This window comes from Ranitomeya variabilis, chromosome 2 (genome assembly GCF_051348905.1).
Source record: "Ranitomeya variabilis isolate aRanVar5 chromosome 2, aRanVar5.hap1, whole genome shotgun sequence".
In the NCBI taxonomy this organism is placed as follows: domain Eukaryota; kingdom Metazoa; phylum Chordata; class Amphibia; order Anura; family Dendrobatidae; genus Ranitomeya; species Ranitomeya variabilis.
This window is the reverse complement of record NC_135233.1, coordinates 3,166,372-3,454,729: the sequence shown is the minus strand read 5'-3', so window position 1 is coordinate 3,454,729 and position 288,358 is coordinate 3,166,372. Positions and strand designations below refer to the sequence as shown.

Here is a 288,358-nt window from a genome sequence, read left to right as displayed (position 1 = left end):
TCTACAATATGGAGACCTGGGTATGGGGATATATCTACAATATGGAGACCTGGATATGGGGATATATCTACAATATGGGGACCTGGGTATGGAGATATATCTACAATATGAGGACCTGGATATGGGGATATATCTACAATATGAGGACCTGGATATGGGAATATATCTACAATATGAGGACCTGGGTATGGGGATATATCTACAATATGAGGACCTGGATATGGGGATATATCTACAATATGAGGACCTGGGTATGGGGATATATCTACAATATGAGGACCTGGATATGGGGATATATTTACAATATGAGGACCTGGGTATGGGGATATATCTACACTATGAGGACCTGGGTATGGGGATATATCTACAATATGAGGACCTGGATATGGGGATATATCTACAATATGGGGACCTGGATATGGGGATATATCTACAATATGAGGACCTGGGTATGGGGATATATCTACAATATGAGGACCTGGATATGGGGATATATCTACAATATGAGGACCTGGGTATGGGGATATATCTACAATATGAGGACCTGGATATGGGGATATATCTACAATATGAGGACCTGGATATGGGGATATATCTACAATATGAGGACCTGGGTATGGGGATATATTTACAATATGAGGACCTGGGTATGGGGATATATCTACAGTATGGAGACCTGGGTATGGGGATATATCTACAATATGGGGACCTGGGTATGGGGATATATCTACAATATGAGGACCTGGGTATGGGGTTATATCTACAATATGAGGACCTGGGTATGGGGTTATATCTACAATATGGAGACCTGGGTATGGGGATATATCTACAATATGAGGACCTGGGTATGGGGATATATCTACAATATGGGGACCTGGGTATGGGGATATATCTACAATATGAGGACCTGGGTATGCGGATATATCTACAATATGAGGACCTGGGTATGGGGATATATCTACAATATGGAGACCTGGGTATGGGGATATATCTACAATATGAGGACCTGGATATGGGGATATATCTACAATATGGAGACCTGGGTATGGGGATATATCTACAATATGAGGACCTGGGTATGGGGATATATCTACAATATGAGGACCTGGGTATGGGGATATATCTACAATATGAGGACCTGGGTATGGGGTTATATCTACAATATGGAGACCTGGGTATGGGGATATATCTACAATATGAGGACCTGGGTATGGGGATATATCTACAATATGAGGACCTGGGTATGCGGATATATCTACAATATGAGGACCTGGGTATGGGGATATATCTACAATCTGAGGACCTGGGTATGGGGATATATCTACAATATGGGGACCTGGATGTGGGGATATATCTACAATATGAGGACCTGGGTGTGGGGATATATCTACAATATGGGGACCTGGGTATGGGGATATATCTACAATATGAGGACCTGGGTATGGGGATATATCTACAATATGGGGACCTGGGTATGGAGATATATCTACAATATGAGGACCTGGATATGGGAATATATCTACAATATGAGGACCTGGGTATGGGGATATATCTACAATATGAGGACCTGGATATGGGGATATATTTACAATATGAGGACCTGGGTATGGGGATATATCTACACTATGAGGACCTGGGTATGGGGATATATCTACAATATGAGGACCTGGATATGGGGATATATCTACAATATGAGGACCTGGGTATGGGGATATATCTACAATATGAGGACCTGGATATGGGGATATATCTACAATATGAGGACCTGGATATGGGGATATATCTACAATATGAGGACCTGGGTATGGGGATATATTTACAATATGAGGACCTGGGTATGGGGATATATCTACAATATGAGGACCTGGGTATGGGGATATATCTACAATATGAGGACCTGGGTATGGGGATATATCTACAATATGGGGACCTGGATATGGGGATATATCTACAATATGAGGACCTGGGTATGGGGATATATCTACAATATGAGGACCTGGGTATGGGGATATATCTACAATATGAGGACCTGGATATGGGGATATATCTACAATATGAGGACCTGGGTATGGGGATATATCTACAATATGAGGACCTGGGTATGGGGATATATCTACAATATGAGGCCCTGGGTATGGGGATATATCTACAATATGAGGACCTGGGTATGGGGATATATCTACAATATGAGGACCTGGGTATGGGGATATATCTACAATATGAGGACCTGGGTATGGGGATATATCTACAATATGAGGACCTGGGTATGGGGATATATCTACAATATGGAGACCTGGGTATGGGGATATATCTACAATATGAGGACCTGGGTATGGGGATATATCTACAATATGGGGACCTGGGTATGGGGATATATCTACAATATGAGGACCTGGATATGGGGATATATCTACAATATGGGGACCTGGGTGTGGGGATATATCTACAATATGAGGACCTGGGTATGGGAATATATCTACAATATGGGGACCTGGGTATGGGAATATATCTACAATATGGGGACCTGGGTATGGGGATATATCTACAATATGGGGACCTGTATATGGGGATATATCTACAATATGAGGACCTGGGTATGGGGATATATCTACAATATGGGGACCTGGGTATGGGGATATATCTACAATATGAGGACCTGGATATGGGGATATATCTACAATATGGGGACCTGGGTGTGGGGATATATCTACAATATGAGGACCTGGGTATGGGAATATATCTACAATATGAGGACCTGGGTATGGGGATATATCTACAATATGGGGACCTGTATATGGGGATATATCTACAATATGGGGACCTGGATATGGGGATATATCTACAGTATGGAGACCTGGATATGGGAATATATCTACAATATGAGGACCTGGGTATGGGGATATATCTACAATATGAGGACCTGGGTATGGGGATATATCTACAATATGGGGACCTGGGTATGGGGATATATCTACAATATGGGGACCTGGGTATGGGGATATATCTACAATATGAGGACCTGGGTATGGGGATATATCTACAATCTGAGGACCTGGGTATGGGGATATATCTACAATATGGGGACCTGGATGTGGGGATATATCTACAATATGAGGACCTGGGTGTGGGGTTATATCTACAATATGAGGACCTGGATATGGGGATATATCTACAATATGGGGACCTGGGTATGGGGATATATCTACAATATGAGGACCTGGGTATGGGGATATATCTACAATATGGGGACCTGGGTATGGAGATATATCTACAATATGAGGACCTGGATATGGGAATATATCTACAATATGAGGACCTGGGTATGGGGATATATCTACAATATGAGGACCTGGGTATGGGGATATATCTACAATATGAGGACCTGGATATGGGGATATATTTACAATATGAGGACCTGGGTATGGGGATATATCTACACTATGAGGACCTGGGTATGGGGATATATCTACAATATGGGGACCTGGGTATGGGGATATATCTACAATATGAGGACCTGGGTATGGGAATATATCTACAATATGAGGACCTGGGTATGGGGATATATCTACAATATGAGGACCTGGATATGGGGATATATCTACAATATGAGGACCTGGATATGGGGATATATCTACAATATGAGGACCTGGGTATGGGGATATATTTACAATATGAGGACCTGGGTATGGGGATATATCTACAATATGAGGACCTGGGTATGGGGATATATCTACAATATGGAGACCTGGTTATGGGGATATATCTACAATATGGAGACCTGGGTATGGGGATATATCTACAATATGGGGACCCGGGCATGGGGATATATCTACAATATGAGGACCTGGGTATGGGGATATATCTACAATATGAGGACCTGGATATGGGGATATATCTACAATATGAGGACCTGGGTATGGGGATATATCTACAATATGAGGACCTGGGTATGGGGATATATCTACAATATGAGGACCTGGATATGGGGATATATCTACAATATGGGGACCTGGGTGTGGGGATATATCTACAATATGAGGACCTGGGTATGGGAATATATCTACAATATGGGGACCTGGGTATGGGGATATATCTACAATATGGGGACCTGTATATGGGGATATATCTACAATATGGAGACCTGGATATGGGGATATATCTACAATATGAGGACCTGGGTATGGGGATATATCTACAATATGGGGACCTGGGTATGGGGATATATCTACAATATGAGGACCTGGATATGGGGATATATCTACAATATGGGGACCTGGGTGTGGGGATATATCTACAATATGAGGACCTGGGTATGGGAATATATCTACAATATGAGGACCTGGGTATGGGGATATATCTACAATATGGGGACCTGTATATGGGGATATATCTACAATATGGGGACCTGGGTATGGGGATATATCTACAATATGGGGACCTGGGTATGGGGATATATCTACAGTATGGAGACCTGGATATGGGAATATATCTACAATATGAGGACCTGGGTATGGGGATATATCTACAATATGAGGACCTGGGTATGGGGATATATCTACAATATGGGGACCTGGGTATGGGGATATATCTACAATATGGGGACCTGGGTATGGGGATATATCTACAATATGAGGACCTGGGTATGGGGATATATCTACAATATGGGGACCTGGGTATGGGGATATATCTACAATATGAGGACCTGGGTATGGGGATATATCTACAGTATGGAGACCTGGGTATGGGGATATATCTACAATATGAGGACCTGGGTATGGGGATATATCTACAATATGGGGACCTGGGTATGGGGATATATCTACAGTATGGAGACCTGGGTATGGGGATATATCTACAATATGGGGACCTGGGTATGGGGATATATCTACAATATGAGGACCTGGGTATGGGGATATATCTACAATATGAGGACCTGGGTATGGGGATATATCTACAATCTGAGGACCTGGGTATGGGGATATATCTACAATATGGGGACCTGGATATGGGGATATATCTACAATCTGAGGACCTGGGTATGGGGATATATCTACAATATGGGGACCTGGGTATGGGGATATATCTACAATATGGGGACCTGGGTATGGGGATATATCTACAATATGAGGACCTGGATATGGGGATATATCTACAATATGAGGACCTGGGTATGGGGATATATTTACAATATGAGGACCTGGGTATGGGGATATATCTACAATATGAGGACCTGGGTATGGGGATATATCTACAATATGGAGACCTGGTTATGGGGATATATCTACAATATGAGGACCTGGGTATGGGGATATATCTACAATATGAGGACCTGGGTATGGGGATATATCTACAATATGGAGACCTGGGTATGGGGATATATCTACAATATGGGGACCCGGGCATGGGGATATATCTACAATATGAGGACCTGGGTATGGGGATATATCTACAATATGAGGACCTGGGTATGGGGATATATCTACAATATGAGGACCTGGGTATGGGGATATATCTACAATATGGGGACTCGGGCATGGGGATATATCTACAATATGAGGACCTGGGTATGGGGATATATCTACAATATGAGGACCTGGGTATGGGGATATATCTACAATATGAGGACCTGGGTATGGGGATATATCTACAATATGAGGACCTGGGTATGGGGATATATCTACAATATGAGGACCTGGGTATGGGGTTATATCTACAATATGGGGACCTGGGTATGGGGATATATCTACAATATGAGGACCTGGGTATGGGGATATATTTACAATATGAGGACCTGGGTATGGGGATATATCTACAATATGAGGACCTGGATATGGGGATATATCTACACTATGAGGACCTGGGCATGGGGATATATCTACAATATGAGGACCTGGGTATGGGAATATATCTACAATATGAGGACCTGGGCATGGGGATATATCTACAATATGAGGACCTGGATATGGGGATATATCTACAATATGGGGACCTGGGTATGGGGATATATCTACAATATGGGGACCTGGGTATGGGGATATATCTACAATATGGGGACCTGTATATGGGGATATATCTACAATATGAGGACCTGGGTATGGGGATATATCTACAATATGAGGACCTGGATATGGGGATATAACTACAATATGGGGACCTGTATATGGGGATATATCTACAATATGGGGACCTGGGTATGGGGATATATCTACAATATGAGGACCTGGGTATGGGGATATATCTACAATATGAGGACCTGGGTATGGGGATATATCTACAATATGGGGACCTGTATATGGGGATATATCTACAATATGAGGACCTGGATATGGGGATATATCTACAATATGGGGACCTGGGTATGGGGATATATCTACAGTATGGAGACCTGGGTATGGGGATATATCTACAATATGAGGACCTGGGTATGGGGATATATCTACAATATGGGGACCTGGATATGGGGATATATCTACAATATGAGGACCTGGGTATGGGGATATATCTACAATATGGGGACCTGGATATGGGGATATATCTACAATATGAGGACCTGGGTATGGGGATATATCTACAATATGAGGACCTGGGTATGGGGATATATCTACAATATGGGGACCTGGATATGGGGATATATCTACAATATGAGGACCTGGGTATGGGAATATATCTACAATATGGGGACCTGGGTATGGGGATATATCTACAATATGGGGACCTGGGTATGGGGATATATCTACAATATGAGGACCTGGGTATGGGGATATATCTACAATATGAGGACCTGGTTATGGGGATATATCTACAATATGAGGACCTGGGTATGGGGATATATCTACAATATGGAGACCTGGGTATGGGGATATATCTACAATATGAGGACCTGGGTATGAGGATATATCTACAATATGGGGACCTGGGTATGGGGATATATCTACAATATGAGGACCTGGGTATGCGGATATATCTACAATATGAGGACCTGGGTATGGGGATATATCTACAATCTGAGGACCTGGGCATGGGGATATATCTACAATATGGGGACCTGGGTATGGGGATATATCTACAATATGAGGACCTGGGTATGGGGATATATCTACAATATGGGGACCTGGGTACAATATGAGGACCTGGATATGGGGATATATCTACAATATGGGGACCTGGGTACAATATGAGGACCTGGATATGGGGATATATCTACAATATGAGGACCTGGGTATGGGGATATATCTACAATATGAGGACCTGGGTATGGGGATATATCTACAATATGAGGACCTGGGTATGGGGATATATCTACAATATGAGGACCTGGGTATGGGGATATATCTACAATATGGGGACCTGGGTACAATATGAGGACCTGGATATGGGGATATATCTACAATATGGGGACCCGGGCATGGGGATATATCTACAATATGAGGACCTGGGTATGGGGATATATCTACAATATGAGGACCTGGGTATGGGGATATATCTACAATATGGGGACCCGGGCATGGGGATATATCTACAATATGAGGACCTGGGTATGGGGATATATCTACAATATGGGGACCTGGGTACAATATGAGGACCTGGATATGGGGATATATCTACAATATGAGGACCTGGGTATGGGGATATATCTACAATATGAGGACCTGGGTATGGGGATATATCTACAATATGAGGACCTGGGTATGGGGATATATCTACAATATGAGGACCTGGGTATGGGGATATATCTACAATATGAGGACCTGGGTATGGGGATATATCTACAATATGAGGACCTGGGTATGGGGATATATCTACAATATGGAGACCTGGGTATGGGGATATATCTACAATATGAGGACCTGGGTATGGGGATATATCTACAATATGAGGACCTGGATATGGGGATATATCTACAATATGAGGACCTGGGTATGGGGATATATCTACAATATGGAGACCTGGGTATGGGGATATATCTACAATATGAGGACCTGGATATGGGGATATATCTACAGTATGGAGACCTGGGTATGGGGATATATCTACAATATGAGGACCTGGGTATGGGGATATATTTACAATATGAGGACCTGGGTATGGGGATATATCTACAATATGGAGACCTGGGTATGGGGATATATCTACAATATGGGGACCTGGGTATGGGGATATATCTACAATATGAGGACCTGGATATGAGGATATATCTGCAATATGAGGACCTGGGTATGGGGTTATATCTACAATATGGGGACCTGGGTATGGGGTTATATCTACAATATGGGGACCTGGGTATGGGGATATATCTACAATATGAGGACCTGGATATGGGGATATATCTACACTATGAGGACCTGGGTATGGGGATATATCTACAATATGGGGACCTGGATATGGGGATATATCTGCAATATGAGGACCTGGGTATGGGGATATATCTACTATATGGGGACTTGGATATGGGGATATATCTACAATATGAGGACCTGGGTATGGGAATATATCTACAATATGGGGACCTGGGTATGGGGTTATATCTACAATATGGGGACCTGGGTATGGGGATATATCTACAATATGGGGACCTGGATATGGGGATATATCTACAATATGAGGACCTGGGTATGGGGATATATCTACAATATGAGGACCTGGGTACAATATGAGGACCTGGGTATGGGGATATATCTACAATATGGGGACCTGGGTATGGGGATATATCTACAATATGAGGACCTGGGTATGGGAATATATCTACAATATGGGGACCTGGGTATGGGGTTATATCTACAATATGGGGACCTGGGTATGGGGATATATCTACAATATGGGGACCTGGATATGGGGATATATCTACAATATGAGGACCTGGGTATGGGGATATATCTACAATATGAGGACCTGGGTACAATATGAGGACCTGGGTATGGGGATATATCTACAATATGGGGACCTGGGTATGGGGATATATCTACAATATGGGGACCTGGGTATGGGAATATATCTACAATATGAGGACCTGGGTATGGGGATATATCTACAATATGGGGACCTGGGTATGGGGATATATCTACAATATGAGGACCTGGGTATGGGGATATATCTACAATATGGAGACCTGGATATGGGGATATATCTACAATATGAGGACATGGATATGAGGATATATCTGCAATATGAGGACCTGGGTATGGGGATATATCTACTATATGGGGACCTGGATATGGGGATATATCTACAATATGAGGACCTGGGTATGGGGATATATCTACAATATTAGGACCTGGGTATGGGGATATATCTACAATATGAGGACCTGGGTATGGGGATATATCTACAATATGAGGACCTGGGTATGGGGATATATCTACAATATGAGGACCTGGGTACAATATGAGGACCTGGGTATGGGGATATATCTACAATATGGGGACCTGGGTATGGGGATATATCTACAATATGGGGACCTGGGTATGGGGATATATCTACAATATGAGGACCTGGGTATGGGGATATATCTACAATATGGGGACCTGGGTATGGGGTTATATCTACAATATGGGGACCTGGGTATGGGGATATATCTACAATATGAGGACCTGGATATGGGGATATATCTACAATATGAGGACCTGGATATGGGGATATATCTACACTATGAGGACCTGGGTATGGGGATATATCTACAATATGAGGACCTGGATATGGGGATATATCTACAATATGGGGACCTGGGTATGGGGATATATCTACACTATGAGGACCTGGATATGGGGATATATCTACAATATGGGGACCTGGATATGGGGATATATCTACAATATGAGGACATGGATATGAGGATATATCTACAATATGAGGACCTGGGTATGGGGATATATCTACAATATGAGGACCTGGGTATGGGGATATATCTACAATATGAGGACCTGGATATGGGGATATATCTACAATATGGGGACCTGGGTATGGGGATATATCTACACTATGAGGACCTGGATATGGGGATATATCTACAATATGGGGACCTGGATATGGGGATATATCTACAATATGAGGACATGGATATGAGGATATATCTACAATATGAGGACCTGGGTATGGGGATATATCTACAATATGAGGACATGGATATGAGGATATATCTACAATATGAGGACCTGGGTATGGGAATATATCTACAATATGAGGACCTGGGTATGGGGATATATCTACAATATGAGGACCTGGATATGGGGATATATCTACAATATGGGGACCTGGATATGGGGATATATCTACAATATGAGGACCTGGGTATGAGGATATATCTACAATATGAGGACCTGGGTATGGGAATATATCTACAATATGAGGACCTGGGTATGGGGATATATCTACAATATGAGGACCTGGGTACAATATGAGGACCTGGGTATGGGGATATATCTACAATATGGGGACCTGGATATGGGGATATATCTACAATATGGGGACCTGGGTATGGGGATATATCTACAATATGAGGACCTGGGTATGGGAATATATCTACAATATGGGGACCTGGATATGGGGATATATCTACAATATGAGGACCTGGGTATGGGAATATATCTACAATATGGGGACCTGGGTATGGGGTTATATCTACAATATGGGGACCTGGGTATGGGGATATATCTACAATATGGGGACCTGGATATGGGGATATATCTACAATATGAGGACCTGGGTACAATATGAGGACCTGGGTATGGGGATATATCTACAATATGGGGACCTGGGTATGGGGATATATCTACAATATGAGGACCTGGGTATGGGAATATATCTACAATATGAGGACCTGGGTATGGGGATATATCTACAATATGGAGACCTGGGTATGGGGATATATCTACAATATGAGGACCTGGGTATGAGGATATATCTACAATATGGGGACCTGGGTATGGGGATATATCTACAATATGAGGACCTGGGTATGCGGATATATCTACAATATGAGGACCTGGGTATGGGGATATATCTACAATATGAGGACCTGGGTATGGGGATATATCTACAATATGGGGACCTGGGTACAATATGAGGACCTGGATATGGGGATATATCTACAATATGAGGACCTGGGTATGGGGATATATCTACAATATGAGGACCTGGGTATGGGGATATATCTACAATATGAGGACCTGGGTATGGGGATATATCTACAATATGAGGACCTGGGTATGGGGATATATCTACAATATGAGGACCTGGGTATGGGGATATATCTACAATATGAGGACCTGGGTATGGGGATATATCTACAATATGGAGACCTGGGTATGGGGATATATCTACAATATGAGGACCTGGGTATGGGGATATATCTACAGTATGGAGACCTGGGTATGGGGATATATCTACAATATGGGGACCTGGGTATGGGGATATATCTACAATATGGGGACCTGGGTATGGGGATATATCTACAATATGAGGATCTGGATATGGGGATATATCTACAATATGAGGACCTGGGTATGGGGATATATCTACAATATGGGGACCTGGGTATGGAGATATATCTACAATATGGAGACCTGGGTATGGGGATATATCTACAATATGAGGACCTGGATATGGGGATATATCTACAATATGAGGACCTGGATATGGGGATATATCTACAATATGAGGACCTGGATATGGGGATATATCTACAGTATGGAGACCTGGGTATGGGGATATATCTACAATATGGGGACCTGGGTATGGGGATATATCTACAATATGGGGACCTGGGTATGGGAATATATCTACAATATGAGGACCTGGGTATGGGGATATATCTACAATATGGAGACCTGGGTATGGGGATATATCTACAATATGAGGACCTGGGTATGGGGATATATCTACAATATGAGGACCTGGGTATGGGGATATATCTACAATATGAGGACCTGGGTATGGGGATATATTTACAATATGAGGACCTGGGTATGGGGATATATCTACAATATGGAGACCTGGGTATGGGGATATATCTACAATATGAGGACCTGGGTATGGGGATATATTTACAATATGAGGACCTGGGTATGGGGATATATCTACAATATGGAGACCTGGGTATGGGGATATATCTACAATATGGGGACCTGGGTATGGGGATATATCTACAATATGAGGACCTGGATATGAGGATATATCTGCAATATGAGGACCTGGGTATGGGGTTATATCTACAATATGGGGACCTGGGTATGGGAATATATCTACAATATGGGGACCTGGGTATGGGGTTATATCTACAATATGGGGACCTGGGTATGGGGATATATCTGCAATATGAGGACCTGGGTATGGGGATATATCTACTATATGGGGACTTGGATATGGGGATATATCTACAATATGAGGACCTGGGCATGGGGATATATCTACAATATGAGGACCTGGGTATGGGGATATATCTACAATATGGGGACCTGGGTATGGGGATATATCTGCAATATGAGGACCTGGGTATGGGGATATATCTACAATATGAGGACCTGGGTATGGGGATATATCTACAATATGAGGACCTGGGTACAATATGAGGACCTGGGTATGGAGATATATCTACAATATGGGGACCTGGGTATGGGGATATATCTACAATATGGGGACCTGGGTATGGGAATATATCTACAATATGAGGACATGGATATGGGGATATATCTACAATATGGGGACCTGGATATGGGGATATATCTACAATATGAGGACCTGGGTATGGGGATATATCTACAATATTAGGACCTGGGTATGGGGATATATCTACAATATGAGGACCTGGGTATGGGGATATATCTACAATATGAGGACCTGGGTATGGGGATATATCTACAATATGAGGACCTGGGTACAATATGGGGATATATCTACAATATGAGGACCTGGGTATGGGGATATATCTACAATATGGGGACCTGGGTATGGGGATATATCTACAATATGAGGACCTGGGTATGGGGATATATCTACAATATGGAGACCTGGATATGGGGATATATCTACAATATGGGGACCTGGGTATGGGGATATATCTACAATATGGGGACCTGGATATGGGGATATATCTACAATATGAGGACCTGGATATGGGGATATATCTACAATATGGGGACCTGGGTATGGGGATATATCTACAATATGAGGACCTGGGTATGGGAATATATCTACAATATGGGGACCTAGTTATGGGAATATATCTACAATATGGGGACCTGGGTATGGGGATATATCTACAATATGGGGACCTGGGTATGGGAATATATCTACAATATGGGGACCTGGGTATGGGGATATATCTACAATATGGGGACCTGGGTATGGGGTTATATCTACAATATGGGGACCTGGGTATGGGGATATATCTACAATATGGGGACCTGGGTATGGGAATATATCTACAATATGGGGACCTGGTTATGGGGATATATCTACAATATGAGGACCTGGATATGGGGATATATCTACAATATGGGGACCTGGGTATGGGGATATATCTACAATATGAGGACCTGGGTATGGGGATATATCTACAATATGAGGACCTGGATATGGGGATATATCTACAATATGAGGACCTGGGTATGGGGATATATCTACAATATGAGGACCTGGGCATGGGGATATATCTACAATATGGGGACCTGGGTATGGGGATATATCTACAATATGAGGACCTGGGTATGGGGATATATCTACAATATGAGGACCTGGGTATGGGAATATATCTACAATATGGGGACCTGGGTATGGGGATATATCTACAATATGAGGACCTGGGTATGGGGATATATCTACAATATGAGGACCTGGATATGGGGATATATCTACAATATGAGGACCTGTGTATGGGGATATATCTACAATATGGGGACCTGGGTATGGGAATATATCTACAATATGGGGACCTGGGTATGGGGATATATCTACAATATGAGGACCTGGGTATGGGGATACATCTACAATATGAGGACCTGGATATGGGGATATATCTACAATATGAGGACCTGTGTATGGGGATATATCTACAATATGGGGACCTGGGTATGGGAATATATCTACAATATGGGGACCTGGGTATGGGGATATATCTACAATATGAGGACCTGGGTATGGGGATATATCTACAATATGAGGACCTGGATATGGGGATATATCTACAATATGAGGACCTGGGTATGGGGATATATCTACAATATGAGGACCTGGGCATGGGGATATATCTACAATATGGGGACCTGGGTATGGGGATATATCTACAATATGAGGACCTGGATATGGGGATATATCTACAATATGAGGACCTGGGTATGGGGATATATCTACAATATGAGGACCTGGGCATGGGGATATATCTACAATATGGGGACCTGGGTATGGGGATATATCTACAATATGAGGACCTGGATATGGGGATATATCTACAATATGAGGACCTGGGTATGGGGATATATCTACAATATGAGGACCTGGGTATGGGGATATATCTACAATATGAGGACCTGGGTATGGGAATATATCTACAATATGGGGACCTGGGTATGGGGATATATCTACAATATGAGGACCTGTGTATGGGGATATATCTACAATATGGGGACCTGGGTATGGGAATATATCTACAATATGGGGACCTGGGTATGGGGATATATCTACAATATGAGGACCTGGGTATGGGGATATATCTACAATATGGAGACCTGGGTATGGGGATATATCTACAATATGAGGACCTGGGTATGGGGATATATCTACAATATGAGGACCTGGATATGGGGATATATCTACAATATGAGGACCTGGGTATGGGGTTATATCTACAATATGGGGACCTGGATATGGGGATATATCTACAATATGAGGACCTGGGTATGGGGATATATCTACAATATGAGGACCTGGGTATGGGGTTATATCTACAATATGAGGACCTGGATATGGGGATATATCTACAATATGGGGACCTGGGTATGGGGATATATCTACAATATGGGGACCTGGGTATGGGGTTATATCTACAATATGAGGACCTGGATATGGGGATATATCTACAATATGGGGACCTGGGTATGGGGATATATCTACAATATGGGGACCTGGGTATGGGGATATATCTACAATATGGAGACCTGGATATGGGGATATATCTACAATATGGGGACCTGGGTATGGGGATATATCTACAATATGGGGACCTGGGTATGGGGATATATCTACAATATGAGGACCTGGATATGGGGATATATCTACAATATGGGGACCTGGGTATGGGAATATATCTACAATATGGGGACCTGGGTATGGGGATATATCTACAATATGGGGACCTGGGTATGGGGATATATCTACAATATGGGGACCTGGGTATGGGGATATATCTACAATATGGGGACCTGGATATGGGGATATATCTACAATATGGGGACCTGGGTATGGGGATATATCTACAATATGGGGACCTGGGTATGGGAATATATCTACAATATGGGGACCTGGGTATGGGGATATATCTACAATATGAGGACCTGGATATGGGGATATATCTACAATATGGGGACCTGGGTATGGGAATATATCTACAATATGGGGACCTGGGTATGGGGATATATCTACAATATGAGGACCTGGATATGGGGATATATCTACAATATGGGGACCTGGGTATGGGAATATATCTACAATATGGGGACCTGGGTATGGGGATATATCTACAATATGGGGACCTGGGTATGGGGATATATCTACAATATGGGGACCTGGGTATGGGGATATATCTACAATATGGGGACCTGGATATGGGGATATATCTACAATATGGGGACCTGGGTATGGGGATATATCTACAATATGGGGACCTGGGTATGGGAATATATCTACAATATGGGGACCTGGGTATGGGAATATATCTACAATATGGGGACCTGGGTATGGGGTTATATCTACAATATGAGGACCTGGATATGGGGATATATCTACAATATGGGGACCTGGGTATGGGGATATATCTACAATATGGGGACCTGGGTATGGGGATATATCTACAATATGGAGACCTGGATATGGGGATATATCTACAATATGGGGACCTGGGTATGGGGATATATCTACAATATGGGGACCTGGGTATGGGGATATATCTACAATATGAGGACCTGGATATGGGGATATATCTACAATATGGGGACCTGGGTATGGGAATATATCTACAATATGGGGACCTGGGTATGGGGATATATCTACAATATGGGGACCTGGGTATGGGGATATATCTACAATATGGGGACCTGGGTATGGGGATATATCTACAATATGGGGACCTGGATATGGGGATATATCTACAATATGGGGACCTGGGTATGGGGATATATCTACAATATGGGGACCTGGGTATGGGAATATATCTACAATATGGGGACCTGGGTATGGGGATATATCTACAATATGAGGACCTGGGTATGGGGATATATCTACAATATGGGGACCTGGGTATGGGAATATATCTACAATATGGGGACCTGGGTATGGGGATATATCTACAATATGGGGACCTGGGTATGGGGATATATTTACAATATGAGGACCTGGGTATGGGGATATATCTACAATATGGAGACCTGGATATGGGGATATATCTACAATATGAGGACCTGGGTATGGGGATATATCTACAATATGAGGACCTGGGTATGGGGATATATCTACAATATGAGGACCTGGGTATGGGGATATATCTACAATATGAGGACCTGGATATGGGAATATATCTACAATATGGGGACCTGGATATGGGGATATATCTACAATATGGGGACCTGGGTATGGGGATATATCTACAATATGGGGACCTGGGTATGGGGATATATCTACAATATGGGGACCTGGGTATGGGGATATATCTACAATATGGGGACCTGGATATGGGGATATATCTACAATATGAGGACCTGGATATGGGAATATATCTACAATATGAGGATCTGGGTATGGGGATATATCTACAATATGAGGACCTGGGTATGGGGATATATCTACAATATGAGGACCTGGGTATGGGGATATATCTACAATATGGAGACCTGGATATGGGGATATATCTACAATATGAGGACCTGGGTATGGGGATATATCTACAATATGAGGATCTGGGTATGGGGTTATATCTACAATATGAGGACCTGGGTATGGGGATATATCTACAATATGAGGACCTGGGTATGGGGATATATCTACAATATGAGGACCTGGGTATGGGGATATATCTACAATATGGGGACCTGGGTATGGGGATATATCTACAATATGAGGACCTGGGTATGGGGATATATCTACAATATGAGGACCTGGATATGGGGATATATCTACAATATGAGGACCTGGGTATGGGGATATATCTACAATATGAGGACCTGGGTATGGGGATATATCTACAATATGAGGACCTGGGTATGGGGATATATCTACAATATGGAGACCTGGGTATGGGGATATATCTACAATATGGGGACCTGTATATGGGGATATATCTACAATATGGGGACCTGGGTATGGGGATATATCTACAATATGGAGACCTGGGTATGGGGATATATCTACAATATGGGGACCTGGGTATGGGGATATATCTACAGTATGGAGACCTGGATATGGGGATATATCTACAATATGGGGACCTGGGTATGGGGATATATCTACAATATGAGGACCTGGGTATGGGGATATATCTACAATATGGGGACCTGGGTATGGGGATATATCTACAATATGGGGACCTGGGTATGGGGATATATCTACAATATGGGGACCTGGGTATGGGGATATATCTACAATATGGAGACCTGGGTATGGGGATATATCTACAATATGGGGACCTGGGTATGGGGTTATATCTACAATATGGGGACCTGGGTATGGGGATATATCTACAATATGGGGACCTGGGTATGGGGATATATCTACAATATGGGGACCTGGGTATGGGGATATATCTACAATATGGAGACCTGGGTATGGGGATATATCTACAATATGGGGACCTGGGTATGGGGTTATATCTACAATATGGGGACCTGGGTATGGGGATATATCTACAATATGGGGACCTGGGTATGGGGATATATCTACAATATGGGGACCTGGGTATGGGGATATATCTACAATATGGGGACCTGGGTATGGGGTTATATCTACAATATGGGGACCTGGGTATGGGGATATATCTACAATATGGGGACCTGGGTATGGGGATATATCTACAATATGAGGACCTGGATATGGGAATATATCTACAATATGGGGACCTGGATATGGGGATATATCTACAATATGGGGACCTGGGTATGGGGATATATCTACAATATGAGGACCTGGGTATGGGGATATATCTACAATATGGGGACCTGGGTATGGGAATATATCTACAATATGGGGACCTGGGTATGGGGATATATCTACAATATGGAGACCTGGGTATGGGGATATATCTACAATATGGAGACCTGGATATGGGGATATATCTACAATATGAGGACCTGGATATGGGGATATATCTACAATATGAGGACCTGGGTATGGGGATATATCTACAATATGGGGACCTGGATATGGGGATATATCTACAATATGAGGACCTGGGTATGGGGATATATCTACAATATGGGGACCTGGGTATGGGAATATATCTACAATATGGGGACCTGGGTATGGGGATATATCTACAATATGAGGACCTGGGTATGGGAATATATCTACAATATGAGGACCTGGATATGGGGATATATCTACAATATGGGGACCTGGATATGGGGATATATCTACAATATGGGGACCTGGGTATGGGGATATATCAACAATATGGGGACCTGGGTATGGGGATATATCTACAATATGAGGACCTGGATATGGGGATATATCTACAATATGAGGACCTGGGTATGGGGATATATCTACAATATGAGGACCTGGGTAGGGGATATATCTACAATATGGGGACCTGGGTATGGGGATATATCTACAATATGAGGACCTGGGTATGGGGATATATCTACAATATGGAGACCTGGGTATGGGGATTTATCTACAATATGAGGACCTGGGTAGGGGATATATCTACAATATGGGGACCTGGGTATGGGGATATATCTACAATATGGGGACCTGGGTATGGGGATATATCTACAATATGGGGACCTGGGTATGGGAATATATCTACAATATGGGGACCTGGGTGTGGGGATATATCTACAATATGAGGACCTGGGTATGGGGATATATCTACAATATGAGGACCTGGATATGGGGATATATCTACAATATGGGGACCTGGGTATGGGAATATATCTACAATATGGGGACCTGGGTATGGGGATATATCTACAATATGGAGACCTGGGTATGGGGATATATCTACAATATGAGGACCTGGGTATGGGGATATATCTACAATATGAGGACCTGGGTATGGGGATATATCTACAATATGGAGACCTGGGTATGGGGATATATCTACAATATGGGGACCTGGATATGGGGATATATCTACAATATGAGGACCTGGGTATGGGGATATATCTACAATATGAGGACCTGGGTATGGGGATATATCTACAATATGAGGACCTGGATATGGGGATATATCTACAATATGGGGACCTGGATATGGGGATATATCTACAATATGGGGACCTGGGTATGGGGATATATCAACAATATGGGGACCTGGGTATGGGGATATATCTACAATATGAGGACCTGGATATGGGGATATATCTACAATATGAGGACCTGGGTATGGGGATATATCTACAATATGAGGACCTGGGTATGGTGATATATCTACAATATGGGGACCTGGGTATGGGGATATATCTACAATATGGGGACCTGGGTATGGGAATATATCTACAATATGGGGACCTGGTTATGGGAATATATCTACAATATGGGGACCTGGGTATGGGGTTATATCTACAATATGGGGACCTGGGTATGGGGATATATCTACAATATGGGGACCTGGGTATGGGAATATATCTACAATATGAGGACCTGGGTATGGGGATATATCTACAATATGGGGACCTGGGTATGGGGTTATATCTACAATATGGGGACCTGGGTATGGGGTTATATCTACAATATGGGGACCTGGGTATGGGGATATATCTACAATATGGGGACCTGGGTATGGGGATATATCTACATTATGGGGACCTGAGTATGGGGTTATATCTACAATATGGGGACCTGGGTATGGGGATATATCTACAATATGGGGACCTGGGTATGGGGTTATATCTACAATATGAGGACCTGGATATGGGGATATATCTACAATATGGGGACCTGGGTATGGGGATATATCTACAATATGGGGACCTGGGTATGGGGATATATCTACAATATGAGGACCTGGGTATGGGAATATATCTACAATATGGGGACCTGGTTATGGGGATATATCTACAATATGAGGACCTGGATATGGGGATATATCTACAATATGAGGACCTGGATATGGGGATATATCTACAATATGGGGACCTGGGTATGGGGTTATATCTACAATATGGGGACCTGGGTATGGGGATATATCTACAATATGAGGACCTGGGTATGGGAATATATCTACAATATGGGGACCTGGGTATGGGGATATATCTACAATATGAGGACCTGGATATGGGGATATATCTACAATATGAGGACCTGGATATGGGGTTATATCTACAATATGGGGACCTGGGTATGGGGTTATATCTACAATATGGGGACCTGGGTATGGGGATATATCTACAATATGGGGACCTGGGTATGGGAATATATCTACAATATGGGGACCTGGTTATGGGGATACATCTACAATATGGGGACCTGGGTATGGGAATATATCTACAATATGGGGACCTGGGTATGGGGATATATCTACAATATGAGGACCTGGGTATGGGGATATATCTACAATATGGGGACCTGGGTATGGGGATATATCTACAATATGAGGACCTGGGTATGGGGATATATCTACAATATGGGGACCTGGGTATGGGGTTATATCTACAATATGGGGACCTGGGTATGGGGATACATCTACAATATGGGGACCTGGGTATGGGAATATATCTACAATATGGGGACCTGGGTATGGTGATATATCTACAATATGAGGACCTGGGTATGGGGATATATCTACAATATGGGGACCTGGGTATGGGGATATATCTACAATATGGGGACCTGGGTATGGGAATATATCTACAATATGGGGACCTGGTTATGGGGATATATCTACAATATGAGGACCTGGATATGGGGATATATCTACAATATGGGGACCTGGGTATGGGGATATATCTACAATATGGGGACCTGGGTATGGGGTTATATCTACAATATGGGGACCTGGTTATGGGGATATATCTACAATATGGGGACCTGGGTATGGGGTTATATCTACAATATGGGGACCTGGGTATGGGGATATATCTACAATATGGGGACCTGGGTATGGGAATATATCTACAATATGGGGACCTGGTTATGGGGATATATCTACAATATGAGGACCTGGGTATGGGGATATATCTACAATATGGGGACCTGGGTATGGGGATATATCTACAATATGGAGACCTGGATATGGGGATATATCTACAATATGGGGACCTGGGTATGGGGATATATCTACAATATGAGGACCTGGATATGGGGATATATCTACAATATGAGGACCTGGGTATGGGGATATATCTACGATATGAGGACCTGGGCATGGGGATATATCTACAATATGGGGACCTGGGTATGGGGATATATCTACAATATGAGGACCTGGATATGGGGATATATCTACAATATGAGGACCTGGGTATGGGGATATATCTACAATATGGGGACCTGGGTATGGGGATATATCTACAATATGAGGACCTGGATATGGGGATATATCTACAATATGAGGACCTGGGTATGGGGATATATCTACAATATGAGGACCTGGGCATGGGGATATATCTACAATATGGGGACCTGGGTATGGGGATATATCTACAATATGAGGACCTGGATATGGGGATATATCTACAATATGAGGACCTGGGTATGGGAATATATCTACAATATGGGGACCTGGGTATGGGGATATATCTACAATATGAGGACCTGGGTATGGGAATATATCTACAATATGGGGACCTGGATATGGGGATATATCTACAATATGAGGACCTGGGTATGGGGATATATCTACAATATGAGGACCTGGGCATGGGGATATATCTACAATATGGGGACCTGGGTATGGGGATATATCTACAATATGGGGACCTGGTTATGGGGATATATCTACAATATGAGGACCTGGGTATGGGGATATATCTACAATATGAGGACCTGGGTATGGGGATATATCTACAATATGAGGACCTGGGCATGGGGATATATCTACAATATGGGGACCTGGGTATGGGGATATATCTACAATATGGGGACCTGGTTATGGGGATATATCTACAATATGAGGACCTGGGTATGGGGATATATCTACAATATGAGGACCTGGATATGGGAATATATCTACAATATGGGGACCTGGGTATGGGGATATATCTACAATATGAGGACCTGGGTATGGGGATATATCTACAATATGGGGACCTGGGTATGGGGATATATCTACAATATGAGGACCTGGGTATGGGGATATATCTACAATATGAGGACCTGGATATGGGGATATATCTACAATATGAGGACCTGGGTATGGGGATATATCTACAATATGAGGACCTGGGCATGGGGATATATCTACAATATGGGGACCTGGGTATGGGGATATATCTACAATATGAGGACCTGGATATGGGGATATATCTACAATATGAGGACCTGGGTATGGGGATATATCTACAATATGGAGACCTGGGTATGGGGATATATCTACAATATGGGGACCTGGATATGGGGATATATCTACAATATGGGGACCTGGGTATGGGAATATATCTACAATATGAGGACCTGGGTGTGGGGATATATCTACAATATGAGGACCTGGATATGGGGATATATCTACAATATGGGGACCTGGGTATGGGGATATATCTACAGTATGGGGACCTGGGTATGGGGTTATATCTACAATATGGGGACCTGGTTATGGGAATATATCTACAATATGGGGACCTGGTTATGGGGATATATCTACAATATGGGGACCTGGGTATGGGGATATATCTACAATATGGGGACCTGGGTATGGGGTTATATCTACAATATGGGGACCTGGGTATGGGGATATATCTACAATATGGGGACCTGGGTATGGGAATATATCTACAATATGGGGACCTGGTTATGGGGATATATCTACAATATGAGGACCTGGGTATGGGGATATATCTACAATATGGGGACCTGGGTATGGGGATATATCTACAATATGGAGACCTGGATATGGGGATATATCTACAATATGGGGACCTGGGTATGGGGATATATCTACAATATGAGGACCTGGGTATGGGGATATATCTACAATATGAGGACCTGGATATGGGGATATATCTACAATATGAGGACCTGGGTATGGGGATATATCTACAATATGAGGACCTGGGCATGGGGATATATCTACAATATGGGGACCTGGGTATGGGGATATATCTACAATATGAGGACCTGGATATGGGGATATATCTACAATATGAGGACCTGGGTATGGGGATATATCTACAATATGGGGACCTGGGTATGGGGATATATCTACAATAGGAGGACCTGGATATGGGGATATATCTACAATATGGGGACCTGGGTATGGGGATATATCTACAATATGGGGACCTGGGTATGGGGTTATATCTACAATATGGGGACCTGGTTATGGGGATATATCTACAATATGGGGACCTGGGTATGGGGTTATATCTACAATATGGGGACCTGGGTATGGGGATATATCTACAATATGGGGACCTGGGTATGGGAATATATCTACAATATGGGGACCTGGTTATGGGGATATATCTACAATATGAGGACCTGGGTATGGGGATATATCTACAATATGGGGACCTGGGTATGGGGATATATCTACAATATGGAGACCTGGATATGGGGATATATCTACAATATGAGGACCTGGGTATGGGGATATATCTACAATATGAGGACCTGGATATGGGGATATATCTACAATATGGGGACCTGGGTATGGGGATATATCTACAATATGGGGACCTGGGTATGGGGTTATATCTACAATATGGGGACCTGGTTATGGGGATATATCTACAATATGGGGACCTGGGTATGGGGTTATATCTACAATATGGGGACCTGGGTATGGGGATATATCTACAATATGGGGACCTGGGTATGGGAATATATCTACAATATGGGGACCTGGTTATGGGGATATATCTACAATATGAGGACCTGGGTATGGGGATATATCTACAATATGGGGACCTGGGTATGGGGATATATCTACAATATGGAGACCTGGATATGGGGATATATCTACAATATGGGGACCTGGGTATGGGGATATATCTACAATATGAGGACCTGGGTATGGGGATATATCTACAATATGAGGACCTGGATATGGGGATATATCTACAATATGAGGACCTGGGTATGGGGATATATCTACAATATGAGGACCTGGATATGGGGATATATCTACAATATGGGGACCTGGATATGGGGATATATCTACAATATGGGGACCTGGGTATGGGGATATATCTACAATATGGGGACCTGGGTATGGGGTTATATCTACAATATGGGGACCTGGGTATGGGGATATATCTACAATATGGGGACCTGGGTATGGGAATATATCTACAATATGGGGACCTGGTTATGGGGATATATCTACAATATGAGGACCTGGGTATGGGGATATATCTACAATATGAGGACCTGGGTATGGGGATATATCTACAATATGAGGACCTGGGTATGGGGATATATCTACAATATGGGGACCTGGGTATGGGGATATATCTACAATATGGAGACCTGGATATGGGGATATATCTACAATATGGGGACCTGGGTATGGGGATATATCTACAATATGAGGACCTGGGTATGGGGATATATCTACAATATGAGGACCTGGGTATGGGGATATATCTACAATATGAGGACCTGGGCATGGGGATATATCTACAATATGGGGACCTGGGTATGGGGATATATCTACAATATGAGGACCTGGATATGGGGATATATCTACAATATGGGGACCTGGATATGGGGATATATCTACAATATGGAGACCTGGATATGGGGTTATATCTACAATATGGGGACCTGGTTATGGGGATATATCTACAATATGGGGACCTGGGTATGGGGATATATCTACAATATGGGGACCTGGGTATGGGGATATATCTACAATATGAGGACCTGGATATGGGGATATATCTACAATATGAGGACCTGGATATGGGGATATATCTACAATATGAGGACCTGGATATGGGGATATATCTACAATATGGGGACCTGGTTATGGGGATATATCTACAATATGGGGACCTGGGTATGGGGATATATCTACAATATGGGGACCTGGGTATGGGAATATATCTACAATATGAGGACCTGGATATGGGGATATATCTACAATATGAGGACCTGGGTATGGGGATATATCTACAATATGGGGACCTGGATATGGGGATATATCTACAATATGAGGATCTGGATATGGGGATATATCTACAATATGAGGACCTGGGTATGGGGATATATCTACAATATGAGGACCTGGGTATGGGGATATATCTACAATATGGAGAACTGGATATGGGGATATATCTACAATATGAGGACCTGGGTATGGGGTTATATCTACAATATGGGGACCTGGGTATGGGGATATATCTACAATATGAGGACCTGGATATGGGGATATATCTACAATATGAGGATCTGGATATGGGGATATATCTACAATATGAGGATCTGGATATGGGGATATATCTACAATATGAGGACCTGGGTATGGGGATATATCTACAATATGAGGACCTGGGTATGGGGATATATCTACAATATGAGGATCTGGATATGGGGATATATCTACAATATGAGGACCTGGGTATGGGGATATATCTACAATATGAGGACCTGGGTATGGGGATATATCTACAATATGGAGAACTGGATATGGGGATATATCTACAATATGAGGACCTGGGTATGGGGTTATATCTACAATATGAGGACCTGGATATGGGGATATATCTACAATATGAGGACCTGGGTATGGGGATATATCTACAATATGAGGATCTGGATATGGGGATATATCTACAATATGAGGACCTGGGTATGGGGATATATCTACAATATGGGGACCTGGTTATGGGGATATATCTACAATATGAGGACCTGGGTATGGGGATATATCTACAATATGGGGACCTGGGTATGGGGATATATCTACATTATGGGGACCTGGGTATGGGGATATATCTACAATATGAGGACCTGGATATGGGGATATATCTACAATATGAGGACCTGGGTATGGGGATATATCTACAATATGGGGACCTGGGTATGGGGATATATCTACAATATGAGGACCTGGGTATGGGAATATATCTACAATATGGGGACCTGGGTATGGGGTTATATCTACAATATGGAGACCTGGATATGGGGATATATTTACAATATGAGGACCTGGGTATGGGAATATATCTACAATATGAGGACCTGGGTATGGGGATATATCTACAATATGAGGACCTGGGTATGGGGATATATCTACAATATGGGGACCTGGTTATGGGAATATATCTACAATATGGGGACCTGGGTATGGGGATATATCTACAATATGAGGACCTGGATATGGGGATATATTTACAATATGAGGACTTGGGTATGGGGATATATCTACAATATGGGGACCTGGGTATGGGGTTATATCTACAATATGGAGACCTGGGTATGGGGATATATCTACTATATGGGGACCTGGGTATGGGGATATATCTACAATATGAGGACCTGGGTATGGGGATATATCTACAATATGGAGACCTGGGTATGGGGATATATCTACAATATGAGGACCTGGATATGGGGATATATCTACAATATGAGGACCTGGATATGGGGATATATCTACAATATGGAGACCTGGATATGGGGATATATCTACAATATGGAGACCTGGGTATGGGGTTATATCTACAATATGAGGACCTGGATATGGGGATATATCTACAATATGAGGACCTGGGTATGGGAATATATCTACAATATGAGGACCTGGGTATGGGGATATATCTACAATATGAGGACCTGGGTATGGGGATATATCTACAATATGAGGACCTGGGTATGGGGATATATCTACAATATGAGGACCTGGATATGGGGATATATCTACAATATGAGGACCTGGGTATGGGGTTATATCTACAATATGAGGACCTGGGTATGGGGATATATCTACAATATGAGGACCTGGATATGGGGATATATTTACAATATGAGGACTTGGGTATGGGGATATATCTATAATATGGGGACCTGGGTATGGGGATATATCTACAATATGAGGACCTGGATATGGGGATATATCTACAATATGAGGACCTGGGTATGGGGTTATATCTACAATATGAGGACCTGGGTATGGGGATATATCTACAATATGAGGACCTGGATATGGGGATATATTTACAATATGAGGACTTGGATATGGGGATATATCTACAATATGGGGACCTGGGTATGGGGTTATATCTACAATATGGAGACCTGGGTATGGGGATATATCTACTATATGGGGACCTGGGTATGGGGATATATCTACAATATGGAGACCTGGGTATGGGGATATATCTACAATATGAGGACCTGGATATGGGGATATATCTACAATATGAGGACCTGGGTATGGGGATATATCTACAATATGAGGACCTGGATATGGGGATATATCTACAATATGAGGACCTGGGTATGGGGTTATATCTACAATATGAGGACCTGGGTATGGGGATATATCTACAATATGAGGACCTGGGTATGGGGATATATCTACAATATGGGGACCTGGGTATGGGGATATATCTACAATATGAGGACCTGGGTATGGGGATATATCTACAATATGAGGACCTGGGTATGGGGATATATCTACAATATGGGGACCTGGGTATGGGGTTATATCTACAGTATGGAGACCTGGGTATGGGAATATATCTACAATATGGGGACCTGGTTATGGGAATATATCTACAATATGGGGACCTGGTTATGGGGATATATCTACAATATGAGGACCTGGGTATGGGGATATATCTACAATATGGGGACCTGGGTATGGGGATATATCTACAATATGAGGACCTGGGTATGGGGATATATCTACAATATGGGGACCTGGTTATGGGAATATATCTACAATATGGGGACCTGGGTATGGGGATATATCTACAATATGGGGACCTGGGTATGGGGTTATATCTACAATATGGAGACCTGGGTATGGGGATATATCTACTATATGGGGACCTGGGTATGGGGATATATCTACAATATGAGGACCTGGGTATGGGGATATATCTACAATATGGAGACCTGGGTATGGGGATATATCTACAATATGAGGACCTGGATATGGGGATATATCTACAATATGAGGACCTGGGTATGGGGATATATCTACAATATGAGGACCTGGATATGGGGATATATCTACAATATGAGGATCTGGGTATGGGGATATATCTACAATATGAGGACCTGGGTATGGGGATATATCTACAATATGAGGACCTGGGTATGGGGATATATCTACAATATGAGGACCTGGATATGGGGATATATCTACAATATGAGGACCTGGGTATGGGGTTATATCTACAATATGAGGACCTGGGTATGGGGATATATCTACAATATGAGGACCTGGGTATGGGGATATATCTACAATATGGGGACCTGGGTATGGGGATATATCTACAATATGAGGACCTGGGTATGGGGATATATCTACAATATGAGGACCTGGGTATGGGGATATATCTACAATATGGGGACCTGGGTATGGGGTTATATCTACAGTATGGAGACCTGGGTATGGGGATATATCTACAATATGGGGACCTGGATATGGGAATATATCTACAATATGGGGACCTGGTTATGGGAATATATCTACAATATGGGGACCTGGTTATGGGGATATATCTACAATATGAGGACCTGGGTATGGGGATATATCTACAATATGGGGACCTGGTTATGGGAATATATCTACAATATGGGGACCTGGTTATGGGGATATATCTACAATATGAGGACCTGGGTATGGGGTTATATCTACAATATGAGGACCTGGGTATGGGGATATATCTACAATATGAGGACCTGGGTATGGGGATATATCTACAATATGGGGACCTGGGTATGGGGATATATCTACAATATGAGGACCTGGGTATGGGGATATATCTACAATATGAGGACCTGGGTATGGGGATATATCTACAATATGGGGACCTGGGTATGGGGTTATATCTACAGTATGGAGACCTGGGTATGGGGATATATCTACAATATGGGGACCTGGATATGGGAATATATCTACAATATGGGGACCTGGTTATGGGGATATATCTACAATATGAGGACCTGGATATGGGAATATATCTACAATATGGGGACCTGGTTATGGGAATATATCTACAATATGGGGACCTGGTTATGGGAATATATCTACAATATGGGGACCTGGTTATGGGGATATATCTACAATATGAGGACCTGGATATGGGAATATATCTACAATATGGGGACCTGGTTATGGGAATATATCTACAATATGGGGACCTGGTTATGGGGATATATCTACAATATGAGGACCTGGGTATGGGGATATATCTACAATATGGGGACCTGGGTATGGGGTTATATCTACAGTATGGAGACCTGGGTATGGGGATATATCTACAATATGGGGACCTGGATATGGGAATATATCTACAATATGGGGACCTGGTTATGGGGATATATCTACAATATGAGGACCTGGGTATGGGGATATATCTACAATATGGAGACCTGGATATGGGGATATATCTACAATATGGGGACCTGGGTATGGGGATATATCTACAATATGAGGACCTGGGCATGGGGATATATCTACAATATGGGGACCTGGGTATGGGGATATATCTACAATATGGGGACCTGGGTATGGGGATATATCTACAATATGGGGACCTGGATATGGGGATATATCTACAATATGGGGACCTGGGTATGGGGATATATCTACAATATGGGGACCTGGGTATGGGGATATATCTACAATATGGGGACCTGGATATGGGGATATATCTACAATATGGGGACCTGGGTATGGGGTTATATCTACAATATGGGGACCTGGGTATGGGGTTATATCTACAATATGGGGACCTGGGTATGGGAATATATCTACAATATGGGGACCTGGTTATGGGGATATATCTACAATATGAGGACCTGGGTATGGGGATATATCTACAATATGGGGACCTGGGTATGGGGATATATCTACAATATGGAGACCTGGATATGGGGATATATCTACAATATGGGGACCTGGGTATGGGGATATATCTACAATATGAGGACCTGGGTATGGGGATATATCTACAATATGAGGACCTGGATATGGGGATATATCTACAATATGAGGACCTGGGTATGGGGATATATCTACAATATGAGGACCTGGGCATGGGGATATATCTACAATATGGGGACCTGGGTATGGGGATATATCTACAATATGGGGACCTGGATATGGGGATATATCTACAATATGAGGACCTGGGTATGGGGATATATCTACAATATGGAGACCTGGATATGGGGATATATCTACAATATGGGGACCTGGTTATGGGGATATATCTACAATATGGGGACCTGGGTATGGGGATATATCTACAATATGGGGACCTGGGTATGGGGATATATCTACAATATGGGGACCTGGGTATGGGGTTATATCTACAATATGGGGACCTGGGTATGGGGATATATCTACAATATGGGGACCTGGGTATGGGAATATATCTACAATATGGGGACCTGGTTATGGGGATATATCTACAATATGAGGACCTGGGTATGGGGATATATCTACAATATGGGGACCTGGGTATGGGGATATATCTACAATATGGAGACCTGGATATGGGGATATATCTACAATATGGGGACCTGGGTATGGGGATATATCTACAATATGAGGACCTGGGTATGGGGATATATCTACAATATGAGGACCTGGATATGGGGATATATCTACAATATGGGGACCTGGGTATGGGGATATATCTACAATATGAGGACCTGGGTATGGGGATATATTTACAATATGAGGACCTGGGTATGGGGATATATTTACAATATGAGGACCTGGGTATGGGGATATATCTACAATATGGGGACCTGGGTATGGGGATATATCTACAATATGAGGACCTGGGTATGGGGATATATCTACAATATGGAGACCTGGGTATGGGGTTATATCTACAATATGGGGACCTGGATATGGGGATATATCTACAATATGAGGACCAGGGTATGGGGATATATCTACAATATGAGGACCTGGGTATGGGGATATATCTACAATATGGGGACCTGGGTATGGGGATATATCTACAATATGAGGACCTGGGTATGGGGATATATCTACAATATGAGGACCTGGGTATGGGGATATATCTACAATATGAGGACCAGGGTATGGGGATATATCTACAATATGAGGACCTGGGTATGGGGATATATCTACAATATGGGGACCTGGGTATGGGGATATATCTACAATATGGGGACCTGGGTATGGGGATATATCTACAATATGAGGACCTGGATATGGGGATATATCTACAATATGGGGACCTGGGTATGGGGATATATCTACAATATGAGGACCTGGATATGGGGATATATCTACAATATGGGGACCTGGGTATGGGGATATATCTACAATATGAGGACCTGGGTATGGGGATATATCTACAATATGGGGACCTGGGTATGGGGATATATCTACAATATGAGGACCTGGGTATGGGGATATATCTACAATATGAGGACCTGGGTATGGGGATATATCTACAATATGGGGACCTGGATATGGGGATATATCTACAATATGGAGACCTGGATATGGGGATATATCTACAATATGGGGACCTGGGTATGGGGTTATATCTACAATATGAGGACCTGGGTATGGGGTTATATCTACAATATGGGGACCTGGGTATGGGGATATATCTACAATATGGGGACCTGGGTATGGGGATATATCTACAATATGGAGACCTGGATATGGGGATATATCTACAATATGGAGACCTGGATATGGGGATATATCTACAATATGGAGACCTGGGTATGGGGATATATCTACAATATGGGGACCTGGGTATGGGGATATATCTACAATATGGAGACCTGGATATGGGGATATATCTACAATATGGAGACCTGGATATGGGGATATATCTACAATATGGAGACCTGGGTATGGGGATATATCTACAATATGGGGACCTGGGTATGGGGATATATCTACAATATGAGGATCTGGGTATGGGGATATATCTACAATATGGAGACCTGGATATGGGGATATATCTACAATATGGGGACCTGGGTATGGGGATATATCTACAATATGGGGACCTGGGTATGGGGTTATATCTACAATATGAGGACCTGGGTATGGGGTTATATCTACAATATGGGGACCTGGGTATGGGGATATATCTACAATATGAGGACCTGGGTATGGGGATATATCTACAATATGGGGACCTGGGTATGGGAATATATCTACAATATGAGGACCTGGGTATGGGGATATATCTACAATATGAGGACCTGGGTATGGGGATATATCTACAATATGAGGACCTGGATATGGGGATATATCTACAATATGGGGACCTGGGTATGGGGATATATCTACAATATGGGGACCTGGGTATGGGGATATATCTACAATATGGGGACCTGGGTATGGGGATATATCTACAATATGGAGACCTGGATATGGGGATATATTTACAATATGAGGACCTGGGTATGGGGATATATCTACAATATGAGGACCTGGGTATGGGGATATATCTACAATATGGGGACCTGGGTATGGGGATATATCTACATTGTGGGGACCTGAGTATGGGGTTATATCTACAATATGAGGACCTGGGTATGGGAATATATCTACAATATGAGGACCTGGGTATGGGGATATATCTACAATATGAGGACCTGGGTATGGGGATATATCTACAATATGGAGACCTGGGTATGGGGATATATCTACAATATGGGGACCTGGATATGGGGATATATCTACAATATGAGGACCTGGGTATGGGGATATATCTACAATATGAGGACCTGGGTATGGGGATATATCTACAATATGAGGACCTGGGTATGGGGATATATCTACAATATGGAGACCTGGGTATGGGGATATATCTACAATATGAGGACCTGGATATGGGGATATATTTACAATATGAGGACCTGGGTATGGGGATATATCTACAATATGAGGACCTGGGTATGGGGATATATCTACAATATGAGGACCTGGGTATGGGGATATATCTACAATATGGAGACCTGGGTATGGGGATATATCTACAATATGGAGACCTGGGTATGGGGATATATCTACAATATGAGGACCTGGATATGGGGATATATCTACAATATGAGGACCTGGGTATGGGGATATATCTACAATATGAGGACCTGGGTATGGGGATATATCTACAATATGGGGACCTGGGTATGGGGATATATCTACAATATGAGGACCTGGGTATGGGGATATATCTACAATATGAGGACCTGGATATGGGGATATATCTACAATATGAGGACCTGGGTATGGGGATATATCTACAATATGAGGACCTGGGTATGGGGATATATCTACAATATGGGGACCTGGGTATGGGGATATATCTACAATATGGAGACCTGGGTATGGGGATATATCTACAATATGGAGACCTGGGTATGGGGATATATCTACAATATGAGGACCTGGATATGGGGATATATCTACAATATGAGGACCTGGGTATGGGGATATATCTACAATATGGGGACCTGGATATGGGGATATATCTACAATATGGGGACCTGGGTATGGGGATATATCTACAATATGGAGACCTGGATATGGGGATATATTTACAATATGAGGACCTGGGTATGGGGATATATCTACAATATGAGGACCTGGGTATGGGGATATATCTACAATATGGGGACCTGGGTATGGGGATATATCTACATTGTGGGGACCTGAGTATGGGGTTATATCTACAATATGAGGACCTGGGTATGGGAATATATCTACAATATGAGGACCTGGGTATGGGGATATATCTACAATATGAGGACCTGGGTATGGGGATATATCTACAATATGGAGACCTGGGTATGGGGATATATCTACAATATGGGGACCTGGATATGGGGATATATCTACAATATGAGGACCTGGGTATGGGGATATATCTACAATATGAGGACCTGGGTATGGGGATATATCTACAATATGAGGACCTGGGTATGGGGATATATCTACAATATGGAGACCTGGGTATGGGGATATATCTACAATATGAGGACCTGGATATGGGGATATATTTACAATATGAGGACCTGGGTATGGGGATATATCTACAATATGAGGACCTGGGTATGGGGATATATCTACAATATGAGGACCTGGGTATGGGGATATATCTACAATATGGAGACCTGGGTATGGGGATATATCTACAATATGGAGACCTGGGTATGGGGATATATCTACAATATGAGGACCTGGATATGGGGATATATCTACAATATGAGGACCTGGGTATGGGGATATATCTACAATATGAGGACCTGGGTATGGGGATATATCTACAATATGGGGACCTGGGTATGGGGATATATCTACAATATGAGGACCTGGGTATGGGGATATATTTACAATATGAGGACCTGGGTATGGGGATATATCTACAATATGAGGACCTGGGTATGGGGATATATCTACAATATGAGGACCTGGGTATGGGGATATATCTACAATATGAGGACCTGGGTATGGGGATATATCTACAATATGAGGACCTGGGTATGGGGATATATCTACAATATGAGGACCTGGGTATGGGGATATATCTACAATATGGAGACCTGGGTATGGGGTTATATCTACAATATGGGGACCTGGATATGGGGATATATCTACAATATGAGGACCAGGGTATGGGGATATATCTACAATATGAGGACCTGGGTATGAGGATATATCTACAGTATGGAGACCTGGGTATGGGGATATATCTACAATATGAGGACCTGGGTATGGGGATATATCTACAATATGGGGACCTGGGTATGGGGATATATCTACAATATGGGGACCTGGGTATGGGGATATATCTACAATATGAGGACCTGGGTATGGGGATATATCTACAATATGAGGATCTGGGTATGGGGATATATCTACAATATGGGGACCTGGGTATGGGGATATATCTACAATATGAGGACCTGGATATGGGGATATATCTACAATATGAGGACCTGGGTATGGGGATATATCTACAATATGAGGACCTGGGTATGGGGATATATCTACAGTATGGAGACCTGGGTATGGGGTTATATCTACAATATGGGGACCTGGGTATGGGGATATATCTACAATATGGGGACCTGGGTATGGGGTTATATCTACAATATGAGGACCTGGATATGGGGATATATCTACAATATGGGGACCTGGGTATGGGAATATATCTACAATATGAGGACCTGGGTATGGGAATATATCTACAATATGAGGACCTGGGTATGGGGATATATCTACAATATGAGGACCTGGGTATGGGGATATATCTACAATATGAGGACCTGGGTATGGGGATATATCTACAATATGAGGACCTGGATATGGGGATATATCTACAATATGAGGACCTGGGTATGGGGATATATCTACAATATGAGGACCTGGGTATGGAGATATATCTACAATATGAGGACCTGGGTATGGGGATATATCTACAATATGAGGACCTGGGTATGGGGATATATCTACAGTATGGAGACCTGGGTATGGGGTTATATCTACAATATGGGGACCTGGGTATGGGGATATATCTACAATATGGGGACCTGGGTATGGGGTTATATCTACAATATGAGGACCTGGGTATGGGGTTATATCTACAATATGGGGACCTGGGTATGGGGATATATCTACAATATGAGGACCTGGGTATGGGGATATATCTACAATATGGGGACCTGGGTATGGGGATATATCTACAATATGAGGACCTGGGTATGGGGATATATCTACAATATGAGGACCTGGGTATGGGGATATATCTACAATATGGGGACCTGGGTATGGGGATATATCTACAATATGAGGACCTGGGTATGGGGATATATCTACAATATGAGGACCTGGGTATGGGGATATATCTACAATATGAGGACCTGGGTATGGGGATATATCTACAATATGGAGACCTGGGTATGGGGATATATCTACAATATGGGGACCTGGGTATGGGGATATATCTACAATATGGGGACCTGGATATGGGGATATATCTACAATATGAGGACCTGGGTATGGGGATATATCTACAATATGAGGACCTGGGTATGGGGATATATCTACAATATGAGGACCTGGGTATGGGGATATATCTACAATATGGAGACCTGGGTATGGGGATATATCTACAATATGGAGACCTGGGTATGGGGATATATCTACAATATGGAGACCTGGGTATGGGGATATATCTACAATATGGAGACCTGGGTATGGGGATATATCTACAATATGGAGACCTGGATATGGGGATATATTTACAATATGAGGACCTGGGTATGGGGATATATCTACAATATGAGGACCTGGATATGGGGATATATCTACAATATGGGGACCTGGGTATGGGGATATATCTACAATATGGAGACCTGGATATGGGGATATATTTACAATATGAGGACCTGGGTATGGGGATATATCTACAATATGAGGACCTGGGTATGGGGATATATCTACAATATGAGGACCTGGGTATGGGGATATATCTACAATATGGAGACCTGGGTATGGGGATATATCTACAATATGGGGACCTGGATATGGGGATATATCTACAATATGAGGACCTGGGTATGGGGATATATCTACAATATGAGGACCTGGGTATGGGGATATATCTACAATATGAGGACCTGGGTATGGGGATATATCTACAATATGAGGACCTGGGTATGGGGATATATCTACAATATGGAGACCTGGGTATGGAGATATATCTACAATATGGAGACCTGGGTATGGGGATATATCTACAATATGAGGACCTGGATATGGGGATATATCTACAATATGAGGACCAGGGTATGGGGATATATCTACAATATGAGGACCTGGGTATGGGGATATATCTACAATATGGGGACCTGGGTATGGGGATATATCTACAATATGAGGACCTGGGTATGGGGATATATTTACAATATGAGGACCTGGGTATGGGGATATATCTACAATATGAGGACCTGGGTATGGGGATATATCTACAATATGAGGACCTGGGTATGGGGATATATCTACAATATGAGGACCTGGGTATGGGGATATATCTACAATATGAGGACCTGGGTATGGGGATATATCTACAATATGAGGACCTGGGTATGGGGATATATCTACAATATGGAGACCTGGGTATGGGGTTATATCTACAATATGGGGACCTGGATATGGGGATATATCTACAATATGGGGACCTGGGTATGGGGATATATCTACAATATGAGGACCAGGGTATGGGGATATATCTACAATATGAGGACCTGGATATGGGGATATATCTACAATATGAGGACCTGGGTATGGGGATATATCTACAATATGAGGACCTGGGTATGGGAATATATCTACAATATGAGGACCTGGGTATGGGGATATATCTACAATATGGGGACCTGGGTATGGGGATATATCTACAATATGAGGACCTGGGTATGGGGATATATCTACAATATGAGGACCTGGATATGGGGATATATATACAATATGGGGACCTGGGTATGGGGATATATCTACAATATGAGGACCTGGGTATGGGGATATATCTACAGTATGGAGACCTGGGTATGGGGTTATATCTACAATATGGGGACCTGGGTATGGGGTTATATCTACAATATGAGGACCTGGGTATGGGGATATATCTACAATATGAGGACCTGGGTATGGGGATATATCTACAATATGAGGACCTGGGTATGGGGATATATCTACAATATGGGGACCTGGATATGGGAATATATCTACAATATGGGGACCTGGGTATGGGGTTATATCTACAATATGGGGACCTGGGTATGGGGTTATATCTACAATATGAGGACCTGGGTAGGGGATATATCTACAATATGAGGACCTGGGTATGGGGATATATCTACAATATGAGGACCTGGGTATGGGGATATATCTACAATATGGGGACCTGGGTATGGGGATATATCTACAATATGAGGACCTGGATATGGGGATATATCTACAATATGAGGACCTGGGTATGGGGATATATCTACAATATGAGGACCTGGATATGGGGATATATCTACAATATGGGGACCTGGGTATGGGGTTATATCTACAATATGGGGACCTGGATATGGGGATATATCTACAATATGAGGACCTGGGTATGGGGATATATCTACAATATGGGGACCTGGGGATGGGGTTATATCTACAATATGAGGACCTGGGTATGGGGTTATATCTACAATATGGGGACCTGGGTATGGGGATATATCTACAATATGGGGACCTGGGTATGGGAATATATCTACAATATGAGGACCTGGGTATGGGGATATATCTACAATATGAGGACCTGGATATGGGGATATATCTACAATATGAGGACCTGGGTATGGGGATATATCTACAATATGAGGACCTGGGTATGGAGATATATCTACAATATGAGGACCTGGGTATGGGGATATATCTACAATATGAGGACCTGGGTATGGGGATATATCTACAATATGAGGACCTGGGTATGGGGATATATCTACAATATGGGGACCTGGGTATGGGGATATATCTACAATATGAGGACCTGGATATGGGGATATATCTACAATATGGGGACCTGGGTATGGGGTTATATCTACAATATGGGGACCTGGATATGGGGATATATCTACAATATGAGGACCTGGGTATGGGGATATATCTACAATATGGGGACCTGGGGATGGGGTTATATCTACAATATGAGGACCTGGGTATGGGGTTATATCTACAATATGGGGACCTGGGTATGGGGATATATCTACAATATGGGGACCTGGGTATGGGAATATATCTACAATATGAGGACCTGGGTATGGGGATATATCTACAATATGAGGACCTGGATATGGGGATATATCTACAATATGAGGACCTGGGTATGGGGATATATCTACAATATGAGGACCTGGGTATGGAGATATATCTACAATATGAGGACCTGGGTATGGGGATATATCTACAATATGAGGACCTGGGTATGGGGATATATCTACAATATGAGGACCTGGGTATGGGGATATATCTACAATATGAGGACCTGGGTATGGGGATATATCTACAATATGAGGACCTGGATATGGGGATATATCTACAATATGGAGACCTGGGTATGGGGTTATATCTACAATATGGGGACCTGGGTATGGGGATATATCTACAATATGGGGACCTGGGTATGGGGATATATCTACAATATGAGGACCTGGGTATGGGGATATATCTACAATATGAGGACCTGGGTATGGGGATATATCTACAATATGAGGACCTGGATATGGGGATATATCTACAATATGGGGACCTGGGTATGGGAATATATCTACAATATGGGGACCTGGGTATGGGAATATATCTACAATATGAGGACCTGGGTATGGGGATATATCTACAATATGAGGACCTGGATATGGGGATATATCTACAATATGAGGACCTGGGTATGGGGATATATCTACAATATGAGGACCTGGGTATGGAGATATATCTACAATATGAGGACCTGGGTATGGGGATATATCTACAATATGAGGACCTGGGTATGGGGATATATCTACAATATGAGGACCTGGGTATGGGGATATATCTACAATATGGAGACCTGGGTATGGGGTTATATCTACAATATGGGGACCTGGGTATGGGGATATATCTACAATATGGGGACCTGGGTATGGGGATATATCTACAATATGAGGACCTGGGTATGGGGATATATCTACAATATGAGGACCTGGGTATGGGGATATATCTACAATATGAGGACCTGGATATGGGGATATATCTACAATATGGGGACCTGGGTATGGGAATATATCTACAATATGAGGACCTGGGTATGGGGATATATCTACAATATGAGGACCTGGGTATGGGGATATATCTACAATATGAGGACCTGGATATGAGGATATATCTACAATATGAGGACCTGGATATGGGGATATATCTACAATATGGGGACCTGGGTATGGGGATATATCTACAATATGAGGACCTGGGTATGGGGATATATCTACAATATGGGGACCTGGGTATGGGGATATATCTACAATATGAGGACCTGGATATGGGGATATATCTACAATATGAGGACCTGGGTATGGGGATATATCTACAATATGAGGACCTGGATATGGGGATATATCTACAATATGGGGACCTGGGTATGGGGATATATCTACAATATGAGGACCTGGATATGGGGATATATCTACAATATGAGGACCTGGGTATGGGGATATATCTACAATATGAGGACCTGGATATGGGGATATATCTACAATATGGGGACCTGGGTATGGGGATATATCTACAATATGAGGACCTGGGTATGGGGTTATATCTACAATATGGGGACCTGGATATGGGGATATATCTACAATATGAGGACCTGGGTATGGGGATATATCTACAATATGGGGACCTGGGGATGGGGTTATATCTACAATATGAGGACCTGGGTATGGGGTTATATCTACAATATGGGGACCTGGGTATGGGGATATATCTACAATATGGGGACCTGGGTATGGGAATATATCTACAATATGAGGACCTGGGTATGGGGATATATCTACAATATGAGGACCTGGATATGGGGATATATCTACAATATGAGGACCTGGGTATGGGGATATATCTACAATATGAGGACCTGGGTATGGAGATATATCTACAATATGAGGACCTGGGTATGGGGATATATCTACAATATGAGGACCTGGGTATGGGGATATATCTACAATATGAGGACCTGGGTATGGGGATATATCTACAATATGGAGACCTGGGTATGGGGTTATATCTACAATATGGGGACCTGGGTATGGGGATATATCTACAATATGGGGACCTGGGTATGGGGATATATCTACAATATGAGGACCTGGGTATGGGGATATATCTACAATATGAGGACCTGGGTATGGGGATATATCTACAATATGAGGACCTGGATATGGGGATATATCTACAATATGGGGACCTGGGTATGGGAATATATCTACAATATGAGGACCTGGGTATCGGGATATATCTACAATATGAGGACCTGGGTATGGGGATATATCTACAATATGAGGACCTGGATATGGGGATATATCTACAATATGGGGACCTGGGTATGGGGATATATCTACAATATGAGGACCTGGGTATGGGGATATATCTACAATATGGGGACCTGGGTATGGGAATATATCTACAATATGAGGACCTGGGTATGGGGATATATCTACAATATGAGGACCTGGGTATGGGGATATATCTACAATATGAGGACCTGGATATGGGGATATATCTACAATATGGGGACCTGGGTATGGGAATATATCTACAATATGAGGACCTGGGTATGGGGATATATCTACAATATGAGGACCTGGGTATGGGGATATATCTACAATATGAGGACCTGGATATGAGGATATATCTACAATATGAGGACCTGGATATGGGGATATATCTACAATATGGGGACCTGGATATGAGGATATATCTACAATATGAGGACCTGGGTATGGGGATATATTTACAATATGAGGACCTGGGTATGGGGATATATCTACAATATGGAGACCTGGATATGAGGATATATCTACAATATGAGGACCTGGGTATGGGGATATATTTACAATATGAGGACCTGGGTATGGGGATATATCTACAATATGAGGACCTGGGTATGGGGATATATCTACAATATGGGGACCTGGGTATGGGGATATATCTACATTATGGGGACCTGAGTATGGGGTTATATCTACAATATGAGGACCTGGGTATGGGAATATATCTACAATATGGGGACCTGGATATGGGGTTATATCTACAATATGGGGACCTGGATATGGGGATATATCTACAATATGAGGACCTGGGTATGGGGATATATCTACAATATGGAGACCTGGATATGGGGATATATTTACAATATGAGGACCTGGGTATGGGGATATATCTACAATATGAGGACCTGGGTATGGGGATATATCTACAATATGGGGACCTGGGTATGGGGATATATCTACATTATGGGGACCTGAGTATGGGGTTATATCTACAATATGAGGACCTGGGTATGGGAATATATCTACAATATGAGGACCTGGGTATGGGGATATATCTACAATATGAGGACCTGGGTATGGGGATATATCTACAATATGGAGACCTGGGTATGGGGATATATCTACAATATGGGGACCTGGGTATGGGGATATATCTGCAATATGAGGACCTGGATATGGGGATATATCTACAATATGAGGACCTGGGTATGGGGATATATCTACAATATGGGGACCTGGGTATGGGGATATATCTACAATATGAGGACCTGGATATGGGGATATATCTACAATATGGGGACCTGGGTATGGGGATATATCTACAATATGGGGACCTGGGTATGGGGATATATCTACAATATGGGGACCTGGATATGGGGATATATCTACAATATGGGGACCTGGGTATGGGGATATATCTACAATATGGGGACCTGGGTATGGGGATATATCTACAATATGGGGACCTGGGTATGGGGATATATCTACAATATGAGGACCTGGATATGGGGATATATCTACAATATGAGGACCTGGGTATGGGAATATATCTACAATATGGGGACCTGGGTATGGGGATATATCTACAATATGAGGACCTGGGTATGGGGATATATCTACAATATGAGGACCTGGGTATGGGGATATATCTACAATATGAGGACCTGGGTATGGGGATATATCTACAATATGGGGACCTGGGTATGGGGATATATCTGCAATATGAGGACCTGGATATGGGGATATATCTACAATATGAGGACCTGGGTATGGGGATATATGTACAATATGGGGACCTGGGTATGGGGATATATCTACAATATGAGGACCTGGATATGGGGATATATCTACAATATGAGGACCTGGGTATGGGGTTATATCTACAATATGGGGACCTGGATATGGGGATATATCTACAATATGAGGACCTGGGTATGGGGTTATATCTACAATATGGGGACCTGGGTATGGGAATATATCTACAATATGAGGACCTGGGTAGGGGATATATCTACAATATGGGGACCTGGGTATGGGGATATATCTACAATATGAGGACCTGGGTATGGGGATATATCTACAATATGAGGACCTGGGTATGGGGTTATATCTACAATATGGGGACCTGGATATGGGGATATATCTACAATATGGGGACCTGGGTATGGGAATATATCTACAATATGGGGACCTGGATATGGGGATATATCTACAATATGAGGACCTGGGTATGGGGATATATCTACAATATGAGGACCTGGGTATGGGGATATATCTACAATATGAGGACCTGGATATGGGGATATATCTACAATATGAGGACCTGGGTATGGGGTTATATCTACAATATGGGGACCTGGGTATGGGGATATATCTACAATATGAGGACCTGGGTATGGGGATATATCTACAATATGGGGACCTGGGTATGGGGATATATCTACAATATGAGGACCTGGATATGGGAATATATCTACAATATGAGGACCTGGATATGGGAATATATCTACAATATGAGGACCTGGATATGGGGATATATCTACAATATGGAGACCTGGGTATGGGGATATATTTACAATCTGAGGACCTGGGTATGGGGATATATCTACAATATGGAGACCTGGGTATGGGGATATATCTACAATATGGAGACCTGGGTATGGGGATATATCTACAATATGAGGACCTGGGTATGGGGATATATCTACAATATGAGGACCTGGGTATGGGGATATATCTACAATATGAGGACCTGGGTATGGGGATATATCTACAATATGGAGACCTGGGTATGGGGATATATCTACAATATGAGGACCTGGATATGGGGATATATCTACAATATGGGGACCTGGGTATGGGGATATATCTACAATATGGGGACCTGGGTATGGGGATATATCTACAATATGAGGACCTGGGTATGGGGATATATCTACAATATGGAGACCTGGGTATGGGGATATATCTACAGTATGGAGACCTGGATATGGGGATATATCTACAATATGGGGACCTGGGTATGGGGATATATCTACAATATGAGGACCTGGGTATGGGGATATATCTACAATATGGAGACCTGGGTATGGGGATATATCTACAATATGGGGACCTGGATATGGGGATATATCTACAATATGGGGACCTGGGTATGGGGATATATCTACAATATGAGGACCTGGGTATGGGGATATATCTACAATATGGAGACCTGGGTATGGGGATATATCTACAATATGGGGACCTGGGTATGGGGATATATCTACAATATGAGGACCTGGATATGGGGATATATCTACAATATGAGGACCTGGATATGGGGATATATCTACAATATGGGGACCTGGGTATGGGGATATATCTACAATATGAGGACCTGGGTATGGGGATATATCTACAATATGAGGACCTGGATATGGGGATATATCTACAATATGGGGACCTGGGTATGGGGATATATCTACAATATGGGGACCTGGGTATGGGGTTATATCTACAATATGGGGACCTGGGTATGGGGATATATCTACAATATGGGGACCTGGGTATGGGAATATATCTACAATATGGGGACCTGGTTATGGGGATATATCTACAATATGAGGACCTGGGTATGGGGATATATCTACAATATGGGGACCTGGGTATGGGGATATATCTACAATATGGAGACCTGGATATGGGGATATATCTACAATATGGGGACCTGGGTATGGGGATATATCTACAATATGAGGACCTGGGTATGGGGATATATCTACAATATGAGGACCTGGATATGGGGATATATCTACAATATGAGGACCTGGGCATGGGGATATATCTACAATATGAGGACCTGGGCATGGGGATATATCTACAATATGGGGACCTGGATATGGGGATATATCTACAATATGGGGACCTGGGTATGGGGTTATATCTACAATATGGAGACCTGGATATGGGGATATATCTACAATATGAGGACCTGGATATGGGGATATATCTACAATATGGGGACCTGGGTATGGGGATATATCTACAATATGAGGACCTGGGAATGGGGATATATCTACAATATGGAGACCTGGGTATGGGGATATATCTACAATATGGAGACCTGGGTATGGGGATATATCTACAATATGAGGACCTGGGTATGGGAATATATCTACAATATGGGGACCTGGGTATGGGGATATATCTACAATATGGGGACCTGGGTATGGGGATATATCTACAATATGAGGACCTGGGTATGGGGATATATCTACAATATGGAGACCTGGGTATGGGGATATATCTACAGTATGGAGACCTGGATATGGGGATATATCTACAATATGGGGACCTGGGTATGGGGATATATCTACAATATGAGGACCTGGATATGGGGTTATATCTACAATATGGGGACCTGGGTATGGGGATATATCTGCAATATGAGGACCTGGATATGGGGATATATCTACAATATGAGGACCTGGGTATGGGGATATATCTACAATATGGGGACCTGGGTATGGGGATATATCTACAATATGAGGACCTGGATATGGGGATATATCTACAATATGGGGACCTGGGTATGGGGATATATCTACAATATGGGGACCTGGGTATGGGGATATATCTACAATATGGGGACCTGGATATGGGGATATATCTACAATATGGGGACCTGGGTATGGGGATATATCTACAATATGGGGACCTGGGTATGGGGATATATCTACAATATGGGGACCTGGGTATGGGGATATATCTACAATATGAGGACCTGGATATGGGGATATATCTACAATATGAGGACCTGGGTATGGGAATATATCTACAATATGGGGACCTGGGTATGGGGATATATCTACAATATGAGGACCTGGGTATGGGGATATATCTACAATATGAGGACCTGGGTATGGGGATATATGTACAATATGGGGACCTGGGTATGGGGATATATCTACAATATGAGGACCTGGATATGGGGATATATCTACAATATGAGGACCTGGGTATGGGGTTATATCTACAATATGGGGACCTGGATATTGGGATATATCTACAATATGAGGACCTGGGTATGGGGATATATCTACAATATGGGGACCTGGGTATGGGGATATATCTACAATATGAGGACCTGGGTATGGGGATATATCTACAATATGAGGACCTGGGTATGGGGATATATCTACAATATGGGGACCTGGATATGGGGATATATCTACAATATGAGGACCTGGGTATGGGGTTATATCTACAATATGGGGACCTGGATATGGGAATATATCTACAATATGGAGACCTGGGTATGGGAATATATCTACAGTATGGAGACCTGGATATGGGAATATATCTACAATATGGGGACCTGGGTATGGGGATATATCTACAATATGGGGACCTGGGTATGGGGATATATCTACAATATGAGGACCTGGGTATGGGGATATATCTACAATATGGAGACCTGGGTATGGGGATTTATCTACAATATGAGGACCTGGGTAGGGGATATATCTACAATATGAGGACCTGGGTATGGGGATATATCTACAATATGGGGACCTGGGTATGGGAATATATCTACAATATGGGGACCTGGGTATGGGGATATATCTACAATATGAGGACCTGGGTATGGGGATATATCTACAATATGGAGACCTGGGTATGGGGATTTATCTACAATATGAGGACCTGGGTAGGGGATATATCTACAATATGAGGACCTGGGTATGGGGATATATCTACAATATGGGGACCTGGGTATGGGAATATATCTACAATATGGGGACCTGGGTATGGGGATATATCTACAATATGAGGACCTGGGTATGGGGATATATCTACAATATGGAGACCTGGGTATGGGGATTTATCTACAATATGAGGACCTGGGTAGGGGATATATCTACAATATGAGGACCTGGGTATGGGGATATATCTACAATATGAGGACCTGGATATGGGGATATATCTACAATATGAGGACCAGGGTATGGGGATATATCTACAATATGAGGACCTGGGTATGGGGATATATCTACAATATGGGGACCTGGGTATGGGGATATATCTACAATATGAGGACCTGGGTATGGGGATATATCTACAATATGAGGACCTGGATATGGGAATATATCTACAATATGAGGATCTGGGTATGGGGATATATCTACAATATGAGGACCTGGGTATGGGGATATATCTACAATATGGGGACCTGGGTATGGGGATATATCTACAATATGAGGACCTGGATATGGGGATATATCTACAATATGAGGACCTGGGTATGGGGATATATCTACAATATGAGGACCTGGGTATGGGGATATATCTACAATATGAGGACCTGGGTATGGGGATATATCTACAGTATGGAGACCTGGGTATGGGGTTATATCTACAATATGGGGACCTGGGTATGGGGATATATCTACAATATGGGGACCTGGGTATGGGGTTATATCTACAATATGAGGACCTGGGTATGGGGTTATATCTACAATATGGGGACCTGGGTATGGGGATATATCTACAATATGAGGACCTGGATATGGGGATATATCTACAATATGGGGACCTGGGTATGGGAATATATCTACAATATGAGGACCTGGGTATGGGGATATATCTACAATATGAGGACCTGGATATGGGGATATATCTACAATATGAGGACCTGGGTATGGGGATATATCTACAATATGAGGACCTGGGTATGGGGATATATCTACAATATGAGGACCTGGGTATGGGGATATATCTACAATATGAGGACCTGGGTATGGGGATATATCTACAATATGAGGACCTGGGTATGGGGTTATATCTACAATATGGGGACCTGGGTATGGGGTTATATCTACAATATGGGGACCTGGGTATGGGGTTATATCTACAATATGAGGACCTGGGTATGGGGTTATATCTACAATATGGGGACCTGGGTATGGGGATATATCTACAATATGAGGACCTGGGTATGGGGATATATCTACAATATGGGGACCTGGGTATGGGAATATATCTACAATATGAGGACCTGGGTATGGGGATATATCTACAATATGAGGACCTGGGTATGGGGATATATCTACAATATGAGGACCTGGATATGGGGATATATCTACAATATGGGGACCTGGGTATGGGAATATATCTACAATATGAGGACCTGGGTATGGGGATATATCTACAATATGAGGACCTGGGTATGGGGATATATCTACAATATGAGGACCTGGATATGAGGATATATCTACAATATGAGGACCTGGATATGGGGATATATCTACAATATGGGGACCTGGGTATGGGGATATATCTACAATATGGAGACCTGGATATGGGGATATATTTACAATATGAGGACCTGGGTATGGGGATATATCTACAATATGAGGACCTGGGTATGGGGATATATCTACAATATGGGGACCTGGGTATGGGGATATATCTACATTATGGGGACCTGAGTATGGGGTTATATCTACAATATGAGGACCTGGGTATGGGAATATATCTACAATATGAGGACCTGGGTATGGGGATATATCTACAATATGAGGACCTGGGTATGGGAATATATCTACAATATGGGGACCTGGATATGGGGTTATATCTACAATATGGGGACCTGGATATGGGGATATATCTACAATATGGGGACCTGGGTATGGGGATATATCTACAATATGGAGACCTGGATATGGGGATATATTTACAATATGAGGACCTGGGTATGGGGATATATCTACCATATGAGGACCTGGGTATGGGGATATATCTACAGTATGGAGACCTGGGTATGGGGATATATCTACAATATGAGGACCTGGGTATGGGGATATATCTACAATATGAGGACCTGGGTATGGGGATATATCTACAATATGGGGACCTGGGTATGGGGATATATCTACAATATGAGGACCTGGGTATGGGGATATATCTACAATATGGGGACCTGGGTATGGGGATATATCTACATTATGGGGACCTGAGTATGGGGTTATATCTACAATATGAGGACCTGGGTATGGGAATATATCTACAATATGAGGACCTGGATATGGGGATATATCTACAATATGGGGACCTGGATATGGGAATATATCTACAATATGAGGACCTGGGTATGGGAATATATCTACAATATGAGGACCTGGGTATGGGGATATATCTACAATATGAGGACCTGGGTATGGGGATATATCTACAATATGGAGACCTGGGTATGGGGATATATCTACAGTATGGAGACCTGGATATGGGGATATATCTACAATATGGGGACCTGGGTATGGGGATATATCTACAATATGAGGACCTGGATATGGGGATATATCTACAATATGGGGACCTGGGTATGGGGATATATCTACAATATGAGGACCTGGGTATGGGGATATATCTACAATATGGAGACCTGGGTATGGGGATATATCTACAATATGGAGACCTGGGTATGGGGATATATCTACAATATGAGGACCTGGGTATGGGGATATATCTACAATATGGAGACCTGGGTATGGGGATATATCTACAATATGGAGACCTGGGTATGGGGATATATCTACAATATGGGGACCTGGATATGGGGATATATCTACAATATGGGGACCTGGGTATGGGGATATATCTACAATATGAGGACCTGGGTATGGGGATATATCTACAGTATGGAGACCTGGGTATGGGGATATATCTACAATATGAGGACCTGGATATGGGGATATATCTACAATATGAGGACCTGGATATGGGGATATATCTACAATATGAGGACCTGGGTATGGGGATATATCTACAATATGGGGACCTGGGTATGGGGATATATCTACAATATGAGGACCTGGATATGGGGATATATCTACAATATGGGGACCTGGGTATGGGGATATATCTACAATATGAGGACCTGGGTATGGGGATATATCTACAATATGAGGACCTGGATATGGGGATATATCTACAATATGAGGACCTGGGTATGGGGATATATCTACAATATGAGGACCTGGGTATGGGGATATATCTACAATATGGGGACCTGGGTATGGGGATATATCTACAATATGAGGACCTGGGTATGGGGATATATCTACAGTATGGAGACCTGGGTATGGGGATATATCTACAATATGAGGACCTGGATATGGGGATATATCTACAATATGAGGACCTGGATATGGGGATATATCTACAATATGAGGACCTGGGTATGGGGATATATCTACAATATGGGGACCTGGGTATGGGGATATATCTACAATATGGGGACCTGGGTATGGGAATATATCTACAATATGAGGACCTGGGTATGGGAATATATCTACAATATGGGGACCTGGGTATGGGGATATATCTACAATATGAGGACCTGGATATGGGGATATATCTACAATATGGGGACCTGGGTATGGGGATATATCTACAATATGAGGACCTGGGTATGGGGATATATCTACAATATGAGGACCTGGATATGGGGATATATCTACAATATGGGGACCTGGGTATGGGGATATATCTACAATATGGGGACCTGGGTATGGGGATATATCTACAATATGAGGACCTGGGTATGGGGATATATCTACAGTATGGAGACCTGGGTATGGGGATATATCTACAATATGGGGACCTGGGTATGGGGATATATCTACAATATGGGGACCTGGGTATGGGGATATATCTACAATATGGGGACCTGGGTATGGGGATATATCTACAATATGAGGACCTGGGTATGGGGATATATCTACAGTATGGAGACCTGGGTATGGGGATATATCTACAATATGGGGACCTGGGTATGGGGATATATCTACAATATGAGGACCTGGGTATGGGGATATATCTACAGTATGGAGACCTGGGTATGGGGATATATCTACAATATGGGGACCTGGGTATGGGGATATATCTACAATATGAGGACCTGGATATGGGGATATATCTACAATATGAGGACCTGGGTATGGGGATATATCTACAATATGAGGACCTGGATATGGGGATATATCTACAATATGGGGACCTGGGTATGGGGATATATCTACAATATGAGGACCTGGGTATGGGGATATATCTACAATATGAGGACCTGGATATGGGGATATATCTACAATATGGGGACCTGGGTATGGGGATATATCTACAATATGGGGACCTGGGTATGGGGATATATCTACAATATGAGGACCTGGATATGGGGATATATCTACAATATGGGGACCTGGGTATGGGGATATATCTACAATATGGGGACCTGGGTATGGGGATATATCTACAATATGAGGACCTGGGTATGGGGATATATCTACAGTATGGAGACCTGGGTATGGGGATATATCTACAATATGGGGACCTGGGTATGGGGATATATCTACAATATGGGGACCTGGGTATGGGGATATATCTACAATATGGGGACCTGGGTATGGGGATATATCTACAATATGAGGACCTGGGTATGGGGATATATCTACAGTATGGAGACCTGGGTATGGGGATATATCTACAATATGGGGACCTGGGTATGGGGATATATCTACAATATGAGGACCTGGGTATGGGGATATATCTACAGTATGGAGACCTGGGTATGGGGATATATCTACAATATGGGGACCTGGGTATGGGGATATATCTACAATATGAGGACCTGGATATGGGGATATATCTACAATATGAGGACCTGGGTATGGGGATATATCTACAATATGAGGACCTGGATATGGGGATATATCTACAATATGGGGACCTGGGTATGGGGATATATCTACAATATGAGGACCTGGGTATGGGGATATATCTACAATATGAGGACCTGGATATGGGGATATATCTACAATATGGGGACCTGGGTATGGGGATATATCTACAATATGGGGACCTGGGTATGGGGATATATCTACAATATGAGGACCTGGGTATGGGGATATATCTACAGTATGGAGACCTGGGTATGGGGATATATCTACAATATGAGGACCTGGATATGGGGATATATCTACAATATGAGGACCTGGATATGGGGATATATCTACAATATGAGGACCTGGGTATGGGGATATATCTACAATATGGGGACCTGGGTATGGGGATATATCTACAATATGGGGACCTGGGTATGGGAATATATCTACAATATGAGGACCTGGATATGGGGATATATCTACAATATGAGGACCTGGGTATGGGGATATATCTACAATATGGGGACCTGGGTATGGGGATATATCTACAATATGAGGACCTGGATATGGGGATATATCTACAATATGAGGACCTGGATATGGGGATATATCTACAATATGAGGACCTGGGTATGGGGATATATCTACAATATGGGGACCTGGGTATGGGGTTATATCTACAATATGAGGACCTGGTTATGGGGATATATCTACAATATGAGGACCCGGATATGGGAATATATCTACAATATGAGGACCTGGATATGGGAATATATCTACAATATGAGGACCTGGGTATGGGGATATATCTACAATATGGGGACCTGGGTATGGGGATATATCTACAATATGAGGACCTGGGTATGGGGATATATCTACAATATGAGGACCTGGGTATGGGGATATATCTACAATATGAGGACCTGGGTATGGGAATATATCTACAATATGAGGACCTGGGTATGGGAATATATCTACAATATGAGGACCTGGGTATGGGGATATATCTACAATATGGGGACCTGGATATGGGGATATATCTACAATATGGGGACCTGGGTATGGGGATATATCTACAATATGAGGACCTGGGTATGGGGATATATCTACAATATGAGGACCTGGATATGGGGATATATCTACAATATGGGGACCTGGGTATGGGGATATATCTACAATATGGGGACCTGGATATGGGGATATATCTACAATATGAGGACCTGGATATGGGGATATATCTACAATATGGGGACCTGGGTATGGGGATATATCTACAATATGGGGACCTGGATATGGGGATATATCTACAATATGAGGACCTGGGTATGGGGTTATATCTACAATATGGGGACCTGGGTATGGGGATATATCTACAATATGAGGACCTGGGTATGGGGATATATCTACAATATGAGGACCTGGGTATGGGGATATATCTACAATATGGGGACCTGGGTATGGGAATATATCTACAATATGGGGACCTGGGTATGGGGATATATCTACAATATGGAGACCTGGGTATGGGGATATATCTACAATATGGAGACCTGGGTATGGGGATATATCTACAATATGAGGACCTGGATATGGGGATATATCTACAATATGAGGACCTGGGTATGGGGATATATCTACAATATGGGGACCTGGGTATGGGGATATATCTACAATATGAGGACCTGGGTATGGGGATATATCTACAATATGAGGACCTGGGTATGGGGATATATCTACAATATGAGGACCTGGATATGGGGATATATCTACAATATGAGGACCTGGGTATGGGGATATATCTACAATATGGGGACCTGGGTATGGGGTTATATCTACAATATGAGGACCTGGGTATGGGGTTATATCTACAATATGAGGACCTGGGTATGGGAATATATCTACAATATGAGGACCTGGGTATGGGGTTATATCTACAATATGGGGACCTGGGTATGGGGATATATCTACAATATGAGGACCCGGATATGGGGATATATCTACAATATGGGGACCTGGGTATGGGGATATATCTACAATATGGAGACCTGGGTATGGGGATATATCTACAATATGAGGACCTGGGTATGGGGTTATATCTACAATATGAGGACCTGGGTATGGGGTTATATCTACAATATGGAGACCTGGGTATGGGGATATATCTACAATATGAGGACCTGGGTATGGGGATATATCTACAATATGAGGACCTGGGTATGGGGATATATCTACAGTATGGAGACCTGGGTATGGGGATATATCTACAGTATGGAGACCTGGATATGGGGATATATCTACAATATGAGGACCTGGGTAGGGGATATATCTACAATATGAGGACCTGGGTAGGGGATATATCTACAATATGGGGACCTGGATATGGGGATATATCTACAATATGAGGACCTGGGTATGGGGATATATCTACAATATGAGGACCTGGGTATGGGAATATATCTACAATATGAGGACCTGGGTATGGGGATATATCTACAATATGAGGACCTGGGTATGGGGATATATCTACAATATGGGGACCTGGGTATGGGGATATATCTACAATATGGAGACCTGGATATGGGGATATATCTACAATATGGAGACCTGGATATGGGGATATATCTACAATATGGAGACCTGGATATGGGGATATATCTACAATATGGAGACCTGGATATGGGGATATATCTACAATATGGGGACCTGGGTATGGGGATATATCTACAATATGAGGACCTGGATATGGGGATATATCTACAATATGGAGACCTGGATATGGGGATATATCTACAATATGGAGACCTGGATATGGGGATATATCTACAATATGAGGACCTGGATATGGGGATATATCTACAATATGAGGACCTGGGTATGGGGATATATCTACAATATGAGGACCTGGGTATGGGGATATATCTACAATATGAGGACCTGGATATGGGGATATATCTACAATATGAGGACCTGGGTATGGGGATATATCTACAATATGAGGACCTGGGTATGGGGATATATCTACAATATGGGGACCTGGGTATGGGGATATATCTACAATATGGAGACCTGGATATGGGGATATATCTACAATATGGAGACCTGGATATGGGGATATATCTACAATATGGAGACCTGGGTATGGGGATATATCTACACTATGAGGACCTGGGTATGGGGATATATCTACAATATGAGGACCTGGATATGGGGATATATCTACAATATGAGGACCTGGGTATGGGGATATATCTACAATATGAGGACCTGGGTATGGGGATATATCTACAATATGAGGACCTGGATATGGGGATATATCTACAATATGAGGACCTGGGTATGGGGATATATCTACAATATGAGGACCTGGGTATGGGGATATATCTACAATATGGGGACCTGGGTATGGGGATATATCTACAATATGGAGACCTGGATATGGGGATATATCTACAATATGGAGACCTGGATATGGGGATATATCTACAATATGGGGACCTGGGTATGGGGATATATCTACAATATGAGGACCTGGATATGGGGATATATCTACAATATGGAGACCTGGATATGGGGATATATCTACAATATGAGGACCTGGATATGGGGATATATCTACAATATGAGGACCTGGGTATGGGGATATATCTACAATATGAGGACCTGGGTATGGGGATATATCTACAATATGAGGACCTGGATATGGGGATATATCTACAATATGAGGACCTGGGTATGGGAATATATCTACAATATGGAGACCTGGATATGGGGATATATCTACAATATGAGGACCTGGATATGGGGATATATCTACAATATGAGGACCTGGGTATGGGGATATATCTACAATATGGAGACCTGGATATGGGGATATATCTACAATATGAGGACCTGGATATGGGGATATATCTACAATATGAGGACCTGGGTATGGGGATATATCTACAATATGGAGACCTGGATATGGGGATATATCTACAATATGAGGACCTGGATATGGGGATATATCTACAATATGAGGACCTGGATATGGGGATATATCTACAATATGGAGACCTGGATATGGGGATATATCTACAATATGAGGACCTGGATATGGGGATATATCTACAATATGAGGACCTGGATATGGGAATATATCTACAATATGGGGACCTGGATATGGGGATATATCTACAATATGAGGACCTGGGTATGGGGATATATCTACAATATGAGGACCTGGGTATGGGGATATATCTACAATATGAGGACCTGGATATGGGGATATATCTACAATATGAGGACCTGGGTATGGGGATATATCTACAATATGGAGACCTGGGTATGGGGATATATCTACAATATGAGGACCTGGGTATGGGAATATATCTACAATATGAGGACCTGGGTATGGGGATATATCTACAATATGGGGACCTGGGTATGGGGATATATCTACAATATGAGGACCTGGGTATGGGAATATATCTACAATATGAGGACCTGGATATGGGGATATATCTACAATATGAGGACCTGGATATGGGGATATATCTACAATATGAGGACCTGGATATGGGGATATATCTACAATATGGAGACCTGGATATGGGGATATATCTACAATATGAGGACCTGGATATGGGGATATATCTACAATATGAGGACCTGGGTATGGGGATATATCTACAATATGAGGACCTGGGTATGGGGATATATCTACAATATGAGGACCTGGATATGGGGATATATCTACAATATGAGGACCTGGGTATGGGGATATATCTACAATATGAGGACCTGGATATGGGGATATATCTACAATATGGAGACCTGGATATGGGGATATATCTACAATATGGAGACCTGGATATGGGGATATATCTACAATATGGGGACCTGGGTATGGGGATATATCTACAATATGAGGACCTGGATATGGGGATATATCTACAATATGGAGACCTGGATATGGGGATATATCTACAATATGAGGACCTGGGTATGGGGATATATCTACAATATGAGGACCTGGGTATGGGGATATATCTACAATATGGAGACCTGGATATGGGGATATATCTACAATATGGGGACCTGGGTATGGGGATATATCTACAATATGGGGACCTGGATATGGGGATATATCTACAATATGAGGACCTGGGTATGGGGATATATCTACAATATGAGGACCTGGGTATGGGGATATATCTACAATATGAGGACCTGGGTATGGGGATATATCTACAATATGAGGACCTGGATATGGGGATATATCTACAATATGAGGACCTGGGTATGGGAATATATCTACAATATGGAGACCTGGATATGGGGATATATCTACAATATGAGGACCTGGATATGGGGATATATCTACAATATGAGGACCTGGATATGGGGATATATCTACAATATGGAGACCTGGGTATGGGGATATATCTACAATATGAGGACCTGGATATGGGGATATATCTACAATATGAGGACCTGGATATGGGGATATATCTACAATATGAGGACCTGGATATGGGGATATATCTACAATATGGAGACCTGGATATGGGGATATATCTACAATATGAGGACCTGGATATGGGGATATATCTACAATATGAGGACCTGGGTATGGGGATATATCTACAATATGAGGACCTGGGTATGGGGATATATCTACAATATGAGGACCTGGATATGGGGATATATCTACAATATGAGGACCTGGGTATGGGGATATATCTACAATATGGAGACCTGGGTATGGGGATATATCTACAATATGAGGACCTGGGTATGGGAATATATCTACAATATGAGGACCTGGGTATGGGGATATATCTACAATATGGGGACCTGGGTATGGGGATATATCTACAATATGAGGACCTGGGTATGGGAATATATCTACAATATGAGGACCTGGATATGGGGATATATCTACAATATGAGGACCTGGGTATGGGGATATATCTACAATATGAGGACCTGGGTATGGGGATATATCTACAATATGAGGACCTGGGTATGGGGATATATCTACAATATGGGGACCTGGGTATGGGGATATATCTGCAATATGAGGACCTGGATATGGGGATATATCTACAATATGAGGACCTGGGTATGGGGATATATGTACAATATGGGGACCTGGGTATGGGGATATATCTACAATATGAGGACCTGGATATGGGGATATATCTACAATATGAGGACCTGGGTATGGGGTTATATCTACAATATGGGGACCTGGATATGGGGATATATCTACAATATGAGGACCTGGGTATGGGGTTATATCTACAATATGGGGACCTGGATATGGGGATATATCTACAATATGAGGACCTGGGTATGGGGTTATATCTACAATATGAGGACCTGGGTATGGGAATATATCTACAATATGAGGACCTGGGTATGGGGATATATCTACAATATGAGGACCTGGGTATGGGGATATATCTACAATATGAGGACCTGGGTATGGGGATATATCTACAATATGAGGACCTGGATATGGGGATATATCTACAATATGAGGACCTGGGTATGGGGATATATCTACAATATGGAGACCTGGATATGGGGATATATCTACAATATGAGGACCTGGATATGGGGATATATCTACAATATGAGGACCTGGATATGGGGATATATCTACAATATGGAGACCTGGGTATGGGGATATATCTACAATATGAGGACCTGGATATGGGGATATATCTACAATATGAGGACCTGGATATGGGGATATATCTACAATATGAGGACCTGGATATGGGGATATATCTACAATATGGAGACCTGGATATGGGGATATATCTACAATATGAGGACCTGGATATGGGGATATATCTACAATATGAGGACCTGGGTATGGGGATATATCTACAATATGAGGACCTGGGTATGGGGATATATCTACAATATGAGGACCTGGATATGGGGATATATCTACAATATGAGGACCTGGGTATGGGGATATATCTACAATATGGAGACCTGGGTATGGGGATATATCTACAATATGAGGACCTGGGTATGGGAATATATCTACAATATGAGGACCTGGGTATGGGGATATATCTACAATATGGGGACCTGGGTATGGGGATATATCTACAATATGAGGACCTGGGTATGGGAATATATCTACAATATGAGGACCTGGATATGGGGATATATCTACAATATGAGGACCTGGGTATGGGGATATATCTACAATATGAGGACCTGGGTATGGGGATATATCTACAATATGAGGACCTGGGTATGGGGATATATCTACAATATGGGGACCTGGGTATGGGGATATATCTGCAATATGAGGACCTGGATATGGGGATATATCTACAATATGAGGACCTGGGTATGGGGATATATGTACAATATGGGGACCTGGGTATGGGGATATATCTACAATATGAGGACCTGGATATGGGGATATATCTACAATATGAGGACCTGGGTATGGGGTTATATCTACAATATGGGGACCTGGATATGGGGATATATCTACAATATGAGGACCTGGGTATGGGGTTATATCTACAATATGGGGACCTGGGTATGGGAATATATCTACAATATGAGGACCTGGGTAGGGGATATATCTACAATATGGGGACCTGGGTATGGGGATATATCTACAATATGAGGACCTGGATATGGGGTTATATCTACAATATGGGGACCTGGATATGGGGATATATCTACAATATGGGGACCTGGGTATGGGAATATATCTACAATATGGGGACCTGGATATGGGGATATATCTACAATATGAGGACCTGGGTATGGGGATATATCTACAATATGAGGACCTGGGTATGGGGATATATCTACAATATGAGGACCTGGATATGGGGATATATCTACAATATGAGGACCTGGGTATGGGGTTATATCTACAATATGGGGACCTGGGTATGGGGATATATCTACAATATGAGGACCTGGGTATGGGGATATATCTACAATATGGGGACCTGGGTATGGGGATATATCTACAATATGAGGACCTGGATATGGGAATATATCTACAATATGAGGACCTGGATATGGGAATATATCTACAATATGAGGACCTGGATATGGGGATATATCTACAATATGGAGACCTGGGTATGGGGATATATTTACAATCTGAGGACCTGGGTATGGGGATATATCTACAATATGGAGACCTGGGTATGGGGATATATCTACAATATGGAGACCTGGGTATGGGGATATATCTACAATATGAGGACCTGGGTATGGGGATATATCTACAATATGAGGACCTGGGTATGGGGATATATCTACAATATGAGGACCTGGGTATGGGGATATATCTACAATATGGAGACCTGGGTATGGGGATATATCTACAATATGAGGACCTGGATATGGGGATATATCTACAATATGGGGACCTGGGTATGGGGATATATCTACAATATGGGGACCTGGGTATGGGGATATATCTACAATATGAGGACCTGGGTATGGGGATATATCTACAATATGGAGACCTGGGTATGGGGATATATCTACAGTATGGAGACCTGGATATGGGGATATATCTACAATATGGGGACCTGGGTATGGGGATATATCTACAATATGAGGACCTGGGTATGGGGATATATCTACAATATGGAGACCTGGGTATGGGGATATATCTACAATATGGAGACCTGGGTATGGGGATATATCTACAATATGGGGACCTGGATATGGGGATATATCTACAATATGGGGACCTGGGTATGGGGATATATCTACAATATGAGGACCTGGGTATGGGGATATATCTACAATATGGAGACCTGGGTATGGGGATATATCTACAATATGGGGACCTGGGTATGGGGATATATCTACAATATGAGGACCTGGATATGGGGATATATCTACAATATGAGGACCTGGATATGGGGATATATCTACAATATGGGGACCTGGGTATGGGGATATATCTACAATATGAGGACCTGGGTATGGGGATATATCTACAATATGAGGACCTGGATATGGGGATATATCTACAATATGGGGACCTGGGTATGGGGATATATCTACAATATGGGGACCTGGGTATGGGGTTATATCTACAATATGGGGACCTGGGTATGGGGATATATCTACAATATGGGGACCTGGGTATGGGAATATATCTACAATATGGGGACCTGGTTATGGGGATATATCTACAATATGAGGACCTGGGTATGGGGATATATCTACAATATGGGGACCTGGGTATGGGGATATATCTACAATATGGAGACCTGGATATGGGGATATATCTACAATATGGGGACCTGGGTATGGGGATATATCTACAATATGAGGACCTGGGTATGGGGATATATCTACAATATGAGGACCTGGATATGGGGATATATCTACAATATGAGGACCTGGGCATGGGGATATATCTACAATATGAGGACCTGGGCATGGGGATATATCTACAATATGGGGACCTGGATATGGGGATATATCTACAATATGGGGACCTGGGTATGGGGTTATATCTACAATATGGAGACCTGGATATGGGGATATATCTACAATATGAGGACCTGGATATGGGGATATATCTACAATATGGGGACCTGGGTATGGGGATATATCTACAATATGAGGACCTGGGTATGGGGATATATCTACAATATGGAGACCTGGGTATGGGGATATATCTACAATATGGAGACCTGGGTATGGGGATATATCTACAATATGAGGACCTGGGTATGGGAATATATCTACAATATGGGGACCTGGGTATGGGGATATATCTACAATATGGGGACCTGGGTATGGGGATATATCTACAATATGAGGACCTGGGTATGGGGATATATCTACAATATGGAGACCTGGGTATGGGGATATATCTACAGTATGGAGACCTGGATATGGGGATATATCTACAATATGGGGACCTGGGTATGGGGATATATCTACAATATGAGGACCTGGATATGGGGTTATATCTACAATATGGGGACCTGGGTATGGGGATATATCTACAATATGAGGACCTGGATATGGGGATATATCTACAATATGAGGACCTGGGTATGGGGATATATCTACAATATGGGGACCTGGGTATGGGGATATATCTACAATATGAGGACCTGGATATGGGGATATATCTACAATATGGGGACCTGGGTATGGGGATATATCTACAATATGGGGACCTGGGTATGGGGATATATCTACAATATGGGGACCTGGATATGGGGATATATCTACAATATGGGGACCTGGGTATGGGGATATATCTACAATATGGGGACCTGGGTATGGGGATATATCTACAATATGGGGACCTGGGTATGGGGATATATCTACAATATGAGGACCTGGATATGGGGATATATCTACAATATGAGGACCTGGGTATGGGAATATATCTACAATATGGGGACCTGGGTATGGGGATATATCTACAATATGAGGACCTGGGTATGGGGATATATCTACAATATGAGGACCTGGGTATGGGGATATATGTACAATATGGGGACCTGGGTATGGGGATATATCTACAATATGAGGACCTGGATATGGGGATATATCTACAATATGAGGACCTGGGTATGGGGTTATATCTACAATATGGGGACCTGGATATTGGGATATATCTACAATATGAGGACCTGGGTATGGGGATATATCTACAATATGGGGACCTGGGTATGGGGATATATCTACAATATGAGGACCTGGGTATGGGGATATATCTACAATATGAGGACCTGGGTATGGGGTTATATCTACAATATGGGGACCTGGATATGGGAATATATCTACAATATGGAGACCTGGGTATGGGAATATATCTACAGTATGGAGACCTGGATATGGGAATATATCTACAATATGGGGACCTGGGTATGGGGATATATCTACAATATGGGGACCTGGGTATGGGGATATATCTACAATATGAGGACCTGGGTATGGGGATATATCTACAATATGGAGACCTGGGTATGGGGATTTATCTACAATATGAGGACCTGGGTAGGGGATATATCTACAATATGAGGACCTGGGTATGGGGATATATCTACAATATGGGGACCTGGGTATGGGAATATATCTACAATATGGGGACCTGGGTATGGGGATATATCTACAATATGAGGACCTGGGTATGGGGATATATCTACAATATGGAGACCTGGGTATGGGGATTTATCTACAATATGAGGACCTGGGTAGGGGATATATCTACAATATGAGGACCTGGGTATGGGGATATATCTACAATATGGGGACCTGGGTATGGGAATATATCTACAATATGGGGACCTGGGTATGGGGATATATCTACAATATGAGGACCTGGGTATGGGGATATATCTACAATATGGAGACCTGGGTATGGGGATTTATCTACAATATGAGGACCTGGGTAGGGGATATATCTACAATATGAGGACCTGGGTATGGGGATATATCTACAATATGAGGACCTGGATATGGGGATATATCTACAATATGAGGACCAGGGTATGGGGATATATCTACAATATGAGGACCTGGGTATGGGGATATATCTACAATATGGGGACCTGGGTATGGGGATATATCTACAATATGAGGACCTGGGTATGGGGATATATCTACAATATGAGGACCTGGATATGGGAATATATCTACAATATGAGGATCTGGGTATGGGGATATATCTACAATATGAGGACCTGGGTATGGGGATATATCTACAATATGGGGACCTGGGTATGGGGATATATCTACAATATGAGGACCTGGATATGGGGATATATCTACAATATGAGGACCTGGGTATGGGGATATATCTACAATATGAGGACCTGGGTATGGGGATATATCTACAATATGAGGACCTGGGTATGGGGATATATCTACAGTATGGAGACCTGGGTATGGGGTTATATCTACAATATGGGGACCTGGGTATGGGGATATATCTACAATATGGGGACCTGGGTATGGGGTTATATCTACAATATGAGGACCTGGGTATGGGGTTATATCTACAATATGGGGACCTGGGTATGGGGATATATCTACAATATGAGGACCTGGATATGGGGATATATCTACAATATGGGGACCTGGGTATGGGAATATATCTACAATATGAGGACCTGGGTATGGGGATATATCTACAATATGAGGACCTGGATATGGGGATATATCTACAATATGAGGACCTGGGTATGGGGATATATCTACAATATGAGGACCTGGGTATGGGGATATATCTACAATATGAGGACCTGGGTATGGGGATATATCTACAGTATGGAGACCTGGGTATGGGGTTATATCTACAATATGGGGACCTGGGTATGGGGTTATATCTACAATATGAGGACCTGGGTATGGGGTTATATCTACAATATGGGGACCTGGGTATGGGGATATATCTACAATATGAGGACCTGGGTATGGGGATATATCTACAATATGGGGACCTGGGTATGGGAATATATCTACAATATGAGGACCTGGGTATGGGGATATATCTACAATATGAGGACCTGGGTATGGGGATATATCTACAATATGAGGACCTGGATATGGGGATATATCTACAATATGGGGACCTGGGTATGGGAATATATCTACAATATGAGGACCTGGGTATGGGGATATATCTACAATATGAGGACCTGGGTATGGGGATATATCTACAATATGAGGACCTGGATATGAGGATATATCTACAATATGAGGACCTGGATATGGGGATATATCTACAATATGGGGACCTGGGTATGGGGATATATCTACAATATGGAGACCTGGATATGGGGATATATTTACAATATGAGGACCTGGGTATGGGGATATATCTACAATATGAGGACCTGGGTATGGGGATATATCTACAATATGGGGACCTGGGTATGGGGATATATCTACATTATGGGGACCTGAGTATGGGGTTATATCTACAATATGAGGACCTGGGTATGGGAATATATCTACAATATGAGGACCTGGGTATGGGGATATATCTACAATATGAGGACCTGGGTATGGGAATATATCTACAATATGGGGACCTGGATATGGGGTTATATCTACAATATGGGGACCTGGATATGGGGATATATCTACAATATGGGGACCTGGGTATGGGGATATATCTACAATATGGAGACCTGGATATGGGGATATATTTACAATATGAGGACCTGGGTATGGGGATATATCTACCATATGAGGACCTGGGTATGGGGATATATCTACAGTATGGAGACCTGGGTATGGGGATATATCTACAATATGAGGACCTGGGTATGGGGATATATCTACAATATGAGGACCTGGGTATGGGGATATATCTACAATATGGGGACCTGGGTATGGGGATATATCTACAATATGAGGACCTGGGTATGGGGATATATCTACAATATGGGGACCTGGGTATGGGGATATATCTACATTATGGGGACCTGAGTATGGGGTTATATCTACAATATGAGGACCTGGGTATGGGAATATATCTACAATATGAGGACCTGGATATGGGGATATATCTACAATATGGGGACCTGGATATGGGAATATATCTACAATATGAGGACCTGGGTATGGGAATATATCTACAATATGAGGACCTGGGTATGGGGATATATCTACAATATGAGGACCTGGGTATGGGGATATATCTACAATATGGAGACCTGGGTATGGGGATATATCTACAGTATGGAGACCTGGATATGGGGATATATCTACAATATGGGGACCTGGGTATGGGGATATATCTACAATATGAGGACCTGGATATGGGGATATATCTACAATATGGGGACCTGGGTATGGGGATATATCTACAATATGAGGACCTGGGTATGGGGATATATCTACAATATGGAGACCTGGGTATGGGGATATATCTACAATATGGAGACCTGGGTATGGGGATATATCTACAATATGAGGACCTGGGTATGGGGATATATCTACAATATGGAGACCTGGGTATGGGGATATATCTACAATATGGAGACCTGGGTATGGGGATATATCTACAATATGGGGACCTGGATATGGGGATATATCTACAATATGGGGACCTGGGTATGGGGATATATCTACAATATGAGGACCTGGGTATGGGGATATATCTACAATATGGGGACCTGGGTATGGGGATATATCTACAATATGAGGACCTGGATATGGGGATATATCTACAATATGGGGACCTGGGTATGGGGATATATCTACAATATGAGGACCTGGGTATGGGGATATATCTACAATATGAGGACCTGGATATGGGGATATATCTACAATATGAGGACCTGGGTATGGGGATATATCTACAATATGAGGACCTGGGTATGGGGATATATCTACAATATGGGGACCTGGGTATGGGGATATATCTACAATATGAGGACCTGGGTATGGGGATATATCTACAGTATGGAGACCTGGGTATGGGGATATATCTACAATATGAGGACCTGGATATGGGGATATATCTACAATATGAGGACCTGGATATGGGGATATATCTACAATATGAGGACCTGGGTATGGGGATATATCTACAATATGGGGACCTGGGTATGGGGATATATCTACAATATGGGGACCTGGGTATGGGAATATATCTACAATATGAGGACCTGGGTATGGGAATATATCTACAATATGGGGACCTGGGTATGGGGATATATCTACAATATGAGGACCTGGATATGGGGATATATCTACAATATGGGGACCTGGGTATGGGGATATATCTACAATATGAGGACCTGGGTATGGGGATATATCTACAATATGAGGACCTGGATATGGGGATATATCTACAATATGGGGACCTGGGTATGGGGATATATCTACAATATGGGGACCTGGGTATGGGGATATATCTACAATATGAGGACCTGGGTATGGGGATATATCTACAGTATGGAGACCTGGGTATGGGGATATATCTACAATATGGGGACCTGGGTATGGGGATATATCTACAATATGGGGACCTGGGTATGGGGATATATCTACAATATGGGGACCTGGGTATGGGGATATATCTACAATATGAGGACCTGGGTATGGGGATATATCTACAGTATGGAGACCTGGGTATGGGGATATATCTACAATATGGGGACCTGGGTATGGGGATATATCTACAATATGAGGACCTGGGTATGGGGATATATCTACAGTATGGAGACCTGGGTATGGGGATATATCTACAATATGGGGACCTGGGTATGGGGATATATCTACAATATGAGGACCTGGATATGGGGATATATCTACAATATGAGGACCTGGGTATGGGGATATATCTACAATATGAGGACCTGGATATGGGGATATATCTACAATATGGGGACCTGGGTATGGGGATATATCTACAATATGAGGACCTGGGTATGGGGATATATCTACAATATGAGGACCTGGATATGGGGATATATCTACAATATGGGGACCTGGGTATGGGGATATATCTACAATATGGGGACCTGGGTATGGGGATATATCTACAATATGAGGACCTGGGTATGGGGATATATCTACAGTATGGAGACCTGGGTATGGGGATATATCTACAATATGAGGACCTGGATATGGGGATATATCTACAATATGAGGACCTGGATATGGGGATATATCTACAATATGAGGACCTGGGTATGGGGATATATCTACAATATGGGGACCTGGGTATGGGGATATATCTACAATATGGGGACCTGGATATGGGGATATATCTACAATATGAGGACCTGGATATGGGGATATATCTACAATATGGGGACCTGGGTATGGGGATATATCTACAATATGAGGACCTGGATATGGGGATATATCTACAATATGAGGACCTGGATATGGGGATATATCTACAATATGAGGACCTGGGTATGGGGATATATCTACAATATGGGGACCTGGGTATGGGGATATATCTACAATATGGGGACCTGGGTATGGGAATATATCTACAATATGAGGACCTGGATATGGGGATATATCTACAATATGAGGACCTGGGTATGGGGATATATCTACAATATGGGGACCTGGGTATGGGGATATATCTACAATATGAGGACCTGGATATGGGGATATATCTACAATATGAGGACCTGGATATGGGGATATATCTACAATATGAGGACCTGGGTATGGGGATATATCTACAATATGGGGACCTGGGTATGGGGTTATATCTACAATATGGAGACCTGGTTATGGGGATATATCTACAATATGAGGACCCGGATATGGGAATATATCTACAATATGAGGACCTGGATATGGGGATATATCTACAATATGGGGACCTGGATATGGGGATATATCTACAATATGGGGACCTGGGTATGGGGATATATCTACAATATGAGGACCTGGGTATGGGGATATATCTACAATATGAGGACCTGGATATGGGGATATATCTACAATATGGGGACCTGGGTATGGGGATATATCTACAATATGGGGACCTGGATATGGGGATATATCTACAATATGAGGACCTGGATATGGGGATATATCTACAATATGGGGACCTGGGTATGGGGATATATCTACAATATGGGGACCTGGATATGGGGTTATATCTACAATATGGGGACCTGGGTATGGGGATATATCTACAATATGAGGACCTGGGTATGGGGATATATCTACAATATGGGGACCTGGATATGGGGATATATCTACAATATGAGGACCTGGGTATGGGGATATATCTACAATATGGGGACCTGGGTATGGGAATATATCTACAATATGGGGACCTGGGTATGGGAATATATCTACAATATGGGGACCTGGGTATGGGGATATATCTACAATATGGAGACCTGGATATGGGGATATATCTACAATATGAGGACCTGGGTATGGGGATATATCTACAATATGAGGACCTGGATATGGGGATATATCTACAATATGAGGACCTGGGTATGGGGATATATCTACAATATGGGGACCTGGGTATGGGGATATATCTACAATATGAGGACCTGGGTATGGGGATATATCTACAATATGAGGACCTGGGTATGGGGATATATCTACAATATGAGGACCTGGATATGGGGATATATCTACAATATGAGGACCTGGGTATGGGGATATATCTACAATATGGGGACCTGGGTATGGGGTTATATCTACAATATGAGGACCTGGGTATGGGGTTATATCTACAATATGAGGACCTGGGTATGGGAATATATCTACAATATGAGGACCTGGGTATGGGGTTATATCTACAATATGGGGACCTGGGTATGGGGATATATCTACAATATGAGGACCCGGATATGGGGATATATCTACAATATGGGGACCTGGGTATGGGGATATATCTACAATATGGAGACCTGGGTATGGGGATATATCTACAATATGAGGACCTGGGTATGGGGTTATATCTACAATATGAGGACCTGGGTATGGGGTTATATCTACAATATGGAGACCTGGGTATGGGGATATATCTACAATATGAGGACCTGGGTATGGGGATATATCTACAATATGAGGACCTGGGTATGGGGATATATCTACAGTATGGAGACCTGGGTATGGGGATATATCTACAGTATGGAGACCTGGATATGGGGATATACCTACAATATGAGGACCTGGGTAGGGGATATATCTACAATATGAGGACCTGGGTAGGGGATATATCTACAATATGGGGACCTGGATATGGGGATATATCTACAATATGAGGACCTGGGTATGGGGATATATCTACAATATGAGGACCTGGGTATGGGAATATATCTACAATATGAGGACCTGGGTATGGGGATATATCTACAATATGAGGACCTGGGTATGGGGATATATCTACAATATGGGGACCTGGGTATGGGGATATATCTACAATATGGAGACCTGGATATGGGGATATATCTACAATATGGAGACCTGGATATGGGGATATATCTACAATATGGAGACCTGGATATGGGGATATATCTACAATATGGGGACCTGGGTATGGGGATATATCTACAATATGAGGACCTGGATATGGGGATATATCTACAATATGGAGACCTGGATATGGGGATATATCTACAATATGGAGACCTGGGTATGGGGATATATCTACAATATGAGGACCTGGGTATGGGGTTATATCTACAATATGAGGACCTGGGTATGGGGTTATATCTACAATATGGAGACCTGGGTATGGGGATATATCTACAATATGAGGACCTGGGTATGGGGATATATCTACAATATGAGGACCTGGGTATGGGGATATATCTACAGTATGGAGACCTGGGTATGGGGATATATCTACAGTATGGAGACCTGGATATGGGGATATATCTACAATATGAGGACCTGGGTAGGGGATATATCTACAATATGAGGACCTGGGTAGGGGATATATCTACAATATGGGGACCTGGATATGGGGATATATCTACAATATGAGGACCTGGGTATGGGGATATATCTACAATATGAGGACCTGGGTATGGGAATATATCTACAATATGAGGACCTGGGTATGGGGATATATCTACAATATGAGGACCTGGGTATGGGGATATATCTACAATATGGGGACCTGGGTATGGGGATATATCTACAATATGGAGACCTGGATATGGGGATATATCTACAATATGGAGACCTGGATATGGGGATATATCTACAATATGAGGACCTGGATATGGGGATATATCTACAATATGGGGACCTGGGTATGGGGATATATCTACAATATGAGGACCTGGATATGGGGATATATCTACAATATGGAGACCTGGATATGGGGATATATCTACAATATGGAGACCTGGATATGGGGATATATCTACAATATGAGGACCTGGATATGGGGATATATCTACAATATGAGGACCTGGGTATGGGGATATATCTACAATATGAGGACCTGGGTATGGGGATATATCTACAATATGAGGACCTGGATATGGGGATATATCTACAATATGAGGACCTGGGTATGGGGATATATCTACAATATGAGGACCTGGGTATGGGGATATATCTACAATATGGGGACCTGGGTATGGGGATATATCTACAATATGGAGACCTGGATATGGGGATATATCTACAATATGGAGACCTGGATATGGGGATATATCTACAATATGGAGACCTGGATATGGGGATATATCTACAATATGAGGACCTGGGTATGGGGATATATCTACAATATGAGGACCTGGGTATGGGGATATATCTACAATATGAGGACCTGGATATGGGGATATATCTACAATATGAGGACCTGGGTATGGGGATATATCTACAATATGAGGACCTGGGTATGGGGATATATCTACAATATGGGGACCTGGGTATGGGGATATATCTACAATATGGAGACCTGGATATGGGGATATATCTACAATATGGAGACCTGGATATGGGGATATATCTACAATATGGGGACCTGGGTATGGGGATATATCTACAATATGAGGACCTGGATATGGGGATATATCTACAATATGGAGACCTGGATATGGGGATATATCTACAATATGAGGACCTGGATATGGGGATATATCTACAATATGAGGACCTGGGTATGGGGATATATCTACAATATGAGGACCTGGGTATGGGGATATATCTACAATATGAGGACCTGGATATGGGGATATATCTACAATATGAGGACCTGGGTATGGGAATATATCTACAATATGGAGACCTGGATATGGGGATATATCTACAATATGAGGACCTGGATATGGGGATATATCTACAATATGAGGACCTGGGTATGGGGATATATCTACAATATGGAGACCTGGATATGGGGATATATCTACAATATGAGGACCTGGATATGGGGATATATCTACAATATGGAGACCTGGGTATGGGGATATATCTACAATATGAGGACCTGGATATGGGGATATATCTACAATATGGAGACCTGGATATGGGGATATATCTACAATATGAGGACCTGGATATGGGGATATATCTACAATATGAGGACCTGGGTATGGGGATATATCTACAATATGAGGACCTGGGTATGGGGATATATCTACAATATGAGGACCTGGATATGGGGATATATCTACAATATGAGGACCTGGGTATGGGGATATATCTACAATATGGAGACCTGGGTATGGGGATATATCTACAATATGAGGACCTGGGTATGGGAATATATCTACAATATGAGGACCTGGGTATGGGGATATATCTACAATATGGGGACCTGGGTATGGGGATATATCTACAATATGAGGACCTGGGTATGGGAATATATCTACAATATGAGGACCTGGATATGGGGATATATCTACAATATGAGGACCTGGATATGGGGATATATCTACAATATGAGGACCTGGATATGGGGATATATCTACAATATGAGGACCTGGGTATGGGGATATATCTACAATATGGAGACCTGGATATGGGGATATATCTACAATATGAGGACCTGGATATGGGGATATATCTACAATATGAGGACCTGGGTATGGGGATATATCTACAATATGAGGACCTGGGTATGGGGATATATCTACAATATGAGGACCTGGATATGGGGATATATCTACAATATGAGGACCTGGGTATGGGGATATATCTACAATATGAGGACCTGGATATGGGGATATATCTACAATATGGAGACCTGGATATGGGGATATATCTACAATATGGAGACCTGGATATGGGGATATATCTACAATATGGGGACCTGGGTATGGGGATATATCTACAATATGAGGACCTGGATATGGGGATATATCTACAATATGGAGACCTGGATATGGGGATATATCTACAATATGAGGACCTGGGTATGGGGATATATCTACAATATGAGGACCTGGGTATGGGGATATATCTACAATATGGAGACCTGGATATGGGGATATATCTACAATATGGGGACCTGGGTATGGGGATATATCTACAATATGGGGACCTGGGTATGGGGATATATCTACAATATGAGGACCTGGGTATGGGGATATATCTACAATATGAGGACCTGGGTATGGGGATATATCTACAATATGAGGACCTGGATATGGGGATATATCTACAATATGAGGACCTGGGTATGGGAATATATCTACAATATGGAGACCTGGATATGGGGATATATCTACAATATGAGGACCTGGATATGGGGATATATCTACAATATGAGGACCTGGGTATGGGGATATATCTACAATATGGAGACCTGGATATGGGGATATATCTACAATATGAGGACCTGGATATGGGGATATATCTACAATATGAGGACCTGGATATGGGGATATATCTACAATATGGAGACCTGGGTATGGGGATATATCTACAATATGAGGACCTGGATATGGGGATATATCTACAATATGAGGACCTGGATATGGGGATATATCTACAATATGAGGACCTGGATATGGGGATATATCTACAATATGAGGACCTGGGTATGGGGATATATCTACAATATGGAGACCTGGATATGGGGATATATCTACAATATGAGGACCTGGATATGGGGATATATCTACAATATGAGGACCTGGATATGGGGATATATCTACAATATGGAGACCTGGGTATGGGGATATATCTACAATATGAGGACCTGGATATGGGGATATATCTACAATATGAGGACCTGGATATGGGGATATATCTACAATATGAGGACCTGGGTATGGGGATATATCTACAATATGAGGACCTGGGTATGGGGATATATCTACAATATGAGGACCTGGATATGGGGATATATCTACAATATGAGGACCTGGGTATGGGGATATATCTACAATATGGAGACCTGGGTATGGGGATATATCTACAATATGAGGACCTGGGTATGGGAATATATCTACAATATGAGGACCTGGGTATGGGGATATATCTACAATATGGGGACCTGGGTATGGGGATATATCTACAATATGAGGACCTGGGTATGGGAATATATCTACAATATGAGGACCTGGATATGGGGATATATCTACAATATGAGGACCTGGATATGGGGATATATCTACAATATGAGGACCTGGATATGGGGATATATCTACAATATGGAGACCTGGGTATGGGGATATATCTACAATATGAGGACCTGGATATGGGGATATATCTACAATATGGAGACCTGGATATGGGGATATATCTACAATATGAGGACCTGGATATGGGGATATATCTACAATATGAGGACCTGGGTATGGGGATATATCTACAATATGAGGACCTGGGTATGGGGATATATCTACAATATGAGGACCTGGATATGGGGATATATCTACAATATGAGGACCTGGGTATGGGGATATATCTACAATATGGAGACCTGGGTATGGGGATATATCTACAATATGAGGACCTGGGTATGGGAATATATCTACAATATGAGGACCTGGGTATGGGGATATATCTACAATATGGGGACCTGGGTATGGGGATATATCTACAATATGAGGACCTGGGTATGGGAATATATCTACAATATGAGGACCTGGATATGGGGATATATCTACAATATGAGGACCTGGATATGGGGATATATCTACAATATGAGGACCTGGATATGGGGATATATCTACAATATGGAGACCTGGGTATGGGGATATATCTACAATATGAGGACCTGGGTATGGGGATATATCTACAATATGGAGACCTGGGTATGGGGATATATCTACAATATGAGGACCTGGGTATGGGAATATATCTACAATATGAGGACCTGGGTATGGGGATATATCTACAATATGGGGACCTGGGTATGGGGATATATCTACAATATGAGGACCTGGGTATGGGAATATATCTACAATATGAGGACCTGGATATGGGGATATATCTACAATATGAGGACCTGGATATGGGGATATATCTACAATATGGAGACCTGGATATGGGGATATATCTACAATATGAGGACCTGGATATGGGGATATATCTACAATATGAGGACCTGGGTATGGGGATATATCTACAATATGAGGACCTGGGTATGGGGATATATCTACAATATGAGGACCTGGATATGGGGATATATCTACAATATGAGGACCTGGATATGGGGATATATCTACAATATGAGGACCTGGATATGGGGATATATCTACAATATGGAGACCTGGATATGGGGATATATCTACAATATGAGGACCTGGATATGGGGATATATCTACAATATGAGGACCTGGGTATGGGGATATATCTACAATATGAGGACCTGGGTATGGGGATATATCTACAATATGAGGACCTGGATATGGGGATATATCTACAATATGAGGACCTGGGTATGGGGATATATCTACAATATGGAGACCTGGGTATGGGGATATATCTACAATATGAGGACCTGGGTATGGGAATATATCTACAATATGAGGACCTGGGTATGGGGATATATCTACAATATGGGGACCTGGGTATGGGGATATATCTACAATATGAGGACCTGGGTATGGGAATATATCTACAATATGAGGACCTGGATATGGGGATATATCTACAATATGAGGACCTGGATATGGGGATATATCTACAATATGGAGACCTGGGTATGGGGATATATCTACAATATGAGGACCTGGATATGGGGATATATCTACAATATGAGGACCTGGATATGGGGATATATCTACAATATGGAGACCTGGATATGGGGATATATCTACAATATGGAGACCTGGGTATGGGGATATATCTACAATATGGAGACCTGGATATGGGGATATATCTACAATATGGAGACCTGGATATGGGGATATATCTACAATATGGAGACCTGGATATGGGGATATATCTACAATATGGAGACCTGGGTATGGGGATATATCTACAGTATGAGGACCTGGGTATGGGGATATATCTACAATATGAGGACCTGGGTATGGGGATATATCTACAATATGAGGACCTGGGTATGGGGATATATCTACAATATGAGGACCTGGGTATGGGGATATATCTACAATATGAGGACCTGGATATGGGGATATATCTACAATATGGGGACCTGGGTATGGGGATATATCTACAATATGAGGACCTGGATATGGGGATATATCTACAATATGAGGACCTGGGTATGGGGTTATATCTACAATATGGGGACCTGGGTATGGGGATATATCTATAATATGAGGACCTGGGTATGGGGATATATCTACAATATGGGGACCTGGGCGCCGGCCATCAGCTGCACGTGTCGCGGCTCTGTCAGGCACAGCGCAGGCATGCAGAGCCCAACAAACAGCGCTATCGCTTGCTAAATAAGAGGGAACTCACACAAATTCCCTGAAGTCTAGTTACCACTGAAGTGCTGTGAGCACTGTGGCTCCGCTAATGGTGGTGTATGAGGAGCGCGTCACGTGTGTGATGGGGGAGGGGGTTGCAGAACTCAGAGGCGCACCGTGCTTGTAAACAGTCATTTTTTCCCCTAACTTTTTGTGTGCACATCAAGGCTAACCAATCAGAGCGCAGGAAACACTCACAATGTCCTGACACAACGGCTTGTGCCATTGGCTGCTGAAATCACATGTTCCTCTCCATATATAGAGCGGACATCTTGTTTTAGCGCCATTTTGACTAGAGGCTTCTCCTGACACTGGCACTGTTAGCAGTAAGATTTTAGGCAGTTAGCTAGGCGGTTGATTCTTAGATACTGTAGCTACTGTAGGTTCTGTCCAGTGTGGCTGTGAAATCGATCTTCCAGCAGATTTTTTTTGCCATTACTGAGGTCTACAGACAAAGCCAGCAGGGCACATGTCCTACAAGTGTGTTGTGCTCGGCTTCTATTGTGCTCCGTGCAGGAGTAGAGCTTTCTAAATCTTATTTTTTCACTTGCCAAATGTGATACAGCAAGGCATATCCTGTAGAATGTGAGCCCGCGGGGGCCGGGTCCTCGCCCCTCTGTAGCAGTCTGTCATTGTTAGTTTACTGTGATATCTGTAACTTGTATGTAACCCCTTCTCATGTACAGCACCATGGAACCAATGGTGCTATAGAAATAATAATAGTAATAATAATAATATCTCACCTTGTCACTTAGTGGTGTGGTGACATTGTTCTTTGATTTGAGGTGTTGGCCAGGAAAAGTTTTTGGGGGGCAGTTGATATCGTGATTCAGCACTCCATATCTCACCTTATTATTTAGTGGCGGTGAAATTTAACTGTCTGCATAGCTCATTAGCTCATGCAGAATTAAATATTAAAAAAAGAAAACATTTCTGCTGCTAAACATGATACAGCCCGCAATATCCCAGAGCTCATGCCTATTAAAAAAAATATTTTTTTTTCTGTTGCTAAACGTGATACAGCCTGCCATATCCTACGTTGTCATTTTGTTGTGGCAAAATTGCTGTGTGTGCAGAGCTGTTGTACATAAAAAAATATATTTTTTTTTACAAAGGTGATACAGCATGCTAGAACCAAGTTTGAGATCGTTTGGAGCATCTAGCCTGTTATTTCTACAGTTACTAACGTCATACAGTAGGGTAGATCTAATTTAGAAATTATTTGGAGCATATTCTTTGTCATACAGGCCTCATTGCCCACTCACATTTATTTCTTCTGTTACTAACATCATACAGTATGGAAGATCTCACTTTGAAATTGGAGCATATAGCCTCTTTTATTCAGGCCTCATACACACACAAAAATAATGTCTTGTGTTACTAATGTCATACAGTGGGGGAGATCTCACTTTGAAATAGCTTGGAGCATATCTTGTTTGTCATACAGGCCTCATCCACACTCAAATAATTCTTTCTTCTGTGATTAATGCGATTCAGCAGGTCATATTTCACCTTGTCATTTAGTGACACTGAAATTCATCTGTTTACAGAGCTGGTGTAGAGTAAAAAGTCAAATTTTTTGTAGCTAATACTGTGCTCCTACCACACTATCTGAGCAACATGACTGGGAAAAAGCGAGGTCATGGTTTATGGGGGATTAGGCTTGGTGTTCAAGATACACGTGGGGTATGTGATATTTGTGAAACCACTGGTGAACCAAGAAAGTCACGTCCTATATAAAGACAACTGACAACTTCTGTTACTGGATGGGCTACTCCACTACCTTTGTCAGACGCACAGTGGTACGCCTTGTTGATGAGGCCCAGAAAGAGCATGTGCTCAAGTGGATGGCAGGCGCAGCTTTAAGTGGCCTCTCCTTCCTCTGCCTCAACATCACACCCAGTAGTTCACAGAGGTGGCACCCCAATTGCCCTTGCTTCCCCTCGCGTCACAACTCTCCAACTGCCCAACTAACTGTAGGGAACCGCAGATGGGTGAGTGAACAGCTGTTCACACATTCTATGCCACGGGCATCAAAAGTGCACTCAAAAGCTTCACAGAGTCATGAGGAGGAAATCATCTGCACCAATGCCCAACAATTTTTTAGCTTGGATCTGGGGCAGGACAAAGTAGGGTCCGAGCAGCATCATGACAATCCTAACCATTCGATAACCCGAGGAGGGGGTGGGGGGGGGAGGGCGGTGATCCTGATGAGACTCATATCTGAGGCTCACGCAGACTACTGTGCTGTCAGGGCAGGAAGAGGAGTAAAGTGACTCTCAGGGCGAGGAATATGATAACAAAGGATGATGATGTGGTAGATCTCAGTTGGCATGAACACAGGAACACAGCTGTGTAGGTCATCTGAGGAAGTGGAGGAAGATGAGCAGGTTATGTTGCGCCGTATGCCGCAGACACGTAGTGATGTAGCCACGACGAGCAATGCATCCTCAGCCACAACTGTGACTGTTGCCAGCAGCGTTCACGGGTCTGCAGCTCGCACAGGTGGCAAGGGTTGCCTAGCCTTGGTGTCCATGTATACACCGACACCCCAACCTCGTGCAGACAAGAAGTCTGGACTCCGTGCAGACAAGAAGTCTGGACTCCGTGCAGACAAGAAGTCTGGACTCCGTGTATACAGTACAGACCAAAAGTTTGGACACACCTCATTTAAAGATTTTTCTGTATTTTCATGACCATGAAAATTGTACATTCACACTGAAGGCATCAAAACTATGAATTACCACATGTGGAATTACATACTTAACAACAAAGTGTGAAACAACTGAAATTATGTCTTATATTCTAGGTTCTTCAAAGTAGACACCTTTTGCTTTGATGACTGCTTTGCACACTCTTGGCATTCTCTTGATGAGTTTCAAGAGGTAGTCTCCGGGAATGGTCTTCCAACAATCTTGAAGGACTTCCCAGAGATGCTTAGCACTTGTTGGCCCTTTTGCCTTCACTCTGCGGTCCAGCTCACCCCAAACCATCTCGATTGGGTTCAGGTCTGGTGACTGTGGAGGCCAGGTCATCTGGCGTAGCACCCCATCACTCTCCTTCTTGGTCAAATAGCCCTTACACAGCCTGGAGGTGTGTTTAGGGTCATTGTCCTGTTGAAAAATAAATGATTGTCCAACTAAACGCAAACTGGATGGAATAGCATGTCGCTGCAAGATGCTGTGGTAGCCATGCTGGTTCAGTATGCCTTCAATTTTGAATAAATCCCCAACAATGTCACCAGCAAAGCACCCCCACACCATCACACCTCCTCCTCCATGCTTCACGGTGGGAACCAGGCATGTAGAGTCCATCCGTTCACCTTTTCTGCATCGCACAAAGACACGGTGGTTGGACCAAAGATCTCAAATTTGGACCCATCAGACCAAAGCACAGATTTCCACTGGTCTAATGTCCATTCCTTGTGTTCTTTAGCCCAAACAAGTCTCTTCTGCTTGTTGCCTGTCCTTAGCAGTGGTTTCCTAGCAGCTATTTTACCATGAAGGCCTGCTGCACAAAGTCTCCTCTTAACAGTTGTAGAGATGTGTCTGCTGCTAGAACTCTGTGTGGCATTGACCTGGTCTCTAATCTGAGCTGCTGTTAACCTTTGATTTCTGAGGCTGGTGACTCGGATAAACGTATCCTCAGAAGCAGAGGTGACTCTTGGTCTTCCTTTCCTGGGGCGGTCCTCATGTGAGCCAGTATCTTTGTAGCGCTTGATGGTTTTTGCCACTGCACTTGGGGACACTTTCAAAGTTTTCCCAATTTTTCAGACTGACTGACCTTCATTTCTTAAAGTAATGATGGCCACTTGTTTTTCTTTACTTAGAATTTGTATCATGGCAAGAAAAAAGCAGCTAACAGTCTATTCAGTAGGACAATCAGCTGTGTATCCACTAGACTTCTGCACAACACAACTGATGGTCCCAACCCCATTTATAAGGCAAGAAATCCCACTTATTAAACCTGACAGGGCACACCTGTGAAGTGAAAACCATTCCCGGTGACTACCTCTTGGAGCTCATCAAGAGAATGCTAAGAGTGTGCAAAGCAGTCATCAAAGCAAAAGGTGGCTACTGTGAAGAACCTAGAATATAAGACATAATTTCTGTTTCACACTTTTTTGTTAAGTATATAATTCCACATGTGATAATTTATAGCTTTGATGCCTTCAGTGTGAATGTACAATTTTCATAGTCATGAAAATACAGAAAAATCTTTAAATGAGAAGGTGTGTCCAAACTTTTGCTCAGTACTGCACAAGAAGTCTGGACTCAGTGTATACAAGAGGCCGGGGTGTTGGTGTATACAAGAGGCCGGGGCGTCGGTGTATACCTCTTCTGACAAGCCTACATCCTCAACCTACTGAACCGCTGCACAACCAGCTCTACCCTCTCCTACTGTATCCTCACCCATCCCCTGCAGACTGTGACCCTCACGGGCAGGGTCCTCCCTCCTTATGTACCTGTGTGCCTTGTTTTTTGCTCATGTTTAATGTATTTGTCTATATTCGCCCCGTACTTACATGTAAAGCGCCATGGAATAAATGGCGCTATAAAAATGTGTAATAATACAAGAGGCCGGGGCGTCAGTGTATACAAGATGCTGGGGTGTCGGCGTATACAAGAGGCTGGGCTGTGTCACTTTTCTTGCCTGGGGAAACAAGTTTCATCTCTTCAAAGCCACATATGGCCAAGAACATCAGACATTATAATAATAATCTTTATTTTTATATAGCGCTAACATATTCCGCAGCGCTTTACAGTTTGCACACATTATCATCACTGTCCCCGTTGGGGCTCACAATCTAAATTCCCTATCTTTGGAATGTGGGAGGAAACCGGAGTACCCGGAGGAAACCCACGCAAACACGGAGAGAACATACAAACTCTTTGCAGATGTTGTCCTTAGTGGGGCTTGAACCCAGGACTCAGCGCTGCAAGGCTGCTGTGCTAACCACTGCGCCACCGTGCTGCCCTTTATGACAGAGGTCCAGTTATAAATATTAGTTTTTGTGAACAGTGTATGTCCTCTAGTTATAGGAGACATATTTTCGGCATCATGACTTCTGGTTCTGTAGAAGGACGTAGATCTGGGGATTTATTATGACGGAATATAGGCTGAACTGGATGGACAAATGTCTTTTTTCGGCCTTACTAACTATGTTACTATGACAAAGCAGCGAACATAAAGCATTTACTTACATCACTGGGCGGTCGCCGCATCGGCTCCAAATTAATATCGGACAGATAGATAACGATATATGCCATGTTCCCTATCTATGGAAAGCTAAAATCATGATAGGAAATATAGCATTAATATCTCCCGCCTGGGACCTCCACGTTGAGATATCCTTATGCTGGGGATCTAATAATTTTTTGGGACCTAGCCCCATCACATTGTGCAGCCCCAATCTGAGGTCACCCAGGGGAGGTATGTGGGTAAGACTTTAATCTGATAAATACAGATTTGAGTTATAATCATTGTCAGTCCTGGAAGACACGTTTTGCTGTAGTTCTGTACCATTTTCCTAAAAGGAGAGCTTCCCTCTGCTAGACATCAGTGGATAGCACTGCAGCCTTGCAGTCTGGGGTCCTGGGTTAAAATCCCACCAAGGACAGCATCTGCAGGGAGTTTGTAGGTTCTCCCCGTGTTTGCCTGGGTTTCCTCCTGGTTCTCCGGGTGCCTCCCACATTCCAAACACATTCTGAGAGGGATCCTAGATTATTAGCCCCGAGAACAGTGCCGATGTCTGTAAAGCTCTGTGGAACTAATGGTGCTATATAAGCGAGTAAAATAAATAAATCTATATTCTCCATGTGTTGGAATCAAGTGTATGCACTATATGTCCAATATCTGGCCTAGTAGCGAAAGCAGCCGTCTGTCACTATTGGTTTGCTCATTGTAACTCCCATTTAGGTTTTGTATGTGATCCCTTCCTATGTACAGCACGATGAAATCAATGGTGCTATAAACACACACAATAGTAATGTTTCTTTGGATTATTTTGCAGCATTGGTGTATTTGTAAATGCAGTAATAACAAAAAAAGGTTAATAGTGATAATTCAGTGTGATCACTTCTAAAGCAAACAAGTCTCCAATGATAGGAGTCACACGTTAACTTCTGTTGTTTTTTTGGGAGGGGGTGTTGGCTAATCTAGCTTAATTCTACCTAAAAATTAAAGTCTATTTGCCTATAAACATTCCCTGAATAACCTGATGGAGTATATTTATTATCTTACAGCATTTTTCACATTCCATTCGAAAAAAGAAAATGGATTCTTCTCTGTGTGAATTCTCGGATGAGCTTATTTATTTCATTGTAAAATGTTTTTCAGATACAGCACATCAAATTGTCTTCTCGCTTAAGTGACTTCTGTGATGTTTACCAAGATGTGATTTGTCTGTAAAGCATTTCCCACATTCTGAGCATGAGTACGGTTTCGCCCCTGTGTGAATTCGCTCATGTTTTACAAGATGTGATTTATCTGTAAAGCACTTCCCACACATTGAACATGAATACGGCCTCTCTCCTGTGTGAATTCTCTGATGTATAACAAGGCTAGATTTACCGGTGAAACATCTTCCACATTCTGAACAGGAAAATGGTTTCTCGCCTGTGTGGATTCTCTGATGCTCCTTGAGTTTGGCATTGGTAATAAAACATTTCCCACATTCAGAACATAAATATGGTTTCTCTCCTGTGTGAATTTTCTCATGTGTGACAAGATTTGATTTTGATTTAAAACATTTCTCACATTCAGAACATGAATATGGCTTCACTCCAGTGTGAGTTCTCTCATGAATAACAAGACTTAATTTACCTGTAAAGCATTTTCCACATATTGAACATGAATAAGGCTTCTCCCCTGTGTGACTTCTCTCATGGATAACAAGACTTGATTTATCTGTAAAACATTTCTCACATTCTGAACAAGAAAAAGGCTTCTCTCCTGTGTGGATTCTTTTATGTGTAACAAAATTCGATTTATCTCTAAAAAGTTTCCCACAATCTGAACAGGAGTACGGCTTCTCTCCTGTGTGAATTCTCTCATGTATAACAAGTTTTGATTTTTCCATAAAACATTTCCTACATTCTGAACATGAATATGGTTTTATCCCTGTGTGAATTCTCTCATGTGCAACAAGACTTGATTTCTTTTTAAAACATTTCCCACATTCTGAACATGAATACGGCTTCTCTTCTGTGTGAATTTTCTCATGCTGAACAAGGCCTGATTTACAAGTAAAACATTTTCCGCATTTTGAACAGGAGTATGGCCTCTCTCCCGTGTGAATTCTTTTGTGTGTAAAAAGAACTGAGATATAAGGAAACCATTTGCCACATTCACTACACTGAAACCTTTTACCTCCTTTCGGACTTGTAGTTGTGGTAATATTCTGTGATTGGTAGGAAGGTTCCTCATCAAGGGAATTATACGATAGAGTTGTAGATTGAAGTTCTGGATTAAGGGTATTGAATGCTTCTTCTGAGGTATGCTGAAGGATATCTTCATCTTCTACTTTATCATAAAGTGATAATTTGACATTTCCTTCAGAGTTCTTACAGGAATTTTCTGTTAGAATAAAAAATGGATTTCATTTTATTTTTAATCACAATTCAGACTAATGCAAGATTTAAATATATATTTTTCATATCCCCCTTAAAGGGAACCTGTCACCCCCCCAGTCGTTTCAAACTAAAAGAGCCACCTTGTGCAGCAGTAATGCTGCATTCTGACAAGGTGGCTCTTTTAGTTCTGGGTGCTGTCACTAGAGAAATAATCCGCTTTTTAATTTGTCAGAAATACCTGGTCCTCAGTCAAGGAGGCCGACGTTTCCCCCCTGCTTCAGACAGCACACAGCCGTCACTCACATCTTCTCGGCGCCACCTCCTCCTCACCGCTGTTTTCAAAATAGCCGGCGCCTGCGCTCTTATCCCCTGCCTGGTGCAGGCGCAGTGAGCGCTGCCCGTCTTTCCTCATGCAGCCCAGCTGACTGCGCCTGCGCGGCCGCCCTGCTTGTGAATCCCAGCCCCGCAGTGACTTATTATTTATTTACATTCACGTTGACTTTTAGGGGCCTATGTCAAAAAACCCACAAAAGTGACCTCCTTTGTAAAACTGTATGCCTCAGTGTTCGGGTTGGCGGATTGCACTAAATATAAATGAAGATCACAAAAGTGCGATCACAACCCGGGGTCCATCGTGCGGTGATGGAAGACCGCAGCTAGTGAGCTCACACTATAAGACACGCAGTGTGAACAGAGCGCCAAGTACCGGATCGGTTACACCACAGAGCGGTACTGAGAAGAAAGCACCGGAGCTTTACCGCTAGACGGCACAGGAGTAAAGCAGGAAGGACGCTAGTTGGGGTCCCTAGAGCTGCCCCCAGGGAACTCGGAGCTGGTGGTTGAGCCGCCCGGAGTCAGGTGCTAAGCCAAGCAGGAGCTCCCACCCTACACTGCCTGCCTAGACACCACCGCTGGGCTAGAAGCGGCACACACAGAGCCGCAACATATCCACCAACACACAAGACAAATGATCTTAGCGCTCCAGGAAACCTTTTATACCTTCCTCTTCAAGTCCAGTCACACAGGACCTTGCAGCAGAATGGGAGACCGCAGAGGCAGACAAGGCTTGAGATCTACCCCGTACAGCGGGAGAATCCTGGCACCTAACACTCAGGTTGGGATCTACCCCATGCAGCGGGAGAATCCTGGCACCTAACACTCAGGTTGGGATCTACCCCACCCCGTACAGCGGGAGAATCCTGGCACCTAATACTCAGGTTGGGATCTACCCTGCCCCGTACAGCGGGAGAATCCTGGCACCTAATACTCAGGTTGGGATCTACCCTGCCCCGTACAGCGGGAGAATCCTGGCACCTAATACTCAGGTTGGGATCTGCCCCGCCCCGTACAGTGGGAGAATCCTGGCACCTAACACTCAGGTTGGGATCTACCCCACCCCGTACAGCGGGAGATCCTGGCACCTAACACTCAGGTTGGGATCTACCCCACCCCGTACAGCGGGAGAATCCTGGCACCTAACACTCAGGTTGGGATCTACCCCGCCCTGTACAGTGGGAGACTGCGGTGACTGCTGCTAGTCCTTGGTCCAGGTATTATTGCTCTGGTTTTTTATTGCTGGGGAGATCTGTTAATCGTTCAATAGGGAATCTCTGGAATTATACACAAGTGGTCAAAATTGTTGGTCCCCCTCGTTTAATGACAGAAAAACCCACAATGGTCACAGAAATAACTTGAATCTGACAATAGTAATAATAAATAAAAGATCTATGAAAATGAACAGATGAAAGTCAGACATTGCTTTTCCACCATGCTTCCACAGAATTAATAAGATAAAACTCATGAAAATCGGCCTGGACAGAAATGATACCACCCCTGAAAGTAATATTACATAATTCCTCGGCTAAGCCCCACCCACTGCCACGCCTCTTCCTTCAGCTCCGCCTACGTCTGCATGCGTCCTGCGTACCTTTAACATTGGGTACGCAGGCCATGCGGATGTATGTGGATGCCTCCGCATGCGTCGTTTTGATGCTGCGCCGACGCAACATGTTGCGTTCAATGCAGCTTAACGGAGGAAGAAGGCTGCCATCCGCAGTGTGAAACTAGCCTTAGCCATATGGTGAGACTCGGGAGGGATGGAGCGCTATTTGCCTCCTGGAGCGCAGGTTTTCCTAGAAGAGTTTGCGGACTCCATATACAGAGCCCTTAACTGCTAGAAAAGCAGAATCCTCCCTAAAGTGTCCCCATTTTGGAAACTATACCCCTTGGGGAATTTATCTTCAGGTGTGGTGACAATTTTGACTGCATGGGTGTTTTCCAGAAACAAGCAGCAATGAATGTTGCAGAGTGAAAATTGCAAACTGCCGTTGTAGTGACCAGTACGTTGTAGTGACCAGTACGTTGTAGTGACCAGTACGTTGTAGTGACCAGTACGTTGTAGTGACCAGTACGTTGTAGTGACCAGTACGTTGTAGTGACCAGTACGTTGTAGTGACCAGTACGCTGTAGTGACCAGTACGTTGTAGTGACCAGTACGTTGTAGTGACCAGTACGTTGTAGTGACCAGTACGCTGTAGTGACCCGTACGCTGTAGTGACCAGTACGCTGTAGTGACCAGTACGCTGTAGTGACCAGTACGCTGTAGTGACCAGTACATTGTAGTGACCAGTACGTTGTAGTGACCAGTACGTTGTAGTGACCAGTACGTTGTAGTGACCAGTACGCTGTAGTGACCAGTACATTGTAGTGACCAGTACGTTGTAGTGACCAGTACGCTGTAGTGACCAGTACATTGTAGTGACCAGTACGCTGTAGTGACCAGTACGCTGTAGTGACCAGTACGCTGTAGTGACCAGTACGTTGTAGTGACCAGTACGTTGTAGTGACCAGTACGCTGTAGTGACCAGTACATTGTAGTGACCAGTACGCTGTAGTGACCGGTACGTTGTAGTGACCGGTACGCTGTAGTGACCAGTACATTGTAGTGACCAGTACATTATGCCCAGCTCATGCTTCTGGAGGCATGCACCCTTAAGTTAGGCGGGCTCTCATCGCTTCACAAATGCCAAACGTGAACGCAATATGTGGTTTAGGTACACTGCGGGGCTCAGAAGGGAATGGGGCATTTGGATTTGAGAGACAGAATTTGCTGAATTTCTTTTGGTGGGTGAGGAGCCACTTCACTTTTCCAGAGCCTTTGTGCTACCAGTAATGTGGAAGCCCCCGATATTTCCATTAACAGATGACGGACCCCATTGAGGACTTGCTTTTATTATGAACATTTTACACATTTGGGATCACAGTTATCCTGCGCTCTACGCTGAGCACTTACTTTGGGGTTTCCATCTAAATCTCTGAGTGACGTGATTCAGATGAAACCCTTGAGGGATCCATTCACTATAGTTAGGCAGCAGAGTTACTCTGGACTCTGTCTGGCCTCTCTTCTGCAGTGTCCTTCTTTTCAGAAGTGCACAAAACTGTGGTCGATGGCACTTTTATACAATCCTAAAAACACGGACACCAACGGATCACAGGTCAGTTAGCCGTTCCTCATGCAGTATAAGTGTTTAGGCGACTTTCTTCGGGTTGGTGCGATTACAGTGAGATCCGTGAGCTAGTGGGGATCTCATTGCAGCTCAGCCCGGCTGGGAATGCAGCCTCAGTGACCGGAGGTAACCTCTATGACGTCACCACTGGTCACTGAAGCTGCACACACAGCAGCTCATTCACCAGCAGTTCTCAGTCTGGACGGTTGCATCTTGGCACCGTCCAGGTTAAATACTAACTATCCCCAAACATGGATTACGGCATGGAACAGAACAACTGACAGATGAGGGATATGGTTGTTTTTTAATTTTGTTTTATTACAGGAGACGAGGACTTCGGTGGAATAGGCGTTAGGTGAGTATAACTGTGTTTGTTATTTTTAAATAAAAATGGAAAATTGTGTTTAGTCTTATTTCAAATAAGAGACTTTATTCTGGCTGTGTCTTTATTTAACATGTAACTATAGGATTAGCAATGGATAGGTGTCTTATAGACGCTTCTTCATTACTAAGCTGTGGGCTTGATGTCACCTGACAATACAAAGACAAAACCCCGCTCCAGCACTTTGCAGATGTATGGATCCCAAAAACCAGGCTGGGGATTGTGACTGTCTCATCAGCATCAAATATTACCTCGCCAGGAGCATATCGCACAAATGGCTGTGGGAAGCCACAGAAGACAAGATGGAACAGAAGTGATTATTGGGCCCAGAAGCCAATAGAGATCGGACAAGGCCTGATGATGGCATTTACTACGGCACAGTGGTGGATGGACAGTGGCCGGCCAGCGCGCCAATCTACAGGATTCTCCCACTGTGCTTCGTGCAGTTGGGATTAGTATGTGTATAGAGGAGAGGCAGTCTCTGAAGTCCAACTGGCCCCGATTACCGATGTGCTGCTATGTATAGCCATTGTATATAGTCATTATGACATCCCAGTGATATCACTGTATATAGTCATTATTACACCCCTGTGATATCACTGTATATAGCCATTATTACATCCCAGTGATATCACTGTATATAGCCATTATTACATCCCAGTGATATCACTGTATATAGCCATTATTACATCCCAGTGATATCACTGTATATAGCCATTATGACATCCCAGTGATATCACTGTATATAGCCATTATTACACCCCAGTGATATCACTGTATATAGCCATTATTACATCCCAGTGATATCACTGTATATAGTCATTATGACATCCCAGTGATATCACTGTATATAGCCATTATGACATCCCAGTGATATCACTGTATATAGCCATTATTACATCCCAGTGATATCACTGTATATAGCCATTATTACATCCCAGTGATATCACTGTATATAGCCATTATGACATCCCAGTGATATCACTGTATATAGCCATTATTACACCCCAGTGATATCACTGTATATAGCCATTATTACATCCCAGTGATATCACTGTATATAGCCATTATTACACCCCTGTGATATCACTGTATATAGCCATTATTACATCCCAGTGATATCACTGTATATAGCCATTATGACATCCCAGTGATATCACTGTATATAGCCATTATTACACCCCAGTGATATCACTGTATATAGCCATTATTACATCCCAGTGATATCACTGTATATAGCCATTATTACACCCCTGTGATATCACTGTATATAGCCATTATTACATCCCAGTGATATCACTGTATATAGTCATTATTACACCCCTGTGATATCACTGTATATAGCCATTATTACATCCCAGTGATATCACTGTATATAGCCATTATTACATCCCAGTGATATCACTGTATATAGCCATTATTACATCCCAGTGATATCACTGTATATAGCCATTATGACATCCCAGTGATATCACTGTATATAGCCATTATTACACCCCAGTGATATCACTGTATATAGCCATTATTACATCCCAGTGATATCACTGTATATAGTCATTATGACATCCCAGTGATATCACTGTATATAGCCATTATGACATCCCAGTGATATCACTGTATATAGCCATTATTACATCCCAGTGATATCACTGTATATAGCCATTATTACATCCCAGTGATATCACTGTATATAGCCATTATGACATCCCAGTGATATCACTGTATATAGCCATTATTACACCCCAGTGATATCACTGTATATAGCCATTATTACATCCCAGTGATATCACTGTATATAGCCATTATTACACCCCTGTGATATCACTGTATATAGCCATTATTACATCCCAGTGATATCACTGTATATAGCCATTATGACATCCCAGTGATATCACTGTATATAGCCATTATTACACCCCAGTGATATCACTGTATATAGCCATTATTACATCCCAGTGATATCACTGTATATAGCCATTATTACACCCCTGTGATATCACTGTATATAGCCATTATTACATCCCAGTGATATCACTGTATATAGTCATTATTACACCCCTGTGATATCACTGTATATAGCCATTATTACATCCCAGTGATATCACTGTATATAGCCATTATTACATCCCAGTGATATCACTGTATATAGCCATTATTACATCCCAGTGATATCACTGTATATAGCCATTATTACATCCCAGTGATATCACTGTATATAGCCATTATTACATCCCAGTGATATCACTGTATATAGTCATTATGACATCCCAGTGATATCACTGTATATAGTCATTATTACACCCCAGTGATATCACTGTATATAGCCATTATTACATCCCAGTGATATCACTGTATATAGTCATTATGACATCCCAGTGATATCACTGTATATAGCCATTATGACATCCCAGTGATATCACTGTATATAGCCATTATTACACCCCAGTGATATCACTGTATAGCCATTATTACATCCCAGTGATATCACTGTATATAGCCATTATTACATCCCAGTGATATCACTGTATATAGTCATTATGACATCCCAGTGATATCACTGTATATAGCCATTATGACATCCCAGTGATATCACTGTATATAGTCATTATTACATCCCAGTGATATCACTGTATAGCCATTATTACATCCCAGTGATATCACTGTATATAGCCATTATTACATCCCAGTGATATCACTGTATATAGCCATTATTACATCCCAGTGATATCACTGTATAGCCATTATTACACCCCTGTGATATCACTATATAGCCATTATTACACCCCTGCAATATCACTGTATATAGTCATTACATCCGTGATATCACTGTATATAGTCATTATTACATCCCAGTGATATCACTGTATATAGCCATTATTACATCCCAGTGATATCACTGTATATAGCCATTATTACATCCCAGTGATATCACTGTATAGCCATTATTACACGCCTGTGATATCACTATATAGCCATTATTACATCCGTGACATCCCTGTACATAGCCATTATTACACCCGTGTCAACACTGTATCTAGTCATTACACCCCTGTGACATCACTGTATATAGCCATTATTACACCCGTGTTAACACTGTATATAGTCATTACATCCCTGTGATATCACTGTATATAGTCATTATTACATCACTGACATCACTGTATATAGCCTCTCACATCGCTGTGATATCACTAGATATAGTCATTATTACATCCCTGTGATATCACTGTATATAGTCATTATTACATCCCTGTAATATCACTGTATATAGTCATTATTACACCCGTGTGATATCACTGTATATAGCCAGTATTACACCCGTGATATCACTGTATATAGTAATTACATCCCTGTAATATCACTGTATATAGTCATTATTACACCCGTGTGATATCACTGTATATAGCCAGTATTACACCCCTGTGATATCACTGTATATAGTAATTATTACATCCCTGTAATATCACTGTATATAGTCATTATTACACCCGTGTGATATCACTGTATATAGCCATTATTACACCCTTGTGATATCACTGTATATAGTCATTATTACACCCTTGTGAGATCACTGTATATAGTCATTATTACACACCTGTGACATCAGTGTATATAGTCATTATTACATCCCTGTAATATCACTGTATATAGTCATTATTACACCCGTGTGATATCACTGTATATAGTCATTATTACCTCCCTGTAATATCACTGTATATAGTCATTATTACACGCCTGTGACATCAGTGTATACAGTCATTATTACATCCCTGTGATATCACTGTATATAATATAATATAATAATAATAATAATATAATATAATATAGTAACCCTAACCTATCGCTATCTTCTGGTACCTTCCCCTCTGCCTTCAAACATGCCACCATCACACCCATCCTCAAAAAAACTAACCTTGACCCAACTGCTATGCACAGCTATCGCCCCATATCACTGCTCCCGTTTGCTTCTAAACTCCTTTAGCAGCATGTCCATGGTCAACTTTCTTCCCACCTCTCATCTAACTCTCTCCTTGACAACCTCCAATCTGGCTTCCGCCCCCACCACTCCACCGAAACTGCCCTGACAAAAATTACTAATGACCTAGTCACAGCCAAAGCTAACAGACAGTTCTCCATCCTCCTCCTTCTTGACCTGTCCTCTGCTTTCGACACAGTCGATCACTGCCTACTGCTACAGATTCTTTCTTCCCTTGGCATCAAAGACCTCGCCCTGTCCTGGATTGCCTCATACCTTTCCGACAGCACATTTAGCGTTTCCCACTCCCACACTACCTCCTCATCCCGCCCTCTCTCTGTTGGAATCCCTCAAGGCTCTGTCCTAGGACCCCTACTTTTTTCCATCTATACCCTTGGCCTAGGACAACTCAAAGTCCCATGGCTTCCAGTACCACCTGTATGCAGACGACACTCAGATCTACCTCTCTGGCCCAGATGTCACCTCCCTGCTGTCCAGAATCCCGAAGTGTCTGTCAGCCATATCCTCCTTCACCTCTCGCTTCCTAAAACTCAACGTAGACAAAACCGAACTCATCATCTTTCCCCACCGCACATATCCCCCTTACCTGACCTATCTATTATGGTAAACGGCATCACGCTCTCTCCCGTACCTGAAATCCGCTGCCTCGGGGTAACTCTTGACTCTGCCCTGTCCTTCAAACCGCACATCCAAGCTCTTGCCACCTCCTGTCACCTCCAACTCAAAAATATTGCCAGAATCCGTTCCTTCCTCAGCCCACAATCTACCAAAACTCTTGTGCATGCTCTCATCATCTCCCGCCTCGATTACTGCAACACCCTCCTCTGTGGCCTCCCCGCTAACTCTATTGCACCACTCCAGTCTGTCCTCAACTCTGCTGCCCGCCTAATCCACCTCTCTCCTCACTACTCCCCTGTGCAAATCCCTCCACTGGCTCCCAATTCCCCAACGAATCCAGTTCAAACTACTAACACTGATCTACAAAGCCATCCACAACCTGTCCGTTCCCTATATCTCTGAACTAATCTCCCAATACCTTCCCTCACGTAACCTCCGATCCTCCCAAGACCTCCTACTCTCCACCACACTTATTCGTTCCCCACACAACCGCCTCCAAGATTTCTCCCGAATATCCCCCATCCTCTGGAATTCCATGCCTCAACACATCCGATTATCCACCACCCTCAGATCCTTCAGACGGAACCTGAAAACTCATCTCTTCAGGAAAGCCTACAGCCTGCAATAACCATTCTGCCGCCTCACCACCACCCGAGCTGCTGCTGTCTCACCCCTACCTTCTGTCTCTTCCCCACTATCCCATAGAATGTAAGTCCGCAAGGACAGGGTCCTTACAGTGTGTCACTGTAAACCTGTTTACTGTAAACGCTATCTATAACCCTGTATGTAACCCCTTTCTCATGTACAGCACCATGGAATTAATGGTGCTATATAAATAAATAATAATAATAATAATAATAATAATATAGTCATTATTACACCCCTGTAATATCACTGTATATAGTCATTATTACATCCCTGTGATATCACTGTATATAGTCATTATTACATCCCTGTGATATCACTGTATATAGTCATTATTGGACCCCTATATCACTGTATATAGTCATTATTACACACCTGTGATATCACTGTATATAGTCATTATTGGACCTATGTGATATCACTGTATATAGTCATTATTACACCTCTGTGATATCACTGTATATAATCATTATTGGACCTATGTGATATCACTGTATATAGTCATTATTACATACCTATGATATCACTGTATATAGTCATTATTACATACCTATGATATCACTGTATATAGTCATTACACACCTGTGATATCACTGTATATAGTCATTATTACATCCCTATGATATCACTGTATAGTCATTATTACACACCTGTGACATCACTGTATATAGCCATTATTACACCCCTGTGACATCAGTGTATATAGTCATTATTACACATCTGTGACATCAGTGTATATAGTCATTATTGGACCTCTGTGATATCACTGTACAGTTAGGTCCATATATATTTGGACAGAGACAACATTTTTCTCATTTTGGTTATAGACATTACCACAATGAATTTTAGACAAAACAATTCAGATGCAGTTGAAGTTCAGACTTTCAGCTTTCATTTAAGGGTATCCACATTAAAATTGGATGAAGGGTTTAGGAGTTTCAGCTCCTTAACATGTGCCACCCTGTTTTTAAAGGGACCAAAAGTTATTGGACAGATTTAATAATTTTACATAAAATGTTCATTTTTAGTACTTGGTTGAAAACCCTTTGTTGTCAATGACTGCCTGAAGTCTTGAGCTCATGGACATCACCAGACGCTGTGTTTCCTCCTTTTTGATGCTCCCCAGGCCTTCACTGCGGTGGTTTTCAGTTGCTGTTTGTATATGGGCCTTTCTATCTGAAGTTTAGTCTTTAACAAGTGAAATGCTGCTCAATTTGGTTGAGATCAGGTGACTGACTTGGCCATTCCAGAATATTCCACTTCTTTGCTTTAATAAACTCCTGGGTTGCTTTGGCTTCATGTTTTGGGTCATTGTCCATCTGTAGTATGAAACGACGACCAACCAGTTTGGCGGCATTTGGCTGGATCTGAGCACACAGTATGGCGGCTCTGAAGACCTCAGAATTCATTCCTGTGTCACATCATCAATAAACACTAGTGACCCAGTGCCACTGGCAGCCATGCATGCCCAAGCCATCACACTGCCTCCGCCATGTTTTACAGATGATGTGGGATGCTTTGGATCATGAGCTGTACCGCGCCTTCGCTATACTTTTCTCTTTCCATCATTCTGGTAGAGGTTGATCTTGGTTTCATCTGTCCAAAGAATGTTCTTCCAGAACTGTGCCGGCTTTTTTAGATGTTTTTAGCCTTTTTATTCTTGATTCTTATGAGTGGCTGCACCGTGCAGTGAACCTTCTGTATTTACTTTCATGCAGTCTTGTCTTTATGGTAGATTTGGATATTGATACGCCGACCTCCTGGAGAGTGTTGGTCACTTGGTTGGCTGTTGTGAAGGGGTTTCTCTTCACCATGGAGATTATTCTGCGATCATCCACCACTGTTGTCTTCCATGGGCGCCCAGGTCTTTTTGCATTGATGAGTTCACCAGTGATTTCTTTCTTTCTCAGGATGGACCAAACTGTAGATTTTGCCACTCCTAATATTGTAGCAATTTCTCGGATGGGTTTTTTCTGTTTTCGCAGCTTAAGGATGGCTTGTTTCACCTGCATGGAGAGCTCCTTTACCGCATGTTTACTTCACAGCAAAACCTTCCAAATGCAGCACCACACCTCAAATCAACTCCAGGCCTTTTATCTGCTTAATTGAGAATGACATAACGAAGGGATTGCCCACACCTGTCCATGAAATAGCCTTGGAGTCAATTGTCCAATTACTTATGGTCCCTTTAAAAATAGGGTGGCACATGTTAAGGAGCTGAAACTCCTAAACCCTTCATCCAATTTTAATGTGGATACCCTCAAATGAAAGCTGAAAGTCTGAACTTCAACTGCATCTGAATTGTTTTGTTTAAAATTCATTGTGGTAATGTCTGTAACCAAAATTAGAAAAATGTTGTCTCTGTCCAAATATATATGGACCTAACTGTATATAGTCATTATTACATCCCTGTGATATCACTGTATATAGCCATTATTACACACCTATGACATCAGTGTATATAGTCATTATTGGACCTCTGTGATATCACTGTATATAGTCATTATTACATCCCTGTGACATCACTGTATATAGCCATTATTACATCCCTGTGATATCACTGTATATAGTTATTATTACACACCTGTAATATCGTCTCCTGGAATCTCCTCCTTCACATCACTCATACATGGCTGATCACCCATCATCTGCTCTTCTTCATCGCTTACTTTAATATCAGTCAGATCTCTAACCTAAAGTCACATATATAACAATTAATAACAATATGGCAGAAACAAGAACAAAAGAATCCCCCAAATATACGAGTTATGAGCCCCATATAGCGGTGTGTGGGCTCAGCTTCTTCTACCTTGTGACAGCAAGGAGCCGGACCACCCTCCGGGGGATTTCCTGCATGGAGCCCACCTAAAGGAGACAGCGAGACAAGAGCCAGGGACACGGACGGACGGGAGCAGCATCCAGGGGACACGGACGGACGGGAGCAGCATCCAGGGGACACGGACGGACGGGAGAAGCATCCAGAGGACACGGACGGACGGGAGCAGCATCCAGGGGACACGGACGGACGGGAGCAGCATCCAGGGGACACGGACGGACGGGAGCAGCATCCAGGGGACACGGACGGACGGGAGCAGCATCCAGGGGACACGGACGGACGGGAGCAGCATCCAGGGGACACGGACGGACGGGAGCAGCATCCAGGGGACACGGATGGACGGGAGCAGCATCCAGGGGACACGGACGGACGGGAGCAGCATCCAGGGGACGCTCCCTCCTCACACTGCTGCTCGGCCACGAAGTCCTTCTCCTCCTCTTCATCTACAACCTCAACTTTAAGGTCAAAAAAATCTTCATCCTAAAACACAAGAAAAGTGTGAAAAGAGCAGAGAATCAATGACTGATGGCCCCGTGGGCGAGACGATCACCCACCTACCTGAGAATTCACCGGGAAATGCTCCTCGGGGCCGTCCTGAGAATAGCGAGGAGCCGGACACCTCTCCGGGGGGCACACTGCAGGGTATTCACCTGTGGGAGACACACAGCGTCTGCAGAACCCCCATATATCTACACACCACACACAGCGTCTGCAGGACCCCCGTATATCAATATACCACACACAGCGTCTGCAGGACCCCCGTATATCCACATACCACACACAGCGTCTGCAGGACCCCCGTACATCCACATACCACACACACCGTCTGCAGGACCCCCGTATATCTATATTCCACACATAGCATCTGCAGGACCCCCGTATATCCACACACCACACAGCGTCTGCAGGACCCCCGTATATCTACATACCACACACAGCGTCTGCAGGACCCCTGTATATCTATATACCACACAGCGTCTGCAGGACCCCCGTATATCTATATACCACACACAGCGTCTGCATACAGGACCCCCGTATATCCACATACCACACACAGCGTCTGCATACAGGACCCCCGTATATCCACATACCACACACAGCGTCTGCAGGACCCCCGTATATCTACATACCACACACAGCGTCTGCAGGACCCCCGTATATCTATATACCACAAACAGCGTCTGCAGGACCCCCGTATATCCACACACCACACACAGCGTCTGCAGGATCCCCGTATATCCACATACCACACACAGCGTCGGCAGGACCCCCGTATATCTACATAACACACAGCGTCTGCAGGAACCCCGTATATCCACACACCACACACAGCGTCTGCAGGACCCCCGTATATCTATATACCACACACAGCGTCTGCAGGACCCCCGTATATCTATATACCACACACAGCGTCTGCAGGACCCCCGTATATCCACATACCACACACAGCGTCTGCAGGACCCCCGTATATCTACATAACACACACAGCGTCTGCAGGACCCCCGTATATCCACACACCACACACAGCGTCTGCAGGACCCCCGTATATCTATATACCACACACAGCGTCTGCAGGACCCCCGTTGTTGTGAATTCCGCTCTTGGGCTCCCTCCGGTGGTTGTAAGTGGCACTTTTGTGGGTTCTGCTCTTGGGCTCCCTCCGGTGGTTTTAAGTGGTACTGCTGCTCCTTGGATTTTGTAGTCAGCAGCTGCTTCCACTGATTGTCTTTCTGGCTCGGCTATTTAGCCTGGTTCTATCCTTCAGCCTGTGCCAGTTGTCAATGGTTCCTTGTTGGATTCACATCTCTGCTTGGATTTCCCTGATATTCTGACCAGTTCAGCAAAGATAAGTCCTTGCTTTGTTCTTTTGCAGTCCACTTGTTGTGGACTTAATCTTTCTGCACTTTATGTTTTTTCTAGTCCAGCTTGTCAGTATGGATTTATTCAGCTAGCTGGAAGCTCTGGGAAGCAGATTTACCCTCCACACCTTTAGTCAGGTGTGGAGATTTTTGTAAACTCTGTGGTGGATTTTTCTAGTTTTTAATACTGACCGCACAGCATTCTGTCCTGTTCTATCTAGCTAGACTGGCCTTATTTGCTACATCCTGGTTTCATTCTGCGTATGTCATTTCCCTCTCCACTCACAGTCAATATTTGTGGGGGCTGTCCTATCCTTTGGGGATTTTCTCTGAGGCAAGATAGCTTTCCTGTTTCTATCTTTAGGGGTAGTTAGTCCTCCGGCTGTGACGAGGTGTCTAGGGAGTGACAGGAACATCCCACGGCTACTTCTAGTGTTGTGTTAAGCTCAGGAACAGCGGTCAGTACAGGTACCACCTCCTCCAGAGCACGTCCCATGTTGCTCCTAAACCACCAGTTCATAACAGTACAACTGGCCACAAATGAATTAAATGCATCTCAAAAGAAGGAAAAGGAAGTTCTGAGCCATTTTTTTTTCTGCAGTCTGTTTTGTCTTTTTTTTCCTCAATCTCTGGGTGGTTCAGGATTTTGGCGCTGGCATGGATGTTCAGCGTTTGTTTTCTCGTGTGGATCAACTTGCTGCAAGAGTACAGAGTATCCAAGAGTATGTTGTCCAGACTCCGGCTTTAGAGCCTAGAATTCCAACCCCTGATTTGTTTTTTGGGGACAGATCCAAGTTTTTGAACTTTAAAAATAACTGCAAATTGTTTTTTGCCTTGAAACCCCGTTCCTCTGGTGATTCCATTCAGCAGGTTAAAATTGTCATCTCTCTGCTGCGTGGTGACCCTCAGGACTGGGCATTCTCCCTTGAATCAGGGGATCCGGCATTGCTTAATGTAGACGCATTTTTTCAAGCGCTCGGATTATTGTATGACGAACCTAATTCTGTGGATCATGCAGAAAAGACCTTGTTGGCCCTGTGTCAGGGTCAAGAAGCGGCAGAATTATACTGCCAGAAATTTAGAAAATGGTCTGTGCTCACTAAATGGAATGAGGATGCTCTGGCAGCAATTTTCAGAAAGGGTCTTTCTGAAGCCCTTAAAGATGTTATGGTGGGGTTCCCCACGCCTGCTGGTTTGAGCGAATCTATGTCTCTAGCCATTCAGATTGATCGGCGCCTGCGCGAGCGCAAAGTTGTGCACCATATGGCAGTATCCTCTGAGCAGAGTCCTGAGCCTATGCAATGTGATAGGATTTTGACTAGAGCAGAACGGCAGGGATTCAGATGCCAGAATAGGCTGTGTTTTTACTGTGGTGATTCTGCTCATGTTATTTCTGATTGCCCTAAGCGTACTAAGAGGGTCGCTAGGTCTGTAACCATCAGTACTGTACAGCCTAAATTTCTCTTATCTGTGACCTTGATTTGCTCATTATCGTCCTTTTCTGTTATGGCATTTGTGGATTCAGGCGCTGCCCTGAACTTGATGGACTTGGAATTCGCCAGGCGCTGTGGTTTTTCCTTGCAGCCTTCGCAGAGCCCTATTCCTTTGAGGGGCATTGATGCTACACCGTTGGCCAAGGATAAACCTCAGTATTGGACTCAGCTGACCATGTGCATGGCTCCAGAACATCAGGAAGATTGCCGTTTTCTGGTGTTGCATAATTTGCATGATGTTGTTGTACTGGGTTTTCCATGGTTACAGGGACATAATCCGGTGCTGGATTGAAAATCTATGTCTGTGACTAGTTGGGGTTGTCAAGGGGTACATAGTGACGTTCCTTTGATGTCAATTTCCTCTTCCCCCTCTTCTGAAGTTCCTGAGTTTTTGTCGGATTTCCAGGATGTATTTGATGAGCCCAAGTCCAGTTCCCTTCCTCCACATAGGGACTGTGATTGTGCTATTAACTTGATTCCTGGCTGTAAGTTCCCTAAGGGCCGACTTTTCAATCTGTCTGTGCCAGAGCATGCCGCCATGCGGAGTTATGTTAAGGAGTCTTTGGAGAAGGGGCATATTCGGCCGTCTTCCTCACCATTGGGAGCGGGATTCTTTATTGTTGCCAAGAAGGATGGCTCCTTGAGACCCTGTATTGATTATCGCCTTCTTAATAAGATCACGGTCAAATTCCAATACCCTTTACCTTTGCTTTCTGATTTGTTTACTAGGATCAAGGGGGCTAGTTGGTTTACTAAGATTGACCTTCGAGGGGCATATAATCTTGTTCGTATTAAACAGGGTGACGAATGGAAAACTGCATTTAATACGCCCGAAGGCCATTTTGAATACCTTGTGATGCCTTTCGGGCTCTCTAATGCTCCTTCTGTATTTCAGTCCTTTATGCATGATATTTTCCGCAATTATCTTGATAAATTCTTGATTGTGTATTTGGATGATATTTTGATTTTTTCCAATGATTGGGAGTCTCATGTGAAGCAGGTCAGGATGGTATTCCAGATCCTTCGTGATAATGCTTTATTTGTGAAGGGGTCTAAGTGCCTATTTGGAGTTCAGAAGGTCTCTTTTTTGGGTTTTATTTTTTCTCCCTCGTCTATAGAAATGGATCCTGTTAAGGTCCAGGCCATTCATGACTGGATTCAACTCACATCTGTGAAGAGTCTTCAGAAATTTTTGGGCTTTGCTAATTTTTATCGCCAACTTTTCCAGTGTGGCTAAGCCCCTGACCGATTTGACGAAGAACGGCGCTGATGTGACGAATTGGTCCTCTGCGGCTGTTGAGGCCTTTCAGGAGCTTAAACGCCGATTTACTTCTGCCCCTGTGTTGCGTCAGCCGGATGTTTCTCTTCCTTTTCAGGTTGAGGTTGACGCTTCTGAGATTGGGGCAGGGGCCGTTTTGTCTCACAGTTCTGATGGTTCTTTGATGAAACCGTGTGCTTTTTTTTTCCAGAAAGTTTTCGCCTGCGGAGCGCAATTATGATGTCGGCAATCGGGAGTTGTTGGCCATGAAGTGGGCATTTGAGGAGTGGCGACATTGGCTTGAGGGAGCCAAGCACCGTGTTGTGGTCTTGACCGATCATAAGAATCTGATTTACCTCGAGTCGGCCAAGCGGCTGAACCCTAGACAGGCTCGATGGTCCCGGTTTTTCTCCCGTTTTGATTTTGTGGTCTCGTATCTTCCGGGATCTAAGAATGTTAAGGCTGATGCCCTCTCTAGGAGTTTTTTGCCTGATTCTCCTGGAGTCCTTGAGCCGGTTGGCATTCTTAAGGAAGGGGTGATTCTTTCTGCCATCTCCCGATTTACGGCGGGTGCTTCAGGAATTTCAGGCTGATAAACCTGACCGCTGTCCTGTGGGGAAGCTGTTTGTTCCTGATAGATGGACAAGTAAGGTAATTTCTGAGGTTCATTGTTCGGTGTTGGCTGGTCATCCTGGGATTTTTGGTACCAGAGATTTGGTTGCTAGGTCCTTTTGGTGGCCTTCCTTGTCGCGGGATGTGCGTTCTTTTGTGCAGTCCTGTGGGACTTGTGCCCGGGCCAAGCCTTGCTGTTCCCGCGCTAGTGGGTTGCTTTTGCCTTTGCCGGTCCCTGAGAGGCCCTGGACGCATATTTCCATGGATTTTATTTCGGATCTTCCTGTTTCCCAGAAGATGTCTGTTATCTGGGTGGTTTGTGACCGGTTCTCTAAAATGGTCCATTTGGTACCTTTGCCTAAATTGCCTTCCTCCTCGGATTTGGTTCCATTGTTTTTTCAGCATGTGGTTCGTTTGCATGGCATTCTGGAGAATATTGTGTCTGACAGAGGTTCCCAGTTTGTTTCTAGGTTTTGGCGGGCCTTTTGTGCTAGGATGTGCATTGATTTGTCTTTTTCTTCGGCGTTTCATCCTCAGACAAATGGCCAAACTGAGCGAACTAATCAGACCTTGGAAACCTATTTGAGATGCTTTGTATCTGCTGACCAGGATGATTGGGTGGCTTTCTTGCCGTTGGCCGAGTTTGCCCTTAATAATCGGGCTAGTTCGGCTACTTTGGTTTCGCCTTTCTTTTGTAATTTTGGTTTTCATCCTCGTTTTTCTTCGGGGCAGGTTGAGCCTTCTGATTGTCCTGGTGTGGATTCTGTAATGGACAGGTTACAGCAGATTTGGACTCATGTGGTAGACAATTTGACGTTGTCTCAGGAAAAGGCTCAACGTTTTGCTAACCGCCGTCGGTGTGTTGGTCCCCGGCTTCGGGTGGGGGATTTGGTCTGGTTATCCTCTCGTCATGTTCCTATGAAGGTTTCTTCCCCTAAGTTCAAGCCTCGGTTTATTGGTCCTTATAAGATTTCTGAGATTATCAATCCGGTATCTTTTCGTGTGGCCCTTCCAGCCTCTTTTGCCATCCATAATGTTTTCCATAGATCTTTGTTGCGGAGATATGTGGTGCCCGTTGTTCCCTCTGTTGATCCTCCTGCCCCGGTGTTGGTTGATGGGGAGTTGGAATATGTGGTGGAGAAAATTTTGGATTCTCGTTTTTCGAGGCGGAGGCTTCAGTATCTTGTCAAGTGGAAGGCTTATGGCCAGGAGGATAATTCTTGGGTTGTTGCCTCCGATCTCCATGCCGCCGATTTGGTTCGTGCTTTTCACTTGGCTTGTCCTGATCGGCCTGGGGGCTCTGGTGAGGGTTCGGTGACCCCTCCTCAAGAGGGGGTACTGTTGTGAATTCCGCTCTTGGGCTCCCTCCGGTGGTTGTAAGTGGCACTTTTGTGAGTTCTGCTCTTGGGCTCCCTCCGGTGGTTTTAAGTGGTACTGCTGCTCCTTGGATTTAGTAGTCAGCAGCTGCTTCCACTGATTGTCTTTCTCGCTCGGCTATTTAGCCTGGTTCTATCCTTCAGCCTGTGCCAGTTGTCAATGGTCCCTGGTTGGATTCACATCTCTGCTTGGATTTCCCTGATATTCTGACCAGTTCAGCAAAGATAAGTCCTTGCTTTGTTCTTTTGCAGTCCACTTGTTGTGGACTTAAGCTGGACTAGAAAAAACATAGAAAGTGCAGAAAGTTTGTCAGTATGGATTTATTCAGTTAGCTGGAAGCTCTGGGAAGCAGATTTACCCTCCACACCTTTAGTCAGGTGTGGAGATTTTTGTAAACTCTGTGGTGGATTTTTCTAGTTTTTAATACTGACCGCACAGTATTCTGTCCTGTTCTATCTATCTGGCTAGACTGGCCTCCTTTGCTACATCCTGGTTTCATTCTGCGTATGTCATTTCCCTCTCCACTCACAGTCAATATTTGTGGGGGCTGTCCTATCCTTTGGGGATTTTCTCTGAGGCAAGATAGCTTTCCTGTTTCTATCTTTAGGGGTAGTTAGTCCTCCGGCTGTGACGAGATGTCTAGGGAGTGACAGGAACATCCCACGGATACTTCTAGTGTTGTGTTAAGCTCAGGAACTGCGGTCAGTACAGGTACCACCTCCTCCAGAGCACGTCCCATGTTGCTCCTAAACCACCAGTTCATAACACCCCGTATATCTATATACCACACACAGCGTCTGCAGGGCCCCCATATATCTATATACCACACACAGCGTCTGCCTACAGGACCCCCGTATATCTACATACCACACAGCGTCTGCAGGACCCCCGTATATCAACATACCACACACAGCGTCTGCAGGACCCCGTATATCCACATACCACACAGCGTCTGCAGGACCCCCGTATATCTATATACCACACACAGCGTCTGCAGGACCCCCGTATATCTACATACCACACACAGCGTCTGCAGGACCCCCGTATATTTATATACCACACACAGCGTCTGCATACAGGACCCGCGTATAACCACACACAGCGTCTGCAGGACCCCCGTATATCTATATACCACACACAGCGTCTGCAGGACCCCCGTATATCTACATACCACACAGCGTCTGCAGGACCCCCGTATATCCACATACCACACACAGCGTCTGCATACAGGACCCCCGTATATCTACATACCACACACAGCGTCTGCATACAGGACCCCCGTATATCCACATACCACACACACCGTCTGCAGGACCCCCGTATATCTATATACCACACAGCGTCTGCAGGACCCCCGTATATCCACATACCACACACAGCGTCTGCATACAGGACCCCCGTATATCCACATAGCACACACAGCGTCTGCAGGACCCCCATATATCTATATACCACACACAGCGTCTGCAGGACCCCCGTATATCTACATACCACACACACCGTCTGCAGGACCCCCGTATATCTATATACCACACAGCGTCTGCAGGACCCCCGTATATCCACATACCACACACAGCGTCTGCATACAGGACCCCCGTATATCTACATACCACACACAGCGTCTGCATACAGGACCCCCGTATATCCACATACCACACACAGCGTCTGCAGGACCCCCGGATATCTATATACCACACACAGCGTCTGCAGGACCCCCGTATATCTACATACCACACACACCGTCTGCAGGACCCCGGTATATCTATATACCACACAGCGTCTGCAGGACCCCCGTATATCCACATACCACACACAGCGTCTGCATACAGGACCCCCGTATATCTACATACCACACACAGCGTCTGCATACAGGACCCCCGTATATCTACATACCATACACAGCGTCTGCAGGACCCCCGTATATCTATATACCACACACAGCGTCTGCATACAGGACCCCCGTATATCCACATCCCACACACAGCGTCTGCAGGACCCCTGTATATCTACATACCACACACGGTGTCACGATCCCTTAGCCTCGGCCAGCAGTTTGTCACAAAATCCCCAGGGATTCCTGACCACTGCCACCAATATGTCACGGATTGGGGTGACTTTAGACCAACAGACAGCTATCACATGTGCATGGGGCTTATCTTAGTTATCCCTCCACTGCCACAATGTGATGAAAAAACACACACAAGGCTAGGGACCTCTTAGTTTACAGCAGGGGCTTATTTTAGGTATCCCACTGCTCTTCAATATACCATGAACTGCAGGGATTTTTTTGTATCCCTCTTACAGTTCCACTTAAACCTTGCAGCTCTCTGGCACCCCCTTTTCTGCCAGGTCAGATTAGGTACTGCACCTAGGGTAATTAGTCGCCAGAAAGGCTGCCTGCTATGTACTGGCTATTGGGCACGCTGCAGCGACGCGATAACTACTCCCACTCAGGCAGGAACAATAATTATCAATGCCACAGTCGCTACAACACCCAAAGGCCTGCACAGTACACGGTATTACTGCCACCAGCTTCGATTAAACGGGTCCGAAGCTAACCCAACACAGTAGCGTAAATTCCCTTCAGAAGACTTAGGGTACGTGTTTAGAGCATGGAGAAAGAACTGGCATGAAATAATATACCCCACAAAATGTAGGCAGTGCTTTATCAAAATATTTTACAAAGATGTTCCAAATGAGACAATTGCAAATATGTACAAGGTAATTATCACATAAAGGGGATTAAAGGAGAAAAAATAACACTCACATATTCTCAGTTCATTGCACTGCAGGCAACCATACGTCCCAGCTCATTGGACGTGCTCAGGGCTCTCCAGGAAAAGACAAGATGACTGAGCTGGGGATCTGGGCAGACAGTTATAGCTGGAGCCTGTAACATCCCAGAAAGGGGTTGGATCACCTCGTCCCTCCTACCTCTTCAGTTAACTAACTTTTCCCTAACCTATATCTAATTTCTATAACTCCGCTGCAAAACATGTAATCGTCATATCACACCCAGCATTCATCTCGGATTATCGCTGGCAGTCTAATGAGATCAAATATGTCCTATTTGGGATTCATATTTACCGAGGAATCCCTACTTCTTTACCAGATGGAGTTAGATGCCTGTGTTTAGAGTGAGGGGTAGATCCACCGAGGGGAAGTAAGAATATATATTTTCGTGTTCTTAACTTAAACGGTTAGCGTAATCTCTTACAAAACCAGAACAAAGGACTTTCAGGATTCTAGAAGTTTTTAATCCAGTTAAAGCTGGTCACTTTCCACTACAGGAAATGCCGGTCGTAAATACCTTGGCTCTCAGAGCTAGAGGCCATAAAATCTCTACACTCATTGACAAGACAAGCTAAAACACAGTGAAGGGGGGGTCAGCGCCCACCCTGTGTGTGCTGGCAGAGGAACTAAACTTATATGATATTTCATACCATATCGTGACACCTCCCCCTTTTGGCGTGCGCTAGGGAGGTAGAACCCCACGGTATGCCTCCATGCGAACCTCAGTAGGTTCACCCTGGCGGGACAGTCCATCGGCATTCCCATGCTCCCTGCCCGCTTTGTGTTTAATGGTGAAGTCAAATTGCTGAAGGGCAAGGCTCCAGCGTAGCAACCTGCCATTGGTTCCACACATGGTGCTTAGCCAGCGCAGAGGGTTGTGGTCGGTCACCACAGTGAAGGTGCGACCGTACAAGTAGGGCTGCAAGCGCTGCAGGGCCCAGACTATGGCCAGGCACTCCTTCTCAATGGTGGAGTAGGCCACTTCCCTCGGCAAAAGTTTCCGGCTCAGGTACAACACGGGGTGCTCTTGGTCCTCCGAGTCAACCTGGCTGAGCACAGCACCGAGGCCAAACTCGCTGGCATCAGTCTGTACCAGGAACGGTCGACTGCTGTCGACTGCTTTCAACACGGGCGTTGCACAGTGCGGTTTTCAACGCCTGGAAGGCCCCCTCACAGCCATCTGTCCAGTTGACTATGTGGGGTAGCTTCTGCCTGGTGAGGTCCGTCAAAGGTTTTGCCAGGCTACTATAGTTCTGCACAAAGCGCCTATAGTACCCTGCAGTACCCAGGAAGGACATCACCTGTTTCTTGGTCCCAGGAGTGGGCCAGTTCACGATCGTGCCCACTTTCTCAGGCTCTGGCTTCAGGGTGCCTCCGCCTACCCGGTGCCCCAGGTAGTGGACCTCAGTCATGCCCATCTGGCACTTTCCCGGCTTGATAGTCAGTCCTGCTTGATGAATTCGCCTTAGCACCTCCTCGAGATGCTGCAGGTGTTCATCCCAGGAGGGACTGAAGATGGCAATGTCATCCAAGTACGCCACTGCGTACTTCTCCAGTCCCTGAAGCAGGTTGACCATCCGCTGGAAAGTGGCAGGGGCATTCTTCATGCCGAAGGGCATGACCGTGGACTCGTACAGTCCAAAGGGTGTGATAAAGGCGGACTTCTCCTGTGCCTCGGGGCTCAGGAAAATCTGCCAGTATCCGCGACTCAGATCCATTATTGTCAGGTATTTTGCGCCAGCTAACTTCTCAAGCAGCTCCTCGATGCGCGGCATTGGGTGCGCGTCAGAGGCTGTAATGGCGTTGAGCCCCCTGTAGTCCATGCAGAACCGGGTGGTCCGGTCCTTTTTTGGCAGGAGAACTACAGGTGAGGCCCACGCGCTCTTTGACCGTCGAATCACCCCCAGCTGTAACAATTCATCGATCTCCTTGCGCATAATCTGCTGCACATGGTCAGAGATTCGATAGGGTGTTCGCCGTAGTGGGGCGTGATTCCCGGTGTCCACCTCGTGGACGGCTAACTCAGTCCTTCCAGGCCGGTTGGAGAACACGACCCGGAAGGGTTCCAGTGTGGTTTGCAACTGCAACCACTGTGGTTCATCCAGCGAGGCGCTTACCTCCACGTCCTCAATGGACCCACCGGCCTTGGCTTGGGCCAGCATGTCCAGGAGGGTGTCTTCCTCCCCGTCTTCGGGTGCGCTGCAGACCGGTAGGACGAAAGGTTCACGTTCGTGATGAGCCTTCATCATGTTGACGTGAAAGGCCTTTCGCCTACCCCGAGCGTGGTCAAGCGTGACCACGTAGGTGACCGGGTTGAGCTGTTGGTGGACGACGTACGGGCCCTCCCAGGCTGCATGAAGCTTATCCGTTGGTACGGGGACCAGCACCCACACCTTTTGACTCACGTGGTAGGTCCTCTCCTGGGCGTTCTGGTCGTACCAGTGCTTCTGATCAGCCTGAGCCTGCGTCATGTTGTCATGCACCAACTGCGTCAAGGTCTGCATCTTGTCACGGAAGCGCATGACATACTCCACTATGGACACTTCAGAAGGGTTCGGCTCCTCTTCCCAGGATTCTCTTACCAACCCAAGGGGTCCCCGGACTCGCCTGCCGTACAGGAGCTCGAAGGGGGAGAACCCTGTCGAGGCCTGCGGAACCTCTCGGTAAGCGAACAGCAGGTGTGGGAGGTACCGCTCCCAGTCGCGCCCTTGTGTCTCAACCAGCATGCGTAGCATCTGTTTGAAGGTACCATTGAAGCGTTCACATAAGCCATTGGTCTGTGGGTGATACGCACTCGATACCAGGTGCTTCACCTGCATTCTCTTACAGAGAGCCTCCATCAGACGAGACATAAATTGGGTCCCTTGACCAGTAAGCATTTCCCTGGGAAATCCTACACGTGAAAAGATGGCCAACAGGGCATCCGCCACCTTATCTGCCCTAGTTGAAGACAGAGCTACTGCCTCTGGGTGCCGGGTAGCGTAGTCTACCACAGTAAGAATATATCGCTTTCCAGAGCTGCTGGAGACGGCCAGCGGGCCCACAATGTCCACCGCGATCCTCTGGAAAGGCTCCTCTATCACTGGCAAAGGGATCAGGGGAGCCTTAAGAGCAGGCCCCGCCTTCCCCACTCTTTGACAGGTGACACAGGAGCGGCAGTAGTTTGACACATCTGTCCCCATCTTAGGCCAATAGAAGTGTTGAGACAGCCGGGCCTTTGTTTTGCTGGTCCCCAAGTGTCCAGCTAGCGGGATCTCATGGGCAATCCGCAACAACTCACCCCGGAATTGCTGTGGGACGACCAGCTGTCTTTCCCTCAACCACTCCTTTTGTGATTCTCCGGGTACTGTCTCCCGGTACAACCTTCCTCCTTCCCAGAACACCTTCTCCTTGTCAGTCTCGGAGAAGCGCGTCCCGGCGAGTTGTCTCAAACTCTCTAGGCTCGCATTTGTGTACAGAGCGGCCTGAAACTCCTGGCTAGGGGAAGCCAGAAGCGACGTCAGGGTCCCTTCCCCACGGGAACCCTCTTGGACCTGCTCTGGGTCCATCTCTGGTTCAGTCACAGTGATGACTGAGGAGGGTCCAGAAGGCAGACAGTTATCTGCGTTCCGGGCACTAACTGCGGGTGATGTTATGGTTCTCAATGGCAAGAGAACATAGCCCAGCAAACATACGAACTAGCTCTTGGAAGGATGGAAACTAAACTGACCATGAACTAAACCTGCCGCACAACTAACAGTAGCCGGGTAGCGTAGCCTGCGTTTTATCCCTAGACGCCCAGCGCCGGCCGGAGGACTAACTAATCCTGGCAGAGGAAAATACAGTCCTGGCTCACCTCTAGAGAAATTTCCCCGAAAGGCAGACAGAGGCCCCCACATATATTGGCGGTGATTTTAGATGAAAATGACAAACGTAGTATGAAAATAGGTTTAGCAAAATCGAGGTCCGCTTACTAGATAGCAGGAAGACAGAAAGGGCACTTTCATGGTCAGCTGAAAACCCTATCAAAACACATCCTGAAATTACTTTAAGACTCTAGTATTAACTCATAACATCAGAGTGGCAATTTCAGATCACAAGAGCTTTCCAGACACAGAAACGAAACTGCAGCTGTGAACTGGAACAAAATGCAAAAAACAAACAAGGACAAAAGTCCACTTAGCTGGGAGTTGTCTAGAAGCAGGAACATGCACAGAAAGGCTTCTGATTACAATGTTGACCGGCATGGAAGTGACAGAGGAGCAAGGTTAAATAGCGACTCCCACATCCTGATGGGAACAGGTGAACAGAGGGGATGATGCACACAAGTTCAATTCCACCAGTGGCCACCGGGGGAGCCCAAAATCCAATTTCACAACAGTACCCCCCCCCTCAAGGAGGGGGCACCGAACCCTCACCAGAACCACCAGGGCGATCAGGATGAGCCCTATGAAAGGCACGGACCAGATCGGAGGCATGAACATCAGAGGCAGTCACCCAAGAATTATCCTCCTGACCGTATCCCTTCCATTTGACCAGATACTGGAGTTTCCGTCTGGAAATACGGGAGTCCAAGATTTTTTCCACAACGTACTCGAACTCGCCCTCAACCAACACCGGAGCAGGAGGCTCAACGGAAGGCACAACCGGTACCTCATACCTGCGCAATAATGACCGATGAAAAACATTATGAATAGAAAAAGATGCAGGGAGGTCCAAACGGAAGGACACAGGGTTAAGAATCTCCAATATCTTGTACGGGCCGATGAACCGAGGCTTAAACTTAGGAGAAGAAACCCTCATAGGGACAAAACGAGAAGACAACCACACCAAGTCCCCGACACAAAGCCGAGGACCAACCCGACGCCGGCGGTTGGCAAAAAGCTGAGTCTTCTCCTGGGACAACTTCAAATTGTCCACCACCTGCCCCCAAATCTGATGCAACCTCTCCACCACAGCATCCACTCCAGGACAATCCGAAGTTTCCACCTGACCGGAGGAAAATCGAGGATGAAACCCCGAATTACAGAAAAAAGGAGACACCAAGGTGGCAGAGCTGGCCCGATTATTGAGGGCAAACTCCGCTAAAGGCAAAAAAGCAACCCAATCATCCTGATCTGCAGACACAAAACACCTCAAATATGTCTCCAAGGTCTGATTCGTCCGCTCGGTCTGGCCATTAGTCTGAGGATGGAAAGCAGACGAGAAAGACAAATCTATGCCCATCCTAGCACAGAATGCCCGCCAAAATCTAGACACGAATTGGGTTCCTCTGTCAGAAACGATATTCTCCGGAATACCATGCAAACGAACCACATTTTGAAAAAACAGAGGAACCAACTCGGAAGAAGAGGGCAACTTAGGCAGGGGAACCAAATGGACCATCTTAGAGAAACGGTCGCACACCACCCAGATGACAGACATCTTCTGAGAAACAGGAAGATCTGAAATAAAATCCATCGAGATGTGCGTCCAAGGCCTCTTCGGGATAGGCAAGGGCAACAACAATCCACTAGCCCGAGAACAACAAGGCTTGGCCCGAGCACAAACGTCACAAGACTGCACAAAGCCTCGTACATCTCGTGACAGGGAAGGCCACCAGAAGGACCTTGCCACCAAATCCCTGGTACCAAAGATTCCAGGATGACCTGCCAACGCAGAAGAATGAACCTCAGAAATGACTTTACTGGTCCAATCATCAGGAACAAACAGTCTACCAGGTGGGCAACGATCAGGTCTATCCGCCTGAAACTCCTGCAAGGCCCGCCGCAGGTCTGGAGAAACGGCAGACAATATCACTCCATCCTTAAGGATACCTGTAGGTTCAGAATTACCAGGGGAATCAGGCTCAAAACTCCTAGAAAGGGCATCCGCCTTAACATTCTTAGAACCCGGTAGGTATGACACCACAAAATTAAACCGAGAGAAAAACAACGACCAGCGCGCCTGTCTAGGATTCAGGCGTCTGGCGGACTCAAGATAAATTAAATTTTTGTGGTCGGTCAAAACCACCACCTGATGTCTAGCCCCCTCAAGCCAATGACGCCACTCCTCAAAAGCCCACTTCATGGCCAAAAGCTCCCGATTCCCAATATCATAATTCCGCTCGGCGGGCGAAAATTTACGAGAAAAAAAAGCACAAGGTTTCATCACGGAGCAGTCGGAACTTCTCTGCGACAAAACCGCCCCAGCTCCGATTTCAGAAGCGTCGACCTCAACCTGAAAAGGAAGAGCAACATCAGGCTGACGCAACACAGGGGCGGAAGAAAAGCGGCGCTTAAGCTCCCGAAAGGCCTCCACAGCAGCAGGGGACCAATCAGCAACATCAGCACCCTTCTTAGTCAAATCAGTCAATGGTTTAACAACATCAGAAAAACCAGCAATAAATCGACGATAAAAGTTAGCAAAGCCCAAAAATTTCTGAAGACTCTTAAGAGAAGAGGGTTGCGTCCAATCACAAATAGCCTGAACCTTGACAGGATCCATCTCGATGGAAGAGGGGGAAAAAATGTATCCCAAGAAGGAAATCTTTTGCACCCCAAAAACGCACTTAGAACCCTTCACACACAAGGAATTAGACCGCAAAACCTGAAAAACCCTCCTGACCTGCTGGACATGAGAGTCCCAGTCATCCGAAAAAATCAGAATATCATCCAGATACACAATCATAAATTTATCCAAATAATCACGGAAAATGTCATGCATAAAGGACTGAAAGACTGAAGGGGCATTTGAAAGGCCAAAAGGCATCACCAAATACTCAAAGTGGCCCTCGGGCTTATTAAATGCGGTTTTCCACTCATCCCCCTGCTTAATTCGCACCAAATTATACGCCCCCCGGAGATCTATCTTAGAGAACCACTTGGCCCCCTTTATGCGAGCAAACAAATCAGTCAGCAGTGGCAACGGATATTGATATTTAACCGTGATTTTATTCAAAAGCCGATAATCAATACACGGCCTCAAAGAGCCATCTTTCTTAGACACAAAGAAAAAACCGGCTCCTAAGGGAGATGACGAAGGACGAATATGTCCCTTTTCCAAGGACTCCTTTATATATTCTCGCATAGCAGCATGTTCAGGCACAGACAGATTAAATAAACGACCCTTAGGGTATTTACTACCCGGAATCAAATCTATGGCACAATCGCACTCCCGGTGCGGAGGTAATGAACCAAGCTTAGGTTCTTCAAAAACATCACGATAGTCAGACAAGAATTCAGGAATCTCAGAGGGAATAGATGATGAAATGGAAACCAAAGGTACGTCCCCATGCATCCCCTTACATCCCCAGCTTAACACAGACATAGCTTTCCAGTCGAGGACTGGGTTATGAGATTGCAGCCATGGCAATCCAAGCACCAACACATCATGTAGATTATACAGCACAAGAAAGCGAATAATCTCCTGATGATCCGGATTAATCCGCATAGTTACTTGTGTCCAGTATTGTGGTTTATTACTAGCCAATGGGGTGGAGTCAATCCCCTTCAGAGGTATAGGAGTTTCAAGAGGCTCTAAATCATACCCACAGCGTTTGGCAAAGGACCAATCCATAAGACTCAAAGCGGCGCCAGAGTCGACATAGGCGTCCGCGGTAATAGATGATAAAGAACAAATCAAGGTCACAGATAGAATAAACTTAGACTGAAAAGTGCCAATTGAAACTGACTTATCAAGCTTCTTAGTACGCTTAGAGCATGCTGATATAACATGAGTTTAATCACCACAATAAAAGCACAACCCATTTTTTCGTCTAAAATTCTGCCGTTCGCTTCTGGACAGAATTCTATCACATTGCATATTCTCTGGCGTCTTCTCAGTAGACACCGCCAACTGGTGCACAGGTTTGCGCTCCCGCAGACGTCTATCGATCTGGATAGCCATTGTCATGGACTCATTCAGACCCGCAGGCACAGGGAACCCCACCATAACATCCTTAATGGCATCAGAGAGACCCTCTCTGAAATTCGCCGCCAGGGCGCACTCATTCCACTGAGTAAGCACAGACCATTTACGGAATTTTTGGCAATATATTTCAACTTCATCTTGCCCCTGAGATAGGGACATCAAGGCTTTTTCCGCCTGAAGCTCTAAATGAGGTTCCTCATAAAGCAACCCCAAGGCCAGAAAAAACGCATCCACATTGAGCAACGCAGGATCCCCTGGAGCCAATGCAAAAGCCCAATCTTGAGGGTCGCCCCGGAGCAAAGAAATCACAATCCTGACCTGCTGAGCAGGATCTCCAGCAGAGCGAGATTTCAGGGACAAAAACAACTTGCAATTATTTTTGAAATTTTGAAAGCAAGATCTATTCCCCGAGAAAAATTCAGGCAAAGGAATTCTAGGTTCAGATATAGGAACATGAACAACACAGTCTTGTAAATTTTGAACTTTCGTGGTGAGATTATTCAAACCTGCAGCTAAACTCTGAATATCCATTTTAAACAGGTGAACACAGAGCCATTCCAGGATTAGAAGGAGAGAGAGAGAGGAAGGCTGCAATATAGGCAGACTTGCAAGTGATTCAATTGGAAGCACACTCAGAACTGAAGGAAAAAAAAAAAAAAATCTTCAGCAGACTTCTTTTTTCTCTCCTTTCTCTGCCAATTAATTTAACCCTTTGCCGGCCGGTCAAACTGTTATGGTTCTCAATGGCAAGAGAACATAGCCCAGCAAACATACGAACTAGCTCTTGGAAGGATGGAAACTAAACTGACCATGAACTAAACCTGCCGCACAACTAACAGTAGCCGGGTAGCGTAGCCTGCGTTTTATCCCTAGACGCCCAGCGCCGGCCGGAGGACTAACTAATCCTGGCAGAGGAAAATACAGTCCTGGCTCACCTCTAGAGAAATTTCCCCGAAAGGCAGACAGAGGCCCCCACATATATTGGCGGTGATTTTAGATGAAAATGACAAATGTAGTATGAAAATAGGTTTAGCAAAATCGAGGTCCGCTTACTAGATAGCAGGAAGACAGAAAGGGCACTTTCATGGTCAGCTGAAAACCCTATCAAAACACATCCTGAAATTACTTTAAGACTCTAGTATTAACTCATAACATCAGAGTGGCAATTTCAGATCACAAGAGCTTTCCAGACACAGAAACGAAACTGCAGCTGTGAACTGGAACAAAATGCAAAAAACAAACAAGGACAAAAGTCCACTTAGCTGGGAGTTGTCTAGAAGCAGGAACATGCACAGAAAGGCTTCTGATTACAATGTTGACCGGCATGGAAGTGACAGAGGAGCAAGGTTAAATAGCGACTCCCACATCCTGATGGGAACAGGTGAACAGAGGGGATGATGCACACAAGTTCAATTCCACCAGTGGCCACCGGGGGAGCCCAAAATCCAATTTCACAACAGGGTGACAGCAGCTACGTAGGCTGTCTCCCCGGGGGTTTCTACAGACCCATCAGCCGACGCTGCTATGGGCTCTACCTCCCCATCCACCCCCATTACCTCAGGAGCATTGCTACTTATGGGCCAGTTACCTTCCTCGGTGGCACTGGTCAATTGCATGGCATCACCTTCCTCACGGTTCCCATGTATCTCCCCATTTTCGGTAGCACCGACACTTGCCCCTGCTAGGGGTTCCTCAGCCGTCTCACTCCGCAGAGCGACGTGGCTGAGCACTCCTGTACCTATGGACACATCAACTTTCACAGAAACATCATTATCAGGTTCAGTTGGCACAGGTACAACATTTTCACCATCAATCCTAGGGAAAAAATGGTTATCAGATGCATCATTACAAGATAAAGCATGGTCAGGTAACACATGCGATTTCCCATCATCATCATCATCAACATCGGGGTTAACGATACCATTATTAGCAGATTGGGGAGGGGTGTCAACGACGTAGTATGCCACCAACCTCCCCAAATCAGTCCCCAACAAAACATCAGTGGGCAAATTATCAGACAGCCCCACTTCCTTCACCCCGCTCCCAGCACCCCAATCAATATAAACCCGGGCCATCGGTAAGGGACAGCTGATGCCCCCAATCCCAGTGACAGTTAGGGTTTTCCCCGGAATGATTTCTTCAGGGGCCGCCAGTTCGGGTCGGATGAGGGTTCGTTCAGCCCCGGTGTCTTTGAGGCCTGTAGCAACATAGCCTCCCACGGTGACGTGCTGTACGTTGTCACACACCCTCCCAGCCACACCACCCACCAAAAGAACTGCTGCATTAGGCCCTGGGGCCTTGGATGAGGGGTTCTTCTGCTTGTCTGGACAGTTGGGACTGATATGACCAGGCCTCCTGCAGTGGTAACACTGGCGAGGTTCGGTGGTAGGTCTGGTGCTGCTGGCCACGGGGACAGGACCTCTGGTGTGTTGGCTGGCAGGGGTACTGGCGTTGGTTGCAGGCTTACCCCCTCTCCAGCTGGTGGTGACTGGCTTCCGCACTTCCGATCTACGGTTGACCTCATAGGCATCTGCAATCTGCGCTGCTTTCGTCACGTCTTTGGGTTCTCTGTCCATCACGAACTGTCGCACCTCAGCTGGGCAAAGATGGAAGAACTGGTCTTTGATCATCAGGTCTCGCAGCTGTGCAAAGGTGGTCACTGACAGTCCTTGGGTCCACTGGTCAAAGTGGGTCCCCAGTCCATGCACCACATCACTGTAACTGTCGTGTGGGCCACGTTGGAGGGTCCGAAACTTTTTGCGGTACACCTCGGGTGTAAGCTGGTACTTGGCTATGAGGGTCTGCTTGATGGCCTCATAATCACCATCTTGTTCTTGAGGGAGTGCAGCAAACGCCTCCAGAGCTTTGCCTCTCAGCCCTGGTGTCAGGTATCGTGCCCATTCTTGTGTAGGCAGTCGGTACTGTCTGCAGGCTTTCTCAAAGGCCCGCAGAAAAGTGTCCAGGTCCCCGTCCTTTTCCATAACAGGAAAGTGATCGGGCCGGGGCTTCGGTATCTGAGCGCTGCTGGGCTCACGGCTGGACTGGGACGACCCCTGCATTTGCAGTCGGGCCATCTGCAGCCTGTACTCCCGCTGCGCTTGGGCCTCTCGCTCGGCTCGCTCTGCCTCTCGCTCGGCTCGGTATTGGTATTGCTGGATCAGCTGTCATCATTGTTGCAGAGCCAGCTGCAGGAGGAGGTCTGCGCCCCCTTGGTTGCCAGTAGGGCCCGTATTCAGTGGTTGGACCTCTGCTGCAGCACCATGTTCGCTTGAGCCGGCTTCTGCGGCCTCTGGGCTCTGTGGCCTGGCTTGGTCTGCTTCAAATTGCACCAGTTCAGCGACCATTTGAGTCTTGGTCTTGCCCTGGGAGTTCAGGTCATGGTACGTGCATATATTCCAGCAAGAGCTTCCTCCTTCTGCTGGGTGTACCAGGCTTCTCCTTTCGCAGCCATGGTTGCCAAATAAAAGATAGGATAGAAAACCTAAGAGAAAGGGAGGGGATAATTACCAGTACACAATTGTCTCACAACTAATAAACACCGAGTTCGTTCTCCAAACTTATTTGCGCAGAGTTCTCGCAAGAACTTTCTGCAAGTTTTCAGTGAGAGGAATGATTGCTCAAACCAAATCACTAATGCTCTAATATCCCACCGCCTTGCCACCAATTGTCACGATCCCTTAGCTGCGGCCAGCAGTTTGTCACAAAATCCCCAGGGATTCCTGACCACTGCCACCAATATGTCACGGATTGGGATGACTTTATACCAACAGACGGCTATCACATGTGCAGGGGGCTTATCTTAGTTATCCCTCCACTGCCACAATGTGATGAAAAAACACACACAAGGCTAGGGACCTCTTAGTTTACAGCAGGGGCTTATTTTAGGTATCCCACTGCTCTTCAATATACCACGAACTGCAGGGATTTTTGTGTATCCCTCTTACAGTTCCACTTAAACCTTGCAGCTCTCTGGCGCCCCCTTTTCTGTCAGGTCAGATTAGGTACTGCACCTAGGGTAATTTAGTCGCCAGAAAGGCTGCCTGCTATGTACTGGCTATTGGGCACGCTGCAGCGACGCGATAACTACTCCCACTCAGGCAGGAACAATAATTATCAATGCCGCAGTCGCTACAACACCGAAAGGCCGGCACAGTACACGGTATTACTGCCACCAGCTTCGATTAAACGGGTCCGAAGCTAACCCAACACAGTAGCGTAAATTCCCTTCAGAAGACTTAGGTTACGTGTTTAGAGCATGGAGAAAGAACTGGCATGAAATAATATACCCCACAAAATGTAGGCAGTGCTTTATCAAAATATTTTACAAAGGTGTTCCAAATGAGACAATTGCAAATATGTACAAGGTAATTATGACATAAAGGGGATTAAAGGAGAAAAGATAACACTCACATATTCTCAGTTCATTGCATTGCAGGCAACCATACGTCCCAGCTCATTGGACGTGCTCAGGGCTCTCCAGGAAAAGACAAGACGACTGAGCTGGGGATCTGGGCAGACAGTTATAGCTGGAGCCTGTAACATCCCAGAAAGGGGTTGGATCACCTCGTGCCTCCTACCTCTTCAGTTAACTAACTTTTCCCTAACCTATATCTAATTTCTATAACTCCGCTGCAAAACATGTCATCGTCATATCACACCCAGCATTCATCTCGGATTATCGCTGGCAGTCTAATGAGATCAAATATGTCCTATTTGGGATTCATATTTACCGAGAAATCCCTACTTCTTTACCAGATGGAGTTAGATGCCCGTGTTTAGAGTAAGGGGTAGATCCACCGAGGGGAAGTAAGAATATATATTTTCGTGTTCTTAACTTAAACGGTTAGCGTAATATCTTACAAAACCAGAACAAAGGACTTTCAGGATTCTAGAAGTTTCTAATCCAGTTAAAGCTGGTCACTTTCCACTACAGGAAATGCCGGTCGTAAATACCTTGGCTCTCAGAGCCAGAGGCCATAAAATCTCTACACTCATTGACAAGACAAGCTAAAACACAGTGAAGGGGGGGGGGGGGGTCAGCGCCCACCCTATTTGTGCTGGCAGAGAAACTAAACTTATATGATATTTCATACCATATCGTGACATACGGCGTCTGCATACAGGACCCCCGTATATCTACACACCACACACAGCGTCTGCAGGACCCCCGTATATATCCACATACCACACACAGCGTCTGCATACAGGACCCCCGTATATCTACATACCACACACAGCGTCTGCAGGACCCCCGTATATCTATATACCACACAGCGTCTGCAGGACCCCCCTATATCTACATAACACACACAGCGTCTGCAGGACCCCATATATCTACATACCACACACAGCGTCTGCATACAGGACCCCCGTATATCTACACACCACACACAGCGTCTGCAGGACGCCTGTATATCTACATACCACACACAGTGTCTGCAGGACCCCCGTATATCTACACACCACACACAGTATATCTATATACCAGAGACTACAGGACCACGTATATACCAGAGACTACAGGACCCCATATATCTATATACCAGAGACTACAGGACCCCCCCCCGTATATCTATATACCAGAGACTACAGGACCCCGTATATCTATATACCAGAGACTACAGGACCCCGTATATCTATATACCAGAGACTACAGGACCCCCGTATATCTATATACCAGAGACTACAGGACCCCCGTATATCTATATACCAGAGACTACAGGACCCCCGTATATCTATATACCAGAGACTACAGGACCCCCGTATATCTATATACCAGAGACTACAGGACCCCCGTATATCTATATACCAGAGACTACAGGACCCCCGTATATCTATATACCAGAGACTACAGGACCCCGTATATCTATATACCAGAGACTACAGGACCCCCGTATATCTATATACCAGAGACTACAGGACCCCCGTATATCTATATACCAGCGACTACAGGACCCCCGTATATCTATATACCAGAGACTACAGGACCCCCGTATATCTATATACCAGAGACTACAGGACCCCCGTATATCTATATACCAGAGACTACAGGACCCCGTATATCTATATACCAGAGACTACAGGACCCCGTATATCTATATACCAGAGACTACAGGACCCCCGTATATACCAGAGACTACAGGACCCCCGTATATACCAGAGACTACAGGACCCCCGTATATCTATATACCAGAGACTACAGGACCCCCGTATATCTATATACCAGAGACTACAGGACCCCCGTATATCTATATACCAGAGACTACAGGACCCCCGTATATCTATATACCAGAGACTACAGGACCCCCGTATATCTATATACCAGAGACTACAGGACCCCCGTATATCTATATACCAGAGACTACAGGACCCCCGTATATCTATATACCAGAGACTACAGGACCCCCGTATATCTATATACCAGAGACTACAGGACCCCATATATCTATATACCAGAGACTACAGGACCCCGTATATCTATATACCAGAGACTACAGGACCCCATATATCTATATACCAGAGACTACAGGACCCCGTATATCTATATACCAGAGACTACAGGACCCCGTATATCTATATACCAGAGACTACAGGACCCTGTATATCTATATACCAGAGACTACAGGACCCCGTATATCTATATACCAGAGACTACAGGACCCCGTATATCTATATACCAGAGACTACAGGACCCCCGTATATATCTATATACCAGAGACTACAGGACCCCGTATATACCAGAGACTACAGGACCCCGTATATCTATATACCAGAGACTACAGGACCCCCGTATATCTATATACCAGAGACTACAGGACCCCCGTATATCTATATACCAGAGACTACAGGACCCCCGTATATCTATATACCAGAGACTACAGGACCCCGTATATCTATATACCAGAGACTACAGGACCCCGTATATCTATATACCAGAGACTACAGGACCCCCGTATATCTATATACCAGAGACTACAGGACCCCCGTATATCTATATACCAGAGACTACAGGACCCCCGTATATCTATATACCAGAGACTACAGGACCCCCGTATATCTATATACCAGAGACTACAGGACCCCCGTATATCTATATACCAGAGACTACAGGACCCCGTATATCTATATACCAGAGACTACAGGACCCCCGTATATTGTGCGTCCTACGGGAACAGGATCTGGGAATGTTTAACTTGTAAAAAAGAAACTAAGAGGAGACTTAACCCCTTCACCCCCAAGGGTGGTTTGCATGTTAATGACCGGGCCAATTTTTACAATTCTGACCACTGTCCCTTTATGAGGTTATATCTCTGGAGCTTCAGTGGATCCCGCTGATTTCTGACATTGTTTTCTCGTGACATATTGTACTTCATGATAGTGGTAACATTTATTTTATATAACTTACCGTATTTTTCGGCATATAAGACGCACCGGACCATAAGACGCACCCCAAATTTGGGGTGAAAATTGCAGAAAAAAAGATTTTTTTATAAGATGGGGGTCCGTCTTATTGTCCGAATTTACAATATCTTACCTGTGGGCTGGTGGTGGCAGAGCAGGGTCACAGGAGGCATGGTGTCGGCAGAGGTGGGGTGAGGCGGTACGGCGTGCACCTGAGCAGGGTCCCTTCCTGCTTAGGTGGGCAACGCCATGGCCTGGTGTCCATGGGAGGGTGGCAGCAGTGGTTACCGGCAGAGGTGTTGGGATGAGGAGGCACAGTGAGAGGTATGGCGTGAGAGGGGTCCCTTTCCCCGGTGAGGTGATGCAGCAGCCCGGTAATGCAGCAGAGCCGGGTGAATCCTGTTGTTACCGCGGTGGCAGAGGTGTGGAGACGAGGAGGCGCAGTGAGCGGGGTCCCTTTCCCTGGTGAGGTGATGCAGCAGCCCCGGTAATGCAGCAGAGCCGGGTGAATCCTGTTGTTACCGCGGTGGCAGAGGTGTGGAGACGAGGAGGCGCAGTGAGCAGGGTCCCTTTCCCTGGTGAGGTGATGCAGCAGCCCCGGTAATGCAGCAGAGCCGGGTGAATCCTGTTGTTACCGCGGTGGCAGAGGTGTGGAGATGAGGAGGCGCAGTGAGCGGGGTCCCTTTCCCCGGTGAGGTGATGCAGCAGCCCCGGTAATGCAGCAGAGCCGGGTGAATCCTGTTGTTATCGGTGCGCGCGGCCATCTTCCTGAGGCCGCGCGTTCGCAGATGGAGCTCTGCTGCCCGGGGCTTCAGGAAAATGGCCGCCGCAATCCCCATCTGCGCACGCGTGGCATCCCGCGGCCATTTTCCTGAAGCCCCGGGCAGCAGAGCTCCATCTGCGAACGCGCGGCCTCAGGAAGATGGCCGCGCGCACCGATAACAACAGGATTCACCCGGCTCTGCTGCATTACCGGGGCTGCTGCATCACCTCACCGGGGAAAGGGACCCCGCTCACTGCGCCTCCTCATCTCCACACCTCTGCCGCCACACCTCTGCCGCCACGGTCCACGGTAAGCCTGCATTGCGAATATAAGACGCACCCCCCATTTTCCCCCCTTTTTTTGGGGGGAAAAAGTGCGTCTTATATGCCAAAAAATACGGTAAGTTAATTTGTGAAAAAACGTAAATTTGGCTAAAATTTTGAAAATTTCGCAATTTTCCAACTTTGAATTTTTATGCCCTTAAATCACAGAGATATGTCACACAAAATACTTAATAAGTAACATTTCCCACATGTCTATTTGGAACCAAAATTTTTTCTTCTTAGGAAGGAATAAGGGTTAAAAGTTGACCAGCAATTTCTCACTTTTACAACACCATTTTTTTTTAGAGACCACATCTCATTTGAAGTCATTTTGAGGGGTCTATATGATAGAAAATACCCAAGTGTGACACCCAAGTGTGACACCATTCTAAAAACTGCACCCCTCAAGGTGCTCAAAACCACATTCAAGAAGTTTATTAACCCTTCAGGTGTTTCACAGGAATTTTTGGAATGTTTAAATAAAAATGAACATTTAACTTTTTCACAAAAAAAATAATTCTGATCCAATTGGTTTTATTTTACAAAGGTTATCAGGAGAAAATGGACCCCAAAAATTGTTGTACAATTTGTCCTGAGTACGCCGATACCCCATATGTGGGGGTAAACTACCCATTGGGCGCATGGCAGAGCTCAGAAGGGAAGGAGCGCCGTTTGACTTTTTCAATGCAAAATTGACTGGAAATGAGATCGGACACCGTGTCGCGTTTGGAGAGCCCCGATGTGCCTAAACATTGAAACCCCCCACAAGTGACGCCATTTTGGAAACTAGACCCCCAATGAACATCTAGATGTGTGGTGAGCACTTTGAACCCCCAAGTGCTTCACAGAAGATTATAACGCAGAGCCGTGAAAATAAAAAAATCCTTTTTTTTTCTCAAAAATGATCTTTTAGCCCCCAATTTTGTATTTTCCCAAGGGTATCAGGAGAAATTGGACACCAAAAGTTGTCCTGAGTACGCTGATACTCCATATGTGGGGGTAAACTACTGTTTGGGCCCATGGCAGAGCTCGGAAGGGAAGAAGAGGCGTTTTGGAATGCAGACTTAGATGGATTGGTCTGCAGGCGTCACGTTGTATTTGCAGAGTCCCTGATGTACCTAAACAGTGGAAAACCCCCACAAGTGACCCAGTTTTGGAAACTAGACCCCCAAGGAACTTATCTAGATGTGTGGTGAGCACTTTAAACCCCCAAGTGTTACACTAAAGTTTATAACGCAGACCCCAAATTGGACCCCAAAAGTTATTGTCCAATTTGTCCTGAGTACGCTGATACCCCATATATTGGGGTAAACCCTTGTTTAAGCGCACGGCAGAGCTCGGAAGAGAAGGAGCACCATTTTACTTTTCAACACAGAATTGTATGGATTGAGATCGGACGACATGTTGCGTTTGCAGACCACCTAATGTGCCTGAACAGTGGAAACTCCCCAATTCTAACCCCAACACTAACCCCGACACACCCCTAACCCCGACACACCCCTAACCCCGACACACCCCTAACCCTGACACACCCCTAACCCAACTGTAAACGTAATCCAAACCTTAACCCCAACCCTAACCCTAACTTTAGCCCCAACCCTAACCCTAATGGGAAAATGGAAATACATTTTTTACATTTATTATTTTTCCCTAACTAAGACGGTGATAATGGGGGGCTTGATTTACTATTTATAGCGGGTTTTTATGATTGGCAGCCGTCACACACTAAAAGACGCTTTTTATTGCAAAAATTATTTTTTGCGTTACCACATTCTGAGAGCTATAATTTTTCCATATTTTGGTCCACAGAGTCATGTGAGGTCTTGTTTTTTGCGGGACGAGTTGACGTTTTTATTGGTAACATTTTCGCATTTTTGGGCACATGACATTTTTTGATCACTTTTTATTCCGATTTTTGTGAGGCAGAATGAACAAAAAACCAGCTATTCATGAATTTCTTTTTTGGGGGGGAGTTTATACCGTTACACGTTTGGTAAAATGGATAAAGCAGTTTTATTCCTCGGGTCAGTACGATTACAGCGATATCTCATTTATATAGTTTTTTTATGTTTTGGCGCTTTTATACAATAAAAACTATTGTATTGAAAAAATTATTTTTGCATCGCTTTATTCTGAGGACTATAACTTTTTTTATGTTTCCGCTGATGATGCTGTATGGCAGCTCATTTTTGCGGGACAAGATGATGTTTTCGGCGGTACAATGTTTATTTATATCCGTCTTTTTGATCGCGTATAATTCAACTTTTTGTTCGGCTGTATGAGAATAAAGCATTGTTTTTTTGCCTATTTTTTTTTTTTTTACGATGTTTACTGAAGGGGTTAACTAGTGGGACAGTTTTATAGGTCGGGTTGTTACAGACGCGGCGATACTAAATATGTGTACTTTTATTGTGTTTTTTTCTTTTTATTTACATAAAGAAGTGTATTGTAACACATATATATATATTTGTCTAAGGGGCACTTCCGTCTGTCTGTCTGCAACTTCCGTCTCGGAAATCCTGCATCGCTGATTGGTCTCGCCAGCTGTCTGTCATGGCTGCCGCGACCAATCAGCGACGGGCACAGTCCGATTAGTCCCTCCCTACTCCCCTGCAGTCAGTGCCTGGCACCCGCTCCATACTCCCCTCATGTTACCGCTCACACAGGGTTAATGCCAGCGGTAATGGACCGCATTATGCCGCAGGTAACGCACTCCGTTACCGCTGCTATTAACCCTGTGTGTACCCAACTTTTTACTATTGATGCTGCCTATGCAGCATCAATAGTAAAATTATGTAATGTTAAAAATAATAATAAAAAAAAACCCCTGCTATTCTCACCTTCCGTCGAGGTGCGCGCGGCTGCCGCCAGCTTCCGTTCCCAGAGATGAATTGCGAAATTACCCAGAAGACTTAGCAGTCTCGCGAGACCGCTAAGTCATCTGGGTAATTTCGCAATGTATCCTGGAAACGGAAGATGGCGGCAGCCGCACGTGCATCGCCAGAGCTTCGCTGGATCCCGGCGGGTGAGTATATACTGTATTTTTCTGACTATAAGACGCACTTTTTTTCCTCCAAATTTGGGAGGAAAGTGTGGGTGCGTCTTATAGTACGGATATAGCATGTGGGGAGGGGGGCAGCAGCGAGTGGGATCGCAATGATATCCCACTTCAGGATGTCCCCGCTGCCAGAATCAGCTGCTGGGGAAACCACATGGCCCCGCTGATTAAGTGCAGTGAATATTCATTAGCGGCTCCCCGCCCACCGATCAGCTGAGCAGTGAGCCGGGAGCAGCAAATGAATGCTGCACTTAAGCAGCGACACACAGTTTCCCCAGCACTGATTCTGGGGAGAATCTGTGTCCGGGGGAGGAGGCAGCAGCAGGGGCCAGGAGATCTCTGTCTACCTGCCTGTGCTGGACGCTGAGCTGTCTGTGGTGCACAAGGAGGACCTGTGTGATGTCAGAAGTGGGCGGGCCAGAGCATCACATGGCAGCTCAGAGCCCTCCCTCTTCTGACATCATCACAGGTCCTTCAGACTCCCACCTAGAATCTGCAGCTTCCTCTTATGTCCTGCGCTGTGGAAAGGCAACAACAACAGGGAGGGCTCTGTGTGTGCAGCCATGGGATGCTCCAGCTTTTACCTCACAACAGTGTGGCTGGCTGCCACAATTAAGAGGTTAGTCTTTACAAAACACAATACAGCACTCTGCCACTCCTTTGGTGAACTATAACTCCCAGCATGTCATAGGATCTGCAGGACATGCTGGGAGTTATAGCTCTCCCATGGGATTTAAAAGCAGCACTCCAGTGTTATTTTGCAGTGCTGGAGTGGTGCTTTCACTATAAGCCCTGTGCCCCCATTCTTATACTCACCCTCCAGCATTTTCATATAGTACTGTACAGACACCACACTGGTCCCACAGCTTCCAACATAATAACATGCTATTATATATAACACCACATATAATAGTACGTTATTTATGTTATTAAATATTTTACCACATTTTTTTTTGCTTCAAATATTTTTTTCCCTATTTTCCACCTCTAAAACCTGGGTGCGCCTTATAGTCCGGTGCGTCCTATAGTCCGAAAAATACGGTAACTATTTTTTATTTTAATTATTATTTTTTATTTATTTATTTTAACAGGGATATAGTGCCCACACTGCTGTATACTACGTGGGCTGTGTTATATACTGCGTGGCTGCTATATACTACGTGGCCAGTGTTATATACTATGTGGGCTGTGTTATATACTGCGTGGGCTGTGCTATATATTGCGTGGGCAGTGTTATATACTGCCTGGCTGCTATATACTACGTGGCAAGTGTTATATACTATGTGGGCTGTGTTATATACTGCGTGGGCTGTGCTATATATTGCGTGGGCTGTGTTATATACTGCCTGGCTGCTATATACTACGTGGCCAGTGTTATATACTATGTGGGCTGTGTTATATACTGCGTGGGCTGTGCTATATATTACGTGGGCAGTGTTATATACTGCGTGGGCTGTGTTATATACTGTCTGGCTGCTATATACTATGTGGCCAGTGTTATATACTACTAGATTGTGGCCCGATTCTAACACATCGGGTATTCTAGAATATGCATGTCCCCGTAGTATATGGACAATGATTATTCCAGAATTCGCGGCAGACTGTGCCCGTCGCTGATTGGTCGAGGCAACCTTTATGACATCATCGTCGCCATGGCAACCATTATGACATCTACGTCGATACTGTGCCCGTCGCTGATTGGTCGAGGCAACCTTTATGACATCATCGTCGCCATGCTGTGCCCGTCGCTGATTGGTCGAGGCCGCAATCAGCAAATGAATAAACGGGACAGACAGACAGAAAAACCCTTAGACAATTATATATATAGACTAGATGGTGGCCCGATTCTAACGCATCGGGTATTCTAGAATCTGCATGTCCACGTAGTATATTGCCCAGTCACGTAGTGTATTGCCCAGTCACGTAGTATTTTGCCCAGTAATGTAGTATAATGCTCCATGCAGTTATGGCCCCATAGATGCCCCATATAATGCTCCATGTAGTTATGGCCCCATAGATGCCCCATATAATGCTCCATGCAGTTGTGGCCCAATATAATGCTCCATGCAGTTATGGCCCCATAGATGCCCCATATAATGCTCCATGTAGTTATGGCCCCATAGATGCCCCATATAATGCTCCATGCAGTTATGGCCCCATATAATGCTCCATGCAGTTATGGCCCCATAGATGCCCCATATAATGCTCCATGCAGTTATGGCCCCATAGATGCCCCATATAATGCTCCATGCAGTTATGGCCCCATAGATGCCCCGTATAATGCTCCATGCAGTTCTTTATGGCCCCATAGACGCTCCATACAGAATTGTGCCACATGTAATGCTGCTGCTGCAATAAAAAAAAAATCACATACTCACCTCTCGTCGCTGCTCCTCAGCGTCCCGTCTCTCCGCACTGACTGTTCAGGCAGAGGGCGGCGTGCACACTAATATATCATCGTGCCCTCTGACCTGCACAGTCACTGCAAGAGTCATGTCATGTGACCGTTACGTCATGGCAGGTCCTTCTCGCGCAGGCGCACAGGGCCTGTGATGACATCGCGGTCACATGACCATGACGTCATGGCAGGTCCTTCTCGCGCAGGGCCTGTGATGACGTCGCGGTCACATGACCGTGACGTCATGGCAGGTCCTTCGCGCATACCATCCTTGCCCCCGGAAGGTGAGCATATAATGATTTTTTATTTTGTTTATTATTTTTAACATTAGATTTTTTTTACTATTGATGCTGCATAGGCAGCATCAATAGTAAAAACTTGGTCACACAGGGTTAATAGCGGCGGTTACGTAGTGCGTTACCAGCGGCATAACGCGGTCCATTACCGTCGGCATTAACCCTGTGTGAGTGGTGACCGGAGGGGAGTATGCGGGCGCCGGGCACTGAGTGCAGGGAGTAAGGAGCGGCCATTTTCTTCTGGACTGTGCGCGTCGCTGATTGGTCGTGGCAATGGTTGTGGGCGATTTGCCACGACCAATCAGCGACTTGGATTCCATGACAGACAGAGGCCGCGACCAATGAATATCCGTGACAGAAAGACAGAAAGAAGGACATGTTATGTCATGTTAGACTGTGGCCCGATTCTAATGCATCGGGTATTCTAGAATATGCATGTCCCCGTAGTATATGGACAATGATGATTCCAGAATTCGCGGCAGACTGTGCCCGTCGCTGATTGGTCAAGGCAACCTTTATGACATCATCATCGCCATGGCAACCATTATGACATCTATGTCGATACTGTGCCCGTCGCACTTGCAAGCCACCTCCCTGGAGGACCCGGAAGGAGCCCCGTGGCCATTTTGGCCATTTTGGATCCGGGGCCTGCAGGGAGGAGGACGGAGGAGACGCTCGGAGTAACACAATCACATCGCGTTGCTCTGAGGGTCTCATGGAAGCCCGCAGGGGGCCCTGTTGTGAATTCCGCTCTTGGGCTCCCTCCGGTGGTTGTAAGTGGCATTTTTGTGAATTCTGTTCTTGGGCTCCCTCCTGTGGTTTTGAGTGGTATGGCTGCTTCTGGGATTTAGCATCAGCAGCTGTTTTCACTGATCGTCTTTCTGGCTCTGCTATATTAGTCTGGCTTTATCCCTAATTCAATGCCAGTTGTCAATTGTTGAGCTTAGGGTCATGGCTCTCTGAGGATTTCCCTGACACTCTGACCAGTTCAGCAAAGCTAAGTCCTTGCTTGTCCTTTTGCAGTTCACTTGTTGTGGACTTTGTTGTTCAGCACTTTCTTTGTTTTGCTAATTTGTCCAGCTTATCAGTATGAACCTATTCAGCTAAGCTGGAAGCTCTGGGCAGCAGAGTTTGCCCTCCACACCTTTAGTCAGGTGTGGAGATTTTTGCATTTCTCTGCGGTGGACTTTTTCTAGTTTTTATTACTGACCGCACAGTTTTCTGTTCTGTACTATTTCTGTCTACCTAGTAGTGTCCTCCTTTGCTAAACCTTGTTTCATACTACGTATGTCATTTCCTTCTCCTCTCACAGTCATTATTTGTGGGGGGCTGTCCTATCCTTTGGGGATTTTCTCTGAGGCAAGATAGCTTTCCTGTTTCTACCTTTAGGGGTAGCTAGATCTCCGGCTGTGACGAGGTGTCCAGGGAGTGACAGGAACATCCCACGGCTACTGCTAGTGTCTGTGTTAAGATCAGGAACTGCGGTTGGTATAGTTACCACCTGCTCAGAGCTAGTCGCATGTCGCTCCTTAATCACCAGACCATAACAGTACAACTGGCCAAAAATGAGCTGAATGCATCTCAAAAGGAGGAAAAGAAAAAGAGTTCTGAGCCATTTTTTTTTTCCTTAGTCTGTTTTGTCTTTTTCCTTCCTCTTAATCTCTGGGTGATTCAGGATTTGGATGCGGGCATGGATGTTCAGGGTTTGTTTTCTCGTGTGGATCAGCTTGCTGCAAGAGTTCAGAGTATCCAAGATTATGTTGTTCAGACTCCGGTTTTAGAGCCTAGAATTCCTACTCCGGATTTGTTTTACGGGGATAGATCTAAGTTTTTGAACTTTAAAAATAACTGCAAATTGTTTTTTGCTCTAAAACCCCGTTCCTCTGGTGACCCCATTCAGCAAGTTAAAATAGTTATTTCTCTGCTGCGTGGTGACCCTCAGGACTGGGCATTCTCCCTTGAGTCAGGGGATCCGGCATTGCTTAATGTAGATGCATTTTTTCAATCGCTCGGATTATTGTATGACAAACCTAACTCTGTAGAGCATGCTGAGAAAACACTGTTGGCCCTGTGTCAGGGTCAGGAAGCGGCAGAACTATACTGCCAGAAATTTAGAAAATGGTCTGTGCTCACTAAATGGAATGAGGATGCTCTGGCAGCAATTTTCAGAAAGGGTCTTTCTGAAGCCCTTAAAGATGTTATGGTGGGGTTCCCCACGCCTGTTGGTTTGAGCGAATCTATGTCTCTGGCCATTCAGATTGATCGGCGCCTGCGCGAACGCAAAGTGGTGCACCATATGTCAGCGTCCTCTGAGCAGAGACCTGAGCCTATGCAATGTGATAGGATTTTGACTAGAGCGGAACAGAGGGGATACAGACGTCAGAATAGGCTGTGTTTTTACTGTGGTGATTCTGCTCATGCTATTTCTGATTGCCCTAAGCGTATTAAGAGGGTCGCTAGATCTGTTACCATTAGTACTGTACAGCCTAAGTTTCTCCTGTCTGTGACCCTGATTTGCTCATTGTCATCTTTTTCTGTCATGGCATTTGTGGATTCGGGCGCCGCTCTGAATTTAATGGACTTAGAATTCGCCAGGCGCTGTGGCTTTTCTTTGCAGCCTTTGCAGAGTCCTATTCCCTTGAGGGGTATTGATGCTACACCGTTGGCCAAGAATAAACCTCAGTATTGGACTCAGCTGACTATGTGCATGGCTCCAGCACATCAGGAACATTGCCGTTTTCTGGTGTTGCATAATTTACATAGTTACATAGTTACATAGTTATTAAGGTTGAAGGAAGACTGTAAGTCCATCTAGTTCACCCCATAGCCTAACCTAACATGCCCTAACATGTTGATCCAGGGGAAGGCAAAAAAACCCATGTGGCAAAGAGTAACTCCACCATGGGGAAAAAAATTCCTTCCCGACTCCACATACGGCAATCAGACTAGTTCCCTGGATCAACACCTTATCAAGGAATCTAGTGTATATACCCTGTAACATTATACTTTTCCAGAAAGGTATCCAGTCCCCTCTTAAATTTAATTAATGAATCACTCATTACAACATCATACGGCAGAGAGTTCCATAGTCTCACTGCTCTTACAGTAAAGAATCCGCGTCTGTTATTATGCTTAAACCTTCTTTCCTCCAGACGTAGAGGACGCCCCCTTGTCCCTGTCACCGGTCTATGATTAAAAAGATCATCAGAAAGGTCTTTGTACTGTCCCCTCATATATTTATACATTAACATAAGATCACCCCTTAGCCTTCGTTTTTCCAAACTAAATAGCCCCAAGTGTAATAACCTATCTTGGTATTGCAGACCCCCCAGTCCTCTAATAACCTTGGTCGCTCTTCTCTGCACCCGCTCCAGTTCAGCTATGTCTTTCTTATACACCGGAGACCAGAACTGTGCACAGTATTCTAAGGGTACGTTCACACAGGACTTTTTTGCTGCTTTTTTTTGCTGCTTTTTTTTATGCTAATTTTCAGCTGCTTTTTACAGTACCAGTAAAGCCTATGAGATTTCAGAAATCTCATGCACACACGTTGGTTTTTTGTTTGATCAGTTTTTTCTGCTTTGCTGCTTTTTTTGGACATAGGGCATGTCACTTCTTTCAGCGTTTTTGCAGCGTTTTTGCAGCGTTTTTTCACCCATTGACTTGAATGGGTGATGAAAAAAACGCTGCAAAAACGCTGAAAAAACGCATGTAGCATTATTTGCTGCTTTTTTTGTGCAGAAAATCATGGCCAGCAGGAAGGGATCTCACAGCCAAGAGCTTAGGGGTGTGGTTAGTGAGGTGTGAAGAGCCATTGTGAGCCATTGTGAGGTGTGAAGAGCCATTGTGAGGTGTCCTGATTGTGATCTACTGTGAGGGAGTTCCTGGTAGTGAGGTGTGAAGAGCCATTGTGAGCCATTGTCAGGTGTGAAGAGCCATTGTGAGGTGTCCTGATTGTGATCTATTGTGAGGGAGTTCCTGGTAGTGAGGTGTGAAGAGCCATTGTGAGGTGTGAAGAGCCATTGTGAGGTGTCCTGATTGTGATCTACTGTGAGGGAGTTCCTGGTAGTGAGGTGTGAAGAGCCATTGTGAGCCATTGTGAGGTGTGAAGAGCCATTGTGAGGTGTCCTGATTGTGATCTACTGTGAGGGAGTTCCTGGTAGTGAGGTGTGAAGAGCCATTGTGAGCCATTGTCAGGTGTGAAGAGCCATTGTGAGGTGTCCTGATTGTGATCTACTGTGAGGGAGTTCCTGGTAGTGAGGTGTGAAGAGCCATTGTGAGCCATTGTCAGGTGTGAAGAGCCATTGTGAGGTGTCCTGATTGTGATCTACTGTGAGGGAGTTCCTGGTAGTGAGGTGTGAAGAGCCATTGTGAGCCATTGTCAGGTGTGAAGAGCCATTGTGAGGTGTCCTGATTGTGATCTACTGTGAGGGAGTTCCTGGTAGTGAGGTGTGAAGAGCCATTGTGAGCCATTGTGAGGTGTGAAGAGCCATTGTGAGGTGTCCTGATTGTGATCTACTGTGAGGGAGTTCCTGGTAGTGAGGTGTGAAGAGCCATTGTGAGCCATTGTCAGGTGTGAAGAGCCATTGTGAGGTGTCCTGATTGTGATCTACTGTGAGGGAGTTCCTGGTAGTGAGGTGTGAAGAGCCATTGTGAGCCATTGTCAGGTGTGAAGAGCCATTGTGAGGTGTCCTGATTGAGATCTATTGTGAGGGAGTTCCTGGTAGTGAGGTGTGAAGAGCCATTGTGAGCCATTGTCAGGTGTGAAGAGCCATTGTGAGGTGTCCTGATTGTGATCTATTGTGAGGGAGTTCCTGGTAGTGAGGTGTGAAGAGCCATTGTGAGCCATTGTGAGGTGTGAAGAGCCATTGTGAGGTGTCCTGATTGTGATCTATTGTGAGGGAGTTCCTGGTAGTAAGGTGTAAAGAGCCATTATGAGGTGTCCTAGCAGCTGAAAATTGGCATAAAAAAAAGCAGCAAAAATCTGCAGCAAAAATCTGCAGCAAAAAAGTCCTGTGTGAACATACCCAAAAAACGCACCAAAAACGCACCAAAAAAACGCACCTAAATTAGCATAAAAAAAAGCAGCAAAAAAAAGCAGCAAAAAAGTCCTGTGTGAACGTACCCTAAGTGTGGTCGAACTAGTGACTTGTATAGAGGTAAAATTATGTTCTCCTCATGAGCATCTATGCCTCTTTTAATACATCCCATTATTTTATTTGCCTTTGTAGCAGCTGCCTGACACTGGCCACTGAATATGAGTTTGTCATCCACCCATACACCCAGGTCTTTTTCATTGACGGTTTTGCCCAGAGTTTTAGAATTAAGCACATAGTTATACATCTTATTACTTCTACCCAATTGCATGACCTTACATTTATCCCCATTAAAGCTCATTTGCCATTTATCAGCCCAAGCTTCTAGTTTACATAAATCATCCTGTAATATAAAATTGTCCTCCCCTGTATTGATTACCCTGCAGAGTTTAGTGTCATCTGCAAATATTGAAATTCTACTCTGAATGCCCCCTACAAGGTCATTAATAAATATGTTAAAAAGAAGAGGGCCCAATACTGACCCCTGTGGTACCCCACTGCTAACCGTGACCCAGTCCGAGTGTGCTCCATTAATAACCACCCTTTTTTTCCTATCCCTGAGCCAGCTCTCAACCCACTTACACATATTTTCCCCTATCCCCATTACTCTCATTTTATGTAACAACCTTTTGTGTGGCACCGTATCAAAAGCTTTGGAAAAGTCCATATATACTACGTCCACTGGGTTCCCTTGGTCCAGTCCGGAACTTACCTCTTCATAGAAGCTGATCAGATTAGTCTGACATGATCGGTCCCTAGTAATCCCGTGCTGATACTGGGTCATGAGGTTATTCCTCTTCAGATACTCCAGTATAGCATCCCTTAGAATGCCCTCCAGGATTTTACCCACAGTAGAGGTTAAACTTACTGGCCTATAATTACCGAGTTCAGTTTTTGCCCCTTTTTTGAATATTGGCACCACATTTGCTATACGCCACTCCTGTGGTACAGACCCTGTTATTATGGAGTCTTTAAAGATTAAAAATAATGGTCTATCAATGACTGTACTTAGTTCCTGCAGTACTCGGGGGTGTATCCCATCCGGGCCCGGAGATTTGTCAATTTTAGTTATTTTTAGACGCCGCTGTACTTCCTGCTGGGTTAAGCAGGTGACATTTAATGGGGAATTTTTATCACTAGTCATATTGTCGCCATGGGATTTTCTTTTGTAAATACTGATGAAAAAAAGTCATTTAGCATATTGGCTTTTTCCTCATCCTCATCCACCATTTCACCCAGACTATTTTTAAGGGGGCCAACACTGTCATTTTTTAGTTTCTTACTATTTATATAGTTAAAGAATATTTTGGGATTATTTTTACTCTCTCTGGCAATGAGTCTCTCTGTCTCAATCTTTGCTGCCTTGATTTGCTTTTTACAGAATGTATTTAATTTTCTGTATTTATTTAATGCCTCCTCACTACCTACTTCCTTTAATTCTCTAAATGCTTTCTTTTTGTCACTTATTGCGCCCCTTACAGCTCTATTTAGCCATATTGGTTTCCTCCTATTTCTAGTATGTTTATTCCCATACGGTATATACTGTGCACAGGTCCTATCCAGGATGCCAATAAACGTCTCCCATTTTCTTTGTGTATTTTTGTGTCTCAGGATATCGTCCCAGTTAATTGCACCAAGATCCTCTCTCATCCGTTGGAAATTTGCCCTCCTGAAGTTTAGTGTCCTTGTCACCCCCCTACTACCCATCTTATTAAAGGTTACATGAAAACTTATTATTTTGTGATCACTATTCCCCAAGTGACCCCCAACCCTTATATTTGATATGCGGTCTGGCCTGTTGGTTAATATTAGGTCTAGCAGTGCCCCCCTCCTTGTTGGGTCCTGAACCAGTTGTGAAAGGTAATTGTCTCTCATAGTTGTCAAAAACCGATTACCTTTACTGGAACTGCAGGTTTCTGTTCCCCAATCTATTTCAGGGTAATTGAAGTCCCCCATAATAATGACTTCTCCTTGAGTCGCAGCTTCATCTATTTGCTTTACGAGGATATTCTCCATTGCTTCCATTAGTTTTGGAGATTTATAACAAACCCCTATCAGTAATTTATTATTTTTTCCCCCTCCCCTTATCTCCACCCACAGGGACTCTACATTTTCATTAGATTCACCTATATTATCACGCAGGATGGGTTTTAAGGTCGATTTTACATACAGACACACCCCACCCCCTCGCTTATCTGTACGGTCATTTCTGAAAAGGCTATAGCCCTGCAAGTTAACAGCCCAGTCATGGCTCTCATCCAGCCACGTCTCAGATATCCCCACCATGTCATAATTATGTTCCAACAACATTAGTTCTAATTCATGCATTTTGTTGGCGAGGCTTCTGGCATTAGTATACATGCACCTGATGTTACTCTCTGTACCTCTATTCTTTCTTAAATTACTAACTGTTCTAACCCCACCCCCCATGCCTCCGCCACCCCCAGCTTCCATATTTGTGCCCAGGTCTCTATCTGCACTGTCTTCCCCTCCTATAAAATGAATACCCTCCCCCCCAATCCCTAGTTTAAACACTCCTCCAACCTTCTAGCCATTTTCTCCCCCAGCACAGCTGCACCTTCCCCACTGAGGTGCAGCCCGTCCCTAGCGTAGAGCCTGTAGCCAACTGAGAAGTCGGCCCAGTTCTGCAGGAACCCAAACCCCTCCTTCCTACACCAATTCTTGAGCCACTTATTAACCTCCCTAATCTCCCGTTGCCTCTCTGGCGTGGCACGTGGTACAGGCAGTATTTCGGAAAATACCACGTTGGAGGTCCTTGCTTTCAGCTTGCAGCCTAATTCCCTGAAATCATCTTTAAGGACCTTCCACCTACCTCTAACTTTGTCATTTGTGCCAATGTGCACCATGACCGCTGGGTCCTCACCAGCCCCTCCCAGTAATCTGTCCACCCGATCAGCGATGTGTCGGACTCGAGCGCCAGGTAGGCAGCACACCGTCCGACGATCCCTGTCTTTGTGACAGATTGCCCTATCTGTTCCCCTAATAATTGAGTCCCCCACTACCAGCACCTGTCTGGCCTGCCCTGCTCTCCTTTTTCCCTCCTTACTGGAGCAGTCACTCCTCCGGCTTTCAGAGGACATGCCTGGCTGCAGCAGTGCTACCCCTGCACTGGCACCCCCCTCATCTGCCAACTTAGCAAACTTATTGGGGTGTGCCAGATCAGGACTAGCCTCCCTGGCACTCTTCCCTCTACCCCGCCTTCTGTCTGTCACCCAGCTAACTGCCACACTGTCCTGCAGCTCCATCCTACCATCCCCCTCCTCATCTATCCCATTGAGCGTCTGCTCTGTGAGCAGAAGACTCCTCTCCATATTGTCTATGGATCTCAGTGTTGCCAGCTGCACATTTAGATCCAGTATCTGGGTTTCCAAATGCACAATGTGCTCACATCTCGCACAGCAGTATGCACCCTCGACCGGCTGGTCAAGGACTGCATACATGTGGCAAGATGTACACTGGATGGCATTAACAATTGTGGAGCACATTTCCTAATGGGGATTGCACCACACAGAAACGTTAATTAAAAATAAATACAAAGTATTAATTAAACCAAAAAAAACAAAAAACAAAAAAAAAAAAAAACAGAAGCAATTTCTCCCTTGGAAACTCCCTGATTCCAAAGTCACTGAATCACAAGTCACACACTTACCGCCGTTCACACTTACGCTCAGGTCACACTCAGCTCGCTCACACTCGCTGTGCTGAAGATTTATAGATTTTTTTTTTTTTTCTCTCTATCTCCCCTCAACAGCAATCCACCTTGCTGTTCAGATGCACTTGTACTGGGTTTTCCATGGTTACAGGTGCATAATCCAGTGCTGGATTGGAAATCGATGTCTGTGACTAGTTGGGGTTGTCAAGGGGTACATAGTGACGTACCTTTGATGTCAATTTCCTCTTCCCCCTCTTCTGATGTTCCTGAATTTGTGTCAGATTTCCAGGATGTATTCGATGAGCCCAAGTCCAGTTCCCTTCCTCCGCATAGGGACTGTGATTGTGCTATTGACTTGATTCCTGGCTGTAAGTTCCCTAAGGGCCGACTTTTCAATCTGTGTCAGAGCATGCCGCTATGCGAAGCTATGTCAAGGAGTCTTTAGAGAAGGGGCATATTCGGCCGTCTTCGTCACCATTGGGAGCGGGATTCTTTTTTGTTGCCAAGAAGGATGGCTCCTTGAGACCCTGTATTGATTATCGCCTTCTTAATAAAACCACGGTCAAATTCCAATACCCTTTACCTTTGCTCTCTGATTTGTTTGCTAGGATTAAGGGGGCTAGTTGGTTTACCAAGATTGACCTTCGAGGGGCATATAATCTTGTTCATATTAAACAGGGTGATGAATGGAAAACTGCATTTAATACGCCCGAAGGCCATTTTGAATACCTGGTGATGCCTTTCGGGCTTTCTAATGCTCCTTCTGTATTTCAGTCCTTTATGCATGATATTTTCCGCAATTATCTTGATAAATTCTTGATTGTGTATTTGGATGATATTTTGATTTTTTCCAATGATTGGGAGTCTCATGTGAAGCAGGTCAGGATGGTATTCCAGATCCTTCGTGATAATGCTCTATTTGTGAAGGGGTCTAAGTGCCTATTTGGAGTTCAGAAGGTCTCTTTTTTGGGGTTTATTTTTTCTCCTTCATCTATAGAAATGGATCCTGTGAAGGTCCAAGCCATTCATGACTGGATTCAACCCACATCTGTGAAGAGCCTTCAGAAATTTTTGGGCTTTGCTAATTTTTATCGCCGTTTCATTGCCAACTTCTCTAGTGTGGTTAAACCCCTGACCGATTTGACGAAGAAAGGCGCTGATGTGACTAATTGGTCCTCTGAGGCTGTTGAGGCCTTTCAGGAGCTTAAACGCCGATTTACTTCTGCCCCTGTCTTGCGTCAGCCGGATGTTTCTCTTCCTTTTCAGGTTGAGGTTGACGCTTCTGAGATTGGGGCAGGGGCCGTTTTGTCACAGAGGAATTCTGATGGTTCCTTGATGAAGCCATGTGCCTTCTTTTCCCGAACCCGAAAGTTTTCGCCTGCGGAACGCAATTATGATGTCGGCAATCGGGAGTTGTTGGCTATGAAGTGGGCATTTGAGGAGTGGTGACATTGGCTTGAGGGAGCCAAGCACCGCATTGTGGTCTTGACCGATCATAAGAATCTGATTTACCTCGAGTCGGCCAAGCGGCTGAACCCTAGACAGGCTCGGTGGTCCCTGTTTTTCTCCCGTTTTGACTTTGTGGTCTCATATCTTCCGGGATCTAAGAATGTTAAGGCGGATGCCCTCTCTAGGAGTTTTTTGCCTGATTCTCCTGGAGTCCTTGAGCCGGTTGGCATTCTTAGGGAAGGGGTGATTCTGTCTGCCATCTCCCCTGATTTGCGGCAGGCGCTTCAGGAAGTTCAGGCTGATAAATCTGACCGCTGTCCTGTGGGGAAGCTGTTTGTTCCTGATAGATGGACAAGTAAGGTAATTTCTGAGGTCCATTGTTCTGTGTTGGCCGGTCATCCTAGGATTTTTGGTACCAGAGATTTGGTTGCTAGGTCCTTTTGGTGGCCTTCCTTGTCGCGGGATGTGCGTTCTTTTGTGCAGTCCTGTGGGGCTAAGCCTTGCTGTTCCCGCGCTAGTGGGTTGCTTTTGCCTTTGCCTGTCCCGGAGAGGCCTTGGACGCATATTTCCATGGATATTATTTCGGACCTTCCTGTGTCCCAGAGCATGTCTGTTATCTGGGTGGTTTGTGACCGGTTCTCTAAAATGGTCCATTTGGTGCCTTTGCCTAAATTGCCTTCCTCCTCTGATTTGGTTCCATTGTTTTTTCAGCATGTGGTTCGTTTGCATGGCATTCCGGAGAATATTGTGTCTGACAGAGGTTCCCAGTTTGTTTCCAGGATTTGGCGGGCCTTTTGTGCTAAGATGGGCATTAATTTGTCTTTTTCTTCGGCGTTCCATCCTCAGACAAATGGCCAAACTGAGCGAACTAATCAAACCTAGGAAACCTATTTGAGATGCTTTGTGTCTGCTGATCAGGATGATTGGGTGGCTTTCTTGCCGTTGGCCGAGTTTGCCCTTAATAATCGGGCTAGTTCGGCAACTTTGGTCTCGCCTTTCTTTTGTAATTTTGGTTTCCATCCTCGTTTTTCTTCAGGGCAGGTTGAGCCTTCCGATTGTCCTGGTGTAGATTCCGTGATGGACAGGTTACAGCAGATTTGGACTCATGTGGTTGACAATTTGACGTTGTCTCAGGAAAAGGCTCAGCGTTTTGCTAACCGCCGTAGGTGTGTTGGTCCTCGGCTTCGTGTGGGGGATTTGGTCTGGTTATCCTCTCGTCATGTTCCTATGAAGGTTTCTTCCCCTAAGTTCAAGCCTCGGTTTATTGGTCCTTATAAGATTTCTGAGATTATCAATCCAGTGTCTTTTCGTTTGGCCCTTCCAGCCTCTTTTGCCATCCACAATGTTTTCCATAGATCTTTGTTGCGGAGATATGTGGTACCCGTTGTTCCATCTGTTGATCCTCCTGCCCCGGTGTTGGTTGAGGGGGAGTTGGAATATGTGGTTGAGAAAATTTTGGATTCTCGTTTTTCGAGGCGGAGGCTTCAGTATCTTGTCAAGTGGAAGGGTTATGGCCAAGAGGATAATTCTTGGGTGGTTGCCTCCGATGTCCATGCCGCCGATTTGGTTCGTGCTTTTCATTTGGCTTTTCCTGATCGGCCTGGGGGCTCTGGTGAGGGTTCGGTGACCCCTCCTCAAGGGGGAGGTACTGTTGTGAATTCCGCTCTTGGGCTCCCTCCGGTGGTTGTAAGTGGCATTTTTGTGAATTCTGTTCTTGGGCTCCCTCCTATGGTTTTGAGTGGTATGGCTGCTTCTGGGATTTAGCATCAGCAGCTGTTTTCACTGATCGTCTTTCTGGCTCGGCTATATTAGTCTGCCTGTTCCCTAATTCAATGCCAGTTGTCAATTGTTCCAGCCTGGAGTCACGGCTCTTTGGATTTTCCTGACACTCTGACCAGTTCAGCAAAGCTAAGTCCTTGCTTGTCCTTTTGCAGTTCACTTGTTGTGGACTTTGTTGTTCAGCACTTTCTTTGTTTTGCTCATTTGTCCAGCTTATCAGTATGAATCTATTCAGCTAAGCTGGAAGCTCTGGGCAGCAGAGTTTGCCCTCCACACCTTTAGTCAGGTGTGGAGATTTTTGCATTTCTCTGCGGTGGACTTTTTCTAGTTTTTATTACTGACCGCACAGTTTTCTGTTCTGTACTATTTCTGTATAGCTAGTAGTGGCCTCCTTTGCTAAACCTTGTTTCATACTACGTATGTCATTTCCTTCTCTTCTCACAGTCATTATTTGTGGGGGGCTGTCCTATCCTTTGGGGATTTTCTCTGAGGCAAGATAGCTTTCCTGTTTCTACCTTTAGGGGTAGCTAGTTCTCCGGCTGTGACAAGGTGTCCAGGGAGTGACAGGAACATCCCACGGCTACTGCTAGTGTCTGTGTTAAGATCAGGAACTGCGGTCGGTATAGTTACCACCTGCTCAGAGCTAGTCGCATGTCGCTCCTACATCACCAGACCATAACAGGGCCCCCTCCCTGCACGATGCTTCCCTATGCCACCGGAACGCTGCGATCATGTTTGATTGCACTGCCCAATGGTATAAAAGTCTGTGACATATTTGTCAATATGATCACTGCACCCCTAGATAAATTTATTGAGAGGTGCGGTTTGTAAAATGGGGTCACTTGTAGGAGGTTCTGCTGTTCTGGCACCTCATGGGCTCTACCAATGTGACATGGCCCCCTCAAATCAGTCCAGCAAAATCTGAACTCCAATATGGCGCCTCTTCCCTTCTGAGCTTTGCACTGTGAATCAAAAGTAGTTTTCCCCCACATACGGGGTATCCGTGTACTCAGGAGAAACTGTACAATAAATTATGTGGGAAAAATGTGATCTTTTATCTTCACGGCTCAACGTTATTAACTTCTGTGAAGCAGCTGGGGGCTCAAGCTGCTCACCACACCCCTAGATAAATTCCTTGAGGGGTCTAATTTCCAAAATGGGGTCACTGGTGGGTGGATGTGACTGTTTAGGTACATCAGGGGCTCTTCAAACGCGACCTGACACCTGCAGAACATTACATCAAAATCTGGGTAGCCAAATTGTCACACAATCCTTTCTGAGCCCTGCCATGTGCCCAAACACTAATTTTCTCCCACATACGGGGGTATCAGCGTACTCAGGAGAAACTGCACAAGAAACTTTGTGATCCATTTTTTCCTGTTACCCTTTTGAAAATAAAAAATTGGGGGCTACAAAACATTTGTGGGGAAAATATGATTTTCTTTTAGTTTTAGAGTCTAACGTTATAAACTTCAATGAAGTATTTGGGGATTCAAGTTACTCAACACATCTAAATCAGTTCCTTGAAGTGTCTAGTTTCTAAAATGGGGTCACTTTATGGGGGTTTCCACCTTTAGGCCATCAGGAGTGTTATGATCCTTAGTGGTTGAGGATCACAAATTACTCCAGCTAAGTAACAAACATAGGACAAGCTCTAGGGAGGTGGCAAACTGGACTGACCGCAAATCTGAACCTATCCAAACACACTAGAAGTAGCCGGTGAACGTGCCTAAAAATCCTAGACGTCTCGAGCCAGCCTGAGGAACTAACTACCCCTAGAGAGAAAGAAAAGACCTCTCTTGCCTCCAGAGAAATAATCCCCAAAGATATTGAAGCCACCAACAAATAATAACGGTGAGGTAAGAGGAAGGCACATACACAGGTGTGAAAGCAGATTCAGCAAATGAGGCCCACTAATACTAGATAGCAGAAAATAGAAAAGGGAATCTATGCGGTCAGTAAAAAACCCTTACAAAATATCCACTCTGAGATTTCAAGAACCCCCACACCAACTAACGTTGTGGGGGGAGAAACTCAGTCCCCTAGAGCAACCAGCAAGCGAGGAAATCACATTTTAGCGAGCTGGACTAAAAACATAATGAACGCTGATAATCAAAAAATGATCAAACAAAAACTTAGCTTGTCTTGGAGAGACTGGGAGCAAGATAGCCACAAAGAATCTGAAGAGCACTGAATACACTGATAGCAGGCAAGGAACTGAGTATCCAGGTGAGCTAAATAGGAAACCAACAAAGGATAACGAACCAGCTGATGCTGCAACCTGCAGAAAGACAACACTACACAGTACCGCTTGTGACCACTAGAGGGAGCCCAAAAATAGAGTTCACAACAGTACCCCCCCCTTGAGGAGGGGTCACCGAACCCTCATCAAGACCCCCAGGGCAATCAGGATGAGCAGCGTGGAAGGCACGAACCCAATCGGCCGCATGAACATCAGAGGCGACAACCCAGGAATTATCCTCCTGACCATAGCCCTTCCACTTAACCAAATACTGAAGCCTCCGTCTAGAGATACGAGAATCCAAAATCTTCACCACGTACTCCAATTCGCCCTCGACCAGCACCGGAGCAGGAGGCTCAACAGAAGGAACCACAGGTACCACATACCTCCGCAACAAAGACCTATGGAACACATTATGGATGGCAAACGATGCTGGGAGATCCAATCGAAAAGACACCGGGTTAAGGATTTCCAAGATCTTATAAGGACCGATGAAGCGAGGCTTGAATTTAGGAGAGGAGACCTTCATAGGAACATACCGAGAAGACAGCCACACCAAATCCCCAACACGAAGTCGGGGACCCACACCGTGGCGGCGGTTGGCAAAGCACTGAGCCTTCTCCTGTGACAACCTCAAATTGTCCACCACATGGTTCCAAATCTGCTGCAACCTATCCACCACAGAATCCACCCCAGGACAGTCAGAAGACTCAACCTGACCCGAGGAAAAACGAGGATGGAAACCAGAATTGCAGAAAAAAGGTGAAACCAAAGTAGCAGAACTAGCCCGATTATTAAGGGCAAACTTGGCCAATGGCAAAAAAGTCACCCAATCATCCTGATCAGCAGAAACAAAACATCTCAAATAAGTTTCCAACGTCTGATTAGTTCGCTCGGTTTGGCCATTAGTCTGAGGATGGAAGGCCGACGAAAAAGACAAATCAATGCCCATCTTAGCACAAAAAGTCCGCCAAAACCTGGACACAAACTGGGATCCTCTATCAGACACAATATTTTCAGGAATGCCGTGCAAGCGAACCACATTCTGAAAAATTAGAGGAACCAAATCGGAGGAAGAAGGCAACTTAGGCAAGGGCACCAAATGGACCATCTTGGAAAAACGATCACACACCACCCAGATGACAGACATTTTCTGAGATACTGGAAGATCCGAAATAAAATCCATGGAAATGTGCGTCCAAGGCCTTTTCGGAACAGGCAAAGGCAAACCGCTGGCACGAGAACAGCAAGGCTTAGCCCGAGCACAAATCCCACAAGACTGCACAAAGGAACGCACATCCCGCGACAAGGAAGGCCACCAGAAGGACCTAGCCACCAAATCTCTGGTACCAAAAATCCCAGGATGACCCGCCAACACCAAAGAATGAACCTCGGAAATAACTCTGCTGGTCCATCTATCTGGGACAAACAGTCTCTCTGGTGGACAACGGTCAGGTCTATCCGCCTGAAATTTCTGCAGCACTCGTCGCAAATCTGGGGAAATGGCAGACAAAATCATTCCCTCTCTGAGAATACCAGCCGGCTCAGAAACTCCCGGAGAGTCAGGCACAAAACTCCTAGAAAGTGCATCAGCTTTCACGTTCTTCGAACCAGGCAGGTATGAGACCACGAAGTTGAAACGGGAGAAAAACAACAACCAACGAGCCTGTCTAGGATTCAGGCGCTTGGCAGATTCAAGGTAAATCAGATTTTTGTGATCAGTCAATACCACCACACGATGTTTAGCTCCCTCGAGCCAATGTCGCCACTCCTCAAATGCCCACTTCATAGCCAACAACTCCCGATTACCAACATCATAATTCCGCTCGGCAGGCGAAAACTTTCTTGAAAAGAAAGCACATGGCTTCATCACAGAGCCATCAGAGCTTCTCTGCGACAAGACAGCCCCTGCTCCAATCTCAGAAGCATCAACCTCGACCTGGAAGGGAAGAGAGACATCTGGCTGACATAAGACTGGAGCTGAAGAAAACCGGTGCTTCAGCTCCCGAAAGGCCTCCACGGCCGCAGGAGACCAATTAGTCACATCAGAACCCTTCTTGGTCAAATCAGTCAAAGGTTTAACCACGCTAGAAAAATTAGCGATGAAACGACGGTAAAAATTAGCAAAACCCAAGAACTTCTGAAGACTCTTAACAGACGTGGGCTGAGTCCAGTCATGAATAGCCTGGACCTTGACTGGGTGCATCTCCACAGTAGAAGGAGAAAAAATAAAACCCAAAAAGGAGACCTTCTGTACTCCGAAGAGGCATTTTGAGCCCTTCACAAATAAAGCATTAGCACGCAGGACCTGAAACACCATCCTGACCTGCTTCACATGGGACTCCCAATCATCAGAAAAGACCAAAATGTCATCCAAATAAACAATCATAAATTTATCCAGATATTCTCGGAAGATGTCATGCATGAAGGACTGAAACACAGAAGGAGCATTAGAGAGTCCAAAAGGCATCACTAAGTACTCAAAATGGCCTTCGGGCGTATTAAATGCTGTTTTCCATTCATCTCCCTGCTTAATGCGCACAAGGTTATACGCACCACGGAGATCTATCTTGGTGAACCAACTGGCACCCTTAATCCGAGCAAACAAATCAGACAATAGTGGCAAAGGATACTGAAATTTGACTGTAATTTTATTCAGAAGACGATAATCTATACAAGGTCTCAAAGAACCGTCCTTCTTGGCCACAAAAAAAAATCCTGCACCAAGAGGGGAGGAGGACGGGCGAATATGTCCCTTCTCCAAAGACTCCTTTATATAACTCCGCATCGCGGCATGCTCTGGTATAGACAAATTAAAAAGTCGTCCCTTAGGGAATTTACTACCAGGAATTAAATTTATAGCACAGTCACAATCCCTATGAGGGGGCAGGGCACTGGACCTGGGCTCATCAAATACATCCTGGTAGTCAGACAAAAACTCAGGGACCTCAGAAGGAGTGGAAGAAGCAATAGACACCAACGGAGTATCGCCATGAATTCCCTGACAACCCCAACTTGACACAGACATACCTTTCCAATCTAAAACTGGATTATGAGCCTGCAGCCATGGCAGACCCAAAACGACAACATCATGCAAATTATGCAGAACAAGAAAGCGAATCACCTCCTGATGTACAGGAGTCATGCACATGGTCATTTGCGTCCAATACTGAGGCTTATTCTCAGCCAATGGCGTAGCATCAATTCCCCTCAGAGGAATAGGAAATTCCAAAGGCTCCAGGACAAAACCACAGCGCCTGGCAAATGACAAATCCATCAGATTCAGGGCAGCACCCGAATCCACAAAGGCCATAACCGAGTAGGACGACAAAGAACAAATCAAAGTAACAGACAAAATAAATTTAGGCTGTATAGTACCAATGGTGACAGGTTTAGCGATTTTTTTTAAGCGTTTAGAGCATGCTGAGATAACATGAGTAGAATCACCACAGTAAAAGCACAACCCATTTTGACGTCTATGACTTTGTCGCTCAATTCTGGTCAGAGTTCGGTCACATTGCATAGACTCAGGTCTCTGTCCAGAAAATACAGCCAAAGGATGAGCAGATTTGCGCTCCCGCAAACGCCGATCAACCTGAATGGCTAAAGCCATAGAATCACTCAGACTTGTAGGGGTGGGAAACCCCACCATACCATTCTTAACGGCCTCAGAAAGACCTTCTCTGAAATTTGCAGCCAGGGCACACTCATTCCATTGAGTAAGCACCGACCATTTCCGAAATTTTTGACAATACACCTCTGCTTCATCCTGACCTTGAGAGATAGCCAGCAACGCTTTTTCTGCCTGATTCTCAAGATTAGGCTCCTCATAAAGCAGTCCAAGAGCCAGAAAAAATGCATCTACATTAAGCAATGCAGGATCTCCTGGTGCCAGAGAGAAAGCCCAATCTTGAGGGTTGCCACGCAACAAGGAGATAACAATTTTAACTTGCTGAGCGGAATCACCAGAGGAACGAGGTCTCAGAGATAGAAATAACTTACAATTATTCTTAAAATTTTGAAACCTAGACCTATCTCCAGAAAACAACTCAGGAATGGGTATCTTTGGTTCTGACATAGGGCTACGAATAACAAAATCCTGAATACTTTGCACCCGTGCAGCAAGATGATCCACACTAGAAGCCAGAGTCTGAACATTCATGTCTGCAGCTGAGCTCAAAACCACCCAGAGTTCAAGGGGATGAAAGAAGCTAAACAGACTGCAGCAAAGGAAAAGCGGGAGGAAAAAAAAAAAAAAAAATGTACTCAGGTCTTCTTTTTATCCCACTTCTGCGATGCATTAAACACTTTTTGGCCTGCTATACTGTTATGATCCTTAGTGGTTGAGGATCACAAATTACTCCAGCCAAGTAACAAACATAGGACAAGCTCTAGGGAGGTGGCAAACTGGACTGACCGCAAATCTGAACCTATCCAAACACACTAGAAGTAGCCGGTGAACGTGCCTAAAAATCCTAGACGTCTCGAGCCAGCCTGAGGAACTAACTACCCCTAGAGAGAAAGAAAGACCTCTCTTGCCTCCAGAGAAATAATCCCCAAAGATATAGAAGCCCCCAACAAATAATAACAGTGAGGTAAGAGGAAGGCACATACACAGGGGTGAAAGCAGATTCAGCAAATGAGGCCCACTAATACTAGATAGCAGAAAATAGAAAAGGGAATCTATGCGGTCAGTAAAAAACCCTTACAAAATATCCACTCTGAGATTTCAAGAACCCCCACACCAACTAACGGTGTGGGGGAGAAACTCAGTCCCCTGAGCGAGCTGGACTAAAAACATAATGAACGCTGATAATCAAAAAATGATCAAACAAAAACTTAGCTTGTCTTGGAGAGACTGGGAGCAAGGTAGCCACAAGGAATCTGAAGAGCACTGAATACATTGATAGCAGGCAAGGAACTGAGTATCCAGGTGAGCTAAATAGGAAACCAACAAAGGTTAACGAACCAGCTGATGCTGCAACCTGCAGAAAGACAACACTACACAGTACCGCTTGTGACCACTAGAGGGAGCCCAAAAATAGAGTTCACAACACAGGAGCTCCCTAAACTTGACATGGCGTCTGCTAATTTTGCATTCAAAAAGTCAAATGGTGCACCTTCCCTTCCGAGCCCTGCCGTACGCACAAACAGTAGTTTTCCCTCCACATTTTGGGTATTGGTGTACTCAGGAGAAATTACACAAAATTTACGGTGCATTTTCTCCAGTTAGACTTTTGAAAATAAAAAAAATAAAAAAATGGGGCAAAAAACATTTTTGTGGGAAAAATGCGATTTTGTATTATCAGGGTTCAATATAATAAACTTCTGTGAAGCACCTGGGGGTTTAAGGTGCTCACTACACATGTAGATAAGTTCCCTGAGGGTCCTAGTTTCCAAAATAGTCACTTTTGGGGGGTTTCCAATGTTTAGGCACATCAGGGGCTCTCCAAACGTGACATGGTGTCCGCTAAACATTCCAGCAAATTTTGCATTCAATAAGTCAAATGGTGCCCTTTCCCTTCTCAGCCCTGCCGTTCTCCAAAACATTTCTTTCCCCCCACAAATGGGGTATTGGTGTACTCAGGAGAATGTGGACAACACATTGTATGGTGCAATTTCTCCTTTTACCCTTGTGAAAATGCAAAATTTGGGGCTAAAAGCATTTTTGTGTGAAAATTTTGATTTTTATTTAGGTTCACGGCTCAACGTTATAAACTTCTGTGAAGCACCTTGGGGTTCATGGTGTTCACAACATATCTAGATAAGTTCCCTGAGGGGCCTAGTTTCCAAAATGGTGTCACTTTTAACCGGTTTCCACCATTTGGGCACATCAAGTGCTCTCCAAACGAGACATGCCATCCGCTAATTTCAGCAAATGTTAAATTCAAAATGTCAAATGACGTTCCTTCTCTTCTGAGCCATGCCATGCGCCCAAACTGTGATTTTCTTCCACATATGAGGTATCGGCATGCTCAGGAGAAATTTTATGGTCCATTTTTTCCTGTTGTTACCTTTACTAAAATAGAAAAAAATTGGATCTAAAGTAAATTTTTTGAGAAAAAAAGCTAAAAGTTAATTTTTTTCCTTCGACATTCCATTAATTCCTGTGAAGCACCTGAAGGGTTAATAAACTTCTTGAGGGGTGCAGTTTTCAGAATGGTATGACTTATGGGTATTTTCTGTCATATAGACCCCTCAAAGTCACTTCAAATGTGAGGTGATATAAATAAATGCAAGTCATATTGAAGAAGTTTTTCCACTGTCATGCAGTACAATATGTCATGAGAAAAGTCTCAGAATCAGTGGGATCCATTCGAGCGTTCCAGAGTTGTAACCTCACAAAGTGACAGTGGTCAGAATTATAAAATTTGACCTGGTCAGGAAGGTGAAAACAGGCTTCGGGGTGAAGGAGTTAACCCCTTTTCAACATCGGGAGTAAATTTACACCGATGTCGGTCTCCCTCCCTTGAACAGCTGACATGTGCCCGGAACGGCCGCGGGGAGAATTGCTGCATTGAGTAATTTACGTTCTCAGGACACCATGAACCGTATGAAGATGGCCCAGGAGGAGGTTAACAAATTACACTTACGCAAAGCAGAGAGGGCGAGAGCCTTCCAAAGAGAGGCCTTTTACGCGGAGGGTGAGAAGGTGGGTCACCTTCTATCAGTGGTGGCGTCTGCTCAGAGGGACTCTACACACGTACATGCTATAGAATTGGAAAATGGTAGCATTGTAACACAGGGGGCCCAAATTCTGGAAGGTTTTAAGGGATTTTATAGTAAATTGTATGCATCACACATGGGACAGAGGGAAGGTGAAATTGACAGATTTCTAGAGGAGGCAAATTTACCTAGGCTGGAAGCTGAGGATAGAGATATGTAAGATGGGCCGCTTACGGTGGAAGAGTTGGAGGGTGCCTTGAGGTCCATGGCGGGGGGGAAGGCTCCGGGGGCTGACGGCATCCCTGTTGAGATCTATGATGTCCTTTCTGAAGAGTTGTTGACCAGATTGTTGGGGGTATTTGAGGAGTCACTGGAGAGGGGAATATTGCCTGCTTCCATGAGGGAGGCCACTATTGTGGTCATCCCTAAACCCGATAAAAATCCACGGCTACCGGAGTCATACAGACCGATATCACTCCTGACAACAGATGTTAAGATTTTGGCTAAGGCCTTGGCGAACAGACTGACTCGGGTAATAGAAAAGGTGGTTCATTCGGACCAATCTGGTTTTATGCCTAATAAATCTACTGCCATCAACTTGAGGTTATTCCTCAATATGCAGATTCCGGCGGAGAATGCTGGTAGGAGGGTAGTGGTTTCCCTCGATGCACATAAAGCCTTCAATAGTATAGAATGGCAATACCTGTGGTCGGTTCTGGGTCGCTTTGGGTTTGGGCCAGTTTTTGTATCATGGGTGAGGCTCCTGTACTCCTCTCCAGTGGCTAAACTTAGGGTGAACAATGCACTGTCGGAAAGCTTTCAACTGTTTCGAGGTACGCGGCAGGGGTGTCCGTTGTCGCCGTTGCTGTTTGCTCTGGCTGTGGAGCCTCTGGCAGCGGCTATCAGAAGGTCTCAGTTAGTAAAGGGGTTTGTGTATGGGAAAATGGAGGAGAAAATTGCTCTGTATGCAGACGATATTCTGCTTTTTCTTGAGGGTCCTGGGGAGCCTTTAAGAGATGCGATTTCATTAATTGAAGGATTTGGGCAAATTTCTGGATTGATTATCAATTGGGACAAATCAAGTGTTATGCAGGTGGATAGGGAAGTGGATTGTACGGGGGAGGTGGAGCAGAGTACGAAATTAAGGGTGGTGTCGGAATTTAAATATCTGGGGATCCAGGTTTCTCTTCCCTTAACTAGATTTGAGGAGCTTAATCTTGAGCCATTAATAAACAAATTACGCGCCAAAATCTCAGCTTGGAATAAGTTGCATCTGTCGGTGGTGGGTAGAGTAAATCTCCTTAAGATGGTTGCCACAGGTTTTGTATATTTTGCATAACTCTCCGGTATGGATCCCTCTGACCAGATTTTGTAAACTAAGATCATTATTCGGGGAATTGGTGTGGGGTGGGAAGAACCCTAGAATTAGGCAGGAGATACTGCAGCGACCTAAAGATGAAGGGGGACTTGCCCTGCCTAATCCCTGGTTATACTTTTTATCTGCGCAGAGCCAGCATCTTAGAGGTTGGGGGGAAGGACTTGAGAAAGGTCAGGGGCATAGTAGCCTGGTACATATTATCGGCATGTGGCCCTTGGGTCAGGGTCTAGAAGCAGGACTATTTAAGAAGTTGGGAACTTGTTTTCATACCATAAATTTTATTCATAAGGTATGGCAGACGATTAAATGTATAAGGGGGGTTGTGAAATTTACTGAGTTGTCGCCTATATGGGATAACCCTTCTTTTCAAGAATTTAATCATATGGAAGGAATGGGAGAGTGGAGGAAAAAGGCATTGGGTTGATAGGTCAGTTGATTCATAACGGGAATCTCAAATCTTTTGAGGTGCTGCAGCAGGAATTTCATTTCCCGGGCTTAAAGTTGTATCAATATAGACGGGTTCAGCACGCATTTCAGGCACAAAAAAAGAGAGGGCCTATAGTGATTCAGAAGGATCTAATGTTGGACTTTATACTAAATAACAATGGAACAAAAGGGGCAATATCCGAAGTATATGGCGATTTACTACACACCTTTCTATTGGATTACCCTATTAAAGCCAGAATGAAATGGGAGGATGAACTGGGGCAAATAGACGATGATAGGTGGGAGTCTATATTGGAATACATCCCTAAGTTGTCGATGAGTGAGCCTGGGAGACTGTCGCAACTGTATGTGATAAATAGGGCCTATAGGACACCTGACATGTTGTTTAAAGCCGGGCTCAGAGATGACTCTGGGTGCCCTAGGTGCTCCCAGTCTCAGGCGGGATACTGCACATGTTGTGGCGGTGTCCCAGGTTATTCGCATACTGGGTTGTTGTGCTGAACCAAATAGGGGTAATTTATGGGTGTTCGATTCCCAGGGATCCGGTGGTTTGTGTACTTGGGTATGTGGAGGAAATCCTGACCGACGAAACTGCCAAAATGGCTATAGCTAGATTGCTGTTCATTGCGAGAAAGGTGATTGCAAGGTATTGGATCAGGGAGGAGCCTCCTACTAGACGAGAGTTTATTGCACAAGCGAATCATATTGTCCAGCTCGAAAAAAGTATATATAATAAGAGGAACAAGATGGGGTTTTTCAAAAACTGTGGCAGCCATGGCTGGATGGGAATAACTGAGGGGTGGTGGTAAAATGATGCTAATAGTAAATGTGTATGTAATGTTTACTTTCTTCTTTCCAAGAGTATGGTATGGTTGGAGTTGGTCTTCAAGGGGGGAGGGGGGGGGGGTCTATTTCTTTAAAATCAAAAACACTAATGCATCTTGTTATTTAATTGGATTTTATTGTATTTCTTTTGCACAATAAAAATATTTGGTTTAAAAAAAAAACAAAAAAAAAAACACGTCATCACACCCTCTGACCTGAACGTCACAGCCAGAGGACGCAGAAGACCGAGCCCGGCGGTGGAACGGGGTCAGATGTATATCGCATGGCTCACCCTCCCAGTCATACTCTCCCCTTCCTGGCATGGTCTGCACATCCCTGCTTCTCCGATGGTCTCTGGCGCGCACCGGCAGCTCTTCCTGTGTTCAGCGGTCATATGGCACCGCTCTTTAAAGTAATGAATATGCGCTCCGCCTATGGGGTTGAGTCGCGTCCATATTCATTAGAGCTGCGGGCGCCGGAAAAGCAGGGACATGCAGAGATGCGCCGGGAGCAGGTGAGTATGATGTGACAGCCCCCGCTCCCCCACTGGGACAAAAACGGGCTGAAAATCTTGGCTTATACTCTAGTATATACGATACCTGTTTAATATCTCAGCCTTTTCTTTGCCCTCTATAATTATCTTGTTATTGCTGTCTTTTAAGGGGCCGATACTTTCTGTTTTTTTCTATTTGGCAATGATGTATTTATAAAAATTTGGGGGATATATTTTAGTGTCGTTGAAGATTTGTTTTTCTGTAGATAACTTGGCAGCCTCATTTCTTTTTTACATTTCTTATTTAGATCTTTATACTCCTGAAATGCTATTCCAGCATTCCCGGCTTTCAAGTTTTCATTTTCTCGGTCTCTCACAGGTGAAGTGTACCTACGATAAAAATTACAGATCTCTCCATTCTTTTTAGGTTGGAAAATTTTCACAATTGGCAGTGAATCAAGTACTTATTTTCTATACTGTATATATTAGGTTTTAATTTTTATTCATTTGTAAGGTATTTTGCGCTCTCTGATTTCTTCAGCCGCCATTAGCCTCTTTACCCCTCAAGTTGGTTTGCATGTTAAATGGAACCTGTCAGCAGGATTGTGCACAGTAACTACAGACACTGGCAGGTCAGCGCCGTTAGGCTGGGTTCACATTGCGTCCTGGCAGTCCGTCTAACGGACTACGTTACACCGCGGCATAAACGCGGTGTAATGTAGTCGTTTACGGCCGCCATTGACTGCAATGTCGGACGCATCGCTAGGGATGTGCAGTCATTGAGTGACGGACCCTGAGACACGGGCTGCATTGTTTCCGGGTCCGTCACTGCTAGCGCAGATAGAGCTAGCAGATGCTCTATCTGCGCTAGCGCGATGTAAACGTCGGCACTTGCGTTACAGCAGCCCGTTAGCGTATGTGCTGAGCGGGCTGCTGCTAACGCAGTGTGAACTTAGCCTTATACTGATTAAAATGATACCTTGGTAGATGAAATCCATCTTGTGGTTGTTGTTTAATCTTTATATAGCTGCGCAGGCGCCAGCGGTGCCATCTTGGAGGAGGACATTTTTTTTTCTCTAGTCAGATGGCGCCGCTGGCTCCTGTGCAGTAGCAGCTATTGGATCACTGATAGCAGCTATTGGATCACTGATAGCTGCTACTGTGCAGGTGCGGCCAGCGCTATTTTCAAATGTTTTTTTTTTATGAATATCAGGATTCCATCAAACAAATTAATTCTATGCACATTACATATGTGATCATACTGCAGTGCAGGCACCGCGGCCGCCGACTGCCTGCAGAAGGGTTTATTTTATTTTTCCCAAGCTATATATACGCAATATTCAGTATTTAACCTTGGGGGCAGTTCACTGAGGCATCATTGACCTGTCAGAAGTCCTACACATGAATACCTAAGCAGACCATCATATGAAGACCCCCCACGGGCCGCCCCCGAAGAACGAGCAAATCATTAACTCAAAACTGAAGATAAACAGTAGACAAGAACCACAAGACGGATTTCAGAGACCTGGTGTCAAATGTAATCAGCACAACGGCACCAACCTGACACTGTCTGTAGGTTACTGTTCACAATGCTGCTGACAGCCTCACGTTAACGACCGGGCCAATTATTACAATTCTGACCACTGTCCCTTTATGAGGCAATAACTCTAAAATGCTTCAACGGATCCCGCTGATTCTGACACTGTTTTCTCATGACATATTGTACTTCATGACAGTGGTAACATTTTTTAGATATAACTTGCGTTTACTTGTGAAAAATAAGGAAATTGGGTAAAAATTTGGAAAATGTTGCAATTTCCAAACTTTGAATTTTTATGCCCTTAAATCAGAGAGTTATGTCATAGAAAGTGGTTAGTAAAATAAAATTTCCCACACGTCTACTTTACATCAGCACAATTTATTTTTTATTTTTTGTCAGGAAGCAATAAGGGTTAAAGCTTGACAAGAGATTTCTCCTTTTTCCAACAAAGATTTACAAAACCATTTTTAGGAACCACCTCACATTTGAAGTCACTTTGAGGGGTATATATGGCAGAAAATACCCAAGTGTGACACCATTCTAAATACTACACCCCTCAATGTGCTCAAAACCACAGTCAAGACGTTTATTAACCCTTCAGGTGCTTCACAGGAATTTTTGGAATGTGGGGAAAAAAATGAACATTTAACTTTTTTTGCCCCCAAAATTTACTTCAGATCCAAATTTTGTTATTTTCACAAGGCAAGGCTCGGAAGTGAAGGAGCGCCGCTGGAGCAATTAGCGGACACCATGTTGCGTTTGGAGAGCCCTTAGACCCTAAATGGTGAAAATTTCCCCCAAGTGACATCATTTTGGAAACTAGACCCCTCAGGGAAAAGATCTAGATGTGTGGTGAGCACATTCAACCCCCAGGTGCTTCACAGATGTTTGTAACTAGTGAAGAGCGACTGTACTCGTTGCTCAGGTTTTCCCAACCACACTCGAGTGCCCGCCGAGTATTTGTAAGGCTCTGTGCACACGTTGCGGATTTTGCTGCGGATATGCAGCTGCGGGTCTGCAGCAGTTTTCCATGAGTTTACAGTACAATGTAAACCTATGGAAACCGCAATCCGCAGTGCCCATGCTACGGAAAAAAAAGAAAAACACGGAAATGCTGCGGGTTACATTCCACAGCATGAATTAATTATTAATCAGATACAAATTTGTACGAGGTAGGAACCATCAAAATCATATGAAAAACCTCAATACTAAAAACACTTTTTATTAGTTAAAAACAAGGCAACCAGCCCCACCTATAGTGATCAAACAAACAAAAACCCAATAAAACAACATGTGCTGGACCACATATAAGAGAGACTGATGGGGAAATCTATAGCACCCTAGTGGAGGCACCTGTCCTGCCCCTACCTGGCTGCGGAGGTAGACGCCCTGGGGGGACGTATTGGCGCCCCCGCTCCACGACGGCTATCCCTGTAGGTCCTGATATGCCCTGCAGCCTCTAGTGAGAACCTCTACCCGCACACTAGAGCGTCCTCTACCGCTATACAATGAGCTACTATACTGGGGAGGACCTAGTTCCCCAAAAGAAACATCCTGATACATATAAACACATCTGGCGATGAGCATAAGCTGGACAGCAGTTACTTCACAGTGGAGAACACATTTCACTCTCTATAGAATGTGGGTATTGTCCATCTATAATAATACTAGCCGGGTGGACTGTACACTTTACATGGGCTCTCATCCCAATCATGTGTCCCTTCTACCACATTCCGGTTGGTATAAACACCCCACAGCGTGGATCATTTACCACATAGAGCAGTATGTTAAGACCATGGCTACTCCTCTGTGCTGCACCAATCGCCATCTACAATGCACGCCTCTACGCGTTTCGCCTATGCAGGCTCATCAGGAGGCCAGATAACGTGACATTCTGTGTCACATAGGGTAGTGGATGGGATGAGAGCCCATGTAAAGTGTACAGTCCACCCGACTAGTATTATTATAGATGGACAAAACCCACATTCTAGAGAGAGGTAAACGTGTCCTCCACTGTGAAGTAACTGCTGTCCAGTTTATGCTCATCGCCAGATGTGTTCATATATATCAGGATGTTTCTTTTGGGGAACTAGGTCCTCCCCAGTATAGTAGCTCATTGTATAGCGGTAGAGGACGCTCTAGTGTGCGGGTAGAGGTTCTCACTAGAGGCTGCAGGGCATATCAGGACCTACAGGGATAGCCGTCGTGGAGCGGGGGCGCCAATACGTTACCCCCTAGGGCGTCTACCTCCGCAGCCAGGTAGGGGCAGCACAGGTGCCTCCACTAGGGTGCTATAGATTTCCCCATCAGTCTCTTTTATATTTTTGGTTGAGCACATGTTTTGGTTTTTGTTTATTTGATCACTTTAAGTGGTGTTGGTTGCCTTGTTTTTAACTAATAAAAAGTGTTTTTAGTATTGAGGTTTTTCATATGATTTTGGTACATTCCGAAGCATGTCAATTCTTTGTGCGGATTCCGCAGCGGTTTACACCTGCTCCACAATAGGAATCCGCAGGCGTAAAACCGCAGGTGGAATCCGCACAAAAACCGCATAAAAACCGCGGTAAATCCGCAGGTAAAACACAGTGCCTTTTACCTGCGAATTTCTCAAATCCACTGCGGAAAAATCCGCAGACCTCAAAAATACGTGTGCACATAGCCTTAGTGTTCTGAGATTTAGTTTTCATCGCTGCAGCTGAAAGATTTACAGCTATTAGCCAGCCTGAGTACATGTGGGGGTTGCCTGGTTGCCAAGGAACCCCCACATGTAATCAAGCTGGCTAGTAGCTGTAAATCAATCAGCTGCGGCGATGAAAATGAAATCTCTGAACACTAACAAATACTCGTAGATCACCCGAGCGTGCTGGGGAAAACCCGAGCAACGAGTATACTCACTAATCACTATTTATAACGTTGAATCATGAAAATAAAATCACATTTTCCCCACAAAAAATGTTATTTTAGCTTCACGTTTTGCATATTCATAGGAGTAACAAGAGAAATTGCACGATACAATTTGGTATGCAATTTCTCCTGAGTAAGCCGATAGCTCATATGTGGGAGAAAACTACAGTTTGAGCGCATGGCAGGGCTTGGTTTGACTTTTTAATGTAAAATTTGCTGGACTCATTAGCGGACACCATGTCCCATTTGGAGAGCCCCTGATGTTCCTAAATAATGGAAACCCTCCACAAGTGACCCCATTTTGGAAACTAGACCCCCCCTCAAGAAATGTATTTAGATGTGTGTTGAGCACCTTGAACCCCCAGGTGCTTCATAGAAGTTTAGAACGTTGAGCCGTGAAAATAAAATAATCACATCTTCTCCAGAAAAATGTTATTTTAGCCCCAATATTTTTTATTTTAACAAGGGTAACAGGAAAAATTGCACCATACAATTTATTGATAGCCCATATGTGGGGGAAAACTACTTTTGAGGCACAGTGCAAAGCTCAGAAGGCAAGAGGGGCCATATTGGAGTTCAGATTTTGCTGGACTGATTTGAGGGGGCCATGTCACATTGGCCGAGCCCCTGAGGGGCAAGAACAGCAGAAACCCCCTATATGTGAACTCATTTTACAAACTACCTGAGTAGTCTCGAAAGCTTGCAATTTGTTACCATCTTCTCAGTTAACCATTAAAAAGTATCAACCACTGAGGACTCTCAATTCTAAATATTTTTCTGGCTGCTGTCACACGATATGACGCTTTTTATTGTGAAAACTAGTTTTTGTATCCCCACATTTTGAGAGCTATAATATGGAGATATTTCATCCGACAGTCATGTTAAGTCTTGTTTTTTTGCGGGGAGACTTGATGTTTTTATAGATACAATTTTCAGACACGTGACATTTTTTTGATCGTTTTCCATTCTGATTTTTGGGAACACCAGCAATGTAGGATTTTGTGTTTTATGTTGTTCAGCTTGTGGTAAAGTTAATCAGACAGCTTCTTTCTTCGGGTCAGTACGATTACAGCAATACCAAAGTTATAGCTCTTTTTTTATGTTTAGACGCTTTTATGCAAAATAATTATATATTTTATAGAAAAAAATAATGTGTTTTTGCATGGCTTTATTCTGAGAGCTAAAACTTTTATTTTTCCGCTGATGATGCTGTATGGCGGCTTGTTTTTTAGCAGGACAAGATGACGTTTTCAGCCGTACCATGTTTATTTATATTGTATTTTTTTCCATAAAAATATTAATTCATGGGTACAAAACATTTAGATTTTTTTTTTTTTTTTAATTTTACAAAAAATTTTTTTTACATTGTCTCACTATGGGCCTTTCATTTTTTGCAGGTTGGTTGCTTGCATAGCATCGGGATGCAGCAGCCTCTCCATACTATAGAAACTGTCAGAGCTGCACTGTGCAGGATCGGCATCTTTCCAAGCTCTGGCGACCCAGATCGTGACGACATCGGGTCACCATGGCAACGGTCAGGACCCCGCGTCATGCTGCGTGGTCTCCGATCCTGTCAGCCCTCTGCCGGCTCCAGGAATACTGTGATCGAGCTCGATGGTAGCATTCAGGGGGTTAAAGTGCCGGGGCGGTGCGGAACCACTCCTGTCACTGAGTGCCAGGTGTCAGCTGTCAGAGTCAGGTGACACATGGAAGCGATCGCTGGGAACTATCCATAAGTCCCATGACAATTAGACCCGGGTCGCAGGGATGTAGGGATACATCCAAGGTTGGAAAGGGTTAATGAGCAGGTTTTTTTCTAGTCTAATCTGTCGGTGTTTCCTTTCATGGTGAAGAGCCTTCTTGTCGATTCTTCACATGTAGTCCAGTTTTGAGAAAGTCTGAACGTGAAACGCGTTAATAGAAGCGATGTGAAGTATGACCACACATGGACCTACTCCTGGCACAGCAGGATCTCGGTGTCTGACATCTCCACCATCTGCAGACGAGACGGGAGCAGACAAATTATATTCTACAGGATTTACTGGGGACGGGACAGAACTTGACCAGGAGCAAAAACACCCCGCCTACAATGTGACCATCAACTATAACCCTGGGGCCTATATTCTTCTTACCTGCTGATGTCACAAGCTGCTGATCCCGGTACTGTTCACGGTGTCCTCCTACATAATCCCACTCCTCCATCGAGAAATACACCGCGACGTCCTGACACCGGAGGGGAACCTGACAAGCAACGAGACCAACATCACCCAGAATCCTCCAGAGTATACTGTATATAATCTCCCAGCAGTCACCTCTCATCACCCTGAATCCTCCAGTGTACACTGTATAATCTCCCAGCAGTCTCCTCATCACCCAGAATCCTCCAGTGTACACTGTATAATCTCCCAGCAGTCTCCTCTCATCACCCAGAATCCTCCAGTGTATACTGTATAATCTCACAGCAGTCTCCTCTCCTCATCACCCAGAATCCTCCAGAGTATACTATATATAATCTCCCAGCAGTCTCCTCTCATCACCCTGAATCCTCCAGTGTATACTGTATAATCTCACAGCAGTCTCCTCTCCTCATCACCCAGAATCCTCCAGAGTATACTATATGTAATCTCCCAGCAGTCTCCTCTCATCACCCGGAATCTTCCAGTGCACACTGTATAATCTCCCAGCAGTCTCCTCTCATCACCCAGAATCCTCCAGTGTATACTGTATAATCCCCCAAGCACTCACCTCTCGGGTCAGCAACTCGGTGATCTTGCTGGTGAGGTGGAGAATCTTCTGCTCATTGATGTCCTTATGTATATGTAGGGGAGGCTTTGCGATTGGGCTCTTGGTTCTTTCCCACCCTTCGGATAAAAGAGCTGGGCCGCATTCACTATTTGTTTTCTTCAGTGACATGAAATTCTGAGAATAGGGATACATTGCACATCACTAGTCTTCTGCAGAGTCATTTCCACCTCCGACTACCACGCAGTAACATCATCGGCTTCCCTCACCTCTCCTGTGAGCTGGAAGACGATTTCTAGGGTGAGATTCAGTATCCTCTCTGCTGTCTTCTTCTTGTCCTCATGCATCCTGGGCAGGTTGGTCAGCACAACACTGTTAAAACTGAAAAGAAAGAAGAAGAGGTAGAGTATAAGACCCTACAACCATCTCCAGAGATACAGAAAGAAGGAGGCACAGGACGTTCTTGTGTACAAATAGGCCTCACAGATGCGTCCCCAGGGAGACTGAAATATCACAGCCGGCTCAGTGACCAGAAAACCCAAGGACCTAACTTTAGTAGTGTTCTATTAGATGACACAATATGTCACAAACAGAAGACTCCGAGGGAGGCAGAACTCAGAATATCAGTAACCAAAACGTAAGTGGCCTCTGAAGAGACAGCAGTGAGACCGGATCTCGCCACATCCACCCAAGCTCCACAATGACGGCAGTAAGAAGAGACCGGATCGTGCCACATCCACCCAAGCTCCACAATGACGGCAGTAAGAAGAGACCGGATAGTGCCACATCCACCAACGCTCCACAATGACGGCAGTAAGAAGAGACCGGATCGAGCCACATCCACCAAAGCTCCACAATGACAGCAGTAAGAAGAGACCAGATCGTGCCACATCCACCAAAGCTCCACAATGACGGCAGTAAGAAGAGACCGGATCGTGCCACATCCACCCAAGCTCCACAATGACGGCAGTAAGAAGAGACCGGATAGTACCACATCCACCAACGCTCCACAATGACGGCAGTAAGAAGAGACCAGATAGTGCCACATCTACCAACGCTCCACAATGACGGCAGTAAGAAGAGACCGGATCGTGCCACATCCACCCAAGCTCCACAATGACGGCAGTAAGAAGAGACCGGATCGTGCCACATCCACCCAAGCTCCACAATGATGGCAGTAAGAAGAGACCGGATCGTACCACATACACCAAAGCTCCACAATGACGGCAGTAAGAAGAGACCGGATCGTGCCACATACACCAAAGCTCCACAATGACGGCAGTAAGAAGAGACCGGATCGTGCCACATCCACCAACGCTCCACAATGACGGCAGTAAGAAGAGACCGGATCGTGCCACATCCACCAACGCTCCACAATGACGGCAGTAAGAAGAGACCGGATCGTGCCACATACACGAAAGCTCCACAATGACGGCAGTAAGAAGAGACCGGATCGTGCCACATACACGAAAGCTCCACAATGACGGCAGTAAGAAGAGACCAGATTGTGCCACATCCACCCAAGCTCCACAATAACGGCAGTAAGAAGAGACCAGATCGTGCCACATACACGAAAGCTCCACAATGACGGCAGTAAGAAGAGACCGGATCGTGCCACATACACGAAAGCTCCACAATGACAGCAGTAAGAAGAGACCGGATCGTGCCACATACACGAAAGCTCCACAATGACGGCAGTAAGAAGAGACCGGATCGTGCCACATACACGAAAGCTCCACAATGACGGCAGTAAGAAGAGACCGGATCGTGCCACATACACGAAAGCTCCACAATGACGGCAGTAAGAAGAGACCAGATCGTGCCACATACACCCAAGCTCCACAATGACAGCAGTAAGAAGAGACCAGATCGTGCCACATCCACCAAAGCTTCACAATGACGGCAGTAAGAAGAGACCGGATCGTGCCACATCCACCCAAGCTCCACAATGACAGCAGTAAGAAGAGACCGGATCGTGCCACATCCACCCAAGCTCCACAATGACGGCAGTAAGAAGAGACCGGATCGTGCCACAAACACCCAAGCTCCACAATGACGGCAGTAAGAAGAGACCGGATCGTGCCACATCCACCCAAGCTCCACAATGACGGCAGTAAGAAGAGACCGGATCGTGCCACAAACACCCAAGCTCCACAATGACGGCAGTAAGAAGAGACCGGATCGTGCCACAAACACCCAAGCTCTACAATGACGGCAGTAAGAAGAGACCGGATCGTGCCACATCCACCCAAGCTCCACAATGACGGCAGTAAGAAGAGACCGGATCGTGCCACAAACACCCAAGCTCCACAATGACGGCAGTAAGAAGAGACCGGATCGTGCCACAAACACCCAAGCTCCACAATGACGGCAGTAAGAAGAGACCGGATCGTGCCACATCCACCCAAGCTCCACAATGATGGCAGAATTTGTGCTTCCTTGGCCTTTTTTCAGAGAATATGAATGATAACACCAAAACTTTCTCCACTCATGGTTAGTGGTTGGGTGAAGCCATTTATTGTTCAACATCTTGTGATGTTAATTTAGATGAAGGAATTGAGGGTAAACTGATTAAATTTGCTGATGACACAAAGCTAGGGGGGATACATAATTTTAGAGAAGAGAGAATTCAAAAAGATATAAATAAACTGGAGCAGTGGGCAGCAACTAACAGAATGGTTTTTAACAGGAAAAAATGCAATGTGCTACATCTGGGCAATAAAAATGAAAAAAGCATTTACAGAATGGGAGGAATAGGGCTAAGCAATAGCACGTGTGAAAAAGACTTGGGTATACTAATAGATCACAGACTGCACATGTCAACAGTGTGATGCAGCAGCAAAACAAGCAAATGCAATTCTGGGATGTATTAACCCCTTCACGACATGCGCCGTACTATTACTGCGCATGTCGTGTCTCCCCCTTTGATGTGGGCTCCGGCGGTGAGCCCACATCAAAGTCACAACATGTCAGCTGTTTTGTACAGCTGACATGTGCGCGCAATAGCGGCGGGTGAAATCGCGATTCACCTGCCGCTATTAACCTGTTAAATGCCGCTGTCAAACGCTGACAGCGGCATTTAACTACCGCTTCCGGCCGCGCGGCCGGAAGTGACCTCATCGCCGACCCCCGTCACATGATCGGGGGTCGGCGATGCATCAGGATGGTAACCATAGAGGTCCTTGAGGCCTCTATGGTTACTGATCCCGGATAGCTGCATTTCAGTTACATAGCTGCGATCTGATGATCGCTGCTATGTAGCTGAGCCGATCAAGTTGTGCCAGCTTCTAGTCTCCCATGGAGGCTATTGAAGCATGGCACAATTAAAAAAAAAGTTTTAAAAAATATGAAAAAAATATAAAAAAATATAAAAGTTTAAATCACCCCCTTTCACCCCATCCTAAATAAAACAATAAAAAAAATCAAACCTACACGTATTTGGTATCGCCGCGTTCAGAATCGCCCGATCAATTAAAAAAAAGCATTAACCTGATCGCCAAACAGCGTAGCGAGAAAAAAATTCGGAACGCCAGAATTATGTTTTTTTGGTCGCCACGACATTGCATTAAAATGCAATAACGGGCGATCAAAAGAACGTATCTGCGCCAAAATGGTATCACTAAAAACATCAGCTCGGCACGCAAAAAATAAGCCCTCACCCGACCCCAGATCACGAAAAATGGAGACGCTTCGGGTATCGGAAAGTGGTGCTTTTTTTTTTTTTTTTTTTTTTTTTTTAATTTAAGCAAAGTTTTTAATTTTTTTCACCACTTAGATAAAAAATAACCTAGACATGTTTGGTGTCTATGAACTCGTAATGACCTAGAGAATCAATGACAGGTCAGTTTTAGCATTTAGTGAACCTAGTAAAAAAGCCAAACAAAAAACAAGTGTGGGATTGCACTTTTTTTTGCAATTTCACTGCACTTGGAATTTTTTTCCTGTTTTCTAGTACAAGACATGGTAAAATCAATGATGTCTTTCAAAAGTACAACTCGTCCTGCAAAAAAACAGCCCTCACATGGCCATATTGACGGAAAAATAAAAAAGTTATGGCTCTGGAAAGGAGGGGAGCGAAAAACGAAAACGCAAAAACGAAAAATGGCCGCATCTTGAAGGGGTTAACAGAAGCATACAGTCTAGATCACGTGAAGTCATTATTGCCCTCTACTCCTCTTTGGTCAGACCTCACCTGGATACTGGGTCCAGTTTTGGGCTCCACATTATAAAAAAGACATCACCAAACTGGAGCAAGTTCAGAGAAGAGCGACCAGAATGGTGACCGGTCTACAAACCATGTCCTATGAGGAACGGTTACAGGATTTGGGAATGTTTAGCTCAGAGGATACTGAGAGGATACGTAATAGCTGTCTACAAATATCTCAAGGGCTGTCACATTGTAGAAGGATCATCTTTATTCTCATTTGCACAAGGCAAGACTAGAAGCAATGGGATGGAACTGAATGGGAGGAGACACAGATTAGAACAAACTTTTTATCCTAAGTCATATTGCACGACTCGTTAAAGGGTTGATTGTGACTTGTAGGATCGCTACTTCCAATAGGTGGCGCTGTAGAGTTTAAGTCCTCTTTTTCTCAGAAGAGGCAATTTGCATATTTAAATTCCTAGAGGAGCATTGTACGGCAAATAAGCCTCCTTACCTTGACAAGCCAGAGATGGTATGTCACTCTCCATAAGGAGAAACGATACCCCTTAGACCCCAGTCCAGAGCCTCTCACCTAGCCAAATCAGTTCTCATGCTTCGCACTGACGAGGGCCAACAGCCCGAAACACCGTGTCTGCGAATTGAGATACTGATTTGGCTTTTATCCTAAGTCATATTGCACGACTCGTTAAAGGGTTGATTGTGACTTGTAGGATCGCTACTTCCAATAGGTGGCGCTGTAGAGTTTAAGTCCTCTTTTTCTCAGAAGAGGCAATTTGCATATTTAAATTCCTAGAGGAGCATTGTACGGCAAATAAGCCTCCTTACCTTGACAAGCCAGAGATGGTATGTCACTCTCCATAAGGAGAAACGATACCCCTTAGACAACAAACTTTTTGACAGTTCGGGTGATCAATGAGTGGAACAGGCTGCCACGAGAGGTGGTGAGTTCTCCTTCAATGGAAGTCTTCAAACAAAGGCTGGACAGACATCTGCCTGGGATGATTTAGTGAATCCTGCTTTGAGCCGGGGGTTGGACCAGATGACCCAGGAGGTCCCTTCCAACTCTATCATTCTATGATTGTCAATCTACTGTTTTTTCTCTTTTTAAATCATAATGACAAAAAACATCCAAATGACCCTGATCAAAAGTTCACACACCCCATTTCTTAACCCCTTTCTGCCATCTGACGTACTATTCCGACCTGGGCCCCAATTCCCATGGACAGGATAGTACGTCATATGCTGTCAGCCGCGCTCACGGGGGAAGAATGGCCGATCGCGGCGGGGTGTCAGCTCATTATCTCAGTTGACACCCGGGACTAAGTGCGAGGAGCGGTCACGGACAGCTCCCGGCACTTTAACCCCCGGAACACTGCGATTAAACAAGATCGCAGCATTCCGGTGGCATAGAGAAGCATCGCGCAGGGAGGGGGCTCCCTGTGTGCTTCCCTGAGACCCTCAGAACAACGCGATGTGATCGCGTTCTGAGGTTCTCCCTTTCTGCAGACCCCCGGATCCAAGAGGGCCGCGGGGTCCTGCAGGGAGGTGGCTTGTCATTGGAGCCGAGAAGCCTCCTGCACTGCCCGTCATATCGCTGCTCTCATACAGCGCTGTGCAAAGTGTCATCAGCGATCTGACTTTATATAGCGATGTCCCCCCCGGGACAAGGTAAAAATATATACTGTGTAAAAATATATTTTATAAAATTCCTAAAGAAAAAATAAATATTTTTCCAATAAATACATTTCTTTATGTAAAAAAAAAAAAAACAATAAAAGTACACATATTTAGTATCGCCGCGTCCGTAACGACCCGACCTATAAAACTGCCCCACTAGTTAACCCCTTCAGTGAACACCGTAAAAAAATAAATAAAAATGAGGCAAAAAACAACGCTTTATTCTCATACCGCCGAACAAAAAGTGGAATAACACGCGATCAAAAAGACGGATATAAATAAGCATGGTACCGCTGAAAACGTCATCTTGTCCCGCAAAAAACGAGCTGCCATACAGTGCCAGCAATATATATATATAAAATAGTTTTTTTTGTATAAAAGCGCCAAAACATAAAAAAAGATATAAATGAGATATCGCTGTAATCGTACTGACCCGAAGAATAAAACTGCTTTATCAATTTTACCAAACTCGGAACGGTATAAACGCCTCCCCCAAAAGAAATTCATGAATTGCTGATTTTTGTTCATTCTGCCTCCCAAAAATCGGAATAAAAAGCAATCAAAAAAATGTCACGTGCCCGAAAATGTTACCAATAAAAACGTCAACTCGTCCTGCAAAAAACAAGACCTCACATGACTCTGTGGACCAAAATATGGAAAAATTATAGCTCTCAAAATGTAAAGATGCAAAAACTATTTTTTTGCAATAAAAAGCGTCTTTCAGTGTGTGACGGCTGCCAATCATAAAAATCCGCTAAAAAGCCCGCTATAAAAGTAAATCAAACCCCCCTTCATCACCCCCTTAGTTAGGGAAAAATAATAAAATAAAAAAAGTATTCTATTATTTAGGGTTAGGGGTGTGGTTAGGGTTAGGGGTGTGGTTAGGGTTACCGTTGGGATTAGGGTTAGGGGTGTGTTTGGATTAGGGTTTCAGTTATAATTGGGGGGTTTCCACTGTTCAGGCACATCAGGGGCTCTCCAAACGCGACATGGTGTTCGATCTCAATTCCAGCCAATTCTGCGTTGAAAAAGTAACAGTGCTCCTTCCCTTCCAGCTCTGCCGTGCGCCCAAACATTGGTTCCCCCATATATGACGTATCAGCATAATCAGGAGAAATTGGACAAGTTTTGGGGTCCAATTTCTCGTTACCCTTTTGAAAATACAAAATTGGGGCTAAAAATCATTTTTGTGGAAAAAAAATGATTTTTTATTTTCATGGCTCTGTGTTATAAACTTTAGTTAAACACTTGGAGGTTGAAAGTTCTCCAAACACATCTAGAAAAGTTCCTTGGGGGGTTTAGTTTCCAATATGGGGTCACTTGTGGGGGGTTTCTACTGTTTAGGTACATCGGGGGCTCTGCAAATGCAACGTGACGCCTGCAGACCATTCCATCTAAGTCTGCATTCCAAACGGCGCTCCTTCCCTTCCGAGCTCTGCCATGCGCCCAAACGGTGGTTCCCCCCCCCACATATGGGGTATCAGCATACTCAAGACAAATTGCACAACTTTTGGGGTCCAAATTCTCCGGATACCCTTGTACAAAATTGTGGGCTAAAAGATCATTTTTTTTCTACAAAAATTATTTTTTTAATTTTCATGGCTCTACATTAAACTTTAGTGAAACAATTGGGGGTTCAAAGTGCTCACCACACATCTAGGTAAGTTCCTTAGGGGGTCTACTTTCCAAAAGGGTGTCACTTGTGGGGGCTTTCAATGTTTAGGCACATCAGGGGCTCTCCAAACGCGACATGGTGTCCTCTCTCAATTCCAGCCAATTTTGCATTGAAAAAGTCAAACGGCGCTCCTTCCCTTCTGAGCTCTGCCGTGCGCCCAAACGGTGGTTCCTCCACATATGGGGTATCAGTGTACTCAGGACAAATTGCACAACTTTTGGGGTCCAATTTATCTGTTACAGTCGAAAAAAAAAAAAGGATCTGATGTAATTTTTATGTAGAAAAAAAATATATATATATATTTTTTCTTTTAAACATTCCAAAAATTCCTGTGAAGCACCTGAAGGGTTAATAAACTTCTTGAATGTGGTTTGAATGTGAGAACCTTGAGGGGTGTAGTTTTTAGAATGGTGTCAATTGTGGGTATTTTCTGTCATGTACACCCCTCAAAGGGACTTCAAATATGAGGTGGTCCCTAAAAAAAAAAAAAAAAAAAGGTGTTGTAAAAATACGTACGCTACTTACCTGGTAGCAGTGTTTTTTCAGGAGCCCATGACAGCACAATGAGAGAGGGGATCCGCCCTTCAGGGACAGGAAACCTAAAGACATAAAAGGGCGGTACCTCTCCCGCATCAGTTGGTTCCAGAGCATGAGAGGACCACCTTGGTTAGTAACACAGATGCAGCATACAATTAAGTACATTTTATTATGTAAGTGAACATGAAAATTTAAAGGAAAAACCGAAAAGGTGTTGAATCATCCAAGAAAAGAATAGGGTAGGGAATATAAGGGTGCTGTCATGGGCTCCTGAAAAAACACTGCTACCAGGTAAGTAGCGTACGTATTTATTCAGTCGCCATGACAGCACAACGAGAGACTTTCAGGGAAGGAAGATTAGGGAGGGATAACAGCCTCAAGTACCCTTCTCCCAAACGTGAGGTCTGCGGAACTACCCAGATCTACTCTGTAGTGCCTAAGAAAGGTAGATGGGGAAGACCATGTGGCCGCCTTACATATGTCTTCGATCGACACCTCGGATCTCTCCGCCCAGGAAGATGCTACGGCCCGCGTGGAGTGAGCCTTTATACCTTCCGGAACCTCCATGCCACCTGCTGTATAAGCGAGAGAAATCGCCTCCCTGATCCATCTAGCAAGAGTGTTTTTAGATACTCTAAGACCCTTCCTCACTCCTTGATAAGCTATAAATAGTTATTTTTTTTCCATGCGTCTGAAACTGAAATATATTTAAGGAGGCATCTTCTTACATCTAAGGAATGAAACTCACGTTCCATATCATTAGTGGGATTAGAACAAAATGAAGGTAGGACTACCTCTTGTACACTATGGAATTTTGAAGCAACTTTTGGAAGATAAAGGGGATCAGGTTTCATGATTACTCTATCCTCCCTAAATTGCATGTATGGCGGATGTCTAGAAAGTGCCTGCAGATCACTAACCCTTCTTGCGGAAGTGAGCGCAACTAAGAGGGCTGTTTTAATTGATAGGAACTTTATTGGGATATTATCAATAGGTTCGAATGGGGCTTGCGTTAAGGCTGAGAGAACAAGATTTAGATCCCATGGAACTAACCTTTGTCTAAAGATTGGTCTGGATCTAGTGACTGCCTTGAAAAACCTGGATATCCAGTGATTGCTGGCTAAGTTAAGATTGTATAGCGCCCCCAGAGCTGACACTTGAACTGTGAGAGTACTTGTAGCCAAGCCCATCTCTAGACCCTTTTGCAAAAATTCAAGAATCTGATTAATACATGGTATCTGGTCAATCTGAGCCCCTGAACTTGATAGAAATTTTTTCAAAACCCTAACATAAATGTTTGTTGTAGAGGGTTTTCTACTTTTTAGAAGTGTATTTATTAAATCCCGAGAAAATCCCTTCCCCCTTAGTAAAGACCTCTCAAATTCCACGCCGCTAGGTGTAAGTTGGCTACTCGTGGTTGGAAGATTGGGCCTTGAGAGAGCAGATCTGGTACTTCTGGAAGAATCCATGGTTGGCTGATAGACATCTTTCTCAGCCAAGGAAACCATGATCTCTTGGGCCAGAATGGGGCTATCAAGATTACCCGGGCCCTGTCTTCCCGAATTTTCCTCAGAACTATTGGAATTAGGTTTAGAGGGGGAAAGGCATATGCGAGACTGAAGTGCCATGAAATTAGAAAAGCGTCCACTGCATATGGGTTGTCTCTTGGATTTAGGGAACAGAACTGGTGTAATTTTTTGTTCCCTCGGCTGGCAAAAAGGTCTATTACTGGACAACCCTATAATTGTACGATCTGATTGAAGATGGCTGGATTTAGCGACCAATCTCCTTGTTTGAGCTTGTTGCGGCTTAAATAGTCGGCCATGGTGTTGAGCTTTCCCTTTATATGAAGAGCCGTAAGAGAGAGAAGATGATTCTCGGCCACCTGAAAAATGCGATCCGCGACATTCATTAACGAATTGGACCGTGTACCTCCTTGACGATTAATGTAGGCCACAGCTACCTGGTTGTCTGATAACAGCCTGACATGACGACCCTGTAGGGGTATAAGAAAACTATTCAAGGCGCGTTCTACGGCTAATAGTTCTTTTAGATTGGAGGATAAGTCCAGTTCAGACAGACCAAAGCCCCTGGACCCAATCATCTCCTAAGTGAGCCCCCCATCCCTTAGGGCTAGCATCCGTAGTTACTACTCTAGTCACATGATTTGTCCAAGGGACCCCCCTACGTAGATTTGGGATGTGTGACCACCAAATAAGTGAATGAGTCGATTCAGCAGAAAGAGAAAATTTACTGTAGAGACGAGCTCCTAGACTACAAGAATTATGAAGGACGTCCCATTGTAGCGTTCTGGCCGGAATACAAGATGTAAGGGAACCTAAGAGAGACATTGCACTTCTTACCGAGACTAAGGGCTTGTTAATTGCCCTGGTGACTAGCTGCTGAGTATTAGTTACTTTTGAATCTGGCAGGCGGCATTCCTGCTGACTAGAGTCTATGATGAAACCGAGAAATTCTTGTGTTTTTAGGGGCTGTAGGCGAGATTTTTTAAGATTGATAATCCAGCTTAACCTGTGCAATGCTCCCATCACCTTGTCTAGTTGGTCCCTGCAATGTGATTCCGAATGACCCACAATCAGTAAATCATCCAGATACGGAATTATTAGTATGTCCTGTTCGTGCAGGTGTGCCATAACCTCTACCATGATTTCTGTAAACACCCGGGGTGCGATCGCGACTCCGAAGGGAAGTGCCTGATACTGAAAATGCTCTACCGTGCCCTCAAGAGAAACCGCCACCCTAAGAAATTTTTGATGTTCTACGTGTATTGGAACATGGTAGTAGGCATCCTTGAGGTCCAAGACAACCATGAAGCAGTTGTTAAAGAGCAACTTTATTGCCGTCTTTACAAATTCCATTTTGAAGGAAGGAATCAACAAAAAATTGTTCAGGCCTTTCAAGTTAATGATAGTACGATATGACCCGTCAGGCTTTTTGATTAGAAACAGAGGGGAATAAAACCCCCTACCTTTTTCTTCCGTAGGAACTTTGATCAGAACTCTTTTTTTGTTGAAGTTCTCGGACCTCAGCCTCTAGCGTCAATTGTTCTGCATGGGAAGAACGAATAGGCGTCAAAATAAATTTGTCTTGAGGAATACGGTGGAAATCGAACTTTAGTCCTTTTTCTACAATGCTTAGAATCCACGGGCTATTCGTGATCTGTATCCAGGCTGGGTAGAAGGCCAAAAGGCTACCCCCCACCTGCTCCGCCAGTCATTGAGGTTTCTTAAAGTCCCGTGAAGGATTAAACATGAATCCTTTACCTCTTCTCCTGCTGCTGTCGTATCTGGTAGATTCTTTGAGTCTCTGTTTGGCCTTCTGCGGTTAGACCATTCGCTGTTGTAAACTCGCCTGTAAAAGGGTTTTCCTAAGAAAGGGAAGCGTTTTTTTATTATCCCCCGCCTTTTCCAATAGCTCATCTAGGACAGGTCCGAATAAATGAGCCCCTTCGCAGGGAATGCTGCAAAGTTTTGTCCTGGCCTGTAAGTCTCCCGGCCAACATTTTATCCACAGCGCTCTCCGGGCTGCGTTAGATAACGCTGAAGACCTGGCGGCTAATCTGACAGAGTCTGCTGATGCGTCTGAAAGGAAGGCTGCCGCATCCTGGATTATGGGTAAAGAGGATAAAATCTCATTTCTAGGGACTTTGTCCCTGAGCTGATCTTCTAGGTGACCTAACCACACCAGAAAGACCGAGCTGTGCAGGTGGCCGCTATTGCTGGTCTCAGGGATCCCGCCGAAGTCTCCCAGGCCCCTTTTAGGAAGATATCAGCTTTCCTATCTAATGGGTCCTTCAGGTTCCCTAAATCCTCAAAGGGAAGAGACGTTCTTTTGCATGCTTTTGCCACTGCCACATCCAGTTTCGGGACCTTATCCCATGAGGATGATGCCTCCTCCTCAAAGGGATACCTTTAGTGTTGAGCATTCCGATACCGCAAGTATCGGGTATCGGCCGATACTTGCGGGTATCGGAATTCCGATACCGAGATCCGATACTTTTGTGGTATCGGGATCGAAACAACATTAATGTGTAAAAGAAAGAATTAAAATAAAAAATATTGCTATACTCACCTCTCCGACGCAGCCTGGACCTCACCGAGGGAACCGGCAGCGTTTTTTGCTTAAAATGCGCGTGTTTACTTCCTTCCGTGACGTCACGGCTTGTGATTGGTCGCGTGCCGCCCATGTGGCCGCGACGCGACCAATCACAGCAAGCCGTGACGTAATTTTCAGGTCCTGAATGCCTAATTCTAGGCATTCAGGATTTAAAAATTACGTTCCGGCTTGTGATTGGTCGCGTCGCGGTCACATGGGCGACGCGACCAATCACAAGCCGTGACGTCACGGGAGGCAGAAAACGCGCGCATTTTAAAATTACGTCACGGCTTGTGATTGGTTGCGTGCCGCCCATGTGACCGCGACGCGACCAATCACAGCAAGCCGTGACGTAATTTTCAGGTCCTAAATGCAGAATTAGGCATTCAGGACCAGAAATTACGTCACGGCTTGCTGTGATTGGTCGCGTCGCGGTCACATGGGCGGCACGCAACCAATCACAAGCCGTGACGTAATTTTAAAATGCGCGCGTTTCCTGCCTCCCGTGACGTCACGGCTTGTGATTGGTCGCGTCGCCCATGTGACCGCGACGCGACCAATCACAAGCCGGAATGTAATTTTAAAATCCTGAATGCCTAGAATTAGGCATTCAGGACCTGAAAATTACGTCACGGCTTGCTGTGATTGGTCGCGTCGCGGCCACATGGGCGGCACGCGACCAATCACAAGCCGTGACGTCACGGAAGGAAGTAAACGCGCGCATTTTAAGCAAAGAACGCTGCCGGTTCCCTCGGTGAGGTCCAGGCTGCGTCGGAGAGGTGAGTATAGCAATATTTTTTATTTTAATTCTTTCTTTTACACATTAATATGGATCCCAGGGTCTGAAGGAGAGTTTCCTCTCCTTCAGACCCTGGGAACCATCAGGGATACCGTCAGATACTTGAGTCCCATTGACTTGTATTGGTATCGGGATCGGATTAGATCCGATACTTTGCCGGTATCGGCCGATACTTTCCGATACTTTCAAGTATCGGACGGTATCGCTCAACACTAGATACCTTCTTTTAAATGCAGGCAGAAGTGACCCCTTCCTCTCGGGTTTCTTCCACTCTTTAGAAATCAGTGATTTTATTTTGTCTACTACTGGAAAGACTCTTCGGGATTTCCGATCAATACCCTTGAACATGATGTCCTGAATGGAGCTTTCTGATTGGCTCTCTTCTATCCCCATTGTATTGTTAACCGCTTTGACTAGATGGTTAATTTTATCCAGAGACAAACAGGTCCGACTAGACTCCATATCCTCAGCGGAGGAAGTAGACGGGAGGGATCCTGAGCTCAGTTCACCCGAGTCTGAAACCACATCTGATACAGGGGATGCAATATCAACCCTCTTCTTAGCTTCCGTTTTATGAGACCTTGACCTCATGGAACCTCTGACTTCTTGCCTAACCATCTCTCTTAACGTAGAAGTCAGGTCAGGAACCTCTTCCTCTAATAAGCGCTGTACGCAGGATTTACACAATTTCCTTATGTGCCCATCTGAAAGTGGCTCTGCACATTCGGCACACTGCCTATGTTTGGCTTTAGACAAACACTTCCTCCCCTAGTAAAGAGAGAGGGAATATAAGGGGGACAATAATCAATAAGTGAACTTTCACGTAGATCACTTACCCAGCCAACAATGAGTGGTACCGTAGATGGGGGGTCCTTTGTAGCCGGCAACTCTTTACGGCCTGAGGACTTTCCTTTCTGGGCCCCTCTTGCTCCACCAGCGCGGCTACTGCCACTAGACAGACGCTGGGAGCTTCTCTGAGGCACTTCCAACTGCTGAAGCGGCTGCTGGCTGCTCTGCTGCCGAGTTCCCTCCGGCGACTGCATTATGGAATGGACAGGAACACTCAGCAGCCCATGCGTACCGCTTTAAATAGGTCCCCCAGGGTACCGCCCCCCGATGGGGGTCAGCAGGGAACTCCAGGTGCCGATCCCGGTAAGAATACCGATGGAGTCCGGTCCTCCGCTCCGTGCCACGCCCCCGTTGCCCCCCATGAAAGCGCCGGACCTCCCCCCTGAAGCCAGGTCCGCCCCAGACGCTGGGCGCCGCCATCGGCTGGAAAAGAGCGCTACTGCGCATGCCCGGCCGCGTCATCAGCCCGCGCCGCTCGCCGCGTCATCTGTTATGGACCTGGTGGTTAGGAGCACCTGAAATGACCTGATGGTTAAAACAGAAAACCTGGGACAAGCTCTGAGGAGGTGGTAACTCTACTGACCGCAATCCCTAATCCTATCACACACACTAGAAATAGCCGTGGAGCGTGCCTAACTCTCCCTAGACGCCTCTTCACAGCCTAAGAGCTAACTACCCCTAAAGATAGAAATAGCAGCCTACCTTGCCTCAGAGAAATTCCCCAAAGTAAAGGTAGCCCCCCACAAATATTGACTGTGAGCTAAGAGGGAAGTGACAAACACAGGAATGAAACATTTTAGCAAAGGAGGCCGAATCTTCGCTAGATAGACAGAGGATAGGAAAGGGAACTACGCGGTCAGTATTAAAAACTGCAAAAACCACGCAGAGTGTGCAAAAAGGCCCCCACATCGACTCACGGTGTGGAGGTGCAGCTCTGCACCCCCAGAGCTTTCAGCTAGCAAGGAAATATCATAATAGCAGGCTGGACTAGAAACATAGCATGTACTGAGAAATATATTCAAAACCAATGAACAGCAAATGAACTAGCAGGGACTTAGCTTCTGCTGGAGTAGACAGGTCATCTGAGAAATCCAAGAGAGATATGAACCAGTACTGAGACATTGACAGCTGGCATGAACTAACGACCTGAGCAGAGTTAAATAGGGAAGCCAGCAGAAGCAATAAGCAAGGGCAGCTGAGAAAGCCAACCTCAAAGATCAGCAATTCCACTCAAAGCCACCAGAGGGTGTCCAAGGACCGAACTCACCAAAGTACCATTTGCGACCACAGGAGGGAGCCCGAGAACGGAATTCACAACAGTCATCCGGACACGCCCCTTCCGGACGCGACAGCAGCCTGCGAGCAGACACGCAGACCTGGACGGCAGCAGCCTCCCGGACCAGAGCAAACACCCACCGCAAGGCACCGACCGACCGCAGAGGCCCCGGCGGACGCGGCACTAAGCAGACACAGACCACAATCACAAGGTACGGCTGCGGACACCATCGAAGCCGGCCTGTTCACCCAAGGCCGCTTCCTCCTGCTGCCACCTACACAAGCAGTCCCCCTGCCGTGTGGTGCCTCCAGCCCTCTGATCAGGCCGAGGTAGGGGACCCCCGCTACCTGCATCGACCTGTCAAGAGTGGGACTTCTTGTCTTCGACATTCTTCACAAGGCCCGTCTGAAGAGGTTCCGCTGTCAGGGACAGGAAACCAACTGATGCGGGAGAGAGGTACCGCCCTTTTATGTCTGTAGGTTTCCTGTCCCTGAAGGGCGGATCCGCTCTCTCGTTGTGCTGTCATGGCGACTGAATAAAATGAGAAATCGCTGGCCAACTTTTAACCCTTAACTCCCTGATGAAAAAAAAATTTGGGGTACAAAATTGTGCTGATGTAAAGTAGACATGTGGAAAATGTTACTTAAGTATTTTGTGTGACGTGTGATTTAAGGGCATGAAAATTCAAAGTTGGAAAATTGCGAAATTTTCAAAATTTTAGCCAAATTTCCATTTTTTTCAGAAATAAGCGCAGGTAATAAAGAAACTTTACCACAATGTCAGAATCACAGGGATCCATGGAAGCATTCCAGAGTTATAACCTCATAAAAGGGACAGTGGTCAAAATTGTAAAAATTGACCCGGTCAATAACATGCAAACCACCCTGGGGGTAAAGGGGTTAATCTCGTGTATTGCCCCCTCTAACATCAATGACAGCTTGAAGTCTTTTGTGGTAGTTGTAGATGAGGTTCTTTTTTTTCTCAGGTGGTAAAGCTGCCCACTCTTCTTGGCAAAAGTCTCCAGTTCCTGTAATTTCCTGGGCTGTCTAGCATGAGCTGCGCACTTGAGATCTCCCCAGAGTGGCTCAATGATATTGAGGTCAGGAGGCTGAGATGGCCACTCCAGAACCTTCACTTTGTTCTGCTGTAGCCAATGACAGGTCGACTTGGCCTTGTGCTTTGGATTGTTGTCATGTTGGAACGTCCAAGTACGTCCCATGCGCCTCTTCCGGGCTGATGAGTGCAAATTTGCCCCCAGTATTTGCTGATAACATGCTGCATTCATCTTTCCTTCAACTTTGACCAAGTTTCCTGTGCCTTTGTAGCTCTCACATCCCCAAAGCATCAGTGATCCACCTCCGTGCTTTACAGTAGGAATGGTGTTCCTTTCATCACAGGCCTTGTTGACCTCTCTCCAAATGTAACATTTATGGTTGTGGCCAAAAAGTTCAATTTTGGTCTCATCACTCCAAATTACCTTGCTCCAGAAGTTTTGAGGCTTGTCTCTGTGCTGTTTTGTGTATTGTAGGCGAGATACTTTGTGGCATCTGCGCAGTAATGGCTTTCTTCTGGTGACTCGATCATGTAGTCCATTTTTCTTCAAGTGCCTCCTTATTGTGCATCGTGAAACAGCCGCACCGCTAGTTATCAGAGAGAGCAGTATTCCAGCTGATGTTATTTGTGGGTTTTTCTTCGCATCCCAAACAGTTTTCCTGGCAGTTGTGGACGGCATTTTTGTTGGTCTACCTGACTGTGGATTTTTTGTTACAGAGCCCCGGATTTTCCATTTGTTAATCAGTGTGAATGCTGCTGACTGGTATTATCAATTCCTTGGATATCTTTTTGTATCCATTTCCTGTTTTACACAGTTCAACTACCTTTTTCCCGTGAATCTGTTGACAATTCTTTTGCTTTCCCCCATGACTCACAATCCTGAAACGTCAGTGGCTGGATTAAAGATGCAAGAGTCTGTCTGGATCCCTGAAACTCCCTCAGCTTTTATGCACACACTGATTACAAGCAAACAGGTCACAGGTGAGGATGTTACCTTTAGTAGCCATTCAAAAACCCATTTGTGTCAACCTCTGTGCATGTTATCAGGCCAAAATTACCAGGGTGTGTGAACTTTTGATCAGGATCATTTGGATGTTTTGGGTTGTCATTATGATTTAAAAAGAGAAAACACAGTAGTCTGACAATAAATGGCTTCACCCAACCACCAACCATGAGTGGAGAAAAAGTTTTGGTGTTATCAATCATAATCTCTGAAAAAAGGCCAAGAAAGCAAAAATTCTGCCGAGGTATGTAAACTTTTGAGCACAACTGTATGTGCGGTGTTCATGCGTTTTTTACCTGCATATTTTCCATATCTGATGCAGTTCTAATGGGAAACTCGACACATAAAACTCATTGCTTAACGCTCTGTAAAACAGAAAAAACCACGGTCAGGAGATTTCTATAAATGTATCCGCTTTACTGGAACTGTAAAATGTCTTTTCACCAAAATACGCAAAGTGAAGAAATCGCTAAAAACTCATCATGGGACCTTCCCCTTACAGGTGTGCATCCAGCATTCAGAATGACACAGCTTAAAACAGTTTATTCTTTATAGCTAATACATCAATTAAAAAAACACCAAACTAAAAATAAACTTTACTGGAGAGGTGTCACTGCATAACACGATGCATTGGCGTTCTCTAGGATCCTTCATGCAAGAACTGACATCCGCCAATAAAAAGCTCGGTGTAACCAGGTAACATTGGTTACATGGGGAATCCTGTATGTGTCGGCATGAGAAGCCCATGTGTATACCTAGGCCAATTGTAATCCTAGTGTCCCTGTAACCAGGCAACATCAGTAACTATACAGTGACGACTATATGCCGCCATCAGCTGCGCAAGAGCATAGAGTACCACCTAAAGCCACAGTGTCGTACTCATCAGGCAACAGTGCTCTACACCATTAGGGCTAGCTCTCACTACCTCATGTGGTCCACAGTGACTGCTCTACACCATTAGGGCTAGCTCTCACTACCTCATGTGGTCCACAGTGACTGCTCTACGCCATTAGGGCTAGCTCTCACTACCTCATGTGGTCCACAGTGACTGCTCTACGCCATTAGGGCTAGCTCTCACTACCTCATGTGGTCCACAGTGACTGCTCTAGGCCAATAGGGCTAGCTCTCACTACCTCTTGTGGTCCACAGTGACTGCTCTACGCCATTAGGGTTAGCTCTCACTACCTCATGTGGTCCACAGTGACTGCTCTACACCATTAGGGCTAGCTCTCACTACCTCTTGTGGTCCACAGTCTGACTACTCTACACCATTAGGGCTAGCTCTCACTACCTATTGTGGTCCACAGTGACTGCTCTACACCATTAGGGTTAGCTCTCACTACCTCATGTAGTCCACAGTGACTGCTCTACGCCATTAGGGCTAGCTCTCACTACCTCATGTGGTCCACAGTGACTGCTCTAGGCCAATAGGGCTAGCTCTCACTACCTCTTGTGGTCCACAGTGACTGCTCTACGCCATTAGGGTTAGCTCTCACTACCTCATGTGGTCCACAGTGACTGCTCTACACCATTAGGGCTAGCTCTCACTACCTCTTGTGGTCCACAGTCTGACTACTCTACACCATTAGGGCTAGCTCTCACTACCTATTGTGGTCCACAGTGACTGCTCTACACCATTAGGGTTAGCTCTCACTACCTCATGTAGTCCACAGTGACTGCTCTACGCCATTAGGGCTAGCTCTCACTACCTCTTGTGGTCCACAGTCTGACTGCTCTACACCATTAGGGTTAGCTCTCACTACCTCATGTGGTCCACAGTGACTGCTCTACGCCATTAGGGCTAGCTCTCACTACCTCATGTGGTCCACAGTGACTGCTCTACGCCATTAGGGCTAGCTCTCACTACCTCATGTGGTCCACACTGACTGCTCTACGCCATTAGGGCTAGCTCTCACTACCTCATGTGGTCCACAGTGACTGCTCTACGCCATTAGGGCTAGCTCTCACTACCTCATGTGGTCCACAGTGACTGCTCTACGCCATTAGGGCTAGCTCTCACTACCTCATGTGGTCCACAGTGACTGCTCTACGCCATTAGGGCTAGCTCTCACTACCTCTTGTGGTCCACAGTCTGACTACTCTACACCATTAGGGTTAGCTCTCACTACCTATTGTGGTCCACAGTGACTGCTCTACGCCATTAGGGCTAGCTCTTACTACCTCTTGTGGTCCACAGTCTGACTACTCTACACCATTAGGGCTAGCTCTCACTACCTATTGTGGTCCACAGTGACTGCTCTACGCCATTAGGGTTAGCTCTCACTACCTCATGTGGTCCACAGTGACTGCTCTATGCCATTAGGGCTAGCTCTCACTACCTCTTGTGGTCCACAGTCTGACTACTCTACACCATTAGGGCTAGCTCTCACTACCTCTTGTGGTCCACAGTGACTGCTCTACACCATTAGGGTTAGCTCTCACTACCTCATGTGGTCCACAGTGACTGCTCTACGCCATTAGGGCTAGCTCTCACTACCTCTTGTGGTCCACAGTGACTGCTCTACGCCATTAGGGTTAGCTCTCACTACCTCTTGTGGTCCACAGTGACTGCTCTACACCATTAGGGCTAGCTCTCACTACCTCTTGTGGTCCACAGTGACTGCTCTACACCATTAGGGTTAGCTCTCACTACGTCTTGTGGTCCACAGTGACTGCTCTAAGCCATTAGGGCTAGCTCTCACTACCTCTTGTGGTCCACAGTGACTGCTCTAGGCCAATAGGGCTAGCTCTCACTACCTCATGTGGTCCACAGTGACTGCTCTACGCCATTAGGGCTAGCTCTCACTACCTCTTGTGGTCCACAGTGACTGCTCTACGCCATTAGGGCTAGCTCTCACTACCTCATGTGGTCCACAGTGACTGCTCTACACCATTAGGGTTAGCTCTCACTACCTCTTGTGGTCCACAGTGACTGCTCTACGCCATTAGGGTTAGCTCTCACTACCTCTTGTGGTCCACAGTGACTGCTCTACACCATTAGGGCTAGCTCTCACTACCTCTTGTGGTCCACCGTGACTGCTCTACACCATTAGGGTTAGCTCTCACTACGTCTTGTGGTCCACAGTGACTGCTCTAAGCCATTAGGGCTAGCTCTCACTACCTCTAGTGGTCCACAGTGACTGCTCTACGCCATTAGGGTTAGCTCTCACTACCTCTTGTGGTCCACAGTGACTGCTCTACGCCATTAGGGTTAGCTCTCACTACCTGTTGTGGTCCACAGTGACTGCTCTACACCATTAAGGTTAGCTCTCACTATCTCTAGTGGTCCACAGTGACTGCTCTACACCATTAGGGTTAGCTCTCACTACCTTTTGTGGTCCACAGTGACTTCTCTACACCATTAGGGTTAGCTCTCACTACCTCTTGTGGTCCACAGTCTGACTGCTCTACACCATTAGTGTTAGCTCTCACTACCTCTAGTGGTCCACAGTGACTCCTCTATGCCATTAGGGTTAGCTCTCACTACCTCTTGTGGTCCACAGTCTGACTGCTCTACACCATTAGGGCTAGCTCTCACTACCTCTTGTGGTCCACAGTCTGACTGCTCTACACTATTAGGGTTAGCTCTCACTACCTATTGTGGTCCACAGTGACTGCTCTACTCCATTAGGGTTAGCTCTCACTACCTCTTGTGGTCCACAGTGACTCCTCTACACCATTAGGGTTAGCTCTCACAACCTCTTGGTCCACAGTGACTGCTCTACGCCATTAGGGTTAGCTCTCATTACCTCTTGTGGTTCACACTGACTACTCTACGCCATTAGGGCTAGCTCTCACTACCTCTTGTGGTCCACAGTGACTGCTCTACACCATTAGGGTTAGCTCTCACTACCTCTTGTGCTCCACAGTGACTGCTCTACGCCATTAGGGTTAGCTCTCACTACCTCTTGTGTTCCACAGTCTGACTGCTCTACACCATTAGGGCTAGCTCTCACTACCTATTGTGGTCCACAGTGACTGCTCTACGCCATTAGGGCTAGCTCTCACTACCTCTAGTGGTCCACAGTGACTGCTCTACACCATTAGGGGTTAGCTCTCACTACCTCTTGTGTTCCACAGTCTGACTGCTCTACACCATTAGGGCTAGCTCTCACTACCTATTGTGGTCCACAGTGACTGCTCTACGCTATTAGGGCTAGCTCTCACTACCTCATGTAGTCCACAGTCTGACTGCTCTACACCATTAGGGCTAGCTCTCACTACCTCTAGTGGACCACAGTGACTGCTCTACACCATTAGGGTTAGCTCTCACTACCTCTAGTGGTCCACAGTGACTGCTCTACGCCATTAGGGCTAGCTTTCACTACCTCTAGTGGTCCACAGTGACTGCTCTACGCCATTAGGGCTAGCTTTCACTACCTCTAGTGGTCCACAGTGACTGCTCTACGCCATTAGGGTTAGCTCTCACTACCTCTTGTGGTCCACAGTGACTGCTCTACACCATTAGGGTTAGCTCTCACTACCTATTGTGGTCCACAGTGACTGCTCTACGCCATTAGGGCTAGCTCTCACTACCTCTTGTGGTCCACAGTCTGACTGCTCTACACCATTAGGGTTAGCTCTCACTAGCTCTTGTGGTCCACAGTGACTGCTCTACGCCATTAGGGCTAGCTCTCACTACCTCTAGTGGTCCACAGTGACTGCTCTACGCCATTAGGATTAGCTCTCACTACCTCATGTGGTCCACAGTGACTGCTCTACGCCATTAGGGTTAGCTCTCACTACCTCTTGTGGTCCACAGTCTGACTACTCTACACCATTAGGGCTAGCTCTCACTACCTATTGTGGTCCACAGTGACTGCTCTACACCATTAGGGTTAGCTCTCACTAGCTCTTGTGGTCCACAGTGACTGCTCTACGCCATTAGGGCTAGCTCTCACTACCTCTAGTGGTCCACAGTGACTGCTCTACGCCATTAGGATTAGCTCTCACTACCTCTTGTGGTCCAGTCTGACTGCTCTACCTGTTCAGATCCCTTATTGTATGCCAGAGACATCTCTCCTCCACACTCTACAGCTCCCCTGCCGATCACCTCCAAGTGTCCCAACAATTCATGAAAATCTACCTGCCACCACCAATCGTTTATACAGGCTGAATGGATGCCCGTTACAGGAAGCGCATGGCTTCAGGGGCGCAATTTACAGAGCAAGAGGAGCAGAACTATTACATTATAGATTTAATCCAGAAAGATAGGCAGCGTTTATAAAAATATACAAAGATGTTACAAGATGGACAAAAAGGATATATAATTGCATAAAATAAAACAAGACATGCATTAAACCTGAAATGGCTTTTATGAAGGGGAGCTCATCGATTTTGGAAATGGACCAAACTACAGTAAACTGCATCTCCCAGGACTGAATGATACTGTCCTTTGTCTAAGAACATGGAAGAGGCCAGGAGCCATGTGGTGAGCTGCATCACATGCTACATGTTCAGGGACTTACCAGTGGAAAAGCCAATCTTCACATGCCAGAAATGCAGCTTGTGTCCTGTTGGAGGAAAAGTTGCAAAGTCTAAAAGACTGTGGTGTTTCCTGATGAAGGGGTATGAGACCCCTGAAACGTGTTGAATAAAACCACTGTGAATCGACTACATTTCTCCTGAAATTCATCCCAGCAGCAGCGCGGAATTTTAACTACGAATTTCTCAATGAATACAGTAAAGTCTAAAAGAGAGATTGAAAATCATTAACCCCTTAACGACCGCCAATACACCTTTTAACGGCGGTAGTTAAGGGTACTTAAACCACAGTGCCTTTAAACGGCACTGTGGAAAAAGTGTATAGCGCCCCCCAGAGTTGGATTTTCTCTGGGGTCTTGGCTGCCGGGGGTAGCATTGACCCCAGAGAACATGATTTGGGCCGGTTTTTACCGACCCCCGGGTTGCGATCGCCAGTATTAACTGTATAACTGCGACCGCAAAAAATGTAAATTAATTTCTGTCCTCTGATGTGATCACACATCAGAGGACAGAGAAATAGGGTCCCCAATCCCCCTGATACTTACCAGCGTCTCCCAGTGTCCCTGGTTCCCCCCACAGGTGCTGGTGGCATCTTCTTCCGGTAAGAAAATGGCAGGCGCATGTGCAGTGCGCCTGCCGAGATCTGCCAGCCGGCAACAATAGGAAGATTTTTCCTATTTGTTCTTTTTGGTCACTGTGATAGACCCCATCACAGTGATCAAAATAAACAAATAAATAGTAAATAAACCCCCCTTTATCACCCCCTTAGTTAGGGAAAAATAATAAAGAAAACATATTTATTACCATTAGGGTTAGAGTTGGGATTAGGGTTTGGGTTTAGGTTAGGGTTGTGATTAGGGGTGTGTTGGGGTTAGAATTGGGAGGTTTCCACTATTTAGGCACATCAGGGGTCTCCAAACGCGACATGGTGCCATTGATTCCAGCCAATTTTGTGTTCAAAAAGTCAAATGGTGCTCTCTCCCTTCTGAGCTCTGCCGTGCGACTAGACAGAATTTTTATGCCCTTAAATCCGAGTGTTAAGTCACACAAAATAGTTAATAAATAACATTTCCCACATGTCTACTTTATATCAGAACAATTTTGGAAACATCATTTTTTTTTTGTTAGGAAGTTATAAGGGTTATAAGTTGATCAGAGATTTCTCATTTTTACAACAAAATTTACAAAACCATTTTTTTTTTTTTTTAGGGACCACATCACACTTGTGATGTCACTCCTTTGAGGGGTGTACATGACAGAAAATACCCAAAATAGACACCATTCTAAAAACTGCGTCCCTCAAGGTGCTCAAAACCACATTTAAGAAGTTTATTACCCCTTTACGTGCTTCACAGTAAACAATATGGAGGGAAAAAATGTTTTTTTTAACAAAAATTTTAATTCATTTTATTTTCACAAGTGTAAAAAGAGAAAATGAACCACAAAAGTTGTACAATTTGTCCTGAGTATGCCTATACCCCATATGTGGGGGAACCACTGTTTGGGTGCATGGCAGAGCTCAGAAGGGAGGAGCACTGTTTGACTTTCAATGCAAAATTGGCTGGAATTGAGATCGGACGCCATGTTGCATTTGCGGAGCCCCTGATGTGCCTAAACAGTGGAAACCCCCCACAAGTGACACCATTTTGGAAACTAGATCCCTCAAGGAACTTGTCTAGATGTATGGTGAGCACTTTGAACCCCCAAGTGCTTCACAGAAGTTTATAACGCAGAGTTCTGAAAATAAAAAAAATCATATTTTTCCACAAAAATTATCTTTTCACCCCCAAATTTTTATTTTCACAAGGGTAAGAGGAGAAATTGGACCCCAAAAGCTGTTGTCCAATTTGTCCTGAGTACGTGGATACCTCATATGTGGGAGAAAACTACTGTTTGGGTGCACGGCAGAGCTTGGAAGGGTCATGGGGGATTCCCTTTTGAGAGGAACAGAGGCCGCTATCTGCAGACCGGATATAACCTCAAGAGAAATGTGCCGTCTACCAGGTGCAAAAATTAAAGATGTGTGTGACAGGAAATCAGGATTCTTCAGACATACAGACGACCACCCATTCCTGATAATACAGGTGGGGACAAAAGACACCACAAGAAAGGACCTGGAAACCATCTGCAGTGACTTTGAAAACTTAAGTAAGAAAGTGAAAGAACTGGGAGCACAGGTAGTCTTCTCTCCAACCTCCCAGTGGATGACCATGGAACAAGGAGGTGGAATAAGATTCTGCAGGTGAACAACTGGCTACGTTGATGGTGCCGTCAGAAAGGATTTGGGTTTCTGGATCATGGAGTGAATTACCTATAGAATAGTCAGCTTGCTAGAGATGGGGTGCACCTTACGAAGACTGGAAAACATGTATTTGGAAGTCGCCTTGCTACACTGATCAGGAGAGCTTTAACCTAGAACAGTGTTTCTCAACTCCAGTCCTCAAGACCCCACAACAGGTCATGTTTTCATGATTTCCTTAGTATTTCACAGGTAATAATTTCATCACCTGCTCAACCATTAATTCCCTCGCGTATGCAATACTAAGGAAATCCTGAAAACATGACCTGTTGTGGGGTCTTGAGGACTGGAGTTGAGAAACACTGTTCTAGGTTAAAGCTCTCCTGATCAGTGTAGCAAGGCGACTTCCAAATACATGTTTTCCAGTCTTCGTAAGGTGCACCCCATCTCTAGCAATCTGACGATCACATAGGTAAGAGGAACAGTGACCTAAAACAATGTGGGAAGGGAAGCAAGAGGCCAAAACAAGACATGCACCTGACAAATACTATTGAGAACTCTGCTATTAGAAGTGGAAAGGAAGAACAAAGACAAAAAAACTAAGTAATAGAGAAGCCAATCACAAACTGAAATGTTTCTATACAAATGCACAGAGCATGGGCAGCAAACAAGGAGAATTGGAACTACTAACACTGGAGAAGAAATATGAGGTCATTGGAATCACTGACACTTGGTGGGACGATACACACGATTGGAATACAAGGCTAGAAGGGTAAGAGACTTAGTGGGAACCTCTCAGCAGGGTTGTGCACAGTAACCTACACAGTGTCAGATCGGCGCCATTACTCTGAATACAATGATACCTCGCGGAGATCGCCAACAGCTGCTACTGCACAGGTGGTGCTATCTTGGAGGAGGACATTTTCTTCCTCTCCAGCAAGATAGCACCGCCGGCGCAAGAGCAGCTACCGGATCTCTATACAAACCGATAGCTGCTACTGCGCAGCCAGCCCGTCGCCATTTTCAAAATAACTTTTTTCCCCTCGCTCAAGTAAATTTGCAAATGGGATTAAGTGCACAGAAATCATGCGACTATGCTGCAGCGCAAAGGCCACATATGTGCGGATATTCAATATGCAAACTAGGGGGCGGGGCAGCGAGGGGTCAGTGACCTGTCAGCAGTCTGCATTATGAATCTATAATCAGAGCACCACATAGATGAACCCCAACGTAAGGCACGAGCATATCATTAACACAAAACTGAAAGTAAAGATTCCACAACAACCACAGGACGGATTTAATCACCAAGTATCGTTGTATTCAGCATAACGGTGCAGACCCGACACTGTGTGTAGTTACTGAGCACAATCCTGCTGACAGGTTCCCTGTAATAATCGGGGAGGAGGTGTTCTATCGAATGTTAGAAAAGCGTATATCTACAGAGAGATCCAAGCTTCAGAGACTTCTACTGGGTAAGAATACGATGAGAGAACAATAGAAAGGACACCATTGTAGGTGCTTACTACAGGCCACGCGGGCAAGCTGAAGATATGGATGAACTCTTTATGCATCAAATGGCCAAGTTCTCCAAAAAAATATGACAGTGGTCATGGGAGATTTCAACTATCCAGACATTTGGGAATCAATCTCAGAAAAAAGTAACAGGTCCAACAAAATCTTATCCTCTCTTGCTGACAACTTTATCTTCCAAAAGGTAGTGGAGAAAACAAGGGGATCTGCTACCATGGATCTAATCCTTATAATCAGGGAGGAAATGGAGGAGGAGGTAAGAGTGGCTGGAGCCTAGGAGGCAACGATCATGCTATCATAGTATATTGGATAACTAGAGGAGGAAGACCACTGGGTAAATCTGACATGGAGAAGGACTTGGGGATCCTCGTTAATGATAAACTTACCTGGAGCAGCCAGTGCCAGGCAGCGGCTGCCAAGGCAAACAGGAGCATGGGGTGCATTAAAAGAGGTCTGGATACACATGATGAGAGCATTATACTGCCTCTGTACAAATCCCTGGTTAGACCGCACATGGAGTACTGTGTACAGTTTTGGGCACCGGTTCTCAGGAAGGATATAATGGAACTAGAGCGAGGATAAAGGAGGGCAACAAAATTAATAAAGGGGATGGGAGAACTACAATACCCAGAGAGATTAGCACAATTATTCAGTCTAGAAAAAAAGAGGACCGAGAGTCGATCTAATAACCATATAGAAGTATAAAAGGGGACAATACAAATATCTATCCGAGGATCTGTTTATACCAAGGAAGGTGACGGGCACAAGGGGGCGTTCTCTGCGTCTGGAGGAGAGAAGGTTTTTCCACCAACATAGAAGAGGATTCTTTACTGTTAGGGCAGTGAGAATCTGGAATTGCTTGCCTGAGGATGTGGTGATGGCAAACTCAGTCGAAGGGTTCAGGAGAGGCCTGGATGTCTTCCTGGAGTGAAACAATATTGTATCATACAATTATTAGGTTCTTTAGAAGGACGTAGATCTGGGGGTTTATTCTGACGGAATGTAGGCTGAACTGGATGGACAAATGTCTTTTTTTTTGGCCTTGCTAACTATGGTACTATGTTAAGACCAGGGAGGACTCATTTCAAGATTGGATTTTGGAAAGGCAGGTTTTAAAGGGACTCAGAAAGAGGATAGGAGGGATCCAATGACTGCATGTCCTTAAAGTTCATTGTAAGCAATAGATCTTGGGATTATAATCATATCCACAATTGGATGTATTTACGTGCTGAGATAATCTTATAATTGCGCCCCTGCTGTGTCCTGGGTAATGGCTGTGTCTGCCCGTACAGGGACCTGGTCTGATCACACCACATCTCCTGGGCGGTGGGGAAAGTGTACAGACATTAAAGCTCGGGGCAGCCATCGATTCTTTATTTGAAGTAAAACACTGATTAATAAACAGGCAGAGAAATGTTTTACATTGCAAAAATAAACGGCTGCGATCCGCTGCTGTAATCACTGTATACTCTTTTCCTCCTCCCCCGCCCAGGAGCTGTGGTAGGATCAGACCATGTTCCTGTATGGTCAGACACAGCCATTACACAGTACACAGGGGAGGCACATTTATAAGATTATCTCAGCACAGGAACATTTTATTTAACCCCTTTTACATACTTTTGTAAACACTGCCTGATCTTTTTGGAGTAAAAGCTATATTTACAAGTCTCATTCTCCTTCCTCTAAAACGTACCTCCTCTGAAGTAAATTAAGCTACTGATTGGGTTGGCTCCTGACCCGCTATTAGTCATAGGAATAGGAGCTGGTGGCAGAAGATCATACGGAGCTCATTGGGTAACGCTGGCAGTGACAGAATGGGGTTTATAAGTATATTACTCGGCTGGGAATAATCATATCACCCCCACGGCAGCATGCCCAATAGCCAGTACACGAGCAGGCAGCCTTTCTGGCGACTAATTATCCTAGGTGCAGTTCCCTGACTGACCTTAGGTTAAGTGGGGTGCCAGAGAGCTGCAAGCTCCAAACTGGAACTGGGAAGTGGGATATAAATAAATCCCTGAAGAACTGGGGCAACCAAACACTCCCAGTTCATAACACATTGGTGGCAGCAGTGGGAGGATAAAAACACCCCCCCTGTGATTCATGACAGGGCTATTAGAATCATTCTTGCCTTGTCCTTCCGTACTTTCCTCAGAACTGCCGGGATCAGGGCAATTGGCGGATAGGCGTATGCTAGATGGTAATTCCATGGAATCATGAAGGCATCTAGAGCCACTGGGTTCCCTGTGGGTTCTATCGAACAGAAGGCGTCGACCTTCCGGTTCTGTTGGCGAACAGATCTATGGCTGGGTACCCCCACTTTTCTGCAATCTGAATGAACACCGTTTGACTCAGCTCCCACTTGCCCTGCCTTAGCTGGACCAGCTCAGAAAATCTGCCCTGCGATTCTCTACCCCCTTTATATGGAGCGCCGACAGAGAGCTCAAGTTGTCCTCGGCTAGCTGAAAAATGGACCTCGTTAGATCCATAAGCGGGCGAGCTTAGGGTTAGGGTGATTCAAATACGCTACCACTACTCATTTGTCCAAGAATACTCTCACGTGGTGTGACCGGAGAGTGGTCAAGAATTCTAAGAGAGCGAACTTCACTGCTAACAGTTCTTTCATGTTTAAGGATACCGATCTTAGCTCCCCTGTCCAGAACCCCTGAGTTATCTGATCGTTCAGATGAGCCCCCTATCCCCTGGGGCTTGCGTCTGTAGTCAAGACCTGGGAGATTGGAAACACCCAAGGAACGCCTCGAGTTAAATTGTCTATGTTCATCCACCATTCTAGTGAGTTATTCTTGATGACATGGTTAACCGCCCTTCTAAATTTCCTGCTGACAATATTTCCCTACTGTAAAACTCTGGTATGTGCCTGAACCCATTGGACAGCTGGGATACAAGATGTCATGGACCCTAGAAGTGACATTACCTTTCCCAAGGTTGTGGTTGGGAGGTCCCTTGCTCACGATACCAGTTATATCATCTTGTGATCCTTTTCTTCAGGGAGGCGACACTCCTGTTTGAGTCCAGTATAATGCCTAGGTGTCCTTGTAACTGACTCAGCATGACTCTCGATTTCCGTAGATTTAGAAGCCAACCTAAGTTGGTTAAACAATTCATAACTCTCTCTAACTGGTCTTTGCAGTGTCGGGGGGAATTGCCTATTATCAAGAAGTGGTCTAGGTGAGGAACTATCAGGATATCTTGCTCCCTCAAGTGTGCCATTACCTCCACCACTACCTTGGTGAATACCCTTGGAGCGATGGCTAGACCAAATGGAAGGGCTTTGAATTGGCAATGTCTTATCCCCCCCTGCATGGTGACTGTCACCCTGAGGAATTTGTAATAGTCCTTGTGGATGGGGATGTGATTGTTTTAGATCTAAAAGACGCACACTGTCAGGAAACAAGGAAATAGCATTTTCACTGATGACTTTATTGTTTCCATCTTGAAGGATTGCACTTTCAGACATTTGTTCAACTTTCTTAAGTTTATAATTGTCCAGAAAGTCCCATCCGGCTTTCACCTTAGGAAAAGAGGGGAGTAAAACCCTTTGCCACTTGCTTGGTGAGGGATTCCTGAAGAACAGCCTTCTCTACTAGACCCAGAATCTCCCATTCTAAGGCTAGTTGTTCCTATTTTGAGGATCTCCCAGGAGGCACTATGAAGGATGGGTGGGGAAGGGAATGGAAATCCAGTTATAGGCCTGATTTTATCAAATCCAAAATCCACGCACTGTTGGTTATTTTTTCCCTGGTCGGGAGAAAGAAAGACAACCTCCCCCCACCTGGGAACAAAAACCCTCATTGGGTTTGCTTTTTATGGTCGATGGGTTGAACATGAACCCCTTGCCTCTATCCCTAATATCTTCCCATTTATCCTGTGGATTTTTGGGGGTTTCCAAACTACTGCAGTGCGCAGGTGCCGGGAAAGGTCAGAGAGGCCCAGAACCTGCGCACTGCAGTACTTTGCTCTGCCCTCAACAGGGCAAATCAGTACTCCTGCGCCGGGGTTGCAGCGTGAATGCAAGAAGAGGACGTGATCGTAAGGAGATGGGAGGCTGTTGTGAATTCTGTTCTCGAACTCCCTCCTGTGGTCATGAATGGTACTTCGGCGAGTTCTGTCCATGGACTCCCTCTGGTGGCTGTGAGTGGAGCTGCTGGTTCTGAGGTTCCTTCTCCAGCTGACCTCATTTAGTTCTAGGCTGGCTGCTCTATTTAACTCCACTCAGATCATTACTTGATGCCAGCTGTCAATGTTCTAGTACTGGTTCAGTTCTCTCTTGGATCTTGCAGATGACCTGTCTACTCCAGCAAAAGCTAAGTCCCTGCTAGTTAAATTGTTTATCTCTGTTTTCTGTCCAGCTTGCTATCATGATTTTGCCAAGCTAGCTGGAAGCTCTGGGATGCAGAGTGGCACCTCCGCACCGTGAGTCGGTGCGGGGGTCTCTTTTGCACACTCTGCGTGGTTTTTATAGTTTTTTGTGCTGACAGCAAAGTTGCCTTTTCTATCCTCAGTCTATCTAGTAAGTCTGGCCTCCTTTGCTGAAACCTATTTCATTCCTGTGTTTGTGACTTCCATCTTAACTCACAGTTAATATTTGTGGGGGGCTGCCTGTTTTCTTTGGGGAATTTCTCTGAGGCAAGGTAGGCTTTATTTTCTATCTTTAGGGGTAGTTAGCTCTTAGGCTGTGAAGAGGCGTCTAGGCAGAGTCAGGTACGCTCCACGGCTATTTCTAGTTGTTGTGAAAGGATTAGGGGTTGCGGTCAGCAGAGCTCCCACTTCCCAGAGCTGGTCCGGTATTACTAGTTTGCTCATCAGGTCATTCCTAGTGCTCCTAACCACCAGGTCACCATAACAGTACAGCTGGCCAGTAAAGTGTTAATGCATCTCAATAGAGGGATAAGAGAAGTTCTGAGACCATTTTTTTTCCTCTGCAGTGTGTTTTGTCTTTCTTTTCCCCTTAATCTCTGGGTGGTTCAGGACACAGGTGTAGATATGGACATTCAAGGTCTGTCCTCTTGTGTGGATCAACTCACTGCAAGGGTACAAGGCATTCAAGATTATGTAGTTCAGAACCCGATGTTAGAACCCAGAATTCTAATTCCTGATTTGTTTTCTGGGGATAGATCTAAGTTCCTGAATTTCAAAAATAATTGCAGACTGTTTTTTGCTTTGAAACCCCGCTCCTCTGGTGACCCCATTCAGCAAGTAAAAATCATTATTTCTTTGCTGCGTGGCGACCCTCAGGACTGGGCATTTTCCCTTGCGCCAGGAGATCCTGCATTGCGTAATGTAGATGCGTTTTTTCTGGCGCTTGGATTGCTTTATGATGAACCAGATTCAGTGGATCAGGCAGAGAAAATCTTGCTGGCTTTGTGTCAGGGTCAGGATGAAGCGGAGGTACCGTATTTTTCGGACTATAAGACGTACTTTTTTTACTCCAAATTTGGGAGGAAAGTGTGGGTGCGTCTTATAGTACGGATATAGCATGTGGGGAGGGGGGCAGCAGCGAGTGGGATCGCACTGTTATCCCACTTCAGGATGTCCCCGCTGCCCGGAATCAGCTGCTGGGGGAACCACATGGCCCCGCTGATTAAGTGCAGTGAATATTTATTAGCGGCTCCCCGCCACCGATCAGCTGAGCGGTGAGCCGGAGCAGCAAATGAATGCTGCACTTATGCAGGGACACACAGTTTCCCCAGCACTGATTCCGGGGAGATTTGTGTGTCCTGGGGAGGAGGCAGCAGCAGGGGCCAGGAGATCGCTGCGTACCTGCCTGCCATGCCTGGATGCCGAGTGTTGTGCACAAACAGGACCTGTGATGATGTCAGCATTGGGCGGGCTGGAGCATCACATGGCAGCTCAGAGCCCTCCCTCTTCCTGACATCATCACAGGTCCTTCAGGCTCCCCACTAGAATCTGCAGCTTCCTCATTACCTGTGCTGTGGAGAGGCAACAAGAGGGAGGGCTCTGTGTGTGCAGCCATGGGATGCTCCAGCTTTTACCTCACCACAGTGTGGCTGGCTGCCACAATTAAGAGGTTAGTCTTTACAAAACACAATAAAGCACTCTGCCACTCCTTTGGTGAACTGTAACTCCCAGCATGTCATAGGATCTGCAGGACATGCTGGGAGTTATAGTTCTCCCATGGGATTTTAAAGCAGCACTCCAGTGTTATTTTGCAGTGCTGGAGTGGTGCTTTCACTATAAGCCCTGTGCCCCCATTCTTATACTCTCCCTCCAGCATCTTCATATAGTACTGTACAGACACCACACTGGTCCCGCAGCTTCCAACATAATAACGTACTATTATATATAATAACACCACATATAATAGTACGTTATTTATGTTATTAAATATTTTACCACATTTTTTGCTTCAAATATTTTTTTTCCCTATTTTCCACCTCTAAAACCTGGGTGCGCCTTATAGTCCGGTGCGTCTTATAGTCCGAAAAATACGGTATATTGTCAGAAGTTTAGAAAGTGGTCTGTGCTTACTCAGTGGAATGAGTGTGCTCTGGCAGCAATTTTTAGAAAGGGTCTTTCTGAAGCCCTTAAGGATGTTATGGTGGGGTTTCCCACGCCTGCTGGTCTGAGTGAGTCTATGTCCTTGGCCACTCAGATCGATCGACGCTTACGTGAGCGCAAAACTGTGCACCATTTGGCGGTGTCCTCTGAGCAGAGGCCTGAGCCTATGCAATGTGATAGGACTTTGACCAGAACTGAACGGCAAGAACACAGACGTCAGAATGGGCTGTGTTTTTACTGTGGTGACTCCACTCATGCTATCTCTGATTGTCCTAAGCGCACTAAGCGGTTCGCTAGGTCTGTCACCATTGGTACTGTACAGCCAAAATTTATTTTGTCCGTTACTCTGATTTGCTCTTTGTCGTCCTACTCAGTTATGGCATTTGTGGATTCGGGCGCTGCCCTGAATTTGATGGACTTGGAGTTTGCCAGGCGCTGTGGTTTTCCTTTGGAGCCTTTGCAGTATCCTATTCCATTAAGGGGAATTGATGCTACACCTTTGGCCAAGAATAAGCCTCAGTACTGGACTCAATTGACCATGTGCATGGCTCCTGCACATCAGGAGGATATTCGCTTTTTGGTGTTGCATAATCTGCATGATGTGGTCATTTTGGGTTTGCCATGGCTACAGGTCCATAATCCAGTATTGGATTGGAAATCAATGTCTGTATCTAGTTGGGGTTGTCAAGGGGTACATGGTGATGTCCCATTGTTGTCAATTTCGTCTTCCCATCCTTCTGAAGTCCCTGAGTTCTTGTCGGATTACCGGGATGTATTTGATGAGCCCAAATCCAGTGCCCTACCTCCTCATAGGGATTGCGATTGTGCAATTAATTTGATTCCTGGCAGTAAGTTTCCGAAGGGCCGACTGTTCAATTTGTCTGTGCCAGAACACGCCGCTATGCGGAGTTACATAAAGGAGTCCTTGGAGAAAGGGCATATTCGCCCGTCGTCACCGTTGGAAGCAGGGTTCTTTTTTGTGGCCAAGAAGGATGGTTCTCTGAGACCTTGTATAGATTACCGCCTTCTCAATAAAATCACCGTCAAATTTCAGTACCCTTTGCCTCTGCTGTCTGATTTATTTGCTCGGATTAAGGGGGCTAGTTGGTTCACTAAGATAGATCTTCGAGGGGCGTATAACCTTGTGCGTATTAAACAGGGCGATGAATGGAAAACAGCATTTAATACGCCCGAGGGCCATTTTGAGTACCTGGTGATGCCATTCGGGCTTTCTAATGCTCCATCTGTGTTTCAGTCCTTTATGCATGACATCTTCCGAAAGTACCTGGATAGATTCATGATTGTATATTTGGATGATATTTTGGTCTTTTCGGACGATTGGGAGTCTCATGTGAAGCAGGTCAGAATGGTGTTCCAGATCCTTCGTGCTAATTCCTTGTTTGTGAAGGGATCTAAATGTCTCTTTGGAGTTCAGAAGGTTTCATTTTTGGGCTTCATTTTTCCCCCTTCTACTATCGAGATGGACCCTGTTAAAGTTTAGGCCATTTATGATTGGACTCAGCCTACTTCTGTGAAGAGCCTTCAGAAATTTCTGGGCTTTGCTAATTTTTACCGTTGCTTCATCTCTAATTTTTCTAGTGTTGTTAAACCATTGACTGATTTGACCAAGAAAGGTGCTGATGTGGTCAATTTGTCCTCTGCGGCCGTTGAGGCTTTTCAGGAGCTGAAGCGTCGTTTTTCTTCTGCCCCTGTGTTGTGTCAGCCAGATGTTTCGCTCCCGTTTCAGGTCGAGGTGGATGCTTCTGAGATTGGAGCAGGGGCTGTTTTATCTCAAAGAAGTTCTGATGGCTCGGTGATGAAACCATGTGCTTTCTTTTCTAGAAAGTTTTCGCCTGCTGAGCGCAATTATGATGTGGGCAATCGAGAGTTGTTGGCTATGAAGTGGGCGTTCGATGAGTGGCGACATTGGCTTGAAGGAGCCAAGCATCGCGTGGTGGTCTTGACGGATCACAAGAATCTGACTTATCTCGAGTCTGCCAAGCGGTTGAATCCTAGACAGGCTCGATGGTCGCTGTTTTTCTCCCGCTTCGATTTTGTGGTTTCGTACCTTCCAGGTTCTAAGAATGTGAAGGCTGATGCCCTTTCAAGGAGTTTTGTGCCTGATTCTCCGGGAGTTCCTGAGCCGGCTGGTATTCTCAAAGAGGGGGTAATTTTGTCTGCCATCTCCCCTGATTTGCGGCGGGTGCTGCAGGAGTTTCAGGCTGATAGACCTGACCGTTGTCCAGCGGAGAAACTGTTTGTCCCTGATAGATGGACTAGCAGAGTTATCTCTGAGGTTCATTGTTCGGTGTTGGCTGGTCATCCTGGAATCTTTGGTACCAGAGATTTGGTGGCTAGATCCTTTTGGTGGCCTTCCTTGTCACGGGATGTGCGTTCTTTTGTGCAGTCCTGTGGGATTTGTGCTCGGGCTAAGCCTTGCTGTTCTCGTGCCAGTGGGTTGCTTTTGCCCTTGCCGGTCCCGAAAAGGCCCTGGACGCATATTTCCATGGATTTTATTTCGGATCTCCCTGTGTCTCAAAGGATGTCGGTCATCTGGGTAGTTTGTGATCGCTTCTCTAAGATGGTCCATTTGGTACCTTTGCCTAAATTGCCTTCCTCCTCTGATTTGGTTCCATTATTTTTCCAGCATGTGGTTCGTTTGCATGGTATTCCGGAGAACATCGTGTCGGACAGAGGTTCCCAGTTTGTTTCAAGGTTTTGGCGGTCCTTTTGTGCTAAGATGGGCATTGATTTGTCTTTTTCTTCAGCTTTCCATCCTCAGACAAATGGCCAAACCGAACGAACCCATCAGACTTTGGAAGCATATCTGAGATGCTTTGTTTCTGCTGATCAGGATGATTGGGTGTCCTTCTTGCCTTTGGCTGAGTTCGCCCTTAATAATCGGGCCAGCTCGGCCACTTTGGTTTCGCCCTTTTTCTGTAATTCTGGTTTCCATCCTCGTTTTTCTTCAGGGCAGGTTGAGCCTTCGGACTGTCCAGGTGTGGATTCTGTGGTGGACAGGTTGCAGCAAATTTGGACTCACGTGGTGGACAATTTGACATTGTCCCAGGAGAAGCTCAACGTTTCGCTAACCGGCGTCGCTGTGTTGGTCCCCGACTTCGTGTTGGGGATTTGGTTTGGTTGTTGTCTCGTTATGTTCCTATGAAGGTTTCGTCTCCTAAGTTTAAGCCTCGGTTCATTGGTCCTTATAAGATTTCTGAAATTCTTAATCCTGTGTCATTTCGTTTGGACCTTCCAGCTTCTTTCGCCATCCACAATGTGTTCCATAGGTCATTATTGCGGAGATATGTGGCTCCTATGGTTCCCTCCGTTGACCCTCCTGCCCCGGTGTTGGTTGAGGGGGAGTTCGAGTATGTGGTGAAGATTTTGGATTCTCGTATTTCGAGACGGAAACTTCAGTACCTGGTCAAGTGGAAAGGTTATGGTCAGGAGGATAATTCCTGGGTTGTTGCCTCTGATGTTCATGCTGCCGATCTGGTTCGTGCCTTTCATTTGGCTCGTCCTGATCGGCCTGGGGGCTCTGGTGAGGGTTCGGTGACCCCTCCTCAAGGGGGGGGTACTGTTGTGAATTCTGTTCTCGAACTCCCTCCTGTGGTCATGAATGGTACTTCGGCGAGTTCTGTCCATGGACTCCCTCTGGTGGCTGTGAGTGGAGCTGCTGGTTCTGAGGTTCCTTCTCCAGCTGACCTCATTTAGTTCTAGGCTGGCTGCTCTATTTAACTCCACTCAGATCATTACTTGATGCCAGCTGTCAATGTTCTAGTACTGGTTCAGTTCTCTCTTGGATCTTGCAGATGACCTGTCTACTCCAGCAAAAGCTAAGTCCCTGCTAGTTAAATTGTTTATCTCTGTTTTCTGTCCAGCTTGCTATCATGATTTTGCCAAGCTAGCTGGAAGCTCTGGGATGCAGAGTGGCACCTCCGCACCGTGAGTCGGTGCGGGGGTCTCTTTTGCACACTCTGCGTGGTTTTTATAGTTTTTTGTGCTGACAGCAAAGTTGCCTTTTCTATCCTCAGTCTATCTAGTAAGTCTGGCCTCCTTTGCTGAAACCTATTTCATTCCTGTGTTTGTGACTTCCATCTTAACTCACAGTTAATATTTGTGGGGGGCTGCCTGTTTTCTTTGGGGAATTTCTCTGAGGCAAGGTAGGCTTTATTTTCTTTTCTATCTTTAGGGGTAGTTAGCTCTTAGGCTGTGAAGAGGCGTCTAGGCAGAGTCAGGTACGCTCCACGGCCATTTCTAGTTGTTGTGATAGGATTAGGGGTTGCGGTCAGCAGAGCTCCCACTTCCCAGAGCTGGTCCTGTATTACTAGTTTGCTCATCAGGTCATTCCTAGTGCTCCTAACCACCAGGTCACCATAACAGGAGGCCCCGGACCGCGACACCCATAGGACCCGGACCGCCCCTGAGTGAGTAGAATCTAATCTCTTTTTCTCATCTTTCAGGATACATTGGGGGCTTATCTACAGCATTCTGATGCTGGTGGGCTAAGCTCACCTTCGATTTTGGGGGTGACAGGTTCCCTTTAAGCCAGAGACCTCACCTGGCTGCGTTGGAGAAGGCTAGCCTGACCAAGTTTGCTGATGTGTCCTCCAGAAGCAGCAGCCCCCCTCATTACAGGAATGGAATTTAGTATTGTGTATCTAGGGGGTTTTGTCTCTTAACTTCGACTCCAGCTGATCCAGCCAGACCATTGGTGACCTGGCCGTACAGGTGGGGGCTACTGCTGGTTTTAGCCCATCCCCAGCGGTCTCCTATGAACCCTTTAGGAACGAGTCTGCTTTTTTATCCATGGGGTCTTTTAACACCCCCATATCCTCAAAGGGAAGGGGACATTTTTTAGAGGCGTTGGCAATAGTCATGTCTAGCTTTGGCGCCTTTTCCCAAAATGAGCAAACAGGGTCCTCAAAGGTATTTCCTATTTGTTTTTTTTCCATTGGCTTTTAATTAAGGATTGTATTGGTGGGGTCCCTCTGAATACAGGTGATCACCACATCACTGAAGGGGTACTTATACCAATGTGATTCTCAGATCCCCCCTACAGGGACCATTATGTAGGCAGTCATCTTTGTGCTAGCGTCTCCTACCCTCATTTAAAGGGGCCACATCACTACAGTGACTACCATACTATTAAGAGGCTACTTTTATCCTTTTTGGTACTTCTTATGACATCATATACTATGATTATCTAGTCCTTTTGTATTTACACAATTGGCACATATTCTGTCTTGATTCCAGCTGCTAGGGGTTGTTTTTCATTTACAGTATATACTAGAGTAGAAGCCGAGATTTTAAGCCCATTTTTTTTTTTTTAGACTGAAATTGCCCCTCTTGGCTTATACTCGAGTCATTGTCCCAGGGGTCGGCAGGGGAGGAGGAGCGGCAGCTGTCACATCATACTCACCTGCTCCCGGCGTGTCCCTGGTTCTCCGGGCACCGGCAGCTTCTTCCTGTGTTCAGCTGTCAAGTGGTACAGCTCATTAAAGTAATGAATATGGGCGCGACTCCACTCCCATAGGGGTGGAGCCGCATAGTCATTACTGTAATGAGCAGTACAATGTGACCGCTGAACACAGGAAGAAGCTGCCGATGCGAGCCGAGACCATCTGTCCGTGAGAAGTAGGGACCGAGCAAGTGAGTATATCGGGGGGAGAGTGAGCATTCTGATATTCACCTGTCCCCGTTCCACCGCAGCGCGCCGCTCCGTCTTCTGCATCCTCTGGCTGTGACGCTCAGGTCAGAGGGCGCGATGACGTGTTTAGTGTGCACGCCGCCCTCTGCCTGGTCAGTCACTGCAGAGGACGCGGAAGATGGAGCCCGGCGGTGGAACGGGGACAGGTGAATATCGCAAGTTTCGGGGGCCTGCTCAGGACCAGAGGTTAGTATGTCATTTTTTTTATCGCAGCATCATTATATGGGGCAAATGTGTCTATGGAGCATTTTATGGGGCCGTAACCAATCTTTATACAGCATATGGGGCAAATGTGTCTATGGAGCATCTTATGGGGCCATAATCAACCTTAATGCAGGATTATATGGGGCACATTTTTGTATGGAGCATCTTCTGGGGCCCATCATGAACTGTATGGAGCATTATATGGGGCTCCTGATTCAATATGGATATTCAAAAACACTTAACCTACTGATGTCTCAATTAATTTTACTTTTATTGGTATCTATTTTTATTTTTGACATTTACCGGTAGCTGCTGCATTTCCCACCCTAGGCTTATACTCGAGTCATTATGTTTTGCCAGTTATTTGTGGCAAAATTAGGGGTCTCGGCTTATACTCGAGTGTATACGGTATATAACTTTTTTCCATTGATGTGGTTAGGTGTTCATGGAGTGGTGAGCGCCAGTGTGACTTATTAATATTTATCTTGGACACTATGTAGTTTAGGCACACGGCAGCTAAGAGGGGGCATTTGGATTTGGGAGCGGAGAATTTGCTGAGTTTCTTTTGGCGGGTGAGGAGCAATTTTGCTTTTCCAGAGCCTTTGGGCTACCACTAACGCGGAAGCCCCCCATATTTCCTTTAACATGCAGATCTCAGTGGGGACTTGTATTTTTTGTTCCGCGTGTGCTAAAATTGGTAAGGCAGCTTTATTCTTTGGGTCAGTATGATTACAGATACCTCATTTATATATTTTTTTTATGTTTTGGAACTTTTACACAATAAAAACTATTTTATAGAAATCAATATTTATTTTTGCATCGCTTTAGCCTGAAAGTTATAACTTATTATTCTGCTGAAGGAGCTGTATGGCGGTGTCACAATACGTATAGCGACCCCACGAGGGTCGGTAGCGAATGGCACAACAACAAACGGGATGGAAAAGGGGTGAGGAAGGCACTATCAATAGGGAAATTAAAGAATGGTCACCTCCTGCTCAAACCTGAGCCTGTCCCTCCACTCCCCTAACGCCCTAAGTGGGTCCTTCCCCCCAACACCGTCAGGAAACTCGTCCCTCACTGACACCTAGCACTGCCCTGGCTAGTGCACTGGTTGGCAAGGAGCACTAGCCTCACTGCAGATTGTCACTATGCCCTGTGTGTTACTAACACAAAAGGGACAAAGAGAAAACACCACACTTAGCTTTCAGACAACGCTGCCAAGCTCCACACCACAGATAGCACAGCAACTGGACTCCAAAACACCCAAAGTCGCTGACACCAGAGAGCTGCTCCTGCTAGGCTGGTCTCCAGAGAAACTATCACCAACGGTCAGTTGATGCATCAGGTGACCATTTAAAGGATGGCGGGAGAGGTCAGCACCACATCAGCTGACCTAACCGAACTGAAGTTACACCAGATTGCCAGCAGGCGGGAAGGGGGGGGGGGGGGGTTGGGGGAACTGACATTAACCCCCGATGGTCCTGAAAGGAAAACCCAACATTAAAAACAGAGTGGAAACAGCTGCCACAAATCCAAAAATGGATCGTGACAGTACCCCCCCTTTCAAAGAGGGGCCTCTGGACCCTCAACACCGGACCTCACCGGAAACGACGTACGGTGAGGATGCCTCAATCCACCAGAGTTCACCTCTGTAGTCACCTGATCCTCAGGCTTACGGCAAGCCAAGCCCGATGGAGATGGCAATAATGAAGGCTCCGCAAATATCCAGAACGCTGAGCTGTGGAATACGTTGTGTACGTCCATCACCGGCGGTAATTCCAGCGGGAACGGCCCCGGGCCGAGAACAACATCCCCACATGGCGGCTTTACTGCAGCGCTATATGTAACATGGGATTCTACTTTGTCAGCATTTTAGGAGGTTTTAAAATGTAGCAGGAATGTGTCATTTTTACAAATTTTTTTTTTTTTTTTTAGAAACCTATCCAGGATTGACATGACTTTGGGGGTCCTGGGAACGTTTTCCCACGCTCGACGTCATATGAGGACATCCAGCAGAGGGCGCATCACGGCGACTGAAGGTATCTACAGGTCATTGGCCTACATTACCTTCATTCCCCGGGGTTTACAGGCAGGAGCACAGCTGCATTATAGCAGAGCTCCTGCCTGTAAAATATTTTAACCCCTTCAGATGGATTTACATCGTGGGACGTTACAGATCTACGGAAGGTATGTATATTGTTGGTTTATTATTTTTAATTTGTTACAGAACGAGGGTCTTCAGGTGGATTGAGAGAGCAATAAAATATTACAACAACCTGTGTGTTTATTTCATTAAAATACTTTGCAATATTGTGTGTGTGGTTTTTTTTTTAACCCTTTCATACAATTGGATTAATAATGGATAGGTGTCATAATTGACGCCTCTCCATTATTAATCTGGCTTAATGTCACCTTACAATAGCAAGGTGACATTAACCCTTCATTACCCCATATCCCACCGCTACACGGGAATGGGAAGAGAGTGGCCAAGTGCCAGAATAGGCGCATCTTCCAGATGTGCCTTTTCTGGGGTGGCTGGGGGCAGATGTTTTTAGCCAGGGGGGGCCAATAACCGTGAACCCTCTCCAGGCTATTAATATCTGCCCTCAGTCACTGGCTTTACCACTCTGGCAGAGAAAATTGCGCGGGAGCCAACGCCAATTAATTCCGCGATTTAACCCTTAAATTTAATAGCTACAGCGCCGAAATTTTGCACATACACACTACTAACATTAGTAGTGTGGAATATGCAAAAAAAGGGGGATATGAGATGGTTTACTGTATGTAAACCATGTCTCATATCATGTCGGGTTTAGGCAGGAGAAATGAAAAGCCGGCAATTGAATTACCGGCTTTAGGGTTAGGGGTAGGGTTAGGGGTAGGGTTAGGGTTTGGATCCCTTTATCACCTTGATGGTGGGGGGTGGCTTATCAGTGTGTATTCTTGTTTTTTTTCTATTGAAACGCATGTGTTTAAAACGCAACCAAACGCATGTGCTTAAAAACGCATGCGTTTACATAGACAGCAATACGTTTTTTTGCGGCAAAAAAAAGCCTCTAGAAAATACTACATGTTGCATTTCTGCAACAAAACGCAAGCATAGAAAAGATCGCATGCGTCGTCAAACGCGGCAAAATGCATACAAAATAACGCATGCGTTTTTAATGTTAAATATAGGAAAAAAACGCATGCTTTTTTTGCGCTAAATTGCAGCGGCAAAAAACGCAAATGTGAAACCAGCCTGACATCACAGGTCCGACCCTCAGACGGAGGCAGATTACACACAGGAGACATCACAGGTCCGACCCTCAGACGGAGGCAGATTACACACAGGAGACGTCACAGGTCCGACTCTCAGACGGAGGCAGATTACACACAGGAGACATCACAGGTCCGATCCTCAGACGGGGGCAGATTACACACAGGAGACATCACAGGTCCGACCCTCAGACGGAGGCAGATTACACACAGGAGACATCACAGGTCCGATCCTCAGACGGGGGCAGATTACACACAGGTGACATCACAGGTCCGACCCTCAGACGGAGGCAGATTACACACAGGAGACATCACAGGTCCGACCCTCAGACGGAGGCAGATTACACACAGGAGACATCACAGGTCCGACCCTCAGACGGGGGCAGATTACACACAGGAGACATCACAGGTCCGACCCTCAGACGGAGGCAGATTACACACAGGAGACGTCACAGGTCCGACCCTCAGACGGGGGCAGATTACACACAGGTGACATCACAGGTCCGACCCTCAGACGGGGGCAGATTACACACAGGAGACGTCACAGGTCCGACCCTCATACGGAGGCAGATTACACACAGGAGACGTCACAGGTCCGACCCTCAGACGGAGGCAGATTACACACAGGAGACATCACAGGTCCGACCCTCAGACGGAGGCAGATTACACACAGGAGACATCACAGGTCCGACCCTCAGACGGAGGCAGATTACACACAGGGGACATCACAGGTCCGACCCTCAGACGGAGGCAGATTACACAGAGGAGACGTCACAGGTCCGACCCTCAGACGGGGGCAGATTACACACAGGTGACATCACAGGTCCGACCCTCAGACGGAGGCAGATTACACACAGGAGACGTCACAGGTCCGACCCTCAGACGGAGGCAGATTACACAGAGGTGACGTCACAGGTCCGACCCTCAGACGGAGGCAGATTACACACAGGGGACATCACAGGTCCGACCCTCAGACGGGGGCAGATTACACACAGGAGACGTCACAGGTCCGACCCTCAGACGGAGGCAGATTACACACAGGTGACATCACAGGTCCGACCCTCAGACGGAGGCAGATTACACACAGGGGACATCACAGGTCCGACCCTCAGACGGAGGCAGATTACACACAGGGGACATCACAGGTCCGACCCTCAGACGGAGGCAGATTACACACAGGGGACATCACAGGTCCGACCCTCAGACGGAGGCAGATTACACACAGGTGACATCACAGGTCCGACCCTCAAACGGAGGAAGATTACACACAGGAGACATCACAGGTCCGACCCTCAGACGGGGGCAGATTACACACAGGTGACGTCAAAGGTCCGACCCTCAGACGGGGGCAGATTACACACAGGAGACGTCACAGGTCCGACCCTCAGACGGGGGCAGATTACACACAGGAGACATCACAGGTCCGACCCTCAGACGGGGGCAGATTACACACAGGAGACATCACAGGTCCGACCCTCAGACGGAGGCAGATTACACACAGGTGACGTCACATGTCCGACCCTCAGACGGAAGCAGATTACACACAGGAGACGTCACAGGTCCGACCCTCAGACGGAGGCAGATTACACACAGGTGACGTCACAGGTCCGACCCTCAGACGGGGGCAGATTACACACAGGAGACATCACAGGTCCGACCCTCAGACGGAGGCAGATTACACAGAGGTGACATCACAGGTCCGACCCTCAGACGGAGGCAATTACACACAGGTGACGTCACATGTCCGACCCTCAGACGGAGGCAGATTACACACAGGAGACATCACAGGTCCGACCCTCAGACGGAGGCAGATTACACAGAGGTGACATCACAGGTCCGACCCTCAGACGGAGGCAATTACACACAGGTGACGTCACAGGTCCGACCCTCAGACGGAGGCAGATTACACAGAGGTGACATCACAGGTCCGACCCTCAGACGGAGGCAGATTACACAGAGGTGACATCACAGGTCCGACCCTAAGACGGAGGCAGATTACACACAGGTGACATCACAGGTCCGACCCTCAGACGGAGGGAGATTACACACAGGAGACATCACAGGTCCGACCCTCAGACGGGGACAGATTACACACAGGTGACATCACAGGTCCGATCCTCAGACGGGGGCAGATTACACACAGGTGACGTCACAGGTCCGACCCTCAGACGGAGGCAGATTACACACAGGAGACGTCACAGGTTCGACCCTCAGACGGAGGCAGATTACACAGAGGTGACGTCACAGGTCCGACCCTCAGACGGAGGCAGATTACACACAGGAGACATCACAGGTCCGACCCTCAGACGGGGGCAGATTACACACAGGTGACATCACAGGTCCGACCCTCAGACGGAGGCAGATTACACACAGGTGACATCACAGGTCCGACCCTCAGACGGAGGCAGATTACACACAGGAGACATCACAGGTCCGACCCTCAGACGGAGGCAGATTACACAGAGGTGACGTCACAGGTCCGACCCTCAGACGGAGGCAGATTACACACAGGTGACGTCACAGGTCCGACCCTCAGACGGAGGCAGATTACACACAGGGGACATCACAGGTCCGACCCTCAGACGGAGGCAGATTACACACAGGGGACATCACAGGTCCGACCCTCAGACAGGGGCAGATTACACACAGGAGACGTCACAGGTCCGACCCTCAGACGGAGGCAGATTACACACAGGGGACATCACAGGTCCGACCCTCAGACGGGGGCAGATTACACACAGGAGACGTCACAGGTCCGACCCTCAGACGGAGGCAGATTACACACAGGAGACATCACAGGTCCGACCCTCAGACGGAGGCAGATTACACACAGGTGACGTCACAGGTCCGACCCTCAGACGGAGGCAGATTACACACAGGTGACATCACAGGTCCGACCCTCAGACGGGGGCAGATTACACACAGGAGACATCACAGGTCCGACCCTCAGACGGAGGCAGATTACACACAGGTGACGTCACAGGTCCGACCCTCAGACGGAGGCAGATTACACACAGGGGACATCACAGGTCCGACCCTCAGACGGAGGCAGATTACACACAGGGGACATCACAGGTCCGACCCTCAGACAGGGGCAGATTACACACAGGAGACGTCACAGGTCCGACCCTCAGACGGGGGGCAGATTACACACAGGAGACATCACAGGTCCGACCCTCAGACGGAGGGAGATTACAAACAGGTGACATCACAGGTCCGACCCTCAGACGGGGGCAGATTACACACAGGAGACATCACAGGTCCGACCCTCAGACGGGGGCAGATTACACACAGGAGACATCACAGGTCCGACCCTCAGACGGGGGCAGATTACACACAGGAGACATCACAGGTCCGACCCTCAGACGGAGGAAGATTACACACAGGAGACGTCACAGATCCGAACCTCAGACGGGGGCAGATTACACACAGGAGACGTCACAGATCCGACCCTCAGACGGGGGCAGATTACACACAGGAGACATCACAGGTCCGACCCTCAGACGGAGGCAATTACACACAGGTGACGTCACAGGTCCGACCCTCAGACGGAGGCAGATTACACACAGGTGACGTCACAGGTCCGACCCTCAGACGGGGGCAGAATACACACAGGAGACGTCACAGATCCGACCCTCAGACGGGGGCAGATTACACACAGGAAACATCACAGGTCCGACCCTCAGACGGAGGTAGATAACACACAGGAGACATCACAGGTCCGACCCTCAGACGGAGGCAGATTACACACAGGTGACATCACAGGTCCGACCCTCAGACGGAGGCAGATTACACACAGGAGACATCACAGGTCCGACCCTCAGACGGAGGCAGATTACACACAGGAGACATCACAGGTCCGACCCTCAGACGGAGGCAGATTACACACAGGAAACATCACAGGTCCGACCCTCAGACGGAGGCAGATTACACACAGGTGACGTCACAGGTCCGACCCTCAGACGGAGGCAGATTACACACAGGTGACGTCACAGGTCCGACCCTCAGACGGAGGCAGATTACACACAGGAGACATCACAGGTCCGACCCTCAGACGGAGGCAGATTACACACAGGAGACATCACAGGTCCGACCCTCAGACGGAGGCAGATTACACACAGGAGACATCACAGGTCCGACCCTCAGACGGGGGCAGATTACACACAGGTGACGTCACAGGTCCGACCCTCAGACGGAGGCAGATTACACACAGGAGACGTCACAGGTCCGACCCTCAGACGGGGGCAGATTACACACAGGAGACGTCACAGGTCCGACCCTCAGACGGGGGCAGATTACACACAGGTGACATCACAGGTCCGACCCTCAGACGGGGGCAGATTACACACAGGTGACGTCACAGGTCCGACCCTCAGACGGGGGCAGATTACCAACAGGAGACATCACAGGTCCGACCCTCAGACGGAGGCAGATTACACACAGGAGACATCACAGGTCCGACCCTCAGACGGAGGCAGATTACACACAGGAGACGTCACAGGTCCGACCCTCAGACGGAGGCAGATTACACACAGGAGACATCACAGGTCCGACCCTCAGACGGAGGCAGATTACACACAGGAGACGTCACAGGTCCGACCCTCAGACGGAGGCAGATTACACACAGGAGACGTCACAGGTCCGACCCTCAGACGGGGGCAGATTACACACAGGAGACGTCACAGGTCCGACCCTCAGACGGGGGCAGATTACACACAGGTGACATCACAGGTCCGACCCTCAGACGGGGGCAGATTACACACAGGTGACGTCACAGGTCCGACCCTCAGACGGGGGCAGATTACCAACAGGAGACATCACAGGTCCGACCCTCAGACGGAGGCAGATTACACACAGGAGACATCACAGGTCCGACCCTCAGACGGAGGCAGATTACACACAGGAGACGTCACAGGTCCGACCCTCAGACGGAGGCAGATTACACACAGGAGACGTCACAGGTCCGACCCTCAGACGGAGGCAGATTACACACAGGTGACATCACAGGTCCGACCCTCAGACGGGGGTAGATTACACACAGGAGACATCACAGGTCCGACCCTCAGACGGAGGCAGATTACACAGAGGAGACATCACAGGTCCGACCCTCAGACGGGGGCAGATTACACACAGGTGACATCACAGGTCCGACCCTCAGACGGAGGCAGATTACACACAGGAGACGTCACAGGTCCGACCCTCAGACGGGGGCAGACTACACACAGGTGACATCACAGGTCCGACCCTCAGACGGAGGCAGATTACACACAGGTGACGTCACAGGTCCGACCCTCAGACGGGGGCAGATTACACACAGGTGACGTCACAGGTCCGACCCTCAGACGGGGGCAGATTACACACAGGTAACATCACAGGTCCGACCCTCAGACGGAGGCAGATTACACAGAGGTGACGTCACAGGTCCGACCCTCAGACGGAGGCAGATTACACACAGGAGACGTCACAGGTCCGACCCTCAGACGGAGGCAGATTACACACAGGAGACGTCACAGGTCCGACCCTCAGACGGAGGCAGATTACACACAGGTGACGTCACAGGTCCGACCCTCAGACGGAGGGAGATTACACACAGGAGACGTCACAGGTCCGACCCTCAGACGGAGGCAGATTACACACAGGTGACGTCACAGGTCCGACCCTCAGACGGAGGCAGATTACACACAGGTGACGTCACAGGTCCGACCCTCAGACGGAGGCAGATTACACACAGGTAACATCACAGGTCCGACCCTCAGACGGGGGCAGATTACACACAGGAGACATCACAGGTCCGACCCTCAGACGGAGGCAGATTACACACAGGAGACATCACAGGTCCGACCCTCAGAAGGGGGCAGATTACACACAGGTGACATCACAGGTCCGACCCTCAGACGGAGGCAGATTACACACAGGAGACATCACAGGTCCGACCCTCAGACGGAGGCAGATTACACACAGGTGACGTCACAGGTCCGACCCTCAGACGGAGGCAGATTACACACAGGTGACATCACAGGTCCGACCCTCAGACGGAGGCAGATTACACACAGGTGACGTCACAGGTCCGACCCTCAGACGGAGGGAGATTACACACAGGAGACGTCACAGGTCCGACCCTCAGACGGAGGCAGATTACACACAGGAGACATCACAGGTCCGACCCTCAGACGGAGGCAGATTACACACAGGAGACATCACAGGTCCGACCCTCAGACGGAGGCAGATTACACACAGGTGACGTCACAGGTCCGACCCTCAGACGAGGGCAGATTACACACAGGTGACGTCACAGGTCCGACCCTCAGACGGAGGCAGATTACACACAGGTGACATCACAGGTCCGACCCTCAGACGGGGGCAGATTACACACAGGTGACATCACAGGTCCGACCCTCAGACGGAGGCAGATTACACACAGGTGACGTCACAGGTCCGACCCTCAGACGGGGGCAGATTACACACAGGAGACGTCACAGGTCCGACCCTCAGACGGAGGCAGATTACACACAGGAGACATCACAGGTCCGACCCTCAGACGGAGGCAGATTACACACAGGAGACGTCACAGGTCCGACCCTCAGACAGAGGCAGATTACGCACAGGAGACATCACAGGTCCGACCCTCAGACGGAGGCAGATTACACACAGGAGACGTCACAGATCCGACCCTCAGACGGAGGCAGATTACACACAGGAGACATCACAGGTCCGATCCTCAGACGGGGGCAGATTACACACAGGTGACATCACAGGTCCGACCCTCAGACGGAGGCAGATTACACCAGGGTGGATTGATTTAAATCACGCCGATTTAAATAATGATTTAAATCACGATTTAAATCAAAAGATTTTTTTCTATTTAAATCGGATCGATTTAAATCATGATTTTAATCATGATTTAAATCAAAAGGGTTTTTTTTAATATAAATCACGATTAAAATGAGAAGTGAGAGCAGTGCGCATGTGCGCCCATAGTTACACGGACGAAACTAGGGGCAACGATCTAACGCCAGGGTGAGGGGGGGACCCCAAAGTAAGTAAAAATCTTTTTTGTTTTACTATATGGCAATAGGTAGGTGTTTAAAAGCAGCATGTCTTAATTGTATAAACTATTAATAGCCTCCACATTTTGTTCATACTGCCCCTTTAATTCCACACTTCTAGCTTGGTTTCACTTTTGGTTTAGTTTCTTTTTCCATTCAGTTGACATGCCCAAACTTGTTGGATAGTCAGCATCCTACAGAAACCTCTGGAAGAGCATGGCATTGTGAATGTTACACATATACAGCCTTTATTCTACTGAGTTAAACAACTCAGCTTTATCTCATGATGGAAGAACCTTTGGATGGTAAAATATTTTCCTCAAAAAGCAGTTTATTGAAAAAAATCCGATTTAAATCAAAAAAATCCGATTTTTTTGATTTTTTTAAAAAAACATTAATTTTTATCCACCCTGGATTACACACAGGAGACGTCACAGGTCCGACCCTCAGACGGAGGAAGATTACACACAGGTGACGTCACAGGTCCGACCCTCAGACGGAGGCAGATTACACACAGGTGACATCACAGGTCCGACCCTCAGACGGAGGAAGATTACACACAGGAGACATCACAGGTCCGACCCTCAGACGGAGGCAGATTACACACAGGAGACGTCACAGGTCCGACCCTCAGACGGAGGCAGATTACACACAGGTGACGTCACAGGTCCGACCCTCAGACGGAGGCAGATTACACACAGGTGACATCACAGGTCCGACCCTCAGACGGGGGCAGATTACACACAGGTGACGTCACAGGTCCGACCCTCAGACGGAGGCAGATTACACACAGGTGACATCACAGGTCCGACCCTCAGACGGACGAAGATTACATACAGGTGACGTCACAGGTCCGACCCTCAGACGGAGGCAGATTACACACAGGTGACATCACAGGTCCGACCCTCAGACGGAGGCAGATTACACACAGGTGACATCACAGGTCCGACCCTCAGACGGAGGCAGATTACACACAGGAGACGTCACAGGTCCGACCCTCAGACGGAGGCAGATTACACACAGGAGACGTCACAGGTCCGACCCTCAGACGGGGGCAGATTACACAGAGGAGACATCACAGGTCCGACCCTCAGACGGGGGCAGATTACACACAGGTGACATCACAGGTCCGACCCTCAGACGGAGGCAGATTACACACAGGAGACGTCACAGGTCCGACCCTCAGACGGGGGCAGATTACACACAGGAGACGTCACAGGTCCGACCCTCAGACGGAGGCAGATTACACACAGGTGACATCACAGGTCCGACCCTCAGACGGGGGCAGATTACACACAGGTGACGTCACAGGTCCGACCCTCAGACGGAGGCAGATTACACACAGGAGACGTCACAGGTCCGACCCTCAGACGGAGGCAGATTACACACAGGAGACGTCACAGGTCCGACCCTCAGACGAAGGCAGATTACACACAGGTGACGTCACAGGTCCGACCCTCAGACGGGGGCAGATTACACACAGGTGACGTCACAGGTCCGACCCTCAGACGGAGGCAGATTACACACAGGTGACATCACAGGTCCGACCCTCAGACGGAGGCAGATTACACACAGGAGACGTCACAGGTCCGACCCTCAGACGGGGGCAGATTACACACAGGAGACGTCACAGGTCCGACCCTCAGACGGAGGCAGATTACACACAGGTGACGTCACAGGTCCGACCCTCAGACGGGGGCAGATTACACACAGGAGACGTCACAGGTCCGACCCTCAGACGGGGGCAGATTACACACAGGTGACATCACAGGTCCGACCTTCAGACGGAGGCAGATTACACACAGGAGACGTCACAGGTCCGACCCTCAGACGGGGGCAGATTACACACAGGAGACATCACAGGTCCGACCCTCAGACGGAGGCAGATTACACACAGGAGACATCACAGGTCCGACCTTCAGACGGAGGCAGATTACACACAGGAGACGTCACAGGTCCGACCCTCAGACGGGGGCAGATTACACACAGGAGACGTCACAGGTCCGACCCTCAGACGGGGGCAGATTACACACAGGAGACATCACAGGTCCGACCCTCAGACGGAGGCAGATTACACACAGGTGACGTCACAGGTCCGACCCTCAGACGGGGGCAGATTACACACAGGAGACATCACAGGTCCGACCCTCAGACGGGGGCAGATTACACACAGGAGACATCACAGGTCCGACCCTCAGACGGAGGCAGATTACACACAGGAGACGTCACAGGTCCGACCCTCAGACGGAGGCAGATTACACACAGGAGACGTCACAGGTCCGACCCTCAGACGGAGGAAGATTACACACAGGAGACATCACAAGTCCGACCCTCAGACGGGGGCAGATTACACAGAGGTGACATCACAGGTCCGACCCTCAGACGGAGGCAGATTACACACAGGAGACGTCACAGGTCCGACCCTCAGACGGGGGCAGATTACACACAGGAGACATCACAGGTCCGACCCTCAGACGGGGGCAGATTACACACAGGTGACATCACAGGTCCGACCCTCAGACGGAGGCAGATTACACACAGGTGACATCACAGGTCCGACCCTCAGACGGAGGCAGATTACACACAGGAGACGTCACAGGTCCGACCCTCAGACGGGGGCAGATTACACACAGGAGACGTCACAGGTCCGACCCTCAGACGGAGGCAGATTACACACAGGAGACATCACAGGTCCGACCCTCAGACGGAGGAAGATTACACACAGGAGACGTCACAGGTCCGACCCTCAGACGGGGGCAGGTTACACACAGGAGACATCACAGGTCCGACCCTCAGACGGAGGCAGATTACACACAGGAGACATCACAGGTCCGACCCTCAGACGGAGGAAGATTACACACAGGTGACATCACAGGTCCGACCCTCAGACGGAGGAAGATTACACACAGGAGACATCACAGGTCCGACCCTCAGACGGGGGCAGATTACACACAGGAGACATCACAGGTCCGACCCTCAGACGGAGGCAGATTACACACAGGTGACATCACAGGTCCGACCCTCAGACGGAGGAAGATTACACACAGGAGACGTCACAGGTCCGACCCTCAGACGGGGGCAGATTACACACAGGAGACATCACAGGTCCGACCCTCAGACGGAGGCAGATTACACACAGGTGACATCACAGGTCCGACCCTCAGACGGAGGAAGATTACACACAGGAGACGTCACAGGTCCGACCCTCAGACGGGGGCAGATTACACACAGGAGACATCACAGGTCCGACCCTCAGACGGAGGCAGATTACACACAGGTGACGTCACAGGTCCGACCCTCAGACGGAGGCAGATTACACACAGGAGACATCACAGGTCCGCCCCTCAGACGGAGGCAGATTACACACAGGTGACGTCACAGGTCCGACCCTCAGACGGGGGCAGATTACACACAGGAGACATCACAGGTCCGACCCTCAGACGGAGGCAGATTACACACAGGTGACGTCACAGGTCCGACCCTCAGACGGAGGCAGATTACACACAGGAGACATCACAGGTCCGACCCTCAGACGGAGGCAGATTACACACAGGAGACATCACAGGTCCGACCCTCAGACGGAGGCAGATTACACACAGGTGACGTCACAGGTCCGACCCTCAGACGGGGGCAGATTACACACAGGTGACATCACAGGTCCGACCCTCAGACGGGGGCAGATTACACACAGGAGACGTCACAGGTCCGACCCTCAGACGGAGGCAGATTACACACAGGAGACGTCACAGGTCCGACCCTCAGACGGAGGCAGATTACACACAGGTGACGTCACAGGTCCGACCCTCAGACGGAGGCAGATTACACACAGGAAACATCACAGGTCCGACCCTCAGACGGGGGCAGATTACACACAGGAGAGATCACAGGTCCGACCCTCAGACGGGGGCAGATTACACACAGGTGACATCACAGGTCCGACCCTCAGACGGAGGCAGATTACACACAGGTGACGTCACAGGTCCGACCCTCAGACGGGGGCAGATTACACACAGGTGACATCACAGGTCCGACCCTCAGACGGAGGCAGATTACACACAGGTGACGTCACAGGTCTGACCCTCAGACGGGGGCAGATTACACACAGGTGACGTCACAGGTCTGACCCTCAGACGGGGGCAGATTACACACAGGAGACGTCACAGGTCCGACCCTCAGACGGAGGAAGATTACACACAGGAGACATCACAAGTCCGACCCTCAGACGGGGGCAGATTACACAGAGGTGACGTCACAGGTCCGACCCTCAGACGGAGGCAGATTACACACAGGAGACGTCACAGGTCCGACCCTCAGACGGAGGCAGATTACACAGAGGTGACGTCACAGGTCCGACCCTCAGACGGGGGCAGATTACACACAGGAGACGTCACAGGTCCGACCCTCAGACGGAGGCAGATTACACACAGGTGACGTCACAGGTCCGACCCTCAGACGGAGGCAGATTACACACAGGTGACGTCACAGGTCCGACCCTCAGACGGGGGCAGATTACACACAGGAGACATCACAGGTCCGACCCTCAGACGGAGGCAGATTACACACAGGAGACATCACAGGTCCGACCCTCAGACGGGGGCAGATTACACACAGGAGACGTCACAGGTCCGACCCTCAGACGGGGGCAGATTACACACAGGAGACATCACAGGTCCGACCCTCAGACGGAGGCAGATTACACACAGGAGACATCACAGGTCCGACCCTCAGACGGAGGCAGATTACACACAGGAGACGTCACAGGTCCGACCCTCAGACGGGGGCAGATTACACACAGGAGACGTCACAGGTCCGACCCTCAGACGGAGGCAGATTACACACAGGAGACATCACAGGTCCGACCCTCAGACGGAGGAAGATTACACACAGGAGACGTCACAGGTCCGACCCTCAGACGGGGGCAGATTACACACAGGAGACATCACAGGTCCGACCCTCAGACGGAGGCAGATTACACACAGGAGACATCACAGGTCCGACCCTCAGACGGAGGAAGATTACACACAGGTGACATCACAGGTCCGACCCTCAGACGGAGGAAGATTACACACAGGAGACATCACAGGTCCGACCCTCAGACGGGGGCAGATTACACACAGGAGACATCACAGGTCCGACCCTCAGACGGAGGCAGATTACACACAGGTGACATCACAGGTCCGACCCTCAGACGGAGGAAGATTACACACAGGAGACGTCACAGGTCCGACCCTCAGACGGGGGCAGATTACACACAGGAGACATCACAGGTCCGACCCTCAGACGGAGGCAGATTACACACAGGTGACGTCACAGGTCCGACCCTCAGACGGAGGAAGATTACACACAGGAGACGTCACAGGTCCGACCCTCAGACAGAGGCAGATTACACACAGGTGACGTCACAGGTCCGACCCTCAGACGGAGGCAGATTACACACAGGAGACATCACAGGTCCGACCCTCAGACGGGGGCAGATTACACACAGGTGACATCACAGGTCCGACCCTCAGACGGGGGCAGATTACACACAGGAGACGTCACAGGTCCGACCCTCAGACGGAGGCAGATTACACACAGGAGACGTCACAGGTCCGACCCTCAGACGGGGGCAGATTACACACAGGTGACATCACAGGTCCGACCCTCAGACGGGGGAAGATTACACACAGGAGACGTCACAGGTCCGACCCTCAGACGGGGGCAGATTACACACAGGTGACATCACAGGTCCGACCCTCAGACGGAGGCAGATTACACACAGGAGACATCACAAGTCCGACCCTCAGACGGAGGCAGATTACACACAGGTCCGACCCTCAGACGGAGGCAGATTACACACAGGTGACATCACAGGTCCGACCCTCAGACGGGGGCAGATTACACACAGGTGACATCACAGGTCCGACACTCAGACGGAGGCAGATTACACACAGGTGACATCACAGGTCCGACCCTCAGACGGGGGCAGATTACACACAGGAGACGTCACAGGTCCGACCCTCAGACGGAGGCAGATTACACACAGGAGACATCACAGGTCCGACCCTCAGACGGAGGCAGATTACACACAGGAGACATCACAGGTCCGACCCTCAGACGGAGGCAGATTACACACAGGAGACGTCACAGGTCCGACCCTCAGACGGAGGCAGATTACACACAGGAGACATCACAGGTCCGACCCTCAGACGGAGGCAGATTACACACAGGAGACATCACAGGTCCGACCCTCAGACGGGGGCAGATTACACACAGGAGACATCACAGGTCCGACCCTCAGACGGGGGCAGATTACACACAGGAGACATCACAGGTCCGACCCTCAGACGGAGGCAGATTACACACAGGTGACGTCACAGGTCCGACCCTCAGACGGAGGCAGATTACACACAGGAGACGTCACAGGTCCGACCCTCAGACGGAGGCAGATTACACACAGGAGACATCACAGGTCCGACCCTCAGACGGGGGCAGATTACACACAGGAGACATCACAGGTCCGACCCTCAGACGGAGGCAGATTACACACAGGTGACGTCACAGGTCCGACCCTCAGACGGGGGCAGATTACACACAGGAGACGTCACAGGTCCGACCCTCAGACGGAGGCAGATTACACACAGGAGACATCACAGGTCCGACCCTCAGACGGAGGCAGATTACACACAGGAGACATCACAGGTCCGACCCTCAGACGGAGGCAGATTACACACAGGAGACGTCACAGGTCCGACCCTCAGACGGAGGCAGATTACACACAGGAGACATCACAGGTCCGACCCTCAGACGGAGGCAGATTACACACAGGAGACATCACAGGTCCGACCCTCAGACGGGGGCAGATTACACACAGGAGACATCACAGGTCCGACCCTCAGACGGGGGCAGATTACACACAGGAGACATCACAGGTCCGACCCTCAGACGGAGGCAGATTACACACAGGTGACGTCACAGGTCCGACCCTCAGACGGAGGCAGATTACACACAGGAGACGTCACAGGTCCGACCCTCAGACGGAGGCAGATTACACACAGGAGACATCACAGGTCCGACCCTCAGACAGGGGCAGATTACACACAGGAGACGTCACAGGTCCGACCCTCAGACGGAGGCAGATTACACAGAGGAGACATCACAGGTCCGACCCTCAGACGGGGGCAGATTACACACAGGAGACATCACAGGTCCGACCCTCAGACGGGGGCAGATTACACACAGGAGACATCACAGGTCCGACCCTCAGACGGAGGCAGATTACACACAGGAGACATCACAGGTCCGACCCTCAGACGGGGGCAGATTACACACAGGAGACATCACAGGTCCGACCCTCAGACGGGGGCAGATTACACACAGGAGACGTCACAGGTCCGACCCTCAGACGGAGGTAGATTACACACAGGAGACGTCACAGGTCCGACCCTCAGACGGAGGGAGATTACACACAGGAGACGTCACAGGCCCGACCCTCAGACGGAGGCAGATTACACACAGGAGACGTCACAGGTCCGACCCTCAGATGGAGGGAGATTACACACAGGTGACATCACAAGTCCAACCCTCACTCAGACGGAGGCAGATTACACACAGGAGACGTCACAGGTCCGACCCTCAGACGGAGGCAGATTACACACAGTAGACGTCACAGGTCCGACCCTCAGACGGAGGCAGATTACACACAGGAGACGTCACAGGTCCGACCCTCAGACGGAGGCAGATTACACACAGGAGACGTCACAGGTCCGACCCTCAGATGGAGGGAGATTACACACAGGTGACATCACAAGTCCAACCCTCACTCAGACGGAGGCAGATTACACACAGGAGACGTCACAGGTCCGACCCTCAGACGGAGGCAGATTACACACAGGAGACATCACAGGTCCGACCCTCAGACGGAGGCAGATTACACACAGGAGACATCACAGGTCCGACCTTCAGACGGAGGGAGATTACACACAGGAGACATCACAGGTCCGACCCTCAGACGGAGGAAGATTACACACAGGAGACATCACAGGTCCGACCCTCAGACGGAGGCAGATTACACACAGGGGACATCACAGGTCCGACCCTCAGACGGAGGCAGATTACACACAGGTGACATCACAGGTCCGACCCTCAGACGGAGGCAGATTACACACAGGAGACATCACAGGTCCGACCCTCAGACGGAGGGAGATTACACACAGGAGACGTCACAGGTCCGACCCTCAGACGGAGGCAGATTACACACAGGAGACGTCACAGGTCCGACCCTCAGATGGAGGGAGATTACACACAGGTGACGTCACAGGTCCGACCCTCAGACGGGGGCAGATTACACACAGGAGACATCACAGGTCCGACCCTCAGACGGAGGCAGATTACACACAGGAGACGTCACAGGTCCGACCCTCAGACGGAGGCAGATTACACACAGGAGACATCACAGGTCCGACCCTCAGACGGAGGCAGATTACACACAGGAGACATCACAGGTCCGACCCTCAGACGGAGGAAGATTACACACAGGAGACGTCACAGGTCCGACCCTCAGACGGAGGCAGATTACACACAGGAGACATCACAGGTCCGACCCTCAGACGGAGGCAGATTACACACAGGAGACATCACAGGTCCGACCCTCAGACGGAGGGAGATTACACACAGGAGACATCACAGGTCCGACCCTCAGACGGAGGAAGATTACACACAGGAGACGTCACAGGTCCGACCCTCAGACGGAGGAAGATTACACACAGGTGACGTCACAGGTCCGACCCTCAGACGGAGGGAGATTACACACAGGTGACATCACAGGTCCGACCCTCAGACGGAGGCAGATTACACACAGGAGACGTCACAGGTCCGACCCTCAGACGGAGGCAGATTACACAGAGGAGACATCACAGGTCCGACCCTCAGACGGGGGCAGATTACACACAGGAGACATCACAGGTCCGACCCTCAGACGGAGGCAGATTACACACAGGTGACGTCACAGGTCCGACCCTCAGACGGAGGCAGATTACACACAGGAGACGTCACAGGTCCGACCCTCAGACGGAGGCAGATTACACACAGGTGACATCACAGGTCCGACCCTCAGACGGAGGGAGATTACACACAGGAGACGTCACAGGTCCGACCCTCAGACGGGGGCAGATTACACACAGGAGACATCACAGGTCCGACCCTCAGACGGAGGCAGATTACACACAGGTGACATCACAGGTCCGACCCTCAGACGGAGGCAGATTACACACAGGTGACATCACAGGTCCGACCCTCAGACGGAGGGAGATTACAAACAGGTGACATCACAGGTCCGACCCTCAGACGGAGGAAGATTACACACAGGAGACGTCACAGGTCCGACCCTCAGACGGGGGCAGATTACACACAGGAGACATCACAGGTCCGACCCTCAGACGGAGGGAGATTACACACAGGAGACATCACAGGTCCGACCCTCAGACGGAGGGAGATTACAAACAGGTGACATCACAGGTCCGACCCTCAGACGGGGGCAGATTACACACAGGAGACGTCACAGGTCCGACCCTCAGACGGAGGGAGATTACACACAGGAGACATCACAGGTCCGACCCTCAGACGGAGGAAGATTACACACAGGAGACATCACAGGTCCGACCCTCAGACGGAGGCAGATTACACACAGGTGACATCACAGGTCCGACCCTCAGACGGAGGCAGATTACACACAGGAGACATCACAGGTCCGACCCTCAGACGGAGGGAGATTACACACAGGAGACGTCACAGGTCCGACCCTCAGACGGAGGCAGATTACACACAGGAGACGTCACAGGTCCGACCCTCAGATGGAGGGAGATTACACACAGGTGACATCACAGGTCCGACCCTAAGACGGAGGCAGATTACACACAGGAGACATCACAGGTCCGACCCTCAGACGGAGGCAGATTACACACAGGAGACATCACAGGTCCGACCCTCAGACGGAGGCAGATTACACACAGGAGACATCACAGGTCCGACCTTCAGACGGAGGGAGATTACACACAGGAGACATCACAGGTCCGACCCTCAGACGGAGGAAGATTACACACAGGAGACATCACAGGTCCGACCCTCAGACGGAGGCAGATTACACACAGGTGACATCACAGGTCCGACCCTCAGACGGAGGCAGATTACACACAGGAGACATCACAGGTCCGACCCTCAGACGGAGGGAGATTACACACAGGAGACGTCACAGGTCCGACCCTCAGACGGAGGCAGATTACACACAGGAGAAGTCACAGGTCCGACCCTCAGATGGAGGGAGATTACACACAGGTGACATCACAAGTCCAACCCTCACTCAGACGGAGGCAGATTACACACAGGAGACGTCACAGGTCCGACCCTCAGACGGAGGCAGATTACACACAGGAGACATCACAGGTCCGACCCTCAGACGGAGGCAGATTACACACAGGAGACATCACAGGTCCGACCTTCAGACGGAGGGAGATTACACACAGGAGACATCACAGGTCCGACCCTCAGACGGAGGAAGATTACACACAGGAGACATCACAGGTCCGACCCTCAGACGGAGGCAGATTACACACAGGTGACATCACAGGTCCGACCCTCAGACGGAGGCAGATTACACACAGGAGACATCACAGGTCCGACCCTCAGACGGAGGGAGATTACACACAGGAGACGTCACAGGTCCGACCCTCAGACGGAGGCAGATTACACACAGGAGAAGTCACAGGTCCGACCCTCAGATGGAGGGAGATTACACACAGGTGACATCACAAGTCCAACCCTCACTCAGACGGAGGCAGATTACACACAGGAGACATCACAGGTCCGACCCTCAGACGGAGGCAGATTACACACAGGAGACATCACAGGTCCGACCCTCAGACGGAGGCAGATTACACACAGGAGACATCACAGGTCCGACCCTCAGACGGAGGAAGATTACACACAGGAGACGTCACAGGTCCGACCCTCAGACGGAGGCAGATTACACACAGGAGACATCACAGGTCCGACCCTCAGACGGAGGGAGATTACACACAGGAGACGTCACAGGTCCGACCCTCAGACGGAGGCAGATTACACACAGGAGACGTCACAGGTCCGACCCTCAGACGGAGGAAGATTACACACAGGTGACGTCACAGGTCCGACCCTCAGACGGAGGCAGATTACACACAGGTGACATCACAGGTCCGACCCTCAGACGGAGGAAGATTACACACAGGAGACGTCACAGGTCCGACCCTCAGACGGAGGCAGATTACACACAGGTGACATCACAGGTCCGACCCTCAGACGGAGGCAGATTACACACAGGTGACATCACAGGTCCGACCCTCAGACGGAGGCAGATTACACACAGGAGACGTCACAGGTCCGACCCTCAGACGGAGGCAGATTACACACAGGTGACATCACAGGTCCGACCCTCAGACGGAGGCAGATTACACACAGGAGACATCACAGGTCCGACCCTCAGACGGAGGCAGATTACACACAGGTGACATCACAGGTCCGACCCTCAGACGGAGGGAGATTACACACAGGAGACGTCACAGGTCCGACCCTCAGACGGAGGCAGATTACACACAGGAGACGTCACAGGTCCGACCCTCAGACGGAGGAAGATTACACACAGGTGACGTCACAGGTCCGACCCTCAGACGGAGGCAGATTACACACAGGTGACATCACAGGTCCGACCCTCAGACGGAGGGAGATTACACACAGGTGACATCACAGGTCCGACCCTCAGACGGAGGCAGATTACACACAGGAGACGTCACAGGTCCGACCCTCAGACGGAGGCAGATTACACAGAGGAGACATCACAGGTCCGACCCTCAGACGGAGGCAGATTACACACAGGAGACGTCACAGGTCCGACCCTCAGACGGAGGCAGATTACACACAGGTGACATCACAGGTCCGACCCTCAGACGGAGGGAGATTACACACAGGTGACGTCACAGGTCCGACCCTCAGACGGAGGCAGATTACACAGAGGAGACATCACAGGTCCGACCCTCAGACGGAGGCAGATTACACACAGGAGACATCACAGGTCCAACCCTCAGACGGAGGCAGATTACACACAGGTGACATCACAGGTCCGACCCTCAGACGGAGGCAGATTACACACAGGAGACATCACAGGTCCGACCCTCAGACGGAGGCAGATTACACACAGGTGACGTCACAGGTCCGACCCTCAGACGGAGGCAGATTACACAGAGGAGACATCACAGGTCCGACCCTCAGACGGAGGCAGATTACACACAGGAGACATCACAGGTCCAACCCTCAGACGGAGGCAGATTACACACAGGTGACATCACAGGTCCGACCCTCAGACGGAGGCAGATTACACACAGGAGACATCACAGGTCCGACCCTCAGACGGAGGCAGATTACACACAGGAGACATCACAGGTCCGACCCTCAGACGGGGGCAGATTACACACAGGAGACATCACAGGTCCGACCCTCAGACGGGGGCAGATTACACACAGGTGACGTCACAGGTCCGACCCTCAGACGGAGGCAGATTACACACAGGAGACATCACAGGTCCGACCCTCAGACGGAGGCAGATTACACACAGGTGACGTCACAGGTCCGACCCTCAGACGGAGGCAGATTACACAGAGGAGACATCACAGGTCCGACCCTCAGACGGAGGCAGATTACACACAGGAGACATCACAGGTCCAACCCTCAGACGGAGGCAGATTACACACAGGTGACATCACAGGTCCGACCCTCAGACGGAGGCAGATTACACACAGGAGACATCACAGGTCCGACCCTCAGACGGAGGCAGATTACACACAGGTGACATCACAGGTCCGACCCTCAGACGGAGGCAGATTACACACAGGAGACATCACAGGTCCGACCCTCAGACGGGGGCAGATTACACACAGGAGACATCACAGGTCCGACCCTCAGACGGAGGCAGATTACACACAGGTGACGTCACAGGTCCAACCCTCAGACGGAGGCAGATTACACACAGGTGACATCACAGGTCCGACCCTCAGACGGAGGCAGATTACACACAGGAGACATCACAGGTCCGACCCTCAGACGGGGGCAGATTACACACAGGTGACATCACAGGTCCGACCCTCAGACGGAGGCAGATTACACACAGGAGACGTCACAGGTCCGACCCTCAGACGGGGGCAGATTACACACAGGTCCGACCCTCAGACGGAGGCAGATTACACACAGGTGACATCACAGGTCCGACCCTCAGACGGAGGCAGATTACACACAGGTGACATCACAGGTCCAACCCTCAGACGGAGGCAGATTACACACAGGTGACATCACAGGTCCGACCCTCAGACGGAGGCAGATTACACACAGGTGACATCACAGGTCCGACCCTCAGACGGAGGCAGATTACACACAGGAGACGTCACAGGTCCGACCCTCAGACGGAGGCAGATTACACACAGGTGACATCACAGGTCCGACCCTCAGACGGAGGCAGATTACACACAGGTGACATCACAGGTCCAACCCTCAGACGGAGGCAGATTACACACAGGTGACATCACAGGTCCGACCCTCAGACGGAGGCAGATTACACACAGGTGACATCACAGGTCCAACCCTCAGACGGAGGCAGATTACACACAGGTGACATCACAGGTCCAACCCTCAGACGGAGGCAGATTACACACAGGAGACGTCACAGGTCCGACCCTCAGACGGAGGCAGATTACACACAGGTGACATCACAGGTCCGACCCTCAGACGGGGGCAGATTACACACAGGTGACGTCACAGGTCCGACCCTCAGACGGGGGCAGATTACACACAGGTGACATCACAGGTCCGACCCTCAGACGGGGGCAGATTACACACAGGTGACATCACAGGTCCGACCCTCAGACGGAGGCAGATTACACACAGGTGACGTCACAGGTCCGACCCTCAGACGGGGGCAGATTACACACAGGTGACATCACAGGTCCGACCCTCAGACGGGGGCAGATTACACACAGGTGACATCACAGGTCCGACCCTCAGACGGGGGCAGATTACACACAGGTGACATCACAGGTCCGACCCTCAGACGGAGGCAGATTACACACAGGTGACGTCACAGGTCCGACCCTCAGACGGGGGCAGATTACACACAGGAGACATCACAGGTCCGACCCTCAGACGGGGGCAGATTACACACAGGAGACATCACAGGTCCGACCCTCAGACGGAGGCAGATTACACACAGGTGACGTCACAGGTCCGACCCTCAGACGGAGGCAGATTACACACAGGAGACGTCACAGGTCCGACCCTCAGACGGAGGCAGATTACACACAGGTGACATCACAGGTCCGACCCTCAGACGGGGGCAGATTACACACAGGTGACATCACAGGTCCGACCCTCAGACGGGGGCAGATTACACACAGGTGACATCACAGGTCCGACCCTCAGACGGGGGCAGATTACACACAGGTGACATCACAGGTCCGACCCTCAGACGGAGGCAGATTACACACAGGTGACATCACAGGTCCGACCCTCAGACGGAGGCAGATTACACACAGGAGACATCACAGGTCCGACCCTCAGACGGAGGCAGATTACACACAGGAGACGTCACAGGTCCGACCCTCAGACGGAGGCAGATTACACACAGGAGACATCACAGGTCCGACCCTCAGACGGAGGCAGATTACACACAGGTGACGTCACAGGTCCGACCCTCAGACGGAGGCAGATTACACACAGGTGACGTCACAGGTCCGACCCTCAGACGGGGGCAGATTACACACAGGAGACATCACAGGTCCGACCCTCAGACGGAGGGAGATTACACACAGGAGACATCACAGGTCCGACCCTCAGACGGAGGCAGATTACACACAGGAGACGTCACAGGTCCGATCCTCAGACGGAGGCAGATTACACACAGGAGACATCACAGGTCCGACCCTCAGACGGAGGCAGATTACACACAGGAGACATCACAGGTCCGACCCTCAGACGGAGGCAGATTACACACAGGTGACGTCACAGGTCCGACCCTCAGACGGAGGCAGATTACACACAGGTGACGTCACAGGTCCGACCCTCAGACGGAGGCAGATTACACACAGGAGACGTCACAGGTCCGACCCTCAGACGGAGGCAGATTACACACAGGAGACGTCACAGGTCCGACCCTCAGACGGGGGCAGATTACACACAGGAGACATCACAGGTCCGACCCTCAGACGGAGGCAGATTACACACAGGAGACGTCACAGGTCCGACCCTCAGACGGGGGCAGATTACACACAGGAGACGTCACAGGTCCGACCCTCAGACGGGGGCAGATTACACACAGGAGACGTCACAGGTCCGACCCTCAGACGGAGGCAGATTACACACAGGTGACATCACAGGTCCGACCCTCAGACGGAGGAAGATTACACACAGGAGACGTCACAGGTCCGACCCTCAGACGGGGGCAGATTACACACAGGAGACATCACAGGTCCGACCCTCAGACGGAGGCAGATTACACACAGGAGACATCACAGGTCCGACCCTCAGACGGAGGCAGATTACACACAGGAGACATCACAGGTCCGACCCTCAGACGGAGGGAGATTACACACAGGAGACATCACAGGTCCGACCCTCAGACGGAGGCAGATTACACACAGGAGACGTCACAGGTCCGACCCTCAGACGGAGGGAGATTACACACAGGAGACATCACAGGTCCGACCCTCAGACGGAGGCAGATTACACACAGGTGACGTCACATGTCCGACCCTCAGACGGAGGCAGATTACACACAGGAGACATCACAGGTCCGACCCTCAGACGGAGGCAGATTACACACAGGAGACATCACAGGTCCGACCCTCAGACGGAGGCAGATTACACACAGGAGACATCACAGGTCCGACCCTCAGACGGAGGCAGATTACACACAGGTGACATCACAGGTCCGACCCTCAGACGGAGGCAGATTACACACAGGAGACGTCACAGGTCCGATCCTCAGACGGAGGCAGATTACACACAGGAGACATCACAGGTCCGACCCTCAGACGGAGGAAGATTACACACAGGAGACGTCACAGGTCCGACCCTCAGACGGAGGCAGATTACACACAGGAGACATCACAGGTCCGACCCTCAGACGGAGGGAGATTACACACAGGTGACATCACAGGTCCGACCCTCAGACGGAGGCAGATTACACACAGGAGACGTCACAGGTCCGACCCTCAGACGGAGGCAGATTACACACAGGAGACGTCACAGGTCCGACCCTCAGACGGAGGCAGATTACACACAGGTGACATCACAGGTCCGACCCTCACACGGAGGCAGATTACACACAGGAGACATCACAGGTCCGACCCTCAGACGGGGGCAGATTACACACAGGAGACATCACAGGTCCGACCCTCAGACGGAGGCAGATTACACACAGGAGACATCACAGGTCCGACCCTCAGACGGAGGCAGATTACACACAGGAGACATCACAGGTCCGACCCTCAGACGGAGGCAGATTACACACAGGAGACATCACAGGTCCGACCCTCAGACGGAGGCAGATTACACACAGGTGACATCACAGGTCCGACCCTCAGACGGAGGCAGATTACACACAGGAGACATCACAGGTCCGACCCTCAGACGGGGGCAGATTACACACAGGAGACATCACAGGTCCGACCCTCAGACGGAGGCAGATTACACACAGGAGACGTCACAGGTCCGACCCTCAGACGGGGGCAGATTACACACAGGAGACGTCACAGGTCCGACCCTCAGACGGAGGCAGATTACACACAGGAGACGTCACAGGTCCGACCCTCAGACGGAGGCAGATTACACACAGGTGACGTCACAGGTCCGACCCTCAGACGGAGGCAGATTACACACAGGAGACATCACAGGTCCGACCCTCAGACGGGGGCAGATTACACACAGGAGACATCACAGGTCCGACCCTCAGACGGAGGGAGATTACACACAGGAGACATCACAGGTCCGACCCTCAGACGGAGGCAGATTACACACAGGAGACATCACAGGTCCGACCCTCAGACGGGGGCAGATTACACACAGGAGACATCACAGGTCCGACCCTCAGACGGAGGGAGATTACACACAGGAGACATCACAGGTCCGACCCTCAGACGGGGGGAGATTACACACAGGAGACGTCACAGGTCCGACCCTCAGACGGGGGCAGATTACACACAGGTGACGTCACAGGTCCGACCCTCAGACGGAGGGAGATTACACACAGGTGACGTCACAGGTCCGACCCTCAGACGGAGGAAGATTACACACAGGTGACGTCACAGGTCCGACCCTCAGACGGAGGCAGATTACACACAGGTGACGTCACAGGTCCGACCCTCAGACGGAGGCAGATTACACACAGGAGACGTCACAGGTCCGACCCTCAGACGGAGGCAGATTACACACAGGTGACGTCACAGGTCCGACCCTCAGACGGAGGCAGATTACACACAGGAGACGTCACAGGTCCGACCCTCAGACGGAGGAAGATTACACACAGGTGACGTCACAGGTCCGACCCTCAGACGGAGGCAGATTACACACAGGAGACGTCACAGGTCCGACCCTCAGACGGGGGCAGATTACACACAGGGGACATCACAGGTCCGACCCTCAGACGGAGGCAGATTACACACAGGAGACGTCACAGGTCCGACCCTCAGACGGAGGAAGATTACACACAGGTGACATCACAGGTCCGACCCTCAGACGGAGGCAGATTACACACAGGAGACATCACAGGTCCAACCCTCAGACGGGGGCAGATTACACACAGGAGACATCACAGATCCGACCCTCAGACGGAGGCAGATTACACAGAGGAGACATCACAGGTCCGACCCTCAGACGAGGGCAGATTACACACAGGAGACGTCACAGGTCCGACCCTCAGACGGGGGCAGATTACACACAGGAGACATCACAGGTCCGACCCTCAGACGGAGGCAGATTACACAGAGGAGACATCACAGGTCCGACCGTCAGACGGGGGCAGATTACACACAGGTGACATCACAGGTCCGACCCTCAGACGGAGGCAGATTACACACAGGTGACATCACAGGTCCGACCCTCAGACGGAGGCAGATTACACACAGGAGACATCACAGGTCCGACCCTCAGACGGAGGCAGATTACACACAGGAGACATCACAGGTCCGACTCTCAGACGGGGGCAGATTACACACAGGAGACGTCACAGGTCCGACCCTCAGACGGAGGCAGATTACACACAGGTGACATCACAGGTCCGACCCTCAGACGGGGGCAGATTACACACAGGTGACGTCACAGGTCCGACCCTCAGACGGAGGCAGATTACACACAGGAGACGTCACAGGTCCGACCCTCAGACGGAGGGAGATTACACACAGGAGACATCACAGGTCCGACCCTCAGACGGAGGCAGATTACACACAGGAGACGTCACAGGTCCGACCCTCAGACGGAGGCAGATTACACACAGGAGACATCACAGGTCCGACCCTCAGACGGAGGGAGATTACACACAGGAGACGTCACAGGTCCGACCCTCAGACGGGGGCAGATTACACACAGGAGACATCACAGGTCCGACCCTCAGACGGAGGCAGATTACACACAGGGGACATAACAGGTCCGACCCTCAGACGGAGGCAGATTACACACAGGAGACGTCACAGGTCCGACCCTCAGACGGAGGCAGATTACACACAGGAGACGTCACAGGTCCGACCCTCAGACGGAGGCAGATTACACACAGGAGACATCACAGGTCCGACCCTCAGACGGGGGCAGATTACACACAGGAGACATCACAGGTCCGACCCTCAGACGGAGGCAGATTACACACAGGTGACATCACAGGTCCGACCCTCAGACGGAGGCAGATTACACACAGGAGACATCACAGGTCCGACCCTCAGACGGGGGCAGATTACACAGAGGTGACATCACAGGTCCGACCCTCAGACGGAGGCAGATTACACACAGGAGACGTCACAGGTCCGACCCTCAGACGGAGGCAGATTACACACAGGAGACGTCACAGGTCCGACCCTCAGACGGAGGCAGATTACACACAGGAGACATCACAGGTCCGACCCTCAGACGGGGGCAGATTACACACAGGAGACATCACAGGTCCGACCCTCAGACGGAGGCAGATTACACACAGGTGACATCACAGGTCCGACCCTCAGACGGGGGCAGATTACACAGAGGAGACATCACAGGTCCGACCCTCAGACGGAGGCAGATTACACACAGGTGACGTCACAGGTCCGACCCTCAGAGGGAGGCAGATTACACACAGGAGACATCACAGATCCGACTCTCAGACGGAGGGAGATTACACACAGGAGACATCACAGGTCCGACCCTCAGACGGGGGGAGATTACACACAGGTGACGTCACAGGTCCGACCCTCAGACGGAGGCAGATTACACACAGGTGACGTCACAGGTCCGACCCTCAGACGGGGGCAGATTACACACAGGTGACGTCACAGGTCCGACCCTCAGACGGAGGCAGATTACACACAGGAGACGTCACAGGTCCGACCCTCAGACGGAGGCAGATTACACACAGGAGACATCACAGGTCCGACCCTCAGACGGAGGCAGATTACACACAGGAGACATCACAGGTCCGACCCTCAGACGGAGGCAGATTACACACAGGAGACATCACAGGTCCGACCCTCAGACGGGGGCAGATTACACACAGGTGACATCACAGGTCCGACCCTCAGACGGAGGAAGATTACACACAGGAGACATCACAGGTCCGACCCTCAGACGGGGGCAGATTACACACAGGAGACATCACAGGTCCGACCCTCAGACGGAGGAAGATTACACACAGGAGACATCACAGGTCCGACCCTCAGACGGAGGCAGATTACACACAGGTGACGTCACAGGTCCGACCCTCAGACGGAGGCAGATTACACACAGGAAACATCACAGGTCCGACCCTCAGACGGAGGCAGATTACACACAGGAGACGTCACAGGTCCGACCCTCAGACGGAGGCAGATTACACACAGGTGACATCACAGGTCCGACCCTCAGACGGAGGGAGATTACACACAGGAGACATCACAGGTCCGACCCTCAGACGGAGGAAGATTACACACAGGAGACATCACAGGTCCGACCCTCAGACGGAGGCAGATTACACACAGGTGACGTCACAGGTCCGACCCTCAGACGGAGGCAGATTACACACAGGAAACATCACAGGTCCGACCCTCAGACGGAGGCAGATTACACACAGGAGACGTCACAGGTCCGACCCTCAGACGGAGGCAGATTACACACAGGAGACGTCACAGGTCCGACCCTCAGACGGGGGCAGATTACACAGAGGTGACATCACAGGTCCGACCCTCAGACGGAGGCAGATTACACACAGGAGACATCACAGGTCCGACCCTCAGACGGAGGCAGATTACACACAGGAGACATCACAGGTCCGACCCTCAGACGGGGGCAGATTACACACAGGGGACATCACAGGTCCGACCCTCAGACGGAGGCAGATTACACACAGGAGACGTCACAGGTCCGACCCTCAGACGGGGGGAGATTACACACAGGTGACGTCACAGGTCCGACCCTCAGACGGAGGCAGATTACACACAGGTGACGTCACAGATCCGACCCTCAGACGGGGGCAGATTACACACAGGGGACATCACAGGTCCGACCCTCAGACGGAGGCAGATTACACACAGGAGACGTCACAGGTCCGACCCTCAGACGGGGGGAGATTACACACAGGTGACGTCACAGGTCCGACCCTCAGACGGAGGCAGATTACACACAGGAGACGTCACAGGTCCGACCCTCAGACGGAGGAAGATTACACACAGGTGACGTCACAGGTCCGACCCTCAGACGGAGGCAGATTACACACAGGAGACATCACAGGTCCGACCCTTACTGCGGGTGTGTGCGCTGCTGCAGAACATCTTGCCGCTATGACCGGGGCACGTTCTGCTCCAGTGATGAGAAGCAGCCCAGAATGGTAGAGGCTAAATCCAAGTCGGCTAAAGGACCTCAGGTGACGTCATGCCCATGTGACCGGAAGGGGCGGCGCCTCTTCCTCCATAGAACAGACAGAGCAGACAGGAGGAGGCTGTGGATGTCATGGCTGGATTTCGAGGATTTTTGTGCAAGATTTGGGGTCATTCTCTAAGGTCACAGATCAGGTAAGTGGGAGTCTGCCTGGGGAGAATGCGGTGATGTTGCTTGCATGGGGCTGCCTGGGGAGAATGGGGGGGTGTTGCTTGCATGGGGCTGCCTGGGGAGAATGGGGTGGTGGTGCTTGCATGGGGCTGCCTGGGGAGAATGGGGTGGTGGTGCTTGCATGGGGCTGCCGGGGGGGGTGCTTGCATGGGGCTGCCTGGGGAGAATGGGGGGTGGTGCTTGCATGGGGCTGCCTGGGGAGAATGGGGGGGGTGCTTGCATGGGGCTGCATGTGCATGCTAGACGGGGAGTCCGCCTGGGGAGAAGGGGGAGATGTTGTTTGCATGGGACTGCGTGCTGGAGGGGCCTGCCTGGGGACGGGTGACTGCATGCTGGGGGTCTCAGTGGGAAGGGGGTCATGTTCCTTGCTAGCGGTGCTGGGTGTCTGTTGGGAAGGGGGTCATGTTGCCTGCGTGGGGGATCTGCGTGCAGGGGGGTCTACCTGCAGAATGGGGCTGATGTTACTCGCATGGGTCTGTGTGGTGTGGGGGGCTGATGTCACGTGTTGTGCAGGTCAGTGTGTGTGATGTCACTTGCGGTGGGGGGTGCAGGGGAAGTATAGTGCTGTGTGTGGGGGCGAACAGGGGAGGGGATGAATGATGATGGAGATCTGAGGGATTGATATTACTTGGCATGAGAATCTCTGCCTGATGGTGAGGAGTCGGTCCTGTTAATATTATTGGGGACACCTGCTGTCAGGTTGATGACTGACCTATCACCTCTGGGAGCGAAACAGCTTTACAGCAATGTCTCCAGATCCCGGGCTGTATCCTCCCCTCGCACGCTGTGCTGCTCAGTATTAGCCCGGTGGCCACTGGTGTCGGCCACTACTTGTATCCAGTTTTCTGCATGATTTTTTTTTTTTTCTGTTTTATTCTAGGTGTTGTGACTTTTCCCTATCCTGTGCCCCCCAGAGCAGTGACCTCCCTGCAGATGTCATTACATCACTGGACTTCTTTTCACCAAGTGGAATGGCGGTGCCCCCACAATCCATGTGAGGACCCAAAGGGATGACACTGTGTGCATCTGATAATGTCAGATAGATGAGTATAATTACTTAAAAAAAAAAAAAAAAAACCTTTCTCGATTTGCTCTCCCTCTGTCTCCCCCGCTCTCCCTCTGTCTCCCCCGCTCTCCCTCTGTCTCCCCCGCTCTCCCTCTGTCTCCCCCGCCCTCCCTCTGTCTCCCCCGCCCTCCCTCTGTCTCCCCCGCCCTCCCTCTGTCTCCCCCGCTCTCCCTCTGTCTCCCCCGCCCTCCCTCTGTCTCCCCCGCCCTCCCTCTGTCTCCCCCGCCCTCCCTCTGTCTCCCCCGCCCTCCCTCTGTCTCCCCCGCCCTCCCTCTGTCTCCCCCGCTCTCCCTCTGTCTCCCCCGCTCTCCCTCTGTCTCCCCCGCTCTCCCAGCATCAGGGGCTTATCTACAGCATTCTGTAATGCTGTAGTTAAGCCTCCAATGTATCCTAAAAGATGAGAAAAAGAAGTTATATTATACTCACGCGGGCGGTCCGATCCAAGTCGCGGTCCGGTCCTGGGCCTCCCATCTTGATAGGATGACTTCCTCTTCTTGTCTTCACACTGCGGTGCGCAGGCGCCAGGAAAGGTCAGAGAGGCCTGGGGCCTGCACACTGCAGTACTTTGTGCTGGAGCCACAGCGTGAAGACACGAAGAGGACGTCATCCGATGAAGATAGGAGGCGCCAGACCGGACCGCGATGCCCATCGGACCGGACCGCGATGCCCATCGGACAGGACCGGGACTGTCCCTGGGTGAGTATAATACAACCTCTTTTTCTAATTTTTTTAGGATACATCGGGGGCTTTTCTACAGCATTACAGAATGCATTACAGAATGCTGGAGCGCCCCTGATGCTGGTGGGCTTAGCTCGCCCTCGGTTTTGGGGGTGACAGGTTGCCTTTAAGCACCACAATACAATTTTTGCAGCTAAAGCACACGGGACTTTGGTACAAAATGTGTTTTTTCGTTTTTGTAATTAATCTGTCTTTAATGTTTAATTCATTGTTTTGATTTCTAAAACTCTTTATTATTGATTTGTATGTATGCATACTTATATATTTCTCTTTTTTTTTTTTATTTCTAACTATTTGACTTGTAATAAACTTGTTTGACAGCTATGAGTTGAAATTTCATTTCCTTGCGGATTTACATTCTATGGGGAAGAGACAAAAGGTCGGGGGTGCAGCAGCTCGGGTGGTGGTGAGGGGCAGAATGGTCATTGCAGGCTGTAGGCTTTCCTGAAGAGATGGGTTTTCAGGTTCTGTCTGAAGGATCCGAGGGTGGTGGATAATCGGACGTGTTGAGGCATGGAATGCCAGAGGATGGGGGATATTGGGGAGAAATCTTGGAGGCGGTTGTGTGAGGAACGAATAAGTGTGGTGGAGAGTAGGAGGTCTTGGGAGGATCGGAGGTTACGTGAGGGAAGATATTGGGAGATTAGTTCAAAGATATAGGGAACGGACAGGTTGTGGATGGCTTTGTAGATCAGTGTTAGTAGTTTGAACTGGATTCGTTGGGGAATTGGGAGCCGGTGGAGGGATTTGCAGAGGGGAGGAGAGAGGTGGATTAGACGGGCAGCAGAGTTGAGGACAGACTGGAGTGGTGCAATAGAGTTAGCAGGGAGGCCACAGAGGAGGATGTTGCAGTAGTCGAGGTATGAGATGATGAGGGCATGCACAAGCATTTTAGTAGATTGAGGGCAGAGGAAGGAACGGATTCTGGCAATATGTTTGAGTTGGAGGTGGCAAGAGTTTGGACGTGCTGTTTGATGGACAGAGCAGAGTCGAGAGTTACTGTGAGGCAGCGGATTTCAGGTGTGGGAGAGCGTGACGCTGCTTACCATAATAGATAGATCAGGTAGGGGGGATACGCGAGATGGAGGAAAGATGATGAGTTCGGCATTGTCTACATTGAGTTTTAGGAAGCGAGAGGTGAAGAAGGAGGATATGGCTGATAGACACTTTGGGATTCTGGACAGCAGAGAGGTAGATCTGAGTGTCATCTGCATACCGGTGATACTGGAAGCCATGGGACTTTGAGTTATCCTAGGCCAAGGGTATAGGTGGAAAAAATTAGGGGCCCCAGGACAGAGCCTCGAGGGACTCCCAACAAAGAGAGGGCGGGATGAGCCAATACAGTCTGCTGTGCCTGCGCAACGACCGCAGAGTTGCCCAGATCTTCCCTACTGATTACCGGGTGGCCACCCTGCTGGATCCCTGCTGCAAAGACAAAGCACCATTATTACTTCCCTCACTGGAGCGGGATGGCAAAATGTGTGAATACAAGCACATGCTGGTAGGGGCACTACTGACGGCGTTCCCACCTGCCAGAAGAAACACAAGGCAGAGGAGGAGGAAGTCGCCAACATAGCTGGGGCACGACCTCGGAAGGGAGGGTTAACATGGCTAAAATGTGAAAAACAATTCATCAGCATGACACATCATTCAGCACCACCATCTGATACGGTCTATACAACCAGGTGCCAGCGTTATAACAACATGGTGGAAGAGTACATGTCAATGTCCACACGTCTGCATGTACTAAGTGATGGGTCTGCCCATTTAACTTCTTGGCTTCCAAACTGGACACATGGCCTAGGCTTGTACTTTTTGACTTGGAAGTGCCGGCATGCCCCGTGGCAAGTGTAATGTTGGAACATGTGTTTATCACAGCAGGGGATATAGTCACACATAGGCTCATCAACCTGTCCAAAGCCAACGTGGCCACTCTCGCATTCATTAAAAGAAACCAGGAGTGGAGTCCACAGGACTTGTCTGTACCTTTGGCTGACCAGACAAATGTACCATCTGCACCCAGACATTGTTATATTTTATTTGCCATTTGTTTTATGTTGGGGCCTTACCAAAAAGGAAGAGAAATAAAATCCACAAAAATAATGTTGGATACCATCAGGCCTGCCTCTTCCACCTACACTGCAATGTCCACCTCCTGCTAGTCCACCTCCACCTCCACGTCCTCCACTAGGCCATCCGACTACTGTATCTACATTGTTCTTTTTTATTTTATATTATGTTCTTCTAAGTGCTGTCCCTAAAAAAAAAAACTTGGATACCTCATCCCCTGCCTCTTCCACCTTCATCGCCACATTCGCCTCAAGCTCATCCACCTACTACACCTCCTCCTACATTTGGACCTATGCCTCTTTTCTCTAGTCACCTTCCACGACGGCATATGGAGGTTGCCTCTTTGCCCTAATGGGGAACAGGAAATGGAGAGGTTAAAAGGCCCTCCCACCTCCCTCTCACCAGTGTCTTTTCCTGTTCCCCATGGGACAGGAGAGGTTTACTTCATATGCAGTGGTGGCCGGTGACTGCTGCATCTTACAAGCGTCGGCTTGTGTGTAACCGGGCAGCATGGGGTCGTATCTTACCTCCCCTCCTATGCTGCTCCCGTCGCGCCGCGCTGCGGTGTCCTCGGGACCTGTGCCTAGCCTTCCCGCGCCCCCGTGAGGGCAAAGCAGGCTAGTGTTTCTGACCGGAGTCCTCCTGGAGCTCTCCGGTCTCCTTCCCCTCCACACACGCTGCTGGCAACCCGGAAGTGATCGCGCGCGTCACTTCCGGTCCTTTCTGCGCTCCCTGGAGGCACTTCCGCCGGCGGTGTCTCGTGCAGGACGGCGTCCTCCACGCTGGACTATGGAGGGGAAGAGGTGATCGCTGGGGGCAGGTGCATTCCACCGTGTATAAAACCTGCCAGAAAACGTCGCAGGTAAGACTGTTCCTGTCATGGAGAGCGGTACCTGCCCTGCGCTTGCAGAGCCCAGCGCTGCCCCTGCCACAGTAAGTGCCGCAGGGACAGGGGTCCTTAGGTAGTAACTTTGGGGTATCCTTGGTCACTCTCTCTCTCCCCTCTCATTGCAGGGAGAAAGGTCTACCCCCAAAACTACTGTTAAAAAGAAGTGTGCCATCTGTACCATTAAGCTGCCACCTTCATGGGAGAAAAAACTCTGCAGGACCTGTACTGACAAAGTTGTCAGGGCAGAGCAACCTTCTTTACTAGAGGAAATCCGATCCCTGGTCAAGCAAGAGGTGCAATCCTCCCTAGCAGCCTTTACCCCTCCACCCCCTCCGCCACCCCCTCCGCACTCTCCAGCCAAAAAAAGGAAGATCCAGGAAGAGGATTCTGAATCTGAGTCAGACCTCTCTTATGCCTCATCCTCAGGTCGTCAGGAGGAATCTGCATCCTCTATTACATCTGAGGCCAGAAAATATCTCTTTTCTTCTGACTGGATTGAGGACTTAGTAGCCGCAGTACGCAGTACTATGGGGCTGGAGGAGGAGCCAGAACCCCAGTCCATACAGGACCAGATGTTTGGTGGCATAACTAAGGGTAAACGGGTGGGGTTTCCAATCCACCAGAATATTTCCGATATGATTGACCAAGAGTGGGAATTACCTGAAAAGCGCCTCAGTACTCCATCCGAGATGAAGCGTAGATTCCCCTTAGAAGGCGAAATGACCAAATGGGATGTCCCTAAAGTTGACTCTCAGGTGGCAAGAGTGGCTAAAAGAACGGCTCTTCCATTTGAGGACTCGTCACAATTAAAGGATCCGATGGACAGGAAGATAGAGAGTCTATTAAAGAAATCATGGGAGACCTCCTCGGTAGCCCTCAAAGCTAATATCGCATCAACATGCGTGGCTAGAGCTCTATTCCGCTGGATAGGTGAACTGGAGTCTCACATATCCCAGGGCACTTCAAGAGCTGAGTTGTTAGACTCCCTTCCTAGTCTCCTTAGAGCCACGGGTTTCCTAGCAGATTCTTCCATGGAAACGATCAGAATTGCTGCAAGGTCGTTAGTACAGACTAACTCGGCCAGAAGGGCGCTGTGGTTAAAAATGTGGTCTGGTGATATCACCTCCAAAGCCAAGTTATGCGCCATACCATTTAAAGGTAACTACGTCTTCGGGCCTTCTCTTGATGACATCTTGGAGAAAGCAACCGATAAAAAGAAAGCCCTCCCAGAACAAAAAACTCCCAAAAAGAAGTTTTTTCGTCCCTTTCAGTCCCAAACCTCTCAGAGAGGGAAAGGCAAGTCCGGGAGGTGGAGTTACCCGAAGGGAGGGGGGAGAAACATCCTCATCCCTCAGCAACAGCAGCAGCAGTCTCAACAGGAGAAACGGTGACTTCGATCCAGTGGGGGGGAGACTTTCAAATTTTTACTCCCAGTGGCAAAACATCACCTCTTGCCCCTGGATCCTCAATATCATCAAAGAGGGTCTCCTAATAGAATTCATTTCCTCCCCCCCACGGGGTCTAAAAGTCACCTCCCTACCCTCCCTGAAAGATCAGTCAAAATTGGCGTCCGGTCTCAGAGCCCTAAAGATGTCAGGTGCGATATCCCAGATAACGGAATCGGAGAGGGATCACGGCCACTACTCTCGCTTATTCCTGGTTCCCAAGCCATCGGGCGAGTCCCGGGTCATTATAAATCTAAAGAATCTCAATCGGCATATAAAGTACCGAAGATTCAAGATGGAATCAGTGAAGAATGCCATCCCCTTGATAGGTCCACACTACTTCATGGCCACTCTCGATCTGAAAGATGCCTACTTTCACATCCCTATTCACCAAAGACATCGCCAATACCTCAAATTCGCTGTACAGAGAGGGCGTCTGATAGAGCACTATCAATTCAACGTCCTCCCATTTGGAATTTCCTCGGCTCCAAGAGTATTTTCCAAAATAATGGGGGAGGTAGTCTCCTTTATCCGGAAGCAAGGCGTCTGTATAGTACCGTACCTAGACGACCTTCTGATAATAGCTCCTTCCAAACAGGCCCTGGAGTCCCATGTATCCAAGACTCTCGAAATCCTGACATCTCTTGGATGGGTGCCGAATCTGGAAAAATCTCACCTACGACCCTCCAAATGCAGGAAATTCCTGGGAGTTCTCCTGGACTCGGCAAAACAAATGTCCTTCCTCCCAGTGGAACACCGTCAAACCCTTTTATCAAAGGTCAAAACGTTCAGGGACACCAGATCCCCTACAGTCAGAGTAGGCATGTCTCTTGTGGGCTCGATGACAGCCTGCATTCAATCGGTACCATGGGCCCAAGCCCATTCCAGAATTCTTCAGGCACATATCTTGCAGAATTGGGACGGTCATCCCAATTCTTTAAACAAGAGGTTGTACACACCAGGTCGTGTCAAGGCCTCCCTGGCTTGGTGGATGTCCCCAAAAAATCTACAAAAAGGGGTCAGCTGGACGCAAGTCCCACTGACCACAGTAACAACGGACGCCAGCCAGAGAGGCTGGGGGGCCATGATAAATCACACCCCTTTCCAAGGTCTCTGGGACCAGTCAACAAGCAAGAAATCTTCCAACTACAGAGAGCTAAAAGCTGTAGAAGAAGCCCTACTAGTAGGAGGTCATCTGATCAAGGGACATCACGTTCGGATATATTCGGACAATGTGACCACGGTGGCCCACATCAGACATCAGGGCAGTTCAAAAAACAATTCCCTGAAGAATATATCTGCCCGGATATGCTCCTGGGCAGAAAGACATCTCTTATCTCTGACAGCGGTTCACCTGAAAGGCTCGTCCAACATTCAGGCAGACTATCTAAGTCGCCAAGACATACATCCGGGGGAATGGTGCCTGAGCAACCGAAGCTTCGAGATGCTGGTGAACAAATGGGGTCTCCCAGAAATCGACCTCTTTGCATCCAGCCGAAATGCGAAAGTCGAAGCATTCTTCTCTCTGAACCCCAGGGACGGCTCCAAAGGAGTGGATGCACTGGTCCAGAAGTGGAATTTCCGACTGGCTTATGCGTTTCCACCAATCCCAATACTGGCGAAAGTCTTACAGAAAGTGCGAGAAGAACAAACGCCTACCATATTGGTAGCTCCACTGTGGCCCAAGAGGAGTTGGTACAACCTGATAGTGGACCTTCAGGTGGATGGGCCGCTCCACTTTCCGATAGAAGAAGACCTTCTTTCTCAAGGACCAATCCATCTCCTAGATGCCCACAAGTGGAATCTGGCGGCATGGCTACTGAAGCCCAAATATTAAGAGCCAGAGGACTATCAGAAGCAGTGGTTTCCACACTTCAAAAATCTAGGAAACCTGTAACCATTGCAATATATAATAAAATCTGGAAAAAATTCTCATCCTTCTGTCTTCCTGAGGTGCCGGATCCCTTCAACCCGAATATTTCAAAAATTCTAGACTTTTTGCAAAAGGGCTTAGAAATAGGCCTCAGGCCTAGCACCTTAAAAGTCCAGGTGTCCGCCCTCAGTTCAATATTTGATCAGGATCTGGCAAATCATCGCTGGATCAAGAGATTCATGATATCAGCTTCCAGAATGAACCCTAAGAAGCAAATAACAGTACCACTGTGGGATCTCAACCTAGTATTACAGGGGCTCACAGGTCCCCCCTTCGAACCATTATCCTCCTGCTCCCAGAAAAACCTAATCTACAAAACAATTTTTCTAGTGGCTATTACATCAGCAAGGAGGGTGGGAGAATTACAAGCTCTCTCAATAAGAGAACCATACCTAACCATTCGAGATGACTCTATAGTACTGCGCCTAGACCCTTCCTTTCTTCCAAAGGTCGTATCGGACTTCCACCGCTCCCAGGAAATTATTCTACCTTCTTTTTGCCAAAATCCTGCAAATTCCAAAGAAGAGAGATTCCATATGCTGGATGTCAGGCGCACTGTATTGTTTTACTTAGAACAAACCAGTTCTTACAGAATTGACCACAACCTATTTATCCATCCATCAGGACAAAATAAGGGAAAAAAGGTAGCCAAAAGTACTATTGCCAACTGGATAAAGAAAGCAATAGCGGAAGCATACCTTGCTCAAGACAAAACTCCTCCAGTGGGAATCAAGGCTCATTCGACTAGATCAACCTCAGTCTCCTGGGCAGAAAGAGCAGGTGCATCAGCGGAGCAAATCTGCAGGGCAGCCACATGGTCTTCATTGCATACTTTCTCCAGGCATTACAGATTGGATGTAATGCCCAACAAGGATTTAGCCTTCGGCCGGAAAGTACTCCAGGCCGTTGTCCCTCCCTAGCGCCAATCAGTTGGTATTCCTCCATATGCCGTCGTGGAAGGTGACTAGAGAAAATAGAATTATTCTTACCGTTAATTCGGTTTCTAGGAACCTTCCACGACGGCGCTAGTTCCCTCCCTATACTCCTGGATTTAAATCTGGGATTCAAGGTAAACCGGTGCTATGGTTTTCAGTTATAAGTCACTGGTGAGAGGGAGGTGGGAGGGCCTTTTAACCTCTCCATTTCCTGTTCCCCATTAGGGCAAAGAGGCAACCTCCATATGCCGTCGTGGAAGGTTCCTAGAAACCGAATTAACGGTAAGAATAATTCTATTTTTTCAAGATTATTATTATTACTTTTTATTCTCTGTTATTTTAAGTGATCTTACTATCCACATTTGTTTTCAGGGCTATTGTCCTGCTTACCCCCTTTTTGTTCCATTTTTCACCTTTACCGCTTACTACCCCCATTTTACAGCACGAAAGTTCGAGACCACATTGGCTGTGAGCTGGTCTCATTATGCTGGGAAGGGCCCAATAAACATTTACCTTTTCAGCCTATTAATCAGTGAACAGCTCTCTGCTTTTTCGTAGCTGGTTATTAAAAAATGGGTGGACTCACCCAAAAAATTAATTGGGGCCCCCTCCATTTTTAATAACCAGCTAAGGCAAAACAGACCGCTAAGGGCTGATGTTAAAAAGCTGTGAAGGTCCATGGATATTGGCCCCTACCAACACTAATAAGACTAGTCCTCAGCTGCACGAGAAATGGAGCATCTATTAGAAGCGCTAATTCTTGAGCATCGACTCGGCTCTTCCTGATTGCATGTGTGCAGTGGCAATTGGGGTAATATATACAGCTCTGGCAAAAATTAAGAACCCACCACATCAAAACCCTGTCATGGGCCGCCCATTCTCCAGACCTGAACCCAATTGGAAACCTCTGTAATGTAATCAAGAGGATGATGGATAGTCACAAGCCATCAAACAAAGAACTGCTGACATTTTTGCGCCAGAAGCAGTGTGAAACACTGCTGGAAAGCATGCCAAGATGCATGAAAGCTGTGATTAAAAATTATGGTTAGTACACAAAATATTAATTTCTGAATAGTGATGGGCGAGCACTAAAATGCGCGGGTGCTCGTTGCTCGGGTCGAGCAAATTGGAATACTCAGGTACTCGGCCAGAACAGCGAACCCAATATAAGTCTATGGGAGACCCGAGTACTTTTACTGTGATCCCCCCCCGGGGGTCCTTTTTAAGGTCTAAAAATGTCTGAAAATGATGGAAACACTGCTCAAAAGACACAGGAACATCATGGGGATAAGCCCTAGAAGCATTCCTGACTCCTAGTTCACAGCCTTAGGCCGGTTTCACACTTGCGTTGGTAGCAGCTGCGGACTTCCTCCGTGAAGCCCCGCCCACCGCCGCTAGCTCCGCCTATTTCTGCATGCGGCCGGCATGCAGCCTGTATACCTATATTTAACATTAGGTACGCAGGTCGTGCCGCAGTATGCGGATGCTTCCGCATGCGTCGTTTTGATGATTCGGAGAAAAAAAAATTGCTACAAGCTGCGTCCTACGCTGGTCTCCGCATCGTCAAAACGACGCATGCGGCAGCATCTGCATACTGCGGCACGACCTGCGTACCTAATGTTAAATATAGGTACACAGGCTGCATGCCGGCCGCATGCAGAAATAGGCGGAGCTAGTGGCGGAGGGCGGGGCTTCACGGAGGAAGTCCGCAGCTGCTACCAACGCAAGTGTGAAACCGGCCTTAATCATTATTTTCCGAGATTCATGCCATTTTTCCCGGTGCCACAAAAAACACATTAAAACGAAACCAAAACGGGTTTTGCTGCGAAATATGTCAAGGTCCATCCTTTGTAGGTTAATCACTTGCCTGTAAGGCCAAATATTTAACCCCAGACCGAAAATTTCCTCTCCCTCTTAGGCTTAGTTCAGACGCAGCGTTTTTGAAGCGTTTTCCAACTTTAACATTGCATTCAACCACAACAAATGCATTCACTGGGAAATGTCAAAAATACTTTTCAAAATTTATTTTACAATTGCAAGGTAAGGATGCATTCCAACTAGCGCTGGGGTCCGCCAGGAGGGGATCCGTAATGGATCTGACCTCCTGGTGACCCCAGCTAAGGCTGGCGGAATCCTGGAGTTACCAGGAGGTCAGATCCATTACGGATCCCCTTCTGGCGATCCCCAGCGCTACTGGGAACACAGCCTAAGATGTGTATATTTCAAAACATAATTATGTGCATAAAACCACAATAAACGGGCACGCCAAATATAGGCATTTTATATGCAATTTTTTTATGAAAACATTTTTTGGTTGTAGCAAACTTGGTGCAGGAATATTTATTTGTAACTTTACATATTCCCCCGACAATTCTCGCATATTATTTTTTTGGCTGAATGTTCCTTGCATACATTTTGTCCGCAAGTAGAACAGAAACGCTCCGATTTTCTTTCCTTCTTTGCTGGACAAATATAGCAGCGCTGTCATGCAGAATCCACACTCTTCCCAGCAATAGCAGAGTCATAAAAGTTCTTCCGCAGCAACAATACAGACAAAAAGATTGAGTATCACATGTAAACCTAGTACAGGCCTAAAAGGCCCCAGGTGCGTGAATATGGGGTAGTCCCAAAAAAAGGTGTTGAGGGAGGATCTAAGGTGATCCTTCACGGTTAACTCAGTGATTTCCAAATTAATATACAAGGTGTTGCCGGCAACTGAAAATGACCAGACGGAGACGTGTGTCTCTGTTTGGGGGGGATCAAGCTGATCTCTGGCCCCCGTTTATTCTGCATGACTATATCACAGTCATAGAAATTATACTTCAACCAATCAGCATAAGAACACGCTCACAGTTCTTAGCCTATAAGAATGCAGGAACAATCTGTGCGTCAAAGTCTTGTAGAACAATACACCCTCAGTCTCACGTTCTACCGAGGTTGCAACAATCAAGGTCTCATCAAAGTCTCATAACAGCTGTAAACTTAAGCCTACTAACAAAATTTATATCAAAACAACAAAATGGAGTCGAAAAACACAAAATGGAGAATCTTTCTTAATTGCTTCCTTCACAAAGGTTGTTATACCGAAATGTCTGTAACATAAAAATATATGACTAACTGGAAATTACTAACAACTATATACCTGAGGATTACCTAGAGTTTCAAAATTCTAACTAAAGTACTTTTACAGAAAATAGAAAACAAGTAACCTGGCAGGCCTGCGAGGCCCCAGGTATGCATTCTAGGGTTAAACTGAGATATCATGGAGTCATCAGACGAGTGGCCATAAACCACTAGAAAATAAAAGCCACAAGGATTTAGACCAAACCACCACAGGCAGAGTTTCAGTAAACCTTAATGTTTTACAATGACAAACAGCAAACATATAGAGGCTTCGAACTGTTTCTGAAGTGAGAAAACAAACATTTATCAACATGGTGTCACTATGAGCATTGTCTGTCACATCTGTAAATGTTTTACAAGACATGCAGCTATGTGATTGTCTGAATGCATTCGGTATACAGTATTTCAATCTTGGTTACAAATCGCCATTTGTATATTCGCCATTTGTACATTTGAGGCAGCCAAAGATATGGCTCTCAAGGAGAGAAACTAATATAGTGGACAAAGAAATATTTGTAATAAACTACTGAGCCGAACTAACATCATTGCATTATCAAATTTATATGAAGTGTATTGTGTCCAATGTGAGCAACCAGGCAACACAAAAAGGAGCTTTTCCAGTGAGCTCTTTAAGGTACACAAATGTGAAGTGTTTGCCATCAAGGATGTGGTTTCACCAATGGGGGGTACCTTTTTTAAAAATATACTATTGCCATCACAGCCACCGATGCCCAGGCCTATAACAATACAAAGCATGTTCACCCAGGTCATGTCGTCGGAGATAAGGAAGAGACATTGCAGGAGACAGAGTTAAGAATTAGGGCCAATGTAGTGGTGTGGGTCTCTGAGACTTGTAATGCAGTGCATGATCTGCCAAACAATTCCCCAATGGGGTTACCTTTTTTAAAAGTGCACTAGTGCCATCGCATGCTCCTAGCCCAAATATCAACGGCCTATAACAGTACTGAGCACGTTCACCCTGCTGATCTAGTGGCAGGAACATTTTAGATTGCAGGAGACCGAGTTAAGAAGTCGGCCCAATAGAATGTCATGCCCAATTCCCCAATGTGGGATCCTTTTTAAAAAAAATAAGAGAGTGCCATCACAGCCCCCTTGGCCAAAATGCACCTTACAGACCACGTTCACCCTGGTGATCTACTGGCAGATACAGGACAGATTGCAGGCGACCGAGTTAAGAAGTAGGCCCAATGTAATGTCATGCCCAGTTCCCCAATGTGTTGTCCTTTTTAAAAAAATAAGAGTGCCATCACAGCATCCTTGGCCAAAATGCACCGTACAGACCACGTTCACCCTGGTGATATATTGGTTCTGGATGAGGATAAGGAGGAAGATAACAAACAGACCAAATCTGTAAGCGTATACCCATGTGGGGTTGTGAAGAGGTGCATGAGAATACGCCTGCCCAAAAGAGAGAATGTATTTGAGGTTATGTTTCGCTGTTTTCACTTGGTGGTGTACAGAAGTCTTTCCCAATCCAGCCCTTGTTCATTTTTATAAGAGTCAGCCTGTCAGCATTTTCAGTTAACAGGCGGATGCGCTTTTCTGTTATAATTCCACCAGCGGCACTAAAAACCCTCTCTGACAGAACGCTAGCAGCAGGGCAGGCCAGGACCTCCAAGGTGTAGACAGCCAGTTCATGTCACGTGTCCAGCTTGGATACCCAATAATTCAAAGGCACATAGGAATCCCGGAGGATGTTTGTACGATCTGCAAGGTACCCCCTCACCATCTTCCCAAACATTCCACTTCTTGTGACAGCGCCCCTTGCCTCTGTGCCGCCACGATGGGAATGTCTGAGAAAACTGTCCCAGAACTTGGCCATTGTTCCCCTGCCTGAGCTGGATTGTACTTCTGTCTCTCTCTTGCTTGGAGTCCTTGGTTGTACAACAAACTCTTGACGTCTGCTGCCAGCGTTCTCACATGGGAATTTTCTAAGTAATTCCGCTACAAGGGCCCTGTGGTACTGCAACATTTTAGTAAACCTCTCTGCCTCAGGCAGAAGAGATTGAAAGTTCTCCTGGTAGCGTGGGTCTAGAAGTGTCACCAACCAGTAATGAGTGTCACCCAAAATTTTGATAATCCGAGGGTCACGTGAAATACAGTGCAACATAAAGTCAGCCATGGGTGCCAGACTGCTAACAGGCAAGACTTCCGTGTCCTCATCAACAGGACGCCTGACGATGCTGTCCTCCTCCTCCTCCTCCCTGTCCTCAGGTCATCCCCACTGAACAGAAGCTAATACAGATGTGTTTGTAGTACCATCTATAGCACATGAAAGTAGCTCGTGTTTTTCCTCCTCCTCATTGCCTACCAATCCACGTTGAGAAGACATGAGGCTGGGCTGAGTGTAATCCCCCTGTATGTTTCCTTGCTCAATGTCCTCGTGCTCCGCCTGCAATGCATCCTCTCTGATTGTGAGCAGAGAGTTTTTCAGAATGCTGAGAAGCGGGATAGTGATGCTAATTATGGCATAATCGCCACTCACCATCTTAGTGCAGTCCTCAAAGTTTTGGAGGATGTTACATATGTCTGACATCCATGTCCACTCCTGAGGTCTTATGTGTGGAGTCTGACCTGAAATTCGATGGCCTTGTTGATGTTGGTAGTCAACAACGGCCCTCTTCTGCTCACAAATCCTTTCCAACATATGCAGCGTGTTGTGAATTCTGCTCTTGGGCTCCCTCCGGTGGTTGTAAGTGGTACTGCTCCTGATCTCAGCAGTCATCAGGTGCTTTCACTTACTACCAATTCTGACTGGGCTACTTATTCTGGCTGGATCCTTTAGGGCTGTCCCACACGTCCAGATAATTCCGGTACCGGAATAAATCGGTACCGGAGTTATCCGTGTCCGTGTGCCTGGGAACTCACGGAGGCCATACCTGCGGCACACGTGTGCCGCCCGTATGGCGAGTGGGTACCACACGGAGCGTGTGGTACCCACTCTGCATGGTGCTGAAGCTGCGATTCATATCATCCCTGCAGCAACGTTTGCTGCAGGGAAAATATGAAGAATAGTGTTTAAAATAAAGATCCATGTGTCCGCCGTCCCCCCACCCCCTGTGCGCCCCCCCCGCTGGTCAGAAAATACTCACCCGGATCCCCCGTCGGCAGTCGCTCCTTCCTGGTCTGGCCGCGGCTTACTGTATGCGGTCACGTGGGGCCGCTCATTTACACTCATGAATAGGCGGCTCCGCCCCTATTGGAGGTGGAGCCACATATTCATGAGTGTAATCGGCCGCATACAGTAGAGAAGCCGCGGCCAGACCAGGAAGGAGCGACTGCCGACGGGGGATCCGGGTGAGTATTTTCCGACCAGCGGGGGGGGGCGCACAGGGGGTGGGGGGGCGGCGGACACATGGATCTTTATTTTAAACACTATCATTCATATTTTCTCTGTAGCAAACGGTGCTACAGGGAAGATATGAATGGCGGCTTCAGCACCATGTGGGGGGGACAGCGCTTACTGTAGCGCTGTCTCCGGCACGCCACACGGACCCCAGACGGAGAATGTCCGTGTGAGGTCCGTGTTTTACACGGACCCATTGACTCTATTGGGTCCGTGTAATCCGTGCGCTCCCACGAACACTGACATGTCTCCGTGTTTGGAGCACACGGAGACACGGTCCGCACACGGTCCGCACACGGTCCGCACAAAATCAATGACATCTGAACAGATGCGTTGATTTTTATGGGTCTACGTGTGTCAGTGTCTCCGGTACGGGAGGAAACTGTCACCTCACGTACCGGAGCCACTGACGTGTGAAACCGGCCTTAGTCAGTGCCAGTTGTCCATTGTTTTCTGGATTCACATCTCTGCTTGGTTTCTCCTGCTGGATTGTCCAAATCATCAAAGATAAGTCCTGGCTTTGTTTTTGCAGTCCACATGCGGTGGACTTTATAGCTCAGTGAATTGCTATGTTTTTTCTTGTCCAGCTTTGTCTGTGTAAGGATTTATTCAGCCAAGTTGGAAGCTCTGGAGTTGCAGAGTTACCCTCCATGCCTTTAGTTAGGTGTGGAGATTTTTGTATTCTCTGTGGTGGATTTTTGTAGTATTTTAATACTGACCGCACAGTACTCTGTCCTGACTTTTCTTTCTAGGTAGCGTGGCCTCCTTTGCTAAATTCTGTTTTCAGTCTGCGTTTGTAATTTCCCTCTCCTCTCACAGTCAATATTTGTGGGGGGCTGTCTTTCCTTTGGGGATTTTCTCTGAGGCAAGATAGTTTTCCTGTTTCTGTCTTTAAGGGTAATTAGCCCTCCGGCTGTGACGAGGTGTCTAGGGAGTGACAGGAACATGCCACGGCTACTTCTAGTTGCGTGTTAAGTTCAGGGTCTGCGGTCAGTATAGAGGCCACCTACTCCAGAGCTCGTCCATGCTGCTCCTGGGCCACCAGATCATAACAGCAGCGTAGAGTTCCAGCGCGTGGGGATGGGGACATCACACAATAGTCGGTGAGCTGGAATCTGAAAACGCTGCTGAAGCATGGCAAGGGCGGCTGAAGCTGTAGCTGTCTTTCTAAAAAGGTCAGACAGACGGCATACTTTCACTAGCAGATCCGGCAGCTCCGGGTAGCTTTTCAGAAATCGTTGAACCAAGAGGTTAAGCACATGGGCCAAGCAAGGTGTGTGTATGAGCTCACCTTGCCTCAGAGTAGCCATCAGGTTACGGCCATTGTCACACACGACCATGCCTGGCTGTAGGTTCAGTGGTGTCATCCAAACATCTGACTGCTTTTTCAGCGCTGTCCACAACTCTTCTGCATTGTGCGGTTTGTCACCTATGCAGATTAGCTTCAGCACAGCCTGTTGCCGCTTGACTGAGGCAGTGCTGCAGTGCTTCCAGCTTCTGACTGATGTGTTGATTTCAGAGATGGAGGATGAAGAGGAGGAGGTGCAGGAGCTGTAGACTGTGGGGGCAACCCTGATTGACATAGGGCCAGCAATCCTCAGCATGGGGAGGATGTGTTCCATCCCAAGGTCCAACTGGGTCCCGGCTTCCACTATGTTAACCTAGTGTGCCGTCATTGAGATGTACCGTCCCTACCCACAAGCACTTGTCCACGTGTCCGTGGTTAGGTGGACTTTCCCGGTAACAGCATTGTTGAGGGCACGGGTAATGTTGTGGGACACATGCTGGTGTAATGCCGGTACGGCACACCGGGAGAAATAGTGGCGACTGGGGACCGAGTACATTGGGATGACCGCCCCCATCAGGTTGCGGAATGCTTCCGTCTCAACAAGCCTAAAAGGCAGCATTTCTAGCACAAGCAGAAGAGAAATATTAGAATTGAGGCCTGTGGCCTGTGGGGCATTGGCTGGGTATTTCTGCTTGCGTTCCAAAGACTGGGTTATAGACAACTGAACGCTGTGCTGGGTCAAGGACGTGGACGGGCTTGCTGATGGTGCTGCTTGACTGTGGGCCACAACAGGTGCAGGGCTAGAGGCATCTTCACATGCACGGTGTACTGGGGATTGGCTTCTATGCAAAACAGTGGAAGAAGCAGTGGTGTGACCAGCAGGCAGTGGTCCTCGAGCCTTGGGTTCAGCCCACAAAGTCAGGTGCTTTGCTTGCATGTGCCTGATCATGCTGGTGGTCAGGCTGGTTGTTTTGCTACCCCTGCTGAAGCAGGCATGGCAGGTGCTGCAAATGGCCTGTTTAGGGTTATCGGCAGAGTCTGTAAAAAATAGCCAGACTCGGGAAGATCTCACAGGTGGAATGGCAACTTCACTCTTCACTAGTCTGTGGCCACCACACTGCTTCTTCCTGCCTGTTGGTGGATATGCCTCCTTCCCCATTTGTGCTGCTGTCCTCGCTACCCATGTCCTCCTGCCAGCTTGGGTCAGTTACTATGTCATCCAGTACCTCGTCTTCCACATCTGCACCCTGCTCCTCCTCCTGACTTTCTAGAAATTGTGTCTCATCATGGTCCACCTTTTGTGACACTTTCCCACCATTGCCTTCGTGTGACTGGGGCTGGTCAAAGCTTTGGGCAGCTCTACATCCGATCTCATCTTTGCCCACTTCAAGTTGACTGGGAGAGATTTCTGAATCTTGAAATGGAAAACTGAACAGCTCTTCAGAGTGTCCAAGTGTGGGATCAGTTGTCTCAGGGCACTCGGCATGGTGGGAGGAAGGAGGATCAGGGTGAGGAATATCTTGGCCTCACTCACGGCTACTCAGACTTGACCGTGCGGAAGACAAGGTGGTGGTGGTGGTGGCTAAGTGACTGGAAGCATTATCCGCTATCCAACCAACAACCGTTACACACTGCTCTGGCTTCAATAGTTGTGTGCTGCGGTCCACTAGAAACTGGGACAGGAATGTCGAGCGAGAAGATGTGGGTCTTTGTTGTTGCCCACTTTCACCTTGCCCACGGCCTCATCCTCTGGATGCACCATCAGCATCACGTCCACTTCCCCGTCCCTTGCCTTAACCATTTTAAATGGACTACTGCACTATTTCAAATGCTCAACACAAATGTCTTTATTAGTAGCAAAATAATATGTGATCAGTATGCCTGCAAATCTATGATTTTTCAAACCCAAACACCAGGCAGGCCTCTGCCTGACCTAACAGACTGTATTCAATTTTTTTTTTTTTAAAGTTAATTTATGCAAAATAGCGCTGTATAGAATTTGAGTATCACACAGCCAAAAAATAAGTACACCGGCCTCCAATGCCCAAACTTGGAGCACAGAGATATATGACGGCTGTAACGGAAATACCACACTGGCAAATCTGTGGCCTTTGAATTTTTTTGATACGAAATAGTGCTGTATAGAATATGACTATCACACAGTCAAAAAATAAGTACACCGGCCTCCAATGACCAAACATGGAGCACGCAGATATATGAGGCCTTTTTCCGTGAATTTAAAACACCAAAAAAAAGGACACAAGGGTCGCACAGACAACTATGCTACGTATGCCTGACAAACTAACTTTTCAACAGGCCTCAGTCTGACAGAACAGACTGTATTTTTTTTGGGGGGGGAATTTTTGAAAAAAAAAGAAGGAAAAATAGGTATATAGACAGTAAATAAGCTGCAGCAGCAGCAGGCGGTTATGGAGCTTTGGGAGGGATGCAGTGGGACTAATGTACTCACATACAGTGCCTGCAGGCCTTGCACTGATGTGGATATGCTGTGCCCTGCCTACCTAGCGCTGCAATATCGGGACCCACAAATTAGCCCTAAAAAGGACTGTTGGTTTCTCAGGAGTTGTGGATGTAAGAGTTGCAGACCTACACTAACCCTAAAACCACGATTCCGACCCTATCTCGGCAGCAGCTCTCCCTATTCTCGCTGAAACAGGAACAGAATGCGGCGAGCAGGGCCGCGCCAGGTCTCTTATACTCGGGATGATGCTGTACGGCCCAGCCAATCACTGCACGACACAACAAAGATGGCTGCCGCGTTTCATGGCCTGGCAGACAATCCCTGCACCGTGATTGGGTCTCTAAAGTCTGCCAAAACTGCTGGGTGGAGACTGCAGTTACCGCCGAATAATCCCGGAAATGCTCGCTGCTCGCCGAGTACCCCGATACTCGGGCGAGTAACGAGTAGTGGCGAGCACGGTCACTCATCACTATTTCTGAACTCTTCCTGAGGTAAAACATTAGTACTGTTGTTTCTAAATGATTATGAACTTGTTTTCTTTGCATGTCAGACATTTATAGAATAAAAGAACAATTTACATTTTACTGAAAAATACCCTATAAAGAGAAAAATCAGACAAACTGGACATTTTGCAGTGGTCTCTTCATTTTTGCCAGAGCTGTAAGTATAATTACAACTGTGATTTGTCAAAAATCCCAGCTGACGTCAAGCCCAGGGTTAGTAATAGAGAGGTGTCTATGAAACACCCCGTTTACTAACACTGTAAGCAAAAATAAAGAAACACAGATTAAAAACATGTAATTAAAATATAAAAACAGACACCCTCTTTCACCCATTTACCCAAAAAAAACCACCTGCAGGTTCAATGAGATCCACAAGGTCCAGCGTAATCCACATCGAGGTCCCAAGACGATCCCCTGCTCCAATACATCCAGAAGCCACAGTGACATCATAAAACGTGACCCCTCCCGGTGTCCGCCGCACACACTAAGGGCGGCATGGAAGCCGCCACCTGTGAGGTCACCGGAGATTACAGTCTGCGGTTATCACAGACCCTCTGAGCTGTCACTGGAGGTGAACTCAAGGAGCACAGTGACCGGCAATACGCATAACCTGGCGGAAACATTGTACTAGGTTGGATTGCCGGACTGCCCCCAGCGTGACACAGGGGCACTACAGTACGGAAGTCCGACAGTGAACCAGTGGGATCATCACAGTGCATCAGACTGGGGAATCACTGGTGGACTGCGTTATATACAGCAAGCTAAAGCTAAGTGGGCGGAAGGACCTGGTGTTTTAGCTTACTAAGTCTGGTATTAAACCATCCAAGGGACCTGGTCCTTTATCCCACTTGGATTTAGCTTTCTCACAGAGAGCAGGCTAAATCCAAGTTGGCAGAAGGACCTGGTCCATTTGGCCAATAATTTTAGTATTAACCCCTTCACAGCGCATGATGCAGTTACGTCATATATCATAGAAATATAAGGAAAAAAATATCGCTTTTGCTCAATTAAAAAAATACACAAATTTGGAATTGACGTGTTCAGAAAGGTCTGACCAATCAAAATGTAAAATAATCTGATCGGTAAACGGTATAACGAGAAAAAACTCGAAACGCCATAATGACTTTTTTTTGGTCGCCGCAACATTGCAATAAAATGAAATAAGAGGTGATCAAAACATGGTATCCGCGCCAAAATGGTATCAATATGAACGTCCCGCCAAAATAAAAAAAATTCCCAGCGGCGATGTGGATGGAAAAATAAGTTATGGGAAGGAAAAAAAATTAAAAAAAACGGAAAATCGCCCGAGGGTTAAAACACTCCTAGGTGCATGCATGGAAAAAAATCTGTGGTTGTGTGATCTACAAAAATGATCACCAGTAAATAAAACGGGGCGCGGATGAGATTGGCGCAGAATATTGTACACACTGGGATTAAGGGGAAAATTCGTGTGTATAATTGTCACATATAAATAATTGTGTAATCAGATGTCAGATCCAGGCTGCAGCTCAATATTACTGCAAAAAATCACATGACAGGATATATACAGGGGTGGGATTCAGCCGGTACGACCCGGTACGGGGCAGCCGTTTACTAAAATTTCTATCTGCCAGCGTTCCGGTAATTGAAAATGGTTACCACGCCCCCGGACCGCCTCCGGACCGCCCCCGGACGGGTTGCTGTGCTGCTGGTGGGCAGGGCCGCCATCAGGGCATGACAGCCATGACTGGCGTATGGGGCCCGGTGAGCAGAGGGGGCCCGCATCGGGCCCCGTCTAATCTGCTCACCGGGCCCCCCCCTGCCGGCGCTGCGGGCCCCCCCCTGCCGGCGCTGCGGGCGCCCCCCCTGCCGGCGCTGCGGGCCCCCCACCTGCCGGCGCTGCGGGCCCCCCCCTCCAGTCGGAGGCTGGCGGCCGCAGTGCGCAGTCGCACTTCGCCGGCGTCTGACGTCATTGTCAGCCGCCGGCGAGTGCGTCCTTCACCTGCGTGGAGGAAGTGAGGTTCCCCGCCGCAGGAGCATGGCAAGGTAAGAGCTTGTTTTGGTTTTTTTTGAGAGCGGCGATCCCAGGGGGGTGGGGACCGGGGCAGAACGCTGGACACGCTGGGGCCCGGGGCAGAACGCTGGACGCGCTGGGGCAGAAAGCTGGACACAGGGGCAGAGATGCTGGACACAGGGGGCAGAGATGCTGGACACAGGGGGCAGAGATGCTGGACACAGGGGGCAGAGATGCTGGACACAGGGGGCAGAGATGCTGGACACAGGGGGCAGAGATGCTGGACACAGGGGGCAGAGATGCTGGACACAGGGGGCAGAGATGCTGGACACAGGGGGCAGAGATGCTGGACACAGGGGGCAGAGATGCTGGACACAGGGGGCAGAGATGCTGGACACAGGGGGCAGAGATGCTGGACACAGGGGGCAGAGATGCTGGACACAGGGGGCAGAGATGCTGGACACAGGGGGCAGAGATGCTGGACACAGGGGGCAGAGATGCTGGACACAGGGGGCAGAGATGCTGGACACAGGGGGCAGAGATGCTGGACACAGGGGGCAGAGATGCTGGACACAGGGGGCAGAGATGCTGGACACAGGGGGCAGAGATGCTGGACACAGGGGGCAGAGATGCTGGACACAGGGGGCAGAGATGCTGGACACAGGGGGCAGAGATGCTGGACACAGGGGGCAGAGATGCTGGACACAGGGGGCAGAGATGCTGGACACAGGGGGCAGAGATGCTGGACACAGGGGGCAGAGATGCTGGACACAGGGGGCAGAGATGCTGGACACAGGGGGCAGAGATGCTGGACACAGGGGGCAGAGATGCTGGACACAGGGGGCAGAGATGCTGGACACAGGGGGCAGAGATGCTGGACACAGGGGGCAGAGATGCTGGACACAGGGGGCAGAGATGCTGGACACAGGGGGCAGAGATGCTGGACACAGGGGGCAGAGATGCTGGACACAGGGGGCAGAGATGCTGGACACAGGGGGCAGAGATGCTGGACACAGGGGGCAGAGATGCTGGACACAGGGGGCAGAGATGCTGGACACAGGGGGCAGAGATGCTGGACACGGGGCAGAGATGCTGGACACAGGGGGCAGAGATGCTGGACACAGGGGGCAGAGATGCTGGACACAGGGGGCAGAGATGCTGGACACAGGGGGCAGAGATGCTGGACACAGGGGGCAGAGATGCTGGACACGGGGCAGAGATGCTGGACACGGGGCAGAGATGCTGGACACAGGGGCAGAGATGCTGGACACAGGGGGCAGAGATGCTGGACACAGAGGCAGAGATGCTGGACACAGGGGCAGAGATGCTGGACACAGGGGCAGAGATGCTGGACACAGGGGCAGAGATGCTGGACACGGGGCAGAGATGCTGGACACGGGGCAGAGATGCTGGACACAGGGGCAGAGATACTGGACACAGGGCAGAGATGCTGGACACAGGGGGCAGAGATGCTGGACACGGGGCAGAGATGCTGGACACGGGGCAGAGATGCTGGACACAGGGGCAGAGATGCTGGACACAGGGGGCAGAGATGCTGGACACAGAGGCAGAGATGCTGGACACAGAGGCAGAGATGCTGGACACAGGGGGCAGAGATGCTGGACACGGGGCAGAGATGCTGGACACAGGGGGCAGAGATGCTGGACACAGGGGGCAGAGATGCTGGACACGGGGCAGAGATGCTGGACACAGGGGGCAGAGATGCTGGACACGGGGCAGAGATGCTGGACACGGGCAGTATGCTGGACAAAGGGGCAGAGATGCTGGACACGGGGCAGAATGCTGGACACGGGCAGAGATGCTGGACACGGGGCAGAGATGCTGGACAAGGGGGCAGAATGCTGGACACAGGGGGCAGAGATGCTGGACACGGGGCAGAGATGCTGGACACAGGAGGCAGAGATGCTGGACACGGGGCAGAGATGCTGGACACGGGGCAGAGATGCTGGACACGGGGCAGAGATGCTGGACACGGGGCAGAGATGCTGGACACAGGGGCAGAGATACTGGACACAGGGGCAGAGATGCTGGACACGGGGCAGAGATGCTGGACACAGGGGGCAGAGATGCTGGACACGGGCAGAGATGCTGGACACGGGGCAGAGATGCTGGACACAGGGGGCAGTATGCTGGACAAGGGGGCAGAATGCTGGACAAGGGGGCAGAATGCTGGACACAGGGGGCAGAATGCTGGACAAAGGGGCAGAGATGCTGGACACAGGGGGCAGAGATGCTGGACACGGGGCAGAGATGCTGGACACGGGCAGAGATGCTGGACACGGGCAGAGATGCTGGACACGGGCAGAGATGCTGGACATGGGCAGAGATGCTGGACACAGGGGCAGAGATGCTGGACACAGGGGCAGAGATGCTGGACACACTGGGGGCAGAATGCTGGACACAGGGGGCAGAGATGCTGGACACAGGGGGCAGAGATGCTGGACACGGGCAGTATGCTGGACAAAGGGGCAGAGATGCTGGACAAAGGGGCAGAGATGCTGGACACGGGGCAGAATGCTGGACACGGGCAGAGATGCTGGACACGGGGCAGAGATGCTGGACAAGGGGGCAGAATGCTGGACACAGGGGGCAGAGATGCTGGACACAGGGGGCAGAGATGCTGGACAAAGGGGCAGAGATGCTGGACACGGGGCAGAATGCTGGACACAGGGGGCAGAGATGCTGGACACGGGGCAGAATGCTGGACACGGGCAGTATGCTGGACAAAGGGGCAGAGATGCTGGACAAAGGGGCAGTATGCTGGACAAAGGGGCAGTATGCTGGACAAAGGGGCAGAGATGCTGGACAAAGGGGCAGTATGCTGGACAAAGGGGCAGAGATGCTGGACAAAGGGGCAGTATGCTGGACAAAGGGGCAGAGATGCTGGACACAGGGGCAGAGATGCTGGACACACGGGCAGAGATGCTGGACACGGGCAGAGATGCTGGACACGGGCAGAGATGCTGGACACACGGGCAGAGATGCTGGACACACGGGCAGAGATGCTGGACACAGGGGCAGAATGCTGGACACAGGGGCAGAGACGCTGGACACAGGGGCAGAGACGCTGGACACAGGGGCAGAGACGCTGGACACGGGCAGAGATGCTGGACACGGGCAGAGATGCTGGACACGGGCAGAGATGCTGGACACAGGGGCTATGAATGATGCTGGACACAGGGGCAGAGATGCTGGACACAGGGGCAGAGATGCTGGACACAGGGGCAGAGACGCTGGACACAGGGGCAGAGACGCTGGACACAGGGGCAGAGACGCTGGACACGGGCAGAGATGCTGGACACGGGCAGAGATGCTGGACACGGGCAGAGATGCTGGACACAGGGGCTATGAATGATGCTGGACACAGGGGCAGAGATGCTGGACACAGGGGCAGAATGCTGGACACAGGGGCAGAGACGCTGGACACAGGGGCAGAGACGCTGGACACAGGGGCAGAGACGCTGGACACGGGCAGAGATGCTGGACACGGGCAGAGATGCTGGACACGGGCAGAGATGCTGGACACAGGGGCTATGAATGATGCTGGACACAGGGGCAGAGATGCTGGACACAGGGGCAGAGATGCTGGACACAGGGGCAGAGATGCTGGACACAGGGGCTATGAATGATGCTGGACACAGGGGCAGAGATGCTGGACACAGGGACAGAGATGCTGGACACAGGGGCAGAGACGCTGGACACAGGGGCAGAGATGCTGGACACAGGGGCAGAGACGCTGGACACGGGCAGAGCTGCTGGACACGGGCAGAGATGCAGGACACAGGGGCTATGAATGATGCTGGACACAGGGGCAGAGATGCTGGACACAGGGGCAGAGACGCTGGACACAGGGGCAGAGACGCTGGACACGGGCAGAGATGCTGGACACAGGGGCAGAGACGCTGGACACGGGCAGAGCTGCTGGACACGGGCAGAGACGCTGGACACGGGCAGAGCTGCTGGACACGGGCAGAGATGCTGGACACAGGGGCTATGAATGATGCTGGACACAGGGGCAGAGATGCTGGACTCAGGGGCAGAGCTGCTGGACACGGGCAGAGATGCTGGACACAGGGGCTATGAATGATGCTGGACACAGGGGCAGAGATGCTGGACACAGGGGCAGAGATGCTGGACACAGGGGCAGAGATGCTGGACACAGGGGCAGAGATGCTGGACACAGGGGGCAGAGATGCTGGACACAGGGGGCAGAGATGCTGGACACAGGGGCAGAGATGCTGGACACAGGGGCAGAGATGCTGGACACAGGGGCAGAGATGCTGGACACAGGGGCAGAGATGCTGGACACAGGGGCAGAGATGCTGGACACAGGGACAGAGATGCTGGACACAGGGACAGAGATGCTGGACACAGGGACAGAGATGCTGGACACAGGGACAGAGATGCTGGACTCAGGGGCAGAGATGCTGGACACAGGGGGCAGAGATGCTGGACACAGGGGGCAGAGATGCTGGACACAGGGGGCAGAGATGCTGGACTCAGGGGCAGAGATGCTGGACACGGGCAGAGATGCTGGACTCAGGGGCAGAGATGCTGGACTCAGGGGCAGAGATGCTGGACACGGGCAGAGATGCTGGACACGGGCAGAATGGAGATATGGGGTATGATGAAAGACATGGGGGCATGACTGGAGACAGATGGGGAAGGATTGGAGACACTGGGGGCAGAATTGGAGACAGATTGTGCAGGATCATGGGGCAGGATGGATACGATGGAGACAGATGGGGCAGGATGGGGAGATCATATGGGGCAGGATGGATACTCATGAGGGCAGGATGGGAGAACATATGGCTGACGCCAGGAATGAGACACACGGGGCCAGGGTGGGGGATATTATTACCATAGGGACTAATTAAGGGATATTATTACTGCAGTGATGTATTTATTTTTTGAGGACACTGTTTTAAATGAGGGGGCGGTCCTGTTACTGTGTAGAGTGACACTATGTCGCCTCTTTTTCTTTATGTGGTGTAATGTAGAAGTTGGGAAAAATTAAGTAATGTGTTCTACAAGCGGAGCTCGAGATAACTGTGTTATTTCCTGCAGAGACGAGTCCTGGCTGGAAGAAATGGTGGCGGTCTGTGCTGGATGAAAGATGAAGGACTTCACCTAGAGACGTCACTGGTAAGTCAGTGTTACCTATACACTGACACTATACACTGTATACTATATACAGAGCTCCTGTGTATAATTTCACTAGTGATCACTGTATTATCTGTACACTGACACTGCATACTAAGTACAGATCTCCTGTGTATAATGGCACTTATGGTGATAGTGTGGTGCTTTTTTTTTATTACTGATCAGAATTGTAGTATTCAGTCACTATGTGGTGGTAATATGTGGTCTGGTCATGGTGTTGCGGTATTTGTCCCTTGTATGTGATATTATTCGATCACTGTGGTGGTAATATGTCATCTGGTCATGGTGTAGCGGTATTTGTTCTTTTTATGTGATATTATTGGTCATTTTAAAAATTGAAAAATAAATAAAAATATACCTAAATTGTATTGCATATTTTAACAAATATTTAATAGGTTACAGCAGAGTAGGGCCCGTCCAAAAGTGTCTACCGTGTAATGGTGGCGGCTCACAAAATCTTTTGGCCAAAACAAAAGCTGCCGGCTATATGTGTGATCTGGTGCTGGGAACTGTTAGGGTACGTGTCCACGTTAAGTAAACTGTTATGACCCCAATGGCGAGGGTCTCAGAGGAACGTGGAAGTCTGCAGAATACAAAAATCCAGCTCATAGGGCAGTGGTAACTGGGTTGACCATATATCTACTCCTAACGCCAACACTAGAAGTAGCCGGGGATCATTCCTACGTTGATTCTAGATGACACGCGCCAGCCGGAGAATCTAGCTACCCCTAGTAGAGGAAAACAAAGACCTTTCTTGCCTCCAGAGAAGGGGACCCCAAAGCTGGATAGAAGCCCCCCACAAATAATGACGGTTAGGTAAGAGGAAATGACAAACACAGAAATGAACCAGGTTTAGCACAGAGAGGCCCGCTTACTGATAGCAGAATAAAGAAAGGTAACTTATATGGTCAACAAAAACCCTATCAAAATCCACACTGGAAATTCAAGAACCCCCGAACCGTCTAACGGTCCGGGGGGAGAACACCAGTCCCCTAGAGCTTCCAGCAAAGGTCAGGATATAGATTTGGAACAAGCTGGACAAAAATACAAAACCAAAACAAATAGCAAAAAGCAAAAGGCAGACTTAGCTGATATAACTGGAACCAGGATCAGTAGACAAGAGCACAGCAGACTAGCTCTGAAAACTACGTTGCCAGGCATAGAACTGAAGGTCCAGGGAGCTTATATAGCAACACCCCTAACTAACGACCCAGGTGCGGATAAAAGGAATGACAGAAAAACCAGAGTCAAAAAAAACTAGTAACCACTAGAGGGAGCAAAAAGCAAATTCACAACAGTACCCCCCCCTTAGTGAGGGGTCACCGAACCCTCACCACGACCACCAGGGCGATCAGGATGAGCGGCATGAAAGGCACGAACTAAATCGGCCGCATGAACATCAGAGGCGACCACCCAGGAATTATCCTCCTGACCATAGCCCTTCCACTTGACCAGGTACTGAAGCCTCCGCCTGGAGAGGCGAGAATCCAAGATCTTCTCCACCACGTACTCCAACTCGCCCTCAACCAACACCGGAGCAGGAGGCTCAGCAGAAGGAACTACAGGCACAATGTACCGCCGCAACAAGGACCTATGAAATACATTGTGAATAGCAAACGACACAGGAAGATCCAGACGAAAAGATACAGGATTAAGGATTTCCAATATCTTGTAAGGCCCAATAAAACGAGGTTTAAATTTGGGAGAGGAGACCTTCATAGGAACAAAGCGGGAAGAAAGCCATACCAAATCCCCAACGCGTAGTCGGGGACCCACACCGCGGCGGCGGTTGGCAAAGCGCTGAGCCTTCTCCTGTGACAACTTCAAGTTGTCCACCACATGATTCCAGATCTGCTGCAACCTATCCACCACAGAATCCACCCCAGGACAGTCAGAAGGCTCCACATGACCCGAAGAAAAACGAGGATGGAAACCAGAGTTGCAGAAAAAAGGCGAAACCAAGGTGGCGGAACTAGCCCGATTATTAAGGGCAAACTCAGCCAACGGCAAGAATGTCACCCAATCGTCCTGATCAGCAGAGACAAAACACCTCAAATAAGCCTCCAAAGTCTGATTAGTTCGCTCCGTCTGTCCATTAGTCTGAGGATGGAAAGCAGACGAAAACGACAAATCAATGCCCATCCTACTACAAAAGGATCGCCAGAACCTGGAAACGAACTGGGATCCTCTGTCTGACACAATATTCTCAGGGATGCCGTGCAAACGAACCACGTTCTGAAAAAACACAGGAACCAGATCGGAAGAGGAAGGCAGCTTAGGCAAAGGAACCAAATGGACCATCTTGGAGAAGCGATCACATATCACCCAGATAACGGACATGCCCTGAGATAGCGGAAGATCAGAAATGAAATCCATGGAGATATGTGTCCAAGGTCTCTTCGGGACAGGCAAGGGCAAGAGCAAACCGCTGGCACGAGAACAGCAAGGCTTAGCTCGAGCACAAGTCCCACAGGACTGCACAAATGACCGCACATCCCTTGACAAGGACGGCCACCAAAAGGACCTGGCCACCAGATCTCTGGTGCCAAAAATTCCCGGGTGACCTGCCAACACCGAGGAATGAACCTCGGAAATGACTCTGCTGGTCCACTTATCCGGGACAAACAGTCTGTCAGGTGGACAAGACTCAGGCCTATCAGCCTGAAATCTCTGCAACACACGTCGCAGATCCGGAGAAATAGCTGACAAGATAACTCCATCTTTAAGAATACCAACAGGATCAGCGACTCCAGGAGCATCAGGCACAAAGCTCCTAGAAAGAGCATCGGCCTTCACATTCTTTGAACCTGGTAAATACGAGACAACAAAATCAAAGCGGGAGAAAAACAATGACCAGCGGGCCTGTCTCGGATTAAGGCGTTTAGCAGACTCGAGATACATCAGATTTTTGTGATCAGTCAAGACCACCACACGATGCTTAGCACCCTCGAGCCAATGACGCCACTCCTCAAATGCCCATTTCATGGCCAACAACTCCCGATTGCCCACATCATAATTTCGCTCGGCAGGCGAAAACTTCCTAGAGAAAAAGGCACAAGGTTTCATAACAGAGCAACCAGGGCCTCTCTGCGACAAAACGGCCCCTGCCCCAATCTCCGAAGCATCCACCTCAACCTGAAAGGGAAGTGAGACGTCAGGCTGGCACAAAACAGGCGCCGAAGTAAACCGGCGTTTCAACTCCTGGAAAGCCTCCACGGCAGCAGGAGCCCAGTTAGCTACATCGGAGCCCTTCTTGGTCATATCCGTCAAAGGTTTCACAATGCTAGAAAAATTAGCGATAAAACGACGGTAGAAGTTAGCGAAGCCCAAGAACTTCTGAAGACTCTTAACTGACGAGGGCTGAGTCCAATCAAGAATAGCTCGGACCTTGACTGGGTCCATCTCCACAGCAGAAGGGGAAAAAATGAACCCCAAAAAGGGAACCTTCTGTACACCAAAGAGACACTTTGAGCCCTTGACAAACAAAGAATTTTCACGCAAAATTTTAAAGACCAACCTGACCTGCTCCACATGCGAATCCCAATTATCAGAAAAAAACAAAATATCATCCAGATAAACAATCAAAAATTTATCCAGATACTTCCGGAAAATGTCATGCATAAAGGACTGAAAAACTGAAGGTGCATTGGAGAGCCCAAAAGGCATCACCAAGTACTCAAAATGACCTTCGGGCGTATTGAATGCGGTTTTCCATTCATCACCTTGCTTAATGCGCACAAGGTTGTACGCACCACGAAGGTCTATCTTGGTGAACCACTTGGCACCCTTAATCCGGGCAAACAAGTCAGACAACAGCGGTAAAGGATACTGAAATTTGACAGTGATCTTATTTAAAAGCCGATAATCAATACAAGGTCTCAAAGATCCGTCCTTTTTTGCCACAAAAAAGAATCCCGCACCAAGAGGGGAAGAAGACGGACGAATATGTCCTTTCTCCAGAGACTCCTTGATATATGAACGCATAGCGGTATGTTCAGGTACCGACAGATTAAACAGTCTTCCCTTAGGAAATTTACTGCCTGGGATCAAATCTATAGCACAGTCACAGTCCCTATGAGGAGGCAGTGCACTGGACTCAGACTCACTGAAGACATCCTGATAATCAGACAAATACTCCGGAACTTCCGAAGGCGTAGAAGAAGCAATAGACACAGGCAGGGAATCCCCATGAATACCACGACAGCCCCAACTTGAGACTGACATAGCCTTCCAGTCCAGGACTGGATTATGGGTCTGTAACCATGGCAGCCCTAAAACAACCAAATCATGCATTTTATGTAAAACCAGGAAACGTATCACCTCGCGGTGTTCAGGAGTCATGCACATGGTAACCTGTGTCCAATACTGCGGTTTATTTGCTGCCAATGGTGTAGCATCAATACCCCTAAGAGGGATAGGATTTTCTAATGGTTCAAGAGTAAATCCACAGCGCTTAGCAAATGAGAGATCCATGAGACTCAGGGCAGCACCTGAATCTACAAACGCCATGACAGGATAAGATGACAGTGAGCAAATCAAAGTTACAGACAGAATAAACTTAGGTTGCAAATTACCAACGGTGACAGGACTAACAACCTTAGCTATACGTTTAGAGCATGCTGAGATAACATGTGTAGAATCACCACAGTAGTAGCACAAGCCATTCCGGCGTCTATGAATTTTCCGCTCATTTCTAGTCAGGATTCTATCACATTGCATTAAATCAGGTGTCTGTTCAGACAACACCATGAGGGAATTTGCGGTTTTTCTATCACATTGCACCGAATTAGGTGTCTGTTCAGACAACACCATGAGGGAATTTGCGGTTTTGCGCTCCCGCAACCGCCGGTCAATTTGAATAGCCAGTGCCATAGTATCATTCAGACCTGTGGGAATGGGAAAACCCACCATAACATTCTTAATGGCTTCAGAAAGGCCATTTCTAAAATTAGCGGCCAGTGCACACTCGTTCCAATGTGTCAGCACGGACCATTTCCGAAATTTTTGGCAATACACTTCAGCCTCGTCCTGCCCCTGAGACATAGCCAGCAAGGCCTTTTCTGCCTGAATCTCAAGATTGGGTTCCTCATAAAGTAAACCGAGCGCCAGAAAAAACGCATCAAGATCAGCCAATGCCGGATCTCCTGGCGCCAGCGAAAAAGCCCAATCCTGAGGGTCGCCCCGTAAGAACGAAATAACAATTTTTACTTGCTGAGCAGAATCTCCAGATGAACAGGGTCTCAGGGACAAAAACAATTTACAATTATTCACGAAATTCCTAAACTTAAACCTGTCTCCGGAAAACAGTTCAGGAATCGGTATTTTAGGTTCTGACCTAGGATTTCTGATAACATAGTCTTGTATGCCCTGCACACGAGTAGCCAGCTGGTCCACACTTGTAATCAAGGTCTGGACATTCATGTCTGCAGCAAGCATAGCCACTCTGAGGTAAAGGGGAAGAAGAAAAAAAAAACTCAGAATCTTCTTTCTTATAATCCCTCTTCTGCAATGCATTAAACATTTAATACTGGCCTGGCAAACTGTTATGACCCCAATGGCGAGGGTTTCAGAGGAACGTGGAAGTCTGCAGAATACAAAAATCCAGCTCATAGGGCAGTGGTAACTGGGTTGACCATATATCTACTCCTAACGCCAACACTAGAAGTAGCCGGGGATCATTCCTACGTTGATTCTAGATGACACGCGCCAGCCGGAGAATCTAGCTACCCCTAGTAGAGGAAAACAAAGACCTTTCTTGCCTCCAGAGAAGGGGACCCCAAAGCTGGATAGAAGCCCCCCACAAATAATGACGGTGAGGTAAGAGGAAATGACAAACACAGAAATGAACCAGGTTTAGCACAGAGAGGCCCGCTTACTAATAGCAGAATAAAGAAAGGTAACTTATATGGTCAACAAAAACCCTATCAAAATCCACACTGGAAATTCAAGAACCCCCGAACCGTCTAACGGTCCGGGGGGAGAACTCCAGCCTCCCTAGAGCTTCCAGCAAAGGTCAGGATATAGATTTGGAACAAGCTGGACAAAAATACAAAAACCAAAACAAATAGCAAAAGGCAGACTTAGCTGATATAACTGGAACCAGGATCAGTAGACAAGAGCACAGAAGACTAGCTCTGAAAACTACGTTGCCAGGCATTGAACTGAAGGTCCAGGGAGCTTATATAGCAACACCCCTAACTAACGACCCAGGTGCGGATAAAAGGAATGACAGAAAAACCAGAGTCAAAAAACTAGTAACCACTAGAGGGAGCAAAAAGCAAATTCACAACAGTAAACGCTGTGTGTTTGACGCTGCGTGGGGCCACAGCGTCAAACACGCAGCGTCCAGATGTTCCAGCATAGTGAAGGGGGTTTTATGAAATCCCGTCTCCACTATGCGTGGTAACACGCACCCGGCGGCCCTGCGACTCCGGACATGCGGCGCTTCTTTTAAGATCACAGCATGTCCGTGTTCCTTGCGGCAGCTGCGCCGCCGCAAGCTATAACACAGGGCCCTATGTGTGGGGTGCGATGATCCCGGATGTGTGCAATGAACACATCCGGCATCATCACGTCACAGTAGGGGGCGGGGCTTAGCGCAGAGCGGGTTTGCCGCTCCGACGCAACCGCCGGCCATCCTGAAGGTGGACACGTACCCTCAATGTGTGATTGGTGAGAAGTGGAGTTTTTCCAAGAGAGAGCGGTGGGACTGTGGACAGTTTGAGGGGTGGAGCGTGGAGGCGGGGCTGGGGTGGAGCCTGGGCGGAGTCTCAAGGGGGCCCCGAAAATTTTGCCAGTATGGGGCCCCGAAATTTCTAGTGGCAGCCCTGCTGGTGAGGATTGTTCACCCCAGGAGGAGCGGGACCCGATCGTGGAAGAAGGGGTCCTCCAGGCTGTGTGACCCGATCGCGGCAGAAGATAAGAAAAGAAAAAAAAGTTCACTCACCTCACCGCCGGGTTCCTCCGGCCAGCAGCAGCCTATCAGCTTGCGATCCCGGGACGAGCCTCCTACACGGGACGACGTGACGACGTCACTGTACACGTCGTTCCGTGCAGGGAGCTTTCTCCGGCACCTCGTAGGCTGCGGCTGGGAGCGAGAATACTGTCTACAGGGAGTGAGAAGACTGCAGCGAGAGAGGAGAAGACTGCAGAGAGAGAGGAGAAGACTGCAGAGAGAGAGGAGAAGACTGCAGAGAGAGAGGAGAAGACTGCAGAGAGAGAGGAGAAGACTGCAGAGAGAGAGGAGAAGACTGCAGAGAGAGAGGAGAAGACTGCAGAGAGACTGCAGAGAGCGCCGTTTGTAAGTATGGGAGTTCAAACATTTTTGCTTTTGCATGGGGCAGTGTGGCTATTGGGGGCGCTATGACTATTGGGGGCACTGCCGTGGCTACACTGCTTCCAAAAATATGAATCGTGCAACTGGGCGTGGCTTATTAGTATGGGCGGGGTTATTGAAAATGGGCGTGGCCAAAATTCCGGCCGCCGCGACTTAGAGGACCTGTTGTTAAAAATTTGAATCCCACCCCTGTGTATATATATATATATATATATATATATATATATATATATATATATATATATATATATATATATATATATATATATATATCTATATACAATAAGGGTCCTTCTATCTACTGGGATTTAGCATTCTTATATAGAGCAGGCGAAATCCAAGTCACTAAAGGACCTGGTCCCTCTGCCGACTGGGAAATAGCCGACTGTGTGAGAAAGCGGAATCCCAGTGCACAGAGGGACCTGGGCCTACAGCCGACTGGGAAATAGCCGACTGTGTGTGAGAAAGCGGAATCCCAGTGCACAGAAGGACCTGGGCCTACAGCCGACTGGGAAATAGCCGACTGTGTGAGAAAGCGGAATCCCAGTGCACAGAGGGACCTGGGCCTACAGCCGACTGGGAAATAGCCGACTGTGTGTGAGAAAGCGGAATCCCAGTGCACAGAGGGACCTGGGCCTACAGCCGACTGGGAAATAGCCGACTGTGTGAGAAAGCGGAATCCCAGTGCACAGAGGGACCTGGGCCTACAGCCGACTGGGAAATAGCCGACTGTGTGAGAAAGCGGAATGCCAGTGCACAGAGGGACCTGGGCCTACAGCCGACTGGGAAATAGCCGACTGTGTGTGAGAAAGCGGAATCCCAGTGCACAGAGGGACCTGGGCCTACAGCCGACTGGGAAATAGCCGCCTCTGTGTGAGAAAGCGGAATCCCAGTGCACAGAGGGACCTGGGCCTACAGCCGACTGGGAAATAGCCGACTGTGTGAGAAAGCGGAATCCCAGTGCACAGAGGGACCTGGGCCTACAGCCGACTGGGAAATAGCCGACTGTGTGTGAGAAAGCGGAATCCCAGTGCACAGAAGGACCTGGGCCTACAGCCGACTGGGAAATAGCCGACTGTGTGAGAAAGCGGAATCCCAGTGCACAGAAGGACCTGGGCCTACAGCCGACTGGGAAATAGCCGACTGTGTGTGAGAAAGCGGAATCCCAGTGCACAGAAGGACCTGGGCCTACAGCCGACTGGGAAATAGCCGCCTCTGTGTGAGAAAGCGGAATCCCAGTGCACAGAAGGACCTGGGCCTACAGCTGACTGGGAAATAGCCGACTGTGTGTGAGAAAGCGGAATCCCAGTGCACAGAGGGACCTGGGCCTACAGCCGACTGGGAAATAGCCGACTGTGTGAGAAAGCGGAATCCCAGTGCACAGAGGGACCTGGGCCTACAGCCGGCTGGGAAATAGCCGACTGTGTGTGAGAAAGCGGAATCCCAGTGCACAGAGGGACCTGGGCCTACAGCCGGCTGGGAAATAGCCGACTGTGTGTGAGAAAGCGGAATCCCAGTGCACAGAGGGACCTGGGCCTACAGCCGGCTGGGAAATAGCCGACTGTGTGTGAGAAAGCGGAATCCCAGTGCACAGAAGGACCTGGGCCTACAGCCGACTGGGAAATAGCCGCCTCTGTGTGAGAAAGCGGAATCCCAGTGCACAGAAGGACCTGGGCCTACAGCTGACTGGGAAATAGCCGCCTCTGTGTGAGAAAGCGGAATCCCAGTGCACAGAGGGACCTGGGCCTACAGCTGACTGGGAAATAGCCACAACCCCAGTAGAATGGAGAGAGGGTCCAGGGAGTAATGACGTCACCGGAAGGGGCGGGGCCTCATCGTGCTGACTGGAGCTCCTCCCACCCTCTATGTTCGGCCTCTGCTGGATAATGCGTCTGTATGGAAGTTTTCAAGGGGTTAATGGCGCAGACGTCACCGGCCAGACAGGAAGGGGTTAATGGCGCAGCCGTCACCGGCCAGACAGGGAGGGGTTAATGGCGCAGCCGTCACCGGCCAGACAGAGAGGGGTTAATGGTGCAGCTGTCACCGGCCAGACAGGAAGGGGTTAATGGTGCAGCCGTCACCGGCCAGACAGGAAGGGGTTAATGGTGCAGCCGTCACCGGCCAGACAGGAAGGGGTTAATGGTGCAGCCGTCACCGGCCAGACAGAGAGGGGTTAATGGTGCAGCCGTCACCGGCCAGACAGGAAGGGGTTAATGGTGCAGCCGTCACCGGCCAGACAGGAAGGGGTTAATGGTGCAGCCGTCACCGGCCAGACAGAGAGGGGTTAATGGTGCAGCCGTCACCGGCCAGACAGGAAGGGGTTAATGGCGCAGCCGTCACCGGCCAGACAGGGAGGGGTTAATGGCGCAGCCGTCACCGGCCAGACAGAGAGGGGTTAATGGCGCAGCCGTCACCGGCCAGACAGGAAGGGGTTAATGGTGCAGCCGTCACCGGCCAGACAGGAAGGGGTTAATGTATGAACATAATCTGAAAGCACCCAGATATAATCAACCTGAGAGAAAAGATGTCTCCCTGAATGCCTCCAGGGCAGAACAACTCCACAAGGAGGGTGATTAGGGCTCATTTCCACTGGCGAGGAAAACGGGCGAGTGCAATCCGATAAAAAATCGGATTTCCCTCGGACCAATGTTAGTTATTAGGTGTCTTTTCATTTGCGATTTTTTTCTCAGCCGAAATCGGACTGAGAAAAATCTGGATCGGCTGAGAAAAGAATCGCAGCCTGCTGAGTATTGGGGCCCATTTCCACATGCGAGGCACACAGGCTCGGACTGGGGCACCGGGACACCGGAGAATCCTCCGGTGGGCCCCAGCCCCTGCCTCCTTCATTTGTCCCTGCCCTGCATGCGGTGGTGCACACTGTCCCACAGTTTATTGACTCTATAGCCAGCGGCCGGCGCACATGCTGTACTGAAGAATGTGAAGTGCTGTCTGCTGCCGAGTCTGTGCGTCGCCGTCTGTGCGCAGCGTAGTGCGACTGTGACTCAGAGTCAGAGAGAAGACAGGGACACACGCACCCGGCACCGCACGCACCCGGCACCGCACGCACCCGGCACCGCACGCACCCGGCACCACACGCACCCGGCACCGCACGCACAGTCGGCACCCGCACGCACAGTCGGCACCGCACGCACCCGCACGCACCCGGCACCGCACGCACCCGCACGCACCTGGCACCGCACGCACCCGGCACCCGCACGCACAGTTGGCACCCGCACGCACCCGGCACCGCACGCACCCGGACGCACCCGGCACCGCACGCACAGTTGGCACCCGCACGCACCCTGCACCCGCACGCACAGTCGGCACCCGCACGCACAGTCGGCACCCGCACGCACCCGGCACCGCACGCACCCGGCACCCGCACGCACCCGGCACCGCACGCACAGTTGGCACCCGCACGCACAGTCGGCACCCGCACGCACAGTCGGCACCGCACGCACCCGGCACCCGCACGCACAGTCGGCACCCGCACGCACAGTCGGCACCGCACGCACCCGGCACCGCACGCACCCGGCACCCGCACGCACAGTCGGCACCGCACGCACCCGCACGCACCCGGCACCGCACGCACCCGGCACCCGCACGCACCCGGCACCGCACGCACAGTTGGCACCCGCACGCACCCTGCACCCGCACGCACAGTCGGCACCCGCACGCACAGTCGGCACCCGCACGCACCCGGCACCGCACGCACAGTTGGCACCCGCACGCACAGTCGGCACCCGCACGCACAGTCGGCACCGCACGCACCCGGCACCCGCACGCACAGTCGGCACCCGCACGCACCCGGCACCGCACGCACCCGGCACCGCACGCACAGTCGGCACCCGCACGCACAGTCGGCACCGCACGCACCCGCACGCACCCGGCACCGCACGCACCCGGCACCCGCACGCACCCGGCACCGCACGCACCCGGCACCCGCACGCACCCGGCACCGCACGCACAGTTGGCACCCGCACGCACCCGGCACCGCACGCACCCGGCACCCGCACGCACCCGGCACCGCACGCACAGTTGGCACCCGCACGCACCCTGCACCCGCACGCACAGTCGGCACCCGCACGCACAGTCGGCACCCGCACGCACCCGGCACCGCACGCACCCGGCACCCGCACGCACCCGGCACCGCACGCACAGTTGGCACCCGCACGCACAGTCGGCACCCGCACGCACAGTCGGCACCGCACGCACAGTCGGCACCCGCACGCACAGTCGGCACCGCACGCACCCGCACGCACCCGGCACCGCACGCACCCGGCACCCGCACGCACCCGGCACCCGCACGCACCCGGCACCGCACGCACAGTTGGCACCCGCACGCACCCGGCACCCGCACGCACCCGGCACCGCACGCACAGTTGGCACCCGCACGCACCCTGCACCCGCACGCACAGTCGGCACCCGCACGCACAGTCGGCACCCGCACGCACCCGGCACCGCACGCACCCGGCACCCGCACGCACCCGGCACCGCACGCACAGTTGGCACCCGCACGCACAGTCGGCACCCGCACGCACAGTCGGCACCGCACGCACCCGGCACCCGCACGCACAGTCGGCACCCGCACGCACAGTCGGCACCGCACGCACCCGGCACCGCACGCACCCGGCACCGCACGCACAGTCGGCACCCGCACGCACAGTCGGCACCGCACGCACCCGCACGCACCCGGCACCGCACGCACCCGGCACCCGCACGCACCCGGCACCGCACGCACCCGGCACCCGCACGCACCCGGCACCGCACGCACAGTTGGCACCCGCACGCACCCGGCACCGCACGCACCCGGCACCCGCACGCACCCGGCACCGCACGCACAGTTGGCACCCGCACGCACCCTGCACCCGCACGCACAGTCGGCACCCGCACGCACAGTCGGCACCCGCACGCACCCGGCACCGCACGCACCCGGCACCCGCACGCACCCGGCACCGCACGCACAGTTGGCACCCGCACGCACAGTCGGCACCCGCACGCACAGTCGGCACCGCACGCACCCGGCACCCGCACGCACAGTCGGCACCCGCACGCACAGTCGGCACCGCACGCACAGTCGGCACCTGCACGCACAGTCGGCACCGCACGCACCCGCACGCACCCGGCACCGCACGCACCCGGCACCCGCACGCACCCGGCACCGCACGCACAGTTGGCACCCGCACGCACCCGGCACCGCACGCACCCGCACGCACCCGGCACCGCACGCACAGTTGGCACCCGCACGCACCCTGCACCCGCACGCACAGTCGGCACCGCACGCACCCGGCACCCGCACGCACCCGGCACCGCACGCACAGTCGGCACCCGCACGCACAGTTGGCACCCGCACGCACCCGGCACCCGCACGCACCCGGCACCGCACGCACAGTTGGCACCCGCACGCACCCTGCACCCGCACGCACAGTCGGCACCCGCACGCACAGTCGGCACCCGCACGCACAGTCGGCACCGCACGCACCCGGCACCGCACGCACAGTCGGCACCCGCACGCACAGTCGGCACCGCACGCACACGGCACCGCACGCACCCGGCACCCGCACGCACCCGGCACCGCACGCACCCGGCACCCGCACGCACAGTCGGCACCGCACGCACCCGGCACCGCACGCACCCGGCACCCGCACGCACCCGGCACCGCACGCACCCGGCACCCGCACGCACCCGGCACCGCACGCACAGTCGGCACCCGCACGCACAGTCGGCACCGCACGCACAGTCGGCACCGCACGCACACGGCACCGCACGCACAGTCGGCACCCGCACGCACAGTCGGCACCGCACGCACCCGGCACCGCACGCACCCGGCACCGCACGCACCCGGCACCGCACGCACAGTCGGCAACTCTGCACTGTGTTCATCACCGACCTGTTTCTTGTTACTCTGCCCGCCCTCGACTCCGCCTCTTCATCATTAAAAGTCTGTGGTCTGACTGGAGTCTGGACTAAGGGTGTGTTCTAATGCTGATTGGCTGCAGATGCAGGCAGGAGCAGCCAATCAGCATTAGGCCGGAGACACACTGCTGCGAGATACGGCCGAGTCTCGCTGGTTAAAAGCAAGCTGTGGCACCGGCCTCCGGAGCGGAGCGTGCAGCCGCATAGCAATACATGGAGCCGCACGCTCCGCTCCGGAGGCCGGTGCCACAGCTTGCTTTTAACCAGCGAGACTCGGCCGTATCTCGCAGCAGTGTGTCTCCGGCCTTAGTTTTCTTTGTGTGACCTCACAGGTCACACAGGTCACAGCACACCTCAATGAGCTGTGCTGTGATTGGTTGTCTGTCCTCCTGCCCAAGCAGCACAGGCACACACTGTCTGCAATACTATGATTGGAGAGGCTGCCTGGGGCTGAGGGACGTCACATTGTTTTTGATGATCGCAGCCAGTCAGTAAGGTGTAAGTAAAATATGTCTGCAGGCAGCCTGCAGCTTAGTTTGAGACACTGAGACAGTTATGGGAGGCCCCCCTGCAATCTGAAGGTGACACAACAAGGTGGGGGTCCCCCATAGAAAATTTCTAATTTCCTGTGGTCCCCTCCCCCTTCCCCACTGTCTCCTAATTTACTGTGGGGCCCGGTCACCTCTCCCACCATTTCACCTCTGGGGAAGGGCCCCAAAGGGGCACACAGGGAGCCCTCAAGAAATTAGGTGACACAGTGGGGAAGGGGTCCTCAGGAAATCAGGTGATGTGACACAGTGAGGAAGGCAATATACTACGTGGCTGTGCGATATACTACGTGGCTGGGCTATATACTACGTGGCTGGGCAATATACTACATGGCTGGGCAATATACTACGTGGCTGGGCAATATACTACGTGGCTGTGCAATATACTACGTGGCTGGGCAATATACTACGTGGCTCTGTGCTGTATACTATGTGGCTGTGCAATATACTACGTGGCTGGGCAATATACTACGTGGCTGGGCAATATACTACGTGGCTGGGCAATATACTACGTGGCTGGGCAATATACTACGTGGCTGGGCAATATACTACGTGGCTGGGCAATATACTACGTGACTGGGCAATATACTACGTGGCTGGGCAATATACTACGTTGCTGGGCAATATACTACGTGGCTGGGCAATATACTACATGGCTGGGCAATATACTACGTGGCTGGGCAATATACTACGTGACTGGGCAATATACTACGTGGCTGGGCAATATACTACGTGGCTGGGCAATATACTACGTGGCTCTGTGCTGTATACTATGTGGCTGTGCAATATACTACGTGACTGGGCAATATACTACGTGGCTGGGCAATATACTACGTGGCTGGCCAATATACTACGTGGCTGGGCAATATACTACGTGGCTGGGCAATATACTACGTCACTGGGCAATGTACTACGTGGCTGGGCAATATACTACGTGGCTGGGCAATATACTACGTGACTGGGCAATATACTACGTGGCTGGGCAATATACTACGTTACTGGGCAATATACAAAGTGACTGGGCAATATACTACGTGGCTGTGCGATATACTACGTGGCTGGGCTATATACTACGTGGCTGGGCAATATACTACATGGCTGGGCAATATACTACGTGGCTGGGCTATATACTACGTGGCTGGACAATATACTACGTGGCTGTGCAATATACTACGTGGCTGGGCAATATACTACGTGGCTCTGTGCTGTATACTATGTGGCTGTGCAATATACTACGTGGCTGGGCAATATACTACGTGGCTGGGCAATATACTACGTGGCTGGGCAATATACTACGTGGCTGGGCAATATACTACGTGGCTGGGCAATATACTATGTGGCTGGGCAATATACTACGTGACTGGGCAATATACTACGTGGCTGGGCAATATACTACGTTGCTGGGCAATATACTACGTGGCTGGGCAATATACTACATGGCTGGGCAATATACTACGTGGCTGGGCAATATACTACGTGACTGGGCAATATACTACGTGGCTGGGCAATATACTACGTGGCTGGGCAATATACTACGTGGCTCTGTGCTGTATACTATGTGGCTGTGCAATATACTACGTGACTGGGCAATATACTACGTGGCTGGGCAATATACTACGTGGCTGGGCAATATACTACGTGGCTGGGCAATATACTACGTGGCTGGGCAATATACTACGTCACTGGGCAATGTACTACGTGGCTGGGCAATATACTACGTGGCTCTGTGCTGTATACTATGTGGCTGTGCAATATACTACGTGACTGGGCAATATACTACGTGGCTGGGCAATATACTACGTGGCTGGGCAATATACTACGTGACTGGGCAATATACTACGTGGCTGGGCAATATACTACGTTACTGGGCAATATACAAAGTGACTGGGCAATATACTACGTGGCTGGGCAATATACTACGTGGACATGCATATTCTAGAATACCCGATGCCTTAGAATCGGGCCACCATTCAGTAGTACTAATAAAACGTTATCTAGCCCTGCAGAAAATAAGCTATCACACAGCTCCATCATCCGAAAAATAAAAACGTCACTGGTCTCATAAGGTGACACAAAATCTTTTTTTTTCTCAATGTTCTATGTTTTGTTTTTCACTACTCAAATAATAAAAAAAATGGACGTTTGGTATTGCCGTCATCATACTGATGAGCCGAATGATATTGCAAGGTCATTTTTATCACAAAATGCTCAATTAAAAACAAAAAATCCTTCTTTTTTTTTTCACAATTTCACTGAACTTGGAACTTGTTTCCCTTTTTCATGTACACTATGTGTAAAAATCAATGGTGTCATTCAAAAGTCCAACTCGCCCTGCCAAAAACAAGCCCTCATATGTCTACTATCAGACCTGGGCAAAGTGCGGCCCGCGGGCCACATCTGGCCCTCTGGCTGTCTCAGTCCGTTCCATGGACCAAGACAGTCGTGGGGCTGGAAATCAGAGGTCCATGGGCCACACAGTGCCCGCCCGCTCGCTGTCTCTCCATCTGTGGCTCCGCACTGCGCCGCTGACTCCTTTGGTGGATGAGGAGCCTCCTGCCAATTCCTCCAACAATCAGCGTGTGAAACAGCTGATGCGATGACGTCACTTCATTGCGTCAGCTGTGTACCCCGAAGAGTCCGCGCACTGGAGGCAGGGAGAGAAGCAGAGCGCCAGGGAAAGGGACCGAGGTGAGTATGTGGTGTTCATTTTTTTTTTTCTCATGTGTATGGGCTATTTGGGTGGGCATGGGGAGGCTATGGGGGTGTGACATGGTGCTGCATAAGGGGGTGACATGCTGCACATGGGGAGGTTATGGGGGCGACATTCAGTGTATATGGGGGAGGCTATGGCAGGCTCATATGATATACGGAAGGGGCTGCGCTCAGGTTCAAATGATATATAAGGGGATGTCAACATACTTAATTCTGCTCAATATTAGGTGATACAATTAATATTAATAAAATGATCAATAGTACAATAATTATAATATATTGATATTAAAATTGAGCAGAATTAATTTTGGCCTATTGGTTCGGCCCTCCGCAGCAGCCACGGTCTCATGTGGCCCCTTGGGAAAATTAATTGCCCACGCCTGGTCTATATGGACATAAAAATAAAAATGATGGCTCTTGGAAAAAAAAGGAAGCACAAAACTAGAGCTCAAAGCTGGAAAATGTCCCCATCGTGAAAGGGTTAACAAAATTAATAAAGGGGATAGGGGAACTACAATAACCAGAGATGTTAGCAAAATTAGAATTATTTAGTCTAGAAAAAAGACGACTGATGGGCGATATAATAACCATGTATAAGTATATAAGGGGACAATAGAAATATCTCTCCGAGGATCTGTTTATACCAAGGAAGGTGCCGGGCACAAGGGGGCATTCTCTGCGTCTGGAGGAGAGAAGGTTTTTCCATCAACATAGAAGAGGATGAAGAATGGCCCCACTATCTTTGTATGGGGTGGTATATGAGATGGTACAACAAAGATAGTGGGGCCATTCTTCATCAATGGAAACCTAAATGCCACTGGATATCTGAAATTGCTACATGATGATGTGTTGCCCTCGTTATGCACTTTAGATGGCACGTTCTCTGAGTTTTTCCAGCACGATGTTGCACCACCCCATTATGGGTGTCAGGTCCGAGCATTCCTACATGAACAGTGTCCTGGAAAGTGGATTGGTTGTCATGGGCCAGTTGAATTGCCACCAAGGACTCCAGACCTGGCTGATCCCCTTAGACTTTTATCTTTGGGGTCATCTGAAGGCAATTGTCTATGCTGTGAAGATACGAGATGGGCAGCATCTGAAACAACGGATACTGGGAGCCTGTGCTAGCATTTCCTCTGCGGTGTTGCTACCAGTGTGTCAAGAGTGGGAGAAAAGTTTTCCCCCTCCCATATACTAATGTGCCACGAACAGGAAGTTGATATCACCAACCATTCCCATTTTATTTAGGTGTATCCATATACACTCACCGGCCACTTTATTAGGTACACCATGCTAGTAACGGGTTGGACCCCCTTTTGCCTTCAGAACTGCCTCAATTCTTCGTGGCATAGATTCAACAAGGTGCTGGAAGCATTCCTCAGAGATTTTGGTCCATATTGACATGATGGCATCACACAGTTGCCGCAGATTTGTCGGCTGCACATCCCAAAGATGCTCCATACAAGGCAGGATGGATCCATGCTTTCATGTTGTTTACGCCAAATTCTGACCCTACCATCCGAATGTCGCAGCAGAAATCGAGACTCATCAGACCAAGCAACGTTTTTCCAATCTTCTACTGTCCAATTTCGATGAGCTTGTACAAATTGTAGCCTCAGTTTCCTGTTCTTAGCTGAAAGGAGTGGTACCCGGTGTGGTCTTCTGCTGCTGTAGCCCATCTGCCTCAAAGTTCGACGCACTGTGCGTTCAGAGATGCTCTTAGGCCTACCTTGGTTGTAACGGGTGGCGATTTGAGTCACTGTTGCCTTTCTATCAGCTCGAACCAGTCTGCCCATTCTCCTCTGACCTCTGGCATCAACAAGGCATTTCCGCCCACAGAACTGCCGCTCACTGGATTTTTTTTCTTTTTCGGACCATTCTCTGTAAACCCTAGAGATGGTTGTGCGTGAAAATCCCAGTAGATCAGCAGTTTCTGAAATACTCAGACCAGCCCTTTTGGCACCAACAACCATGCCACGTTCAAAGGCACTCAAATCACCTTTCTTCCCCATACTGATGCTCGGTTTGAACTGCAGGAGATTGTCTTGACCATGTCTACATGCCTAAATGCACTGAGTTGCTGCCATGTGATTGGCTGATTAGAAATTAAGTGTTAACAAGAAGTTGGACAGGTGTACCTAATAAAGTGGCCGGTGAGTGTAGTTGGTGTGCAGTGGCAGTATTTGTGACTGTTCTGGACTTCCTAAGAAACTCATAGCCCTGCACTGTTTTCGGGACTTTTATCCTGAGACCGCCAGCCTTGCTGTGAACTGTCAAACCAAAAAAACTGCTTGAACACCTAAATCCGTATTAACCACATAATACACAAATTTGTCTTCATGATCAACATAATTTTATCAAAGACACCAATCCAAATTTACACAAGACATGATAAAAAACATATAACAAATTAAAAAAACACACACAGTGCACATATAGCAAAATGTACGTATATACCCATAAATATTATAAAGTGCCAAAGTGCAAATCAAATAACCTTGTCCATAAAAAGTTATGGTAAGGCATATGTCTGCATATACAACATCTTTGTTGTGAACTGTGTCTTCTGAACAGCTTTCCCTAGTGTGTGCCTTGTCCACGAGACTTTGCCTGCAGCAGTGATGCATATGAACTACTTCACGATCTCCCCGTTTGCTGTGTTTTCTTGAACTGTTGCTCACGTGCTCACCTGCGTTTATTTGTGTAAATACAGACTTATTACCGGACTTCTGTTCAGTTTACTCATTGTCTCAAGCCAAGAAATTCCTGAGCGTTCCAGTATTATTGTTACATATTATTTGGTCACTATGTTGTGCTAATATGTGGTCTAGTCATGGTGTGGCGGTATTTGTTCCTTGTATGTGATAGTATTTGGTCACTATGTCGTGGTAATATGTGGTCTAATCATGGTGTGGTGGTATTTATTCCTTGTATGTGGTATTATAGATCACTATGTGGTGGTAATTTGTTGTGTGGTCATGGTGCGGTGGTATTTATTCCTTGTATATAGTATTATTCAGAAATCATGGTAGTAATATGTGGTCTGGTCATTGTGTGGCGGTATTTGTTCCTTCTATGTGGTATTAGTCGCTATGTGGTGTAATATGTGGTTGAGCTTTTCCAAGAGTGGCCTGTGGGACTGTGGAAGGTTCGAGGGGTGGAGGCGGAGCTGGGGTGGAGCCTGGGAAGAGTCTCAAGGCCCAAAAATGTTGCCATTATAGGGCCCTGAAATTCCTAGTGGCTACCCTGATATGAGAAACACCTTAAGTCATGCTGGTTCTTTGTGGACCAATGCACCATGAGCTGTGTAACTAGGAATTATTTTCTGACTGGTCAAAAGTTGCTTCCATATTTTCTTTATCCAGAGATGCTTTGGTGTGTATTGCACCATTGTTGGGCGATTAAATAGCAGGATAGGAAGTTTTTCTGCGCTCTCCGTATTCAGTCACACATATTGGACTGTATTGTCACGGACTCCTTCTTCAGGATGACCATACATCTTGCACACCATAGATGTACATATGTACGTCTTGTATGGTTGGCCTGAAGAAGGAGTCGGTGACAATAAACCTACAGTTCAATCCATCTATATGTGTGACTGAAACCGGAGAGCGCAGAAACACTTCCTATCCTGCTATTTAATTCTATGGTCCATGTAAGCTGCTGCATCTGGTTCTCAAGCTCCATAAGTGTTGTCTCACAACCACAGCAGGTTAGCTGTTCTTCTAAATATCAGCCCTGGATAAGACCCTATTGTGCTCTTGCATTTCTCTATTGTTGGAGCGATGTGTTCTCTGCCGTCCTTCTCATAAAAATGACTCATGCTAATGACTTTCGACTAACCTCTGAACTAATCCGTACCTCCCACTCCCAACTCCAAGACTTCTCCCGTGCTGCGCCAATCCTTTGGAATGCTCTACCCCAAGAAACTGGGACCAGCCATAACTTGCACAGTTTTAAGCGTTCCCTCAAAACACATTAGTTCAAAGTGGCCCATCACGTTCCCTAATTATTATTATTATTTATATAGCACCATTAATTCCATGGTTCTGTACATGAGAAAGGGGTTACATGCAGAGTTATAGATATCATGACAGACTGGTACAGAGGGGAGAGGACCCTGTCCTTGTGGACTTATATTCTACGGGATAATGGGAAAGAGACAGAAGGTCGGGGTTGCAGCAGCTCCGCTGTTGGTAAGGCGACAGCATGGTTATTGCAGACAGTAGGCTTTCCTGAAGAGATGGGGTTTCAGGTTCCATCTGAAGGATCCAAGGGTGGTGGATAATTGGACTTATTGAGGTGTGGAGTTCCAGAGGATGGGGGATATTCGGGAGAAATCTTGGAGGAGGTTGTGTGATGAACGAATTAGTGTGGTGGAGAGTAGGAGGTCTTGGGAGGACCGGAGATGACATGAGGGAAGGTATTGGGAGATTGGTTTAGAGATATAGGGAGGGGACAGGTTGTGGATGGCTTTGTAGATCAGTGTTAGTAGTTTGAACTGGGTTCGTTGGGGAATTGGGAGCCAGTGGAGGGATTTGCAGAGGGGAGAAGCAGGGGAGTAGTGAGGATAGAGGTGGATTATGCGGGCAGCAGAGTTGAGGACAGACTGGAGTGGTGCAATAGAGTTAGATGGGAGGCCACAGAGGAGGGTGTTGCAATAGTCGAGGCGGGAGATGAAAAGGGTATGCACAAGAGTTTTAGTAGATTGAGGGCTGAGGAAGGGACAGATTCAGGCAATATTATTGATTGGGAGGTAACAGGAGGTGGCAAGAGTTTGGACGTGCGGTTTGAAGCACAGGGCAAAGTCGAGAGTTACTCCGAGGCAGCGGATTACAGGTGCGGGAGAGAGCGTGATGCCGTTTACCATAATAGATAGATCGGGTAGGGGGGATACGCAAGATGGAGGAAAGATGATGAGTTCGGTTTTGTCTACATTGAGTTTTAGGAAGCGAGAGGTGAAGAAGGAGGATATGGCTGATAGACATTCCGGGATTTTGGAAAGCAGGGAGGTAACATCTGGGCCAGAGAAGTAGATCTGAGTGTCGTCCGCATACAGGTGGTACTGGAAGCCATGGGACTTTATGAGTTATGACTTCTTCCTTTCTGATTCTCTTAATCTACTGGCTCTTACTGAAACCTGGATCCAGCAGTCAGACACCACCGCTGCTGCTGCTCTCTCATACGGTGGACTACACTTCTCTCACACCCCAAGATCGGACAACAGAGCAGGTGGAGGTGTTGGTCTGCTCCTTTCACCCAAATGTACCTTTCAGGTTATCCCCAAGTACCCTCACTTGTCTTCCCTTCTTTTGAGGTCCATGCGGTCAGACTCTACATCCCCTTCTCCATGCGAGTGGCGGTGGTGTATCGTCCTCCGGGCCCCACCCATCAGTTCCTGGATCACTTTGCCACCTGGCTTCCACACTTTCTTTCCTGTGACATCCCCACCCTCATCATGGGTGATGTCAACATCCCCATTGCTTTTCCCCTCTCCCCATCTGCTTCTCATCTTTTATCTCTAAACTGATCTTTCGGCCTCTCATAGCATACTAACTCTCCAACGCATGAAGATGGAAACTCCCTCGACTTAGTCTTCTCCCGGCTTTGCTCACTGGACGATTTCACAAACTCCCCTCTCCGGCTCTCTGACCACAACCTTCTTTCATTCTCTATCAAGAACTGCCATCCCGCTCAGGTCACCCCCACTTTACACATTTATAGAAACATACAGGCCATTAACACCCAGAAACTTATGAAGAACTTGCAGTCCTCATTGGCCCCAATCTCCTCCCACTCATGTCCTGATTCTGCACTGAAGCATTACAATGAAACCCTGCAAAGTGCCCTGGATGAAGCTGCACCTCCTATACATAGAACAACTCGGCACAGACGACGAAAACTGTGGCACACGCTGCAAACACGTTTTCTGCAGCGGTGCTCCAGGTGCGCCGAACGTCTGTGGAGTAAATCTAATCTACCCGAGGATTTCATCCATTATAAGTTCATGCTAAAAACATACAACTCTGCCCTTCACCTCTCCAAGCAAACCTATTTCAACACCCTCATCACCTCACTGTCCAATAACCCTAAACGTCTCTTTGACACTTTTCATTCCCTACTCAGCCCAAGAGTGCAGGCCCCAACCACAGATCTCTATGCTGACGATCTGGCCAATTATTTCGAAGAAACAATTGACCATATCTGACAGGAAATTATCTCCCAATCCCCTCATATCATGCACTGCCCTCTCTCCCCCACTGCATCTAGCTCACTCTCTGACTTTGAACTAGTCACAGAAGAAGTAATCAGGCTCCTTGCATCTTCTCGCCTGACCAATCACACCAGTGACCCCATTCCGTCACATCTCCTCCAGTCCCTTTCTTCTGCTGTCACCTCTCACCTAACAAAAATATTCAACCTCTCTTTCTCTTCTGGTATCTTTCCCTCCTCATTTAAGCATGTCATTATACATCCATTACTTAAAAAAACCATCCCTCGACCAAAACTGTGCCGCTAACTATAGACCTGTCTCTAATCTTCCCTTCATCTCTAAACTCCTCGAAAGCCTGGTCCACTCCCATCTTATCTGCTATCTCTCAGATAACTCTCTTCTTGACCCTCTTCAATCTGGTTTCCGCTCTTTACACTCTACTGAAACTGCCCTCACTAAAGTCTCTAATGATCTAATAACAGCTAAATCTAATGGTCACAGCCACAGCATTCGACACTGTGGATCATCAGCTCCTCCTCACTATACTCCGCTCCGTCAGCCTTAAAGACACCATTCTCTCCTGGTTCTCCTCCTATCTCACTGACCGCTTTCACTGTATCTTTTGCTGGTTCCTCCTCTCATCTTCCCCTTACTGTTGGGGTTCCTCAAGGATCAGTCCTAGGCCCCCTCCTCTTCTCTTTGTATACCGCCCCTATTGGACAATCAGTAGATTTGGGTTCCAGTACCATCTCTATGCTGATGACACCCTACTATACACTTCTGCTCCTGAAATCATGCCTGCCTTTTTAGAAAGCACCAGTGATTGTGTAATAATTATAGGGGATAACTCAGGAGACTCTTTGCGTGGAACAAGACAACTACAGGACACAGTTTTATAAGTGGTAAAGTCTATATTATCACACGGTGATTCAAACAGGTGCAGAGAGAAACTCAAGTCCACAACACTTGGTGCAAATATCAAATGCAGCTCAGCAGTCTATAGGAAACTTCAGAGGAAAATGCAATCACGCAGAAAGTCTATGAAGCACAATAATTCTTGAGGATACTTGACATGAATAAGTCCTTGCTTAGTCCACAACACAGATAGATATGCTTATAAGGCAGTTCAAATAATATCTTAGCTCAACCAGGGAGGTCTGGGTAATAGTCTCAGGTTCTTGCAGAGCAGAAACAGCTTACATGTCCAGCAAATGCAGATGGAAGCAAACACGAGCAGCAGATGAAGGACAATTACTGGAACTGGTGTATGCAGCAGGAACTCAGAGCAGAGTAGCAGGATAACCCCACAGGTTCACAGGAGCAGGTATATAGCCAGGGAGTCACCAGAGGTCAGGAGCTGGATGCAAGGCAGAATACTCTAGCACAGACTGAAGGCTGGGGTGGAGTTTTATAGCAGGAAGACAGTGCACATGAGACCAAAGACGCAATCTTGGAAAAGGGCAGTAATGCACATAAAGGTAATAAAAAATGTTCAGTCCTGACAGATTGTCTTACTGCTGTCTCTAACATCATGTCCTCCCTCTATCTGAAACTGAACCTGTCAAAAACTGAACTCCTCGTGTTCTCTCCCTCTACTAACCTACCTTTGCCTGACATTGCCATCTCCGTGTGCGGTTCCACCATTACTCCCAAGCAACATGCCCGTTGCCTTGGGGTCATACTTGATTCCGAGCTTTCATTCACCCCACACATCTGATCATTGGCTCGCTCTTGTTGTCTGCACCTCAAAAACATTTCTAGAATTCAACCTTTTCTTACTTTTGACTCTTTAAAAACTCTTACTGTTTCACTTATTCATTCTCGTCTGGACTATTGTAACTCTCTACTAATCGGCCTCCCTCTTACCAAACTCTCCCGGCTCCAATCTGTCCTGAATGCTGCAGCCAGGATCATATTCCTCACCAACCATTACACCGATGCCTCTACGTTTTGCCAGTCATTACACTGGTTACCCATCCACTCCAGAATACAGTACAAACTTATTACACTTATCCCCAAAGTGCTCCATGGCTTAGCACCACCCTACATCTCCTCCCTGGTCTCAGTCTACCACCCTACCCGTGCCCTCCGCTCCGCTAATGACCTGAGGTTAGCATCCTCAATAATCAGAACCTCCCTCTCCCGTCTTTAAGACTTTTCACGTGCTGCGCCAATTCTTTGGAATGCACTACCTAGGTTAATACGATTAATCCCCAATCCCCACAGTTTTAAGCATGGCCTAAAACGCATTTGTGCAGAGTGGCCTACCGCCTCAATGCATTAACCTAACTATCCCTGTGTGGCCGATTAAAAAAACTTAAACCATAATCAGGTTCCTCGCATCATATTCTCATAAGCTTTATGCATTTAATAGCCCTCTGTGTCTGTACTTTTACATATTTAGGCTGTTAACTGGATCATGCAGCTTTACACGAACACCCGATCCTTACACTATGGCTGGTCCAAACAACGAAAGCAATTGTTGCCATCCACCTCTCGTGTCTCCCCTTTTTCCTCATAGTTTGTAAGCTTGCGAACAGGGCCCTCATTCCTCTTGGTATATGTTTTGATCTGTGTGTATTGTTATGCTGTAATGTCTATTGTCTGTACAAGTCCTCTCTATCATGTAAAGTGCTACGTAATACGTTGGCGCTATATAAATAAAAATTATTATTATATTATTATTAATTGTCCTAGGCCAAGGGTATAGATGGAAAAAAGTAGGGGCCCCAGGACAGAGCATTGAGGGACACCAACACAGAGAGGGCGGGATGAGGAGGTAGTGTGGGTGTGGGAGTGGGAAACACTAAATGTGCGGTCAGAAAGGTATGAGGCAATCCAGCACTGGGCAAGGTCTTTGTTGCCAAGGGAAGAATCTGTAGCAGTAGGCAGCGATCGACTGTGTCGAAGGCAGAGGACAGTTCGAGTAGGAGGAAGATGGAGAACTGTCTGTTGGCTTTGGCTGAGTAAGTCATTAGTTATTTTGCTTAGGATAGCTTCGGTGGAGTGGTGGGGGCAGAAACCAGACTGGAGGTTATCAAAGAGAGAGTTGGATCAGAGGTGGGAGGAAAGTTGAGCATGGACATGCTGCTCAAGGAGTTTTGAAGCAAATGGGAGCAGTGAAATGGGGCGATAGCTGTGCATAGCAGTTGGGTCAACGTTTGTTTTTTTGAGGATGGCTGTGATGGTGGCATGTTTGAAGGCACAGGGGAAGGTACCAGAAGATAGAGATAGGTTGGAGAGATGGGTTAGGGCTGGAATGAGCGTGTTAGTGAGCTTGGGGAGCAGGTGGGAAGGGATGGTGTCAAGTGCACAGGTGGTGAGGTGTGATTTGGAAAGGAGGTGAGTAAGCTGTCCTTCAGTGATGTTGGAGAGGGAGGTTATTAGGGAAGGGCAGGGGTTTGGTATATGGAGTGGTTTTTGTGGTGGAAAGTAAGGGTTTGTCTTGTTTGGTCGATCTTATTTTTGAAGTAGGTGGCAAAGTCCTCGGAATAGATGAGGGGAGTTGGAGGTGGCAGTGGTGCGTGGAGGAGAGAGTTGAATGTGCTGAACAGTTGTTTTGGGTTGTAGGATAATGAAGATACAAGGTTAGTGAAGTAGGTCTGTTTAGCAGAGGTGATTGCTAATTTGAAAGGAAGTGTAGCTTGTTTGAAAGCAGTGAAGTCGTCTGGCAGGCGTGTTACCTTCCGTGACCCTGGATGCTTGTCGAAGTTTTGGTGAGATTGTTGTGCCAGGGTTGCCTATTGATTCGTCGTACTTTGCCATGCATGAGAGGGGCGACTGAGTCTATGGCTGATGTAAGGATGGCGTTATAGGAAGCGGTGGCGCTGTCCATGTCGTGGAGTGAAGATATGGAGGACAGAGGTAAAAGAGAGTCTGTGAATGTCTAGGTGAGGGAGGTTTCTGCAAGGATGTGCTAGTAGCTGGACATGGGAGGCGGGTGAGGAGGACAAGGATGAGGTGAGTAGATGGTGGTCAGATAGGGGGATGGGAGAAGTTGTGAAATTAGATAGGGAACCGAGGCGGGTGAAGATGAGGTCTAGTGTATGTCCATCTGTGTGGGTGACTGAGGAGGACCACTGATTAAGTCCAGAGGATGAAGTAAGGGACAGGAGTTTGGATGCTGCTGGCTAGCTGGTGTCAGTAGGGATATTAAAGTCACCCATGATGATGGTGGGGACGTCAACAGAGAGAGAAAGTGAAGAGGCCAGGTGAATTGGTCAATGAAGGCAGTGGCTGAACCCGGTGGTCGGTATATGACAGCCATTTGGAGATTAGAGGGAGAGTAGATATGGACAGAGTGAACCTCGAAAGAAGGAAGGATAAGGGAGGGTGGGGGTTGAAGGAGTTTTTAGAAAGAAGGAAACCCACTCCTCCGCCATGTCTGTTGCCAGAGCAAGGAGTGTGGGTAAATTGGAGGCCACCGTAACTCAGTGCAGCAGGGGAGGCCCTAATCAAAGTTATTTTATGTGTAAGTGTGCGTGTGTAGCCCACTCACTATCTCCACTTATCCCCCACCTCCTGATGATGGCTGGACCTTCACTGTTATACATTATTCAATTTTTCATCTTTTTTGCACTTTTTATCATTTTGCAGGGTGCGGCAGGGCCCCTTTATGTTGTTCCTTGTGTGTTGCATGTATGTATATAGTGTTGGACGGCCCGCCTGCTAATACTATAGGCGTGATCAATAGGTTGTCCAGACACTGTGCATCACATTTATCTGTGTGAAAAGGGTCTTATGCAAGCCATACCTGTGTGCATTTTTGCTACTAGGCAGCCAACCCTTCTAATGTGTGGGCGAGTGGGTGGCTGCTCTCATCAGTAGCTTGCACCTGTGCTGCTTTAGCATTTATTATTGAGGGCCTGCTGCACCCTGCGAGTGCATTTGTCATCTGACAAGGCTTTGGTGAGTCTGCTCTTCATGTGTTTTTTAGAGTTTTTCTATGTTAGCTGGACCTTCACTGTTGTCACGATAATGTGAATATGCCATGTTTGAGTCTGCCTAGCTTTACAAGAGACACGCTGCGAGCTATTCCGACCCCCCCTCTTCTCTTTTGCCTACTGCTATGTGTGTGTGAATTTTTATTGCCCCCTGCAAATAGCAGTATCTGCGAAGGCTGCTCATTTCTCCCTCCTCCCATCTAGTACTAGTTGAAACCAGTATAGTCCCTCTCAAAAGGCATGGATTTCTATTGTTCTATTATAGTGATATATTGGGCCACCGATCCGGGCTAGGAAAATTAGGAGTACATATTACGAATGTCCATCGGCAGATCTGTCAATCACTGTAAGCGCTAGCAGCTAAACACAACGAGTGCAAAGTGCTGATTTCTCCTTAAGCGGTTCATGTAAGTACACTGTGCTTGCAATTAAAAGAACCGCCCCGATGTGGTGCACCTCGGGAACCTGGTGTATTCCGGATACGAGGTTCCTACAGTGAGATATGCGTAAAAAATGGTTTTCATATTGTAGGTGAAGGGGAGGTTTTCAGCCCCTAAGTGATGTCACCACAGGGGGAGTGCCTAGGCTTTAGGCTAGGGGATATCTGTGTAAAGCAGGATTCCTGCAGTGTCTTTTGCCAGGGGATTCAGCCAGGACAGGCTGTGCAATCTGATCTGAGAATAAGTGGGGAAGGTCCCCTCCCCCCCAGCCAGCACACGGCACCATTGAATGATACGAAAGAATCGTAAGTCAATTTTCACTGTTAATCCCTTTACATTTGTATTGTAATGTACACATGAATTTGTCTTCTTTATATCTTTTAATATTTTTGTAAATCCTGCCTACCTCTTTTGTGGAGTAAAATATATAATTTTACTAGCTTGTCACTCCTGCTCTATACAACTGTACGTCCTCTGAGGTGAATTATGCTTCTGATTTGGGTTGGCTTCAGACCCGTTCATCGGAGCTCGCTGCAGCATACTTTGTTCTGTGCGATTGGGAATCTCTGGAGCGACGGTGGCGTTGATTATTGTTCCCGCCTGTGTGGGAGTAGTTACATAGCCCTCGCTGCAGCGTGCCAGATAGCCAGTACATAGAAGGCAGCCTTTCTGGCGACTAGTTACCCTAGATGCAGTACCTAGTCTGACCTGAGGGTAAAGGGGGAGCCAGAGAGCTGCAAGTTCCAAGCCGGAACTGGGAAGCGGGATATAGATAAATCCCCTTCAGAAGGAACCAGGGACAACCAAAAAACCCCGGTTCATGACAAATTGGTGTGAGTAGTGGGGACGATAAAGATATCCTCCCCGGTATCCCTGACATATACGCTGGGATCCGTGACATGTTGATGGCAGTACGGTGTGAACCGTGACAACTGTAAATACATCATTGTAAATACACACCTGTACCTTGTATCTCCCCCACCTCAGTGTAGATTGTAAGCTCTCACGAGCAGGGTTGTTTTATTTCGCTTTAATCATTATATTACTGCTAACTCTGTTACCTATGACTGTTGTGTTTGAAACTATTTAACTGTAAAGAGCTGCAGAATATGTTGGTGCTATATAAATAAAGATTATTATTATTCTCATCTGTCTTTTGTAATCTAATGAACAAGTTGTGTCCTCTCAGCCGCTGATTTCCTACTATGGCTCAGACAAGGGTCTAACATTTTGCCACCCAGTTCTGTACCCTGTCTGTTGCATCAGCCTGGACCACTTTTCTGGCCATCTTCTATCCTGGGCGAAAACAGGAACTTCCTGGTAGAGATTGATCTTCCTCCCCTGATGAAATCCAAGTGGCTTATACTGTAAAGAGCAGTCAAGGGAGGATCTGGACTTCCATTTCTCACATCCCAGAAAATCTTCAAAATCTCCTCCCAAAGTGGTGGTTCCTGGACTCATGACATCAGTCGGAAGAGATTATCTTTAACCAAAAGATCCCATTGCCTGATTGAAGGGCTCTGTTTATAATGTCTGCATTTTCATATAAATTGTTCCAAGGTGAAGGCCAAACGGAAACTTTGGACACAAGGTGAAGAAGGAGTGATCACCTTTGGGTTAACTCTATCCTCAACTAAAGAAGAACTGGTGGTCATGTCTGTTTCTTTGAGTTCCTCTGTTTACAAGACAAGATTCGACTTACCCAGAGCTGCAGAGTATTTTATGGTCTTATCTTTGGCTAGAAGGTTTGAAATTTCTGTTGTATCTTTACAGAAGCCTCTGAACTCTTCTGTGTGAATGACCTTTTTTTTCTTCCAAGTCTTTCCTTCTTCTAGTGTTCCAGGGAGATATCGACTGTCACAGAAAAGGAGACATGAAATCTCAGCCAGTCAAGAACAGTAAAGACCTCCAATAGTCAGTCATTGACCTGTCACTTTCCCAGGTCAGTGACTGATAATTAGAGGTGACAGCGATTAGGAGCTGAATGATCAGAGGAGACCATGATTGATCACCACGGACTTGTCCATCACAGTCCCCTCTGACCATCAGTGTACTGATTATTATAAGACGGTGTTGGCGTTGTCTCTCTGGCTGCATTGTCTCTCTGTACCGGCAGCTCCAGCTGGAGGATTGTAATCCAGAGGAATGTTCAGGACCCCGGGAACATACAAGTGTCCAACTAGAAACAGACTTTACTGCAGCAGGACAAATCATGGGGCACAATGGTGGTGGAGAGAAACGCACTGCCACCTTCACCATCACCATCAGTCACCGACTCATCCACTCCCTGCTCTGTGGAATCCCAGGACTCTCACATCATAGGCCACATTGTGATCACACGATGCACCATAACCTTAGTTTACAGCTGTGGAGATGTATCCGGCAGATTTCGAGGCGACCCACGCTCACTCACAGGATCCAGGAGATCCTGATTTCAGACTGCCCTCACAGGGGCCTGCCGTGCACATTTCTGTGCCCCAGGGAAGGGGCCACAGTCAGTAAGACGACTGTAGATGCTTCGGGCTCCTTGTGCAGACCTTTATTATGAAAATCTCTTTATTTACAGATCATTTACACAATTAGAAAATGAGGAGACGTGAGAATTGCACTTCTGGAAGTTTCCTCTTATTTATCGGCTTGTACGTAGGAGGTGAACATGCTGTCCTCGCGCTCCAGAAGAACCTCTGGCTTGTCGTACTCCATAATGGCGCCTCTCTTCATGACAATCACCAGATCTGCGTTCAGGATGGTGTGCACCCGATGCTGCAGGAAGAAGAACAACAGGTGAGTACCGGAGATGGTGCCGTGCGTGAGAGCCGGCTCCGAGGCAGAATGTGCGGTATGGGGGAGAGTATGGTGCAAAAAGACAGCTGCGGGGAGAGAGTGCGCATGAGAAGCACATTCTCCAGGGAGGGAGAGTGCGGCGCAAAAAGAGACTGCTCCAGGGAGAGAGGAAAGTGCGGCACAAAAAGACAGCTGCGGGGAGAGAGTGCGCATGAGAAGCACATTCTCCAGGGAGGGAGAGTGCGGCGCAAAAAGAAAATGCTCCAGGGAGAGAGGAAAGTGCGGCACAAAAAGACAGCTCCAGGGAAAGAGTGAGCATGAGAAGCACATTCTCCAGGGAGGGAGAGTGCGGCGCAAAAAGAAAATGCTCCAGGGAGAGAGGAAAGTGCGGCACAAAAAGACAGCTCCGGGGAGAGAGTGAGCATGAGAAGCACATTCTCCAGGGAGGGAGAGTGCGGCGCAAAAAGAAAATGCTCCAGGGAGAGAGGAAAGTGCGGCACAAAAAGACAGCTCCGGGGAGAGAGTGAGCATGAGAAGCACATTCTCCAGGGAGGGAGAGTGCGGCGCAAAAAGAAAATGCTCCAGGGAGAGAGGAAAGTGCGGCACAAAAAGACAGCTCCAGGGAAAGAGTGAGCATGAGAAGCACATTCTCCAGGGAGGGAGAGTGCGGCGCAAAAAGAAAATGCTCCAGGGAGAGAGGAAAGTGCGGCACAAAAAGACAGCTCCGGGGAGAGAGGAAAGTGCGGCACAAAAAGACAGCTGCGGGGAGAGAGTGCGCATGAGAAGCACATTCTCCAGGGAGGGA

The 288,358-nt window shown here is 47.1% G+C and overlaps 2 protein-coding genes across 11 annotated transcripts in view; both read right to left on the bottom strand.

Annotated features, from left to right (window-relative positions):
* Positions 1-81,536: 81,536 nt before the first annotated feature.
* Positions 81,537-269,983, bottom strand: LOC143804107 (uncharacterized). 9 transcript variants are annotated; one of them, XM_077281855.1, is made up of 11 exons: positions 229,340-229,475; positions 181,790-181,834; positions 176,618-176,686; positions 159,438-159,549; positions 159,172-159,345; positions 158,559-158,667; positions 96,972-97,063; positions 96,790-96,893; positions 96,387-96,459; positions 96,162-96,270; positions 81,553-84,433 (listed from the first exon to the last, which is right to left on the bottom strand). In XM_077281855.1, the coding sequence occupies exons 4-11, from the start codon at positions 159,513-159,515 to the stop codon at positions 83,205-83,207; spliced, it is 1,968 nt and encodes a 655-aa protein (XP_077137970.1). In that variant the 5' UTR covers positions 159,516-159,549; positions 176,618-176,686; positions 181,790-181,834; positions 229,340-229,475; the 3' UTR covers positions 81,553-83,204. The 9 variants fall into 9 exon arrangements, with proteins under 9 accessions (XP_077137971.1, XP_077137970.1, XP_077137964.1 ...); XM_077281849.1 differs by lacking the exon at positions 229,340-229,475 and adding an exon at positions 269,887-269,963 and having other exon boundaries at positions 96,387-96,893; XM_077281847.1 differs by having other exon boundaries at positions 96,387-96,893; positions 229,340-229,521.
* A 17,309-nt stretch (positions 269,984-287,292) lies between these two features.
* ABCC8 (ATP binding cassette subfamily C member 8) overlaps positions 287,293-288,358 on the bottom strand; it is a 458,344-nt gene continuing 457,278 nt past the window's right edge. The window contains exon 39 of one of the 2 annotated variants that reach the window (XR_013220970.1): positions 287,293-287,532. Coding sequence is in view for 1 of the 2 variants with exons in the window: in XM_077281846.1 (XP_077137961.1) it covers positions 287,395-287,532 (138 nt within the window). In the remaining variant the exon portion in view is untranslated. The remainder of the gene's footprint in view (positions 287,533-288,358) is intronic. The other variant, XM_077281846.1, reaches the window with a different exon arrangement.

What these genes read in the sequence shown, in the direction of transcription:
- LOC143804107 (XM_077281851.1), bottom strand. Translation starts at nt 159,515, where the DNA reads ATGCATGAGGACAAGAAGAAGACAGCAGAGAGGATACTGAATCTCACC. An exon ending in CCGAGTTGCTGACCCGAGAG is followed by an intron (nt 158,668 to 159,171) that starts GTGAGTGCTTGG and finishes GTTGCTTGTCAG; the next exon opens with GTTCCCCTCCGGTGTCAGGA. An exon ending in TCCAGGAGACGATATTACAG is followed by an intron (nt 84,434 to 96,161) that starts GTGTGTAATAAT and finishes TTATTCTAACAG; the next exon opens with AAAATTCCTGTAAGAACTCT.